The 288,358-nt window shown below is 42.3% G+C and overlaps 1 protein-coding gene across 1 annotated transcript; it reads right to left on the reverse strand.

Annotated features, from left to right (window-relative positions):
• Positions 1 to 41,662: 41,662 nt before the first annotated feature.
• LOC137432733 (LIM homeobox transcription factor 1-beta) lies at positions 41,663 to 203,759 on the reverse strand. The gene is made up of 8 exons (XM_068124879.2): positions 203,598 to 203,759; positions 198,275 to 198,452; positions 54,068 to 54,300; positions 51,068 to 51,237; positions 48,501 to 48,578; positions 44,483 to 44,594; positions 43,964 to 44,149; positions 41,663 to 43,776 (listed from the first exon to the last, which is right to left on the reverse strand). The coding sequence occupies exons 1-8, from the start codon at positions 203,749 to 203,751 to the stop codon at positions 43,616 to 43,618; spliced, it is 1,272 nt and encodes a 423-aa protein (XP_067980980.1). The 5' UTR covers positions 203,752 to 203,759; the 3' UTR covers positions 41,663 to 43,615.
• Between the last annotated feature and the right edge of the window lie 84,599 nt (positions 203,760 to 288,358).

Raw genomic sequence — 288,358 nt, forward strand, 5'->3', positions numbered from 1 at the left:
GAAAAGTGGTTTTTCAACACTAACACAAGTGCGAAAAGTGGATTTTCAACACTAACACAAGTGCGAAAAGTGGTTTTTCCACACTAATACAAGTGCAAAAGTGGTTTCCTGCAACAACACAAGTGCGAAAAGTGGTTTTTCAACACTAACACAGGTGCGAAAAGTGGTTTTTCAACACTAACACAAGTGCAAAAAGTGGTTTTTCAACACTAACACAAGTGCGAAAAGTGGTTTTTCAACACTAACACAAGTGCGAAAAGTGGTTTTTCAACACCAACACAAGTGCGAAAAGTGTTTTTTCCACACTAATACAAGTGCAAAAGTGGTTTCCTGCACCAACACAAGTGCGAAAAGTGGTTTTTCAACACTAACACAAGTGCGAAAAGTGGTTTTTCAACACTATCACAAGTGCAAAAAGTGTTTTTTCCACACTAATACAAGTGCAAAAGTGGTTTCCTGCACAAACACAAGTGCGAAAAGTGGTTTTTCAACACTAACACAAGTGCGAAAAGTGGTTTTTCAACACTAACACAAGTGCGAAAAGTGGTTTTTCCACACTAATACAAGTGCAAAAGTGGTTTCCTGCACCAACACAAGTGCGAAAAGTGGTTTTTCAACACTAACACAAGTGTGAAAAGTGGTTTTTCAACACTAACACAAGTGCGAAAAGTGGTTTTTCAACACTAACACAAGTGCGAAAAGTTGTTTTTCCACACTAATACAAGTGCAAAAGTGGTTTCCTGCACCAACACAAGTGCGAAAAGTGGTTTTTCAACACTAACACAAATGTGAAAAGTGGTTTTTCAACACTAACACAAGTGCGAAAAGTGGTTTTCCACACTAATACAAGTGCAAAAGTGTTTTTTCCACACTAATACAAGTGCAAAAGTGGTTTCCTGCACAAACACAAGTGCGAAAAGTGGTTTTTCAACACTAACACAAGTGCGAAAAGTGGTTTTTCAACACTAACACAAGTGCGAAAAGTGGTTTTTCCACACTAATACAAGTGCAAAAGTGGTTTCCTGCACCAACACAAGTGCGAAAAGTGGTTTTTCAACACTAACACAAGTGCGAAAAGTGGTTTTTCAACACTAATACAAGTGCAAAAGTGGTTTCCTGCACCAACACAAGTGCGAAAAGTGGTTTTTCAACACTAACACAAGTGCGAAAAGTGGTTTTTCAACACTATCACAAGTGCAAAAAGTGTTTTTTCCACACTAATACAAGTGAAAAAGTGGTTTCCTGCACCAACACAAGTGCGAAAAGTGGTTTTTCAACACTAACACAAGTGCGAAAAGTGGTTTTTCAACACTAACACAAGTGCGAAAAGTTGTTTTTCCACACTAATACAAGTGCAAAAGTGGTTTCCTGCACCAACACAAGTGCGAAAAGTGGTTTTTCAACACTAACACAAGTGTGAAAAGTGGTCTTTCAACACTAACACAAGTGCGAAAAGTGGTTTTCCACACTAATACAAGTGCAAAAGTGTTTTTTCCACACTAATACAAGTGCAAAAGTGGTTTCCTGCACAAACACAAGTGCGAAAAGTGGTTTTTCAACACTAACACAAGTGCGAAAAGTGGTTTTTCAACACTAACACAAGTGCGAAAAGTGGTTTTTCCACACTAATACAAGTGCAAAAGTGGTTTCCTGCACCAACACAAGTGCGAAAAGTGGTTTTTCAACACTAACACAAGTGCGAAAAGTGGTTTTTCAACACTAATACAAGTGCAAAAGTGGTTTCCTGCACCAACACAAGTGCGAAAAGTGGTTTTTCAACACTAACACAAGTGCGAAAAGTGGTTTTTCAACACTAACACAAGTGCGAAAAGTGGTTTTTCGACACTAATACAAGTGCAAAAGTGGTTTCCTGCACCAACACAAGTGCGAAAAGTGGTTTTTCAACACTAACACAAGTGCGTAAAGTGGTTTTTCAACACTATCACAAGTGCAAAAAGTGTTTTTTCCACACTAATATAAGTGCAAAAAGTGTTTTTTCCACACTAATACAAGTGCGAAAAGTGGTTTTTCAACACTATCACAAGTGCAAAAAGTGTTTTTTCCACAATAATACAAGTGCAAAAGTGGTTTCCTGCACTAACACAAGTGCGAAAAGTGGTTTTTCAACACTAATACAAGTGCGAAAAGTGGTTTTTCCACACTAATACAAGTGCAAAAGTGGTTTCCTGCACCAACACAAGTGCGAAAAGTGGTTTTTCAACACTAACACAGGTGCGAAAAGTGGTTTTTCAACACTAACACAAGTGCAAAAAGTGGTTTTTCAACACTAACACAAGTGCGAAAAGTGGTTTTTCAACACTAACACAAGTGCGAAAAGTGGTTTTTCAACACCAACACAAGTGCGAAAAGTGTTTTTTTCCACACTAATACAAGTGCAAAAGTGGTTTCCTGCACCAACACAAGTGCGAAAAGTGGATTTTCAACACTAACACAAGTGCGAAAAGTGGTTTTTCAACACTAACACAAGTGCGAAAAGTGGTTTTTCAACACTAACACAAGTGCGAAAAGTGGTTTTTCAACACTAACACAAGTGCGAAAAGTGGTTTTCCATACTAATACAAGTGCAAAAGTGGTTTTTCAACACTAACACAGGTGCGAAAAGTGGTTTTTCAACACTAACACAAGTGCAAAAAGTGGTTTTTCAACACTAACACAAGTGCGAAAAGTGGTTTTTCAACACTAACACAAGTGCGAAAAGTGGTTTTTCAACACCAACACAAGTGCGAAAAGTGTTTTTTCCACACTAATACAAGTGCAAAAGTGGTTTCCTGCACCAACACAAGTGCGAAAAGTGGATTTTCAACACTAACACAAGTGCGAAAAGTGGTTTTTCAACACTAACACAAGTGCGAAAAGTGTTTTTTCAACACTAACACAAGTGCGAAAAGTGGTTTTTCAACACTAACACAAGTGTGAAAAGTGGTTTTCCATACTAATACAAGTGCAAAAGTGGTTTCCTGCACCAACACAAGTGCAAAAAGTGGTTTTTCAACACTAACACAAGTGCGAAAAGTGGTTTTTCAACACCAAGACAAGTGCGAAAAGTGTTTTTTCAACACTAACACAAGTGCGAAAAGTGGTTTTTCAACACCAACACAAGTGCGAAAAGTGTTTTTTCCACACTAATACAAGTGCAAAAGTGGTTTCCTGCACCAACACAAGTGCGAAAAGTGGATTTTCAACACTAACACAAGTGCGAAAAGTGGTTTTTCCACACTAATACAAGTGCGAAAAGTGGTTTTTCAACACTAACACAAGTGCGAAAAGTGGTTTTTCAACACTAACACAAGTGCGAAAAGTGGTTTTTCAACACCAACACAAGTGCGAAAAGTGTTTTTTCCACACTAATACAAGTGCAAAAGTGGTTTCCTGCACCAACACAAGTGCGAAAAGTGGTTTTTCAACACTAACACAAGTGCGAAAAGTGGTTTTTCAACACTATCACAAGTGCAAAAAGTGTTTTTTCCACACTAATACAAGTGCAAAAGTGGTTTCCTGCACCAACACAAGTGCGAAAAGTGGTTTTTCAACACTAACACAAGTGCGAAAAGTTGTTTTTCCACACTAATACAAGTGCAAAAGTGGTTTCCTGCACCAACACAAGTGCGAAAAGTGGTTTTTCAACACTAACACAAGTGTGAAAAGTGGTTTTTCAACACTAACACAAGTGCGAAAAGTGGTTTTTCCACACTAATACAAGTGCAAAAGTGTTTTTTCCACACTAATACAAGTGCAAAAGTGGTTTCCTGCACCAACACAAGTGCGAAAAGTGGTTTTTCAACACTAACACAAGTGCGAAAAGTGGTTTTTCAACACTAACACAAGTGCGAAAAGTGGTTTTTCCACACTAATACAAGTGCAAAAGTGGTTTCCTGCACCAACACAAGTGCGAAAAGTGGTTTTTCAACACTAACACAAGTGCGAAAAGTGGTTTTTCAACACTATCACAAGTGCAAAAAGTGTTTTTTCCACACTAATATAAGTGCAAAAAGTGTTTTTTCCACACTAATACAAGTGCAAAAAGTGGTTTTTCAACACGAACACAAGTGCAAAAAGTGTTTTTTCCACACTAATATAAGTGCAAAAAGTGTTTTTTCCACACTAATACAAGTGCGAAAAGTGGTTTTTCAACACGAACACAAGTGCAAAAAGTGTTATTTCCACACTAATATAAGTGCAAAAAGTGTTTTTTCCACACTAATACAAGTGCGAAAAGTGGTTTTTCAACACTATCACAAGTGCAAAAAGTGTTTTTTCCACACTAATACAAGTGCAAAAGTGGTTTCCTGCACCAACACAAGTGCGAAAAGTGGTTTTTCAACACTAACACAAGTGCGAAAAGTGGTTTTTCAACACTAACACAAGTGCGAAAAGTTGTTTTTCCACACTAATACAAGTGCAAAAGTGGTTTCCTACACCAACACAAGTGCGAAAAGTGGATTTTCAACACTAACACAAGTGCAAAAAGTGGTTTTTCAACACTAACACAAGTGCGAAAAGTGGTTTTTCCACACTAATACAAGTGCAAAATTGTTTTTTCCACACTAATACAAGTGCAAAAGTGGTTTCCTGCACCAACACAAGTGCGAAAAGTGGTTTTTCAACACTAACACAAGTGCGAAAAGTGGATTTTCAACACTAACACAAGTGCGAAAAGTGGTTTTTCCACACTAATACAAGTGCAAAAGTGGTTTCCTGCAACAACACAAGTGCGAAAAGTGGTTTTTCAACACTAACACAGGTGCGAAAAGTGGTTTTTCAACACTAACACAAGTGCAAAAAGTGGTTTTTCAACACTAACACAAGTGCGAAAAGTGGTTTTTCAACACTAACACAAGTGCGAAAAGTGGTTTTTCAACACCAACACAAGTGCGAAAAGTGTTTTTTCCACACTAATACAAGTGCAAAAGTGGTTTCCTGCACCAACACAAGTGCGAAAAGTGGTTTTTCAACACTAACACAAGTGCGAAAAGTGGTTTTTCAACACTATCACAAGTGCAAAAAGTGTTTTTTCCACACTAATACAAGTGCAAAAGTGGTTTCCTGCACCAACACAAGTGCGAAAAGTGGTTTTTCAACACTAACACAAGTGCGAAAAGTGGTTTTTCAACACTAACACAAGTGCGAAAAGTTGTTTTTCCACACTAATACAAGTGCAAAAGTGGTTTCCTGCACCAACACAAGTGCGAAAAGTGGTTTTTCAACACTAACACAAGTGTGAAAAGTGGTTTTTCAACACTAACACAAGTGCGAAAAGTGGTTTTCCACACTAATACAAGTGCAAAAGTGTTTTTTCCACACTAATACAAGTGCAAAAGTGGTTTCCTGCACAAACACAAGTGCGAAAAGTGGTTTTTCAACACTAACACAAGTGCGAAAAGTGGTTTTTCAACACTAACACAAGTGCGAAAAGTGGTCTTTCCACACTAATACAAGTGCAAAAGTGGTTTCCTGCACCAACACAAGTGCGAAAAGTGGTTTTTCAACACTAACACAAGTGTGAAAAGTGGTTTTTCAACACTAACACAAGTGCGAAAAGTGGTTTTTCAACACTAACACAAGTGCGAAAAGTTGTTTTTCCACACTAATACAAGTGCAAAAGTGGTTTCCTGCACCAACACAAGTGCGAAAAGTGGTTTTTCAACACTAACACAAATGTGAAAAGTGGTTTTTCAACACTAACACAAGTGCGAAAAGTGGTTTTCCACACTAATACAAGTGCAAAAGTGTTTTTTCCACACTAATACAAGTGCAAAAGTGGTTTCCTGCACAAACACAAGTGCGAAAAGTGGTTTTTCAACACTAACACAAGTGCGAAAAGTGGTTTTTCAACACTAACACAAGTGCGAAAAGTGGTTTTTCCACACTAATACAAGTGCAAAAGTGGTTTCCTGCACCAACACAAGTGCGAAAAGTGGTTTTTCAACACTAACACAAGTGCGAAAAGTGGTTTTTCCACACTAATACAAGTGCAAAAGTGGTTTCCTGCACCAACACAAGTGCGAAAAGTGGTTTTTCAACACTAACACAAGTGTGAAAAGTGGTTTTTCAACACTAACACAAGTGCGAAAAGTGGTTTTTCAACACTAACACAAGTGCGAAAAGTGGTTTTCCACACTAATACAAGTGCAAAAGTGTTTTTTCCACACTAATACAAGTGCAAAAGTGGTTTCCTGCACAAACACAAGTGCGAAAAGTGGTTTTTCAACACTAACACAAGTGCGAAAAGTGGTTTTTCAACACTAACACAAGTGCGAAAAGTGGTTTTTCCACACTAATACAAGTGCAAAAGTGGTTTCCTGCACCAACACAAGTGCGAAAAGTGGTTTTTCAACACTAACACAAGTGCGAAAAGTGGTTTTTCAACACTAATACAAGTGCAAAAGTGGTTTCCTGCACCAACACAAGTGCGAAAAGTGGTTTTTCAACACTAACACAAGTGCGAAAAGTGGTTTTTCAACACTAACACAAGTGCGAAAAGTGGTTTTTCGACACTAATACAAGTGCAAAAGTGGTTTCCTGCACCAACACAAGTGCGAAAAGTGGTTTTTCAACACTAACACAAGTGCGAAAAGTGGTTTTTCAACACTATCACAAGTGCAAAAAGTGTTTTTTCCACACTAATATAAGTGCAAAAAGTGTTTTTTCCACACTAATACAAGTGCGAAAAGTGGTTTTTCAACACTATCACAAGTGCAAAAAGTGTTTTTTCCACACTAATACAAGTGCAAAAGTGGTTTCCTGCACTAACACAAGTGCGAAAAGTGGTTTTTCAACACTAATACAAGTGCGAAAAGTGGTTTTTCCACACTAATACAAGTGCAAAAGTGGTTTCCTGCACCAACACAAGTGCGAAAAGTGGTTTTTCAACACTAACACAGGTGCGAAAAGTGGTTTTTCAACACTAACACAAGTGCAAAAAGTGGTTTTTCAACACTAACACAAGTGCGAAAAGTGGTTTTTCAACACTAACACAAGTGCGAAAAGTGGTTTTTCAACACCAACACAAGTGCGAAAAGTGTTTTTTCCACACTAATACAAGTGCAAAAGTGGTTTCCTGCACCAACACAAGTGCGAAAAGTGGATTTTCAACACTAACACAAGTGCGAAAAGTGGTTTTTCAACACTAACACAAGTGCGAAAAGTGGTTTTTCAACACTAACACAAGTGCGAAAAGTGGTTTTTCCACACTAATACAAGGGCAAAAGTGGTTTCCTGCACCAACACAAGTGCGAAAAGTGGTTTTTAAACACTAACACAGGTGCAAAAAGTGGTTTTTCAACACTATCACAAGTGCAAAAAGTGTTTTTTCCACACTAATACAAGTGCAAAAGTGGTTTCCTGCACCAACACAAGTGCGAAAAGTGGTTTTTCAACACTAACACAAGTGCGAAAAGTGGTTTTTCAACACTAACACAAGTGCGAAAAGTTGTTTTTCCACACTAATACAAGTGCAAAAGTGGTTTCCTGCACCAACACAAGTGCGAAAAGTGGTTTTTCAACACTAACACAAGTGTGAAAAGTGGTTTTTCAACACTAACACAAGTGCGAAAAGTGGTTTTTCCACACTAATACAAGTGCAAAAGTGTTTTTTCCACACTAATACAAGTGCAAAAGTGGTTTCCTGCACCAACACAAGTGCGAAAAGTGGTTTTTCAACACTAACACAAGTGCGAAAAGTGGTTTTTCAACACCAACACAAGTGCGAAAAGTGTTTTTTCCACACTAATACAAGTGCAAAAGTGGTTTCCTGCACCAACACAAGTGCGAAAAGTGGATTTTCAACACTAACACAAGTGCGAAAAGTGGTTTTTCAACACTAACACAAGTGCGAAAAGTGGTTTTTCAACACTAACACAAGTGCGAAAAGTTGTTTTTCCACACTAATACAAGTGCAAAAGTGGTTTCCTGCACCAACACAAGTGCGAAAAGTAGTTTTTCAACACTAACACAAGTGTGAAAAGTGGTTTTTCAACACTAACACAAGTGCGAAAAGTGGTTTTTCCACACTAATACAAGTGCAAAAGTGTTTTTTCCACACTAATACAAGTGCAAAAGTGGTTTCCTGCACCAACACAGGTGCGAAAAGTGGTTTTTCAACACTAACACAAGTGCGAAAAGTGGTTTTTCAACACTAACACAAGTGCGAAAAGTGGTTTTTCCACACTAATACAAGTGCAAAAGTGGTTTCCTGCACCAACACAAGTGCGAAAAGTGGTTTTTCAACACTAACACAAGTGCGAAAAGTGGTTTTTCAACACTATCACAAGTGCAAAAAGTGTTTTTTCCACACTAATATAAGTGCAAAAAGTGTTTTTTCCACACTAATACAAGTGCGAAAAGTGGTTTTTCAACACTATCACAAGTGCAAAAAGTGTTTTTTCCACACTAATACAAGTGCAAAAGTGGTTTCCTGCACTAACACAATTGCGAAAAGTGGTTTTTCAACACTAATACAAGTGCGAAAAGTGGTTTTTCCACACTAATACAAGTGCAAAAGTGGTTTCCTGCACCAACACAAGTGCGAAAAGTGGTTTTTCAACACTAACACAGGTGCGAAAAGTGGTTTTTCAACACTAACACAAGTGCAAAAATGGTTTTTCAACACTAACACAAGTGCGAAAAGTGGTTTTTCAACACCAAGACAAGTGCGAAAAGTTTTTTTCAACACTAACACAAGTGCGAAAAGTGGTTTTTCAACACCAACACAAGTGCGAAAAGTGTTTTTTCCACACTAATACAAGTGCAAAAGTGGTTTCCTGCACCAACACAAGTGCGAAAAGTGGATTTTCAACACTAACACAAGTGCGAAAAGTGGTTTTTCCACACTAATACAAGTGCGAAAAGTGGTTTTTCAACACTAACACAAGTGCAAAAGTGGTTTCCTGCACCAACACAAGTGCGAAAAGTGGTTTTTCAACACTAACACAGGTGCGAAAAGTGGTTTTTCAACACTAACACATGTGCAAGAAGTGGTTTTTCAACACTAACACAAGTGCGAAAAGTGGTTTTTCAACACTAACACAAGTGCGAAAAGTGGTTTTTCAACACCAACACAAGTGCGAAAAGTGTTTTTTCCACACTAATACAAGTGCAAAAGTGGTTTCCTGCACCAACACAAGTGCGAAAAGTGGTTTTTCAACACTAACACAAGTGCGAAAAGTGGTTTTTCAACACTATCACAAGTGCAAAAAGTGTTTTTTCCACACTAATACAAGTGCAAAAGTGGTTTCCTGCACCAACACAAGTGCGAAAAGTGGTTTTTCAACACTAACACAGGTGCGAAAAGTTGTTTTTCCACACTAATACAAGTGCAAAAGTGGTTTCCTGCACCAACACAAGTGCGAAAAGTGGTTTTTCAACACTAACACAAGTGTGAAAAGTGGTTTTTCAACACTAACACAAGTGCGAAAAGTGGTTTTTCCACACTAATACAAGTGCAAAAGTGTTTTTTCCACACTAATACAAGTGCAAAAGTGGTTTCCTGCACCAACACAAGTGCGAAAAGTGGTTTTTCAACACTAACACAAGTGCGAAAAGTGGTTTTTCAACACTAACACAAGTGCGAAAAGTGGTTTTTCCACACTAATACAAGTGCAAAAGTGGTTTCCTGCACCAACACAAGTGCGAAAAGTGGTTTTTCAACACTAACACAAGTGCAAAAAGTGGTTTTTCAACACTATCACAAGTGCAAAAAGTGTTTTTTCCACACTAATATAAGTGCAAAAAGTGTTTTTTCCACACTAATACAAGTGCGAAAAGTGGTTTTTCAACACTATCACAAGTGCAAAAAGTGTTTTTTCCACACTAATACAAGTGCAAAAGTGGTTTCCTGCACTAACACAAGTGCGAAAAGTGGTTTTTCCACACTAATACAAGTGCAAAAGTGGTTTCCTGCACCAACACAAGTGCGAAAAGTGGTTTTTCAACACTAACACAGGTGCGAAAAGTGGTTTTTCAACACTAACACAAGTGCAAAAAGTGGTTTTTCAACACTAACACAAGTGCAAAAAGTGGTTTTTCAACACTAACACAAGTGCGAAAAGTGGTTTTTCAACACTAACACAAGTGCGAAAAGTGGTTTTTCAACACCAACACAAGTGCGAAAAGTGTTTTTTCCACACTAATACAAGTGCAAAAGTGGTTTCCTGCACCAACACAAGTGCGAAAAGTGGATTTTCAACACTAACACAAGTGCGAAAAGTGGATTTTCAACACTAACACAAGTGCGAAAAGTGGTTTTTCAACACTAACACAAGTGCGAAAAGTGGTTTTTCAACACTAACACAAGTGCGAAAAGTGGTTTTTCCACACTAATACAAGGGCAAAAGTGGTTTCCTGCACCAACACAAGTGCGAAAAGTGGTTTTTAAACACTAACACATGTGCAAAAAGTGGTTTTTCAACACTATCACAAGTGCAAAAAGTGTTTTTTCCACACTAATACAAGTGCAAAAGTGGTTTCCTGCACCAACACAAGTGCGAAAAGTGGTTTTTCAACACTAACACAAGTGCGAAAAGTGGTTTTTCAACACTAACACAAGTGCGAAAAGTGGTTTTTCCAAATTAATACATGTGCAAAAGTGGTTTCCTGCACCAACACAAGTGCGAAAAGTGGTTTTTCAACACTAACACAAGTGCGAAAAGTGGTTTTTCAACACTAACACAAGTGCGAAAAGTGGTTTTTCAACACTATCACAAGTGCAAAAAGTGTTTTTTCCACACTAATATAAGTGCAAAAAGTGTTTTTTCCACACTAATACAAGTGCGAAAAGTGGTTTTTCAACACTATCACAAGTGCAAAAAGTGTTTTTTCCACACTAATACAAGTGCAAAAGTGGTTTCCTGCACTAACACAAGTGCGAAAAGTGGTTTTTCAACACTAATACAAGTGCAAAAGTGGTTTCCTGCACCAACACAAGTGCGAAAAGTGGTTTTTCAACACTAACACAGGTGCGAAAAGTGGTTTTTCAACACTAACACAAGTGCGAAAATGGTTTTTCAACACTAACACAAGTGCGAAAAGTGGTTTTTCAACACCAAGACAAGTGCGAAAAGTGGTTTTTCAACACCAACACAAGTGCGAAAAGTGGATTTTCAACACTAACACAAGTGCGAAAAGTGGTTTTTCCACACTAATACAAGTGCGAAAAGTGGTTTTTCAACACTAACACAAGTGCAAAAGTGGTTTCCTGCACCAACACAAGTGCGAAAAGTGGTTTTTCAACACTAACACAGGTGCGAAAAGTGGTTTTTCAACACTAACACATGTGCAAGAAGTGGTTTTTCAACACTAACACAAGTGCGAAAAGTGGTTTTTCAACACTAACACAAGTGCGAAAAGTGGTTATTCAACACCAACACAAGTGCGAAAAGTGTTTTTTCCACACTAATACAAGTGCAAAAGTGGTTTCCTGCACCAACACAAGTGCGAAAAGTGGTTTTTCAACACTAACACAAGTGCGAAAAGTGGTTTTTCAACACTATCACAAGTGCAAAAAGTGTTTTTTCCACACTAATACAAGTGCAAAAGTGGTTTCCTGCACCAACACAAGTGCGAAAAGTGGTTTTTCAACACTAACACAAGTGCGAAAAGTGCTTTTTCAACACTAACACAAGTGCGAAAAGTTGTTTTTCCACACTAATACAAGTGCAAAAGTGGTTTCCTGCACCAACACAAGTGCGAAAAGTGGTTTTTCAACACTAACACAAGTGTGAAAAGTGGTTTTTCAACACTAACACAAGTGCGAAAAGTGGTTTTTCCACACCAATACAAGTGCAAAAGTGTTTTTTCCACACTAATACAAGTGCAAAAGTGGTTTCCTGCACCAACACAAGTGCGAAAAGTGGTTTTTCAACACTAACACAAGTTCGAAAAGTGGTTTTTCAACACTAACACAAGTGCGAAAAGTGGTTTTTCCACACTAATACAAGTGCAAAAGTGGTTTCCTGCACCAACACAAGTGCGAAAAGTGGTTTTTCAACACTAACACAAGTGCGAAAAGTGGTTTTTCAACACTATCACAAGTGCAAAAAGTGTTTTTTCCACACTAATATAAGTGCAAAAAGTGTTTTTTCCACACTAATACAAGTGCGAAAAGTGGTTTTTCAACACTATCACAAGTGCAAAAAGTGTTTTTTCCACACTAATACAAGTGCAAAAGTGGTTTCCTGCACTAACACAAGTGCGAAAAGTGGTTTTTCAACACTAATACAAGTGCGAAAAGTGGTTTTTCCACACTAATACAAGTGCAAAAGTGGTTTCCTGCACCAACACAAGTGCGAAAAGTGGTTTTTCAACACTAACACAGGTGCAAAAAGTGGTTTTTCAACACTAACACAAGTGCAAAAAGTGGTTTTTCAACACTAACACAAGTGCGAAAAGTGGTTTTTCAACACTAACACAAGTGCGAAAAGTGGTTTTTCAACACCAACACAAGTGCGAAAAGTGTTTTTCCACACTAATACAAGTGCAAAAGTGGTTTCCTGCACCAACACAAGTGCGAAAAGTGGATTTTCAACACTAACACAAGTGCGAAAAGTGGTTTTTCAACACTAACACAAGTGCGAAAAGTGGTTTTTCAACACTAACACAACTGCGAAAAGTGGTTTTTCCACACTAATACAAGGGCAAAAGTGGTTTCCTGCACCAACACAAGTGCGAAAAGTGGTTTTTAAACACTAACACAGGTGCAAAAAGTGGTTTTTCAACACTATCACAAGTGCAAAAAGTGTTTTTTCCACACTAATACAAGTGCAAAAGGGGTTTCCTGCACCAACACAAGTGCGAAAAGTGGTTTTTCAACACTAACACAAGTGCGAAAAGTGGTTTTTCAACACTAACACAAGTGCGAAAAGTGGTTTTCCACATTAATACAAGTGCAAAAGTGGTTTCCTGCACCAACACAAGTGCGAAAAGTGGTTTTTCAACACTAACACAAGTGCAAAAAGTGGTTTTTCAACACTATCACAAGTGCAAAAAGTGGTTTTTCAACACTAACACAAGTGCGAAAAGTGGTTTTTCAACACTAACACAAGTGCGAAAAGTGGTTTTTCAACATTAACACAAGTGCGAAAAGTGGTTTTTCAACACCAACACAAGTGCGAAAAGTGTTTTTGCCACACTAATACAAGTGCAAAAGTGGTTTCCTGCACCAACACAAGTGCGAAAAGTGGATTTTCAACACTAACACAAGTGCGAAAAGTGGTTTTTCAACACTAACACAAGTGCGAAAAGTGGTTTTTCAACACTAACACGAGTAGGAAAAGTGGTTTTTCCACACTAATACAAGGGCAAAAGTGGTTTCCTGCACCAACACAAGTGCGAAAAGTGGTTTTTAAACACTAACACAGGTGCAAAAAGTGGTTTTTCAACACTATCACAAGTGCAAAAAGTGTTTTTTCCACACTAATACAAGTGCAAAAGTGGTTTCCTGCACCAACACAAGTGCGAAAAGTGGTTTTTCAACACTAACACAAGTGCGAAAAGTGGTTTTTCAACACTAACACAAGTGCGAAAAGTGGTTTTCAATACCAACAGGAGCATGAAAAGTGGTTTTTGACACCAGCACGAGTGCAGAAAGTATTTTTACCACTAAGAGGAGTGTGAAAAGTGGTTTTGCTACACTTTCTCAAGTGTGAAAAGTGGTTTTCAGCCCCAGCGCAAGTGCGAAAAGTATTTTTCAACACTACCATGAGAGCGAAAAGAGGTTTTGCAACACTTTCACAATCTCGGAAAATGGTTTTCTATGCTGGCACAAGTGTGGAAAGTGGTTTTGAACACTAAGAGGAGTGCGAAAAGTGGTTTTGCCACACTAACACCAGTGCTAAAAGTAATTTTGAACACTAACAGGAGCATGAAAAGTGGTTTTCAACACTAACATGAGTGTGACAAGTGTTTTTCAACACTAAGAGAAGTGTGAAAATTAGTTTTCATCAATAGCACGAGTGTGTAAAGTGGTTATTCAACACTGGCACAAGTGGGACAAGTGGTTTTGCAACACAAACACAAGTTTGCTAAGTGGTTATTCAACACTGGCACAAGTGATAAACGTGTTTTTGCAACAATAACACAAGTGCGGAAAGTGGTTTTCCAACACTATCACAAGTGCGAAGAGTCGTTTTCAACACCAGTATAAGTGCGGAAAGTGGTTTTGCAACACTAAAACAAGTGCGAAAAGTGGTTTTCAACACTAACACGAGTGCGAAAAGTGTTTTTCAACACGAAGAGGAGTGCGAAAGGTCGTTCTGCAACACTAGCTCAAGTGCGGAAAGTGGTTCGGCAACACTATCACAAGTGCGGAGAGTCGTTTTCAACACCAGTATAAGTGCGGAAAGTGGTTTTGCAACACGAATACAAATGCGAAAATTGGTTTTGCAACACTAGCACGAGTGCGAAAAGTTGTTATTCAACAATAACACATGTGGGAAAAGTGATTTTCATCACTAGCACGAGTGTGTCAAGTAACTTTTCCACCTTGTCAGGAGGAAAGGACACAGAGTCCAGGAGCAGCTGGGTACGACTGGGTATGGTGGGTACAGAGAGGGATGGGTTTGGGACACAAGATTTAGAGGCAAACACAGAGTTGAGGCATTCAGCTTTTTCACGTGTGGAGTCAGCTGTGTAGCCGTTTGAGGTAAGGGAGGGGATGGAGGGGGAACAAACACAAGAAACAGATTTGACCAGACGCCACCACGATTTGGAAGAGGGAGACAGATAAGAGAGTTCGGTCTTGAGAACGGAGAGATATTGTTTCCTGGCTCTCCTGAGGGTGGACACACACTTGTTTCGGGCTTTGTGAAAGGAAATGAGATTTCCTTCCGTTGGATTTGCTTTCCAGGAGACGAAGGCAAGTTGTTTCTGGGCAACAGCCTCACCACAAGATTCCGTGTACCATGGACGGGAGGAAGGGTATGACAACTGAAGACGAGATGGGATAAATCTGTGCATGAGAGAGAGCAATTTACTTTGGAAGAATTCCCAGGATGAGTTGATGTCAGAGGTGGTAGAGATGGGAGACCAGTCCAGATGATTGATGGCTGATTGAAGACCGTGCCAGTTGGCCTGAGTGAAATGCCAGACTCGTCGACGTGAGCAGACTCCCTGAGAATGGTCAGAGAGATGTCCACTTTAACAAGCACATGATCAGATGATCCGATTGGAGCAGAAGAAGAGCAGCAGACATTTTCAGGGAAGTTAGTCATAACCAAGTCCAGAATAGAAGATGCTCCGTTGACTGAGATCCGGGTCGGGAAATTGACAGATTGTGTCAGTCCCAGTGAGTCGCAGAAGTCCTTTGCTGAGGAGCCATGGCTGGTGAGAGAGGTTCCCACACCCAGCCAACTGGCATGGTGACAATTGAAATCACCACATATGAGGAAGAGAGAGTTGGGATGAGTAGATAGAAGTTGGTCCATATTATCAGACAGCGAGATGTAGATGGAGTCATCACTGTTTGGTGGACGGTACAACACACATATGAACAAGAGGTGGGAGCGAAGGGGAAGCCGTAGCCAGAGGTATTCCTGGGGGTGAGGTGGAGAGAGTGCAGTGCAGGGCGAGTGAGGAAGAGAGTTTTTGATAAAGATAGCAACCCCACCTCCAGGACGAGGCTCAGGTCTATCATACCGGAGGAGGGAGTAACCTGGGAGAGATACTAAGGAATCAGAGACATCATGCAGGAGGAAAGTTTCTGTTAAGCAGATCACGTCTGGTTTGACAGAAGCAACCTGTATGGAGAGATCAGTTAAGTTTGAACAAAGGCCCCGGATGTTTGAGGTCCATACCGTTAATGAAGAGGAAGGGGGAGCATCGGATACAGAACAGGGGGGAGGAGGGGTAGGGTAAGATGTGGAAGAGGTGGTAGAGGTAGGGAGAGCTGTTGAAGGTGTGTCAGAGATTTCAGAATAGCTCAGAGAAAGGGAAGGATGGGGCGGACAGAAGGTTTGATGATGATTGGGTGAGGCACAATGAGGTGTTATTTGAGGAGGGGGACGAGCGAGGCAGAAGGTTGGGGGAGATGGAGGTGAGAGTTGGAAGGGGGAAGAAGCGGGGAGGATGCTTTGAGGAGGGGGAGTGAGAGGGGGGAAACTGAGAAGAAATGAGGGTGGGGAGATTTGAAGGGGAGGGGCGAGGGGGGAGTTTAGGAGGGAAGGGACAAGGGGAGGGATTTGAAAGGGATGGGATATGGGGGAGATTTGGAGGGGAGGGGTGAGGGAGGAGTCTAGGAGGGGAGGGGCGAGGGGGAGTCTTGGAGGGGAGGGGTGAGGGGGTAGTTTTGGAGGGAGGGGGCAAGGGGGGAGTTTTGAAAGGGATGGGTGATGGGGAGGATTAGGAGGGGAGGGGAAAGGGGGAAGATTTGAAAGGGATGGGTGATGGGGATGATTTGGAGGGGAGGAGTTATGGGGAAGATTTGGAGGGGAGGGGTGAGATTGGATTTTAGAAAGTGTACGATTAATGGGAAACGAACATTTATTGCAAAATGAGTTTCTTGTGACCTTCGAGTCAAAAATACGTTTAAGGACGCTGGATGGAGGATGGAGTGCAGGAGAGTTTAGGGAATGTAGAAAAAAGGCACTGAAAGAGATGGAAATTTTTTTTGGGATGAATAGATTTGGTGAGCAAGTCGAAAGCACCCTTTTAAAGAAGAAGAAGAAAAAGGTGTTATAATATACGACGGAATACAGAACTTGAGGGGAAAGTGTAAACATTTTAAGGTTTAACACTGAAAACTATCTGGGGAAATGGGCGAGAAACACGTGGTCGAAGAACGAACGAACGAATAAGAACGAATAAACGAATGAGAACAAAGAATAAGAACAGAGAAGGAAATGTTTTTTTTTAGTTGAGATTTACACAAGGAAGTAGGCTATGGGGTGAAAAGACTGGGAAAAGCAGAGAACAAAAGTTATTGGAGCACAAACGACGGACCGCTGAGAGAAAAACAAAGCCTCAAGGTTGTACACTGTACAAGGCCTCAAAAGATACGGCACTAATTAACACGATTTTTTCTACAGGTATGAGAGATTTGCACCGAAAATCTTTCTCGGGACACAATATACGTACACACACCATAAAATAAATACAGTTATGACGAAAATACAAATGGGAACAATTACTTAACTTCGATTTCGATGGAGAGCTGCGAATAAACGAAACCTCGCCGGGTTAGGGTTAGGGTTAGGGTTAGCAGATGAGATTTTGGTTCAGGTCTGAATCCAGATCTGGCCCATCAGTGGGATATATAATGTAAACTGTTCAGCCTTACGGAAGCCTTTGGTTTCGTTCATTCATTCTTCGTGTTTTCAAATGAAGTGACAATAAGGATTAAAATGTTCCCCGTTTGTTTTTCCATCTGAACGCCTGGCTTATGCTGTATGTGTCGGGAATCCACATTCAAAAGCCATTCATGTCCTTGCATAAACTAATGTAAATGTATGCTGACGTCATTCTCATGGATGCAATATACAGCATATATGGGTATAAGCTGCTCAGTGATTCTTACATCTTTATTATAATAGAGCAAACGTATAATATGGTTATGTCGGTTTGTATGTATGTTTATATGCGACCTGAACGTCTTCTTCTTCTTCAAATAAAATTGACACCCTCTTCATTACGTATAACTTGCTGAGACTCCTCAGACCTTTGACGACCATATAATTCCACCACGAGCCGTAAGACCACCAACACTCCTGAAGACCCAAAATACCCTTGAAGACCCCGCAGACCCAAAACACCCTTGAAGGCCCTGAGGCTCAAAAAGACCCTGAAGACCCAAATGGCCCCGAAGACCCAAAAGACCCCGAAGACCCCAAAGACACCGAAGACCAAGAAGACCCAAAACACGTCAAATACCCAAAATATCCTTAAAGGCCCAGAGGATCCAAAATACCCTGAAGACCCAAATGGCGCTGAAGACCCAAAACACCCCGAAGACCCAAAACACCCCATAGACCCAAAACACCCAAAGACCCAAAAGACCCCGAAGACCCAGAGGAACCAAAAGACCCTGAAGACCCAAAAGCCGCTGAAGACACCAAAGACCCAAAATATCCCAAAGACTCAAAAGATCCTGAAGACCCAAAAGACACCGAAATGGTCAAAGATGCCAATCCCTCTGAAACGATGTGTGGTGAGTCACGCTAGTGCCGGATAATTTTACGGTAATACACAGACTAAATGAATGGGTAACAAAATGGCGCCTAAACACATGTGGCCCGGCGAATGACATTGCGAAGCGCCGAGATCACAAAATGGTCAGACTCTACATATGCAGCACTGGATTGTGTGATGGAAATTCGAAACAATCGGGCAATGGCGACACCATAGGGGTCAGGCGATGGTGACACCATAGGGGTCGGGCGATGGAGACACCAGAGGGGTCGGGCGATGGCGACACCGGGCGATGGGGTTGGGCGATGGCGACACCAGGCGATGGGGTCGGGTGATGGCAACACCAGGGTGGTCGAGCGATGGCGACACCAGAGGGGTCGAGCGATGGCGATACAAGAGGGGTCGGGCGATGGCGACACAAGAGTGGTCAGGCAAAAGTGACACCAGGGGGGTCGTGCAGGTGATGTCGACACTGAAGGAATCTGGTGATGGCGATTCTATTTGTATGTCTGTGTATACATTCTGCATTTAAATAACCTCTCTGAGGTATTATAAATATCATAATCAACATTGATTCATGCATTATGGTATTTATAAACTGATGTACATTATTAATAAATGAAAAAGGCTTTCGATGGGGTTATTCATGTTGTTGTTTTCATTCAATTGTACAATGTGGCTAAGCATGACATCAGAATTGAGTTGACGCCAGGGAGAACAGAAACCTCTTTTGTTTCCTGAAAAGTGGTGCTCTCAGGTTGTTGCACAATTTTATTTTAAACGTATTGTTACGTTTGTGAGGGCGTAGGCAATGGAATACCTGAGAGCCATGTAGGATTGTATAGGACAGTGTGCTCCGAATGTTGCGATGAAGAAGAAGAACCCCCATGCACCTAAGTAGGGATCCGTTAGACCGGATGTCATGTAAGAGTATATCTTTGTCCCCATGACGAGGGGTGGGGTTATGCTAATTAGGTAGGGCTTAATGGTAAATCCCCTGTATGTAAATTGCCTCTGTGACCTTTTTCCTCTGTTCCTTATGACACACACCACACCCGCCATGCACCTGTTACGGATTCGGCACTAATTATTGTTGTTATTATTATTATTGTTGGTTCTAAGTATTATGGTTATTGTGGTTTAAGGGAAAGGGTTATTGTGGTTAAAAGGTTTAAAAGCACTCATGATAAAAATGATACCGGAAATCGGATAGTGCACTGGAAGTGGTCGAGCGAAGAAGAAGAGGGCATGAGGCGGAGGTGAAACAAGGCGTTTTGTAAAAGCTCGGTACCTAGCGTGGTCGAGCGTACATGGCGAGTGAACTTTGAGTCCGTGAAAGGAATCTCGGGCGATTGGTGTTGTCGCGGGAGTTGTGAAAAAGCCTGCGAAGTCAGGTACAGGTGTGAGATTCCGGAGAATCTTCGCCTCGAGGCTGCGGCTCGAGGCAGAGCCGTCCGCCATTTCGGGGACCTCGCGCATCGTTCGCGGACCCTTGTTTAGCCGCGTCCGCTGGTCCTGCCCTCCGGTGGTTTGCCAAGGATGTGTGTGCGTGACAGCAGCCTTTGAAGAATACGGTGCGGTTCGCAACTGCACGGTGTATGTGCACGTTTGGATCGCGTCTTTGGGATTCCTCTTTCCACCGCCATTTGGGGTTGGCTGGGACCACATGACGGTCCCCGCCTTGCCTACATCTCCCTACCCGCCTCATCGCCTGATCGCCTCTTCGCCGGGAGCACCATTGTGTTCTAGAGATATTGAGAGGGGCTCTGTTTCAGTCCCTGGGGGTGCCGTGAGTTTGAGCTAGGTTACCATCTTAAGATCTTGATTGTATGGTTGATTGCCACCATTGTTTTATGGTTCTTCTTGTGTGCTTTTAATATATTATTTGTTCGTTGACAACCATTGGTGTGGTTTCCTCATTGATTTGATTGTTTTATGGATGGTGTCATTAGTGATTGATTTTGACACTGAATAACTATTCTTTCTGCCGTGACTCCTCTCGGGGTTCGGTGGTATACCGAGACCAGAAGGTCGGAGAGGAACACGTAACACACCCCACACCTAAAATAAACACGAAAAAGAGTACACGGAACCAGGACATTCAACTACAGCTGATACCACCGACCGGGTGATCACAAATGCCTGCAAGTGGCCGTGAGGTCACGCCCCGAAGAACCATTGGTCAGGACGGCCATAGAGCGATGAGATGGCACTCGCTGATAGGAGCGTGCGCGGATGTCATCGGATGATGTAAGAGCCCGGGGAACAAAAGAACGGTGTCCCCGACATTTTCTCTCTTCCGTTGGGGCCGTCATCACGAGCAGACGAAGTTCGACCTCTTGTGTCAGGGACATTGAATGCGAACGGTCGCAGATATTCTCTTCTTGCGGTGGGTTCCTGTTGGTAGGCACAGTTGCATTGTCTTGCTCTTGCGTTGGGACAGGAGCATTGGTGTCGTGCAGCCGCACATTTTGTTTCCTTTTCTTGGTCCGGGAAATCGGTTTGAGCGGCCATATTGTCCTTTCACTGGCTCGTTGGTGCTGACGGTGCGGCGGCTGTCTTCACTGAGAAGCTGCAGGGCTGCGTGGAGCAGACGACGAGTGGACGAGCGTGCCCTGCTCGCTTCGCGCTCGGTAGCTGGAGGAACGAACTGCATGCCGAGGCCTGCTTCATGCGCAAAGACTTTGTGCCAGGGCGAGTGTGTTTCCCGCGCATGGTCCCCCGGGACCCGTTCGCGGACTGACGGGGTTCAAGAGCTGCTCAGAGTTAAGTACACAAACACACATGATTATTTTCCAGTTATTTTTCCCCTTGTGTTGGTTTGTGAGTCCTTGTGGAGGTTTTTTCGATTAGGAATGTTAGTTTTACTGTGCATTTTTTTTGTTACCGGCATTTCTTTCATTAAAACCGGTATTTTTGCATTATAATTCCTTGTCGGTTTGCTTTGATCATCAGGTTCGAAGACGTCTAGTGGGATCCGTGCAGGTAAGAGTTTTGCCTGCCTCATCCTCTGCGCGTATTAACTTCGCAATAGTTGGATTGAACACCTCAGAGTGTTAAGCTCAATCAGCTACCTGTTACCTTGGAGGATCTTAATCCCCACTAACACGACAGTATTTATTTGAGATTACCGCTCAACTCCATTTTCATTTTTTCTGAGGTTGTCTTTAACAAGGTTCAGATTTTTCATCATCATCATAATCATCATCATCATCATCATCATCATCATCATCATCATCATACCAAAGTAGAAGGAATAGTCCTGGTGAATCCACTCCTGCACAGGATGTACAAATCCAGAAACATAGGAAGGAAAGGAAACTTTTTTATGATTACACCATGGCATGATTGTAATCATGTAATAATCTGGACTTTTGACACCCTGGATAAACAGTCTACGTCTAAAAGGCCTTTTTGAGTTATTGTTTACGTAACCAATGTATTATTATTAACATTCACATGTATATGTGAAATGAGAGGTCAACTCTTAAGAATTTTGTTCTAATATATGGACAAAACAATCATTTAAATCCCGTGCACACCATACGTCTCGTGCACACCATACGAACATCCAATCTCTACCTCCCCCACTGCAGGTGGATGGATGCGATGTTTTCACACTTGTATCTCAAAAGGTTAGCCTGGTGTTGGCTTAGCGGTTAGGGTGCTCGCTTAGCGGTTAGGGTGCTGGCTTAGTGGTTAGGGTGCTGGCTTAGTAGTTAGGGTGCTGGCTTAGCGGTTAGGGTGCTCGCTTAGCGGTTAGGGTGCTCGCTTAGCGGTTAGGGTGCTGGCTTAGCGGTTAGGGTGCTCGCTTAGCGGTTAGGGTGCTCACTTAGCGGTTAGGGTGCTGGCTTAGCGGTTAGGGTGCTCGCTTAGCGGTTAGGGTGCTGGCTTAGCGGTTAGGGTGCTGGCTTAGCGGTTAGGGTGCTGGCTTAGCGGTTAGGGTGCTGGCTTAGCGGTTAGGGTGCTGGCTTAGCGGTTAGGGTGCTGGCTTAGCGGTTAGGGTGCTGGCTTAGCGGTTAGGGTGCTGGCTTAGCGGTTAGGATGCTGGCTTAGCGGTTAGGATGCTGGCTTAGCGGTTAGGATGCTGGCTTAGCGGTTAGGGTGTTGGCTTAGCGGTTAGGGTGCTGGCTTAGCGGTTAGGGTGCTGGCTTAGCGGTTAGGGTGCTGGCTTAGCGGTTAGGGTGTTGGCTTAGCGGTTAGGGTGCTGGCTTAGCGGTTAGGGTGCTGGCTTAGCGGTTAGGGTGCTGGCTTAGCGGTTAGGGTGCTGGCTTAGCGGTTAGGGTGCTGGCTTAGCGGTTAGGGTGCTGGCTTAGCGGTTAGGGTGCTGGCTTAGCGGTTAGGGTGCTGGCTTAGCGGTTAGGGTGCAGGCTTAGCGGTTAGGGTGCTGGCTTAGCGGTTAGGGTTCTGGCTTAGCGGTTAGGGTGCTGGCTTACCGGTTAGGGTGCTGGCTTACCGGTTAGGGTGCTGGCTTAGCGGTTAGGATGCTGGCTTAGCGGTTAGGATGCTGGCTTAGCGGTTAGGGTGTTGGCTTAGCGGTTAGGGTGTTGGCTTAGCGGTTAGGGTGTTGGCTTAGCGGTTAGGGTGCTGGCCTAGCGGTTAGGGTGCTGGCTTAGCGGTTAGGGTGCTGGCTTAGCGGTTAGGGTGCTGGCTTAGCGGTTAGGGTGCTGGCTTAGCGGTTAGGGTGCTGGCTTAGCGGTTAGGGTGCTGGCTTAGCGGTTAGGATGCTGGCTTAGCGGTTAGGGTGCTGGCTTAGCGGTTAGGGTACTGGCTTAGCGGTTAGGGTGCTGGCTTAGCGGTTAGGGTGCTGGCTTAGCGGTTAGGGAGCTGGCTTAGCGGTTAGGGAGCTGGCTTAGCGGTTAGGGTGCTGGCTTAGCGGTTAGGGTGCTGGCTTAGCGGTTAGGGTGCTGGCTTAGCGGTTAGGGTTCTGGCTTAGCGGTTAGGGTGCTGGCTTAGCGGTTAGGATGCTGGCTTAGCGGTTAGGATGCTGGCTTAGCGGTTAGGGTGTTGGCTTAGCGGTTAGGGTGTTGGCTTAGCAGTTAGGGTGTTGGCTTAGCGGTTAGGGTGCTGGCCTAGCGGTTAGGATGCTGGCTTAGCGGTTAGGGTGTTGGCTTAGCGGTTAGGGTGTTGGCTTAGCGGTTAGGGTGCTGGCTTAGCGGTTAGGGTGCTGGCTTAGCGGTTAGGGTGCTGGCTTAGCGGTTAGGGTGCTGGCTTAGCGGTTAGGGTGCTGGCTTAGCGGTTAGGGTGCTGGCTTAGCGGTTAGGGTGCTGGCTTAGCGGTTAGGGTGCTGGCTTAGCGGTTAGGGTGCTGGCTTAGCGGTTAGGGTGCTGGCTTAGCGGTTAGGGTGCTGGCTTAGCGGTTAGGGTGCTGGCTTAGCGGTTAGGGTGTTGGCTTAGCGGTTAGGGTGCCGGCTTGGGATCCTAGGATCCTGGGTTTGAATCCCGGTCAATCACTGAATTAACACCAGGTGGGTTGACTCAGCCTGTCATCCTTCCGAGGTCGGCAAATTGAGTACCAGTTCACAGGTAATTCCCTCTGTGTCGCAAGAGGGTTGGTGGCAGGAAGGGCATCTGGCCATAAAACATTGCCTCAAAAAGGGGACCACAGTGCCCGAAAAAGGCCAACCCCTGCTCTGCGAGGTAAAATGGCCTCTAAAAGTGGTTCATCTCAAAAGGTTATGGACCGATTTGGACGAAACTTGGTTACCCTCGCCAGTGGGTTTTGCATTTGGGTCCGTTTGTCTGTCTGTTTGTCTGCACAGAATGTGAGTATATATGTGTTTTAGAACCATAAGAGCCTTTACAACCCTCATGATTACAAAGACCCTGTAACTCCTGAAACTCCCAAGACCCCGAAACCCATTAGAGCCTTTAAACCCTAAGGCCCTTTAGACCCTTCCAAACCCCAAGTCCCTTCCAAACCCCAAGTCCCCTCTAAACCCCAAGTCCCTTCCAAACCCCAAGTCCCTTCCAAACCCTAAGACACGTCCAAACCCTAAGACACTTCCAAAACAATAGATCCTTCCATACTCTAACACTTTTTAAGACCCGGATAGCCACTAAGACACTTCAGACCCCTAAAATCCCTTACACTCCAAAGACATTTAGACCGTTAAACCCCTAAGATCCTTTGGACCCCTAACGAGTGTGTTTTTATTACCGTATATGACCCCTTAACAACCTTTTTAGACCCTTTATAACCCTAACACCCTTTAAAATCCCTAACAGCCTTTAAGACTATTTAGAAACGGAAGACGCTGTAGACCCCATAGACCCCATTACACCCTTTAGATTCTCTTAGACCCATGAGAACCTTGAAGACCCTTAGACTCCTTTCTACCCTTTAGACCTTCAGACCTTTTAATACCTTTTAGACCCCTTTGACTTTTAGACCCTTTTTAAACATCTAGGAACCCTTTAGATCTTTTCAGATAATTCTGACCCTTTAGACCTTAAATTAGACAACTTTGACCTTTTAAGACACGATAGACCAATTTGGACCTTTTTCAGACCTTTCAATCTTTGGACCCTCAGACCATTTGACTTTTACAACTTTTCAGACCTTTCACCTTTACACATTTGCAACTAGACCATTTGAAAACCTGAGTGTAAGAAGTACTTAAGTCACAAACTAACTTTAGATGCAGAAATTTACATACATGGATTGTTACCATACCGTCGATGGAGTTCCTGGTTGTAACTCACTTTGTCCAATAATTTGACTTAAATACTTCTTCCACCCAGTTCTTCAATAGACCTTTCATTCATTTAGTACATCCTTCCATGTATTTGACACGCAAACTACGCCACACAAAACAAGTCTAGGTGAGGATCTGCAATTGAGGATGAGGTGAGGATCTCATTGCTCTTTCTTCTTTCATTTCTAATGATGTTTCATGTTTATCAAACACAGTTGCTGCGTTTAGCTGCCATCCCTTCCTTAATTAATTGCACTAGGCCTATATAAGGTAGTTTTCCAGTTCTTGTGTGCATAGTGTAAGGTAGTCTTATCGGTTGTGCGTGATGTAAGCTCGTTTTCCAGGTCGCATAGTTGCCAACATTGAGAGAGGAAAAAGCAGTCGGATGGAAAGGATCGTCTTTGTGAGGAAGCAAAGGGATCCGATGGGAGAGAGGAAATGTCGGGAGGGCGTGGATAGTTGTCTGCACAGAAGGGTCTAATGGTTACCTCCGCCACCAAAGGTGGATGGAGGTTATGTTTTCACTCCTGTTTGTTTGTTTGTTTGTGAACAAAATATCTCAAAAAGTTGTGGACAGATTCGGACGAAATTTGGCGGAGATGTAGTATATATCACAAGGACGAAATGATTAGATTTTGGTGAAGATCCGGATTCGGATCCGGTTACTAGAATATTTTAAGTGATTCTTCACCATTGGGAGATAGGGCCAAAAACGATACATAGCAGGATATCTCAACAGGTTGTGGACGGATTTGCACGAAACTTGGTGGATTGATTGGGTGTCTGACAAGGACAAAGAGATTAGATTTTGGTGAAGATCTGAATATGGATTCAGATATGAGATTTTTTAAAAAGTGATTCTTCACTATTGGGAGGCATGGCCAAAAACTATACATAGCAGGATATCTCAAAACGTTATGGACAGATTTGGACGAAACCTGGTGGACAGGTTATGTGTGTGACATGGAAGTATCGATTCGATTTTGGTGAAGATCTGAATATGGATTCGGATATGAGAATTATTTAATTTTTTAAGTGACTTCACCATCGGGAGATAGGGCCAAAAACGATACATAGCAGGATATATCAAAAAGTTATGGATGGATATGGATGAAACTTGTTGGACAGGTTGTGTGTGTGACAAGGAAAAATCGATTCAATTTTGGTGAAGATCTGAATATGGATTCGGATATGAGAATTATTTTATTTTGTAAGTGATTCTTCACCATTGGGAGATTGGGCCAAAAACAATACATAGCAGGATATATCAAAAAGTTATGGATGGATATGGATGAAACTTGTTGGACAGGTTGTGTGTGTGACAAGGAAAAATCGATTCAATTTTGGTGAAGACCAGGATCCGGATCCAGCTCGTAGAATTTTTTTAAGTAATTCTTCACCATTGAGTCATATGGCCAACCAGGCGGAGGTATGCTCTCTACTGAGTGCTGATCTAGTTTCCTGATGAATTTACACACGAAGACCGACAGAAACCTTGTCACAACATGAAAAGCCATCGAAAACTTCGATGAGATTATTTTGTGAAATCGGTATTTTCGATATTATTGGGCAATAAAGCGGTAGGCTGTTCAAGTATACAAAAAGCGGGTGACTGCCCCCTAAAGCGGCAGAGTTAGCAGCTATGAGGTCGTGCGTGCAGGTTGCTATCTCTGGCACACACACACCCAGCAGAGTTAAGTTTTCACCTTGCTTGCGAGGCCCGAAACCTGCTGGTGGTGCATCCCGGAGGCCAAAGAGTATCTTGGGTCGACCTTCAAAGCAAACAGGAGGCAGACAAAGCAGCCTTGTGCCGGCGGCCGTGTGGGTACGAGGGTCAGGCAGGGGCCAACCGTGAACCTCCTCCAGACTCCTGCAGTCACTATGGGTGCTCCGTCATTACTCCCAAGACCTGTACCATGCGGAGAGGCCTCTTCTCCAAACAGTTTATTTTGGCTGCGTTGTCAAGATGAATGACTCCTGCACACCCCATCCCTCGGTCTTCCTGCCCTTTTGCTTGTTCTTGCTGTGACTGATGGCTATAGATGGAATTGTAATTGGAGCATCAGCCTTTTGGAACTCTTAACCTGATACCATGGAAACGCATTCTAAAGAGCTTTGGGTCATCCCTCGATTAGCTCGACACGTGACATTTTGGTGAAGAAAATGTATCAAACTGCAGTTCTTGTTAAATCAGGGAGGAAATTAACTCTGATGAACATTTTAAAAATTACGTTAAACGTTGTCTGGTGTCGTGCGTGTTGAGTGTGTCATTTCAGATGATAAATATATTCCCGATGTTTTAGAGGTGATTGCTTCGCATCCAGTGGACCCCGAAGATCCCGAGCACCGACTGAGTTGGTATTTGAATTTGCCAAAGAGGAACCTGTTGAATTACATGATTAATGTAGAACGTGGTCTTGGATTACATGGACTCTCTTTCTTGACAGATGATCGTTATAAGTGCAAAGACGAGTTTCGGCCACAGACAAGTTTGCCAGTCCCGGGAGATGCCATGTGCCAGTTATCACTTGTTCTAAATGCGTTCGTTTTGGCCACATCCGAGTTTCCCAGTCCTGGAATACGAAATGTGCAAGTTTTCACTCTTTCCAAGTTCAAAAACGACTTTCGGACACATACAAGTTTGCCCGTCTTGGGAGATGCTATTGGTCAATTATCACTCTTTCGTAGTACATAAATGAGTTTCGGTCACGTACAAGGTGTTCCTGTGATACAACATTGTGCATATTCTTACTTGTTCTGAGTGCAAAAACGACTCTCCAACACATTAATTTGCTCGTCCTGGATTACACACTGTGCCAATTTTCACTCTTTCTAAGCGTAAAAGCAAGTTTCGGCCACATAGGAGTTTGCCCGTCCTGGGATTCAGTCACCGTGTCCCAGTTACAGTCACGTGAAAAAGTAAGTACACCCCGTGTAAAGTTTTGACTTTTTCAACATATTTCAACATACAGCTATTTGATCTTCATTTCAACAATATTGATAGATAAAGGTAATATAATATAACAAATATCATGAAACATTTACATTTTGTAGTCCATTGTATAATTTAAATAAACATAAATGCAAATTTCGCATGTGGAAAAAGTAAGTACACCCCATGAAATGTTTTTTTAAATCTTTTTAACATATGTGGACATATCAATATTTGATCTTCATTTAAACAGTATCTATAGATAAAGGTGATCTAATTGAACAAAAAACAATGAAAAATTGACTTGACTATAATTTATTCAAATTACAATAAACATAAATTACAATAAACAAAAAATTAACAGAGATGCCATTTCCTTTTGTGGAAAAAGTAATTACACCCTTGGCTCTAATAGGTTGTATTGCCCCCTTTGGCAGAAACAACCTCAAGTAGGCGTTTCTTATAACTGTCTAACAGTCTCTGACATCGACTGGGAGAATTTTATGCCAACTCCTCCATGCAGAATTATTTCAGCTGTGTGATGTTTGAGGGGTTTCTTACATACACAGCTCGTTTCAAATCCCCCCACAACATCTCGATGGGATTTAGATCCGGGCTTTGACTTGGCCATTCCAGAACCCTCCATTTCTTTCTTTTCAGCCATTCCTTGGTGGATTTACTGGTATGTTTAGGGTCATTGTCATGTTGCAAGGTCCACCTTCGGTTGAGCTTCAACTTGCCGACAGATGGCCTCATATTATCCTCAAGCACCCTCTGGTACAATGAAGAATTCATCGTGGATTCTATGATGGTGAGCTGCCCAGGCCCTGATGCAGTAAAGCTGCCCCAAACCATAATATTTCCACCACCATGCTTTACAGTTGGTATAAGGTTCTTGTGGTCAAATGCTGTCTTTGGTTTTCGCCAAACATGTCTTCTGGTACTGTGGACAAATAGCTCTACCTTTGACTCATCTGTCCAGAGCACATTGTTCCAGAAGTGCTGGTCTTTGCCTAGGTGTTCATTGGCAAACTTTAGTCTTGCCCTGATGTTCTTTCTGGACAGCAAAGGTTTCCTCCTGGCACACCTCCCATGTAGATCAAATTTGTGCAGCCTCTTTCTAATGGTAGCATCGTGCACGTTGACATCAACAGTGGTAAGAGCTACCTGTAGGTCCCGTGATGACATTCTGGGGTTCTTAGAGACTTCTTTCAGCATCTTGCGGTCTGCTCTCAGGCTGAACTTGCTGGGGCGGCCTGGCCTGAACAAGTTGTCAGTTGTTTGGAATCTTCTCCACTTGTAGATGATCTTCCGGAGAGTCGAATGATTGATTTCAAATTGTTTTGAGATCTTTTTAAATCCCTTCCCAGACTCGTAGGCATCTATAACCTTCTTTCTGAATGCCTCAGAGAGCTCTTTTGATCTAGGCATGGTGACGCCGCACACTTCAACAACTAAGAGCAAACCAAACTAAATGTCTGAGATTTAAATAAGACAGGTTCCTCCAAGATCCTCTCTAACGATGTTCTAATCATTTGCACCTGAGCTGGTGCACCTGATTCTAATTTTAGGTATTTGAAGTAGTGATAAATGTAGGGGTGTACTTACTTTTTCCACATGCGAAATTTGCATTTATGTTTATTTAAATTATACAATGGACTACAAAATGTAAATGTTTCATGATATTTGTTATATTATATCACCTTTATCTTTCAATATTGTTGAAATGAAGATCAAATAGCTGTATGTTGAAAGATATTGAAAAAGTCAAAACTTTACATGGGGTGTACTTACTTTTTCACGTGACTGTATCACTCGTCCTAAGTGTAAAAACGAGTTTCGTCCACATTCCAGTTTTTCCGTCCTGGAATACGCAATGTGCAAGTTTTCACTCTTTCAATGTGCAAAAATGAGTTTCGGCCACAACCGAGTTTGCCCATCCTGGGATTCAGTCGCCATGTCCCAGTTATCACTCGTTATAGTGCACAAACGAGTTTCGGTTTGCATACGAGCTTTCCCGTCCTGGAATACTCAATGTGCCAGGTATCACTCGTTCTAAATGCAAAAACGAATTTTGGCCACATAGGAGTTTGCCCGACATGGGAGACACCATGCGCCAGTTATCACTCGTTCAAAGAGCAAAAGCGATTTTTGGCCACACACAACTTTGCCCCTCCTGAGATTCGCCATGTGCCAGTTTCCACTCTTTTGAAGTGCATAAACGAGTTTTGGCCAAATCTGAGTTTCCCCGTCCTGAAATACAAAATGTGCAAGTTTTCACTCTTTCAATTTGCAAAAACGAGTTTCGGCCACATACAAGTTTGCCAGTCCCGGGAGATGCCATGTGGCAGTTATCACTCGTTCCTAGTGCACAAATAAGTTTCAGCCACATACGAAGTTGCCCATACTGTGATACAACATTGTGCAAATTCTTACTTGGTCTAAGCGCAAAAACGACACTTGGACACATATTACTTTGCCTCTCCTGGAATACACAACGTACCAGTTTTCACTCTTTCTAAGCACAAAACAAGTTTCAGCCACATAGGAGTTTGCCCGTCCTGTGATACGCCATGTGCCAGGTCTCACTCATCCAAATAGCAAAAACTAGTTTCGGCCACATGCGAGTTTGCCCTTCCTGCAATACGAAATGTGCAGGTTTTCACTCTTTCAATGTGCAAAAATGACTTTCGGCCACATACAAGTTTGCCCATCCCGGAAGATGCCATGTGGCAGTTTTCACTCATTCTTAGTGCACAAACAGGTTTCGGTTACATACAAGGTTGCTGTCCGGTGATACGCCATTGCACAGGTTATTGCATGTTCTAAGTGAAAAAACGACTTACAGCCGCATATTAATTTGCCGGACCTGTAATACGCAAAGTGCCAGTTTTCACTCTTTCTGAGTGTGATGAAATATGTTGTATTGTCTCAAGCACTCTCCGCTGAAAAGAATGACCTTGAGGGAGCTTATGTAAGCTGTGCCCATTGGTGTGCGGGAGGTGACATACTGTATCCCTGTGCAGTAGACTATTGAGATTTACCAGGTATGCAAAGGCTTGTTTGCAAGGAATTAGAATGAGATGTATGCTCTGGTTGCCTTGATATGGGACTAATAAACTGTATTATTGTGTGGTAGGATTGTCTTGAGAAATAGCTGAATAAAGCCTCAATTATTGCCAGAGGTGTGAGTTTGATTTCACAACACTGAGTTCAAAAACACCTTTTGGTCACATACGAGTTGTTTGACATGTGCCAGTTATCACTCGTTCAAATAGCAAAAGCGATTTTTGGCCACACACAAGGTGGCCCCTCCTGGGAGAAGCCATCTGCCAGTTTTCACACTTTCTAGGTGCAAAAACAAGTTTTGGCCACATGCGAGTTTGCCCGACCTGGGAGACGCCATGTGCCAGTTATCACTTGTTCTAAGTGCAAAAACAAGTTTCGGCCACATCGGAGTTTGCCCGTCCTGGGATTCAGTCGCCATGTCCCAGTTATCACTCATCATAAGTGCAAAAACGAGTTTCGGCCACATACGAGTTTCCCCATCCTGGAATAGGCAATGTGCAAGTTATCATTCGTTGGAAGTGTAAAAACGAGTTTCGTCCACAGACGAGTTTTCCCGTCCAGGAATACGCATGTGCCAGTTATCACTCGTTCTAAGTGCAAAATCGAGTTTCGGCAACATGCGAGTTTTCCCGAGCTGGGAGACGCCATATGCCAGTTAGTTAACACTTGTTGTAGGTGCAAAGACGTGTTACAGCCACATACAAGGTTGCCCGTACTGTGATTCGCCACATGCCAGTTTCCACTCATTTGAAGTGCAGAAAGGAGTTTTGGCCACATCTGAGTTCCCCAATCCTGGAATACAAAATTTGCCAGTTTTTACTCTTTCAAATTGCAAAAACGAGTTTTGGCCACATACAAGTTTGCCAGTCCTGGGAAACAGTCACCATCTCCCAGTTATCACTCATCCTAAGTGTAAAAACGAGTTTCGTCCACATACCAGCTTCCCCTTCCTGGAATACGCAATGTGCAAGTTAATACTCGTTCTAAGTGTAAAAACGAGTTTCGGCAACATGCGAGTTTTCCCGAGCTGGGAGACGCCATGTTCCAGTTAGTTATCACTAGTTATAGGTGCAACAAGTTTCAGCCACATACAAGAACGAGTTTCAGCCACATACAAGGTTGCCTGTACTGTCATTCGCCACGTGCCAGTTTCCACTCTTTTGAAGTGCAAAAAGGAGTTTTGGCCACATCTGAGTTCCCCAGTCCTGGAATACAAATGTGCAAGTTTTCACTCTTTCAAATTGCAAAAACGAGTTTCGGCGACATACAAGGTTGCCAATCCCGGGAAATGCCATGTGGCAGTTATCACTCGTTCAAAGTGCACCAACGAGTTTTGGTTACATACAAGGTTGCCCTTCCTGTGATACGCCATTTCACAAGTTTTTACTTGTTATAAGTGCAAAAATGAATTTCGGCCACATATTAATTTGCCCGACCTGGAATACGCAATGTGCCCGTTTTCACTCTTTCTTCGTGAAAAAACAAGTTTCGTCCACATACGAGTTTGCCCATCCTGGAATACGCAATGTGCCACTTGTGCCAGTTATCACTCGTTCTAAGTGCAAAAACGAGTTTCATCCCCATACGAGTTTGCTCGACCTGGGAGTCGCCATGTGCCAGTTATCACTTGTTGTAAGTGCACAGATGAGTTTCGGTTACATACAAGGTTACCCTTCCTGTGATACGCCATTGTGCAAGTTTTTCCTTGTTCTTTGAGGAAAAACGACACTTGGACACATATTAATTTGCCCCTCCTGGAATACACAACGTGCCCGTTTTCACTCTTTCTTTCTAAGCACGAAAACAAGTTTCAGCCACATATAAGTTTGCACGACCTGGGAGACGCCATGTGCCAGTTATCACTTGTTCTAAGTGCAAAAACGAGTTTCGGCCACATACCAGTTTCCCCTTCCTGGAATATGCAATGTGCAAGTCATCACTCGTTCTAAGTGTAAAAACGAGTTTCGTCCACATACGAGTTTTTCCGTCCTTGAATACGCAATGTGCCAGTTATCACTCGTTCTAATTGCCAAAACGAGTTTCAGCAACATGCGAGTTTTTCCGAGATGAGAGATGCCATATGCCAGTTAGTTATCACTAGTTGTAGGTGCAACAAGTTTCAGCCACATGCAAAAACGAATTTTGGCCACAAAGGAATTTGTCCAACCTGGGAGACGCCATGCACCAGTTATCACTCGTTCAAATAGCAAAAGCGATTTTCAGCCACACACAACTTTGCCCCTCCTGGGATTCGCCATGTGCCAGTTTCCACTCTTTTGAAGTGCATAAACGAGTTTTGGCCACATCTGAGTTTCCCCGTCCTGGAAAACGAAATGTGTAAGTTTTCACTCTTTCGATGTGCAAAAACTAGTTTTGGCTATTTTCAAGATGGACCATCATATGAGACGCCATGTGCCAGTTTTCACTCTTTCGAAGCACAAAAACAAGTTTCGGCCACATATTAATTTGCCTGACCTGTAATACCCAATGTGTCAGTTTTCACTCTTTCTGAGTTCAAAAACGAATTTCGGCCACATACGAGTTATTCGACATGTGCCAGTTATCACTCGTTCAAATAGCAAAAGCGATTTTTGGCCACACACAAGGTGGCCCCTTCTGTGAGAAGCCATGTGCCAGTTTTCACACTTTCTCGGTGCAAAAACGAGTTTCGGCCACATGCGAGTTTGCCCGATCTGGAATACGCCACGTGCAAGTTTCCACTCTTTTGAAGTGCATAAACGCGTTTTGGCCACATAGGAGTTTACCCGTCCTTTGATACCCCATTTGCAAGATATATCACTCGTTCTGAGGGCATAAACGGGTTTCGGCAACATACAAGTTTGCCCGACCTGGACAACACAATGTGCCCATTTTCACTCTTTCTTCGTGCAAAAACGACTTTCGTCCACATACGAGTTTGCCTGTCCTGGGAGACGCCATGTGCCCGTTCTCACTCGTTCTCAGTGCAAAAACGAGTTTGGGCCACATAGGAGTTTACCCGTCCTTTGATACACCATTTGCCAGATATATCCTTTTCTGAGGGCATAAACGAGTTTCGGCCACATCCGAGTTTGCCCGTTCTGCGATTTGGTCGCCAAATTCCTAGTTATCATTCGTTCTAAGTGCACAAACGAGTTTCGGTTACATTCAAGGTGGCCCGTCCTGTGATATGCCATTGTTCAAATTTACACTTTCGAAGTGCAAAAACGAGCATTGGCCACATTGGAGTTTGCACGTCCTATGATATGCCATGTTTCATCCACATACGAGTTTTCCCGTCCTGGAATATGCAATGTGCCAGTTATCACTCGTTCTAAGTGGAAAAACAAGTCTCGGCAACATGCGAGTTTTCCCGACCCGGGAGACGCCATGTGCCAGTTATCACTTGCTATCCTGCTCATACCAATTCTATCTATCCTGCTCATACCAATTCTATCTATCCTGCTCATACCAATTTTATCTATCCTGCTCATAGCAATTCTTGTTATACTGCTCATACCAATTCTAGCGATCCTGCTCAAACCAATTCTAGCTATCCTGCTCATACCAATTCTAGCTATCCTGTTCATACCAATTCTAGCTATACTGCTCATACCAATTCTTGTTATACTGCTCATACCAATTCTTGTTATACTGCTCATACCAATTCTAGCTATACTGCTCATACCAATTCTAGCTATCCTGCTCATACCAATTCTTGTTATACTGCTCATACCAATTCTAGCTGTACTGATCATACCAATTCTTGTTATACTGCTCATACCAATTCTTGTTATACTGCTCATACCAATTCTAGCTATACTGCTCATACCAATTCTAGCTATCCTGCTCATACCAATTCTTGTTATACTGCTCATACCAATTCTAGCTGTACTGATCATACCAATTCTTGTTATACTGCTCATACCAATTCTTGTTATACTGCTCATACCAATTCTAGCTATCCTGCTCATACCAATTCTTGTTATACTGCTCATACCAATTATAGCTCTACTGATCATACCAATTCTAGTTTTACTGATCATACCAATTCTAGCTATCCTGTTCATACCAATTCTAGCTATCCTGCTCATACCAATTCTTGTTATACTGCTCATACCAATTCTTGTTAGACTGCTCATACCAATTCTAGCTGTACTGCTCATACCAATTCTTGTTATACTGCTCATACCAATTCTAGCTATCCTGCTCATACCAATTCTAGCTATCCTGCTCATACCAATTCTAGCTATCCTGCTCATACCAATTCTTGTTATACTGCTCATTCCAATTCTTGTTATACTGCTCATACCAATTCTAGCTATCCTGCTCAAACCAATTCTAGCTATACTGCTCATACCAATTCTAGCTGTACTGCTCATACCAATTCTTGTTATACTGCTCATACCAATTCTAGCTATCCTGCTCAAACCAATTCTAGCTATACTGCTCATACCAATTCTAGCTATACTGATCATACCAATTCTAGTTTTACTGATCATACCAATTCTAGCTATCCTGTTCATACCAATTCTAGCTATCCTGCTCATACCAATTCTTGTTATACTGCTCATACCAATTCTAGCTATCCTGTTCATACCATTCTAGCTATCCTGCTCATACCAATTCTTGTTATACTGCTCATACCAATTCTTGTTATACTGCTCATACCAATTCTAGCTCTACTGCTCATACCAATTATTGTTATACTGCTCATACCAATTCTTGTTATACTGCTCATACCAATTCTAGCTATCCTGCTCATACTAATTCTTGTTATACTGCTCATTCCAATTCTAGCTATCCTGCTCATACCAATTCTAGCTATCCTGCTCATACCAATTCTAGCTAGCCTGCTCATACCAATTCTAGATATCCTGCTCATACCAATTCAAGCTACACTGCTCATACCAATTCTTGTTATACTGCTCATACCAATTCTAGCTATCCTGCTAATACCAATTCTAGCTATCCTGCTCATACCAATTCTTGTTATACTGCTCATACCAATTCTAGCTATCCTGCTCATACCAATTCTAGATATCCTGCTCATACCAATTCAAGCTACACTGCTCATACCAATTCTTGTTATACTGCTCATACCAATTCTAGCTATCCTGCTAATACCAATTCTAGCTATCCTGCTCATACCAATTCTAGCTATCCTGCTCATACCAATTCTAGCTATCCTGCTCATACCAATTCTTGTTATACTGCTCATACCAATTCTAGCTATCCTGCTCATACCAATTCTTGTTATACTGCTCATACCAATTATAGCTCTACTGATCATACCAATTCTAGTTTTACTGATCATACCAATTCTAGCTATCCTGTTCATACCAATTCTAGCTATCCTGCTCATACCAATTCTTGTTATACTGCTCATACCAATTCTAGCTATCCTGCTCATACCAATTCTAGCTATCCTGCTCATACCAATTCTAGCTATCCTGCTCATACCAATTCTAGCTATCCTGCTCATACCAATTCTAGCTATCCTGCTCATACCAATTCTTGTTATACTGCTCATTCCAATTCTAGCTATCCTGCTCATACCAATTCTAGCTATACTGATCATACCAATTCTAGTTTTACTGATCATACCAATTCTAGCTATCCTGTTCATACCAATTCTAGCTATCCTGCTCATACCAATTCTTGTTATACTGCTCATACCAATTCTAGCTATCCTGTTCATACCATTCTAGCTATCCGGCTCATACCAATTCTTGTTATACTGCTCATACCAATTCTTGTTATACTGCTCATACCAATTCTTGTTATACTGCTCATACCAATTCTAGCTCTACTGCTCATACCAATTATTGTTATACTGCTCATACCAATTCTTGTTATACTGCTCATACCAATTCTAGCTATCCTGCTCATACTAATTCTTGTTATACTGCTCATTCCAATTCTAGCTATCCTGCTCATACCAATTCTAGCTATCCTGCTCATACCAATTCTAGCTAGCCTGCTCATACCAATTCTAGATATCCTGCTCATACCAATTCAAGCTACACTGCTCATACCAATTCTTGTTATACTGCTCATACCAATTCTAGCTATCCTGCTAATACCAATTCTAGCTATCCTGCTCATACCAATTCTTGTTATACTGCTCATAACAATTCTAGCTATCCTGCTCATACCAATTCTAGCTAGCCTGCTCATACCAATTCTAGATATCCTGCTCATACCAATTCTAGCTATCCTGCTCATACCAATTCTAGCTATCCTGCTCATACCAATTCTAGCTATCCTGCTCATACCAATTCTAGATATCCTGCTCATACCAATTCTAGCTATCCTGCTCATACCAATTCTAGCTATCCTGCTCATACCAATTCTAGATATCCTGCTAATACCAATTCTAGCTATCCTGCTCATACCAATTCTAGCTATACTGCTCATACCAATTCAAGCTACACTGCTCATACCAATTCTTGTTATACTGCTCATACCAATTCTAGCTATCCTGCTCATACCAATTCTAGCTATCCTGCTAATACCAATTCTAGCTATCCTGCTCATGCCAATTCTAGCTATCCTGCTCATACCAATTCTAGCTATCCTGCTCATACCAATTCTAGCTATCCTGCTCATACCAATTCTAGCTATCCTGCTCATACCAATTCTAGATATCCTGCTAATACCAATTCTAGCTATCCTGCTCATACCAATTCTAGCTATACTGCTCATACCAATTCAAGCTACACTGCTCATACCAATTCTTGTTATACTGCTCATACCAATTCTAGCTATCCTGCTCATACCAATTCTAGCTATCCTGCTAATACCAATTCTAGCTATCCTGCTCATGCCAATTCTAGCTATCCTGCTCATACCAATTCTAGCTATCCTGCTCATACCAATTCTAGCTATCCTGCTCATACCAATTCTAGATATCCTGCTCATACCAATTCAAGCTACACTGCTCATACCAATTCTTGTTATACTGCTCATACCAATTCTAGCTATCCTGCTAATACCAATTCTAGCTATCCTGCTCATACCAATTCTTGTTATACTGCTCATACCAATTCTAGCTATCCTGCTCATACCAATTCTAGCTATCCTGCTCATACCAATTCTAGATATCCTGCTCATACCAATTCAAGCTACACTGCTCATACCAATTCTTGTTATACTGCTCATACCAATTCTAGCTATCCTGCTAATACCAATTCTAGCTATCCTGCTCATACCAATTCTAGCTATCCTGCTCATACCAATTCTAGCTATCCTGCTAATACCAATTCTAGCTATACTGCTCATACCAATTCTAGCTATACTGCTCATACCAATTCTTGTTATACTGCTCATACCAATTCTAGCTATCCTGCTCATACTAATTCTTGTTATACTGCTCATACCAATTCTAGCTATCCTGTTCATACCAATTCTATCTATACTGCTCATACCAATTCTATCTATCATGCTCATACCAATTCTAGCTATCCTGCTCATACCAATTCTTGTTATACTGCTCATACCAATTCTAGCTATCCTGCTCATACCAATTCTAGCTATCCTGCTCATACCAATTCTATCTATCCTGCTCAAACCAATTCTATCTATCCTGCTCATACCAATTCTAGCTATCCTGCTCATACCAATTCTAGCTATCCTGCTCAAACCAATTCTACCTATCCTACTCATACCAATTCTTGTTATACTGCTCATACCAATTCTTGTTATACTGCTCATACCAATTCTAGTTTTTCTGATCATACCAATTCTAGCTATCCTGCTCATACCAATTATATCTATCCTGCTCATACCAATTCTATCGATACTGCTCATACCAATTCTAGTTTTACTGATCATACCAATTCTAGCTATCCTGCTCATACCAATTATATCTATCCTGCTCATAACAATTCTATCTATCCGGGCTTTGACTTGGCCATTCCAGAACCCTCCATTTCTTTCTTTCCAGCCATTCCTTGGTGGGTATACTAGTATGTTTAGGGTCATTGTCATGTTGCAAGGTCCACCTTCGGTTGAGCTTCAGCTTTCCGACAGATGGCCTCACATTATCCTCAAGCACCCTCTGGCACAAACAAGAATTCATAGTGGATTCTATGATGGTGAGATGCCCAGGCCCTGATGCAGCAAAGCTGCCCCAAACCATAATATATACTTGGCATTTAATATGGAATTTTTTTTTTTTCTTGACTTGGGTTTACTTTCTGAACTCAGTATATCAATCTGGTGAGTTTATTTTACCCTTCGGTGATATCTTTGTTGAAAGAACCATGTCACTGATTGTCTTTCGCAGCAAGAAGTCAATAACAGGATTATATCACAGGTGGTGTGACAAAATGTAAGGACAGGTACATTTGACGATTGGCTTCACAATCGGGTATATAAGGGTTGCTGCGTTCTGTATTAGTGGAAAACAACTGCTGCACGTCTACAAAAGTTATTGCCGCTTCCTCTGGAGATGGTCCGTCAACTTGACAATGCTGTTTGTCATAGAGTGGTGGCTTTACGAAATTCTGGCATGAAACAGCGTGCTATTGCTCGGCAGTATGGCATCACTTAAGGTCAGGTGTCAAAGATCCTGAAACGAAATGCTCAGACGGGTGTCCCTACTCCAATACCGAGGCCAGGACGTCCATGCAGAACCACATGGAGAGATGATCGCCAGCTGCACCGGTTAGTCTGCAATGGCCGTACCAAGTCAGCTAATCGGCTTCGGGCTGAGTGGCAGCAACTGACAAATGTGCCTGTATCCAGAAGGCTAGTCAACCAATGACTGGTTCAAGCAGGCTATTGTGCCAGGCGTCCCCTGAGAAAGCCACACCTGACCAGACAACACAGCCAGCGCCGATTGCAGTGGGCCAGAGAGCACCGTCAATGGCAGCCAGGACACTGGAATCACGTGACCTTCAGTGACGAGTCTAGATTTCTGGTCTATCGTCAAGATGGCCGCATCCGAGTGCGCAGACAAGTGCATGAATCCCACAACGAAGATTGTATAGTGCGAAAGGTCCAAGCTGGGGGTGGTGGGGTGACCGTTTGGGCTGCTTTTCATGCAGGGGGCAAAACTGACCTGGTTGTTCTGAATGGAAACCTGAACCAGTTCAGGTACAGGGTCATTCTGGAAGAAACATTGCTTCCATTTGCTCGTGCAGTCTTTCGAGGAAACTTTGTCTTCCAAGATGACAATGCACGGCCTCATCGTGCTCGCATGATTCAACACTTTCTTGCTGACCATGGTGTAGAGCATATGGAGTGGCCTGCCATGTCCCGGATATAAATCCGATAGAGAACTTGTGGGCAGAATTAATGCGTCAAATCGACAACTTGGACCAGCAGCCTACCTCTGTGCGTGAATTGCAGCAGACTATTGTCACTGCATGGCAAGCGTTCCTGTCCAAACCTTGGCAAATCTCGTGAACAGCATGCCTCGACATGTATGTGCTCTCCTGAATGCTCGTGGGGGTTACACGAAGTACTGAACTGTAATTTTACTCTCCGTAATCCCAGTCATAATTTAGCTTTTGTTTTTGTTGAATTTTTTTTTGGCTAATGTGCAAAATAAAGAGATACTTCTGGAAAACGTACAGAAGTTTAACACAGTACTGTCCGTGAATTGAGTTCGATATCAGTTCACATCACCTTCAAGGATCAATTTATTTGCTTCGAAATGTCAAATGTGGTTTTTCTTTCTTTTGAAGGTCACATTAACAAAATCTAGAATAATTTCAACATAATTCCAATGAACTTTTGGTTCTAAGTCATCTTGAAAAGTAAGTTCACCCCCACAAAAAAAATATTCCATATTAAATGCCAAGTCTGTATTTCCACCACCATGCTTTACAGTTGGTATCAGGTTTTTGTGGTCAAATGCCGTCTTTGGTTTTCGCCAAACATGTCTTCTGGTACTGTGGCCAAATAGCTCTACCTTTGACTCATTTGTCCAGAGCACATTGTTCCAGAAGTGCTGGTCTTTGCTTCGGTGTTCATTGGCAAACTTTAGTCTTGCCCTGATGTTCTTTCTGGACAGCAAAGGTTTCCTCCTGGCACACCTCCCATGTAGATTAAATTGTGCAGCCTCTTTGTAATGGTAGACTCGTGCACTTTGACATCAACAGTGGCAAGAGCTACCTGTCGGTCCTGTGATGACATTCTGGGGTTCTTAGAGACTTCTTTCAGCATCTTGCGGTCTGCTCTCAGGCTGAACTTGCTGGGGCGGCCTGGCCTGAACAAGTTGGCAGTTGTTTGGAATCTTCTCCACTTGCAGATGATCTTCCGGACAGTCGAATGATTGATTTCAAATTGTTTGGAGATCTTTTTAGATCCCTTCCCAGACTCGTAGGCATCAATAACCTTCATTCTGAAGGCCTCAGAGAGCTCTTTTGATCAAGGCATGGTGACGCCGCACACTTCAACAACAAAGAGCAAACCAAACTAAATATCTGAGGTTTAAATAAGACAGGTTCCTCCAAGATCGTCTCTAACGATGTTCTAATCATTTGCACCTGAGCTGGTGCACCTGATTCTAATTTTAGGTATTTGAAGTAGTGATAAATGTAGGGGTGTACTTACTTTTTCCACATGCGAAATTTGCATTTATGTTTATTTAAATTATACAATGGACTACAAAATGTAAATGTTTCATGATATTTGTTATATTATATCCCCTTTATCTCTCAATATTGTTGAAATGAAGATCAAATAGCTGTATGTTGAAATATGTTGAAAAAGTCAAAACTTTACATGGGGTGTACTTACTTTTTCACATGAGTGTATACAGCTTGCACTTGTTATTGCTAACACAGTGGAAAACAATATTAATTGTATGTTTCCTACACAGAGCACATCGAGAGAAGTTTAAGCAATTTTTAGAAGTTTTATTAAAACTTTAACATAGGACATTTCTACATTTGCACAAACAAACATCGAATGCACACGGGGTTCAGGCAGTTTGCGACTCACGGGACTCGGGTGGTACCAAAGAATATGTCTGGAATTCAGGATTTTTTCACAATGCCATTCCTGATTATTCTAAATCCTTTGGCTTCAGGTCTCCTAATAAATAGATAAATATGTGTTCCATAAATTAGTGTCATGTGTGGTTAGAGTGTGATTATGTTCACTTTTTCTATCATTCGGCGTTTTAAATGTCACTTGGAATGTAAGTGGGACAAAGTAAAATTTGTTCTCTCTACTAAGCATGTCTACACCACAAGGTATAAATAATAAAATATACATATAATAGCATTTTGCTTCGTAATACACAGCACATCAAGAAAATAAATGGAACTTCTGATTTTATATCGATTCATACTGTCCTTACACATTGCACAATTGTATGAACTTTGTCTACCTGTCCATGTCTGGATATTAGCCCTACACGTCCGTGTTGTTGGAGCAACTTGTTTCAAGCTCCTGGTCACATGCCTTTTACAACAACAATCTCAACAATACTTTCCAAGCATTTCTTTCAAGTACCAGCTGTTCCAATTATTACTTGCTGCTTTGCTGTTCGCTTTGATGGTTCATATTTATATATTATTTACAATTAAAACTTGATATTAATTTTACAAGCTCTTAACTCGTCGAGTGTGTTAAAAAAAAAACAATGAAACCACAATTGAGAATTGAATTGGGTGTTAACGAACAGTTTATAGATGCCGTAAGCTCTAAAATATTGAGAATCCTGTAAGCGGAGAATGTGAAAGGACAACTAACTGAGGTTTTGTTAGAAAACAAAAAACTCAGAAAAGCTGATGTTTCGGCCACAGAGCGGCTTTCGTCGGGGATTAACACAGGGCACATGCGCTCGTATCTTAATCGGCCTCACGGAGTGGCGTGTGTAGGTAAGGACCACAAGACCCAGGCAAGCAGTGCTGTCCTCACCGCCTTAGGTCTCATGGTTCATCGCAGGCCTGTGTTGCAGTTCACTCACTCCACCCACCCCACTTCTACACACCAATCTGAACATGGCCCGACAAAGGTCACTCTGTGGCTGAATCGTTGGACTTTCTCAACCTTAACCCCTATTGGCAAAAACGACCTTTGGGTTGTTGTGCTTTCGCATTTCTCCTTCTGCGGTTTCACAATTTTGATGTTTCTTATTCGTGGTGTGAATAACACACCACTTGTGAAAGATATGATTGGTACTTCAGGTGTGAATGATATGAACGGTAATTCACATGTGCGTGAGTATCATTGTTTAGACTGATTTTTGTTTATTTTGCAAGGCCATACAAAATTATAGCTGATCATGAACTATGAATGGTAATTTATTTTGCATTAATTTTTTTTCGGATTTGTTAACTGCGATTTTCTGCATTTCGATTTGATCAATTTTAATGAAGAATTTCGTTCACAAATTCATTTCCTATTCAGATACTGTAAATACGTGCACATGACGTACACACAACACTTGCATATCGATAAATTCTTCATTTTTTTTCCAATGACCTTCTACTCTTGCTGTCAGCACCAATCTTCTGAACCTAACGGTTGCCATTTGCTGGTGATCTGGCCTTCTTTTAGTTTACTCACCACAAATTTCCAAGTGCTCATCGCTCATGTCATCATTCCTTGTGGTTGTTTTTACAGTACCGTCACCTGGAAGGATTTATATTGTCATATCGAGTCCATGTGGAGGTGATAAAGGAGGAAGCAAAGCGGTTAAATAATATGATTTCTAAATATTTTGGGATTATGGGCACGTTACTATCACAATTCTTCATTGTGCTTCCATCTTGCTTCAGATGAGGCTGGTGGACACCGCCAAGAGAAGGGTTTGGACGCACGCAGATCCTTCAGCAACTTTAGGATGTGAAGTAAGAGTTTTGCATGGAATAAAGTCTATCGATGGGGTTTCCAATACGTGGCTGAAGGCTGTTCATGTTGCCCGGTGTCACCAACAAGCACTCCCCCAGACTTCCTACTGACCCTTCGGTTTCCAGGTCAGGGAAGAAAGCATCGCTACCTGCATGAAAAACGCAATGCAAATGCTTAGTTTGTCCTTGAACAAAGGTTGATTTGTGCTTCGCACATGATTTTCCTCCAATTATATATCATGTGATTACACTTTGGGAGAAAAATTTTGTTAACAAGTCTGACTCATTTCTCTTAGTAATATTCTCTGAAATGGCTAACTGCCACCGCCCTCTCACCATAGGGGTTCATGTGATCTCCAGGCATCTGGGGAGGTGTGAGGCCTAGCTGGAAGGGATCGGGTGGGTACGGAGCAGGTTCTAGAGTGCCAGGTCCATGCGCGAGTTGGGAAAATGGTGAAAGCACAGCCTCTAGGCCTGGAGGGAGCTGCTCCACAGGTGATGGCGAGTATGTGTTCAGCATCACTGTTAAGGAGGGTGATGTGAGGGAGAAAGTGGAAGGCGGTGTAGACGGTTTAATATAGTACTCATGTATAATTTGTACATCACTGTAGAAAGTCAAGTGTGATGAAAGAATAGTGATTTGTGGATGTTAAGGTAAAAAAGGTACACGTGATACATTGAGGAAAAATTAGTTTACTGGATGCAGCAAAATATTTCAGTGGATAGCCTAACCAATGTTCAGGTAAGTGGCATTATAAAATTATCAATTATCGTTGAAACATTTGTAAACAAAGTTTGATTTACTGTATACAGTATGTGTGGAGTTAAACTCCTCTCCTTCCCTGGAGGCCTCACCTTCCGCCTCATCCTTCATGCGCCGTACCGATCTGCTGGCCCCTCGAACTCCTGCCAGCCTCTGGCCCTGACCTTGTTCCTGCTGGATCTGCCGCCTCGCAAGCTTCTTCATCTGTATGGATAATTGGTGAGCATCCAGAACAAGAAGGAAGGGGAATGAATAGGGTGATGCTATGTTATGATCTGAGCACTGGGCTGTGAAACAAGATAATCTGTATATGGTAAATTAAAGGGGATACAGTTAACCAATCAAAACTAGAACGGGCACTCGGTAGAGCGCATACCTTCGCCGCAGCTACTGTTCTGTACTTGGTAAAAATACGATTTTGACCTTTTCGTGACCTTGACCTTGACCTTTGACCCGATTGCTCCCAAAATCTAATCAAATGTGTCCCGTATAATAACCAATCATCCCACCAAATTTCATGCAATTCGGTTGAATACTTTTTGAGTTATGCGAATAACATACACACACACACACACAGACATACAAATAAATACACAGCGATCAAAACATAACCTTCCGCTTTTGCGAAGGTAATGAGTGAAATGAGTCACATGATGTTGATGAGCCAATAGGCCATTTTATTACAAGAGCATATGCAGTGATGAATCCCATTTACTTCTCAAGAGGATATCATCATCTGTATCAATGTGATCTCCAGGCAAACTGTACACAGGAGATCCACTAGCCCCTTGAGTCCTGTCTGGCCTCCGGCCCTGTCCAGATCGAGAAGATGAGGAACTTCGCTCCACCTACAGAGCACCACACTCTTTACAGAGTGTAGATGCTGCCAAATGTGGTTCCGGGACAAGATTTGGATAATGCCGGGTGGTTTGCCATCGACTTCCCAGAAGCAAGAGGAGACAAGTTTCTTTTAAAAACAGCATGACAGTGGGAGCACGTGCACTCGTGCAGCTGGAATAACTGTCAAGGAATCGGATATTCTCGTAAAGGTGTTCATCAAGGTTGTCTCTCAGATCTACCGACAATAGGAAAAATAGCACCGCAAAGCGGGCGTAACCCCTCAGCCCATGCATGGTGGAAACCAATTTCAAGATGGCTGCCGTGGCGGCCATATTGAAAATCGCAGCGTGATCATGAACCTTCCTCTACTCAACCCCAACACACACTGCAAAAATGGATTTAATCGGACAAGCCGTTCTGCTCGAAATTGACGGAAACCAATTTCAAGAAGGCTGCCATGGCAGCCATATTGAATATCGTAGCGCGCCCATTTTAGAAAGGCACCTTCCTCTACTCAACCCCAACACACACTGCAAACATGGATTTAATCTGACAAGCCGTTTTGCTCGAAATTGACGGAAACCAATTTCAAGATGGCTGCTGTGGCGGCCATATTGAAAATGGCAGCGCGCCCATTTTCGAAAGGAACCTTCCCTTACTCAGCCCCAACACACACTGCAAAAATGGATTTAATCGGACAAGCCGTTCTGCTCGAAATTGACGGAAACCAATTTCAAGATGGCTACCGTGGCGGCCATATTGAAAATCGCAGCGCGCCCATTTTCGAAAGGAACCTTCCTCTACTCAACCCCAACGGACACTGCAAAAATGAATTTAATCGGACAAGCCGTTCTGCTCGAAATTGACGGAAACCAAAAGTTGACGGACGCCCGGATGGCTGCCGTGGCGGCCATATTGAAAATCGCAGCACGCCCATGAACCTTCCTCTACTCAACCCCAACACACACTGCAAAAATGGATTTAATCGGACAAGCCGTTCTCCTTGAAATTGACGGAAACCAAAAGTTGATAGACGCCCGGACGACAATACCCCTTAGCCCAATTTGGGCTGAGGGGTGAAAACGATCCAAGAAATAAGTGCAAAATTCGTGCAAAATAAGTGCAATTGCCAGAGATTGCCAACACATTGGATGTCTCATGGAGAATCGCCGGATGAGGCAGTGGAGCAATATCCTTCTCAAGCGCATTCCTTCAGCAGTCCTGTGAATGTGGGAACAGATGCTGGACCAAACAAAGCGAGTGAAATAAACCAAGTATGACAAATCACATTTTGTATAAAACAAATGGAAGGATTCAATGAAATGAGAAGGAAGAAATGATATCAATGAATAGAGAATAATGGTCTCGGGAATGTTCAGGTGTTGTGGATTCGGGCGTCTAATCCAATTGTAAAGTTTGGAGAACTCACAGGGGAGTATCAAACACATTCAGACTCTTACTCTGTTCACCTTTCCAGATAAGGTTGCAAATTACAGAAGGACAATATCAAGCCTGTGTGGAGCAGAACGCATCAAGGAACATCATATGAACTGCGCACCACCTCTGGCCATCACAGTGATCTCCATCTGATTGTTCATCTTGGTTGCTGCATCATGAACCATCAACAGACTCTTTTATAAAATGATAACCAGCACTCCGAGATGAATAACAAGTAATAGTGGCTGCCATTTTACTAGAGTATCTCCTGGAATCGATGTCACATCCGTGTTGCTGCCATGTCATTCAGGCTGGAGTTGATCCAACATACACTCTGTATTGATGTGTACACTCTGTATTGATGTGTACACTCTGTATTGATGTGTACACTCTGTATTGATGTGTACACTCTGTATTGATGTGTACACTCTGTATTGATGTGTACACTCTGTATTGATGTGTACACTCTGTATTGATGTGTACACTCTGTATTGATGTGTACACTCTGTATTGATGTGTACACTCTGTATTGATGTGTACACTCTGTATTGATGTGTACACTCTGTATTGATGTGTACACTCTGTATTGATGTGTACACTCTGTATTGATGTGTACACTCTGTATTGATGTGTACACTCTGTATTGGTGTGTACACTCTGTATTGATGTGTACACTCTATTGATGTGTACACTCTGTATTGATGTGTACACTCTGTATTGATGTGTACACTCTGTATTGATGTGTACACTCTGTATTGATGTGTACACTCTGTATTGATGTGTACACTCTGTATTGATGTGTACACTCTGTTTTGATGTGTGCACTCTGTATTGATGTGTACACTCTGTTTTGATGTGTGCACTCTGTATTGATGTGTACACTCTGTATTGATGTGTACACTCTGTATTGATGTGTACACTCTGTATTGATGTGTACACTCTGTATTGATGTGTACACTCTGTATTGATGTGTACACTCTGTATTGATGTGTACACTCTGTATTGATGTGTGCACTCTGTATTGATGTGTGCACTCTGTATTAATGTGTGCACTCTGTATTGATGTGTACACTCTGTATTGATGTGTATACTATATTGATGTGTACACTCTGTATTGATGTGTACAATCTGTATTGATGTGTACACTGTATTGATGTGTACACTCTGTATTGATGTGTACACTCTGTATTGATGTGTACACTCTGTATTGATGTGTACACTCTGTATTGATGTGTACACTCTGTATTGATGTGTACACTCTGTATTGATGTGTGCACTCTGTATTGATGTGTACACTCTGTATTGATGTGTACACTCTGTATTGATGTGTACACTCTGTATTGATGTGTACACTCTGTATTGATGTGTACACTCTGTATTGTTGTGTACACTCTGCATTGATGTGTACACACTGTATTGTTGTGTACACTCTGTATTGATGTGTACACTCTGTATTGATGTGTACACTCTGTATTGATGTGTACACTCTGTATTGATGTGTACACTCTGTATTGATGTGTACACTCTGTATTGATGTGTACACTCTGTATTGATGTGTACACTCTGTATTGATGTGTACACTCTGTATTGATGTGTACACTCTGTATTGATGTGTACACTCTGTATTGATGTGTACACTCTGTATTGATGTGTACACTCTGTATTGATGTGTACACTCTGTATTGATGTGTACACTCTGCATGGTACAGTGTCAACGTAAAGAGGAAAAAAATTCAAAATAACAGACATAAAACAATGTTCGTTAAAATATAAAGATATCAAAATTGCTTAAGTTGTATTGCTATTTTAATTCATGAATGTTTCTTCACTGACCTTAGCTCGCTGGTTCTGGAACCAAACTTGAACGACACGTACACTGAGACCCGTCTCTGCTGCTAATGACTCCCGTACCTGCGGACGGCACAGAGTGGGTAGGACATGACCCCACGTCAAGCCACTTGCCCACAGATGGAACAAGTACAATGAAAGACCTCAATAACCCAAATTCATTTAAATTGCTCATTCATACCAATAGTTTTCATGTCATGTTCGAGTATGACAAACTGAAGAGAAAGCTTAAATTATCATAACGAGCAACGGTACCCGCCCTACGGCCGGGGCTTCAATTGGGAGGCCCAAATGAAAAGGCAAAATATCAGAAATTGAAGGCTTTTTTTATTTTAAACAATTTAAATAAACATCCGTTAAATCATATCACACGCAAATCATCAAAATCTAAACAGTATTTGTAGAATTTCAATAAAAGCCACATCACTGTTCACATCGGTAAATATTATTCCATCGTGTTTGGAAAAACTGGAAAATTGGAAAAAATGGAAATTGGAAAAATGTGAAAACAATATAGCCTATTTTGCTCCAGGGGGTCCCAGGATTACCCACCCAAAATTTTGTTGCGATTGATTCAGCCATTTTTATGGTACTTGGGAACAGACGGACAGACAGACAGACAGACATTTGGTGAATTACAGTAAGACTAGTGGGTCACCCATGGGAATCCCACGTGCGTGGACGTGTGTGACATTTCGACATATTGAGTTAGATGCTGCACCTGCACATTCAGTTTCACAAAATGGTTACTGGCAATTTATCAGATCCACAAATAATGTAATCTACACAATGCATTCACTTCTGATAACATGAGAATGCATGTGCGTGCACATGGGAAATACAGTTTGAAATGTGTTATTACATCTCATGTAAAATGTGACTTTAAGAGCTCAAATCCTCTCCCTCCCACATCACGCATACGGGGGAGAATGGGTCACACACGCACACACATCCACATCCACACATGTACACACACGCACGCACGCACACACACACACCGACCCACATGCATACACATAGACACATACACACATACACACATACACACACACACACACACATATAATATGCACATATACACATATATACATCCACACACACACAAACACACACACACACACACATATATAGGCCTAATATGCACATATATACACATATACATCCACACACACACACAAACAAACACACACACACACACACACACACATATACACCTACACACATATATATACACACACACACATATATATGCACACACACATATATATACACACACACACACACACACACACGTACACCGACACATATGCACACACACTACACACATCTACACATACACACACACACATATATATACACACACACACACACACACACACACACACACACACACACACACACACACACACACACACACACACACACACACACACACACACACACACACACGTCCCACATGTATATATCCCACAACCCACATGTATATTAATATATACATGTTTAAAGTGTACGTGCCATTCCTCCCCTCCCCACGCCCGGCTCGCGGGGTACTTCTGCTGGTAACTAACAAAATAAAAACGAAGAAATATCTCTCGGTAATTTCCTGAAACTCGGTGAAATTCGATGACATTCGCTCGGTGAATTTGGTTCGTTTTTCCGGTGAAAAATTTTCTTTGGGCGGTGTATAATAATTAATCCAAACGAAATATCTTTCAGCCATTTCTCGTCTGTTAATTTATTTATTTTACATATGTGAATGACACGTCCATGCACACGTGAAATGGAGTTTGTTTTTGCACACGTGGAATGAACACGTGAACCTTTACTTCCGGATAATAATGGTGAATGAAATAATAACGAAGAAATATATGTCGGCATAATTGTTGACGTTTTTGTGACGACTGTCATCAAACGGAAAAGTAATATATCTTAACGGAAAAGAAAAATATCTTAACGGAAAAGAAAAAGTGAATTTTTCATATATGTCGACATTTTGCCGTCTGTGTCATGTTGGGCGGTGTATAATACAACGGTCCGCGATTTTTTTTATATAGCTCGGCATTTTCCCGTGTGTGGTTTTTTTTGTGTTTTTAATTATTGCTAAAACCGAGTCTAAAACCATCGATAAAAATGAAATAAGATGGTGAATTCGAGATAAAATCGTGAGGGTGACTCAATGAATGGGCTTTATTTTACAGGCCTTCGAAAATGCTTTTCGTTCAAAAAAGGAAACTTTCATCGGATTTTCTTCCCGTTTTTTTTCAACCTAGTCTAAAACTATGTTAGCGACTGGGAAAAATGAAATGATATATCGAATTAGAGTTGAAATAAAACTGTGAGAGAGAGCAAGACACGCGGGCCTAACAAAAGGGCCTCAAAGCTATGCGAGTTAATAAAATGGTGGATATTTGTTCATGAAGCCTCTCCCAGAATGGGTGGAGCTACTCTCTAAATGGAGTAAGCCACACCCCCGGACAGACAGACAGACAGACAGAATCACCTGCGGCTATTATAATATAGATAACAGACCTTAAAACAGTGCTCTGGCATACCTTACGGCAGGGCTTGGAGGAGACTTCAAAAGAAGCTTTGAAAGCCCTTCGTTGCTGTGTGGTGAGAATGGTTCGTGGTCGTTTTGGTCTTTTCTGCTCTTTGTCATCACTGCCTTTGGTGCCAGCTGGTGCCAGGCCGGCCTTCGATGCCTCCTCATCCTCGCTTTTAACTGTAATAGTCATAAAGTTAGTGGAGAATATAAAAGGGTTAAAACGTTTTGTAATGTCGTACTTGATGCAAAAGAGCTACCAAAAGGTTATTGTCAGTAGTTCTTATTTGTTCGTATGCGGCATAAGGCTGTGGGATAGCATTATTGGCTGAGGGTGCGGCTGTGCTGCTGATGCAATGCCCTCTGTAGGTTAAGGCAAGAATTTGGAATTTGGCCCTTTTGCTGGCAGTAGCTTGCCTACTCTTTGCGAAGGACGCTGTGGGATCATTAACGTCCACCAACTAATGCCTGCAGATGGGATACCCGTTTAATGTCGATACGAGGGATGGCACACAAATTTGCTGAGGGCACCAATTGCCACTGGCCACTCACCTGGTGGAGGTATGCACTCTAATGAGGGCTGTTCTAGTTACCCTCACCTGAGGAGAGGGTATTGAATTTGAGTCCGTTTGTTTGTCTGTTTGTCTGTTTGTTTGTCTGTTTGTCCGCACAGAATAAATATGATTTTCTCTGCAACTGTTGGTCCGATTGACAGGAAATTTTCACCATAGGTGCAACTCCACCTGTAGAATTTTTAAATTATAAATATGACGTCATAGGTCACGTGGTTTGGCCGCCATCTTGGGAAAATCGAAAAACTTTGCACCTTTATATTTTGGAAAGCGCTGATTATAAAAAAAATTGAGACATGGCTCATTGTAAAGAACTCTCCATGGGGAATAAAATATGTTAATTATGATGTCATCGGTGCCTCCATTATGACGTGATAATTCGACAAGTACAAAACTTCATCCGATCAAGATTAAATTTATTGAGCATAATCTAGGAATAAATTAGTTTAGGAAAAAAATAACGATGACGTCATCGGTCACGTGGTTCGGCTGCCATATTTGTTTTAACACAAAAGCCTTAAAAACCACTGAAAACACGTCCTGGCGAGGGTTTGCAATCTCTGACTGCTCTTTCTAGTTACTGTTGTTTTCTAGCTCTCCATAGATGAAATTGTAGTGCACTTCCTTGTCTTTTCTTGCTTGCCTTGAGAAGTCTACAGTTAATTTCTTATAAGCATCTCTTGTGACTGTTGTGCGTTGTGTCTTTCTCTGAGCTGACGGGGGTTCTTCGGTGATCTTGCCAAGGGCTAGATGTAACTTGGTCAAATCCCCACTTCTCAGCGATGCTGGAAAATGCTTGGGATAAAAATTGTGGCCCATTGTCTGTCACAATTCTATCTGATATGCCGTGCTCAGAGAAGACGGATCTGAGCACCTGGCAGACTGCATGGCTACTGGGACTGCTGATGATCCTCTTGACAATAGGGAAGTTGGAATAATAGTCACTTATGAGCAAGTATTCTGCATATTTGAAGCAGCAGCAACAGTCTGCTACGGTCTGGTTGGAATGTCGTGTTGTAGGCTAACAGTGGTTCCAGTTGTTGTAATCTCTCTTTCTGTCTCTTTCTTCATCCCATTCCTCCTCCAGCACGCCACTGTTCCTGGGGAGTCCTGGTAAGGACAATTACCCACTAGTTTGAAAGTTTTTGTACATTTCAATGTCACCTTTATGAATAGCAAAGGTTCAATTGTACAGCTGAACTCGAGTTTTATCTTAATTTTCAATTGCTCTTACTTTGTCACTGCTTTGTCTTTTATTTTCAATTCAAAGGTACAAATATCTAACAGAGAGATGTGATAAAACGTATCTCATATGAGTTCCTTAAAAGGAACTTCAGTGCACAAGGAGGCCATTAGGCCCATCAAGACTATGTGATGGTTGCCAACCTCTGGTTATTTGGCCATGCTCTACCCATTTTTAAACGCTGAGCATCAAACAAAGAAGCAGCACGTACTATTTTAAAATCCTTTGGTATGACTCGGCCGAGGTGCACACCGACCTCCCAGACTCGGTGCAGATGCTGTGGCCATTACTCCGTCAAAGCCGTGGAACATTCATTTAAAAGGTGGAACATTCACATTCATTTAAAAGGAACATTTTCACTGAGAAATTGGCCTGCACCAAGGGTTGTCCCATTCAGATGATACAGTGCAATGGCTGCTGAAATCGGTCCAAAGGAAGAAAGCAATGTTGAGGTGTTCTGTATACCGAAGAACGGTAAATATGCATGGTGAAAACATGGGGTTGGCAGGATGGCCTAGAGGTACGCACATTCGTCTCTGGGCTGTCTAGCCTGGGTTCGAAATCTAGCTATCAACTGTCATCCAAGTGTTTCACAGGCAAGGTGATTCATCAATGTGTATACTGTCCCTCAGATGGATGTTAAACTGGGAGTTCCATATCTGTAGGTGTTAGTTGGTGGACTTCATAAAGATCCCAAGGTGTCTTCGTGCAGAGTAGGTGAGCAATCACCGGCACCATGGCCAAATTCATGCCATAACTACTGGGAAGCCAAACCATCCATTATAACCCTAGCCATGAAAGTGTGTGTGTGTGTGTGTGTGTGTGTGTGTGTGTGTGTGTGTGTGTGTGTGTGTGTGTGTGTGTGTGTGTGTGTGTGTGTGTGTGTGTGTGTGTGTGTGTGAGAGAGAGTGAGAGTGAGAGAGAGAAAGAGAGAGAGAGATCGAGGACATACAGTATTTAGAGGAGTCTGTATAAAAATCACATTCAGGACAAATATATTGGTGTACGTCAAAGGTCAATGTACCTTTCTATTATTTATAAGAATATTAGCAGACAATGGATAAACGCATCGTATGTGGGATTTGAACCTAGATTCCCTGCATATTCAGCTGCTGATAGGAACACAAATGGGCCAAACTTGCATGGGTTCTACCGGCAGTACCACAAAGCAGGCCCTGGTCCATCGGACACCCACCCGAATCAGACGGCTCAGGGCTGGCTGAGCTAAGGAGTTCTCTCTCCCGTTCGTAGTCGGGGCGACACAGTAGCTGTCCCTCCTTCAGGACAAACTCGTCACCCTTCTGCAGGGGGCGCTCGCACACACAGCACGAGAAGCACCCGAGGTGGTAGACCGAGTCCAGGGCGCGCATCACGAGCTCGGACGGTGCGATACTCTCGAGACATCCTCCGCACTTTTGGCTGAAAATCCTACGGAAAGCAGAATGCGTGGAAATTCAGGATGAATCTGGACCTTCAAAACACACGTCTCTCCAATTATGTCATCATAAGAACACCAAGGGGTACAATCTTCATCCACGAGTTCATTCTTTTTATTCCTATAATCCCATATTAAATGTATAACTCGATTAACACCTCAAGTACAATTAGTGAACACACACACACACACACACACACACACACACACACTTTATGCCATGATATGCTGAATTGACTGCAGTAGTTGAGTGAATATGCCAGGTAGGTCTTCAATTGTTCTTGGAAAGAATCACAAACCAACCACACAGTCATTCCACTATGTGATAATACTGGAACTTTCACCTCTGAGGAAAAATCACTACAGACTAAAATATTTCATATTTCACCCCATTCATGCTGAAGCAGCCACTGGACCACATTCTTGGTCGGGCCGCCACTCCAACTCCAGAAAGTCAGGGCATGAATTTAGAATTTGTTCATGGTGTTGGAGCTTTGGCCAAATTTTGAGCAATTTTATTTGGCATTGCTGGCATATTGAGATGATAACTCCCTCGTGTGACTCCATTATATCTGTGATTGTCAGATTGCTCCATCCAAACACAATGGATTCTGTGTTGGTTCCTCCAGCATGTCCAATTTACCTTCAGCAACTATGAACCTGGGATTGGTGGTTTGATGTGGTATCTCCTTGCAGAATCTTTGAGATTACAGAATCTTCTTCCTTGTTACGTGGTTCAATCTCATCAAAATCATGTATTGCAACAGGTTTTTAAAATTTATTCAATTTACACAGTGACGCAAGGTTCATGGAGTAGGTTGAAGACATAACACATGATGTTCAAGACAGACATCAGATTGCTTTTACATCAATTACAAGGACATCATAAAACAGTGGACAAATCAACAGAGCACGTGGAATTTGATCCCAGGATCCCAGCATCATTTATGTGCTCAAATGGGACGAAGAAACAGTCCGAGAAGGAGAGTCGAATCCGGTCTTGTAAAGTAAAGAAACTTTACTTAACAAGTAAAGAAAATTAAAATATTTCTCCCCCTAAACTCAAGAACTTTACTCATAAATTTACATGATTTTTGCTTTCACTTTATTTCATCACTCACTGCCTCTATTTACAAATACATAACAAGAAGTTAGTCATTCATTAATTCATTCATTCACTTGCAATCATTTGAGGCTCCCTAAAGGACTCTTGTGGGTGAGCTGAGCTACCAGCACAAAGTAGTGAGACGTGCTGGTAAACCCCACACCATATTTAGATAAACATTTTGTTCACAGATAATTTTACGCAAAAACGAAATATTTTTGAATTAGAAATTATAACTCAAGACTTTCCCACCGAACATTGGGAGCATGGAAGGTGAGAGTTGAGAAACAAATGCAATTGTTAAAGTTTGTGAGACACATGTCCGGGTGAGAATGGGATAACATATGTTAATGATGATGTCATAGGTGCCTCCATTATGACGTCATAATTCGACAAGTAGAAAACTTCATCCGATCAAGATGAAATTTCTTGAGCATCATCTATGGATAAATTGGTGGAGAAAAAAATTAATGATTATGTCATTGGTCATGTGGTTCGGCCGCCATATTTGTTTTAACACAAAACCCTTAAAACCACAAAAAAACACATCCTGGTGAAGGTCTGCATGCAATCTCTGATTGCTCTTTCTTGTTGTTAATGTGATGGAAAAGTATACCTCTCAGCTAATTCCTGCCAATCGTACTTTTTCCAAAATGATTGCTTTCGGACAAATTATGTAACCGAAAGGACAATTAAAATAAATACAGAACAATGACTAAAAGAAACAAAACAATGTGCAATCAGGATATTTTTCAACAGACAGTAACAGGTTGAATCCTTTAAAAACATTTATATTTGCTTTCCAAATAAAGTGAAAGCTGTGCATTAACTGTCTGTGTAATTATTCCAAAGTATATATTGTGATAAATAACACAAAATGGATGGAAAAGACATGATGTTAACACAACAGTGTGTTCACATAGCACATTCGTATCTTCATGGTGATTGCACATCTTCAGGTACGACCTCCCTCTAAGTCTAAGGCGTGAATGTGAATTCATGAATGTGTTCGCCGTCCCTCGGATGGACGTTAAACGGGCGTCCCCTCTGTGAGCATTAGTTGGTCAACGTTAAAGATTCTAGCTAGAAGGGCAATGGCAAACCACCCAGTATAACACTTGCTCAGGAAGCTGCTTTGGCGGCACCTACACTCTGCAACAGTATGGTAAATCAGATAGAGAGTATCCATAAGGTGACACATCTAACTCGTACTTTCTTTGTGTACAACAATACACAGTGTTCACACTTGCTCATTGTTGTCAGTGTCTGAATGTCAGGCATATTTAAGGCAACGAGACTTCATTCATTACGATTGCAAGTTGTTCATACCTCGTTCTGTTTCACTGGAGTCTGAACCTGCACATTCTAGCTACTCGGGCAAAAGCAAGACATCCATTGCCTGTCTGACGTCTTCCTCTAACCTGTCCAAATATATCTCTGATTTTGGACAACGTGGATTTCGGCTCGGTAGTACCATTGAGCTATCGTCAAACACTAAAATGACAAATACATTTTTAGCATTCGTACAGTATCCTCAGTATAGTTTGTTATCCAATAAAAAATAGTTCAATCATTTGACAGTTTGTGGAACTGCAGGCTTGTTCCTGTAATATATTTTGCTTAGTTTTAAAATCTACATCGTTTTATGATAATTATCAAGTGAAGAGCTGAAGAGAAGAAATGCAGATACCCAGGCCAGGGTGCAAATACTTTTTAGTGCGTTAGCCTGTTTGGTGGAAATTAAAATGCTCGCTGTAAAATACAATACTGTCATGAACTAGATGGAATGCATAGAATACGCACCCTGCGCACTGCGCAGTCAACTTGTTACGAGACAACTCTTCTGTTTTTGAACATTTTTTTTCTTTGATCCAATATGGCTGCCAGACCACGTGAGCGATGACATCATAAATTTATATTCTCTAATATAATTGTTGCGTAGAACCACGCTCAATGCATTTCAAACTGATAAGACTAAGCGTTGTCCCTGTCGAATTATGACGTCATAATTATGGCACCAATGACGTCATTGTTAACCTATTCCCCATATGGAGTTCTTTACAATGAGCCATGTTTAAATTCTTTCCATGCAGCGGTTTTGGAGATATAGAGGTGCAACATTTTTCGGGTTTTCCAAGATGGCGCCTGTACCACATGACCTATGACGTCATGATTATCATTAAAATATTATACAGTGGGAGGCGCTCCTATGGTGAAACTTTCATGTCAATCGGACCAACGGTTGCCGAGAAGATGAATTTTTTTTAATGCAGACACGGCACACGTACGCACATTAATGCTTAACCCCGCTTTTCGCTTCGCGAGCGCATGGTAATTATTGTTCATCAATCTGTACATGGTAATAGGTGTTTTAACCCTATTTATCAAACAAACATATACTTTAGGTTCCAGGGTCCAACAGAAAACAGACGGCCCGCTACCATCATCCTGACCACTTGTTTTACTCATCTTTTAAAATTGCATAATTTGACTTCGTGACAATTTTGTGACATGACTAAATTTCGTGACAGTTGTAAATAAACACCTTTCAATTGGTTTCAACCAAAGCCAAAAGCTACACTGTCCATTGGCCATATTCAATCTCGCATATGCTGTCTACACAAAGCGTCGGTGTCAACTCGAATATAATTGACATTGCAAAGATCTTCTTTTTTTTAGCGTCTAAGTGTTATAGAGGAGCTGGAGCCTGGTGTTCACGTAGCGGTTAGGGTGCCGGCTTGGGATCCTAGGATCCTGGGTTCGAATCCCGGTCGATCGCCAAATTAACACCAGGGGGGTTGACTCAGCCTGTCATCCTTCCGAGGTCGGCAAATGGAGTACCAGTTCACTGGTAATTCCCTGTGTGTCGCAAGAGGTGACTAACAGGGATAGCGGCAGGAAGGGCAACCGGGCATAAAAAAACATTGCTTCAAAAAGGGGACCAAGGTGCCCAAAAAAAGGCCAACCCCTGCTCTGCAGGGAAAAATGGCCACTAAAGGTGGTTCTTGTTATAAAGGAGCTGCATAAACAAATTACACATGTATACAACATCGGACAGCCTCAGACAAAGAGGGCCACTGAGACTGGGGAAGTGACATCACTCTAAGTAGCAGTGATGCCATCTTTTGTGACGAAATCACTCTCACGACAACAGTACTTTACTATGCTCCTGATCTGGGAAGATTGGAGGGCCCTCTTTCCCGACTTGCGACAGCGAGGATCTGGGAGAAGGCATATAGAACTTACCAAAAGACAAGATTCAAGGTACAGTGTCGGTATGGTCTATTCATCAAAATCAACAACTCGGACATAGCTGCCATAGAGAGGGTTCAGCGTAGGAATACTAGATTGATTTATTGGCCTAGCTAGACTAGACTAAGAGGAGCGGCTGAAAGACACGTAACTTTATGCATTAGAAAGGAGGCGAATACGAGGATATCTGATTGAGATATTTAAGATAAAATGAAGGGTATAAAACGAACAAGTGCAGAAGTTTTTCAGCAGAATTGACAGTGATAGGACCAGGTACCATAGCCTGAGAGTATAGAAGAGGAGTCTTAAGACAGTAATAAGTCCAAGGTCTTTCAGTCAGAGAGTTGTTAATGCATGTGTAGATAGGTTTAACTTGAAATTAGATACCCAGAATCATTGGTGACAGAGTGGTACAGGGATACTGGCAGGACTTGTATGTAGCTTGTGTGTGGATGGGTGATTGCTTCTGTGTTTGGTGTGCTTTAGTGCTGGCATGATGGGCCGGATGGCCTCCTCCTGCACCAAAGTTCCTGGTTACTGTTCATTTCAAGTGGTGGTTAGAACATAAATTTACCCTGAAAATTACCACCTGCCACCTACTAATGAAACTACAGAGTTCCTATTTTGTGCCACCTGTGAAACAACCCAGGTCTTTATCTTCATCCAGTCATATTGCTTCCCATTGTCTTCAAACGATCTCCTCAACCCGTCGTGAAGTTATTTTTTAATCTCGATTCACAATCCATTTCATCCTCACAAACGTCCAGCGAGTTCCAACAGTTCCCTTCCACCATCTCAGGCAGTATGTTGAGGACTTCCTCCTTTAGCCCATTTGTAAGTCTCAACACCTGGTGACATATATTAAGGTGGTGAGCGGTCTCAATATCGAATGGACTGTCTAAACCTCACAACTAGTTAAATCTTTTCTCATGACCCGGGCGTGAACTCGAGCCCTGTGCAGGGGAGTTGGCTGCATAGCGAAAGGGCAATACAGGGCTACGGAATATCCAGAGGAGACGGTAGTGCAGCAACACCATGAGGAGGGAGGGGTCAAAGGGAATTTCTGTTGAGGGGCAGGGCAGAGCGCAGCTGAGGAGCTGAAAACACCTGAGGGAGTACATCTCCCATCCAGCCAAGCATGACTGGCCCTGAGGGGGAATGAGACACGTTGCATCTCCCGTCCTCCTCTCACCTCCCAAGGCCCTGGGAAAGTGGATTTGGCGAGCGTAGGCCCCTGCGGTCCACAAATTCCTTTAGAAAGCAGAGACACAATTCCTACTGGGGTCCCAGGGCCTGAAGCAAGAACTTAATAGACAACAATTGGCACGCTCGGCCAGCTTGTTTGAAACCTGGAATAGTTGATGTTTGTGAGTGTTTAGCAAGGGGTAACACCTTTCACATTATCCTGTCAAATTATCCTTTCATTCGGAATACATTGATTTCAATGTTAATTACATCTTCTTGGAAACAAACTCACTTGGTAAAGGCAAAAACTTGGTAAAGACTTATAAAGTTATTTAAAAAGAAAACTCAATGTTTATATTACTTTAGCATCATATATAATTATATATATATATATACATATACAGTCGTGGCCAAAAATATTGGCACCCTTGCACTTTTTCAAAGAACTCACAATTTTCTCGAAAGATAAGTTGAAATTGACAAAAGTATTTGGTCTCCACAATTCTTTATTTTACTGTTAATATTACAGAACCTTTGTTTTTGATTCAGAACTTAATATATCCTTTTACATCAGAAGATAAAAAGAAATGGCATTGACAAAATTATTGACACCCTCGTCTTAATATTTGGTAGCACACACAGCCTTTGGACAAATTAACTACAGTCAAGCGCTTCCTATAGCCATGAATGAGCTTCCTACACCTCTCTACTGGCAGTTTGGCCCACTCTTCTTGTGCAAACTGCCGCAGTTCTCCCAGATTTGAAGGGTGCCTTCTCCCAACTGCTGTTTTCAGATCTCCACACAGGTGTTCAATGGGATTTAGATCTGGACTCATTGCTGGACACTTCAGAACAGTCCAGTGTTTTGTCTTTAATCATTCCTCGGTGCTTTTTGAAGTATGTTTGGGGTCATTGTCCTGCTGCAAGACCCATGACCTTCGACGGAGACCCAGCTTTGTGACGCTGGGTTCAACATTGCACTCCAAAATGCCTTGGTAATCTCCTGATTTCATGATGCCATGCACACATTCAAGGCACCCAGTGCCAGAGGCGGCACAGCAACCCCAAAACATCACTGAACCTCCTCCATGTTTGACTGTAGGGAATGTGTTCTTTTCTTTGAAGGCTTCATTCTGTTTTCTGTAAACATAGAGATGATGTGCTTTACAAAAAACCTCTAATTTGGTCTCATCTGTCCACAGGACATTCTCCCGGAAGGATTTTGGCTTGTTCAGGTGTGTTTTGGAAAACTTCCGTCGGGATTTCTTAGCAGTGGGGTCCTCCTGGGTCTCCTACCATAGAACTCCATTTCATTGAGTTGGTGATGGATGGTGCGAGTTGAAACTGTCGTACCTTGTGTCTGAATGGCGGCTTGAATCTGTTTGGCAGTTGATCGAGGTGCTTTCTCCACCATTCGAACAATCCTTCGCTGCAATCTTCGATCAAATTTTCTCTTGCGGCCACGTCAAGGGAGGTTGGCGACAGTGTCATGGGCCTTAAGCTTCCTGATACCATTGGGTATGGTAGACACAGGAACATCTCTGTTCCTGTGATTGTTCCTGTGATTGTCTCTGTGATTGTCATGATTGTGATCATGTCTCTGGAGATGGACTTGTAGCCTTGAGATTGTCCATGCTTGGATATAATCTTGTGTCTCACCTCTTCAGACAATTCTCTGGTTCTCTTTCTTTTCTCCATGCTCATTCTGATGCACACAGTGACACAAAACAGCAGAATGACTCCTTTTCTATATTCAAACTGGTTGAATAAGTGATTTTTTATATTGTAGGCACCTGCAACTCACCACAGGTGAGTTCAATTCCAAAGTAAAGGAGAATCGCCTGATTGAAATCAAATTATTTCTAACGACTTCTAAAAGGTGCCAATAATATTGTCCGGGTCATTTTAGGATTTCTGTGTGGAATACCCTAAGATTTAGTAATTGTTTCAGGTTTTTTTGTTTTGTTCCACTGCAATCCAAAGCAATATGTATGTGGATACCAAAAGATTTTTTAATTTCAACAATTTTCTGGAAGAAATGGTGCATTTTTTTTTTTTTAAGTGCAAGGGTGCCAATATTTCTGGCCACGACTGTATGTAGATATGAATATATATATATATATATACAGTCACGTGAAAAAGTAAGTACACCCCATGTAAAGTTTTGACTTTTTCAACATATTTCAACGTACAGCTATTTGATCTTTATTTCAACAATATTGATAGATAAAGGTGATATAATATAACAAATATCATGAAACATTTATAGTGTAGCAGCATAGCAAACCTGTTGTGCATTTTGTGATACAAGCACCAAATTTGGCACAAATGTACATTAATATGTTGCGAACATTTTCAGATATTGGGCCACTTGAAATTCCGTAATTTTTTTTTTCAAATTTTTTCAAATTTCGTAATTTCAAATTTTTCGGGTGACACCGTCACAATTTCGGTCTTCGAGGCCGGCCGATATAGTGGGGCGGCTTAGCCCAAATATTCAAAAGAATTGTGCATTTTGTGACACAGGCACCAAATTTGGCACAAATGTACATAAATATTGTTATGAATTTGGTAATGCAACATCTAGAGCTAGGTAGATCTGAATAGGTAGGTATTCGGCTGTCGTGACAGGGACTCTACATGTAATAAGTTATTGATGTTCAGGCGGTTGTCGGGGTAAGATGTATGAGTGTGGATCTACCTGGAGGTCCGAGTGTTAAATAGTGAGGGATTAAAGGTAACGCCCCTGTGAGTATCACCTAGTAATCAAACCTTTGTCCTTTATGGCACTGCAAACCACATAAACATTAGTTAGGTCCTTAGCGCAACATTAAATAATCCCCTTTCCCTGACAAGGACTTCGTATTAAATTGACAGGAAACCAGGTCAAAAACACCACCACAATTGGCCGCCACCGTGTACACCTCCAAAGGCCTACAAACCTGGCCGGCACGTGTTATGCCAGGACCGCAGGGTCGCGTAACGGGGGAGATGTCAGGAGTCGCGGGAGGCTTTGATTGGCTGAGGAGTGCGCGAATGTGACGTCATCGGCCACCAATATAGGCGACGGTCGGACGCCATTTCGGCAGTTGCGTCGCAGTTCGCCAGTTGAGTTGAGTTCGTGGCAGGCACTGGCAGACGCAGGCAGGCACCAGAGAGTTGAGCGGTGGTGGAGAGTTGGAGAGGACACGCCATTCCAGTCGCAGTTCGAGTGCAGTTCGGGTTGTAGGGAGTCGCAGGAGACACACGAGAGCACACCCAGTTGGCACTGAGCAGTTCGTTGGCACTTGGCTGCCAGCACTCCCGCGTCGAGTCGAGTGGAGTTGAAAGGAGTCCTTCCTGTCCCTGGTCAAGTGGAGCCGCTGGCCTGCGTCGGACGCGTGGTGCTTGGAGCGAGGGGCCTCGTGGTGTGCGATCGGGCCGGAAGGAGCGGTGCTGGACACCAACAATACAAGACGACAAAGACAGATAAGCCCGATCTCCGCGTATATTTTGAACGACGGGACGTGTTATTTTCGTGATTAATCTCCCTCGTTTGTGTTTGCTGTCAGTCGTGTGGGGACGTCCCGATTTAGGTTTATTAGAATTATTAGATTTACCGGCGGGCTTTTTCACTGGCTTTACTTTTCCTAATAAACCCTTATATTACTTTTTGTACATAATATCTGAACGCAGTTTTCCTGGGTGTTTGATTTTAATAGATAAGGTTGCGGAGCCTTCGCTGCGCCCCGCCATTCCGCGCGTTGGTGTTGAACTTGAGTCCGCCATTGAGTGTTCGCCTCGGGAGTTAAAGTCTCGCAAATCGGTCATCCGTGTTACCCTACGGTGTTCACCAAGGGTAGTCACGCGACAAGTGGTGTCAGGAGTGGGATTTGAACCCGTCGGACAAATTTTTTTTGTCCGCGGCGAGACATCGACACGGTCGGACAAATTTTTTTGTCCGCGGGGCGACATCGACACGGTCGGGCGTACATTGCGCCCGACGTTCGAACGCAAAATTGTTATAGGCGAGGCGGAGAAATTTAGTAATCAATTGGGCATACGGAGCGCGATATCGCGTCTTCGTCAAATTTAAATTGTGTTACTGGAATTATTAAAATAAATACGCGCGCGGGAAACAATCTTCCGGAAAGCGGATGTCGGAAATTGACGAGATGGAAGTACGCAGCGAGGCCTCCGTCAGCGTCGGGAGTGAGCCGGAAATGGGGGATAAGGAGGATAGCGTTGGAACTTTCCCCGCCGCTGGGACGGCCCCGATAGATCTCCAGACCATAGTAAATTTAATAAATGCTCAGAGGGCCGATAGTGAGCGATTGGGAAAGCAGATGGGAGACATGAACGCACAGAGTGAGCGAGCCAGTCGGGAATTGAATGACAAAATTGAAGGAATGGAAAATAAAATGGAGTCCCAGGGGAAGGAATGGAGGAATGAAATAAAGGAAAGGAATGAACAATTGGAAGGAAAAATTGGGGAAATGGCACAGCAGCTGGGGGAACGAATTGATGGCATAGAAGGGAGAGTGCAAAACCAAATTACGGACAGACTGGGGAAATTTGAGGGTAAAGTAGAAACTCAAATGGGGGCACAGGAGAAGCCAAAGGTGGCAAAAATTGAATCGGAACGGGGGGAAGCTAGATTGGGAACAGGAGAGAGTACGGCCCATGCAGATGTGCACGGGGCTCAGGAGCCGGGAATGGCAAAATTGGGAATTGCACAGGGAATGGCAATTGAAGTAAATGGGGAGACTGCAGGTGCAGAGGTGGACGGGGAATGTCCACAGGTGGATGGGGAATGTGTACAGGTAGATGGGGAAGGCCTGCAGGTAAACGTGGAGTGTCCACAGGTGAGCGGGGAAGGAAATTTGGAATGTGAGAGTTGTAATGGGGAATGTTTCCCACATTCTGGCCTGGTTGTTTATCGGGACCGTGTGGATGTCACAACACCCCAACCGGGGGATGAATTTGGAATTGTGCAGCACCAGGGCGGTGGTGCGGAGCAAGAGGGGGTAGAGTTTTTGGGGGTCCATGCGATAGAGCCGGACCGGGTATTTATTGGGGATATTGATCAAAGCCTGGCGGGGCCAGGAATGATTTGTAATGATGAGGATGATTTGATCCAGCGGCTGGAGACCTGTGACAGTCCCATGGAGGTAGAGCTTGTTCAGGCCCAAAGGAGTCTGGGGGAAGAGGTGAGTTGGTCCGAGGAGGTGGTTGGAATGACCGAGGGGACGCTCACTGTACACTGCTATTTGGAAACAGAGGCTCCAAAATTGGACAACCAGTTGGGGGAGTGTGTTGGCTCCGGGCTGGATTTGGATCTTGGAGGATCGGGAGATAGAGCTTCTGGAGATTTGGTCCCTGTAGGGAATTTGGATCAACTGCAGGGAGGGGCAGAACAACCGGTGGTAGAGGTTGTTCCCTGCAGCTGCGGGTTGGCAATGGGAATGAAAATTTGTAAAATAAAATGTAAAATAAAATTACAATGGGAAATTGATTTGGAGCAGCCATGGTGGGGATTGGTCCCCGGGCTGCGGGATTTGGACATGGAGAGGTCATGGGTGATGGCCTCGGGCAAAAGTTGCCCCTTTCAAAATTTGGGTATGCCGGCCAGCTGGGGGGCTGTGATGGCGAGATTTGGACGTGGGGTCCAGCCTTGGGTGTCAAGGTACGACCTGGGTCCCACGGGGGGTCTGGTGGAGTGTGGCGTCCCTTGTCCATCGGGGCGCCGTCCGAGCTGGTGGCTCGGGCCGGCAGGGTCACCGGACCCTGGTGGGGGTTAAGACCTCCAGGGAGGTCCGAGGTGGTTTCTCAAGCCTGGGATGGCAAATATTGAGGACCACTAGGGGGAGGTGTTGTGGGTCGCGCTTTGGTGGTGGCACCGCAGATGGCCAGCTTGGGCCTGATGTAGTGATCACCCGGGCATGCGACCTGACACCCTCTCCCTGAGACTCTGGGACAACCAGCATGTGGTGACCTGGCATGGTGGTTGGTCTATGGACGCGGGTCAAACCGAATGGACAGGGATGGAGATAGCCTGCCGGACAACCATTGGGGCATCTGTGGAACGTGATGGTGTGAGTGACCTTCCACAGATGCTCCGTTATGATTTATGGACTCTCGGGTTGGGAAGAGAGCCATGGGGATGTGAATCGGGAGATGTGTAACGAGCCGAGCATATGGGCCATGCTCGGCTGGCATGTGTATGGCAAAGCATCCTTCTTTGGTGAGGTTAGTGAAATGTGACAAATGGTTGGCATGGGTAATCTGTGGGTTAGATGGAAATTTAAGGGTGGATTTTGAAATGCCATGGTGGACACTGTACAGTGACGCCATTATTGATCCAGGTGTGTAGACCAAAGTGTTGGAGGCTGTGATGAAATTAATAGGGTAGCAAGACACAGCTTTCAACTGGTTGCGGGGGCAACTGTGCTGATATTTGGGGCGCGGGATGATGGGGATGTAGTTGTGTAGCCTGAGGGTCAACGTGGTGCTGTGCGTGTCCGAGGTGTGTGGACCATGTCTTCTGGGTGGGTCTCCTGGTGGAGCATGGCTGTTGACTGGACCTTGGTGTGGTCAAGTGTGGGTGAGCACTGGGGGGCTGCAGTTCTGTAGTCGGACTGGGGGATGATGGGGAGGTGCAGGGGACGTGGCTGTAGGGATGCCACGCACTGCGACCGTGCCCCCCAGGGCCGAGGTTGTGTGTGCGGTAGTGTGTGTTGTGGCAGCAAGTGCTCACCACATTGGCCAGCTGGGGCTGCTGCAGCTGTGTTCCTCGCAGGGGGGCCGAAGGATGGATGGTGGGTCGCACCCTTATGGACACTCATGGGCCATGTTGGCGTTTTGACTGCTCACCTTGTCCCGGTGACCCTTGCACGGTAGAGGTGCAGAGCTGTCGTGGCCACAGGTAGTTGTGTAGTGATGATCACCGTTGGATGCGGATCCACATACCTGCCAGTGTAGTGGGGACAAAAGAGAAATTTGGAAGTATTTGGTAGGCCCAATGTGAAATTTTGGGAATTGTATGGGTGGATTGCACTTTGAACCTGACCAACCTGCAACTACCTGCACTTGAGGTGAGTGTTTTGAGGAGTACTGTCCCAGGCTTCAGGATTTGCTTTGGGAAATTGGGGACATGTAATTTGGAGTTGGGAGGCGGGTGAGAGTGATGACATGGCCGGTGAGGGGATGGAATGGGAGCCACAGTGTCTTGTGGGTGGCGTATGTTTTTGTATTGTGGTTAGGTGTTTTGATGTGGTCGTGAGAGTGGAACCTGGAGAGTGAGTGATGATTATTGGAGATAATGAGGGGTGATAATTGTGCTTTTGGAAATGTGCTTTTGGGAAGATGTGATGGTTTAAATGTGAACTGGGGGAATTTCACATGTAGCAGGCCATGGCAAGCCTTGTAACACCTTTTACACCATCTATGGAATTGTACTGAATTGTGCTGAGTTGTGTGGAGAATTGAATGGCAGCGGGGGAGGAAGTGTGTTTTGGGGACCATGGGTGGGGAAGGTGTGTGTGTCCGCAGGTACAGAGCAAGCTCTGAGGAGCGATGCCTGCGGGCCCCCCTCTGCGGCAATTACCCCTGGCAGCCGGTGGTAACTGGAAATTGGAGCTCGTCGGTGGAGGGTCTGGTTGGGCGCCGCGGGGTGAGGAAGTCCCCCGGTGACCCGTGTTGCTGCGCGAAAGCAGGAGGCAAAGGAGCCTGGTGTGTGTGGAGACCCTCACCGGCGAGGTAACGGCGGAAAGGGGCTGTTGGGCTGTCATGGGGCCAAGAGGTAAAGGGGGGGGGCAATGAATTTGTAAGTCGGTTGACTTGTTTTTGGGACTGCGGGCACCACAGCCTGATGCGCCCCCACCATCTTTTGTGCGGTACCTCCCCGCTGCCTAGTTGAGGAATGCACACACACGTGAATGACATCAATGCCATGGTCCTGCAGGGGGTGTATTGAAATAAGAACCTTATTGATTTTTGAAATGCCTTGATGACCTATGGAATGAGAATGAGTGGTTAAGGGGTCTGTGTAGCATGAATGTGGGCGAAATCCACCGAGCCGTGTCACTCACCTGTAACATCTGGACAGGGCCCGTGGAAAATTTAGGGGGATGCATTGGGGATGGCCCGCAGGTAAGGTTGTGTCTTGTGGCATCCACCGGGGGACGCGGTCTGTAGACCGGGGTATGTACAAAGGTTAGAGTTTTGAGTTTTGGAAAGATGGTTAAGTTTTGTGGTTAAGTTAGTGTTGTGTGTTGTTGTTTCCTCCCTCCACAGGAACAACGAAGAAGATGTACATACTTGCATGATGGTTAAGGGGTTCAGCATGTTAAGGAAGTGTAGGTAGGTAGTCCGACTCACTTCCCACAGCCCTTCCTGATTTATTTCATAGGTTAATTAAGTGTGTGACAGTAAGTGTTAAGGCTGGAATGGTAGGCCTGCGGTGAACCTTGCAGGAGCTACGGTTCCAGGGGGGGGGCTGTGTTATGAATTTGGTAATGCAACATCTAGAGCTAGGTAGATCTGAATAGGTAGGTATTCGGCTGTCGTGACAGGGACTCTACATGTAATAAGTTATTGATGTTCAGGCGGTTGTCGGGGTAAGATGTATGAGTGTGGATCTACCTGGAGGTCCGAGTGTTAAATAGTGAGGGATTAAAGGTAACGCCCCTGTGAGTATCACCTAGTAATCAAACCTTTGTCCTTTATGGCACTGCAAACCACATAAACATTAGTTAGGTCCTTAGCGCAACATTAAATAATCCCCTTTCCCTGACAAGGACTTCGTATTAAATTGACAGGAAACCAGGTCAAAAACACCACCACAATTGGCCGCCACCGTGTACACCTCCAAAGGCCTACAAACCTGGCCGGCACGTGTTATGCCAGGACCGCAGGGTCGCGTAACGGGGGAGATGTCAGGAGTCGCGGGAGGCTTTGATTGGCTGAGGAGTGCGCGAATGTGACGTCATCGGCCACCAATATAGGCGACGGTCGGACGCCATTTCGGCAGTTGCGTCGCAGTTCGCCAGTTGAGTTGAGTTCGTGGCAGGCACTGGCAGACGCAGGCAGGCACCAGAGAGTTGAGCGGTGGTGGAGAGTTGGAGAGGACACGCCATTCCAGTCGCAGTTCGAGTGCAGTTCGGGTTGTAGGGAGTCGCAGGAGACACACGAGAGCACACCCAGTTGGCACTGAGCAGTTCGTTGGCACTTGGCTGCCAGCACTCCCGCGTCGAGTCGAGTGGAGTTGAAAGGAGTCCTTCCTGTCCCTGGTCAAGTGGAGCCGCTGGCCTGCGTCGGACGCGTGGTGCTTGGAGCGAGGGGCCTCGTGGTGTGCGATCGGGCCGGAAGGAGCGGTGCTGGACACCAACAATACAAGACGACAAAGACAGATAAGCCCGATCTCCGCGTATATTTTGAACGACGGGACGTGTTATTTTCGTGATTAATCTCCCTCGTTTGTGTTTGCTGTCAGTCGTGTGGGGACGTCCCGATTTAGGTTTATTAGAATTATTAGATTTACCGGCGGGCTTTTTCACTGGCTTTACTTTTCCTAATAAACCCTTATATTACTTTTTGTACATAATATCTGAACGCAGTTTTCCTGGGTGTTTGATTTTAATAGATAAGGTTGCGGAGCCTTCGCTGCGCCCCGCCATTCCGCGCGTTGGTGTTGAACTTGAGTCCGCCATTGAGTGTTCGCCTCGGGAGTTAAAGTCTCGCAAATCGGTCATCCGTGTTACCCTACGGTGTTCACCAAGGGTAGTCACGCGACAATATGTTGCGAACATTGTGTGGTCAGCAATGAAGACGAGAGTCTGAATTACATGTATGCAAAAGACCTTGTGAACCAGTGAAGCAAATACACGGGTAAGCATGAATTAAATCTAGGGCATGATATAATTTCCATGATGTTTACCTCTACACTCAATGGTGGAAGGAGGTAATGTTTTGATCCCAGCTTGTCTGTATGTCTGTTTGTCTGTTAGTCCACAAAATTCCAGACAAAGCTTGTAGTAGTGGTAGTTGTAGTGGTAGTGGTGATAACAGAAATTGTTATATAGAACTGAACTTATATTATTATTATATGCAGAAAATAACTTCATTTCTATATGCCCTGCAGTGGACAGGTTAATTGGTTTATGCACTGAAGGGGTCACCCTGGTGTGCACTGCTGTGTTCTGCCTCACTGAGTTGTTCAGGTATGATGTACTCAGCACAAGCTTCCGGTCGGCCTGGAGGTGGGGGTGCGGGGCCTGTCACGGAACGTCAAAACAAACGGCCTGCCAGGGCCACCCAAAAGTCGGGCGTGAGGGGCGCGTCCACTAATGGAACGCCTCTCGCTTCCCAGATCGAGGGCCACGTGGTCAGGAGAACCTCGTCCCTTCCGGTCACACTTTGCCTATCGGCCGGCCTCGAAGACCGAAATTGTGACGGTGTCACCCGAAAAATTTGAAATTACGAAATTTGAAAAAATTTGAAAAATAAAATTACGGAATTTCAAGTGGCCCAATATCTGAAAATGTTCGCAACATATTAATGTACATTTGTGCCAAATTTGGTGCTTGTATCACAAAATGCACAATTCTTTTGAATATTTGGGCTAAGCCGCCCCACTATTACATTTTGTAGTCCATTGTATAATTTAAATAAACATAAATGCAAATTTCACATGTGGAAAAAGTAAGTACACCCCGAAATTTGTCACTACTTCAAATACCTAAAATTGCAATCAGGTGCACCAGCTCAGGTGCAAAGGATTAGAACATCGTTAGAGAGGATCTTGGAGGAACCTGTCTTATTTAAACCTCAGACATTTAGTTTGGTTTGCTCTCTGTTGTTGAAGTGTGTGGCGTCACCTTGCCTAGATCAAAAGAGCTCTCTGAGGCCTTCAGAAAGAAGGTTATAGATGCCTATGAGTCTGGGAAGGGATTTAAAAAGATCTCCAAACAATTTGAAATCAATCATTCGACTGTCCGGAAGATAATCTACAAATGGAGAAGATTCCAAACAACTGCCAACTTGTTCAGGCCAGGCCGCCCCAGCAAGTTCAGCCCGAGAGCAGAACGCAAGATGCTGAAAGAAGTCTCTAAGAACTCCAGAATGTCATCACGGGACTTGCAGGTAGCTCTTGCCACTGTGGATGTCAAAGTGCACGAGTCTACCATTAGAAAGAGGCTGCACAAATTTAATCTACTTGGGAGGTGTGCCAGGAGGAAACCTTTGCTGTCCAGAAAGAACATCATGGCAAGACTAAAGTTTGCCAATGAACACCTAGGCAAAGACCAGCACTTCTGGAACAATGTGCTCCAAACAGATGAGTCAAAGGCAGAGCTATTTGGCCACAGTACCAGTAGACATGTTTGGCGAAAACCAAAGACAGCATTTGACCACAAGAACCTTATACCAACTGTAAAGCATGGTGGTGGAAATATTATGGTTTTTGGGCAGTTTTGATGCATCAGGGCCTGGGAAGCTCACCATCATAGAATCCACTATGAATTCTTCATTGTACCAGAGGGTGCTTGGGGATAATATGAGGCCATCTGTCGGAGAGTTGAAGCTCAACCGAGGGTGGACCTTACAACATGACAATGACCCTACACATATCAGTAAATCAAACAAGGAATGGCTGAAAAGAAAGAAATGGAGGGTTCTGGAATGGCCAAGTCAAAGCCCGGATCTAAATCCCATCGAGATGTTGTGGGGGGATTTGAAACGAGCTGTGCATGCAAGAAACCCCTCAAACATTGCACAGCAGAAATAATTCTGCATGGAGGAGTGGGCAAAAAATTCTCCCGGTCGATGTCAGAGACTGGTAGACAGTTATAAGAAACGCCTCCTTGAGGTAGTTTCTGCCAAAGTCGGCAATACCACCTATTAGAAGCCAAGGGTGTACTTACTTTTTCCTAATGCGAAATTTGCATTTATGTTTATTTAAATTATACAATGGATTACAAAATGTAAATGTTTCATGATATTTGTTATATTATATCACCTTTATCTATCAATATTGTTGAAATGAAGATCAAATTGCTGTATGTTGAAATATGTTGAAAAAGTCAAAACTTTACATGGGGTGTACTTACTTTTTCACGTGACTGTATATATATACATATATATATATATATATATATATATATATATATATATATATATATATATATATATATATATATATATATGTATATATATACTAGACGACCCATGACCCGTTGGGTCAATGTTATTATATACTAGACGACCCATGACCCGTTGGGTCAATGTTATTATATATAATTAAGGGGTTACCATGGTTACAGTGGGGGTCAAAGGTCAACCTATGGTGAAGATATATAATTTTCTCACACTTTCTAATAGAGAGGCAAAATGCCATATAAAACTAAATTTACTGGTTCTAATTGCTTTTAGACACTTTTAGACATCAATCCTCATAGAAGAGCAGTTTTTAGTAATGAGCAGTGAGGAGAAGACCCCTCAGCCAATGATGCCACCCCGCAGCCAATGATGTGACCCCTCAGCCAATGATGTGACCCCTCAGCCAATGATGTGACCCCTCCGCCAATGATGTGACCCCTCAGCCAATGATGATGATGATGCTACCCCTAGACGACCCATGACCCATTGGGTCAATGTCAGTTTGAATAGATATGAGAATAGAACTAAAGCGAACGCTGGACATCATCAGGGAGATTATTTGGGCCAGCAAGCCATAAGGCTCACCTCTCCAGCGTTCTAAATCACTTACCTGTGACACGTGATTTCGGCCCTTATCTCCGATCACGTTGACGGAAATCACCACAGCATATCGTCAAGATCCCTCCAAAAGGCTCGTCTTTGTCACATACATCACGCAACGTGCGATCCACAGCCTCGAAGCTCTCTCTCCTGATCATAGGACACTCATCCCACACGATGGGTTTTGTACTTCGAAAGAGGTCTGCGATAGTGGAATTTTTATCGATGTTGCATACGCCATCTTCCCTCGGTGTCAGAGGGATTTGGAACCTTGAGTGCGCTGTTCTTCCACCAGGCATGAGGGTAGCAGCTATGCCAGATGAGGCCACCGCAAGGGCAACTTCTCCACTCGCTCTCACTTTAGAGAGAATCAGGTTAATAAGAAACGTCTTCCCTGTGCCTCCAGGCGCGTCAATGAAAATCATTGATGACTGATTCGTGCGGATGTTGCTATTCGCGTCCATAGACGTGAGGTGTGATTCGTTGTCCGCGTCCGTAGCGCCGTCGGAGGGTTGATACGACATTCTTCCTGCAAATAGTGTTTGTGCTATCGTTTTGCCGATCATCAAATGACAAATAAATTACATTGTGAAGTTTAAAGATTTCAAATAAACCTATTTAAAGTGTATGCGCATATAAGTAATAAAAAAAATCGAAGAAATATCTCTCGGTAATTTCCTGAAACATATTTTACTTCCGGGTAATAATGTTGAATGAAATGAAGATATATACTGTATGCCTGTTATTTTAGGCGGTGTATTTTCGTATATCAACGTGGCGCGATTTTTAAAATATATCTCTGCAATTTCCCGTGTGTGCGTGAATGTTCTCAATTATTTCTTTTACCGAGTCTAAAACCATCGATAAAAATGAAATCAGATGGCGACTTAGATTGAAGATAAAGGCGTGAAACAGACTCAATGGCCTTGAAGATACAAGCCTTTCAGAATTCATTTCGTTCTATAAAGGGCAACTTTCATCGGATTTTCTTCCCGTTTTTTTTCAACCGAGTCTAAAACGATGTTAGCGACTGTGAAAAATGAAATGATATATCGAATTTGATTTGAAATAAAACTGAGAGAGAGAGCAAGACACCACGGGCCTACAAAACAGGCCTCAAAGCTATGCGAGTTAATAAAATGGTGGATATGACTACTCTCTCAAAGGGGTAAGCCACGCCCCCGGAACGATCGAATGTTACATACAAACACGCAAGATTTCAATTTTATAATTATATAGATAGATATAGATAGATAGATAGATAGATAGATAGATAGATATATATATATATATATATATATATATATATATATATATATATATATATGTATATGTATATACAGACTTGGCATTTAATATGGAATATTTTTTTTGTGGGGGTGAACTTACTTTTCAAGATTACTTAGAACCAAAAGTTCATTGGAATTATGTTGAAATTATTCCAGATTTTGTGAATGTGACCTTTAAAATAAACAAAAACCACATTTGACATTTCGAAGCGAATAAATTGATCCTTGAAAGTGATGTAAACTGATATCGAACTCAATTCATGGACAGTACTGTGTTAAACGTACATGGACAGTACATGGACATGGACGTACATGGACAGTACTGTTAAACGTCTGTGCGTTTTCCAGAAGTATCTCTTTCTTTTGCACATTAGCCAATTTTTTTTTTAACAAAAACAAAAGTTAAATTACGACTGGGATTACGGACAGTAAAATTACAGTTCAGTACTTCGTGTAACCCCCACGAGCATTCAGGAGAGCACGTACACGTTAGGGCATGCTGTTCACGAGATTTGCCAAGGTTTGGACAGGAATCGCTTCCCATGCAGTGACAATAGCCTGCTGCAATTCATGCACAGAGGCAGGCTGCTGGTCCAAGTTGTCGATTTGATGCGTTAATTCTGGCCACAAGTTCTCTATTGGATTCATATCCGGGGCCATGGCAGGCCACTCCATATGCTCCACACCACGGTCAGCAAGAAAGTGTTGGATCATGCGAGCATGATGAGGCTGTGCATTGTCATCTTGGAAGACAAAGTTTCCTTGAAAGGCTGCACGAACAAATGGAAGCAATGTTTCTTCCAGAATGGCCCTGTGCTTGAACTGGTTCAGGTTTCCATTCAGAACAACCAGGTCAGTTTTGCCCCCTGCATGAAAAGCAGCCCAAACGGTCACCCCACCACCTTCAGCTTGGACTCTTGGCACTATACAATCTTCGTTGCAGGCTTCATGCACATGTCTGCGCACTCGGACACGGCCATCTTGACGATAGACCAGAAATCTAGACTCGTCACTGAAGATCACGTGATTCCAGTGTCCTGGCTGCCATTGTGGTGCTCTCTGGCCCACTGCAATCGGCGCTGGCGGTGTTGTCTGGTCAGACGTGGCTTTCCCAGGGGATGCCTGGCACAATAGCCTGTTTGAACCAGTCGTTGGTTGACTAGCCTCTGGATACAGGCACATTTGTCAGTTGCTGCCACTCAGCCCTAAGCCGATTAGCTGACTTGGTACGGCCATTGCGGACTAACCGGTGCAGCTGGCGATCATCCCTCCTTGTGGTTCTGCGGGGACGTCCTGGCCTCGGTATTGGAGTAGGAACACCCCTCTGAGCATTTCGTTTCAGGATCTTTGACACCTGACCTTGAGTGATGGCATACTGCCAAGCAATAGCACGCTGTTTCATACCGGAATTTCGTAAAGCCACCACTAAATGACAAACAGCATTGTCGAGTTGACGGACCGTCTCCAGGGGAAGCGGCAATAACTTTTGTAGACGTGCAGCAGTTGTTTTCCACTAATACAGAACGGAACAACCCTTATATACCCGAATTGTGAAGCCAATCGTCAAATGTACCTGTCCGTACATTTTGTCACGCCACCTGTGATATAATCCTGTTATTGACCTCTTGCTGCGACAGACAATCAGTGACATGGTTCTTTTAACAAAGAAATCACCGAAGCGTAAAAGAAACTCACCAGATTGATATACTGAGTTCAGAAAAGTAAACCCAAGTCAAGAAAAAAAAAAATCCATATTAAATGCCAAGTCTGTATGTGTATATATATGTATATGTATATCTATGTATATATATGTACAGACTTGGCATTGAATATGGAATATTTTTTTTGTGGGGTTGAACTTACTTTTCAAGATGTCTTAGAACCAAAAGTTCATTGGAATTATGTTGAAATTATTCTAGATTTTGTTAATGTGACCTTTAAAAGAAACAAGAACCACATTTGACATTTCGAAACAAATAAATTGATCCTTGAAAGTGATGTAAACTGATATCGAACTCAATTCATGGACAGAACTGCGTTAAACTTCTGTAAGTTTACAAAGAGGTATCTCTTTATTTTGCACATTAGCCCAATTTTTTTTTAACAAAAACAAAAGTTAAATTACGACTGGGATTACGGACAGTAAAATTACAGTTCAGTACTTCGTGTAACCCCCACGAGCATTCAGGAGAGCACGTACACGTTGAGGCATGCTGTTCACGAGATTTGCCAAGGTTTGGACAGGAATCGCTTGCCATGCAGTGACAATAGCCTGCTGATCCAAGTTGTCGATTTGACACATTAATTCTGCCCACAAGTTCTCTCTCGGATTCATATCCGGGGACATGGCAGGCCACTCCATATGCTCTACACCACGGTCAGCAAGAAAGTGTTGGATCATGCGAGCACGATGAGGCCGTGCATTGTCACCTTGGAAGACAAAGTTTCCTTGAAAGGCTGCACGAGCAAATGGAAGCAATGTTTCTTCCAGAATGGCCCTGTACTTGAACTGGTTCAGGTTTCCATTCAGAACAACCAGGTCAGTTTTGCCCCCTGCATGAAAAGCAGCCCAAACGGTCACCCCACCACCTCCAGCTTGGACTCTTGGCACTATACAATCTTTGTTGTAGGCTTCATGCACTTGTCTGCGCACTCGGACACGGCCATCTTGACGATAGACCAGAAATCTAGACTCGTCACTGAAGATCACGTGATTCCAGTGTCCTGGCTGCCATTGATGGTGCCCTCTGGCCCACTGCAATCGGCGCTGGCGGTGTTGTCTGGTCAGGCGTGGCTTTCTCAGGGGACGCCTGGCACGATAGCCTGTTTGAACCACTCATTGGTTGACTAGCCTTCTGGATACAGGCACATTTGTCAGTTGCTGCCACTCAGCCCTAAGCCGATTAGCTGACTTGGTATGGCCATTGCGGACTAACCGGTGCAGCTGGCGATCATCCCTCCTTGTGGTTCTGCGGGGATGTCCTGGCCTCGGTATTGGAGTAGGGACACCCCTCTGAGCATTTCGTTTCAGGATCTTTGACACCTGACCTTGAGTGATGCCATACTGCCGAGCAATAGCACGCTGTTTCATGCCGTAATTTCGTAAAGCCACCACTCCATGACAAACAGCATTGTCGAGTTGATGGACCATCTCCAGAGGAAGCGGCAATAACTTTTGGAGATGTGCAGCAGTTGTTTTCCACTAATACAGAACGCAACAACCCTTTTATACGCGACTGTGAAGCCAATCATCAAATGCACCTGTCCGTACATTTTGCCACGCCACCTGTGATATAATCCTGTTGTTGACTTCTTGCTGCGACAGACAATCAGTGACATGGTTCTTTTAACAAATAAATCACCAAAGTGTAAAAGAAACTCACCAGATTGATATACTGAGTTTAGAAGGTAAACCCAAGTCAAGAAAAAAATATATATTCCATATTAAATGCCAAGTCTGTATATACTGTATATATATGTATACATATGTATGTATATATATATATATATATATATATATATATATTGTTGCGGTTTTGTATTTTTATAATAAAGGTTAATTTCCCCTCCTAGTTTAGTTACACTACAACATGTAGCCTCGTTTAAAGCTCAGTTATTTCATAGTAAATGTAAGCGTAGACCTTTCCTGTGTTAGTTTTGCGTTGAGTAGAATAATGAGAATTAGGTCCTTTACGATGCCTCGAGGCTTTTGGTTTTGGCGCGAAATACCACGAGGCAGGCCTGACCAAGTCGATCAAGGCCAAAGGAAGGTGAAGGAGGAGCCGACGGTAAGCGCGGGCCGCCAATCAGGGCTCGAGTTGAGTGACTTACCACTGCGGCAAAAGGCGGGGATTGGAACATTCGATACGGGCCAGGGCGGGGCAATATAAACCTGTGCCCGGAGCCTCCACTGCAGTTATGAGAAGGGAGGCAGACGAGTTATCATTCGGGGCCGAATATGTGAGTTCTGAGTTGGTACGAACGTTGGGATACGAACTTTACTGCTCCCCGCGCTCCGCGCAGTTGTATCATCGCGCTGTGAAAGACAGCCGTGCCGGGCCACAGACGCGCGTATATTACCTTCTGCCTGCCTTTTCCGAGATACGCGCGCGAGGATTTTCCCGCCTGCCTGCCTGCCTTCGCCGCGATACGTGTGGTGACCGCCAGAGGGCCACGTCGGGTGAGCTCTTCCTGGAGCACCCAAAGCTGGCGCGTTCGGCGCGTGGACATTCTTCCTTCATCTCCCTGTGTGTGTAAGTGGGCCCATTGTCTGGGTAATAAGTTAAGACTGTTTAAGACTGCCCTGTGCCTCTTCTTCTTCTACCATTGTACATTGTGTAAATAATAATTAAATCTGTTATTCCTTTGATTTGACCGCTTTTGTCTCTCCATCATTGGCTTAGCATGGTACGAATTATATCGCTCTGATCGGGTTTCAATAGCAAGGTAACAGCATGGACCACGTAGTACGCCATCCACTTGGGTGTACTCAATTACGCGTGGCTCATGCGAGACTCGATCCCCGCTTCCGCTGCGGCGTTGGTACTTAGGTACATGCGAAATTGTCCCGAGACCCTTTTCCACGTCTGCCCGGAAGTGGCGACTCAGTCTTGCGGTTCGAAGACCCAAGGAGAAAAAGGGGCTTAATCTCCCCCTTTGTAAGGGAACGGGCTTCGCAAAACCACAATATATATATACCTTAGCTGACCGTATCGAGGTTGAAGGGCCGAAACGGGATGATGCTGAGGACCCGGTCAGCGAGGCACACTTGTGACCAGGTGTGTTTTGAAATTATATATATATATATATTCATTTGAAAAATATGTCATACAATATATATCATACACATATACAGTCATGTGAAAAAGTAAGTACACCCCATGTAAACCTTTGACTTTTTCCAACATATTTCAACATACAGCTATTTGATCTTCATTTCAACAATATTGATAGATAAAGGTGATATAATATAACAAATATCATGAAACATTTACATTTTGTAGTCCATTGTATAATTTAAATAAACATAAATGCAAATTTCACATGTGGAAAAAGTAAGTACACCCCTACATTTATCACTACTTCAAATACCTAAAATTAGAATCAGGTGCACCAGCTCAGGTGCAAATGATTAGAACATCGTCAGAGAGGATTTCGGAGGAACCTGTCTTATTTTAACCTCAGACATTTAGTTTGGTTTGCTCTTTGTTGTTGAAGTGTGCAGCGTCACCATGCCTAGATCAAAAGAGCTCTCTGAGGCCTTCAGAAAGAAGGTTATAGATGCCTACGAGTCTGGGAAGGGATTTAAAAAGATCTCCAAACAATTTGAAATCAATCATTCGACTGTCCGGAAGATTATCTACAAGTGGAGAATATTTCAAACAACTGCCAACTTGTTCAGGCCAGGCCGCCCCAGCAAGTTCAGCCCGAGAGCAGACCACAAGATGCTGAAAGAAGTCTCTGAGAACCCCCAGAATGTCATCACGGGACCTACAGGTAGCTCTTGCCACTGTTGATGTCAAAGTGCACGAGTCTACCATTAGAAAGAGGCTGCACAAATTTGATCGACATGGGAGGTGTGACAGGAGGAAGCCTTTGCTGTCCAGAAAGAACATCAGGGCAAGACTAAAGTTTGCCAATGAACACCAAGGCAAAGACCAGCACTTCTCGAACAATGTGCTCTGGACAGATGAGTCAAAGGTAGAGCTATTTCGCCACAGTACCAGTTGACATGTTTGGCGAAAACCAAAGACAGCATTTGACCACAAGAACCTGATACCAACTGTAAAGCATGGTGGTGCAAATATTATGGTTTGGGGCAGCTTTGCTGCATCAGGGCCTGGGCAGCTCACCATCATAGAACCCACTATTAATTCTTCATTGTACCAGAGGGTGCTTGAGTATAATGTGAGGCCATCTGTCAGAAAGTTGAAGCTCAACCGAAGGTGGACCTTGCAACATGACAATGGCCCTAAACATACCAGTAAATCCACCAAGGAATGGCTGAAAAGAAAGAAATGGAGGGTTCTGGAATGGCCAAGTCAAAGCCCGGATCTAAATCCCATCGAGATGTTGTGGGGGGATTTGAAACGAGCTGTGCATGCAAGAAACCCCTCAAACATCGCACAGCTGAAAGAATTCTGCATGGAGGAGTGGGCAAATATTTCTCCCAGTCGATGTCAGAGACTGGTAGACAGTGATAAGAAACACCTACTTGAGGTTGTTTCTGCCAAAGGGGGCAATACCACCTATTAGAGCCAAGGGTGTACTTACTTTTTCCACATGCGAAATTTGCATTTATGTTTATTTAAATTATACAATGGACTACAAAATGTAAATGTTTCATGATATTTGTTGTATTATATCACCTTTATCTATCAACTAGACGACCCATGACCCGTTGGGTCAATGTTATTATATACTAGACGACCCATGACCCGTTGGGTCAATGTTATTATACATAATTAAGGGGTTACCATGGTTACAGTGGGGGTCAAAGGTCAACCTATGGCGAAGATATATAATTTTCTCACACTTTCTAATAGAGAGGCAAAATGCCATATAAAACTAAATTTACTGGTTCTAATTGCTTTTATTTATCAATCTTCACATAGAAGAGCAGTTTTTAGTAATGAGCAGTGAGGAGAAGACCCCTCAGCCAATGATGCCACCCCGCAGCCAATGATGTGACCCCTCAGCCAATGATGCTACCCCTTAGCCAATGATGTGACCCCTCAGCCAAAGATGCTACACCTCAGCCAATGATGCCACCCCTCAGCCAATGATGCTACCCCTCAGCCAATGATGTGACCCCTCAGCCAATTATGCCACCCCGCAGCCAATGATGTGACCCCTCAGCCAATGATGCTACCCCTCAGCCAATGATGTGACCCCTCAGCCAATGATGCTACACCTCAGCCAATGATGCCACCCCTCAGCCAATGATGTTACCCCTCAGCCAATGATGCTACCCCTCAGCCAATGATGCCACCCCTCAGCCAATGATGTGACCCCTCAGCCAATGATGCTAAACCTCAGCCAATGATGTGACCCCTCAGCCAATGATGCTACCCCTTAGCCAATGATGTGACCCCTCAGCCAATGATGCTACACCTCAGCCAATGATGCCACCCCTCAGCCAATGATGCTACCCCTCAGCCAATGATGTGACCCCTCAGCCAATGATGCCACCCCGCAGCCAATGATGTGACCCCTCAGCCAATGATGCTACCCCTCAGCCAATGATGTGACCCCTCAGCCAATGATGCTACACCTCAGCCAATGATGCCACCCCTCAGCCAATGATGCTACCCCTCAGCCAATGATGCTACCCCTCAGCCAATGATGCTACCCCTCAGCCAATGATGCTACCCCTCAGCCAATGATGTGACCCCTCAGCCAATGATGCTATCCCTCAGCCAATGATGTGACCCCTCAGCCAATGATGTTACCCCTCAGCCAATGATACTATCCCTCAGCCAATGATGCTACCCCTCAGCCAATGATGCTACACCTCAGCCAATGATGTCGCCCCTCAGCCAATGATTCTACACCTCAGCCAATGATGTCGCCCCTCAGCCAATGATGCTACCCCTCAGCCAATGATGCTACCCCTCAGCCAATGATGCTACACCTCAGCCAATGATGTCACACCTCAGCCAATGATGTCGCCCCTCAGCCAATGATGCTACACCTCAGCCAATGATGTCGCCCCTCAGCCAATGATGTCGCCCCTCTGCCAATGATGCTACACCTCAGCCAATGATGTCGCCCCTCAGCCAATGATGTCGCCTCTCAGCCAATGATGCTACACCTCAGCCAATGATGTCCTCAGCCAATGATGCTACACCTCAGCCAATGATGTCGCCCCTCAGTCAATGATGCTACACCTCAGCCAATGATGTCGCCCCTCAGCCAATGATGCTACACCTCAGCCAATGATGTCGCCCCTCAGCCAATGATGCCGCCCCTCAGCCAATGATGCCGCCCCTCAGCCAATGATGTTGCCCCTCAGCCAATGATGTCACCCCTCAGCCAATGATGTCGCCCCTCAGCCAATGATGTCGCCCCTCAGCCAATGATGCCACCCCGCATCCAATGATGCCACCCCGCACCCAATGATGCCGCCCCTCAGCCAATGATGTCGCCCCTCAGCCAATGATGCTACACCTCAGCCAATGATGTCGCCCATCAGCCAATGATGCCGCCCCTCAGCCAATGATGTTGCCCCTCAGCAAATGATGTCGCCCCTCAGCCAATGATGTCGCCCCTCAGCCAATGATGTCGCCCCTCAGCCAATGATGTCGCCCCTCAGCCAATGATGCCAACCCGCATCCAATGATGCCACCCCGCACCCAATGATGCCGCCCCTCAGCCAATGATGTCGCCCCTCAGCCAATGATGCCACCCCTCAGCCAATGATGTCGCCCCTCAGCCAATGATGTCACCCCTCAGCCAATGATGCCGCCCCTCAGCCAATGATGTCGCCCCTCAGCCAATGATGTCGCCCCTCAGCCAATGATGTCGCCCCTCAGCCAATGATGTCGCCCCTCAGCCAATGATGTCGCCCCTCAGCCAATGATGTCGCACCTCAGCCAATGATGTCGCCCCTCAGCCAATGATGTCACCCCTCGGCCAATGATGCCACCCCTCAGCCAATGATGTCGCCCCTCAGCCAATGATGCTACCCCTCAGCCAATGATGCCACCCCTCAGCCAATGATGATGATGATGCTACCCCTAGACGACCCATGACCCGTTGGGTCAATGTCAGTTTGAATAGATATGAGAATAGAACTAAAGCGAACGCTGGACATCATCAGGGAGATTATTTGGGCCAGCAAGCCATAAGGCTCACCTCTCCAGCGTTCTAAATCACTTACCTATGACACGTGATTTCGGCCCTTATCTCCGATCACGTTGACGGAAATCACCACAGCATATCGTCAAGATCCCTCCAAAAGGCTCGTCTTTGTCACATACATCATGCAACGAGCGATCCACAGCCTCGAAACTCTCTCTCCTGATCATAGGACACTCATCCCACACGATGAGTTTTGTACTTCGAAAGAGGTCTGCGATAGTGGAATTTTTATCGATGTTGCATACGCCATCTTCCCTCGGTGTCAGAGGGATTTGGAACCTTGAGTGCGCTGTTCTTCCACCAGGCATGAGGGTAGCAGCTATGCTAGATGAGGCCACCGCAGGGGGCAACTTCTCCACTCGCTCTCACTTTAGAGAGAATCAGGTTAATAAGAAACGTCTTCCCTGTGCCTCCAGGCGCGTCAATGAAAATCATTGATGACTGATTCGTGCGGATGTTGCTATTCGCGTCCATAGACGTGAGGTGTGATTCGTTGTCCGCGTCCGTAGCGCCGTCGGAGGGTTGATACGACATTCTTCCTGCAAATAGTATTGTGTTTGTGCTATCGTTTTGCCGATCATCAAATGACAAATAAATTACATTGTGAAAATTAAAGATTTCAAATAAACCTATTTAAAGTGTATGCGCATATAAATAATAAAAAAAATCGAAGAAATATCTCTCGGTAATTTCCTGAAACATATTTTACTTCCGGGTAATAATGTTGAATGAAATGACGAAGATATATACTGTATGCCTGTTATTTTAGGCGGTGTATTTTCGTATATCAACGTGGCGCGATTTTTAAAATATATCTCTGCAATTTCCCGTGTGTGCGTGAATGTTCTCAATTATTTCTTTTACCGAGTCTAAAACCATCGATAAAAATGAAATCAGATGGCGACTTAGATTGAAGATAAAGGCGTGAAACAGACTCAATGGCCTTGAAGATACAAGCCTTTCAGAATTCATTTCGTTCTATAAACGGAAACTTTCATCGGATTTTCTTCCCGTTTTTTTCAACCGAGTCTAAAACTATGTTAGCGACTGTGAAAAATGAAATGATATATCGAATTTGATTTGAAATAAAACTGAGAGAGAGAGCAAGACACCACGGGCCTACAAAACAGGCCTCAAAGCTATGCGAGTTAATAAAATGGTGGATATTACTACTCTCTCAAAGGGGTAAGCCACGCCCCCGGACCGATCGAATGTTACATACAAACACGCAAGATTTCAATTTTATAATTATATAGATAGATATTGTTGAAATGAAGATCAAATAGCTGTATGTTGAAATATGTTGAAAAAGTCAAAACTTTACATGGGGTGTACTTACTTTTTCACGTGACTGTATATACAATATAACACATATCATAATCATATATATCATAACATAATCATATCATAACATATATCATACATGTATATGCATATATATATGTATATGTCATATAATATTGAGTTTTTCAAATGCAGTGTAGGAAGTGGCCGCCATAAACAAGAGACAGACGAATGCACGGACAGACACCATCGTTCACAATATATAATAGATGACTTCCCTTCCAAGGAGCCTCAACACAGAAAAGAGAACATTCGGCCCATCACGCCTGCACAATGATTGCCAACCTGAGATCGTTTTCTTTTGTTAGCAGAATCATTGCTCATGGGAGAGCGCGAACACTAAATGGATCAGGATGCAACAGGACAATAGGAACACTAGAGAGGAGGGGCGCACCAATAGTGGAGTTCAAAACCAAAATAGAGGTAGACTTGGAAAAAAACAATGGGGTGTGGAGGAATGGGGTGGACAGGATGGATACAGAAGGAAAGCCCCCCCCCCCCCCTTCACCTCCACCCTCCTCCAGCTCCCTCCTTTAATTACTTAGGTTTACTTGGGTGTAGAGATTTGAAGCATCACTTATTCAGTCCTTCATTTGTATGATGTTTGCATTCAACCCTCGATATATCTGTCCTTCATTTGTATGACGTATACAGTACTTCAGGGGGTGGTCCTTCCAGTGTCTTTACAGGGATGATTTGAGACTTTCCAGAGCTCCCTCTCCCCGTCCTGCATTACTCTAAGTCTCCCCACTCTCTCCCCTTATTCTCTCTCACCCTCCTCTCTCTCTCCCCCAATCCCCTCTCACATCGGCTTGTTCTTGTCAAACACCCAACTCATCCACCAAATTTTGTCAAAACGCATCCACAACTTTTTGAGATATCCTGATATGCAGAACCTCTAGCAAGTCTCCACCCCCTTTCAAATTTTTCACCTTTTGTTGTCTTATAGCCTGGAATTAAATTGCATTAAATCAGACTTTTTCCACCTTTATTTACACATCGTAACCCAAAACTTCCAAGTGAAAAACAAATTCTCCAAATTTCAGAAAATTAATTAAAAGTTGGAATACTGTTTTCAAATATGGAATACCATATTCAATGGAATACTGTTCTCCCCTATGGGCTGGTGCTCCTGCCTCACACCTGGCTCGGCTTCACGCTGTTGAATCCAAAGCTTTCAAAATCATTGGAATCTCCCGCGATGAAGCTATCTCTGAGGGCATTGTGTAGACTTTCTATAGGCTCTGTACATCGTTTTTGGTCCCATTTCTCAATGGTGAAAAATCACTTTAGAAATAAATTTTAAAAACTCTCGGCTCCAAATCCGGATTCAGATCGTCACGAAAATCGAACAAGTTCGACCTTGTCACACACCAAACCTCAACAACTCAACTCATTATACACTCAACTCAACTCATTATACACTCAAAAACTCAATTCAACTCATACACACATAACTCAACTTATTATACACTGAACAGTTGATCTAATTACAGATTCAACAACCCAACTCATTATACAAACAACACAACCCAACTCATTATACACTCAATACAACTCAACTCATTATACACTCAAAAACTCAACTCAACTCATACACACATAACTCAACTCATTATACACTCAAAAACTCAACTCAACTCATACACACATCACTCAACTCATTATACACTCAAAACCTCAACTCAACCCATACACACATAACTCAACTTATTATACACTCAAAAACAACTCAACTCATACACACATAACTCAACTTATTATACACTCAAAAACTCAACTCAACCCATACACACATAACTCAACTCATTATACACTCAAAAACAACTCAACTCATACACACATAACTCAACTTATTATACACTCAAAAACTCAACTCAACTCATACACACATAACTCAACTCATTATACACTCAAAAACAACTCAACTCATACACACATAACTCAACTTATTATACACTCAAAAACTCAACTCAACTCATACACCCATAACTCAACTCATTATACACTCAACTCAACTCAACTCATACACACATCACTCAACTCATTATACACTCAACTCAACTCTACTCATACACACATCACTCAACTTATTATACACTCAAAAACTCAACTCAACTCATACACACATAACTCAACTCATTATACACTCAACTCAACTCAACTCATACACACATAACTCAACTTATTATACACTCAAAAACTCAACTCAACTCATACACACATAACTCAACTCATTATACACTCAACTCAACTCAACTCATACACACATCACTCAACTTATTATACACTCAAAAACTCAACTCAACTCATACACACATCACTCAACTTATTATACACTCAAAAACTCAACTCAACTCATACACACATAACTCAACTCATTACACACTCAACTCAACTCAACTCATACACACATCACTCAACTCATTATACACTCAAAAACTCAACTCAACCCATACACACATCACTCAACTTATTATACACTCAAAAACTCAACTCAACTCATACACACATAACTCAACTCATTATACACTCAACTCAACTCAACTCATACACACATCACTCAACTCATTATACACTCAAAAACTCAACTCAACCCATACACACATCACTCAACTTATTATACACTCAAAAACAACTCAACTCATACACACATAACTCAACTCATTATACACTCAACTCAACTCAACTCATACACACATCACTCAACTTATTATACACTCAAAAACTCAACTCAACTCATACACACATCACTCAACTTATTATACACTCAAAAACTCAACTCAACTCATACACACATAACTCAACTCATTATACACTCATCTCAACTCAACTCATACACACATCACTCAACTCATTATACACTCAAAAACTCAACTCAACCCATACACACATCACTCAACTCATTATACACTCAAAAACTCAACTCATATACACTCAACAACTCAACTCATATACACTCAACAACTCAACTCATATACACTCAACAACTCAACTCATATACACTCAACAACTCAACTCATACACACATAACTCAACTTATTATACACTCAAAAACTCAACTCAACTCATACACACATCACTCAACTCATTATACACTCAAAAACTCAACTCAACTCATACACACATCACTCAACTCATTATACACTCAAAAACTCAACTCAACCCATACACACATAACTCAACTTATTATACACTCAAAAACTCAACTCAACTCATACACACATCACTCAACTCATTATACACTCAAAAACTCAACTCAACTCATACACACATAACTCAACTCATTATACACTCAAAAACAACTCATATACACTCAACAACTCAACTCATATACACTCAACAACTCAACTCATATACACTCAACAACTCAACTCATATACACTCAACAACTCAACTCATACAGACTCAACAATTCAACTCATACACACTCAACAACTCAACTCGTATACACTCCAAAACTCAACTCATACACACTCAACAACTCAACTCGTATACACTCCAAATCTCAACTCATACACACTCAACAACTCAACTAAACTCATTATACTCTCGCCAACTAGTCAAGGCATTGCATACTCCATAAATAGCAATTATAAGATGAAAATATGCAGAGAGTTTATAAAACTGTTGTTTCAATGGCTTCAGCCGAAACATTTGAGCTTTCGCTCACTTGCACCTTAACTTCCCATGAAAATATATTTCACCCATTCCAGAATGTATATCCATGTGGTGACCGATTGTTCACATGGGAAGTTTGATTCATTCAGTGTTTAACGACAAATTTATATTCCGTCCACAAGTCGTTTGATTCATTCAAGTGAATGAGGAAGAGCCTATTGCAATTAGCATGATACGTTTAATTCATTCATTCAAGTGCTGAAGGACTAGATATTATTCTCATGAAGGTTTCATTCATTGTTCTTCTTTGTTCTCTTCCTCTTCCCCTCTCAAAACCTCAGTACTCCCTGAAAAGGTCCATAGATTTGCAGAACAATCCAAAGGACTTTTAAAACATTCCCCAATATAGTCCACGACAAACGGTGAGGATGGAGATAACGACAGGGAAATGACTGAGCAATCTGCACAAATTAAAAAGATCCCATTGAACGACAAAAGTTGTGGAACAATGACGTCACACCATTGTTAGGTTGCCAATGATACCCACAAGGCCACAACATATACTCGGCTATGAGCCAGACCCCCCCAAATTGACCGGTCGGTACCATACAGATTGAGTAAGGCTCATTGTGATTTTTAGCAAGATATATGTCCCTAGATATGAAAACAAAGTGATAGCAGTGTATAACTCTCGGCCATCTCTGTGTTATCACCCGATATATTATTATACGCCTGCTTCGCTTCGCCAAAAAATGTGATATTTGCTAAAATTGGAATAAATATGTTTTTAAGGACCACAGAGTGCCGAGATCGAGATCGAGATCGTATTTGTTCGAGAGATCATGATAAACCTAGAGTGTGGAGCAAGTTTGCATGCATTGTGAAATATAATGTAGCTGATGTTACAAACCTACTTTAGGATACTAGCTAATACCAAAAATTACACTGAGATACCAAAAGTAGTAGACGAATAAACCTAAAATGTTCAAAAGCTATGTTTCGTTCCAAAATATCAAAATTAGGGGGTATGGTTGAACATATTTTGAACTTTGCCAAAATATGTGCCCCAAACAACCACCAAATTACAAAGTAATGATATATTCCAATGCAGTGGTTCCTTGCGAAGATTTTGAGGGGTCAAATGTTACTCTGGGAGTTTTCATTTTTGAAATATTGACAAAAATGTACAATGTGAATTCTGAACTCGAAGCGATTTCGACCACTTTTTCACTAAATTTAACATATTTTTTGTCATTATATCAAAAGTTTGATAAATAATCCCCACAAATGTTCTATATTTCTATTACTATATTAGTTGGCATCCAGTATGCAAATTATTGGCACTCTGTGGTCCTTAAAAACATATTTATTCCAATTTTAGCAAATATCACATTTTTTGGCGAAGCGAAGCGGGCGTATAATAATATTTCGGGTGATAACACAGAGATGGCCGAGAGTTATACACTGCTATCACTTTTTTTTCATATCTAGGGACATATATCTTGCTAAAAATCACAATGAGCCTTACTCCATCTGTATGGTACCGACCAACCCCCTTGGCTCATAGCCTATACTGTTAAGTTGACACCGATTGCCTTCTTTCCGTTTCTCTGTCGAAAGTACGAAATGCTAAATGAGCAATAGATCACGGTTGATGAACAAATGCTCATTTTTATTTTTTTAAGCAAACGGTATGAAAGTATCATTTGAATTATGAACATAAAATGGATCGCCATGTTTCGAGCGTTTAACGAAGAAGGCATGCGTGGAACATCACTAAGATTGTAATCAACACCTTCACCCTCTCAGCTTGAACCTTGAACCCGAATCCAAAGTAGCCTCAAGGTTATCCCTTCGTGTGACCCGAAGATCTCCTCTGGTGAAAACCCCCAGTGATCCACCAGCTAAGCAAACTCGATGTTTTATACCGAGACGACCAGCAGCCGATGGGTGGGAGCGACCAGTAAGGCAGGCCGTGCATGTTATTCTCGAACAATTCGAAGAGACGGAAGATGGAGACCATTATGGTTACCTCCGCCACCAAGGGTGGATGGAGGTTATGTTTTCACCTCTGTCTGTTCCTTTGTCCGTCTGTTTGTTTGTGAACAAGATATCTCAAACAGTTGTGGACGGATTCGGACAAAAATTGGCAGAGAGGTCGTGTATGTGACAAGGACGAAATGATTAGATTTAGGTGAAGATCCGGATTCGGATCCGGCTAGTAGAATTTTTAAAGTGGTTCTTCATCATTGGGACAAAAACGATACATAGCGGGATATCTCAAAAAGTTATGGATGAATTTGGATGAAACTTGTTGGAGAGGTTGGGTGTCTGACAAGGACAAACAGATTAGATTTTGGTGAAGATCTGAATATGGATTCGGATATGAGAATTATTTAATTATGTAAGTGATTCTTCACCATTGGGAGATAGGGCCAACAACGATACATAGCAGGATATCTCAAAAAGTTATGGATGAATTTGGATGAACGTTGGTGAACCGGTTGGGTGTCTGACAAGGACAAATAGATTCGATTTTGGTGAAGATCTGAATATGGATTCGGATATGAGAATTGTTTAAATTTTAAGTGATTCTTCACCATTGGGAGATAGGGCCCAAACCGATACATTGCGGGATATCTCAAAAAGTTATGGATGGATTTGGAAAAAACTTGTTGGACCAGTTGGGTGTGTGACAAGGAAGAATCGCTTCAATTTTGGTGAAGATCTGAATATGGATTCGGATATGAGGATTATTAAAATTTTTAAGTGATTCTTCACCATTGAGTAATATGGCCAACCAGGTGGAGGTGTGCTCTCTTCCGAGTGCCGTTCTAGTTTTCACCTGCGATACGTCCAGGACAGTTGGTCATAACGACGACACAACGGTGTTCCACGTTCCGTGGCTGCACAAAGCTCTGCATTTGGACCCTTCTCGAACTGGATCCAAACGTGCTCTCCCAAGGGCGTTTGTACTTTTAGCGAATGTAGATTTTTTGCGTTTGAAGTGGTTTTCACCTTTCCTCGTGCCGTCAATGCGGTGATAACCGCTTCGCACTATGTAAAGCGCAGAGCTGCACCGAAGCCTCCACGAAACACACGGATCTGTGCACAAATATAAAGCGATTATTTTGGATGCAAAATGTCCACATTCATGAATATATATATATATATTTTAAATGATATATTCTTTACATTCTACACGCCAACATGGCCATCAGTAACATCGAGGGAAACGTCTCTGCAATACGTTGTTCAGCACATCTTGGTGCTTTCGGACGTTAAATCGAGTGTCCCATCTGCAGTATTTGTCGGTTGGCATTAAAGACCGAGAGGAGGCCATTGTGTGCCAGTACCCTCGAGTGTAAATCTGAACTCTTGCCCTGCTGCTACGAGCTGTGGTCAAAAAGCACCCGCAGTGTGTTCTCCACCGAGTGGTCGTTTGGGCAGCACCGACGCTCTGGAAAGAGCAAGACCGTGAACGGAACGGATCCAATTGTGTGGGTCTTATCCTCGGTCTATGGCATCCAAGGGTTAAGTCATCATGCAATGAAATCCTATTTGCCTTGGCATATAACCTTTACCCCTAGCCGGGGTCACGTGTCGACTCAGCTTGTTTTGAGTTACAGATTCAGATGCATCGAAATGATAAACCAGGAGGAAATTTGGATTTTTCAAAATAATTCACACAAACATTGCCCCGTTCACACGAGCTTACTTCGACTGGCATGGTGAACCCGATGGTGTGCACACTTGCTTGTGGCAGAGACGTGTGAGGAGCAATGGTACGATTTCAAACTGATTTCAAATCGTACCTTTTGTGAGCAAAAAGAACGAGAAGGAAAAAGTTCCAACCAGCGTTTGTGATGAAAAGGACACAATGCATTCATTTTTACCCTCGCCAGAGAAGAGCGTATTGCATTTGAGTCCGTTTGTCTGTCTGTCTGTCTGTCTGTCTGTCTGTTTGTCTGTCTGTTTGTCTGTCTGTCTGTTTGTTTGTTTGTCCACACAGAATAAATGTGATTTTCTCTGCAACCGTTGGTCCGATTGACAGGTTATTTTCACCATAGGTGCAACTCCACCTGTACAATTTTTTTAATGATAAGTATGACGTCATATGTCATGTGGTAACTGGCGCCATCTTGGAAAAAAAACGAAAAACTTTGCACCTCCATATCTCGGAAAGCTCTGAATAGAAAAAATTGAGACATGGCTCATTGTAAAGAACTCTCCATGGGGAATAAAATGTCAATGATGATGTCATAGGTGCCTCCATTATGACGTCATAATTCGACAAGTACAAAACTTCAGCCGATCAAGATGGAATTTCTTGAGCGCCATGTGGGCATAAATTGGTGGAGAAAAAAAAAAAAGAATAATGACGTCATTGGTCACGTGGTTCGGCCGCCATATTTCTTTCAACAGAAAAGCCTTAAAACCACTGAAAACATCCTGGTGTGGGTCTGCAATCTCTGATTGCTCTTTCCTATTACTCCCAGGAGGGAGTAATGCATTCGATCGTGTCCGTCCGTGTGTGTGTGTGTGCGTATGTGTGTTCGTGTGTTTGTGAACAAGATATCTGGAAAAGTTCTGAACGGATTTGGATGAAAGTTGGTGGGATGATTGTCTTTGGGATAAGGAAGAATTGATTAGTTTTTGGTGAAGCTCAGGATATTATTCCGGATCCAGGAATTTTTTTAAGGATTTTTTACTATTGGAAGATAGGGCTCCAACTTGACCCACGGTGGGAGTATGCGCTCTACTGAGTGGCGTTCTAGTTTTAAATGTAGTCACAATATTTAACATTCAGTAAAATTAGTTCAGGTAATGTGAAAGCATTTGTTAAATGCTAAATATAATTTCTGTTTCCTGAAAATAAAGTGATAACATATTTGAAGAGGAACACAGTAGTAACAAACTATAAGTGGTATTAACAAACTAATTTTTTTGATATTTGATGTATCATACTCTACAGAGCGCTGGTGCTGCTGAAGCAGTTTATTGGCAAGGGTTATACTGGGTGGTTTGCCATTGCCTTCCCAGCATTCTTTATCCATGCTCTATCCTTTTTAATGCTGAGCACCAAGTAAGGAAGCAGAACGTACCATGTTTTAAGTCTTTGGTACGACCTGGATGGAATTTGGACCACAAACCCCCCAGACTCAGAGCGGACCCTCTAACCATTACACCAGTCTGATTCACAAAGCAGACTATATGTGGTGACATTGCAATTCTATGTAAGTGCTCCTTTTAAGACATTTCGACCGCATATCACCTCAAACTCAGTCATGGTCTTAACTATGCAATTTAAAGTTATGTCTTCCTATAAGACCTTTAAACAGGGTACCAAGAGGGTGAGGGGGTAAATGGGTCAAAGAGACTATAAGAGCAAAATTAGAGAAAGTGTAAAATAATTTTAACCTGCAAAAAGGCAATTTAACGAAAGTGTAGGAATATGAGGCAAAACATTTGAACGTTAAAAAAAGCTTTCTTTATGATGGACAGCCTCAATACAGTGGTAGGGCAAGTTTTAACGCAAATTCAAGGATGGATATTGCGGAATAAGGATGCTTGGATAGCAGATCGTTTGTAATCGAATATCTTACATTTACATTCTCTCCAAGAAAATCGGTGAACAAATCCACCTATGTATTTCCACAAGGAACCAATGGAAGGGGATCAGTCTCGTGAACTTCTACGCCTCCTCGTTAGCCGTGACCTCTTCTGGTCCCACCACATAGCAAAGCAGGCTTCCAAGGCCAATCGCAGACTGGGCATCCTTCATAAATCCAACTCTTTCCTTGGGAAATAAGAGCTATTCACAGTCTGCAAGGTCATTTCACTTTGTCCGTAGCTCAACATAATATTTTCCTACTATGGGTTGGCACACCAGCATTACATCTGTCTCTCCTGCATGTCACATCTTCTCTTGTATTTCTATTTCTGTTATTTCATCCCTCCAGCTCCATCCCTCCCTAATACCTGCAGATGCAAACATTCTTCCATAACTCCTTCCCTGCGGAACTCCTAAAATCCAGGCTCACTGTTATCATTCATTTATTCTTCTACTCTTCCAATTGTATAAACTCCTCCCTCAGTCAATTCAATCCCATGACTCTTCCCTCCAGGGCTGTACATTCTCAGGTCATCCTCCATCCAAACCTGCAAACTTTTCTATCCTTATTCACTATCCTTAACCCAATGTACCCATTCAACCCAAGGTATGAATTAAAGTGTAAAATTAGAGAAAATGACATTGACACATTTGTTATCAATACAACTGATAAATTAATTTTAAAAATCAATATGTTATCACTATAACTGTATCAATACAACAAATGTATCAAACAATGTATAATGTACCCAAAATGAACCATTGAAACCCACATTATCAATGTACAGATACAACGAATGCATCAAATTAACGCACTGTATCAATGTACTGCCATAACAAATGAATCAAATGAACACACTGTATCAATGCACTGATATAACAAATGTATCAAATGAACACACTGTATCAATGTACAGGACTGATATAACAAATGTATCAAATGAATGCACTGTATCAATGTACAGGACTCATATAACAAATGTATCGAATGAAAGCACTGTATCAATGTACAGGACTGATATAACAAATGTATCAAATGAACACACTGTATCAATGTACAGGACTGATATAACAAATGTATCAAATGAATGCACTGTATCAATGTACAGGACTGATATAACAAATGTATCGAATGAAAGCACTATCAATGTACAGGACTGATATCACAAATATATCAAATGAATGCACTGCATCAATGTACTGATATAAGAAATGTATCAAATGAACGCTCTGTATCAATGTACTGATATAAAAAATGTATCAAATGAACACACTGTATCAATGTACAGGACTGATATAACAAATGCATCAAATTAACGCACTGTATCAATGTACTGATATAACAAATGTATCAAATGAATGCACTGTATCAATGTGCAGGACGGATATAACAAATGCATCAAATTAACGCACTGTATCAATGTACAGGACTGATATAACAAATGTATCAAATGAACGCTCTGTGTCAATGTACTGATATAAAAAATGTATCAAATTAACGCACTGTATCAATGTACAGGACTGATATAACAAATGCATCAAATTAACGCACTGTATCAATGTACAGGACTGATATAACAAATGTATCAAATGAACGCTCTGTGTCAATGTACTGATATAAAAAATGTATCAAATTAACGCACTGTATCAATGTACAGGACTGATATAACAAATGCATCAAATTAACGCACTGTATCAATGTACAGGACTGATATAACAAATGTATCAAATGAATGCACTGTATCAATGTACAGGACTGAAATAACAAATGTATCAAATGAATGCACTGTGTCAATGTACTGATATAAAAAAAATGTATCAAATGAATGCACTGTATCAATGTACTGATATAACAAATGTATCAAATGAATGCACTGTATCAATGTACTGATATAACAAATGTATCAAATGAATGCACTGTATCAATGTACAGGACAGAAATAACAAATGTATCAAATGAATGCACTGTATCAATGTACTGATATAAAAAAAATGTATCAAATGAACACACTGTATCAATGTACAGGACTGATATAACAAATGCATCAAATTAACGCACTATCAATGTACAGGACTGATATAACAAATGCATTACATTAACGCACTGTATCAATGTACTGAAATAACGAATGTATCAAATGAACGCACTGTATCAATGTACTGATATAAAAAATGTATCAAATTAACAAACTGTATCAATGTACAGATATAACACATGTATCAAATGAACACACTGTATCAATGTACTGATATAACAAATGTATCAAATTAACAAACTGTATCAATGTACTGATGTAACAAATGTATCAAATTAACACACTGTATCAATGTACCGATATAACAAATGTATCAAATTCACACATTGTATCAATGTACCGATATAACAAATGTATCAAATGAATGCACTGTATCAATGTACCGATATAACAAATGTATCAAATTAACGCACTGCATCAATGTACCGATATAACAAATGTATCAAATGAATGCACTGTATCAATGTACAGGACTGAAATAACAAATGTATCAAATGAATGCACTGTATCAATGTACAGGACTGAAATAACAAATGTATCAAATGAATGCACTGTGTACAGGACTGAAATAACAAATGTATCAAATGAATGCACTGTATCAATGTACAGGACTAATATAACAAATGTATCAAATTCACACATTGTATCAATGTACCGATATAACAAATGTATCAAATTAATACACTGTATCAATGTACCGATATAACAAATGTATCAAATTCACACACAATCTATCAATGTACCGATATAACAAATGTATCAAATTCACACACAATCTATCAATGTACTGATATAACAAATGTATCAAATGAATGCACTGTATCAATGTACCGATATAACAAATGTATCAAATTAATGCACTGTATCAATGTACCGATATAACAAATGTATCAAATTAATGCACTGTATCAATGTACCGATATAGCAAATGTGTCAAATTCACACACAATCTATCAATGTACCGATATAACAAATGTATCAAATGAATGCACTATCAATGTACCGATACAACAAATGTATCAAATGAATGCACTGTATCAATGTACCGATACAACAAATGTATCAAATGAATGCACTGTATCAATGTACAGGACTGATATAACAAATGCATCAAATTAACGCACTGTATCAATGTACAGGACTGATATAACAAATGTATCAAATGAACGCTCTGTGTCAATGTACTGATATAAAAAATGTATCAAATTAACGCACTGTATCAATGTACAGGACTGATATAACAAATGCATCAAATTAACGCACTGTATCAATGTACAGGACTGATATAACAAATGTATCAAATGAACGCTCTGTGTCAATGTACTGATATAAAAAATGTATCAAATTAACGCACTGTATCAATGTACAGGACTGATATAACAAATGCATCAAATTAATGCACTGTATCAATGTACAGGACTGATATAACAAATGTATCAAATGAATGCACTGTATCAATGTACAGGACTGAAATAACAAATGTATCAAATGAATGCACTGTGTCAATGTACTGATATAAAAAAAATGTATCAAATGAATGCACTGTATCAATGTACTGATATAACAAATGTATCAAATGAATGCACTGTATCAATGTACTGATATAACAAATGTATCAAATGAATGCACTGTATCAATGTACAGGACAGAAATAACAAATGTATCAAATGAATGCATTGTATCAATGTACTGATATAAAAAAAAATGTATCAAATGAACACACTGTATCAATGTACAGGACTGATATAACAAATGCATCAAATTAACGCACTGTATCAATGTACAGGACTGATATAACAAATGCATTACATTAACGCACTGTATCAATGTACTGAAATAACGAATGTATCAAATGAATGCACTGTATCAATGTACTGATATAAAAAATGTATCAAATTAACAAACTGTATCAATGTACAGATATAACACATGTATCAAATGAACACACTGTATCAATGTACTGATATAACAAATGTATCAAATTAACAAACTGTATCAATGTACTGATGTAACAAATGTATCAAATTAACACACTGTATCAATGTACCGATATAACAAATGTATCAAATTCACACATTGTATCAATGTACCGATATAACAAATGTATCAAATGAATGCACTGTATCAATGTACCGATATAACAAATGTATCAAATTAACGCACTGTATCAATGTACCGATATAACAAATGTATCAAATGAATGCACTGTATCAATGTACAGGACTGAAATAACAAATGTATCAAATGAATGCACTGTATCAATGTACAGGACTGAAATAACAAATGTATCAAATGAATGCACTGTGTACAGGACTGAAATAACAAATGTATCAAATGAATGCACTGTATCAATGTACAGGACTAATATAACAAATGTATCAAATTCACACATTGTATCAATGTACCGATATAACAAATGTATCAAATTAATACACTGTATCAATGTACCGATATAACAAATGTATCAAATTCACACACAATCTATCAATGTACCGATATAACAAATGTATCAAATTCACACACAATCTATCAATGTACCGATATAACAAATGTATCAAATGAATGCACTGTATCAATGTACCGATATAACAAATGTATCAAATTAATGCACTGTATCAATGTACCGATATAACAAATGTATCAAATTAATGCACTGTATCAATGTACCGATATAACAAATGTGTCAAATTCACACACAATCTATCAATGTACCGATATAACAAATGTATCAAATGAATGCACTATCAATGTACCGATACAACAAATGTATCAAATGAATGCACTGTATCAATGTACCGATACAACAAATGTATCAAATGAATGCACTGTATCAATGTACAGGACTGATATAACAAATGTATCAAATGAATGCACTGTATCAATGTACAGGACTGATATAACAAATGTATCGAATGAAAGCACTGTATCAATGTACAGGACTGACATAACAAATGTGTCGAATGAAAGCACTGTATCAATGTACAGGACTGATATAACAAATGTATCAAATGAATGCACTGCATCAATGTACTGATATAAGAAATGTATCAAATGAACGCTCTGTATCAATGTACTGATATAAAAAATGTATCAAATGAACACACTGTATCAATGTACAGGACTGATATAACAAATGTATCAAATTAATGCACTGTATCAATGTACAGGACTGATATAACAAATGCATCAAATTAACGCACTGTATCAATGTACTGATATAACAAATGTATCAAATGAATGCACTGTATCAATGTGCAGGACTGATATAACAAATGCATCAAATTAACGCACTGTATCAATGTACAGGACTGATATAACAAATGTATCAAATGAACGCTCTGTGTCAATGTACTAATATAAAAAATGTATCAAATTAACGCACTGTATCAATGTACAGGACTGATATATCAAATGCATCAAATTAACGCACTGGATCAATGTACAGGACTGATATAACAAATGTATCAAATGAACGATCTGTATCAATGCACTGATATAACAAATGTATCAAATGAATGCACTGTATCAATGTACAGGACTGATATAACAAATGTATCAAATTAACGCACTGTATCAATGTACAGGACTGATATAACAAATGTATCAAATTAACGCACTGTATCAATGTACAGGACTGATATAACAAATGTATCAAATGAACGCTCTGTATCAATGTACTGATATAACAAATGTATCAAATGAATGCACTGTGTCAATGTACAGCACTGATATAACAAATGTATCAAATGAACGCTCTGTATCAATGTACTGATATAACAAATGTATCAAATGAATGCACTGTATCAATGTACAGGACTGAAATAACAAATGTAACAAATGAATGCACTGTGTCAATGTACAGGACTGATATAACAAATGTATCAAATGAACGCTCTGTGTCAATGTACTGATATAAAAAATGTATCAAATTAACGCACTGTATCAATGTACAGGACTGATATAACAAATGCATCAAATTAACGCACTGTATCAATGTACAGGACTGATATACAAATGTATCAAATGAACGCTCTGTGTCAATGTACTGATATAAAAAATGTATCAAATTAACGCCCTGTATCAATGTACAGGACTGATATAACAAATGCATCAAATTAACGCACTGTATCAATGTACAGGACTGATATAACAAATGTATCAAATGAATGCACTGTATCAATGTACAGGACTGAAATAACAAATGTATCAAATGAATGCACTGTGTCAATGTACTGATATAAAAAAAATGTATCAAATGAATGCACTGTATCAATGTACTGATATAACAAATGTATCAAATGAATGCACTGTATCAATGTACTGATATAACAAATGTATCAAATGAATGCACTGTATCAATGTACAGGACAGAAATAACAAATGTATCAAATGAATGCACTGTATCAATGTACTGATATAAAAAAAATGTATCAAATGAACACACTGTATCAATGTACAGGACTGATATAACAAATGCATCAAATTAACGCACTATCAATGTACAGGACTGATATAACAAATGCATTACATTAACGCACTGTATCAATGTACTGAAATAACGAATGTATCAAATGAACGCACTGTATCAATGTACTGATATAAAAAATGTATCAAATTAACAAACTGTATCAATGTACAGATATAACACATGTATCAAATGAACACACTGTATCAATGTACTGATATAACAAATGTATCAAATTAACAAACTGTATCAATGTACTGATGTAACAAATGTATCAAATTAACACACTGTATCAATGTACCGATATAACAAATGTATCAAATTCACACATTGTATCAATGTACCGATATAACAAATGTATCAAATGAATGCACTGTATCAATGTACCGATATAACAAATGTATCAAATTAACGCACTGCATCAATGTACCGATATAACAAATGTATCAAATGAATGCACTGTATCAATGTACAGGACTGAAATAACAAATGTATCAAATGAATGCACTGTATCAATGTACAGGACTGAAATAACAAATGTATCAAATGAATGCACTGTGTACAGGACTGAAATAACAAATGTATCAAATGAATGCACTGTATCAATGTACAGGACTAATATAACAAATGTATCAAATTCACACATTGTATCAATGTACCGATATAACAAATGTATCAAATTAATACACTGTATCAATGTACCGATATAACAAATGTATCAAATTCACACACAATCTATCAATGTACCGATATAACAAATGTATCAAATTCACACACAATCTATCAATGTACCGATACAACAAATGTATCAAATGAATGCACTGTATCAATGTACCGATATAACAAATGTATCAAATTAATGCACTGTATCAATGTACCGATATAACAAATGTATCAAATTAATGCACTGTATCAATGTACCGATATAGCAAATGTGTCAAATTCACACACAATCTATCAATGTACCGATATAACAAATGTATCAAATGAATGCACTATCAATGTACCGATACAACAAATGTATCAAATGAATGGACTGTATCAATGTACCGATACAACAAATGTATCAAATGAATGCACTGTATCAATGTACAGGACTGATATAACAAATGCATCAAATTAACGCACTGTATCAATGTACAGGACTGATATAACAAATGTATCAAATGAACGCTCTCTGTCAATGTACTGATATAAAAAATGTATCAAATTAACGCACTGTATCAATGTACAGGACTGATATAACAAATGCATCAAATTAACGCACTGTATCAATGTACAGGGCTGATATAACAAATGTATCAAATGAACGCTCTGTGTCAATGTACTGATATAAAAAATGTATCAAATTAACGCACTGTATCAATGTACAGGACTGATATAACAAATGCATCAAATTAACGCACTGTATCAATGTACAGGACTGATATAACAAATGTATCAAATGAATGCACTGTATCAATGTACAGGACTGAAATAACAAATGTATCAAATGAATGCACTGTGTCAATGTACTGATATAAAAAAAATGTATCAAATGAATGCACTGTATCAATGTACTGATATAACAAATGTATCAAATGAATGCACTGTATCAATGTACTGATATAACAAATGTATCAAATGAATGCACTGTATCAATGTACAGGACAGAAATAACAAATGTATCAAATGAATGCATTGTATCAATGTACTGATATAAAAAAAAATGTATCAAATGAACACACTGTATCAATGTACAGGACTGATATAACAAATGCATCAAATTAACGCACTGTATCAATGTACAGGACTGATATAACAAATGCATTACATTAACGCACTGTATCAATGTACTGAAATAACGAATGTATCAAATGAATGCACTGTATCAATGTACTGATATAAAAAATGTATCAAATTAACAAACTGTATCAATGTACAGATATAACACATGTATCAAATGAACACACTGTATCAATGTACTGATATAACAAATGTATCAAATTAACAAACTGTATCAATGTACTGATGTAACAAATGTATCAAATTAACACACTGTATCAATGTACCGATATAACAAATGTATCAAATTCACACATTGTATCAATGTACCGATATAACAAATGTATCAAATGAATGCACTGTATCAATGTACCGATATAACAAATGTATCAAATTAACGCACTGTATCAATGTACCGATATAACAAATGTATCAAATGAATGCACTGTATCAATGTACAGGACTGAAATAACAAATGTATCAAATGAATGCACTGTATCAATGTACAGGACTGAAATAACAAATGTATCAAATGAATGCACTGTGTACAGGACTGAAATAACAAATGTATCAAATGAATGCACTGTATCAATGTACAGGACTAATATAACAAATGTATCAAATTCACACATTGTATCAATGTACCGATATAACAAATGTATCAAATTAATACACTGTATCAATGTACCGATATAACAAATGTATCAAATTCACACACAATCTATCAATGTACCGATATAACAAATGTATCAAATTCACACACAATCTATCAATGTACCGATATAACAAATGTATCAAATGAATGCACTGTATCAATGTACCGATATAACAAATGTATCAAATTAATGCACTGTATCAATGTACCGATATAACAAATGTATCAAATTAATGCACTGTATCAATGTACCGATATAACAAATGTGTCAAATTCACACACAATCTATCAATGTACCGATATAACAAATGTATCAAATGAATGCACTATCAATGTACCGATACAACAAATGTATCAAATGAATGCACTGTATCAATGTACCGATACAACAAATGTATCAAATGAATGCACTGTATCAATGTACAGGACTGATATAACAAATGTATCAAATGAATGCACTGTATCAATGTACAGGACTGATATAACAAATGTATCGAATGAAAGCACTGTATCAATGTACAGGACTGACATAACAAATGTGTCGAATGAAAGCACTGTATCAATGTACAGGACTGATATAACAAATGTATCAAATGAATGCACTGCATCAATGTACTGATATAAGAAATGTATCAAATGAACGCTCTGTATCAATGTACTGATATAAAAAATGTATCAAATGAACACACTGTATCAATGTACAGGACTGATATAACAAATGTATCAAATTAATGCACTGTATCAATGTACAGGACTGATATAACAAATGCATCAAATTAACGCACTGTATCAATGTACTGATATAACAAATGTATCAAATGAATGCACTGTATCAATGTGCAGGACTGATATAACAAATGCATCAAATTAACGCACTGTATCAATGTACAGGACTGATATAACAAATGTATCAAATGAACGCTCTGTGTCAATGTACTAATATAAAAAATGTATCAAATTAACGCACTGTATCAATGTACAGGACTGATATATCAAATGCATCAAATTAACGCACTGGATCAATGTACAGGACTGATATAACAAATGTATCAAATGAACGATCTGTATCAATGCACTGATATAACAAATGTATCAAATGAATGCACTGTATCAATGTACAGGACTGATATAACAAATGTATCAAATTAACGCACTGTATCAATGTACAGGACTGATATAACAAATGTATCAAATTAACGCACTGTATCAATGTACAGGACTGATATAACAAATGTATCAAATGAACGCTCTGTATCAATGTACTGACATAACAAATGTATCAAATGAATGCACTGTGTCAATGTACAGCACTGATATAACAAATGTATCAAATGAACGCTCTGTATCAATGTACTGATATAACAAATGTATCAAATGAATGCACTGTATCAATGTACAGGACTGAAATAACAAATGTAACAAATGAATGCACTGTGTCAATGTACAGGACTGATATAACAAATGTATCAAATGAACGCTCTGTATCAATGTACTGATATAACAAATTTATCAAATGAACACACTGTATCAATGTACAGGACTGATATAACAAATGTATCAAATGAACGCTCTGTATCTATGTACTGATATAACAAATGTATCAAATGAATGCACTGTATCAATGTACAGGACTGAAATAACAAATGTATCAAATGAATGCACTGTGTCAATGTACTGATATTTAAAAAATGTATCAAATGAATGCACTGTATCAATGTACAGGACAGAAATAACAAATGTATCAAATGAATGCACTGTATCAATGTACTGATATAAAAAAATGTATCAAATGAATGCACTGTATCAATGTACAGGACTGATATAACAAATGCATCAAATTAACGCTCTGTGTCAATGTACTGATATAAAAAAATGTATCAAATGAACACACTGTGTCAATGTACAGGACTGATATAACAAATGTATCAAATTAACACATTGCATCAATGTACAGGACTGATATAACAAATGCATCAAATTAACGCTCTGTGTCAATGTACTGATATAAAAAAATGTATCAAATGAACACACTGTATCAATGTACAGGACTGATATAACAAATGTATCAAATTAACACATTGCATCAATGTACTGATATAACAAATGTATCAAATGAACGCACTGTATCAATGTACAGATATAACACATGTATCAAATTAACGCACTGTATCAATGTACAGGACTGATATAACAAATGCATTACATTAACGCACTGTATCAATGTACTGAAATAACGAATGTATCAAATGAATGCACTGTATCAATGTACTGATATAACAAATGTATCAAATTAACAAACTTTATCAATGTACAGATGTAACACATGTATCAAATGAACACACTGTATCAATGTACTGATATAACAAATGTATCAAATTAACAAACTGTATCAATGTACTGATGTAACAAATGTATCAAATTAACAAACTGTATCAATGTACAGATGTAACACATGTATCAAATGAACACACTGTATCAATGTACAGATGTAACACATGTATCAAATTAACAAACTGTATCAATGTACAGATGTAACACATGTATCAAATTAACAAACTGTATCAATGTACTGATGTAACAAATGTATCAAATTAACAAACTGTATCAATGTACAGATGTAACACATGTATCAAATGAACACACTGTATCAATGTACAGATGTAACACATGTATCAAATGAACACACTGTATCAATGTACTGATGTAACACATGTATCAAATGAACACACTGTATCAATGTACAGATGTAACACATGTATCAAATTAACAAACTGTATCAATGTACTGATGTAACAAATGTATCAAATTAACAAACTGTATCAATGTACTGATGTAACAAATGTATCAAATTAACACACTGTATCAATGTACCGATATAACAAATGTATCAAATTCACACATTGTATCAATGTACCGATATAACAAATGTATCAAATTCACACATTGTATCAATGTACCGATATAACAAATGTATCAAATGAATGCACTGTATCAATGTACTGATATAACAAATGTATCAAATTAACAAACTGTATCAATGTACTGATGTAACAAATGTATCAAATTAACACACTGTATCAATGTACCGATATAACAAATGTATCAAATTCACACATTGTATCAATGTACCGATATAACAAATGTATCAAATGAATGCACTGTATCAATGTACAGGACTGAAATAACAAATGTATCAAATGAATGCACTGTATCAATGTACAGGACTAATATAACAAATGTATCAAATTCACACATTGTATCAATGTACCGATATAACAAATGTATCAAATTAATACACTGTATCAATGTACCGATATAACAAATGTATCAAATTCACACACAATCTATCAATGTACCGATGTAACAAATGTATCAAATTTACACACAATCTATCAATGTACCGATATAACAAATGTATCAAATAAATGCACTGTATCAATGTACCGATATAACAAATGTATCAAATGAATGCACTGTATCAATGTACCGATACAACAAATGTATCAAATGAATGCACTGTATCAATGTACCGATACAACAAATGTATCAAATGAATGCACTGTATCAATGTACAGGACTGATATAACAAATGTATCAAATGAATGCACTGTATCAATGTACAGGACTGATATAACAAATGTATCAAATGAAAGCACTGTATCAATGTACAGGACTGATATAACAAATGTATCGAATGAAAGCACTGTATCAATGTGCAGGACTGATATAACAAATGTATCAAATGAATGCACTGCATCAATGTACTGATATAAGAAATGTATCAAATGAACGCTCTGTATCAATGTACTGATATAAAAAATGTATCAAATGAACACACTGTATCAATGTACAGGACTGATATAACAAATGTATCAAATTAATGCACTGTATAAATGTACAGGACTGATATAACAAATGCATCAAATTAACGCACTGTATCAATGTACTGATATAACAAATGTATCAAATGAATGCACTGTATCAATGTACAGGACTGATATAACAAATGTATCAAATGAACGCTCTGTGTCAATGTACTAATATAAAAAATGTATCAAATTAACGCACTGTATCAATGTACAGGACTTATATAACAAATGCATCAAATTAACGCACTGTATCAATGTACAGGACTGATATTACAAATGTATCAAATGAACGCTCTGTATCAATGTACTGATATAACAAATGTATCAAATGAATGCACTGTGTCAATGTACAGGACTGATATAACAAATGTATCAAATTAACGCACTGTATCAATGTACAGGACTGATATAACAAATGTATCAAATTAACGCACTGTATCAATGTACAGGACTGATATAACAAATGTATCAAATGAACGCTCTGTATCAATGTACTGATATAACAAATGTATCAAATGAATGCACTGTGTCAATGTACAGGACTGATATAACAAATGTATCAAATGAACGCTCTGTATCAATGTACTGATATAATAAATGTATCAAATGAATGCACTGTATCAATGTACAGGACTGAAATAACAAATGTATCAAATGAATGCACTGTGTCAATGTACAGGACTGATATAACAAATGTATCAAATGAACGCTCTGTATCAATGTACTGATATAACAAATTTATCAAATTAACACACTGTATCAATGTACAGGACTGATATAACAAATGTATCAAATGAACGCTCTGTATCTATGTACTGATATAACAAATGTATCAAATGAATGCACTGTATCAATGTACAGGACTGAAATAACAAATGTATCAAATGAATGCACTGTGTCAATGTACTGATATTTAAAAAATGTATCAAATGAATGCACTGTATCAATGTACAGGACAGAAATAACAAATGTATCAAATGAATGCACTGTATCAATGTACTGATATAAAAAAATGTATCAAATGAATGCACTGTATCAATGTACAGGACTGATATAACAAATGCATCAAATTAACGCTCTGTGTCAATGTACTGATATGAAAAAATGTATCAAATGAACACACTGTATCAATGTACAGGACTGATATAACAAATGTATCAAATTAACACATTGCATCAATGTACAGGACTGATATAACAAATGCATCAAATTAACGCTCTGTGTCAATGTACTGATATAAAAAAATGTATCAAATGAACACACTGTATCAATGTACAGGACTGATATAACAAATGCATCAAATTAACGCACTGTATCAATGTACAGGACTGATATAACAAATGTATAAAATGAACGCTCTGTGTCAATGAACTGATATAAAAAATGTATCAAATGAACACACTGTATCAATGTACAGGACTGATATAACAAATGTATCAAATTAACACATTGCATCAATGTACTGATATAACAAATGTATCAAATGAACGCACTGTATCAATGTACTGATAAAACAAATGTATCAAATTAACGCACTGTATCAATGTACAGATATAACACATGTATCAAATTAACACATTGCATCAATGTACTGATATAACAAATGTATCAAATTAACGCACTGTATCAATGTACAGGACTGATATAACAAATGCATTACATTAACGCACTGTATCAATGTCCTGAAATAACGAATGTATCAAATGAATGCACTGTATCAATGTACTGATATAACAAATGTATCAAATTAACAAACTGTATCAATGTACAGATATAACACATGTATCAAATGAACACACTGTATCAATGTACTGATATAACAAATGTATCAAATTAACAAACTGTATCAATGTACTGATGTAACAAATGTATCAAATTAACACACTGTATCAATGTACCGATATAACAAATGTATCAAATTCACACATTGTATCAATGTACCGATATAACAAATGTATCAAATGAATGCACTGTATCAATGTACCGATATAACAAATGTATCAAATTAACGCACTGTATCAATGTACCGATATAACAAATGTATCAAATGAATGCACTGTATCAATGTACAGGACTGAAATAACAAATGTATCAAATGACTGCACTGTGTACAGGACTGAAATAACAAATGTATCAAATGAATGCACTGTATCAATGTACAGGACTAATATAACAAATGTATCAAATTCACACATTGTATTAATGTACCGATATAACAAATGTATCAAATTCACACACAATCTATCAATGTACCGATATAACAAATGTATCAAATTCACACACAATCCATCAATGTACCGATATAACAAATGTATCAAATAAATGCACTGTATCAATGTACCGATATAACAAATGTATCGAATTAATGCACTGTATCAATGTACCGATATAACAAATGTGTCAAATTCACACACAATCTATCAATGTACCGATATAATAAATGTATCAAATGAATGCACTGTATCAATGTACCGATACAACAAATGTATCAAATGAATGCACTGTATCAATGTACCGATACAACAAATGTATCAAATGAATGCACTGTATCAATGTACAGGACTGATATAACAAATGTATCAAATGAATGCACTGTATCAATGTACAGGACTGATATAACAAATGTATCGAATGAAAGCACTGTATCAATGTACAGGACTGATATAACAAATGTATCAAATGAATGCACTGCATCAATGTACTGATATAAGAAATGTATCAAATGAACGCTCTGTATCAATGTACTGATATAAAAAATGTATCAAATGAACACACTGTATCAATGTACAGGACTGATATAACAAATGTATCAAATTAACGCACTGTATCAATGTACAGGACTGATATAACAAATGCATCAAATTAACGCACTGTATCAATGTACAGGACTGATATAACAAATGTATCAAATTAACAAACTGTATCAATGTACAGATATAACACATGTATCAAATGAACACACTGTATCAATGTACTGATATAACAAATGTATCAAATTAACAAACTGTATCAATGTACTGATGTAACAAATGTATCAAATTAACACACTGTATCAATGTACCGATATAACAAATGTATCAAATTCACACATTGTATCAATGTACCGATATAACAAATGTATCAAATGAATGCACTGTATCAATGTACCGATATAACAAATGTATCAAATTAACGCACTGTATCAATGTACCGATATAACAAATGTATCAAATTAATGCACTGTATCAATGTACCGATATAACAAATGTATCAAATTAATGCACTGTATCAATGTACCGATATAGCAAATGTGTCAAATTCACACACAATCTATCAATGTACCGATATAACAAATGTATCAAATGAATGCACTATCAATGTACCGATACAACAAATGTATCAAATGAATGGACTGTATCAATGTACCGATACAACAAATGTATCAAATGAATGCACTGTATCAATGTACAGGACTGATATAACAAATGCATCAAATTAACGCACTGTATCAATGTACAGGACTGATATAACAAATGTATCAAATGAACGCTCTGTGTCAATGTACTGATATAAAAAATGTATCAAATTAACGCACTGTATCAATGTACAGGACTGATATAACAAATGCATCAAATTAACGCACTGTATCAATGTACAGGGCTGATATAACAAATGTATCAAATGAACGCTCTGTGTCAATGTACTGATATAAAAAATGTATCAAATTAACGCACTGTATCAATGTACAGGACTGATATAACAAATGCATCAAATTAACGCACTGTATCAATGTACAGGACTGATATAACAAATGTATCAAATGAATGCACTGTATCAATGTACAGGACTGAAATAACAAATGTATCAAATGAATGCACTGTGTCAATGTACTGATATAAAAAAAATGTATCAAATGAATGCACTGTATCAATGTACTGATATAACAAATGTATCAAATGAATGCACTGTATCAATGTACTGATATAACAAATGTATCAAATGAATGCACTGTATCAATGTACAGGACAGAAATAACAAATGTATCAAATGAATGCATTGTATCAATGTACTGATATAAAAAAAAATGTATCAAATGAACACACTGTATCAATGTACAGGACTGATATAACAAATGCATCAAATTAACGCACTGTATCAATGTACAGGACTGATATAACAAATGCATTACATTAACGCACTGTATCAATGTACTGAAATAACGAATGTATCAAATGAATGCACTGTATCAATGTACTGATATAAAAAATGTATCAAATTAACAAACTGTATCAATGTACAGATATAACACATGTATCAAATGAACACACTGTATCAATGTACTGATATAACAAATGTATCAAATTAACAAACTGTATCAATGTACTGATGTAACAAATGTATCAAATTAACACACTGTATCAATGTACCGATATAACAAATGTATCAAATTCACACATTGTATCAATGTACCGATATAACAAATGTATCAAATGAATGCACTGTATCAATGTACCGATATAACAAATGTATCAAATTAACGCACTGTATCAATGTACCGATATAACAAATGTATCAAATGAATGCACTGTATCAATGTACAGGACTGAAATAACAAATGTATCAAATGAATGCACTGTATCAATGTACAGGACTGAAATAACAAATGTATCAAATGAATGCACTGTGTACAGGACTGAAATAACAAATGTATCAAATGAATGCACTGTATCAATGTACAGGACTAATATAACAAATGTATCAAATTCACACATTGTATCAATGTACCGATATAACAAATGTATCAAATTAATACACTGTATCAATGTACCGATATAACAAATGTATCAAATTCACACACAATCTATCAATGTACCGATATAACAAATGTATCAAATTCACACACAATCTATCAATGTACCGATATAACAAATGTATCAAATGAATGCACTGTATCAATGTACCGATATAACAAATGTATCAAATTAATGCACTGTATCAATGTACCGATATAACAAATGTATCAAATTAATGCACTGTATCAATGTACCGATATAACAAATGTGTCAAATTCACACACAATCTATCAATGTACCGATATAACAAATGTATCAAATGAATGCACTATCAATGTACCGATACAACAAATGTATCAAATGAATGCACTGTATCAATGTACCGATACAACAAATGTATCAAATGAATGCACTGTATCAATGTACAGGACTGATATAACAAATGTATCAAATGAATGCACTGTATCAATGTACAGGACTGATATAACAAATGTATCGAATGAAAGCACTGTATCAATGTACAGGACTGACATAACAAATGTGTCGAATGAAAGCACTGTATCAATGTACAGGACTGATATAACAAATGTATCAAATGAATGCACTGCATCAATGTACTGATATAAGAAATGTATCAAATGAACGCTCTGTATCAATGTACTGATATAAAAAATGTATCAAATGAACACACTGTATCAATGTACAGGACTGATATAACAAATGTATCAAATTAATGCACTGTATCAATGTACAGGACTGATATAACAAATGCATCAAATTAACGCACTGTATCAATGTACTGATATAACAAATGTATCAAATGAATGCACTGTATCAATGTGCAGGACTGATATAACAAATGCATCAAATTAACGCACTGTATCAATGTACAGGACTGATATAACAAATGTATCAAATGAACGCTCTGTGTCAATGTACTAATATAAAAAATGTATCAAATTAACGCACTGTATCAATGTACAGGACTGATATATCAAATGCATCAAATTAACGCACTGGATCAATGTACAGGACTGATATAACAAATGTATCAAATGAACAATCTGTATCAATGCACTGATATAACAAATGTATCAAATGAATGCACTGTATCAATGTACAGGACTGATATAACAAATGTATCAAATTAACGCACTGTATCAATGTACAGGACTGATATAACAAATGTATCAAATTAACGCACTGTATCAATGTACAGGACTGATATAACAAATGTATCAAATGAACGCTCTGTATCAATGTACTGACATAACAAATGTATCAAATGAATGCACTGTGTCAATGTACAGCACTGATATAACAAATGTATCAAATGAACGCTCTGTATCAATGTACTGATATAACAAATGTATCAAATGAATGCACTGTATCAATGTACAGGACTGAAATAACAAATGTAACAAATGAATGCACTGTGTCAATGTACAGGACTGATATAACAAATGTATCAAATGAACGCTCTGTATCAATGTACTGATATAACAAATTTATCAAATGAACACACTGTATCAATGTACAGGACTGATATAACAAATGTATCAAATGAACGCTCTGTATCTATGTACTGATATAACAAATGTATCAAATGAATGCACTGTATCAATGTACAGGACTGAAATAACAAATGTATCAAATGAATGCACTGTGTCAATGTACTGATATTTAAAAAATGTATCAAATGAATGCACTGTATCAATGTACAGGACAGAAATAACAAATGTATCAAATGAATGCACTGTATCAATGTACTGATATAAAAAAATGTATCAAATGAATGCACTGTATCAATGTACAGGACTGATATAACAAATGCATCAAATTAACGCTCTGTGTCAATGTACTGATATAAAAAAATGTATCAAATGAACACACTGTGTCAATGTACAGGACTGATATAACAAATGTATCAAATTAACACATTGCATCAATGTACAGGACTGATATAACAAATGCATCAAATTAACGCTCTGTGTCAATGTACTGATATAAAAAAATGTATCAAATGAACACACTGTATCAATGTACAGGACTGATATAACAAATGTATCAAATTAACACATTGCATCAATGTACTGATATAACAAATGTATCAAATGAACGCACTGTATCAATGTACAGATATAACACATGTATCAAATTAACGCACTGTATCAATGTACAGGACTGATATAACAAATGCATTACATTAACGCACTGTATCAATGTACTGAAATAACGAATGTATCAAATGAATGCACTGTATCAATGTACTGATATAACAAATGTATCAAATTAACAAACTTTATCAATGTACAGATGTAACACATGTATCAAATGAACACACTGTATCAATGTACTGATATAACAAATGTATCAAATTAACAAACTGTATCAATGTACTGATGTAACAAATGTATCAAATTAACAAACTGTATCAATGTACAGATGTAACACATGTATCAAATGAACACACTGTATCAATGTACAGATGTAACACATGTATCAAATTAACAAACTGTATCAATGTACAGATGTAACACATGTATCAAATTAACAAACTGTATCAATGTACTGATGTAACAAATGTATCAAATTAACAAACTGTATCAATGTACAGATGTAACACATGTATCAAATGAACACACTGTATCAATGTACAGATGTAACACATGTATCAAATGAACACACTGTATCAATGTACTGATGTAACACATGTATCAAATGAACACACTGTATCAATGTACAGATGTAACACATGTATCAAATTAACAAACTGTATCAATGTACTGATGTAACAAATGTATCAAATTAACAAACTGTATCAATGTACTGATGTAACAAATGTATCAAATTAACACACTGTATCAATGTACCGATATAACAAATGTATCAAATTCACACATTGTATCAATGTACCGATATAACAAATGTATCAAATTCACACATTGTATCAATGTACCGATATAACAAATGTATCAAATGAATGCACTGTATCAATGTACTGATATAACAAATGTATCAAATTAACACACTGTATCAATGTACCGATATAACAAATGTATCAAATTCACACATTGTATCAATGTACCGATATAACAAATGTATCAAATGAATGCACTGTATCAATGTACAGGACTGAAATAACAAATGTATCAAATGAATGCACTGTATCAATGTACAGGACTAATATAACAAATGTATCAAATTCACACATTGTATCAATGTACCGATATAACAAATGTATCAAATTAATACACTGTATCAATGTACCGATATAACAAATGTATCAAATTCACACACAATCTATCAATGTACCGATGTAACAAATGTATCAAATTTACACACAATCTATCAATGTACCGATATAACAAATGTATCAAATAAATGCACTGTATCAATGTACCGATATAACAAATGTATCAAATGAATGCACTGTATCAATGTACCGATACAACAAATGTATCAAATGAATGCACTGTATCAATGTACCGATACAACAAATGTATCAAATGAATGCACTGTATCAATGTACAGGACTGATATAACAAATGTATCAAATGAATGCACTGTATCAATGTACAGGACTGATATAACAAATGTATCAAATGAAAGCACTGTATCAATGTACAGGACTGATATAACAAATGTATCGAATGAAAGCACTGTATCAATGTGCAGGACTGATATAACAAATGTATCAAATGAATGCACTGCATCAATGTACTGATATAAGAAATGTATCAAATGAACGCTCTGTATCAATGTACTGATATAAAAAATGTATCAAATGAACACACTGTATCAATGTACAGGACTGATATAACAAATGTATCAAATTAATGCACTGTATAAATGTACAGGACTGATATAACAAATGCATCAAATTAACGCACTGTATCAATGTACTGATATAACAAATGTATCAAATGAATGCACTGTATCAATGTACAGGACTGATATAACAAATGTATCAAATGAACGCTCTGTGTCAATGTACTAATATAAAAAATGTATCAAATTAACGCACTGTATCAATGTACAGGACTGATATAACAAATGCATCAAATTAACGCACTGTATCAATGTACAGGACTGATATTACAAATGTATCAAATGAACGCTCTGTATCAATGTACTGATATAACAAATGTATCAAATGAATGCACTGTGTCAATGTACAGGACTGATATAACAAATGTATCAAATTAACGCACTGTATCAATGTACAGGACTGATATAACAAATGTATCAAATTAACGCACTGTATCAATGTACAGGACTGATATAACAAATGTATCAAATGAACGCTCTGTATCAATGTACTGATATAACAAATGTATCAAATGAATGCACTGTGTCAATGTACAGGACTGATATAACAAATGTATCAAATGAACGCTCTGTATCAATGTACTGATATAATAAATGTATCAAATGAATGCACTGTATCAATGTACAGGACTGAAATAACAAATGTATCAAATGAATGCACTGTGTCAATGTACAGGACTGATATAACAAATGTATCAAATGAACGCTCTGTATCAATGTACTGATATAACAAATTTATCAAATTAACGCACTGTATCAATGTACAGGACTGATATAACAAATGTATCAAATGAACGCTCTGTATCTATGTACTGATATAACAAATGTATCAAATGAATGCACTGTATCAATGTACAGGACTGAAATAACAAATGTATCAAATGAATGCACTGTGTCAATGTACTGATATTTAAAAAATGTATCAAATGAATGCACTGTATCAATGTACAGGACAGAAATAACAAATGTATCAAATGAATGCACTGTATCAATGTACTGATATAAAAAAATGTATCAAATGAATGCACTGTATCAATGTACAGGACTGATATAACAAATGCATCAAATTAACGCTCTGTGTCAATGTACTGATATGAAAAAATGTATCAAATGAACACACTGTATCAATGTACAGGACTGATATAACAAATGTATCAAATTAACACATTGCATCAATGTACAGGACTGATATAACAAATGCATCAAATTAACGCTCTGTGTCAATGTACTGATATAAAAAAATGTATCAAATGAACACACTGTATCAATGTACAGGACTGATATAACAAATGCATCAAATTAACGCACTGTATCAATGTACAGGACTGATATAACAAATGTATAAAATGAACGCTCTGTGTCAATGAACTGATATAAAAAATGTATCAAATGAACACACTGTATCAATGTACAGGACTGATATAACAAATGTATCAAATTAACACATTGCATCAATGTACTGATATAACAAATGTATCAAATGAACGCACTGTATCAATGTACTGATAAAACAAATGTATCAAATTAACGCACTGTATCAATGTACAGATATAACACATGTATCAAATTAACACATTGCATCAATGTACTGATATAACAAATGTATCAAATTAACGCACTGTATCAATGTACAGGACTGATATAACAAATGCATTACATTAACGCACTGTATCAATGTCCTGAAATAACGAATGTATCAAATGAATGCACTGTATCAATGTACTGATATAACAAATGTATCAAATTAACAAACTGTATCAATGTACAGATATAACACATGTATCAAATGAACACACTGTATCAATGTACTGATATAACAAATGTATCAAATTAACAAACTGTATCAATGTACTGATGTAACAAATGTATCAAATTAACACACTGTATCAATGTACCGATATAACAAATGTATCAAATTCACACATTGTATCAATGTACCGATATAACAAATGTATCAAATGAATGCACTGTATCAATGTACCGATATAACAAATGTATCAAATTAACGCACTGTATCAATGTACCGATATAACAAATGTATCAAATGAATGCACTGTATCAATGTACAGGACTGAAATAACAAATGTATCAAATGACTGCACTGTGTACAGGACTGAAATAACAAATGTATCAAATGAATGCACTGTATCAATGTACAGGACTAATATAACAAATGTATCAAATTCACACATTGTATTAATGTACCGATATAACAAATGTATCAAATTCACACACAATCTATCAATGTACCGATATAACAAATGTATCAAATTCACACACAATCTATCAATGTACCGATATAACAAATGTATCAAATAAATGCACTGTATCAATGTACCGATATAACAAATGTATCGAATTAATGCACTGTATCAATGTACCGATATAACAAATGTGTCAAATTCACACACAATCTATCAATGTACCGATATAATAAATGTATCAAATGAATGCACTGTATCAATGTACCGATACAACAAATGTATCAAATGAATGCACTGTATCAATGTACCGATACAACAAATGTATCAAATGAATGCACTGTATCAATGTACAGGACTGATATAACAAATGTATCAAATGAATGCACTGTATCAATGTACAGGACTGATATAACAAATGTATCGAATGAAAGCACTGTATCAATGTACAGGACTGATATAACAAATGTATCAAATGAATGCACTGCATCAATGTACTGATATAAGAAATGTATCAAATGAACGCTCTGTATCAATGTACTGATATAAAAAATGTATCAAATGAACACACTGTATCAATGTACAGGACTGATATAACAAATGTATCAAATTAACGCACTGTATCAATGTACAGGACTGATATAACAAATGCATCAAATTAACGCACTGTATCAATGTACAGGACTGATATAACAAATGTATCAAATTAACAAACTGTATCAATGTACAGATATAACAAATGTATCAAATTAACAAACTGTATCAATGTACTGATGTAACAAATGTATCAAATTAACACACTGTATCAATGTACCGATATAACAAATGTATCAAATTCACACATTGTATCAATGTACCGATATAACAAATGTATCAAATGAATGCACTGTATCAATGTACCGATATAACAAATGTATCAAATTAACGCACTGTATCAATGTACCGATATAACAAATGTATCAAATGAATGCACTGTATCAATGTACAGGACTGAAATAACAAATGTATCAAATGAATGCACTGTATCACTGTACAGGACTGAAATAACAAATGTATCAAATGAATGCACTGTATCAATGTACAGGACTAATATAACAAATGTATCAAATTCACACATTGTATCAATGTACCGATATAACAAATGTATCAAATTAATACACTGTATCAATGTACCGATATAACAAATGTATCAAATTCACACACAATCTATCAATGTACCGATATAACAAATGTATCAAATTCACACACAATCTATCAATGTACCGATATAACAAATGTATCAAATAAATGCACTGTATCAATGTACCGATATAACAAATGTATCAAATTAATGCACTGTATCAATGTACCGATATAACAAATGTGTCAAATTCACACACAATCTATCAATGTACCGATATAACAAATGTATCAAATGAATGCACTGTATCAATGTACCGATACAACAAATGTATCAAATGAATGCACTGTATCAATGTACCGATACAACAAATGTATCAAATGAATGCACTGTATCAATGTACAGGACTGATATAACAAATGTATCAAATGAATGCACTGTATCAATGTACAGGACTGATATAACAAATGTATCGAATGAAAGCACTGTATCAATGTACAGGACTGATATAACAAATGTATCGAATGAAAGCACTGTATCAATGTACAGAACTGATATAACAAATGTATCAAATGAATGCACTGCATCAATGTGCTGATATAAGAAATGTATCAAATGAACGCTCTGTATCAATGTACTGATATAAAAAATGTATCAAATGAACACACTGTATCAATGTACAGGACTGATATAACAAATGTATCAAATTAACGCACTGTATCAATGTACAGGACTGATATAACAAATGCATCAAATTAACGCACTGTATCAATGTACTGATATAACAAATGTATCAAATGAATGCACTGTATCAATGTGCAGGACTGATATAACAAATGCATCAAATTAACGCACTGTATCAATGTACAGGACTGATATAACAAATGTATCAAATGAACGCTCTGTGTCAATGTACTAATATAAAAAATGTATCAAATTAACGCACTGTATCAATGTACAGGACTGATATAACAAATGCATCAAATTAACGCACTGTATCAATGTACAGGACTGATATTACAAATGTATCAAATGAACGCTCTGTATCAATGTACTGATATAACAAATGTATCAAATGAATGCACTGTATCAATGTACAGGACTGATATAACAAATGTATCAAATTAACACACTGTATCAATGTACAGGACTGATATAACAAATGTATCAAATTAACGCACTGTATCAATGTACAGGACTGATATAACAAATGTATCAAATGAACGCTCTGTATCAATGTACTGATATAACAAATGTATCAAATGAATGCACTGTGTCAATGTACAGGACTGATATAACAAATGTATCAAATGAACGCTCTGTATCAATGTACTGATATAACAAATGTATCAAATGAATGCACTGTATCAATGTACAGGACTGAAATAACAAATGTATCAAATGAATGCACTGTGTCAATGTACAGGACTGATATAACAAATGTATCAAATGAACGCTCTGTATCTATGTACTGATATAACAAATGAATCAAATGAACGCTCTGTATCTATGTACTGATATAACAAATGTATCAAATGAATGCACTGTATCAATGTACAGGACTGAAATAACAAATGTATCAAATGAACGCTCTGTATCTATGTACTGATATAACAAATGTATCAAATGAATGCACTGTATCAATGTACAGGACTGATATAACAAATGTATCAAATGAACGCTCTGTATCTATGTACTGATATAACAAATGTATCAAATGAATGCACTGTATCAATGTACAGGACTGAAATAACAAATGTATCAAATGAATGCACTGTGTCAATGTACTGATATTTAAAAAATGTATCAAATGAATGCACTGTATCAATGTACAGGACAGAAATAACAAATGTATCAAATGAATGCACTGTATCAATGTACTGATATAAAAAAAATGTATCAAATGAATGCACTGTATCAATGTACAGGACTGATATAACAAATGCATCAAATTAACGCTCTGTGTCAATGTACTGATATAAAAAAATGTATCAAATGAACACACTGTATCAATGTACAGGACTGATATAACAAATGTATCAAATTAACACATTGCATCAATGTACAGGACTGATATAACAAATGCATCAAATTAACGCTCTGTGTCAATGTACTGATATAAAAAAATGTATCAAATGAACACACTGTATCAATGTACAGGACTGATATAACAAATGCATCAAATTAACGCACTGTATCAATGTACAGGACTGATATAACAAATGTATAAAATGAACGCTCTGTGTCAATGAACTGATATAAAAAATGTATCAAATGAACACACTGTATCAATGTACAGGACTGATATAACAAATGTATCAAATTAACACATTGCATCAATGTACTGATATAACAAATGTATCAAATGAACGCACTGTATCAATGTACTGATAAAACAAATGTATCAAATTAACGCACTGTATCAATGTACAGATATAACACATGTATCAAATTAACACATTGCATCAATGTACTGATATAACAAATGTATCAAATTAACGCACTGTATCAATGTACAGGACTGATATAACAAATGCATTACATTAACGCACTGTATCAATGTACTGAAATAACGAATGTATCAAATGAATGCACTATATCAATGTACTGATATAACAAATGTATCAAATTAACAAACTGTATCAATGTACAGATATAACACATGTATCAAATGAACACACAGTATCAATGTACTGATATAACAAATGTATCAAATTAACGCACTGTATCAATGTACAGGACTGATATAACAAATGTATCAAATGAATGCACTGTTTCAATGTACCGATATAACAAATGTATCAAATTAACGCACTGTATCAATGTACCGATATAACAAATGTATCAAATGAATGCACTGTATCAATGTACAGGACTGAAATAACAAATGTATCAAATGAATGCACTGTGTACAGGACTGAAATAACAAATGTATCAAATGAATGCACTGTATCAATGTACAGGACTAATATAACAAATGTATCAAATTCACACATTGTATCAATGTACCGATATAACAAATGTATCAAATTCACACACAATCTATCAATGTACCGATATACCGAATGTATCAAATGAATGCACTGTATCAATGTACCGATATAACAAATGTATCAAATTAATGCACTGTATCAATGTACCGATATAACAAATGTGTCAAATTCACACACAATCTATCAATGTACCGATATAACAAATGTATCAAATGAATGCACTGTATCAATGTACCGATAAAACAAATGTATCAAATGAATGCACTGTATCAATGTACCGATATAACAAATGCATCAAATGAATGCACTGTATCAATGTACCGATATAACAAATGTATCAAATGAATGCACTGTATCAATGTACCGATATAACAAATGTATCAAATGAATGCACTGTATCAATGTACCGATATAACAAATGTATCAAATTCACACATTGTATCAATGTACCGATATAACAAATGTATCAAATGAATGCACTGTATCAATGTACAGGACTGATATAACAAATGTATCAAATTCACACATTGTATCAATGTACAGGACTGATATAACAAATGTATCAAATTCACACATTGTATCAATGTACTGATATACCGAATGTATCAAATTAACGCACTGTATAAATGTACTGATATACCGAATGTAACCGGTGAATCCAACAAGCCTCTGCTTCATTACTCATGTCTGGAATCTTTAGCAGTTGTTGATGTCATTTCTTTGTTTATTTCTTTTATGAGATTTGAGAATCTTCTCTAGAAAAATATTTTATAGAAATCTTTACTGAAATGAGCTGAAACGAGCTGCGCATTCTCATGAAGTTTATGTGGGATTGATCTACTCGTATATGAGGGATCCACACAGCCACAACTGGTGCTGTTATTTGGCTGTTAAACACACACCTGTTGAACCCGCACCTGTTGAAGTGAACCCGCACTTGAACTTATGAGTTGTTTTTTGTCAACCCAAACACAAGAGGTTTAATATCCATGATGATGACATGACTGATTAAACTGGTTATTTCAATAACCATTTGTTAACCACTTTTGTTAGTTTAAAGGTTTCTTCGTTACCTCCGCCCCAATGTGTGTCTGTCTGTTTGTTTGTTTATCTGTCTGGTAGCAGGATGTCTCAAAATTTATGGACCCATTCAGATGAAACCTGGTGGGAATGTTGAGTGTGTGACGAAGACAAATTGCTTCGATTTTGGTAAATATCCGGATGCGAGAATTTTTAAAGTGATTCTTCACCAGAGAGATAGGGCCAAACACGATATATAGCATGATATTTCAAAACTTTGTGGACTGATTCAGCCGAAACTTGGTGGACATGTTGAGTGTGTGACAAGGATGAATTATTTCAATTTTGATGAAGATCCACATCTGGATCAGGATCTGGCCTATAAGTGGGATACAAAACATAAACTGTTCAGCCTGACAGATGCATGCCCTCTACCGAGTGTTGTGTAGTCACCCCACACAAGCGAAGCGAAAAGCAGGGTTAAGCAATTTGTCCATGTCTGTCCTTCCGTCCATCCATCCATCCGGCCATCTGTCTTATCAGTTTATAATCACCACTTTATGATCGAGGAACAGTTTGTTTAAATTGAATGTTGTATTTTGAACATGAATCGGAACATGAATAAGAAGACAAGTTTGCCGTTTAACCGTACTTAGGCTCTGAATTCATCCCGATTGCACATGCGCAGAGCAGTGAGATAATATTATTACTGTCTGCCTGCCTGGTAGTTAAACAAAATGGAAAATCATTCCAAGGAGGAAACGTCCTGCTTTTAAGGACATTATAAAGGACACAAACAACAGGCACGAATAACTAATATAACAAGTTATATAGGGTGATGTAATAGACACTGGGTAAAATGGCAAAAAAAAACATGGAATTAATTTATTTATACGCCTTTAAATCTCTTCAAACCTTTATTATAACTGAATTATATACATGAACACTATAGTACACAAATCTCCTTCATAATACTTCCAAGAACCGTGATATGGTCGAGAGGGCATGGCATGTGAGAGGGTAATAGTATAGTGGTTAAGAAGAGGCCACCTTTATGGCAATGTACGATGCTGATTGACGCTGTGTACTATGGCGATCAATAAAGCCTTCATGTCCTGAACTGTGACTGATCGTCGTCTTATTACGGTAAGATTTGCTGGTGTGCCGATAAAGAACAAAGTGCAAGTCTATAAGGGTGGTGTGGCTGCTTCATTTGTGCTATTTTTTTCAACAATCTTTAAAATCAACATCTTATTAAAATTGAAATACATACTTGAACAATAGTGCACGGGGTATCATCTTCTATGAACTCTCATTGATATTGTAATAATATCAAATGGTAAAACTCCATGACAATTGACCAGAGCCATTAATTAATAGAACAGTAATAGTGTCGTGTCCCCGGGGTTAAGACCCCAAGAGGACGAATGACCAAAACGAGCTTTAACTGAGACAAGACAGTAATAGTGTTTAGGCGTACTCTGAACCCACAAACGAAGAAACGAAACAAGACAAGAAAAGTAAGATTCAACAAATAATAATTTAATAAAAATCAATGCAAAGACAATAAAATGTATGTGAGGTAAAAACTTATTTCCTAATTTGAGACGTCTCCATTCAGACTCATATACAAACAAGGGGAAAACAAAAGTAAAAATAAATGATATTTATAGTGCTGGCACTTAGCGCTAAAGCGAGGGCATCGAATGAAGCCGGCAGAACAAAGTGGCCCGCAGCCGCACGCTGGGAAATCGCCAGATGGCACGAAGCTCCCCTTCGAGTCGCCACGAATGTGAGGTGATTTTGTGTGGCCTGTGTCCTTTTGCTGTTGTCTCCCTCTGACCGACATGTTCCTCAAACCACCGCCGTATTCCTCCTCCTCACAGGCGCACGTGACCAAAACCCCACCAGCATGACCCATGCCCGCCTTCCACCAAGGCACCGAGACAAAGAGAGCGGCAGGATGGTTTCTTCTTCCTCCGTTACTATCCAAGGCTTCACGAAAGCATGCGGCACAACCACAGCCATTTGCCAACGCGACCAAGGCAAAAAGAGAGGAAGATAGCAAGATGCGGCTGCCCACAAACCAAACTCAGGACAAGAGAGAGAGAGAGAGAGAGAGAGAGAGAGGGAGAGAGAGAGAGAGAGAGAGAGAGGGAGAGGGAGAGGGAGAGGGAGAGGGAGAGGGAGTGGGAGAGGGAGAGAGAATGTGACTGTCTCCAACAAGCGCCAGGACAAAGAGAGAGACCTAGATGGTGAGAGACGTATTTTTCCTCCAGCTCTCGAATATTCCAAGTTGACGTCACACTCTGTCCAATCATCGAGCGCTACTCAATCATCCCTTCACGCCTCCACCAATCACAAAGGCGGAGGCGTGGCCTCCTCGTTACGAGTCGTAGGGGGCGGAGTCTATTCGTCGTTCGGGAATGTTCGGATGACGTCGTTCCCCTTGCTGATCGGCAAATGCTGTCCCTGTCGGCCCTGACGGCGCCGTGAAAGCATGAGTCCATTTGTTATAGTTGTTTTACTGGCTTTTTAATTGTAATAAAGACAGAGGGAAGATCACAGGAGGGAAGCACGTACAGGGGAATTTAACCTTACAGATCCTATAATTAATTAGCACAAAACCACCCTCCTTATGGCGACCTGCAAACGCTCTTAGCCTACTTATGTACTTATATACTGCCTACTTATGTACATCAAGATGGGTTCTTTGCGGCATACGGAGCATGCTAATCTACACATTCTGAACTTTCTTAAGGTATTTAATCATCTACCCCCACAAACGTAACAATAGTTTTAAAAATGCACTAATAGAGTAACACTCATCATGTTTATTTTTTACAAAATAAAATTTTGGGTGGAGGGGGAGGGAGGGAGGGGAAGGAGTGGGTGAACCATATTCTTGGGTTTACAAAATGCTGGTTAGGGAGGAGGAAGGGTAGTAGAACAATAGGCTTGGGTTTGTATTGGGAGGGGGACGGTTTATTCCTGTTTTTACATTCTTGTCCATTAACATCATCTCTTGTGTCCATCTTGCCCTCCCTCATCATAGCTGTTACGGGTTTTCACCACTGCAAGTACAAGATGCCACGAATGCTAAACTCAGGCAAAAATCAATCCCTCTGCCAAGCACACTTTCCATGTTCCATTGTCTCATCACATTGCAAAAATATATTCTTCTCCCTTAGTTGGCCAAACTCATGGTCTTGTACACCTCAGGTTGAGATGCACTTTAAGGAGCCGTCAACCTTTTTTGGCTTCACAACAGCCGATCTGTACTTAAAGGGTCCTAGAATGTTTGCAGTGAGCCCCCAAACATGGGGTTTCGCTTGTTTCCTATGGAAGCGCAAGACATAGATAACCCCGATTCATATTTAAAGGGACGAATCTGTCCAGTTTTGATCGCCCATGCACGGACAAAACATCTGATATCAAGGATCATTCACCGAGACAAGAGGCAAACGTATGGATTATGCCAAGCCATAGAACTTCCGCCTCCATTTCACTCATCCATTATTGCATGTTCCAGACTCTTCTAGTTCACTACAACATGATCCATCCGAAGGTAACACAGTCTACCTTGTTATGACTTTTATCTCCTTGGAGTTTATCAACTTGCACGCTTCCTTCACACACATGAAAACCTTCACAGGTTTAATAGGGGAGTCCGGTGCACTCATCGGTGATAGTGATGGGCGGTGTGTAGGAGAACTGTAGACTTGGGTTTATAATTTGTGCAGGGGTGGGGGGTATATGTGAACCCCAGCCTTGGGTTTACAGTTGGGGTGAGGGTGTAGGAGTACCACATACAACTGCAAACTGAATGATTGTTAAGACCTGGGGAAGCAAACACACAGCGTTTGGAACAATCGATCTCTAAACACGTGCAAATGCCTTGTTGAGGTTGAAAACGCGAAAAGAGGCTTCAGGGTTACGAGTCTGCTTTAGAAAATGTCTCACATAGCGTAATGTAATCCGATTTGAAAGGAAATCAAGCAGCATGTGGGAATTGAAATCACGAAAAGAAGGGAAATTCTTTTCCACCAAGAACAGATGAGGATTTTCTAGATGTATTCCAGCATTTCTTTTTAATACCAGTTTGCAGATAAGCACACGAGTACAGTGTTCGACCTATTTATAAGCCTCCACCCCCGAAGTTGGCCGGATGCATTATGTTTTCGGGTTGTCTGTCCGTCTGTCCGTCCATACATCCGTCTGTCCATATGGGCTAAACCTCGTTTTTCTCAGCAACCACATGTCCAATTTTTTTTGTGTGGTTTTTTTTTTTTTTTTTGTATACTGAATCGAGGCTCGTGAAAGAGCTAACATTTATTTCACAAACAAATCAACCAGACAAACAAAATATATAAAAAGAGGGAGCGGAAAACAAGATGGGGAGAGAAGGGGAAGCACACAAACACAACATTTGAGAGCAGGGAGATGTGTGGGAGGGAGAGGGCTTGGGGGGAGGAGGCGTGGGAAGGGGGGGGGGGGGGTGGGAGAAGTATAAAACACAAGGACACCAAGGACTTCCAGGACAGAAGTTGGTATTTCAAAAAAGTGGATTTGGGGTGAAATTAGCGGGGGTAGAAAAGATCAAGGTTTTGGATGGGGGAAGATAAGAGATGGTGGTGAACAGCTGTTTTAAAGACCTGGAGGGTGGAGTGGGGTTGAAGAGAGTGAGGGAGTATGTTCCAGAGGTGGGAGAAAAGAGGAATGAAGGAGTGAAGGTGAGCAGAGAGTCTTGATTTTGGCAGTTTAACCATAAGAGGGTTGCAGGCAGATCTTGTACGACCTGCAGGAATATTTGGGGGACAGAGCCCAGAGAGAGCTGGGGGGGGGGGGCAAGGCCAGAGAGGAGTCGGTAGAAGACGGAAAGACCACCAACCTGCCTGCGGTGAGTGAGTGAGAGGCCCTTGGAGTTAGCTTCATCGCGGGAGATTCCAATGATTCTGAACGCTTTGCTTTCAACAGCGTGAAACCTTTGAGACTTTGAGAAAATTGAGACTAAACTTTCAGGGTAGGAGTGACACCCATGCAGAAAGTTTTTATGATAATTATGACGTCATAGGTCACGTGGTATGGCAGCCATATTGGATTCAATGCAAATAATTAAAAAAGAATTCTTGGAAACCGCTGAATGGAAAAATTTGAAACTTGGCACATTGTCAAGTACTTCCAATAGGGAACAAAATCATGATAATGTTGACATCATAGGTGAGTGGTATAACAGTCAAAAATGTTTTAATCAAATTCCTTATCCTAAAAATCTGAAATTGCATGCACATGATCTATGACCCATTTGTATTGAAATATTAAATTTATGACATCAAAGGTCACATGGTTTGGCAGCTATATTGGATTTAACCTAAAACCTTTAAAAAGCATCTTCTCCCAAACCACCTAATCGATAAACTCGAAACTTTACGTGTGTCATTGACTTGGCATGGCGATTAAAAGGTTATCAAGGAAACATCATTGGTCACATGGTGTGGCAGCCATATTGGATTGAAGGAAAATATTAAATAATTATATCTCTGAAACCACTTACCCTATTGACGCGAATTTTTACAAATATCATCCAGCACCATTGCTGCATATAGTTTGAAAATGATGATGTCTTAGGTCACGTGGTTTGGCAGCCATCTTTGATAGAAAAACTAACCTTATCCAATCAACACAAAACTTCATGAACGTGATCCCCTCCCCATACATATGCAGAGTGTACTTTTTAAAGGTGTGTAGGAGAACTGTAGACTGTCATGTCATGTCATGTGGTATGGCAGCCATATTAGCTTGAAAGCCAATATTTTTAAAAATCCCTTCTCTGAAACTGCTTCACCGACCGATGTGAAACCTGTCTTGGCTGGTGAAAATGTGATACTTGAGAACAGCTGCTGGGATTTTAATCAAACTTGTTTATTTTTAGGACAGTGAACGAGGGCATCTAACCATTGTGGGACTATGCAGAGGCATATTGGTGACACAGTCGCATTGTTCTAGTTAAGTAATGATCTGAATATGGTAGAGGAGGTGGAGACTTAGGAAAGCATTTCGGATCAAGTGACCATTACATAAGTGTATGCAAGGATTCTGTTAAGATTTAGAGTTTGGGATCGTAGAGTAAGACCATTTGATTTCAGGAAGGCAAACGTTGAGGGAATGAGTTCCATAGATTTGAACGAACTAACAGAAGGGTAATCAATATCGGAGAAATGGACAACCTTCAAGGAGCAAATGCATAATGTACAAAATAAGTACATTCTGATGAGGTGTAAATCCAGAGGGAGAAAGAGAACAGGGAGGTATCCTGAGTGCTATTAAGGATAGGATAAGCATAAGGTATTTAGTAGGTACAAAACAATGGAACTGGAGTCAGACTCGTATCAATATTGGAGTAAACAGAGGTTAATAAGAAAATAACAAGTCAAAAGAGAATATGAGAACGATATGGCCAAGAATATTGAACATACCATAATAGCAAGGTATTCCTTAAGCACATAAACGGTAACGCACAGGTTAAGACAAGTGTAAGCATGCACCCTTTGAGGAATAGCACAGGGAGACTGTTTAGTGATTAAAGTGAATGGCAGGTTCTTTAAATGGTTATTTTGCTTCAACATTTATGCAAGAACAGTCAGGGGAATTACCTGTAATGGAGAGAATCTATCTAGGGATGAGTAAGGGATTTTAGCGGAGTACCAGGTAGGAGTGGAGAAAGTAAATAAGCTTAAAGAAAGTGAGAACAAGATAAAGCTCCAGGCCAGATAATATACACCCAAGAGTACTGAGGGAGGTGGCAGAGCAGGTGAGTATGACATCAACAGAGCAAATAATCGTGACGTTAACGGATATATTTAACAGCTCATTGGAATCAGGACAGGTACCAGAGGATTGTAGAGGAGAAAAATGTAACACCGCTATTTAATAAAGGATCCATAAAGGAATTGGTGAACTATTTAAACCTGTTAAACTTCAGTTGTGAGCAAGATGTTAGAGACGATAATTTGTGATCAGATGGGAACTATTTAGACAAATTTAAACGAACTATTACACCTGCTTCCTACTGGAGCGGAAGGAGGGGTCATCTTATTATCCTCTATGGGGTATATATAATGCAGTAGATCTAGGCTCTGGTCCGTTAGTTTGTGGTGGACGTGATGAGCATATAATGCCTCAAGAACATCAGGTTCCCTCCCTTTCAGTTTAGTATTAAACAGCAGTAGTGACTGTTTAAAAAGATAATCATAGGTGTTTGTGGTTTATAATATTTTTTTTACTTCCAGTAGAGGTGCCCCACAAAATGCCATGCTAAGCTATTTAACAAGGTGCTTGCCCAAGGAGGAGAAACCCCTTGGGGAGGGGGGATATTATTCATACAAGCAGATAACCCATAGGGTGATTATGTCACACCCACTCACACCCACGTCACACCTACAGTGACACACACACACAAACACACACCGGGTAACCCTAACCACACACTCTATATATACACACACACACACACACACACACACACACACACACACACACACACACACACAGATACTTTGAGACCTGGGAAGGCTCCGTTCAACCTTCTGAAACCCGCCTATGGAGATAACGACACACACACACACACACACACACACACACACACACACACACACACACACACACACACACACACACACACATACTGTGAACAAACTTACGCATGCAACTCTGACAATTCTTCAGCAAAAAAGCCCCAGCCTCCCACTCCCAACTCTGTCCCATCTTTGCTCCTTCCCCCTCCTTTCCCCAACACCATGTCCTCACCCTTCCCTTTCCAACCCCATGGCATCGATCCCCTCACCACACTCAAGAATTCATGACCCCACTCCCAAAAGTCCTGTCCTCTCCCTCGAAACGCCTTTGGGGTATTCTAATGCCCATGCTAAGGGGTTCTAAAAGGTAAATTCGAAAGTTCTAAAGGGTTATCGAAGGTAATTCTTAGGGGCTCTAAAGGGTAAATTCTAAATTTATACAGGGTTATAAAGGGTTCCAATGGTTTATAAGGGGTTCTAAAGGGTAGATTTTATAGGGTTCCTAAATTGGTAGCCATCGTATAGATTGTAAGTGGAGTCAGATGAACTGTCAAACATCTAATTGATGTTTCAATTGGGTCAAACACGCACACGCGCTCCTTTTATAAGACAATAATATTGTTTTGTAATAACATTAATATTATGCTATTATCATGAGTGTTGTCAGCCCATCCCCCGCACAGCGGGAGACAGGGTTCTTTTTGCAATCAGAAGACAGGTGAGACCTTTTGGTGTGCCTGGTGCTCTAAAGTACTCACTGGATTGTAAACCGACTTAGTGATAGGAAGCAATGGCTGGGAAGATGTAAGTCGTGGGGTACCTTAGGGATCAGTCCTTGGATCATTGTTATTCATAATTGACATCAACGATTTGGACAATGGTGTTTAGAGTTGGCTTTCCAAATTTGCAGATGACAAATAGTTTGGTGGTAAGGTGGATAGTAGAAAGAGAGTTGATCAGATTCAGGGAAGTCTAGATACTTTACTAGATTGAGCAAACATTTGGTACATGTAGTTACATAAAAGGAAATGTAAGATGCTGAGGATGGGTAAGAGGCATGAAAATAAGGATTACATAATGCAAGGAGCAGTTTCAGGTCATGGTAAAAGAGCACAGTTTAGTGTCTTGGTAAAATTATATGGTTTCAGATTGGGATAAAACAAAGTACGGCTTAGGATCATGGTAAAAAGAAGTGAGCAGGTTTACGTTGCTGAACTCAGGCTGTTGGTAGACAATGGAAAAAAGGAGCATTGTTACAAACACCTGGCTGCACACTCACTCAGACAGAACACCTGTATGCTCAAACTGCCCTCTTGGATATCGGGACAAGTATGAGGTTCAACACATGGGTTATTATCCTTATCTCTCGCCAAATTAATGTAACAAGACCAGGTGTTAGCAGGTCGTTCTCTTCATGGTTCAACTTTAAAAAGCTGCTTGAGAACCAACCAGTCGCCGACCTCATCATCCAAGGAACCATTTAAGAAAACATTTCTCATTTTAACAAAGCATGCCCCTGGGAAGCAAAAATACAAAAACAACCCCCTATATATATCATATTCTCCATATTCGCGAGGGTTACGTTCTCAGAAAACCCCCCAATGCAGAATGTGTGAATACGGATACTTTTGATTAATGGGAAAAAGGGGGTTAGGTTCTGAGCATAAATGTCACACTGAACCCTAAAAAAACTCGAAAGTGTCACACTGAACATAGGGGGGAAATGGTAAATGTTTAATGGGGAACCCAAACGCAAATTTTATTTCCGAAAACAATTGAAAATCATTAATCACGGTCTAATTTGAAGGGGGTAAAATTTGATAATTTTTGCCAATCACAGGGTGTCGAAAAAAACCCAAAAGTGTCAATTTTCGATTTTCCCAGTGATGTCACACACTAACCCACCTTGATCCTAATGGCGGTTTACTTCGAGAACCGTGCATGTCGAGCTTGGATTCTGATACTGATTCCACTGCCATTAGCAACTCTGAAGGTTCTCAGTATGTTAAAACGGATTAGTTGAATTTGAAGAAAATATCGGAGACAAAATTAGTGATGGAAATACTTTCGGAGGAATTATGGAGCCGTGTTGTTTCAAGCTTTATGCGAACAATTCAGACGAACATGGCGACAATGGAGGTGTTAGTGAAGATGAAAACGCTGGTCGCATTATCACTCCATATTGGTAGGTTTTGTTTTTCCCTTTAGACGACGGTTTATCAGGGATTTTGCTTTAATTGATAAATCAGTAATATTACTCCAGAAGAAATACGACATGACACAGCACTGATGAGGCACGACAACACAGACACGATACAGCACAGAATGACATAATATGGACACGGAACAGCACAGAATGACACAGCATGGACACAACACACCACAGAATGACATAACGTGGACACGGAACAGCATGGAACGACACATCATGGACTAGGCAAGACAGCATGGACACGGCACAGCACAGAATGACACAGCACAGAATGACACAACATGACAGCATGGACACGACGCAGCACAGAATGATACAGCATTTTCTTTTTCAGCACTTTTCCATGTGCACAGCACTTTTCAGCACTCTATCACTTTCAATGATACATTTCACACTTTCCCGGGACGCCATTTGTGTCTGTAGCCATGCTGTGTCATATCCAGCCATCGTGTTCATCCAGTGTCTGTGCTGTTGATGTCCCACCCTAGTGGAGGGGGGAAGGGGAGGGCAGGTTAAGTGGTGTTGAGGTGAGATCGGTCGCCTGCAGGCCAACACAAGTGTTCGATTATCTGCTCAAATCACCCACATACACGTATTTGTAGCTGGATAGAGATGGTGTTACAGTTTTGAGAGACTGCTGTTTCTTCTGCTTAATTGTGGGGATTGTATCCTCTCTCAATCATGGCAGATAACCACAACATGTAGTCATCTTTGTTGTTTCAAAACAGTTCTCTGTAAATGTTCCAAACCAAAAGCGAACATTTTTTAGGTCCAATCCACACTCGAGTATTTCAGATAAACCTCGTCCAATTTCTGGCAAATGTTATGGATTCATCACTTCCATTGTTGTGGTTCTAATCCACTGTAAACATTTTTGGTTGCATGTACTATTATTGTTATCATTTAGGTGAAATAGAGATAACTGTTTTCAAAAGGTAAAAAAGTTAATGTTTTAAAAAGAAACCGGACACCGGATCGGGAACCGGAGGAGGAAGAAGAGAAAGAAGGAGAGGAGAAAGAGGTGGAGCGAGTGAGGTCGGAGAAGGAGCCGAGTTGTTTGGAGGTCTGGAGCAAATGCTGGTGAACGGAGGTCACTAGCGAACTTTGGGGTTTCCTGGGAAAGGGATTCCTGCAACAGAGTTGTTATCGCTGTGACAGATAAACCTGCGTGACATGTTTTGCGGTTGATTCCGAAAAGAATCATTGGAGTGCCGTTACGTCTTGAGAACGGACCGTTGGCCATTTTACCTCATGCCTGATTTCACATCGCTCCAGGTTTTTCCCCTCGCTTCAACCATTTCAACGCATCCAGCCATTAACCTGGTGTGTGTGTGTAATGTGGATTTTGAGTGGGAAATTGCGGTTCACCGATTGGGAGTCGTTGAGCGTCCATACCCGAAGGTGTGATTTCCCAGCTGCCTCTTGAGGACACTTTTGCCTATCTTTGGCAGTGTGACTGTCAACCGAGCGGGATTCTGGTCTCGATACAACATCGTTCTGACGATCACTAGAGCGTGGATCGACTTTGGTTTGAAGCTGGGACAGAGACATTTGGAATGTTGTTTTCGCTCACTTGGAGCACAGTGAGTTATATTGTATGAAACTGATGGTACCATCATAGGAATGATATATTGGTTGTACAATTGATTACTATTGTTATTTTACTGTTATTCTTGTGTGACCTTAATACAATACTTGTTTGTTGGTAACAATTGGTGTGGTTTCACCATTGATCTTTGACACACAGAATAGCACATCTTTCTGCCGTGACTCCTCTCGAGGCTCGGAGGTACACCATGAACGGGGTTTGGGGAGGAGCACGTAACACAAACCCCGGATATTTCGGCCATTGGTGTGGCATGAAACCATCTCGGTTTGTATTACTACAACCACCAACGACCCATCGACCCGGAATATTTGTGGAAAATCGAACATTATTCTCCATTTGAGTTAAATGATTCTGTGATGTAACCCCCCGTAAACAATATGGATCTGGCGCTCGACTTCCGAGTGTATGAGTATATGAATCCTGAATATGACATGTCGCTGACGTCATGTGTGTTTCCAAATCTGGGACTTGGTCTGTGCCTCGCCAAGTTAAGGGGTTCAAGTGAGCATTAAATTTTACTTTACATATACTGTATATATATATATATATATATATATATATATATATATATATATATATATATATATATATATATATATATTCAAACAATTATCTATATAATAATAGCGTAAGGACTCGACTTTGTTATCCCTTTTACGCCGCACCGTGACCCGATGCCCACGGCACTAATGGATTTACGATCTACGAACCGCGCTCTTTGTTTATCACCTACAGCCATACTCGAAAAATCTGAATTAGCCGACGTTGGGGCCCAAAAGCATCCGATTAGCTGCCGATACGTCGCCATCTTACGACGCCATCGTATTGGCGCCTGCTGGGCGAAGGCGAAGCGAGCCGTCCGCTGATTGGACAGTCGAGTGGCGTGAACATGGGTGGTGTGAACCAAATGGTCTTTTTATTCCCTTGAACATTTTAAATTAGGATATATAAGGAAACGTCTTTATCGTCATTTTAATAAAGTTAAATGGAGTGACGTTGCGATACTCGGGGTGCGTTGCATAAATCCTCGTAACTCAGAGAGGTGTAGCAGGTGGCGAGACGTAAGGAAGCTTAAAGATAACGAGCTGAAAACAGACGAACGATATGTCAATCTCTTTCTACACCGAACGGAAATAAAAGTATGAGAGTGGGAAGGCATGGCCTGAGCACTTCGAGCAGAGAGGACTGATTGGACTGAACTTAAAGTTAAAGAGAAAAAATTGGAGCTTAACGGAAGAAGAAGATCCCATGAGCGCTCCCCTATGCCATCCATAATGGTACACTCTATCCATACACCACATCCTCCCTTCCGTGGATGTTCCACGGGTTTCGGCTAGTATAAAGTAACACTTCTAAAAGCAAAGAAATATAAATAATAGTACACGAAGGGAACACACAAACAATGACCACAGCCATGACGACAGCAGCAAGAACAACAATGTGTACAAAAGATTATTTTTACCTCCAACACTGAAGGTGTATGGAGGTTGTTTTCACCCCTGTGTGTCTGTTTGTTTGTTTGTCTGTCTGTGAACAAAATATCTAAAAAAGTTGTGGACGGATTCAGACGAAATTTGGCAGAGATGTAGCATATGTGACAACGACTAAATGATTAGACTTCGGTGAAGATCCGGATTCGGATCCGGCTACTAGAATTTTTAAGTGATTCTTCATCATTGGGAGATAGGGCTAAAACCGATATATAGCAGGATATCTCAAAAAGTTGTGGATGGATTTGGACGAAACTTGGTGGAGAGGTTTTGTTTGTGACAAGGAAGAACAGATTCAATTTTGGTGAAAATCTGAATATGGATTCGGATGAGAGAATTATTTAATTTATAAGTGATTCTTCACCATTGAGAGATCGGGCGAAAAGCGATAAATAACATGTTATTTTAAAAAGTTGTGGACGAGTTATGACTAAACCTGGTGGACGAGTTGGTTATGTCACAAGAACAAGCCGATTAGGTTTTGGCTCAGGTCCGAATCCAGATCTGGCCTATCATTGGGATACAAAACGTATACTGTTCAGCCTGGCGGAGGTATGCGCTCTACCGAGTGCCGTTCTAGTTTTACGTGTTTCACTTAATTTTACATCCTCATTGGGACTCACATATAGATATGCAAAATATTTATGAAGTGCACAATGCTGTCTTTTGACTAAATGCATCAGTGAAGCGCCTGTTCAATGATAAACTGCTTGAGTGTGCGTGGACCAATGATATGTGAACATCGGAGACGATCAATTGTAGAGCAGGTAAAAGAAGAAAGTGGAAAACCAACCTGGATAATTTATAACAAACTTCCTTAACCATAAATATTATAATGGGATGGGGATGTGTTCAACTTGCTGTAAGAATCCATCTACATATTACACAGACCAAAATTGGACCTCTTTGCCGCTCCCATTCCCATCATACGTGCATCCCTCTCCCCTCTTTTCCCCTGCGACCCCATCAACTCTCCTTTTCTCCATGTTTTCCCCACAATTTATCCCCCCTTGTTAGAATTTCTAAGATAAATAATAGTAAATGGACTCAAAAGGAATATTTTGTATGCCCACAACTCCACAAGGTTTGGAGGACAATATTACGAAGAATGTTGAAAAATGACAGCATGTTTCATTCAGAAAGTAATGGTGTCTGTGCCAAGGACCATGAGGATGCAACATGCTATTAGATCGTGGTTTATAATATTTTGGCCAAGCGCTGTACAATGCACAGTAAAAAGCATAAGAAATGGATAAGCACACGAGTGCTTGGCACAGATCCTTTCCTGCCTGTTCTCAGGGCTGGGCTTGAGTGATCAAAGGCCTGTACTCAAGGCAAGGTTTCAGGCCAAACACAGACTATCCCAACACATGTACTATCTTTGCGGCTAACTGAAAAATCAGAAAAGCTCGCCCCTGAGGGTACGCCATCTCGAGTACACAAGGTTATCCATGATTTGTAACAACTTTCACCATCCAGCGAGTTCACAAGTACAGACCACCGTCTAACTAATTCAGCGATGGAACTGTAAAAGAGTTCAACTTGAAAGGCGTCAGATAACTGAGAGATCACATAATATGTTCACCGTGTCAAAAAAAAGGTGCAGGTTTCTCAGGTGACACCACCAAAAAACAGGTCACTATGGCATTGTGAGAAATAAAGTTTGCAGATGAGAATTTGGGAGAAATTGGACAATTTCCCCTTGTCGCCAATAATGCCGGCGTGAAAAGGCAACTTTTCATTCCATAAACTGGAGGCAGTGCAGCCATGTGAAGGATGGATAGGAAGCAGATGATTACAAATCATGTCATAACATCCACTATGATGTACTTGCTCAATAATCCCTAAGCAAAGTACATCGAGCTAAGAACATCCAGAACCAGGAAGAGAGATGAGAGATTATAATCAAAATGAAAAATAAGAGACCAGATGTAGATCGAGTCTCCGCATATAGAGATCTCCAGCTCAAAGCTTGGGTAAGAAAGTTCACGCCTTTGAACTTTCCCAATGGATGTAGCTGCTTTGATAAGGTATTGAATCGGGCTGCTAAGATTACAGGCCCAACGTCCAAGCTTACTGGGTTACCGGTTGTATCGCCAACACCGCTGAGTTTGTCAGTGATAAAACAATTGCAAATGACCTTAGCATTCGCAGTGCCATCAGTAAAAAATGGCACCGTCAGGTTAGACACTCGCTAGAGCCGGTTCACCACTGTAGGGTGCCACTCAATGCTGGACGACGGTCCTTATGTGATCCTTCAACCAAGACGTGAACAACTTCATAGTCTCACTGCACAGAAATGAACCCAAACAGCAAGAGGCGGGAGTTCCTCTGACTTCCCAACTGAAAGGGCAAGGTCAAAAAGCTTTAAGAATGTCCCAGGACACATACGAGTCACCCCCGTTGGCTCATATATAAGAACTCGCTCTGCAAGACTCCAGGGAAGTGGACGGCTCTCGCTGTGAAAATGGAGTTGCGGTGAGACGGGGGTCGGGGGGCTGCAGGGGGCAGGGGTGCAAAGGAAAGAGAGATCAGCAGCATAAAAGAGTATGAAGGAAACGAGGCTGAGGCGGAATAGAACAAAAACAACCTATATGTGAGTTTGGGGTAGGTAAAAGCAAGAAGAAACAAAGATGAAAGAAGAGGTAAACAGGAAAGGTTGGAGGGGAAAAAAAAGATTTTAACATATACCTGTGGATACGTTCACTCCTCGTCTGCTAAGCTACCTGGGTGGATAACATTTTTGAATGGATCAAGATATTTTAGGCAGTCTTGGGTCACGATCCCCCTACCTCTTTACTTTACATCATTCACCTCGGCCGTTTCGAGATGAATGGGCTAAGAGTGCGGCTTTGAATGGAGGAAGGGCTGAGAAATGAGATCTATGGCTTATGTGAACAGGAAAATGCTAGTTACTTTGATTGAATCCAAAACTCATGAAGAAAATAATGAAATATATAATAGTACTCCTGTCTTCAAACAAATGAACAACCTTTTGAGGAAGGAATCTTAGATCAGTGAGAAGCGATCATTACAAACTATCCGTCGTGTTTGGGAAGAGCTGTAAAATCTTCATTAGACACAGAGCATGATGACTTGGAAATGGTGTGCGAGTCCGGATGATACACCACGACAAAACAACTTACTTATGGGAATTGCTGTAGATCTGTGAGACCAATAGGTGAAGTAAAAACATGGTGTGAATGAGATGGAGACCTTTACACAAACTGTCTGTTATGGCCCAGCCTCACCTCTAAACCGTCCAGCCTGGGTTGGAATCCCGACAGAACTAAAAAAAACTGTTATCCCCTTATTTCACGGCCATGGAAGCCTGGTGTTGGCTTAGCGGTTAGGGTGCTGGTTTGGCATCCGAGGATCCTGAGCTTGAATCCCGGTCGATCGTTGAATCAACGCCAGGGGAGTTGACTCAGCCTGCCATCCTTCCAAGGTCGACAAATTGAGTACCGTGAAATGGGGTGAATAGGGACAGCAAGGTGAATAGGGACAGCAAGGTGAATAGGGACACAAACTGAAAAAAAGTTCGGAATATTTTTTCGCTGAAAATTGATAACCATACTGATTTGTTGATATTTGGGTTGAAAGTGTTCTCTTGTTTTTTTAAAAAGCAACTTATAGTCCCTATTAACCCCATATATGGGTTAAATGGGAATAAATAGGATTTTTATGGCTGTCCCTATTCACCCCGTTTTACGGGTGAATAGGGACAGTCACTCATACAAAAAAATAATCAAGAAATAGGGACAGTTTGGAGAAACTTTTGATCCCATATTTTTTTTCATTGGCACCATGGTTTATATTATGGGTGCATATTATGTGCATCCATCTGAGCTACCAATTTAGCAATACGTTGGAAACTCAGGATTGTTTCTTGATTATTTTTTTTTTGTATGAGTAAAATATGAATGGTCGTTTTAAAGGCCATTTTCCCCGCTAGAGCGGGGGTTGGCCTTGCGGGCCCCATGACAATCATGGTTCCCTGTTTGAGGCAATGTTTTTATGGCCAGATGCCCTTCCCGACACCAACCCTTGGTCGCCTCTTACGATGCGCAGGGATACGGTGTACCTATTCTAAACTGGGGTACACACCGGGATCATTCATCCCAGCAAGCTGGTACTCAATTTGCCGACCTCAGAAGGATGACAGGCTGAGTCAACCCCCCTGGCGTTAATTCAGCGATCGACCGGGATTCGAACTCAGGATCCTAGGAACCCAAGCATGCTACCCTAACCGCTAAGCCAACACCAGGCTATGACTGACACCAGGTATGAGTGACTGTCCCTATTCACCCATAAAACGGGGTGAATAGGGACAGCCATAAAAATCCTATTTATTCCTATTTAACCCATATATGGGGTTAATAGGGACTATAAGTTGCTTTTTTAAAAAAACAAGAGAACACTTTCAACCCAAATATCAACAAATCAGTATGGTTATCAATTTTCAGCGAAAAAAGTTTCCGAACTTTTTTTCAGTTTGTGTCCCTATTCACCTTGCTGTCCCTATTCACCCCATTTCACGGTACCAGCTCACTGGTAATTGGGGCACTGCATCAGCGGCAATAAAGTGCTTCCAGAGAAATGGTGCAACCAGCAGCCACAGGCAACAACAATGGGCATAGACGTTAAACTCAGATGGACACTAAACTGGTGTCCTGTCCGCTGGCATTAGTTGGTGGACGTTAAAGATCCCAGCTGTGTCCTTTGCGAAGAAAAGGCGAGCCATCGCCGACACCATGGCTTAGTTCCAAAATTCGTAACCCAACTACTGCTGGGAAGGCAATGGCAAACCACCCAGTATATCCCATGCCAAGAAACAACTTCACCAGTACTGAACCTGTCTTCGGGCAAAACATCAGATTATGGAATGCGAATGTCCCGGCCATCTTGAATCACCAATGCAGATCGGAGTCAGGACTTCGCGCTTTTGGGCGGGAGATGGTCATCACAACAAAGTGTCCAAAAAGTGATGGAGTTATTGAACACCTCGGATGTGCACAATGGTTTATCTCCGCGATGCTGCCTGCACTTTGTAACAGCAATAATATGATTGTGGAATATGAACTACCATTTGGCTGGTGATGAAAAGCTTTTTCCGTAGCCCTGTCCGCTTGTTTCTCACACCACCGCCTGTCTGGCTCCGACCACACGTGGCCTTTTCCTCAGATCTCCCATGCTGGTCTAGTCCAGGGAATGCAAAAAAGATCTTTCAGCTGTGATCAGTGCGCACAGCTGGTAGTTAGACACACGAATCATGTACAGCGATTGGAAGCAACAGACAGCACTTGCTTTGCCTATTTGTGCCTGCGCCATCTGTCTGAGTAGTGTCCTCGGGCAATTTGGGCTTTAACCCCTTTAGTGGGGTTAACAAGCTGGATAAATACCATGGCAAAGTGTCCCCTGGTCACCACTCTCTCCTTCACCCCCATCGCAAAGTGTTTTTACCAAAGTGCTTAATTGCATTGAATTACAACAAATTACACACCTGACACAATTGCACTGACCCAGGAATGTTGGACGAGTGCTTTATAAGAGTCAGATATGAACAGGTAAAGTAGTTGCAAACAGGTAAGTTGATAAAATAAAATGGCAACTGCTATATTTCACAAATCCTTGTCGCTCCCTTGTCTTTTAACATATTATTGGTAGAAAGAACTTGTGGGGTAAATCACTATAAATACAGTACAACTAAAAAATGAAAATATTAGAAAACCTAAAATGTCATTTCGAGAATTACACAAAGGTATAAACAAAAGTATAAACCTTATTGAGCTGCTGAAACATTGCAACCACAATGGGCTCCGCTCGTCTGAGCACCACCGCAGCTTTCAACCAAGCCCTGAGTTCATCGGCCATTTGTGGGTTGTGCCATGATCGCTACCGTATCTGCTTTGTACGTTGATCTAAGGCTCATGGAGGAGCTTCTACTTACTGTGTATCTGGTACAGGACACGGACATTACGAGACATCAGTTATACTTGAATGACAAGGACACGAGTGGGAAATTGACAAAACGAAATATAGCTTATGGGATACGAACCTAGGTCCCAGCATTGTGAGCCATCGGTCCGATGGGAATGCCAAACAGGTGAATGCAACATGGTTACTACCTCCACCACTGAAGGTGAATCGAGGTAATGTTTTCATCCCTGTCTATCCATCTGTGTGTCAGTTTGTCTGTCTGTAAGCAGGATATCTCAAAAGGTTAGTCACAGATTCAGACTAAATTTGGTGGAGAGGTTGGGTGTGTGACAAAGATGAATTGATTAGGTTTTGGTGAAGATTCAGATACGGATACGAGAATGTTTAAAAAAAATTTAAAGTGATTTTTCACCATTGAGTGATAGGGCCAAAAACAATATATCGCATGAAATCTCGAAAGTTTGTGGACGGATTATGACGAAACTTGGTGGAGGAGTTGGGCAGGTGAAAAGAACAAGCCGATTAGATGTGGTTGAGGGCGGATGCAGATCCGGCCTATCAGTGGGATACAAAACGTAAACCGTTCAGCCTGGCGGGGGTATGTGCTCTACCGAGTGCCCTTCTAGTTTTGAATGCGTTGCTGATCAGAGGAAGACAAAGACCTTTCTGTTAATCCCAAACCCCTGATGAGATTCAAACCAGCAACAAAATATTTTTTAACCACAACGTTGGCTCAAATACAGCATCCTTGACTTGCATGTTAAACCGTTTCAGTCGGTCAACAACCACACCCAGCCAACCACACGGTTAGAAAGTGCATTTATACAGTTACAATATCGATTCAGTCTTTTTTGTATACGTGGTCAAGGCTCATGGAATATCTAGAACACAAAACGGATCAGGACATAACATAATAAAAGGAACAGCAGGAGAAAGGGGAAACTCCAACAGCAGGGCAAAGGGAGAAATAGATGGAGACAGACAAACAAGGGATGAAAGTAATGATGAGGGGTAGGGGGAAATGCAAGGGGTGGAGAAAATGGATACAGAAGAAAAGAAAAATGTTAGTAGGTGTAGGGGTAGTTTAATGCTTGTACAAAAGATCATGGTTCTGGAAGATGGGGTGATCTGAGATGGTGGTAAACAGCTGCCTTGAAGATCTGGAGGGAAGAATGAGAAAGAGAGTGTGGAGGTTTCTTTCACAGGTGGGAAAACGAGGAACAAATGAGTGGATGTGAGCAGTAGCTCAGGATTTTGGCAGTTTCATTGGAAGGGGATGCTGGTGGACCGTGTGCAGCCTGCAGATACCTGGGGGTTGGGGAGGGTGGGGGAGTGGGCGGAATAAAACACAGAGAGGGCCGAGGATGCAATATCAGAAAGGAGGCGGTAGAAGACAGAGAGGCCACCGGCCTGATCGCGATGGCGAAGTGATAGGCCCATAGACTGGCGAAGTGATAGGCCTCAGCTTCATTGCGAGAGATTGTAATGATCTTGAAAGCCTTGGATTCCACAGTGTTAAGCTGAACAAGGTGTGAGGCAGGAGCACCGGCCCAGAGGGAAGAGTAGTACTCCATCAAGCTGCGGATGAAAGCCTTGTAGGTCGATAGGAGCTCAGGTGTGCCAAGGAAGGATTTTGTACGATGGAGGATACCCAGTCGACGACTGGCTTTGGAGGCCAGCTTTGAAATGTGGCTTGCCCAAGAGATTATAGTGAGAGCGAGTCCCAAGAGTTTGACTGACTGAACTTCTTCGAGAGGGTTGGTGTAATGAGAAAGTAGATTGGAGGGTTTGGGGAGTGAGACAGAGAGAGACAGAGAGAGACAGAGACAGAGACACAGAGAGAGAGGGAGATTTCTCAAGATTGGAGAGGGGTGTGAGAAGATCTTCTTGGAGAAGATCTCGCGAGATCTCGGAGACGGTGGGAGGGATTTTCGAAGCTCCACACGGTCTCCACGTTTTTCGAAGTTAAGTCTGTTCACAATTGTATTTTGTCGAAACTGTATTTATCTTTCGGTGTGTGAAGTTATTGTGTGCAACTTTGGTTGTTTCTCGGTGTTTATCTTTCATAAATTGATCGTCTGTTTGCCGTGTCGTGTCTTGAGGCCTTGTACAGTGTGCACTGTACAACCTTGAGGCTTTGTTTTTCTCTCAGCGGTCCGTCGTTTGTGATCCAATAACTTTCGTTCTCTGTATTCCCAGGCTTTTCACCCATAGCCTACTTCCTTGTGTAAATCTCAACTCGGGAAAAAAAAAAAAAAAAAAAAAAAAAAAAAAAAAAACAAACATTTCCTTCTCTGTTCTCATTCGTTTATTCATTCTTATTCGTTCGTTCGTTCTTCGACCACGTGTTTCTCCCCCATTTCCCCAGATAGTTTTCACTCATTAACCTTCAATGTTTACACTTTCCCCTCAAGTTATGTATTCCGTCATATTTTATAACACCTTTTTCTTCTTCTTCTTTAAAAGGCTGCTTTCGACTTGCTCACCAAATCAATTCATCCCAAAAAAAATATCCATCTCCTATAGTGCCTTTTTTCTACATTCCCTAAACTCTCCTGCACTCCATCCTCCATCCAGCGTCCTTAAACGTATTTTTAACTCGAAGGTCACAAGAAACTCATTTTGCAATAAATGTTCGTTTCCCATAAATCGTACACTTTCAAAAATCCAATCTCACCCCTCCCCTCCAAATCTTCCCCATAACCCCTCCCCTCCAAATCTTCCCCATCACCCCTCCCCTCCAAATCTTCCCCATCACCCATCCCTTTCAAATCTCCCCCCTTGCCCCCTCCCTCCTAAACTACCCCCTCACCCCTCCCCGCCAAGACGCCCCCTCCCCCCTCCCCTCCTAGACTCCTGCCTCACCCCTCCCCTCCAAATCTCCCCCATATCCCATCCCTTTCAAATCCCTCCCCTTGTCCCTTCCCTCCCAATCTCCCCCCTCACCCCTCCCCTTCAAATCTCCCCACCCTCATTGCTTCTCAATTTCCCCCCTCTCACTCCCCCTCCTCAAAGCATCCTCCCTGCTTCTTCCCCCTTCAAACTCTCACCTCCATCTCCCCCAACCTTCTGCCTCGCTCTTCCCCCTCCTCAAATAACACCTCATTGTGGCTCACCCAATCACCATCAAACCTTTTGTCCGCCCCATCCTTCCCTTTCTCCGAGCTATTCTGAAATCTCTGACACACCTTCAACAGCTCTCCCTATCTCTTCCACCTCTTCCACATCTTACCCTACCCCTCCTCCCCCCTGTTCTGTATCTGATGCTCCCCCTTCCTCTTCATTAACGGTATGGACCTCAAACATCCGGGGCCTTCGTTCAAACTTAACTGATCTCTCCATACAGGTTGCTTCTGTCAAACCAGACGTGATCTGCTTAACAGAAACTTTCCTCCTTTATGATGTCTCTGATTCCATAGTATCTCTCCCGGGCTACTCCCTCCTCCGGTATGATAGACCTGAGCCTCGTCCTGGAGGCGGGGTTGCTATCTTTATCAAAAACTCTCTTCCTCACTCGCCCTGCACTGCACTCCCTCCACCTCACCCCCAGGAATACCTCTGGCTACGGCTTCCCCTTCGCTCCCACCTCTTGTTCATATGTGTGTTGTACCGTCCACCAAACAGTGATGACTCCATCTACATCTCGCTGTCTGATGATATGGACCAACTTCTATCTACTCATCCCAACTCTCTCTTCCTCATATGTGGTGATTTCAATTGTTACCATGCCAGTTGGCTGGGTGTGGGTACCTCTCTCACCAGCCATGGCTCTTCAGCAAAGGACTTCTGCGACTCACTGGGACTGACACAATCTGTCAATTTCCCGACCCGGATCTCAGTCAACGGAACATCTTCTCTTCTGGACTTGGTTATGACTAACTTCCCTGAAAATGTCTGCTGCTCTTCTTCTGCTCCGATCGGATCATCTGATCATGTCCTTGTTAAAGTGGACATCTCTCTGACCATCCTCAGGGAGCCTGCTCAGCGTCGACGAGTCTGGCATTTCACTCAGGCCAACTGGCACGGTCTTCAAGCAGCCATCAATCATCTGGACTGGTCTCCCATCTCTACCACCTCTGACATCAACTCATCCTGGGAATTCTTCCAAAGTAAATTGCTCTCTCTCATGCACAGATTTATCCCATCTCGTCTTCAGTTGTCATACCCTTCCTCCCGTCCATGGTACACGGAATCTTGTGGTGAGGCTGTTGCCCAGAAACAACTTGCCTTCGTCTCCTGGAAAGCAAATCCAACGGAAGGAAATCTCATTTCCTTTCACAAAGCCCGAAACAAGTGTGTGTCCACCCTCAGGAGAGCCAGGAAACAATATCTCTCCATTCTCAAGACCGAACTCTCTTATCTGTCTCCCTCTTCCAAATCCTGGTGGCGTCTGGTCAAATCCGTTTCTGGTGTTTGTTCCCCCTCCATCCCCTCCCTTACCTCAAACGGCTACACAGCTGACTCCGCACGTGAAAAAGCTGAATGCCTCAACTCTGTGTTTGCCTCTAAATCTTGTGTCCCAAACCCATCCCTCTCTGTACCCACCATACCCAGTCGTACCCTGCTGCTCCTGGACTCCGTGTCCTTTCCTCCTGACAAGGTGGAAAAGTTTCTGTCAACCCTCGACTCTGATTCTGCAACTGGACCCGACGGCATCAGCCCACGGGTCCTAAAATCCTGCTCTGCTGCTCTATCTCACCCTCTCTCTGTTCTCTTCACCCTCTCTTTTGCTCAGGGTCAACTGCCATCTGCTTGGAAATCAGCCAACATCACCGCTTTGCACAAAAAAGGTGCAAAAACAGATCCTAGCAACTACAGACTAATCAGCCTTCTCCCAATTATCAGCAAAGTCATGGAATCCATCATTGCTTCGGATATGAAATCTTTCCTCTTCTCCAATGGCTTGATCTCTGATCATCAATTTGGTTTCAGACCAGGTCACTCTACTCTGGACATGCTGCTTCTGCTGTCTCAACAATGGATGGAGGTCCTCAATGCCAAACAGGAAATTAGAGCTGTCTCCCTCGACATATCACGTGCCTTCGACACGGTCTGGCACCCCGCTCTGCTCACCAAACTCTCCTCCTTTGGTATCCATGGAAATCTCCACGCATGGCTGGCGGACTTCCTCTCTAGTCGTCGTCAACGTGTGGCCCTGAATGGGTTTCTCTCATCTCCTCTTCCTGTTCAGGCTGGAGTTCCCCAAGGCAGTGTTCTGGGCCCCGTGCTTTTTCTGGTCTTCATCAATGATCTCTCTGACTCTCTCGAAAATCCTCTCTATCTCTTTGCTGATGACTCCACTCTCTGTCGCTCCATTCCTCTTCCCTCAGATCGGCAGTCTGCTGCCTCCTCACTCTCTGAAGACCTGGACAAAATCACAGACTGGTCAAACAAGTGGAACATGTCTTTCAATCCTGACAAATCTCACACTCTTACTATGTCTCTCCGAAAAGATCGACTGGACAACCCTCCCATCTACTTTCTCAACAATCCTCTCCAAGAAGTTCTGTCGCTCAAGATTTTGGGTCTCACTATCTGCCATGATCTTTCTTGGGAAAACCACATTTCCAAGCTGGCCTCCAAAGCCAGTCGCCGACTGGGCATCCTCCGTCGTGCGAAGTCCTTCCTCGGCACACCTGAGCTCCTCACCACATACAAGGCTTTCATTCGCAGCTCAATGGAATACTGTTCTCCCCTATGGGCCGGTGCTCCTGCCTCACACCTAGCTCGGCTTCACGCTCTTGAAACCAAAGCTTTCAGAATTATTGGAATCTCCCGCGATGAAGCTATCTCTGAGGGCCTTTCACTCACTCACCGCAGGCAGGTAGGTGGTCTTTCTGTCTTCTACCGACTCCTCTCCGGCCTTGCACCCCCAGCTCTCTCTGTGCTCTGTCCCCCAAATATTCCTACAGGTCGCACAAGATCTGCCAGCAACCCTCTGATGGTTAAACTGCCGAAATCTCGGCTCTCTGCTCACCTTCACTCTTTCATTCCTCTTTTTTCCCGCCTCTGGAACAAACTCCCTCACTCCCTTCAATCCCACTCCTCCCTCCAGGTCTTTAAAACAGCTGTTCACCACCATCTCTTATCTTCCCCCATCCAAAACCTTGATCTTTTCTACCCCTGCTAATTCACCCCAGATCCACCTTGTTTGAAATTCCAACTTCTTTCCTGGAAGTCCTGGCAGTGTCCATATGTTTTATACCTCTCCCACCGCCCCCTTCCCATGCCCCCCCCCCCCCCCAAAGCCCTCGCCCTCTCTGAGATCTCTCGATGTCTCCATGTCTCTCGGTCTCTCGGTCCCTGCTCTCAAATGTTGTGTTTGTGTCCTTCCCCCTCTCTCCCCATCTTGTCTACCGCTCCCGATGTTATATGTTTTATGTGTCGGTTTGTCTTTCTGTGTGATTAATGTTCGCTCTTTCACGAGCCTCGATCTTGTATACAAAAAAAAATAAAAAAAATAAAATAAAAAAAATTGAAAGATACAGTGTATTCCAAGTGTTTGACCAGTTTTGATTTTTGTCAAGGTCTGAGGGAAAGGAAAGAGGCCACTGCCTGTTTTTCAGAAGGATGAGGGATGTCATGGCAGAGGATGGAGTCATCAACGAAGACATAAAGAAGATTTTTCTGGAGAGTCAGAGAGATCATTGATGAAGATTAGGAATAGGATGGGTTGCCTAGAACACTGCCTTGGGGGTACTCCAGCCTTGACAAGGAGAGGAGAAGAAAGGGTTCCATTGAGAGCCACATGTTGACTACGAGAGTGGAGAAAGTCAGTAATCCAAGAGTGGAGTTGGCCTTAGATTCCACAGGCAGACAGTTTGGAGAGCAAGGCAGGATGCCAGACTGTGTTGAAAGCATGAGATACAGTATGTCCAGAGAGATGGCCTGACATTGAGGGCCTTGATCTCAAGTCTGACATTGAGGGCCTCCATCCATTGTTGGGAGAGTAGAAGCAGCATATCCAAGGTAGCGTGACCTGGTCTGAATCCAAGTTGATGATCTGAGATGCGGATGTTGGAGAAAAGTAATGATTTTATATCAACTGTGATGATGGATTCCAAGACCTTGCTGATGATTTGGAAGTAAGCTAATTAGTCTGTAATTAAGGGGATGAGTTTTTGCACCTTTTTATTTAAGGCAGCGATGTTGGCTGATTTACAAAAAAGATGGAAGATGATCCCAGGTAAATGACAGGGTGACAAAGGCAAAGAGACAAAGTGTAAAAAGAGCAGAGCAGGTTTTTAGGATATGTTCGCTGATACCGTCCGGTCCAATGGCAGAGTCAGAGTTGAGGGTTGAAAGAAACTTCTCTACCTTCTTAGGTGTAAAATACACAGACTCCAGGAGCAGTTGGGTTTGACTGGAAAGAGGGGGGGGGGGGAGTAGAGAGAGAGGGGGGGTTTAGGTACATGAGATTTGGAAGCAAACACAGAATTGAGGCGTTCGGCCTTTTAATGAGTGGAGTCAACTGTGGTTCCATTGGATGTGGGGGAAGAAATGGAAAGGGAGCATACTTCATGGACAGATTTGACAAGACACCACCAGGTTCTCGAGGAGGGAGACAAGTTTGAAAGTTCATTTTTGGAAGTTTGACGGATGTTGTTTTCTGCCTCTCCTGAGAGTAGACACACTTGTTGGGGACTTTGTGGAATGATCTGAGATTGCCTCCAGTTGGATTTTCCTTCCAGGAGGCGAATGCAAGTTGTTTTAAGGCAACTACCTCAACACAAGATTAACATGTCAATTTATGCAATTATATACAATGGAGTAGAAATGGGAAATTATTTTAAGCAAGGGGGTGTCTGCAGTAAATTCCACCAAACATGATGGCTTTTCGGTTAGAGCATCAACTCAGAGACTGGGAATTTGGCAGACGAGATCAAACAGGACGTTGATTGAGGTATTGACATTATAAAAAGACTTTTACCCAAACGACCTTGCTTATAATCAAAAGAAGTTATAAGTGAAGAATGAGAGTGTAATTCCAAGGGGCATCATGTAAAGGGCAACTGTAAATAAGTACGGCAATACGCCGCTTTACACTCAATCCACTCAGTCGAAGCACTCACACGTTTTCCTCCCGTTTAATAGTCCAGGCCTTCATTGGACTTGTGAGCCCACCCTCCCTCCCTGTGTCCCGGCGAGTTGAAAAGGTTCAGCTTAGAGACCACATGCCGAGCCTCTGAGATGCGCCAATTCAGGCGATTTCCGCCAAAAACGATCGCTTGCTTTGGCTTCTGACACCTCCCAGAAGCACACAATGTCGGCTTGAGCGACTCAAAGAGTCCAGGACCCTTGCTTAGCGAGGGGCTACATCTTATCTGGAAGTCTGTGCGTGGCTGTCTTTGTGTGTCGATCTGTACATTTCTACGTCCGTCCTCATTGCACTTTCGCTTCTGGTTCTGGAAATATTTTTTCATGAAAGGCCACTCACTTCATCATAAAGGAAGGAAATTAAGAGCGAGATAAGGATTTAAATGAAACATGGAAATCAAATTGAAAAATTCAAAATACCAAATTCCACATCATAAAAAGCCCCAACTAACCCTCTTCTTTAAATGCCACATACAGCTCATGGCAAAGCTTGTGTACACATCACATGTAGGATAAGGACAGAATAAAATACCAATGTACTTTTACTGCACATTAATTACAAGAACATTAGTACACAAAGGACACATTTACAAAGTATGTGGGATTTGAACCTGAAATCACAACATCACAAACCACAAGTTGGTGGGAATGTGAAATCAGGCAAATCCATCTCAGTATTTTAAAATATACATATGTGCACATACACAAACACATATATAAACATACAGTTGTGGCCAAAAATATTGGCACCCTTGCACTTTTTTCAAATAACTCACAATTTTCTCGAAAATAAGTTGAAATCTTTTACTCTATAAATAAGTAAAAATAAGTATTTGGTCTCCACAATTCTTTCTTTCACTGTTAATATTACAGAACATTGTTATTGATTCAGAACTCATTATATCCTTTTAAATCAGGAAATAAAAAGAAATGGAATTGACAAAATTATTGACATCCCAGACTTAATATTTGGTAGCACAACCTTTAGACAAAATAACTGCAGTCAAGCACTTCCTATAGCCATGAATCAGCTTCCTTCACCTCTATACTGGCAGTTTGTCCCACTCTTCTTGTGCAAACTGCTCAAGTTCTCCCAGATTTGAAGGGTGCCTTCTCCCAACTGCTGTTTTCAGATCTCGCCACAGGGGTTCAATGGGATTTAGATCTGGACTCATTGCTGGCCACTTCAGAACAGTCCAGCGTTTTGTGTTGAACCATTCCTGGGTGCTTTTTGAAGTGTGTTTGGGGTCATTGTCCTGCGGCAAGACCCATGACCTTCGACGGAGACCCAGCTTTCTGACACTGGGTTCAACTTTGCACATTTAACTGGGTAATCTCCTGATTTCATGATGCCATGCACACATTCAGTGCCAGAGGCAGCACCGCAACCCCAAAACATCACTGAACCTCCTCCATGTTTGACTGTAGGGAAGGTGTTCTTTTCTTTGAAGGCTTCATTTTGTTTTCTATAAACATAGAGATGATGTGCTTTACGAAAAACCTCTAATTTGGTCTCATCTGTCCACAGGACATTCTCCCAGAAGGATTTTGGCTTGCTCAGGTGTGTTTTGGTAAACTCCACTCAGGCTTTATTATGTCTCTCTCTCAGCCGTGGGGTCCTCCTGGGTCTCCGACCATAGAAAACCCTTTCATTGGGTTGGCGACGGATGGTGCAAGTTGAAACTGTTGTACCTTGTGTCTGAAGGTCAGCTTGAATCTGTTTGGCAGTTGATCGAGGTCCTTTCTCCACCATTCGAACAATCCTTCGATGCAATCTTCGATCAACTTTTCTCTTGTGGCCACATCCAGGTAGGTTGACTACGGTGCCATGGGCCTGAACTCCCTGATAACATTGTGTACGGTGGACACAGTAACATCAAGGTCTCTGGAGATGGACTTGTAGCCTTGAGATTGTCCATCCTTGGCTACAATCTTGTGTCTGACCTCCTCAGACAATTCTCTGGTTGTCTTTCTTTTCTCCATGGTCATTGCGGTACATACCGTGACACAATACAACAGAATGACTCCTTTTCTCTTTTCAAACTAGTTGAATGAGTGATTTTTATCTTTATATTGCAGGCACCTGCAACTCACCACGGGTGAGTTCAATCCCAAAGTAAAGGAGAATCACCTGCTTGAAATCTAAGTATTTCCAACAACTTCTAAAAGGTGCCAATAATATTGTCCAGGCCATTTTAGGATTTCTGTGTGGAATAAGCTAAGATTTCGTATTTTTTTCAGCTTTTTTTATTTTGTTCCACCGCAAACCAAATAGATACATATGTGGATACCAAAAAGTTTCTTCATTTCAACAATTTTTTGGAAGAAATGGTGCATTATTTGAAAAAAGTGTGAGGGTGCCAATATTTATGCACAAACATACACAAGCACACATATTCTGATTCTGATGTACCATATTCATGTGGCGTAGGTGCTGCCGAAGCCATACACAAGCCATATGCACAAACATATGCCGAAGCCATATGCACAAACATACACAAGCACACATATTCTGATTCTGATGTACCATATTCATGTGGCGTAGGTGCTGCCAAAGCCGTTTCTTGGCAAAGATCGTACTGGGTGGTTTACCATTGCATTCTCAGCAGTAGTTGGTGCAGGAAAAAGGAATTTGTCCAGGGTGCTGGCGAAGCTCGCCTACTGTTCGCGAAGGACACCTTTGGATCATCAATGCCCATCATCTAATCCCATAAACTAAAAGGGGCACCAATTTGATTCATACAGCTGCATGAATAAGTAGATGTATTTTATTTGCTAGATGTAGGGCGCCCTTTTAAATGAGCCTTTCTCGAGCATTACTTGGTTCCTCCCCAGAACACAAGGGATTAATTAATATGTAATAATTATTGTCCAGTAATATTATTATTGTCCAGTCCAGTAAATTATTGTCCAGTAATAATTAATTAATAATTAATTATAATAATTAATTATTAATTATTAATAATTGTCCAGCATGCACACGAGATTTTTTGAATGCCCCATATTTTGTATTGTTTGGCATTTTCTACAAGCTATGGAATGTCCCTTCTTTTCTCTACTTTGCCACATGGCACATACCCTTAAATAAAGGGGCCTTTTCTATGCCCCTGGCATCTTACCCAAGAATGTCCCTTCTTTTCTATAGTTTCCCATATGGCACATCCCATATAAAGGGGCCTTTTCTATGCCCCTGGCATTTTTCACAAGATACATTTTAAATACAAACAAAATGCATTTGTTCATCGTGCAAGACTTTATTCAAGACAATATAAAAGACTTGAAAAAGTAAGGGGAAAAAATATTCAACTCAGACGGGATTTGAACCCACAATCCCCAGCTTGGGAGTTTAATGCGTTATCCAAGGGGCCATTGACCCACCATGTTAGAATACTTCCAGATAGCAAGGAGATAATGGGGGCGGGGCGAACAGCACACCTGGACAGAAGTACAGGATGAGACAACAGCACACGTGGAGAAAGGAAAAATAAATGTTTTTGGTTATTATTTTTAAAATTTGGGTTTTTTGGGGAGGGGTGGGGATTTAAAACGTCAGACAAAGAGTATTATGTTCGGGGTAGAGGGGAAAAATCTAAGAGCCAAGCAAAACACAAAGTAGGGGACTTAAGTTAGCAAACAACGACGGGGGTACAAGGCCGCACACGAGGAGCAGAACACGATTAATTACGGTATTTGCCAGACGGTATTTAAAACGTTAGACAAGTGGTCGATGTTCGGGGAAGTTAGGGGGACAAGAGAAAATCTAAGAAATAAGCAATACAGCGAAGGAAAGAACTTAAATTCACAGAACACCTATGGGGGTAGGGAAGCCGAGAGAAACCAGGCCGCGCACGCGGTGGAACAGAAAACGATTATATTATACAAAAGTTTGCAAGAATTGCAAATCAACACCAACTAGAAAGCACACTGCAACACATGCACAATAAAAAACGAGTAGAAATTGACGAAGACACGAATGGAAAAAATACTATAACTTTGCTGCCGTGCAGAGGTCGAAGACGCTTCCTTGCTCCAGGGACCGGAAACGGAAGTGACATTTTAAGACATTTAGACCATTTTGACCCTATATACCGATTTTGACCTTTTCAGACCTTTACACCTTTCAACCTTAAGACCTCCAGACCATTTGACCTTTACAATTTTTCAGACATGTAACCTTTACACATTTACAAATAGACTAAACCATTTAAACCTTTCATTTGCAATCAACGACCTTTTATTTAGTACATCCTTCCATTTATTTGCCACACAAAACAAGTCCTGGTGAGAGTCTGCAATCTCTGATCGTTCTTTCTTTTTAAAATTTAAATATATAGTTGAAGACTGCATGAAAAATCGTTCTAATAAATACTTCCAAGAACCATGCAATATATCGATAAAAAGCATTAGAGGGCGAGGCATATGTTTCTCGGGGTAAAGAAGATTCTGCCATTATGGCTATTGTACCATCATCTCCATCAAGTCATAGTTATTGTCGCCACATCAACATTGCCAACGCATTATTAGATTAAGTTTATCGTCATCATCATTATTTATTATATCATACCGAATCGGGTTTTTTGAGCATATCATTTACATGCTTGTCAATTGACTTCATATCTGAAGTTTGGACAATACATCACCACGTGATGGACCTTGACAAGTTTATATCCATTTATTGATTCTCCTTTCTTTATTGATTTATTGATTCCTTTAAATTGTTATAGCCAATTTTTTTAAGTATGTTCCTGTATGTCTGCCATTCCTTTCCATGTCCGACTGACCTTCCTCCGATGCTTGGATGATTTCACATGACAGAATAAGATGTACTAAAAAATAATTAACCTTTTTAGTGACAAATCGTTTTAATTTTAAATGTTTATTGTGTGTGTGGGTCATCTAACTCTGTTGTCCAGCCCGTCGTGAATAGATACACCTAATGAAATCCAAACTCGCAATGAAACCGTGGACCATTGTTACCCTGTGATACCTCATTTGCTCTTTTACCACAGCCTTACCTTTAGATACAGTACTTCTGAGGGTAGTTTTATACTTTGTACTTTTTGTTACATGTTTTGTACACTCACATTTTCCTATTAACTTGTATGTTTTTAAATGGGGGTTTTTCCACAGGTGTCGCTCGTTATTATAACTTGTAAGTTTTGTGATCTTAATAACTCAAGAAAATAAACTTTGTTTTATGTTCTTCATACTGGAAAATAAGCCTGGTGTTGGCATAACGGTTAACGTGCCTTGCTAAAGATATTAGGCTCTTGAATTTGAATCCGTCGTGCCGTTAAACAACACCCAGTGGGTTCCCTCAACCTGTCATCCTACCGAGATCGGAAAAATGAGTAGCAGCTTAATGTGAACAGGGGGCACCGCATCAGCAGAACAGCCATACTTCCAGTAACGATGGAACCAGCAGCCACAGGTTGCATACTAATTAATAATAACTCAAGAAAATAAATTATTTTATGTTTTTAATAAAGGAAAATAATAATTTATTTTATGTTTTTAATAACTCTCTTGTTCATGAAAGAAAATAGCATAAAAACAATGCACAATCATGTTAATTAAGGGTTCAGTTTTGACATATTTTAAAGTTGAAATCCTTAACCCCATTTTCCCCATTACCGCATGAGTTTGCAGATTTGTGGTTCACAGGGATCTTCAAGAATGTGACCCCTGTGAATGGCAAGGCCCTCCTGTATATACTCGAACACTGCACGGGGTATCGTGTTATATGAACTCTCTAGTTCTTGGTTGTTTTTGTCTTTCCACAGGGACACCATGAAATCATGAGCACAAAGTTAGTTCTGACAGCAGCAGCCCTTTAAAATTTCAAAGTGGTTTGATGAAACCCACTTAGTAATGGTTATTTAGTGGCATTTAAGCTCGATTAAGGGTTGAAATGAGCTAACACTGACCAAAAACATTAATTACAAAAATTATCATCCAAAATGGCTTAGTTACCGATTCCACCATGAAAGCTTTGGGATATACTCATTATAAATAAACCCTTGTTACAATCGTTTAATCATGACCATCATGTTAATCAATGAATTAGAACTGATCACAAAAATTAACCCTTATTTCAATCACTCAAACACAACCATCGCGATAATAAATGAAGTACTGTATATACCTTGTCAAAAATGAACGCTTGTTTCCATAAACCAATCACAACCATCGCGATAATTAATGAAGTATATAACTTGTCAAAAATGAACCCTTGTTTCAATCACTCAATCACAACTATCAAAGTAATCAATGAAGTATGAATCATCAAATATGAACCCTCGTTTCAATCACTCAATCATAACCATCAAAGTAATCAATGAAGAATGAATCATCAAATATGAACCCTCATTTCAATCAACCAATCATAACCATCAAAGTAATCAATGAAGTATGAATCATCAAATATGAACCCTCGTTTCAATCAATCAATCATAACCATCAGAAGTAATCAATGAAGAATGAATCATCAAATATGAACCCTCATTTCAATCAACCAATCATAACCATCAAAGTAATCAATGAAGTATGAATCATCAAATATGAACCCTCGTTTCAATCAATCAATCATAACCATCAAAGTAATCAATGAAGTATGAATCATCAAATATGAACCCTCGTTTCAATCAATCAATCATAACCATCAAAGTAATCAATGAAGTATGAATCATCAAATATGAACCCTCGTTTCAATCAACCAATCATAACCATCAAAGTAATCAATGAAGAATGAATCATCAAATATGAACCCTCATTTCAATCAACCAATCATAACCATCAAAGTAATCAATGAAGTATGAATCATCAAATATGAACCCTCGTTTCAATCAATCAATCATAACCATCAAAGTAATCAATGAAGTATGAATCATCAAATATGAACCCTCGTTTCAATCAATCAATCATAACCATCAAAGTAATCAATGAAGTATGAATCATCAAATATGAACCCTCGTTTCAATCAATCAATCATAACCATCAAAGTAATCAATGAAGTACGAATCATCAAATATGAACCCTCGTTTCAATAAATCAATCACAACTATCAAAGTAATCAATGAAGTATGAATCATCAAATATGAACCCTCATTTCAATCAACCAATCATAACCATCAAAGTAATCAATGAAGTACGAATCATCAAATATGAACCCTCGTTTCAATCAATCAATCATAACCATCAAAGTAATCAATGAAGTACGAATCATCAAATATGAACCCTCGTTTCAATCAATCAATCATAACCATCAAAGTAATCAATGAAGTACGAATCATCAAATATGAACCCTCATTTCAATCAACCAATCATAACCATCAAAGTAATCAATGAAGTATGAATCATCAAATATGAACCCTCGTTTCAATCAATCAATCATAACCATCAAAGTAATCAATGAAGTATGAATCATCAAATATGAACCCTCGTTTCAATCAATCAATCATAACCATCAAAGTAATCAATGAAGTATGAATCATCAAAAATGAACCCTCGTTTCAATCAACCAATCATAACCATCAAAGTAATCAATGAAGTATGAATCATCAAATATGAACCCTCGTTTCAATCAATCAATCATAACCATCAGAAGTAATCAATGAAGTATGAATCATCAAATATGAACCCTCGTTTCAATAAATCAATCATAACCATCAAAGTAATCAATGAAGAATGAATCATCAAATATGAACCCTCGTTTCAATAAATCAATCACAACTATCAAAGTAATCAATGAAGTATGAATCATCAAATATGAACCCTCATTTCAATCAACCAATCATAACCATCAAAGTAATCAATGAAGTATGAATCAACAAATATGAACCCTCGTTTCAATCAATCAATCATAACCATCAAAGTAATCAATGAAGTATGAATCATCAAATATGAACCCTCGTTTAAATCAATCAATCATAACCATCAGAAGTAATCAATGAAGAATGAATCATCAAATATGAACCCTCATTTCAATCAACCAATCATAACCATCAAAGTAATCAATGAAGAATGAATCATCAAATATGAACCCTCGTTTCAATAAATCAATCACAACTATCAAAGTAATCAATGAAGTATGAATCATCAAATATGAACCCTCATTTCAATCAACCAATCATAACCATCAAAGTAATCAATGAAGAATGAATCATCAAATATGAACCCTCATTTCAATCAACCAATCATAACCATCAAAGTAATCAATGAAGTATGAATCATCAAATATGAACCCTCGTTTCAATCAACCAATCATAACCATCAGAAGTAATCAATGAAGAATGAATCATCAAATATGAACCCTCATTTCAATCAACCAATCATAACCATCAAAGTAATCAATGAAGAATGAATCATCAAATATGAACCCTCGTTTCAATCAATCAATCATAACCATCATGGTAATCCATAAAATGCAAATCATCAAAAATGAACCCTTGTTTCCATAAACCAATCACAACCATCGCGATAATTAATGAAGTATATAACTTGTCAAAAATGAACCCTTGTTTCAATCACTCAATCATAACCATCAAAGTAATCAATGAAGTATGAATCATCAAATATGAACCCTCGTTTCAATCAATCAATCATAACCATCAAAGTAATCAATGAAGAATGAATCATCAAATATGAACCCTCGTTTCAATCAATCAATCATAACCATCAAAGTAATCAATGAAGTACGAATCATCAAATATGAACCCTCGTTTCAATAAATCAACCATAACCATCACAGTAACCAATAAAAAGCAAACCATCAAAAATGATCCCTCGTTTCAATCATCAATCATAACCATCAAAGTAATCAATGAAGTATGAATCATCAAATATGAACCCTCATTTCAATCAACCAATCATAACCATCAAAGTAATCAATGAAGTATGAATCATCAAATATGAACCCTCGTTTCAATCATCAATCATAACCATCAAAGTAATCAATGAAGAATGAATCATCAAATATGAACCCTCATTTCAATCAACCAATCATAACCATCAAAGTAATCAATGAAGTATGAATCATCAAATATGAACCCTCGTTTCAATCAATCAATCATAACCATCAAAGTAATCAATGAAGTATGAATCATCAAATATGAACCCTCGTTTCAATCAATCAATCATAACCATCAGAAGTAATCAATGAAGAATGAATCATCAAATATGAACCCTCGTTTCAATAAATCAATCATAACCATCAAAGTAATCAATGAAGTATGAATCATCAAATATGAACCCTCGTTTCAATAAATCAATCATAACCATCAAAGTAATCAATGAAGTATGAATCATCAAAAATGAACCCTCATTTCAAACAAAATCAATCATAACCATCATAGTAATCAATGAAGTACGAATCATCAAATATGAACCCTCGTTTCAATCAATCAATCACAACCATCAAAGTAATCAATGAAGAATGAATCATCAAATATGAACCCTCGTTTCAATCAATCAATCACAACCATCAAAGTAATCAATGAAGTATGAATCATCAAATATGAACCCTCGTTTCAATCAATCAATCATAACCATCAAAGTCATCAATGAAGAATGAATCAACAAAAATGAACCCTCGTTTCAATAAATCAACCATAACCATCACAGTAACCAATAAAAAGCAAACCATCAAAAATGATCTCTCGTTTCAATCATCAATCATAACCATCAAAGTAATCAATGAAGTATGAATCATCAAATATCAACCCTCGTTTCAATCAATCAATCATAACCATCAAAGTAATCAATGAAGTATGAATCATCAAATATGAACCCTCGTTTCAATCAATCAATCATAACCATCAAAGTAATCAATGAAGAATGAATCATCAAATATGAACCCTCGTTTCAATCAATCAATCATAACCATCAAAGTAATCAATGAAGTATGAATCATCAAACATGAACCCTCGTTTCAATAAATCAACCATAACCATCACAGTAATCAATGAAGTATGAATCATCAAAAATGAACCCTCGTTTCAATCATCAATCATAACCATCAAAGTAATCAATGAAGAATGAATCATCAAATATGAATCCTCGTTTCAATCAATCAATCATAACCATCAAAGTAATCAATGAAGTATGAATCATCATATATGAACCCTCATTTCAATCAATCAATCATAACCATCATAGTAATCAATGAAGTACGAATCATCAAATATGAACCCTCGTTTCAATCAATCAATCATAACCATCAAAGTAATCAATGAAGAATGAATCATCAAATATGAATCTTCGTTTCAATCAATCAATCATAACCATCAAAGTAATCAATGAAGTAAGAATCATCAAATATGAACCCTCGTTTCAATCAATCAATCACAACTATCAAAGTAATCAATGAAGTATGAATCATCAAATATGAACCCTCATTTCAATCAACCAATCATAACCATCAAAGTAATCAATAAAATGCAAATCAACAAAAATGAACCCTCGTTTCAATCAACCAATCATAACCATCAAAGTAATCAATGAAGTATGAATCATCAAAAATAAACCCTCATTTCCATAAATCAATCATAACCATCACAGTGATTAATAAAATGCAAATCAACAAAAATGAACCCTCGTTTCAATCAACCAATCATAACCATAAAATTAATCAATAAAATGCAAATCATCAAAAATTAACCTTCGTTTCAATCGCAAAATCATAACCGTCAAAGTAATCAATGAAGTATGAATCAGCAAAAATGAACCCTCGTTTCAAACAAAATCAATCATAACCATCATAGTAATCAATGAAGTACGAATCATCAAATATGAACCCTCGTTTCAATCAATCAATCATAACCATCATAGTAATCAATGAAATACGAATCATCAAATATGAACCCTCGTTTCAATCAATCAATCATAACCATCAAAGTAATCAATGAAGAACGAATCATCAAATATGAACCCTCGTTTCAATCAACCAATCATAACCATCAAAGTAATCAATGAAGTATGAATCATCAAATATGAACCCTCATTTCAATCAACCAATCATAACCATCAAAGTAATCAATAAAATGCAAATCAACAAAAATGAACCCTCGTTTCAATCAATCAATCATAACCATCAAAGTAATCAATGAAGTATGAATCATCAAAAATAAACCCTCATTTCCATAAATCAATCATAACCATCACAGTGATTAATAAAATGCAAATCAACAAAAATGAACCCTCGTTTCAATCACAAAATCATAACCGTCAAAGTAATCAATGAAGTATGAATCAGCAAAAATGAACCCTCGTTTCAAACAAAATCAATCATAACCATCATAGTAATCAATGAAGTACGAATCATCAAATATGAACCCTCGATTCAATAAATCAATCACAACTATCAAGGTAATCAATGAAGTATGAATCATCAAATATGAACCCTCATTTAAATCAATCAATCATAACCATCAAAGTAATCAATGAAGTATGAATCATCAAAAATGAACCCTCGTTTCAATCAATCAATCATAACCATCAAAGTAATCAATGAAGTACGAATCATCAAATATGAACCCTCGTTTCAATCAATCAATCACAACCATCAAAGTAATCAATGAAGTATGAATCATCAAATATGAACCCTCGTTTCAATCAATCAATCACAACCATCAAAGTAATCAATGAAGTATGAATCATCAAAAATGAACCCTCGTTTCAATCAATCAATCATAACCATCAAAGTAATCAATGAAGTATGAATCAACAAAAATGAACCCTCGTTTCAATCAATCAATCATAACCATCAGAAGTAATCAATGAAGTATGAATCAACAAAAATGAACCCTCGTTTCAATCAATCAATCATAACCATCAAAGTAATCAATGAAGTATGAATCATCAAATATGAACCCTCGTTTCAATCAATCAATCACAACCATCAAAGTAATCAATGAAGTATGAATCATCAAAAATGAACCCTCGTTTCAATCAATCAATCACAACCATCAAAGTAATCAATGAAGTATGAATCAACAAAAATGAACCCTCGTTTCAATCAATCAATCACAACCATCAAAGTAATCAATGAAGTATGAATCAACAAAAATGAACCCTCGTTTCAATCAATCAATCACAACCATCAAAGTAATCAATGAAGTATGAATCATCAAATATGAACCCTCGTTTCAATCAATCAATCATAACTATCAAAGTAATCAATTGCAAATCCAACGGAAGGAAATCTCATTTCCTTTCACAAAGCCCGAAACAAGTGTGTGTCCACCCTCAGGAGAGCCAGGAAACAATATCTCACCATTCTCAAGACCGAACTCTCTTATCTGTCTCCCTCTTCCAAATCCTGGTGGCGTCTGGTCAAATCTGTTTCTGGTGTTTGTTCCCCCTCCATCCCCTCCCTCACCTCAAACGGCTTAACGGCTGACTCCGCACGTGAAAAAGCTGAATGCCTCAACTCTGTGTTTGCCTCTAAATCTTGTGTCCCAAACCCATCCCTCTCTGTACCCACCGTACCCAGTCGTACCCAGCTGCTCCTGGACTCTGTGTCCTTTCCTCCTGACAAGGTGGAAAAGTTTCTGGCAACCCTCGACTCTGATTCTGCAACTGGTCCTGACGGCATCAGCCCACGGGTCCTAAAATCATGTTCTTCTGCACTTTCACTCCCTCTTTCTGTTCTCTTCACCCTCTCTTTTGCTCAAGGTCATCTGCCATCTGCTTGGAAATCAGCCAACATCACCGCTTTGCACAAAAAAGGTGCAAAAACAGATCCCAGAAACTACAGACCAATCAGCCTTCTCCCAATTATCAGCAAAGTCATGGAATCCATCATTGCTTCAGATATTAAATCTTTCCTCTTCTCCAATGGCTTGATCTCTGATCATCAATTTGGTTTCAGACCTGGTCACTCTACTCTGGACATGCTGCTTCTGCTTTCTCAACAATGGATGGAGGTCCTCAACGCCAAACAGGAAATTAGAGCTGTCTCCCTTGACATTTCAAGTGCCTTCGATACGGTCTGGCACCCTGCTCTGCTCTCCAAACTCTCCCCCTTTGGTATCCATGGAAATCTCCATGCATGGCTGGCGGACTTCCTCTCTGGTCGTAGTCAACGTGTGGCCCTGAATGGGTTTCTCTCATCTCCTCTTCCTGTTCAGGCTGGAGTTCCCCAAGGTAGTGTTCTGGGCCCTGTGCTTTTTCTGGTCTTCATCAATGATCTCTCTGACTCTCTTGAAAATCCTCTCTATCTCTTTGCTGACGACTCTACTCTCTGTCGCTCCATTCCTCATCCCTCAGATAGGCAGTCTGCAGCCTCCTCACTCTCTGCAGACCTGGACAAAATCACAGACTGGTCAAACAAGTGGAACATGTCTTTCAATCCTGACAAATCTCACACTCTTACAATATCTCTCCGAAAGGACCGACTGGACAACCCTCCCATCTACTTTCTCAACAATCCTCTCCAAGAAGTTCTGTCGCTCAAGCTTTTGGGTCTCACTATCTGCCATGATCTTTCTTGGGAAAACCACATTTCCAAGCTGGCCTCCAAAGCCAGTCGCCGACTGGGCATCCTCCATCGTGCGAAGTCCTTCCTTGGCACACCTGAGCTCCTCACCACATACAAGGCTTTCATCCGCAGCTCAATGGAATACTGTTCCCCCCTCTGGGCTGGTGCTCCTGCCTCACACCTTGCTCGGCTTCACGCTGTTGAGGCCAAAGCTTTCAGAATCATTGGAATCTCCTGCGATGTAGTCAACGCCGAGGGCCTTTCACTCACTCACCGCAGGCAGGTTGGTGGTCTTTCTGTCTTCTACCGACTCCTCTCCGGCCTTGCTCCCACAGCTCTCTCTGTGCTCTGTCCCCCCAATATTCCTTCAGGTCGCACAAGATCTGCCTGCAACCCTCTTCTGGTTAAACTGCCAAAGTCTAGGCTCTCTGCTCACCTTCACTCTTTCATTCCCCTTTTCTCCCGCCTCTGGAACAAACTCCCCCACTCCCTTCAATCCCACTCCTCCCTCCAGGTCTTTAAAACAGCTGTTCACCACCATCTCTTATCTTCCCCCATCGAAAACCTTGATCTTTTCTACCCCCGGTAATTCACCCCAGAGTCCTTGCAGTGTTCATATGTTTTAATCCTCTCCCACCTCCCCCCAAGTCCTCCCGATGTCCCTGCTCTCAAATGTTGTGTTTGTGTCCTTCCCCCTCTCTTTTGTGTCCTCCCCCCTCTCTCCCCATCTTGTCTACCGCTCCCCTTGTTTTTTGTGTTTTGTGTGTCGGTTTGTCTTTTTGTGTGATTAATGTTAGCTCTTTCACGAGCCTCGATCTTGTATACAAAAAAAAAAAGAAAAAAAAAAGTATGAATCATCAAATATGAACCCTCGTTTCAATCAATCAATCATAACCATCAAAGTAATCAATGAAGTATGAATCATCAAATATGAACCCTCGTTTCAATCAATCAATCATAACTATCAAAGTAATCAATGAAGTATGAATCATCAAATATGAACCCTCGTTTCAATAAATCAATCATAACTATCAAAGTAATCAATGAAGTATGAATCATCAAAAATGAACCCTCGTTTCAATCAACCAATCACAACCATCACAGTAAAGAACTACAGCAGCACTTGGTAGAGCGCATACCTGCATACCTCCGCCAGGCTGAAGAGTTTACGTTTTGTGTCCTACTGGTAGGTCGGATCTGCATCCAGACCTTAACCAAATCGAATCAGCTTGTTCTTGTCACACACCATCCAGACCTTAACCAAATCGAATCAGCTTGTTCTTGTCACACACTCAACCTGTTCACCAAGTTCCATCCGAATCCGTCCATAATCTTTGAGATATCGTGCTATGTATTGTTGTTGGCCCGATCTCTCAATGGTGAAGCATCACTTTATAAATCCCAAAATCCGGATCAGGATCCGGATCTTCACCAAAATGTAAACAATTCCTCCTGGTCACACACCCAACCTGTCCACCAAGCTTTGTCTGAATCTGTACATAACCTCCGTCCACCTCCGGTGGCAGAGGTAGTGAGTGAATTATAACTCATCAAAAATGAACCCTCATTTTCAATCACTCAGTCATAACTATCAGAGTAATCAATGAAGGGCAACTCATCAAAAATGAAAAATTAACCCTTGTTTCAATCACTCAATCAAAAGCATCAATCAAAGACCTACCAGCTTCCCCGGCTAACTATGACGATTTTGTGGAAAATATAAAACGTCCTCAAGGAACAATATCCCGAGAGGCTGCTGGACAAATTACATCCCAGGACTGTCACAAGATGCTAAAGACCTCTACAAGGACTACACCACCTGCTTCCAGACTCTTCCGTTTGGGAATTATACCTTGGAATTAGAAGAGAGACTGATCAATGGCATATCAGAGAAGCGGCGAAATAAGTGGCAAGGGCTGATTGAATGTACAAACTTGACCCATAGCAGCAGAAAAGCCTGGACTACCATAAAGATGCTGGGAAAGGACATCACGAAAGCACAACCCCGTAGGAGATCACAGCAAACAAACCGCTCACCAGTTCCTCATGAATAGCTGAGGAAACACAGGCCATCCACCCTAGTAGAATTAAAATTCCAAGGCCTGCTAAGGATGACATGGATGGCTCTAACTTCATCAGCACTTTCACCATGAGTGAACTGCTAGCTGGCATCGAAGTGATGATTTGCAACAAAGTTGCCGGAGAAGACGACATCCTTCGTGAACAAGTCAAGCACTTAGGACCACTAGCTCTCCAGTGGTTGCTAGACATGTTCAACAGCTGCTTGACTACCAGTGAGATCCCAAAACTGTGGACACATGCAAAAATAGTGGTCATCCTGAAGCTTGGAAAAGATCCTGCCAACACCAAGAGCTGCCGGCCCATCTCCCTGCCCTGTCACAAGTACAAATTATTAGAGAGACTCATTCGAAACCACATGGTCCCCACATGGCAAGCAGGTTTCAGACCCGGAAAGTCCTGCACAAGCCAGTTCCTGAACCTCACCCAATTATTTGAGGATAGTTACGAGAAAAGGCTGATACTGGTGCTGCTTTTGTTGACCTGACTGCATCATATGACACAGTCAATCATAGGGTTCTTGCGCTGAAGTTATTCCCGATAACAAAAGATGTAAGACTGACAGACCTGATTCAAAACATGCTGGCTTGTAGACGTTTCTGGCATAGATGGAAGAATGGACTACCTCAAGGCAGCATTTTTGCCCCCATACTATTTAATATCGACACAAATGATCAACTCATACCCCCAAATACTAGGAGTTTCCTGTATGCTAATGATCTCTGCATTGCAACCCAGGATCAATCCTTTGATAAGGTAGTGCAGTCCCTCACTGATGTACTAACTAGATTAACCAATTATTACGCCAACAACCACTTGCAAGCAAATCCAGAGAAGACGCAAATCAGTGTCTTGCATCTTAAGAACAGGGATGCAAACCAAAGGCTGAATGTCTGTTGGGATGGGAAAAGGCTGACTCCCAACCCTCACTCACAACCCTCACTCACAATCACAACCCTATCCGTTTGTTCGTTTTTATTTGTTCGTTCGTTCTTCGACCACGGTGTTTGTGATCACGTGATCACAGTGTTAAAAAATGTTTAATCTGTCCCCTGAAGAACTGTATTCTGTCGTATTCTATAACACTTCCGTTTCCGGTCCCTGGAGCAAGGAAACGTCTTCGACCTCTGCACGGCAGCAAAAGTTGTAGTATTTTTTCCATTCGTGTTTTCGTCAATTTCTACTCGTTTTTTATTGTGCATGTGTTGCAGGGTGTTTTCCAGTTGGTGTTGATTTGCAATTCTTGCAAACTTTTGTATAATTTAATCGTTTTCTGTCTCACCACGTGCGGGGCCTGGTTTCTCTCGGCTTCCCTACCCCCATAGGTGTTCTGTGAATTTAAGTTATTTCCTTTGCTGTATTGCTTATTTCTTAGATTTTCTCTTCTCCCCCTAACTTCCCCGAACATCGACCACTTGTCTAACGTTTTTAATCTCTTCAAAGTCTCTTCACGTCTCTTCTCGTCACGTCACGTCACGTCTCTTCAAAGCTGTCCATGCGCGCACGCTTTCGAAGTTAAGTAACTTTACAATTGTGTTTTTGTCGAAACTGTATCTTTCTTTCGGTGTGCGTAACTATTGGTGTGTCTTTAATAGTAGTCTTGGTGTTGGTTTTTCATACCTGTGTACAGAATCGTCGGTTAGTTTGTGTCGCGTATTCTGACGCCTAGTGTAGTACTATAGGCTACCGTGTCTGTAGTACTAGTACAGTGTGTCAGTGTAGTTCTAACGTGAAGTACAGTGTGTCAGTGTAGTACTGACGCTATCGTGTCAGTGTAGTACTGAGGCCTAGTGTAGTACTAGTAGGCTACCATGTCTGACCTTGGCTTGAGGCTTTGTTTCTGTCTCAGCGGTTCTTCGATTTCGCTCGCAATTACTTTCGGTCTCTATTTTTCACGTTTCACGTTCGGTCTGTCTCTGTTTTCATCTCAACTCAAAAAAAAAAAAAAAAAAAAATCCCTTCTCTGTTCTTATCCGTTGTTCGTTCTTATTTGTTTGTTGGTGCTTCGACCACGTTGTTCGTGATCACGTGTTCACGTCGTTAAAAAATGTTTCAACTGTCCCCTGAAGAACTGTATTCTGTCATATACTATAACACCTTTTTCTTCTTCTTCTATAAAAGGATGCTTTCGACTTGCTCACCAAATCTATTCATTCCCAAAAAAAATTCCATCTCTTACAGTTACAGTGCCTCTTTCATACATTCGCTAAACTCTCCAGAGCTCCACCCAATCTTCAGCGTCCTCAAACGTATTTTTGATTCAAAGGTCTCAAGAAACTCATTTTGCAATAAATGTTCGTTTCCCATTAATCGTACACTTTCTAAAATCCAATCTCAACCCTCCCCTCCAAATCTTCCCCATCACCCCTTCCCTCCAAAACTTCCCCATCACCCCTTCCCTCCAAAACTTCCCCATCACCCCTCCCCTTCAAAACTTCCCCATCACCCCTTCCCTCCAAAACTTCCCCATCACCCCTTCCCTCCAAAACTTCCCCATCACCCCTTCCCTCCAAAACTTCCCCATCACCCCTCCCCTTCAAAACTTGCCCATCACCCCTCCCCTCCAAATCCACCCCCTTGCCCTTCCCCTCCAAATTTTCCCCATCACCCATCTCTTTCAAATATTCCCCCCTTGCTCCTAACCTCCAAATCTTCCCCATCACCCATCCCTTTCAAATCTTCCCCCTTACCCCTCCAAATCTTCCCCATCACCCATCCCTTTCAGATCTCCCCCCTTGCCCCTTCCCTCCTAAACTCCCCCCACACCCCTCCCCTCCAAGACCCTCCCTCACTCCTCCCCTCCTAGACTCCCCTCTCACCCCTCCTCCGCAAAGCGTCCTCCCCGCTTCTTCCCCCTTCCAACTTTCACCTTCATCTCCCTCAACCTTCTGCCTCACTCTTCCCCCTCCTCAAATAACACCTCACTGCGCCTCACCCAATCACCATCAAACCTTTTGTCCGCCCCATTCTTCCCTTTCTCCAAGCTATTCTGAAATCTCTGACACACCTTCAACAGCTCTCCCTACCTCTTCCTCCTCTTCCACATCTTACCCAACCGCTCCCCCCCCCCCCCCCCCCGTTCTGCATCCGATGCTCCCCCTTCCTCTTCTTTAACAGTATGGACCTCAAACATCCGGGGCCTTCGCTCAAACTTGACTGATCTCTCCATACAGGTTGCTTCTGATAAACCAGATGTGATCTGCTTAACAGAAACTTTCCTCCTTCATGATGTCTCTGATTCCTTGGTATCTCTCCCAGGTTACTCCCTCCTCCGGTATGATAGACATGAGCCTCGTCCTGGAGGGGGAGTTGCTATCTTTATAAAAAAAACTCTCTTCCTCACTCGCCCTGCATTGCCCTCTCTCCACCTCACCCCCAGGAATACCTTTGGCTGCGGCTTCCCCTTCGCTCCCACCTTTTGTTCATATGTGTGTTGTACCGTCCACCAAACAGTGATGACTCCATCTACATCTCGCTGTCTGATAATATGGACCAACTTCTATCTACCCATCCCAACTCTCTCTTCCTCATATGTGGTGATTTCAATTGTCACCATGCCAGTTGGCTGGGTGTGGGTTCCTCTCTCACCAGCCATGGCTCTTCAGCAAAGGATTTCTGTGACTCACTGGGACTGACACAATCTGTCAATTTACCGACCCGGATCTCAGTCAACGGAGCATCTTCTCTTCTGGACTTGGTTATGACAAACTTCCCTGAAAATGTCTGCTGCTCTTCATCTGCTCCAATCGGCTCACCTGATCATGTGCTTGTCAAAGTGGACATCTCTCTGACCATTCTCAGTGAGCCTCCTCAGCGTCGACGAGTCTGGCATTTCACTCAGGCCAACTGGCACGGTCTTCAAGCAGCCATCAATCATCTGGACTGGTCTCCCATCTCTACCACCTCTGACATCGACTCATCCTGGGAATTCTTCCAAAGTAAATTGCTCTATCTCATGCACAGATTTATCCCATCTCGTCTTCAGTTGTCATACCCTTCCTCCCGTCCATGGTACACGGAATCTTGTGGTGAGGCTATTGCCCAGAAACAACTTGCTTTCGTCTCCTGGAAAGCAAATCCAACGGAAGGAAATCTCATTTCCTTTCACCAAACCCGAAACAAGTGTGTGTGTCCACCCTCAGGAGAGCCAGGAAACAATATCTCTCCGTTCTCAGGACAGAACTCTCTTATCTGTCTCCCTCTTCCAAATCCTGGTGGCGTCTGGTCAAATCTGTTTCTGGTGTTTGTTCCCCCTCCATCCCCTCCCTCACCTCAAACGGCCACACGGCTGATTCCGCACGTGAAAAAGCTGAATGCCTCAACTCTGTGTTTGCCTCTAAATCTTGTGTCCCAAACCCATCCCTCTCTGTAACCACCGTAGCCAGTCGTACCCAGCTGCTCATGGACTCTGTGTCCTTTCCTCCTGACAAGGTGGAAAAGTTTCTGTCAACCCTCGACTCTGATTCTGCAACTGGACCTGACGGCATCAGCCCACGGGTCCTAAAATCCTGTTCTTCTGCTCTTTCACTCCCTCTCTCTGTTCTCTTCACCCTCTCTTTTGCTCAAGGTCATCTGCCATCTGCTTGGAAATCTGCCAACATCACCGCTTTGCACAAAAAAGGTGCAAAAACAGATCCCAGCAACTACAGACCAATCAGCCTTCTCCAAATTATCAGCAAAGTCATGGAATCCATCATTGCTTCAGATATGAAATCTTTCCTCTTCTCCAATGGCTTGATCTCTGACCATCAATTTGGTTTCAGACCTGGTCACTCTACTCTGGACATGCTGCTTCTGCTTTCTCAACAATGGATGGAGGTCCTCAATGCCAAACAGGAAATTAGAGCTGTCTCCCTTGACATATCACGTGCCTTCAATACGGTCTGGCACCCCGCTCTGCTCACCAAACTCTCCTCTTTTGTTATCCATGGAAATCTCCATGCATGGCTGGCGGACTTCCTCTCTAGTCGTAGTCAACGTGTGGCCCTGAATGGGTTTCTCTCATCTCCTCTTCCTGTTCAGGCTGGAGTTCCCCAAGGCAGTGTTCTGGGCCCTGTGCTTTTTCTGGTCTTCATCAATGCTCTCTCTGACTCTCTTGAAAATCGTCTCTATCTCTTTGCTGATGACTCTACTCTCTGTCGCTCCATTCTTCATCCCTCAGATCGGCAGTCTGCAGCCTCCTCACTCTCTGCAGACCTGGACAAAATCACAGACTGGGCATACAAGTGGAACATGTCTTTCAATCCTGACAAATCTCACACTCTTACGATGTCTCTCCGAAAAGACCGACTGGACAACCCTCCCATCCACTTTCTGAATAATCCTCTCCAAGAAGTTCTGTCACTCAAGCTTTTGGGTCTCACTATCTGCCATGATCTTTCCTGGGAAAACCACATTTCAAATCTGGCCTCCAAAGCCAGTCGCCGACTGGGCATCATCCGTCGTGCGAAATCCTTCCTTGGCACACCTGAGCTCCTCACCACATACAAGACTTTCATCCACAGCTCAATGGAATACTGCTCTCCCCTCTGGGCTGGTGCACCTGCCTCACACCTAGCTCGTCTTCACGCTGTTGAAACCAAAGCATTCAGAATCATTGGAATCTCCTGTGATGAAGCTAACTCAAAGGGCCTCTCACTCACTCACCGCAGGCAGGTTGGTGGTCTTTCCGTCTTCTACCGACTTCTCTCTGGCCTTGCCCCCCCCCCCCCCCCCCAGCTCTCTCTGGGCTCTGTCCCACAAATATTCCTACAGGTCGCACAAGATCTGCCTGCAACCCTCTTATGGTTAAACTGCCAAAATCAAGACTCTCTGCTCACCTTCACTCCTTCATTCCTCTTTTTTCCCGCCTCTGGAACAAACTTCCTCACTCTCTTCAATCCCACTCCACCCTCCAGGTCTTTAAAACAGCTGTTCACCACCATCTCTTATCTTCCCCCATCCAAAACATTGATCTTTTCTATCCCCGCTAATTTCACCCCAATTCCACTTTTTTGAAATACCAACTTCTGTTCTGGAAGTCCTTGGTGTCCTTGTGTTTGATACTTCTGCCACCCCCCTCCCCCCAAGCCCTCTCCCTCCCACACATCTCCCTGCTCTTAAATGTTGTGTGCCCTCAAGTGTTTGTGTGCTTTCCCTTCTCTTGTCTTCCGCTCCCTCTTTTTATATATTTTGTTTGTCTGGTTGATTTGTTTGTGAAATAAATGTCAGCTCTTTCACGAGCCTCGTTTCAGTATACAAAAAAAAAAAAACAAACAAAAAAAAAAAAAAACCTTTTTCTTCCTCTTCTACAAAAGGATGCTTTCGACTTGCTCACCAAATCTATTCATTCCAAAAAAAAATTCGATCTCTTATAGTGCCTCTTTCATTCATTCCCTAAACTCTCCAGAACTCCACCCATCCTTCAACGTCCTCAAACGTATTTTTGACTCGAATGTCTCAAGAAACTCATTTTGCAATAAATGTTCGTTTCCCATTAATCGTACACTTTTCAAAATCCAATCTCACCCCTCCCCTCCAAATCTTCCCCATCACCCCTTCCATCCAAAACTTCCCCATCACCCGTTCCCTCCAAATCTTCCCCATCACCCCTCCCCTTCAAAACTTCCCCATCACCTCTCCCCTCCAAATCTACCCCCTTGCCCCTCCCCTCCAAATCTTCCCCATCACCCATCTCTTTCAAATTTTCCCCCTTGCCCCTCCACTCCAAATCTTCCCCATCACCCATCCCTTTCAAATCTTCCCCCTTGCCCCTCCCCTCCAAATCTTCCCCATCACCCCTTCCCTCCAAAACTTCCACATCACCCCTCCCCTCCAAAACTTCCCCATCACCCCTCCCCTCTAAATCTACCCCCTTGCCCCTCCCCTCCAAATCATCCCCATCACCCATCTCTTTCAAATCTTCCCCCTTGCCCCTCCCCTCCAAATCTTCCCCATCACCCATCCCTTTCAAATCTTCCCCCTTGCCCCTTCCCTCCTCAACTTCCCCCACACCCCTCCCCTCTGAGACTCTCCCTCGCTCCTCCCCTCCAAGACTCCCCTCTCACCCCTCCTCCTCAAAGCGTCCTCCCCGCTTCTTCCCCCTTCCAACTTTCACCTTCATCTCCCTCAACCTTCTGCCTCACTCTTCCCCCTCCTCAAATAACACCTCACTGCGCCTCACCTAATCACCATCAAACCCTTTGTCCGCCCCATTCTTCCCTCTCTCCAAGCTATTCTGAAATCTCTGACACACCTTCAACAGCTCTCCCTAACTCTTCCTCCTCTTCCACATCTTACCCTACCGCTCCCCCCCCCCCCCCACCCCCCGTTCTGTATCCGATGCTCCCCCTTCCTCTTCCTTAACAGTATGGACCTCAAACATCCGGGGCCTTCGCTCAAACTTGACTGATCTCTCCATACAGGTTGCTTCTGACAAACCAGACGTCATCTGCTTAACAGAAACTTTCCTCCTTCATGATGTCTCTGATTCCTTGGTATCTCTCCCAGGTTACTCCCTCCTCCTGTATGATAGACCTGAGCCTCGTCCTGGAGGTGGGGTTGCTATCTTTATAAAAAAACTCTCTTCCTCACTCGCCCTGCACTGCCCTCTCTCCACCTCACCCCCAGGAATACCTTTGCTACGGCTTCCCCTTCGCTCCCACCTTTTGATCATATGTGTGTTGTACCGTCCACCAAACAGTGATGACTCCATCTACATCTCGCTGTCTGATAATATGGACCAACTTCTATCTACCCATCCCAACTCTCTCTTCCTCATATGTGGTGATTTCAACTGTCACTATGCCAGTTGGCTGGGTGTGGGAACCTCCCTCACCAGCCATGGCTCTTCAGCAAAGGACTTCTGTGACTCACTGGGACTGACACAATCTGTCAATTTCCCGACCCGGATCTCAGTCAACGGAGCATCTTCTCTTCTGGACTTGGTTATGACTAACTTCCCTGAAAATGTCTGCTGCTCTTCTTCTGCTCCAATTGGCTCTTCTGATCATGTGCTTGTTAAAGTGGACATCTCTCTGACCATTCTCAGAGAGCCTCCTCAGCGTCGACGAGTCTGGCATTTCACTCAGGCCAACTGGCACGGTCTTCAAGCAGCCATCAATCATCTGGACTGGTCTCCCATCTCTCCCGCCTCTGACATCAACTCATCCTGGGAATTCTTCCAAAGTAAATTGCTCTCTCTCATGCACAGATTTATCCCATCTCGTCTTCAGTTGTCATACCCTTCCTCCCGTCCATGGTACACGGATTCTTGTGGTGAGGCTATTGCCCAGAAACAACTTGTTTTCGTCTCCTGGAAAGCAAATCCAACGGAAGGAAATCTCATTTCCTTTCACAAAGCCCGAAACAAGTGTGTGTCCACCCTCAGGAGAGCCAGGAAACAATATCTCTCCGTTCTCAGGACCAAACTCTATTATCTGTCTCCCTCTTCCAAATCCTGGTGGCATCTGGTCAAATCTGTTTCTGGTGTTTGTTCCCCGTCCATCCCCTCCCTCACCTCAAATGGCCACACGGCTGACTCCGCACGTGAAAAAGCTGAATGCCTCAACTCTGTGTTTGCCTCTAAATCTTGTGTCCCAAACCCATCCCTCTCTGTACCCACCGTACCCAGTCATACCCAGCTGCTCCTGGACTCTGTGTCCTTTCCTCCTGACAAGGTGGAAAAGTTTCTGTCAACCGTCGACTCTGATTCTGCAACTGGACCTGACGGCGTCAGCCCACGGGTCCTAAAATCCTGTTCTTCCGCTCTTTCACTCCCTCTCTCTGCTCACCTCTGCTCACCTTCACTCCTTCATTCCTCTCTGTTCTCTTCACCCTCTCTTTTGCTCAAGGTCATCTTCCATCTGCCCTGGAAATCTGCCAACATCACCGCTTTGCACAAAAAAGGTGCAAAAACAGATCCCAGCAACTACAGACCAATCAGCCTTCTCCCAATTATCAGCAAAGTCATGGAATCCATCATTGCTTCAGATATGAAATCTTTCCTCTTCTCCAATGGCTTGATCTCTGATCATCAATTTGGTTTCAGACCTGGACACTCTACTTTGGACATGCTGCTTCTGCTTTCTCAACAATGGATGGAGGTCCTCAATGCCAAACAGGAAATTAGAAATCTGGCCTCCCTTGACATATCACGTGCCTTCGATACGGTCTGGCACCCCGCTCTGCTCACCAAACTCTCCTCTTTTGGTATCCATGGAAATCTCCACGCATGGCTGGCGGACTTCCTCTCTAGTCGTAGTCAACGTGTGGCCCTGAATGGGTTTCTCTCATCTCCTCTTCCTGTTCAGGCTGGAGTTCCCCAAGGCAGTGTTCTGGGCCCTGTGCTTTTTCTGGTCTTCATCAATGATCTCTCTGACTCTCTTGAAAATCCTCTCTATCTCTTTGCTGATGACTCTACTCTCTGTCGCTCCATTCTTCATCCCTCAGATCAGCAGTCTGCAGCCTCCTCACTCTCTGCAGACTTGGACAAAATCACAGACTGGGCAAACAAGTGGAACATGTCTTTCAATCCTGACAAATCTCACACTCTTACGATGTCTCTCCGAAAAGACCAACTGGACAACCCTCCCATCGACTTTCTGAATAATCCTCTCGAAGAAGTTCTGTCACTCAAGCTTTTGGGTCTCACTATCTGCCATGGTCTTTCCTGGGAAAACCACATTTCAAATCTGGCCTCCAAAGCCAGTCGCCGACTGGGCATCCTCCGTCGTGCAAAGTCCTTCCTTGGCACACCTGAGCTCCTCACCACATACAAGGCTTTCATCCGCAGCTCAAAGGAATACTGCTCTCCCCTCTGGTCTGGTGCTCCTGTCTCACACCTAGCTCGTATTCACGCTGTTGAAACCAAAGCATTCAGAATCATTGGAATCTCCCGCGATGAAGCTAACTCCAAGGGCCTCTCACCCACTCACCGCAGGCAGGTTGGTGGTCTTTCCGTCTTCTACTGACTCCTCTCTGGCCTTGCCCCCCCAGCTCTCTCTGGGCTCTGTCCCGCAAATATTCCTACAGGTCGCACAAGATCTGCCTGCAACCCTCTTATGGTTAAACTGCTAAAATCAAGACCCTCTGCTCACCTTCACTCCTTCATTCCTCTTTTCTCCCGCCTCTGGAACAAACTCCCTCACTCTCTTCAATCCCACTCCACCCTCCAGGTCTTTAAAACAGCTGTTCACCACCATCTCTTATCTTCCCCCATCCAAAACCTTGATATTTTCTACCCCCGCTAATTTCACCCCAATTCCACTTTTTTGAAATACCAACTTCTGTCCTGGAAGTCCTTGGTGTCCTTGTGTTTTATACTCCTCACTCCCCCCCCCCCCCCACCCCCCTTCCCACGCCTCCTCCCCCCAAGCCCTCTCCCTTCCACACATCTCCCTGCTCTCAAATGTTGTGTTTGTGTGCTTCCCCTTCTCTCCCCATCTTGTCTTCCGCTCCCTCTTTTTGGGTATTTTGTTTGTCTGGTTGATTTGTTTGTGAAGTAAATGTTAGCTCTTTCACGAGCCTCGATTCAGTATACAAAAAAAAAAAAAAAAAAAAAAACCCTCAATACCCCCAAAATACTCCGAAGACCATTAAAACAAGCCTGTGCCTCTACGGCGACATGTGGTGAGGCGAGCGTAGCGAGCCGATCCACCCATATGTTAATATAAGTAGATGTTTGTAAAAGCAAATGTTAGTCCTAGTAAGTATTAATAAAAGACTGATGTTAAAGTAAATGTCAGTAAAAGTAAATGTTAGTAAAAGTAACATGCAAGGTGTTCTGTGGAGGAAATAAAACACAGGGAGCATCTATAATCATTATGAAGGAAAAAAAACTCAATGGAATAGCCTGGAAGGACCAGTCATAAATACTGAATCTTAATGACAAACGAGATGTTACAATGAATGAGTTGATTGATGTAAGAACTCTCAAATCCATCACGATCCTTCTCGGACTTCTTTTAATATCCTCCTCAGTCAATCCAATACCTTATGCCTGGGACATGTGGCACTGTGGCAGCATTATTACCTCTGCCACCGAAAGTGTACGCAGCTTGTTTCCACCTGTGTCTTTGTTTGTTACTTGGCAAAAAAAAAAATTTTTTCACAAGTATGTTGATCACTCCGGTTTGTGTGTGTGTTTGTTTGTCTGTCCGCTCACTTATACTTGCCTACAAGTCGCAATTTTAAATCAATCTTCACGAAACTTCACCAAATGGTAGAGTTCGTGGTCCGACAGAATCCTATTGATTTTTGAGGTCAAAAGGTCAACCAACATAGGCCAAAGGTCAACCACTTGTTTCAAATATCTAAAATCCTCAATTTTCATCCGATTGACTTGAAATCTGAATAAGATTGGCATATCAGCTTATTGAAACCAACCACCAATTATTTTTCAGGTCATCATAGGCCAAAAGGTCAACATAGGCCAAATTTCTAAAATTGTCAATTTTCATCCGATGAACTTAGAATTTGAAGACGATTTGTTTATCAGGTCACAGAATTCAACCACCAATTATTTGTGAGGTAAAAAGGATGCTCTACTGAGTGCCATTCTACTTTGTTCTATTTTGCCAAGTGTCGCTCTATAAGTGATTTTTCTGTTTGTATGTCAATCGCCTACGGGTTCTAATTGTAAACCAATCTTTACGAAACTTCACCACTATCACGGTAGAGTTGGTCATAAGAAAAAAGTCTATTGATTTTGAGGTCATAGGTCAATATAGGCCAAAGGCCAACAACTTAGGTGGAATTTCTAAAATCCTCAATTTCCATCCGATTGACTTGAAATTTGAATAGGATTTGCATGTACAGTCACTTAATTCAACCACCAATTATTTTTGAGGTCTAAAGGTGAAAAGGTCAACATAGGCTAAATTTCTAAAATCGTCAATTTTCATATGATTGACTTGAAATTTGAAGATGATTTGCATATCAGATCACTGAATTCAACCACCAATTATTTTTGAGGTCAACATAGGCCAAAAGGTCCACATAAGTCGAAGGTCAACAACTTATTTTAGGGGTCTTGCAAGTATCGTGCCATGCACAACAAATTTCTTGTTTATTTGTTTGTCTGTGAACAGGATATCTCAAAAAGGTATGGACGGATCTCGGTGGATCAGTTAGGTCGGTGACAAGAACAAGCTGATTAGATTTTGGTTCATGTCAAAATCCAGATATGACCTATCAATGGGATAGAAAACATAAACTGCTCAGCCTGTTGAAGGTATGCGCTCTACCGAGTGCTGTTCTAGTATTATTAATGGATTACCGTTATCCGCAAGGGCTTGCAGGATGGCATAGAGGTATGCACACTCGCCTCTAAGCTGTCTAGCTTGGGTTCGATTCTTGGCCGGGATATAAAACTTACTGGTGGGGCATGAGCACAACACATGCACTCAACAAGTTAAGAAAGAAACAGGAGGAGGAGAGACAAGAGAGAAGGAAGCAACCTGCAATTAGATGAGGTAAGGTAAGGGTAGAGGGGATTACTGATAGTGATGGCAGACAACATGAGACAGTGTGTCATGTCAACTTGATGCCATGTAGAAAAGAGTGGGACTGTATTGATTGAGGAAAACGGTTCAACAAGAGGAAGAAAAGGGGAACAAAAGAGTACAGGTGGGCAGAGACCCTGGATTTTAAGTTTCACAAGGAGGGATTTACTTAAAGAACATGCATGAACTGGAGGGACTGCATGGGGACAGATGAAGAGATGAAAGAACAGAGGAGAAAGACCTGAGAGGCGGTAAAAAAGCAGACACCACCAAATTATCTGTGATGAGAGAAGAGCAGGTCCTGTGGAGATGCCAAATGAATGAATGACTTTACATGCTTCAATGAAAATCTCTACAAGCACCTTTTGTCGTACGTTCAGCTCTTTAATGATGCTGCTGATGTTACCTTTTTCAGAACTGTATTTGCTATGTCAACACCAAATCAAAACAAGGAGGAAAGATAAACTAAATCATATAACAGATATGGTGAAACTGGCAGAGAACAAGGAGTGTAAAGTCAAACAGAGAGAAAAAGACAAATCAAAGCGTTTGAGCTGAACACCTAAAGTGAGGTCCATTTTCAGGTAACTTCAGATGGTTGGAGAAGGTTATAGAGCAAAACATGCAGAATAAATCACCACAAGACATTACCATAAACAATCCAAAGAGGGGCGGATATGCAATGATCACGTGGCATTGCAAAAGCTTACATTAACACTTATCTTGAACGAGAAAACTGGAAAGGGACACAAGAAGAAAAGTTTTAAAGTCAAAAGTTGCAGAGCTGGATAAAAACGACCATTAAATTCAGTCGCACAAAGTGCTCTTCGGTGAAGAATTCTGTTCTTGTCGCCTTTTGTGCTGCGTTAGCACGTTACCATGGAAACAGATTTTTGCGCCGTTGTTCGAGTCGCCTGTCCGGGAGCAACAGCCGCGTCGTCATAGCGGGTGGAAGAGGAAGCTGAGAAAGGCTAGTGGATAGAGGTGAGGTTACAACGGCAGGAACCGCACATAACAGCAAAATTATTCAGAGCAAGCAAGAAAGAAAAATAACAAGAAAGGCAAGTTAAAATTGTCTATAACAATGTCAGAAGTTTGAATAACAAAATGAAGGAGCTACAGACTATAGCAGGTTGTGAGGATTGTGATGTCGTTGCCATAAGTAAATTTAAGGCGGAATTAGGAGATTACAGGATGCACAGGTATGACAGGAAGATAAAATCGGAGGAGACATAGTCATCTGGGTAAAATATAGTAATGTATTGATGGAAAGTGATGATATTAGATGAGAAAAATTTATGTGTGAATAGGTTATCAATGATAAGACGAATGAGGTTCTCCAATGATGATGTTACAGGGCTCCAGGAGTGATAGAAAAGCAGGATCGGAAGAAATGAGAAAGGCATGTCCAACGGGAAGAGTAATAATTTTAGGGGATTTAATTTTGTTTGGTATCGGTCCAGGTACAGGGGAAGAGTAGGGTACAGAAGAAGTTTCTCTCTCAATTTCATCAAATATTGATATTTCATCCAGTATATAAATAATCTTACAAGGGGAGGAGGCTGGAGGATGGAGGACGGCAGTGTTGGACCTGTTTTGTGATAATAATCCATGTATGCTGCTATGCTGCAGTGTTGACTATGCTGCATCTGCGCATGCAAAAATAATATGTCTTGCCATGCTTGGTCTGCGCATGGGCAAAACAAAGGTTTTCGGTAATGGTGGCATTCTGTTGTACATGTGAGTCTATCTCTTGTAAAACACCTACCTCCTACCTGTTCAGTTCTGGGAGAACACAACATCAGACGATGAGGAAGAGATGGGGAGGAAGAGCAGTCGCTTTTATGTGGAATGTACTCAGCATTATTTCACAACTAAAGACATTACAAGTATGAATAAGCAACGGTCGTACTGCAGTGTTTTTGCGGTGTGCTGACCTACAAGTTAATGCCGAGGAAACTGGGGGGAAACTGAAATTTATGTCGTCGAACAACACCGGAATCCTAAGCCTACAAAGTGCAGCGCTACAAACTGAGCAGCCCCAGTTGAGAAGGGAGCGAGTCACTTTCGCATTTTGTAGCAGCCGTATGTAAATTAGCCGAACAGTGTGAATATTAAAGTAATCAAGGAACTGCTATGTGATATATTAGTCTGTGGAATTACGTACAACCTCATATAACACAAATTGCTGATGGAAGCAACGCTGAATTTCGGCAAGGCCCTACGCATGGCTTCAGCAATGGAATTGGCGGAAAAAACACATTGAATCTCCGCGAACATGCCAGAGCAAGTAAGGTGGGAGGTAGCAGTAAACAAGATGGCGAGTTTCTGTGTCCGCCAGCCCCCCCCCCCCCCCCACCCCCTTCCGCGGTTCATCTTTTCATGTGTGCCCCAGATGGCCCGCAAGGCCGCTATCTCACAAAATGACATGAACGACAGATTACGAAGGATAAAACATTAAATAAGGGTAAATGGAAAAGCGGGTTTAGACGCAACCATTTGGAGAGGTGACTAATTGCTTTCTATATGATTATCGACGCATATTCCTTGTACAGTTCTCATTTTATCTTACCCTTATGATAAAAGGTGCACCAAGGGAAATAACTATTCTAATCTATACATTCTTTATATGTGTGGAAAATATATATATCACCCTGATGATGTCCCAGTGTGTGTCCCACTGATCTCAGACATCTCCCACTACAACTCCACTTACACCCAACCACCCTCCAAGACTTTATAAATGAATAGATTGCATTAATGCGTCGTTGATGTAGTGCAGGCATGATGGACCAAATGGCTTCCACTGTGTTAAAGTTCCTTGTATTTTCTAAAAGGAAAAGGTGGGTTGAGTGAGAGAGAGGAGTATTAAGAGATAGACACGCATTTAAATTTAAATTTAAATGTAGAAACATTTAAATTCTCTCTTCGTACAAGTTGTGTCGTGAATGAAGTAAACAAGTCGAGAACCAACCACAACTTGATTATGGTTACACGAGGTACTTTACAAACACCCACCTTTCCATAATGAATGTACACGGCCAGGGACACAACCAGGATTTTCCTTTGGGGGGAGAGAGGGCTAGGGTTACCTGCTAAATGAGTAAGTCTCAGAGGTCCACAACATATTAAAGTACAAAATCAAGGCCATGGGGTGAGAGTGCAAGAGTGTCAATCACAGTCTCTACTGAGATGTGCCTACTACGATTCACTGCCAGCCATGCTAATTCAGTCAGACGATTTTCTCCAATACTTGAGCCAAGAAGGGGGCTCAAGCCCCCCTTAACCCCCTCCCATTGCACCAATGTACACAGAAGTCACTTGATGTATAATAACAGAAATATTTTACAAACAAATTGTGTGTTACTATCATTATTACTTTTTTGTATTGTACTTTAGCATTTTGATGCGTTCAAGCCATTTGTCATGCTCGGACAGGCCTGAGTACCGTGTGGCAAGAGTTTGCGACCTCGTATCCCCCTCCCCAAAACCACCAGCTTCCCTACCCCCAAACCATCCATGGCCCACATAAGCCTTTCCTTATGACGTCAAAACGGCATGCACTTCACGGTGCGTTTTTGCGGTTTCTCTTCCTGTTTAACTCACTTTGGTGTTCTTTATAGCGTGAGGTTTATATACCCGTGTGGGGTCCAGGTGCGGTTCCATAGCCGGTACCACACCCTCCTACATCACCGCAGCAGTTTGTGCTTGTTGTTGTTGTTGTTCTCCATATGTAAGTACAGGCATTACGGACAACCGGCTGAAAGTTCCTTTTGAAAGGGTGGCATGCTCCGTGATGCAGCCGATGTGAGCTCATTTAATCATGGGATTCCAGAGGGAATCGAACCACCTGGTAAGGAATCAAACCCGCGTTAAACAAACACACTGCCACACTGTGTAGGGATTCAATTCCAGACAATGGGGGCGCACTACAACACTGTGTATGGAATCAAACCCATACTGTGCGGCACACTACCAGTCTACGAAGCAAGCTACCAGTCCGCCCCATCATGAGTGGTCAGTGTTCATGTTTCAGTTAAAAAGTTTTAAAAAGCACTTCATATTTTACACACAGATATATTTGGAGGATGGATGAGTCCGCCCCATCATGAGTGGTCAGTTTTCATGTTTCAGTTAAAAAGTTTAAAAAAGCACTTCATATTTTACACACATATATTTGGAGGATGGATGAGTCCGCCCCATCATGAATGGTCAGTGTTAATGTTTCAGTTAAAAAGTTTTAAAAAGCAACAACAAGAAACTTAATTTTAATTTTTTGATGGCCATGGGGTGAGAGTTATTTAATTTAATTTCGTTAATTTCGTTAATTGGTGCAGATAGAAGGAAAATTATTTTGTGATTAATCGTCCCTCTCCGCATGCAGGTAAACTTTTATATCGACCATAAGTGCAGTTTGATAAATGTGATGTGATTTTATGTTAAAGTTTGATGAATAAATTCAAATCAAATCAAAGCCTTCTTTAACCATAACATTTTAATGTCAAATTTAATCATAAGCTTATTTTGTACCTTTAACGTTCATCATATCCAAGTTAGAGACATTAATCCTGTTTTATAATCTGTGTAGTCTCTTCATCCTGTTTGCGTTTTTCTAAGTGGTTTTATTTTCTGAAGGTGTATAAAAACATCCAAGTGTTTTTTTCAGGGCCATACATTTCTTAACTTTGTCTGCATAGATCTAATAACACCAAGGAGAAAAATACATAAAAAGTCATAGCCCCCGTGGTTTTAGTAATTTTGCTGTCAGGCAACTTTTCTCAGCCAATAACACCACAGTTAAAGGCAGCCAGTCAGCCAACTTTTCTCGAATTAAAAAACAAAATCTTCTGCATATGTATATTCTCATATATTGTCTTTGTGGCAAGTTTGAACAAAATCAGTCCATGCATGTCCGATAAATTGTTGGGGACACGTTTAAGTAACAAAATGGCCGCCAGTCGGCTATCTTGCATCTGATATCGAATCAAAATGACATGCTTATGTAACCCATCATTCGTTATCTGCCTGCCAAGTTTGAACAAGATCGGTAAATTAATGTCTGAGAAATGGTTGAGGACGTGTTCAACATCGGGTTTTTTTACAACTAAAATGGCTGCCAGTCGGCCATCATCTTTGATCACATTTATATGAAACAAAATGATGTGCAATACCATCATGTATTGTCTTTCTGCCAAATATGAACAAAATGGGTCCATCCTTCTCTGAGATATGGTTGCGGATACGGATGGACAGACAAAACCCAATCAATCAGCCCCCGTTTTGGACCAAGTCCAACGGGCGCAAACAATAAAAATAATAATAAATAGAGAGTTCGTAGAACAAGTTACACCATGCAGTGTTCAAGTATATACTTCAATTTAAATAGAATAATGATTTTAAAGATCGTTAAAAAGAATTCTGGAAGTTTAACACTATTGAAGCAGTCTTACACACCAGCCTAATCTAGCATGTCCAAGTACTGCTAAATGGAAGGGTTTTGAAACTGCAGGGCTGCCACTCTAAATTTTCATTGTCCCCTACCATGCGTGCGCATTTTCCCCTACGTTTCCCCTACGCCCATCCCTAAAAAAAAAAAAAATACTGCACCTACACTGAGTGTTCCCACAAGTTCAAAACAAGAACTCCCTACAATAAGGCTGAAAATTCGCAATATTGGACCAAAATTCCCCAAATCCATTTTACATACATATACCGTAATGTGAAAATAAAAGTATTTTAATATTTTTTTCAGTTTTATTTTATTTTATTCTTTCATTACAAAAGTTGTAAAAAATACTTTTTGGCATAGAAAAAGTAAAGTTTTCTTTGGTATTTTAGCTAATAAATTGCTGGATGGACGAGGAGGTGGGATCACAAGGCGGGAAGGATGCGGGTGGTTGGTATGATCGCGCGGCTCGTGACGGGTTATATATGCCACGCCCTACCAAGCCATGACCACACCTTACCAAGCCGTGCCCACCGAGTCCTGGTTGGGCGCAAGGGCTTCCTGGCTCCACCTCCTGATGACGAGGTGCGGGCCACGCCCGTAATGTAGCTCCTCCCCCTTCTTCTCCGAGGCTTGACCACGCCGTAATGGCGGCAAGTGCAGTTGGCAATAAATGCAGTTGGCAATAGTTGGCAACTCCCCTACATATTGTCATTTTACACCTCTTTCCCCTGCATATTGCCATTTTCTCCGTAGGTATCCCTTACCCCCTACTTTAGGCTGAAATCCCCTGCCATATGGGGATTTCCCCTACGAGTGGCAGCCTTGTTTGAAAGTGACAAGAAAGCGATTTGTGTTCTCGTGTTCAAGTAAATAATTCAATAAAAATAAAAATAAAGATTGTAAAAGTCGTATAAATATAATAATTCCGGAATTTACTGCCGTTTTGGCAGTGCCTATTACACCACCCTATCTAACACGTTACATTAGTTATCCGTTCATGTTGTTTGTGTCCTTTATGACATCCTTAAATACATTAAGTTTCCTGTTTGGAATGACTTTCAATTTTGTTTAACGGCCATGCAGGCAGACGGAATAAAAACATTATCTCAATCCTCTCTGCGCATGTGCGATCGGGACCGATTCAGAGACAAGGTACTGTTAAACGGCAGGTTTGTTTACCGATTCATTTACTTTAGGCTACTAACTTCCTGATGAGGAAAACTCTGAATGCCCGTCGCCCGTGCAATACATGACTTGTCGACTTTCAAAATGACGTACGAATGCTAAATGAGGCCTTTTGCGCATGTACTGTGTGCGTTTACAATGACAGTCCGGATTGAGGGGGAACTTTTAACCTACTGTTACTAGAGCGAAATCTGTGATTCAAATAGTCTTTTAAACATCATTTTCAGCATTAAGATGAATGAGTGACGATTTAAATATAGTTAACCATAATCGTTCTGTTCCTAAGTGCAAATCAGATTCGCGGAAGGAAATACGAGGAATATCCGTGGATGAGGAGTGTTGGGTTCGTAACATTTCTAGTTAGTACAAGTGAGCAGTGGAAGTGCATATAACACACACACACACACACACACACACACACACACACACACACACACACACACACACACACACACACACACACACACTCTTCTCCTTCTAGCAATAGATGCAAAAATCGAGTATAATTTATCTTGTGGCCCTGGAACCAGACAACCGATATATTTATAACAGCCCTCGCAGCTCCCATTGCATCCAGTAACATCCTCCTAGTTAAATTTCCAAAATCCAGGCTGACTGCACGCATTAACTATTTTATTCCTGGCTTCTCCATCTTTGTAACCACCTTCCAGAGGCTGTTCTGTCTCACTCTTCCATTCTGGACTTCAAGCAAGTAGTGCTCGACATTCCCAATCCTGACCCATGATCTTTATTATCCCCATGAACCTTTCCAAACTCAACCATCTTAAGTGATTGTTTCAATGTTTGCTCCCCTCCTCCATGTCCTCTTTTCCTGTTCGTTCATTCTTTTATGTTTGTCCCACTGTAAGTTCTACCTTGCTCTTCCATGAGTCTCACTCCTGTAAAAAAAAAAAAAAAAAGTCTGTTAATGTGTTTTTAAGCATATTGTCGCACAGCTTTTTATTATTAATTATTATTATTATTATTATTATTATTATTCTAATATGTTTCTGGAGCTGTTTCTCCTAACAGTTTCACATTCACAAAACACTCACTTACAGCATGTGCAATGAGTGTACACATTGTTTGCACACAGTTTGTTAAATTCCCTCACAATGCCATTGCATTATATGACACGCATATACATACGTACCCTCCTGTACACGACTTGAAAACCAAAACACAAACGAGAATCGACATCCTGAATGTACCCTATGTGGTGCATCATTCTCCCTCAGTAGAGGGTGCTTAAGATGAAAACGCATACATTGGTCACACTCGCACTCTCTGCTACCTGCACTGAGGATGTTTCGACATTAAACCCCATACATCAAACAATCACACACACTGCTTCGTGCATGAAGGGGCTTCACGATGGAAATGCACACATTGGTCAAACTTGCACTCTTTGCTTCATGCACCAAGGGTCCTTCGAGCAATGGGTACACATCAGACACACTCGCTGTCTCTTTGTGTGTTGTCCCGAGCATGGCAACCACGAGACAATTGCAATGTTTGTGAATTTTTAGTCTGGCTATGCTGGAATTAATCTAGTAGACAGTGCTAAGCCCTCTCGATGGCAATGATGTCCTTCCTGAGTTGTGGTGACCAAAACTGCACACAATATTCTGGATGAGCCCCTCACTGAATTCTTATACAGTGTTAAAAACACCTACGGTATTTTGATTTATAATGTATCCCCTACGAATACAACCTAAAACCCTGTTTGCTTTTCCGATAGCTTCCTGGCACTGTGCTGTCTGCTTACTCAACCCCCTCCCTCCATACCGATTACCACCCCCAGATCTTTCTCCCGTGTAACATGCTAAAAATATTGCCCCTTGCATCATGTAATATCCATTTTCATTATTCTTACCCATCCCCGTTGTTATAAATTGTTATAAATCCCTGGTGTTGGGCTAGCGGCTAGGGTGCCAGCTTAGGATTCCTAGGATCCTGGGTTCGAATCCCGGTCGATTGCTGAACTAATGCCAGGGGGGTTGACTCAGCCTGTCATCCTTCCGAGGTCGGCTAATTGAGTACCAGTTCACTGGTAATTCCCTGCTTGTCGTAAAAGGCGACAAAAAGGGTTGGCGGCAGGAAGGGCATCCGGCCGTAAAACATTGCTTCAAAAAGGGGACCGAAAAACAACAACAACCACGGTCCCCGAAAAATGCGAACCCCCGCTTGCGGGGAAAAAATAGCCTCTAAAGGTGTTTTTTTTTATTTTTTTTACCCATCCCCAGCACACCTCACATTTTGATCAAGTTAAATTGCATCTGGCAATATTTTCCCCAATATATGCAAGTATCAATACTTTCTGATTCTGATCAACACCCTATCTGATATCCGGGGTGCGATTTGAAAAATTTCCATTGGGGGGGGGGGGGGGGTGCGGGATAAAATTGACAGACCTCATGGTTTTTTTTTTTAAGCAGTGAATCTGCTTCAATATTTAACTATGTCCTTCCTTCCATCCATGTCCATCTGTCCGTCAAAAAAGAAGAAGAAAAACTTCTCTAACCGACCGTGTTTAATTCTAAAAGGTTCTGAAGTGTAATTCTAGAGGCTTCTAAAGGGTAATTCTAAAGGGTTCTGAAGGGTAATTCTAAGGGGTTCTGAAGGGTAATTCTAGAGGGTTCTAAAGGGTAATTCTAGAGGCTTCTAAAGGGTAATTCTAAAGGGTTCTGAAGGGTAATTCTAAAGGGTTCTAATGGGTAATTCTAGAGGGCTCTAAAGGGTAATTCTAGAGGGTTCTAAAGGGTAATTCTAAGGGGTTCTGAAGGATAATTTTAAAGGGTTCTAAAGGGTAATTCTAGAGGGTCAGAAGGATAATTTAAAGGGTTCTAAAGGACAATTCTAGAGGATTCTAAAGGGTAATTCTAATGGGTTCTAAAGGTTAATTCTAGAAGGTTATAATGGGTAATTATAAAGGGTTCTAAAGAGTCATTCTAATGGGTAATTCTAAAGGGTCAAAATGATAATTTAAAGGGTTCTAAAGGGTAATTATAATGGGTTCTAAAGGTTAATTCTAGAAGGTTATAATGGGTAATTATAAAGGGTTGTAAAGGGTCATTCTAATGGGTGATTCTAAAGGGTCAAAAGGATAATTTAAAGGGTTCTAAAGGGTAATTCTAATGGGTTCTAAAGGGTAATTCTAATGGGTTCTAAAAGGTAATTTTAATGGGTTATAATGGGTAATTCTAAAGGGTCAAAAGGATAATTTAAAGGGTTCTAAAGGGTAATTCTACTGGGTTCGAAAGGGTAATTCTAAAGGGTTATAATGGGTAATTCTAATGGGTTTAAAGGGTAATTCTAATGGGTTCTAATGGGTAATTATAAAGGGTCGAAAGGATATTTCAAAGGGTTCTAAAGGGCAATTGTAGAGGGTTCTAAAGGATAATTATCATGGGTTCTAAAGGGTAATTATAATGGGTTCTAAAGGGTAATTCTGGAAGGTTCTAAAGGGTAATTGTAATGGGTTATAAAGGGTAATTCTAATGGGTTCTAAAGAGTCATTGTAGAGGGTTGTAAACGGTAATTCTAATGAGTTCTAAAGAGTAATTCTGGAGGGTTGTAAAGGGTAATTCTAGGGGGGTTCTAAAGAGTAATTGTAATGGGTTCTAAAGGGTAATTGTAATGGGTTCTAAAGGGTAATTCTAATGGGTTCTAAAGAGTCATTGTAGAGGGTTGTAAACGGTATTTCTAATGAGTTCTAAAGAGTAATTCTGGAGGGTTGTAAAGGGTAATTCTAGGGGGGTTTAAAGGGTAATTGTAGTGGGTTCTAAAGGGTAATTCTAATGGGTTCTAAAGGGTAATTCTGGAGGGTTGTAAAGGGTAATTCTAATGAGTTCTAAAGAGTAATTCTGGAGGGTTGTAAAGGGTAATTCTAGGGGGGTTTAAACGGTAATGCTAAAGTGTTCGAAAGGGTAATTCTAAAGGGTTCTAAAGGGTAATGGTAATGGGTTTAAGTCGTTTCTAGGCTTTGCCTATTTCATATTTAAAATGTCAAACTGAACCACTTCCTTTAGACACGGTAAGGGCTGGCAGGATGGCCTAGAGGTACACACACTCACCTCTAAACTGTCTATAGTCTGTGCCCATGGATGGACGTTAAGCTGGGTATCCGGTCTGCTAGCATTTTTTGTTTAGTTGGTGCCTTTCTTGGAATTCATGAAATAAAATAAAGCTTTGGGGCCAGATAAACATCCGGGAGTATTGAAGGAGATGTCATAGCAGATGGGAATGATGTTAAATATACAGTATATAACATCATCCTCATCTGCTCTACCAACAAGAGTCATTGATATATTACAGGCCTACCTTTGCTCGTGTAACATAATAGCCATTCTTTACAAGAACAACCACATCGTTCGTCTACCCAGACTTCAACTAGTTGTAGTCATCCAAACTTTTCCATGCAGATACAGTCACAGCTTCCAGGATGTAAATATGTTTTGTAAATAAGATAATTCATGCATTCTGGATATAAATGGTTGGAAAGTTTGTCCCGCTTCTGGACCTTGCTGTATTCGGAAATTCATCCAGACCTGTGTTGCCGATAACCTGAATTGTTATAATATCGTTCCCGAGCCAAAGTGTCCAACGTATCGACATATCCAAGGTTTGATCGATATTATTAGGCCATGAATTGGTATTTTGGTATTACTCGTATATGACCATTCATGGAATTATATCACCACTCATGGTATAATATCATGGTTTTGTTATTATATCATTGTTCATGATGCAATATAACGGTTCATGGTGTTTTATCACGGTTAAAGGTGTAGTATCACGGTTCATGATCGTATATCTCAGTTCACGGTGTAATATCATAGTTCATGGTGCAATATCATGGTTCATGGTGTAATATCACGGTTCACGGTGTAATATCATGGTTCATGGTGTAATATCATGGTTCATGGTGTAATATCACGGTTCACGGTGTAATATCATGGTTCTTGTTATTATATTATGGTTCATGGTGTAATATCACGGTTCATGGTGTAATATCACGGTTCAGAGTGTAATATCATGGTTCATGGTGTAATATCACGGTTCACGGTGTAATATCATGGTTCATGGTGTAATATCATGGTTCATGGTGTAATATCACGGTTCACGGTGTAATATCACGGTTCATGGTGTAATATCACGGTTCAGAGTGTAATATCATGGTTCATGGTGTAATATCACGGTTCAGAGTGTAATATCACGGTTCATGGTGTAATATCACGGTTCAGAGTGTAATATCACGGTTCATGGTGTAATATCACGGTTCAGAGTGTAATATCATGGTTCATGGTGTAATATCACGGTTCAGAGTGTAATATCACGGTTCATGGTGTAATATCACGGTTCAGAGTGTAATATCACGGTTCATGGTGTAATATCACGGTTCAGAGTGTAATATCATGGTTCATGGTGTAATATCACGGTTCAGAGTGTAATATCATGGTTCATGGTGTAATATCACGGTTCAGAGTGTAATATCATGGTTCTTGTTATTATATTATGGTTGATGTTGTAATATCACGGTTCATGGTGTAATATCATAGTTCATGGTGCAATATCACAGTTCATACTACTATATCACAGTTCATGGTATTATATCTGAGTTCAGAGTGTAATATCATGGTTCTTGTTATTATATTACGGTTCATGGTGTAATATCACGGTTCATGGTGTAATATCATAGTTCATAGTGCAATATCACAGTTCATACTACTATATCACAGTTCATGGTATTATATCTGAGTTCAGAATGTAATATCATGGTTCTTGTTATTATATTACGGTTCATGGTGTAATATCACGGTTCATGGTGTAATATCATAGTTCATAGTGCAATATCACAGTTCATACTACTATATCACAGTTCATGGTATTATATCTGAGTTCAGAGTGTAATATCATGGTTCTTGTTATTATATTATGGTTCATGGTGTAATATCACGGTTCATGGTGTAATATCATAGTTCATAGTGCAATATCACAGTTCATACTACTATATCACAGTTCATGGTATTATATCTGAGTTCAGAGTGTAATATCATGGTTCTTGTTATTATATTACGGTTCATGGTGTAATATCACGGTTCATGGTGTAATATCATAGTTCATGGTGCAATATCACAGTTCATACTACTATATCACAGTTCATGGTATTATATCTGAGTTCAGAATGTAATATCATGGTTCTTGTTAATATATCACGGTTCAAGCTAGTAGATCACATTTCATGGTACAGTGTAATATGATGGTTCATGTTAGTATATCCCAGTTCATGGTATTATATCACGATTCATGGTATAATATCATGGTTCAAGCTAGTAGATCACATTTCATGGTACAGTATTATATGATGGTTCCTGGTGTAATATAACGAACTGTGATATTACACCATGAACCGTTCATGGTGTAATAACACGGTTCAAGTTAGTAAATCACAGTTCATGGTATTACATCATTGTTCTTGGTGTATTATCACGGTTCATGATGTAAGATCACAGTCCATGGTGTAATATCACAGTTTATGCTAGTATACCACGGTTCTTGTTATTATATCATGGTCCATGGTGTATTATATCATGGTCCATGGTGTAATATCATGGTCCATGGTGTAATATCACAGCTTATGCTGGTATATCATGGTTCTTGTTATTATATCATGGTTCTTGTTATTATATCATGGTTCATGGTGTAATATCATGATCCATGGTGTAATATCATGGTTCATGGTATTATATCATGGTCCATGGTGTATTATATCATGGTCCATGGTGTAATATCATGGTCCATGGTGTAATATCACAGCTTATGCTGGTATATCATGGTTCTTGTTATTATATCATGGTTCATGGTGTAATATCATGATCCATGGTGTAATATCACGGTTCATGGTGTAATATCATGGTTCATGGTGTAATATCATGGTCCAAGGTGTAATATCACAGTTTATGGTATTACATCGTCGTTCTTGGTGTATTATCACAGTCCATGGTGTAATATCACAGCTTATGCTGGTATATCACGGTTCTTGTTATTATATCATGGTTCATGGTGTAATATCATGGTCCATGGTGTAATATCACAGTTCATGGTATTACATCATCGTTGTTGGTGTATTATCACGGTTCATGGTGTAATATCATGGTTCATGATGTAATATCATGGTCCAAGGTGTAATATCACAGTTCATGGTATTACATCATCGTTCTTGGTGTATTATCACAGTTCATGGTGTAATATCACAGTTCATGATGTAATATCACAGTCCATGGTGTAATATCATGGTCCATGGTGTAATATCATGGTCCATGGTGTAATATCATGGTCCATGGTGTAATATCACGGTCCATGGTATTACATCATCGTTCTTGGTGTATTATCACGGTTCATGGTGTAATATCACGGTTCATGATGTAATGTCATGGTCCATGGTGTAATATCATGGTCCATGGTGTAATATCATGTTCCATGGTGTAATATCATGGTCCATGGTGTAATATCATGGTCCATGGTGTAATATCATGTTCCATGGTGTAATATCATGGTCCATGGTGTAATATCATGGTCCATGGTGTAATATCATGGTCCATGGTGTAATATCATGGTCCATGGTGTAATATCATGGTCCATGGTGTAATATCATGGTCCATGGTGTAATATCATGGTCCATGGTGTAATATCATGGTCCATGGTGTAATATCATGGTCAATGGAGTAATATCACGGGAGAGTTCAGAACCGTGATATTACACCACAGTTCATGTTGGTATATCATGGTCCATGGTATTATATCACGGTTCATGGTGTAATATCACGGTTCAAGCTAGTATATCACAGTTTATGGTATTTTATCACAGTTCATGGTATTTTATCACAGTTCATGGTATTTTATCACAGGTCATGCTAATATATCACAGTTCATGGTATTTTATCACAGGTCATGCTCGTATATCACAGTTTATGGTATTTTATCACAGGTCAATAACCTGTGTATTATATAAAAGTTCACGTATTGCACCACAGGTCACTGTAGTGATTGTGAGATTCAGTGATTTGCAGTATCAATGATCAATCGACAATAATTCAGATATTGAATCTACTTTTTCAGCACTTCTAATAGTGTATATTCGAATTTGAACTATAATAAAGAATAAAAGCTTGATTATACGTAGTAGTTGTACGGAATGTAGAACTTTTGGGTTAGGAGGTCTTGTGGAGTCGGAAGCACGTGCTCAATATGGTATGTGCAGCGTTGCGATGGTGACATGAATGAACCCAATGGTATATTCGCAAAGCTTGTAGGGCTCCATTAGGATCTTGCAGTCAAGACTATAAGCAATCCATAATAAGAACATGTAACATTGTAGTATTACTGTGTACCACTGTAGTATTCAAATGCATCGTTTGTTAACTGACGGACCCACTAGAAGCGAAGGAAAATTTTACAACAGGTTTGAAATTACACGATGCCCATTTCATAACTTGTCAGGATACCCTGCAAGGTTATTCTATTTTATACAATGTGTTGCATGTCGAAATAACCCGTGTATCATACATGAACACCAATTGGCTAATAAAGAGAACAACCAGATGCACAATGACTTCACTTGTCAATGTGTGTGTCTCTCTCCTCTCCTCTCTCTACCTTCCCTTACCTGGCCCTCTCCTCATCTCTCTCTCCACCCTCTCCTCCCTCTCCTCATCTCTCTCATCTCTCTCTCCTCCCTCTCCTCTTTCTCCCCTCTCTCTCTGTCCAGGTGGTGGTGTCATGGTGATGGCAGTAAACTGATATACCAGAGGTTGTGGGTTCAAATCCAACTGAAGACAGCAATATTCAAGATTTAGATCCTAACCTCATAGAAATTGAACAATAGTCTCCAGACAATTATTAAGTTACTAACAGATTGGGAGAGAAAAAAACCCACAGCTAGATAATTACCTTCATGGAATAGATAATCTGCCTGCTCGACCTGGTGTGGGCTACAAGGGACATGTATGACATCGGCCTGCAATGGAATTTATATAATACCCTCAAGGAAAACGTACTCTGAACACTCAGATTTGACATATTAAATGGCATGGCACCAACAATTCTTCCATAAAATAAAATTAACAACATATTGCCTCACACCATGATGATCACATGCCCCCTGTGAGCGTCGTGAACTCTCCCACAAGCGTCGGACACCTCCCGCGAGCACCGCGACCCCTCCCGTGAGTGGCACTCTTCCCTCACCGATGAACGTCACCCACCCTCCCCCACCACCCAGGACTTCGCATCCCAAACGCCACTAGTGTGTGCGTGTGTGTGTGGGGGGGGAGTGGGGGTGAAGGGGGGCCGGAGGGGAGGAGTGGAGAAGCAATGTGTGTGTGTGTGTGTGTGTGTGTGTGTGTGTGTGTGTGTGTGTGTGTGTGTGCAGGATTGTTGTGTGTGTGTGTGTGTGTGTGTGTGGGGAGGACTCTGTGTGTGTTTATTTTGGAGGGAGGTGGAGGAGGAGGGGTAGAGAATAAAGGGATGTTTCATATGCTCGGACTCATTCACCGCCCTTTCATCCTGGTGCTCCCTCCACCCGTTATTTTTCCTCATTTTATTTACCTGCTCTCTTACCACATTTCGCCTCAACTAAGCACCTCTGTTATAAATGCTACACCTGTCAATGCTTATGAGAAACATCGATATACTATGTGCCTTTTGAGGGTTTGCCGCTTTTTCAATGCTACATATGAGTTTCAAAAGTTGATTATGAGCATAAACTCCTCACTTTGTATTGACTTTTTTTTTATAAATTAATAAAATTATACATATAATTTTAAATATAATTATAAATATAAAATATAAAATATAAATATAAATAAATATATATATAATATATAATATAAATATAATATAAAATATAAATATAAAATTATAAATTTATTATAAAATAAATTATAAAATAAATTAGAAATTAAATTAAAATTTTTAAATATTAATTATAAATATAATATAATTTTATATACATTATATATATATAAAATTATAAATTATATATAAATTAATGTACGTTTCCCTACAAACACTTATGTAAATTATATATTACAAAACATGCATGATCTCTCCGTTAAAGTATTGCATACAACTGAAGAGTCCTTTAGTCCAAGTCCAGTTTCTTAAGTCTTTCGTTTAAGTTCAGTCTAAATTTGCTCAAATCCAAACTATAAAGTCAGACATGCACACAAAATAATTTTCAAAACTCACCTAATCCTCTATCAGTGACAACGTGAAATCTTGACTTTCAAAATGACGCAGGACTTTCAAAATGACATAATCACCCCAGACTTATTGGCGCACATGCGCGAAACCCCTTAGCAACAATGTTGATGGGCATGCTAACGAATATCATGCGTGTGAGATAACGATTGTTACCTGAAATGGCCCACAAAGCTTCTAAAAGAAGCCAAAAACACGCAGAAAGGTATCTGAGAGAAAGGAATGTGCCTCTACACAATGAAAGAGTTGGAGAACTTTCTCAGCTCGCCCAAGAATCTGATATCTTGCAGCTGCTCATACTGCAAAAACTCTCGACACTGTGGGCTGATGAAAGACCCGGCCTGTGCATGGGTGCATTCTACCCAAAACCCGACGGACAGCTACCATTGAATGGACGTTGAATCTTATGCGAGTGCCTCCTGTGAACATGGCAGGCTTTGTGATTTACTTCATGGACATATATGATTGGAAAGACAATGCTGTGCATCATTAATAACAAAGTAATGGTTACCAACACTTCAACAAAGATTGGGTTTGGGATGCAAAAAATACACAAAGCTTGTGCCAGCTATTATTTATGTAGGAGCCGGATGTATCAGGCAGACTTCCCTGAGGGAGACACCGTATCTGGTTTGGGTGTTTTTAACAGAGAAGGAAAGGTCATATTTGGGGCTTGTGAATGCACAGGGTAAGTTTAAAATAAACGTTTTAAATGATTACATCATTGGGGAAGGAGAAGGGGGGGAGGCGGGAGGTGGTTGGGAGCTGCGAAAGCTGTTATAAATATACTGTTTTCTTGGCTCTCTGGCCTACAAACAGGAATTATACCAGATTTATGCACATATTGTTAAAAGGAAAAGTGTATGTGTTTGTGTGTGTGTGTGTTTGTGTGTGTGTGTGTGTGTGTGTGTGTGTGTGTGTGTGTGTGTGTGTGTGTGTGTGTGTGTGTGTGTGTGTGTGTGTGTGTGTGTGTGTGTGTGTGTGTGTGTGTTTGTCTGTGTATATTTGTAACTGCCGCTGTTTGCTTGTATTAACAAAAAATGGTAGGAACTCAACACCTCTCATCCACGGATATTTCTCATATTTCCTGTATTTTTGTGAATCTGATTTACATCCAGAACAACAACAATTATGGTAAACAACTTTGAAATTGTCACTCTTTCATTTCCATGCTGAAGACTAGAGCGCCACTCGGTAGAGCACATACCTCTAAATCGAATCGACTTGTTCTTATCGCCTAACCAACTCATCCACCAAGTTTTGTCATAACTCGTCCGCAACTTTTTGAGATATCATGCGTGAATTTATCGTTATAAAATATCATATTTTATCATATCGTGTGACATGATATATCATGATATATCATGTTTTATCATTATAAAAGAATGCCAATTTGTAGAAGAGAGTAACTGAAAACGCACATACAGCACATACTCGAAAGGCCTCATTAGCAGTCATACATCATTTTGAAAGTCCGGTATTGTACATTTATGTGAATGAAAGCTAAGACAGGGCCTCGGTCGAACACCTTACAATGCATACAATGTCATTGCCCTGACGAATGGAAATGTAGAAACACAAGGTGGTGCTGCAGTTGAGGGTGGGATGATGTTTACAAAACCGCGAGAGGATCCTGTGGTTACAATCTCACCGAGAGAGAATTTAGTGTTATGTGCTCCAGGAGTAAATGTCACCAGCATACAAAGCACAAGATACAAGAGAGTGCAGACAATCCCAAACCATTAAATGAACTCCAGTTAAAATTCATCGTAGAAAAAGTAAAAAAGTTAAAACAATACATCCAGGTAGATAGCGGGAAGCTGTGCTTCTATTGGACAGCACAGCTATGTTTACTTTACCAAAGGACTCTCTTCTCATCATGACACTTGTACAGCCCTCCATATCCAGGCCCTCCAGCTCCACACACTCCTTGCAGCCCCTCCAGTTCCAAACCCTCCCCACAGGTTCTCCAGCTTGTGCTTCCTCTTTCATTTGTTGGATAATATGTGCTTTTTGTCCATTTAATAATGGGGAATAGAGGAGATTTGAAAGTACTCCTTATGCAGCAACCAGCCTGTCCTCGGTAATGATCTCTCAAAGTGGGTGAGGAGTCACACAAAACAACCTGCTCTTGTGAACCTGTATCTTCCCAATTCCAGCATCATGAGCTATGAGCTCATAGGAGAACCACAAACAGGCATAAGTCCAGCTTTTATCATCACATGGAGTATCTTTACAAATTTGTTTATTACGAAGGATAATCAAAGAACAGAAAATAAATATCAATTTACTGCCCTCTGCTTTTAAAGAGACAAACCAATTAACACTGCACAAGTTCTTCCTTCTGAACGACTATTAGAAAATAATTTATTCCTTTTTTCTTAATTATCTTTTTTTACTTATTATTTATTTATTTTGTGTATAAAGTCAAGCCTTGTGTTGGCTTAGCGGTTAGGGTGCCGGCTTGGGATCCTAGGATCCTGGGTTCGAATCCCGGTCGATCGCTAAATTAACACCAGGGGGACAGGCTGAATTAACACTCAGCCTGTCATCCTTCCGAGGTCGGGAAATTGAGTACCAGCTTGCTGGGATGAATGATCCCGGTGTGTACCCCGGTTTAGAATAGGTACACCATATCCCTGCGCATCGTAAGACGTGACTAAAGGTTGGCGCCAGGAAGGGCATCCGGCCATAAAAACATTGCCTCAAACAGGGAACCATGATTGTCATGGGGCCCGCAAGGCTAACCCCTGCTCTAACGGGGAAAATGGCCTTAAAAACGATCATTCATTCATTCATATAAAGTCGAGGCTCGTGGAAAAGCTAGAACACAGAACGGATCAGGATGCAACAGAACAAAAGGAACAGCAGAAAGAGAAATATATAGAGACGGACAGAGAAGGGATGCAGGAAAGAATGAGGGGTAGGGGAAGATGCAGAGGATGGACAAGATGGATACAGAATTATCAAACACTCAGGAAGGAAAAACTAAGAATTTGGAAGGAGGTGGGTTTGCTGAGGTGAGAGACCAGGGGGAGGGATTGGGTTGACGAGGGTGGGAAAGATAATGGTTTTGGATTGGGAATGACTGAAATGGTGGTGAACGGCTGCCATGAAGATCTGAAGGGAGAAATGAGATTTTAGAAGATGTGGAAGCTAGTTCCAGGCAGGGGAAAAAAGGAATAGTACAAAATATAGTACGAAATAGGAAGGGAAAACAGATAGAGAAAAAGAGGAACAAATGAGTGGAGGTGAGCAGGCATTCTGGATTTTGGGAGTTTAATCAGAAGGGGGTTACTGATGGACCGCGTGCGCCATACAGAAACTTGGGGGGAGGGGAGAGGGAGGGGGAGGGGAACAAAGCATGGAAAGAGCAGAAGGTGCAAGAACAGAGGAGGCGGTAGAAGCCAGAGAGACCACCGACCTGTTTACGACGACAAATTGATAGGCCCATAGAATCAGCTTCATCATGGTAGATTCCAATAATACTGAAGGCCTTTGTTTCCATGGTGTAAAGCTGAGTAAGGTGTGAACCAAGGGCGCCAGCTCAGAGGGGAGAGGAGTGCTCCTTCAAGCTGTGGATGAAGGCCTTGTAAGTGGATAAGAGTTCAGGTGTGCCAGGGAAGGACTTTGCATGATGGAAGATTCCCGGCCACCAGCTGGCTTTGGAAGCCAACTTTGAAATGTGGTTTGCCCAAGAAAGTTTATGGCTGATAGTGAGACGTAAGATTTTAAGTGACTTAACTTCTTCAAGAGGATTGTTAAGAAAGCAGATGGGATGGTTTGCCAGATGGTCCTTTCGGAGAGAGATAGTGAGATTTGTCAGGATTGAAAGACCTATACTAAGTGTTTGAACAGCTTAAGATTTTATCAAAGTCTGAAGAGAGGGAAGATGATGCGGCTTGCCTGTCTGAAGGATGACGGATGTCACGGCAGAGGGTGGAGTCATCAACAAATAGATAAAGAGGACTTTCCAGAACGTACACTGAACTCTTACACCAAAGCTATCTCTGAAATGAAATAACAGTGGGATTTGTTTTTATACCGCACAAGTCTCCCCTATGGGTATACACACATAACCCTACTAGAGTGGTAAACGAGTCAGCAGGCAAATAGTAGAGTCAAAATGATCATATACAACAATGGCGTTGTATTTACAACGTGCCATTTTCACTGCACGTAAGGAATTACGGGTGAAATAGATTGTTAACGTTTGAAAGAATTGTATAATGATCGATATTCGTTGCTATTGTTATTATGATTATTACACAAAGCATTTATCATGCATATATAGTCATGTACAATAATATGAAACAGTGAAATCAATCCCTACAATATCCTCATCATGCCCGAGTCTCACGCACAACGTCAACTCACTTCTCGTAGTCACGGCGACAGTAGAGACGACGTTCACGTGCGAAGCAAGAACGTGTCAGCGGCTCTCTGCACGCCGTGCACCGCACGCAGCGCTCATGCCACGACGAACCGTTCACGCGCAACAGGAACTTCTCTCCAATGGGCCTCGTGCATCCTGCGCACGTCTCATGCATTGAACCTGCATGTACGAGCACGCAAGCACCTCTGCAATTCAAGTAACTATGTTCTTTTAAAATTATTCATTGCATTCCTATAATGTCTCTATACATTTATCGTTACACATCAACTATTAAATACATACATACATACATACATACATACATACAGCTGCAAGACTGCATGCACAACACCGAATGCCTTTAAAATATAATCCACATATAATACTTTTTTTAACAGCTCCAGTTAATCCCACTTTTTTGTGGTCCTGGGAAAATGTTTGTCCCAAATCTTGATGAACCAGCTGGACAGACTTTACATTCGAATGACGGCGCAGGAATTTGTAATTTGCTTAGGATGTCACAAATAAGTCTCTTGTTGTTTGGAAAGGACAATATAGGATATTTAATAAAATAATGCTAACAGACGGGACACCCAATTTAACGTCCTTCCAAGGAATGGCGCACACATTGGAATGGCGCACACTTTGACGCCTTGCTTGCGAAAGCTAAAATAGAACGAAATACTTAATCTTAAAAGAGCATAATAATGAATCTTAAAAGACCACGAACAGGGTAATTAATCATAAAATAGCACAAATAAAATAATTGATCCTCAAAGGGCACTAATAAAATAATTGATCCTAAAAAAGCACATACAAAATAATGAATTCCAAAAGAGAACAAGTAAAATAATGAACGAAAGAAAAAAGCACAAATAAAATAATGAATTTTGTATGTCTATAAAGAGCAAAGATATAATAATTGATCAAAAGAAACAGTAAAACAGCGTGCTAACCATGGGCACGGCATGAAAAAGGACAATGAATTCAAAAAAGTTATAAAAGGGAGTGAATATAATAATTACGGTAATATAAAAGACGAATAACATAATAATGAAAAAATAGTAAAGAGTAAATCATAAAAGGAACAAAAAAGAGAATGAAATAGTACTTTATAAAAGAGAACAATAAAATAATAAACCAAAAATGGCCGAAAAAGAGAAAGAATGTAAGTAAATCATAAAAGAGAACGACCACAATAATGGATCATTAAAAAAAACCATACAAGATAATAATCCGTAAAAGAGAATGAATAAAATATTGGATCAGAAAGGGAAACAAATAATATGAAACATAAAGGAGAAATAATAAATTAATAAACCCCCAAAAAGGAGCACAAGTAAAAGAATGAACCAAACTGAACACAAATATAACTGTTGATCATAAAAGGGAACAAATAAAATTAATCATAGAGAGAGAGAGAAGGAATTAAATATGCAATCCTAAAAGAGCGAATAAAGTAAAAAAACAACTAATGACATGGTAAATCTTAAAAAAGAGATTAAGAAAATAAACCATAAAAAAGAACGACTAAATAATGGATCATAAATTAATAAACCATAAAGGAGAATGAATAAAATATTGGATTACAAAAGAGAACGAATAATACAATAAATCATGAAAGAGAGAGAATAAAATAATAATCCCCAATAAAAGAGTAAAAATATAATAATTGATCATAAAAGGGAACTGGGAAAAATGAATCATAAAAGGAGAAGGACTTAAATAATGAATCATAAAAGAATGAATAATATTAAAATCATAAAGATAATGAATAATATAGTGAATTATAAAAATAATGAATAAAATTAACTTAAAGAGAGCAAGCAAAATAAGAAATCATAAAAATAGAACGAATAAAATAAGTAAATCAAAAAAGAGAACAACTACAATAATAATATAACATAAAATAGACAAAATATAATAATAAACCATATAAGAAAACGAGTAAAATAATGAATTAGAAAAAGGGGACGTATAATGAATAGGTAATCAAAGAGAACGACCAAAATAATAAATAGTTACAACATAAATAAATATGAACTAATGGATGAACATTTAATCAGACGAACCATACATTCGAATGTACGCACAGCACCGAAAGCTTTTAAAGAGCGAACATTTGGTGTACGTACTAGCTACATGCACGATCTATGCTTGAGATGTATGACCGTAAGCACGGGATGTACAAACTTTATACGTGAGATATACCGAGTGTACGCACAAGATTTATTCACTGTATGCACGAGGTGCGTGCAGGATGTACGAACCCTACACACAGAGTAAGCACACAGTGGACTAACTACAAGCACGAATCGTGTGCACAGGATGTATGATGCAGACACATTGCACTCACTGCATGGACGAGGTATGCGTGGAATGTATGAGCTTTACACCTTTACACATGCAGCACACGCACAGTATACTACACGTAAGTACGGAGATTCTCTCGGTAGTAGTATCTATCCCACAATCCCACGTTCAGTATTAAAGAAACACGCATTAAAGAAGCTCAGTATCCATTCTTGAGTCCTACATTGTCCACACAATCATTATACAATTCGAGTAAAAGCGATTTTTATTCCTCATTAGGGAGTAAATTTGCACAGATTTTTCTGCCAATCAATACAATCCACATCTGTTTGCCAATTAATAAAATCCACATCTCTCAATATAATACAGATCTCTCTGCCTATCAATAAAATCCACATTTCTTCCCATCAATATAATATAGATCTCTCTGCCTATCAATATAATCCACATTGATAGAATCCACATTCTCTCAATATAATCCACATATATTTATCAATATAATCCACATATATTTATCAATATAATCCACATCTCTCAATATAATACAGATCTCTCTGCCTATCAATAAAATCCACATATATTTATCAATATAATCCACATATATTTATCAATATAATCCACATATATTTATCAATATAATCCACATATATTTATCAATATAATCCACATATATTTATCAATATAATCCACATCTCTCAATAGAATAAAGATCTCTCTGCCTATCAATAAAATCCACATTTCTTCCCATCAATATAATCCAGATCTCTCTGCCTTTCAATATAATCCACATCTATTCACCATTATAATCCACGTCTATTCACCATTATAATCCACGTCTATTAATCAATATAATCCACTTCTATTTATCAATATAATCCACTTCTATTTATCAATATAATCCACTTCTATTTATCAATATAATCCATGGCTATTTAACAATATAATCCACGTCTATTATTATCAATATAATCCACATATATTCATCAATATAATCCAAATCTATTTATCAATTTAATCCACATCTATTTATCAATATAATCCACATCTATTTATCAATATAATCCACATCTCTCAATATAATACAGATCTCTCTGCCTATCAATAAAATCCACATTTCTTCCCATCAATATAATATAGATCTCTCTGCCTATCAATAAAATCCACATATATTTATCAATATAATCCACATATATTTATCAATATAATCCACATATATTTATCAATATAATCCACATATATTTATCAATATAATCCACATCTCTCAATATAATACAGATCTCTCTGCCTATCAATAAAATCCACATATATTTATCAATATAATCCACATATATTTATCAATATAATCCACATCTATTTATCAATATAATCCACATATATTTATCAATATAATCCATGTCTATTTAACAATATAATCCAGATCTTGCTGCCTGTCAATGTAATCCACATCTCTCGATCAATATAAGCCACATCTCAATGACTACTTATCAACATTATTCACATCTCTCTATCAATATAATCCATATCTATTTATCAATATAATCCACATATATTTATCAATATAATCCACGTCTATTTATCAATATAATCCACATCTATTTATCAATATAATCCACATCTATTTATCAATAGAATCCATGTCTATATAACAATATAATCCAGATCTTTCTGCCTGTCAATGTAATCCACATCTCTCTATCAATATAAGTCACATCTCAATGACTACTTTTAAACATAATTCACATCTCTCTATCAAAATAATCCACATCTCTCTATCAATATAATCCACATCTCCATCAATATAATCCACATCTCTCTATCAATATAATCCACATCTCTCTATCAATATAATCCACATCTCTCTATCAATATAATCCACATCTCTATCAATATAATCCACATCTCTATCAATATAATCCACATCTCTCTATCAATGTAATCCCCATCTCTATCAATTTAATCCACATCTCTCTATCAATGCAATCCACATCTCTCTATCAATGTAATCCACATCTCTCTATCAATATAATCCACATCCCTATCAATATAATCCACATCTCTCTGTCAATATAATCCACATCCCTATCAATATAATCCATATCTCTCTATCAATGTAATCCCCATCTCTATCAATTTAATCCACATCTCTCTATCAATGTAATCCACATCTCCCTACCAATATAATCCACATCTCTATCACTATAATCCACATCTCTATCAATATAATCCACATCAATTTATCAATATAATCCACATCTCTCTATCAATATAATCCACATCTCTCTATCAATATAATCCACGTCTATTTATCAATATAATCCACATCTCTCTATCAATATAATCCACATCTCTCTATCAATATAATCCACGTCTATTTATCAATATAATCCACATCTCTCTCTGCCACGTCCATTTCCATATATCTCTGCTATATATGTAATCCACATCTATTTATCATTATAATCCAGATCTCTCTAGCAATATAATCCAAGTTGGGGTATATTTTCTGTGTGTGTGTGTGTGTGTGTGTGTGTGTGTGTGTGTGTGTGTGTGTGTGTGTGTGTGTGTGTGTATGTGTTCGTGTGTATGTATGCATAAGAATCGTGTCGTGGAGCATTTATCTGTTATGGTCATTGGGGATTGTTATGCAATAAGAAGAGAGAGCGTCGGGGGGCTGGTGGGGGGGGGGGGGGGGATTTAGGGTTGCGTAACTATCGGAAGTTGAACTCGGATACATATTCGCAAACGCGAGAGCAGACATGAACACATGCGAACATGCAGACATGAACACATGCAGACATGGTGGAACCGCAGCACATCTTGCGAGCACGCAACATGTATAAAGCACGAAGAGACCGCGCGAACTCACAGAGTGTATGTACCAATCAGCAACACACAGTGCGAGTGCAGAACACGTACAGAGTATCAGGAGCCCATGCGAGTACACACACAGCACATGCGAAGATCTAAAGTAAGAACGGAGTGTGCGTAGTCGGATCGGATTGGGACACTTACCCGCGGGGTCGTTGAACGCCGTCCCGTTGGCTAAGGCGTCCAGAATCATAGTCCCACTGGGCATAGCCCGGAGTCCGGGCCGAAGCTGCAACTTGTGTCCCGAGTCCTGACAGCACGTTCTGATCGCCTGATCGCAGATCCCTCGGTGTCTCATAACCTCCCTCCATACCCTCGCCTCCTCCCACGTACCTCCTTTGCCCCCGCCTCGACTATAACTCCCCCCACTCTTCCTCCTCCTCCTCCTCCTCATCGTCCTCGTACACCCGTAACCCCCTCTGCATGATAACGCCCTGTGAAGGTCTCCCCCCCCGGTCCCGATTCGTTTTCGTACTCTGGGGCTCACGGGAAGAGGCGCTCGGCCAGCGCGTGTTGACGACCGCACGGATCGTCACAGACCTCACGGGTTTGTCCCGTGTCGAGTCGGCGCGTACGCGTCTGCGCCAACAGCCCTACCCTGCCTGCGCTTCTTGGCCGCCTCTTTCAAAGCACCCGAGCCTCGAGTTTGTGGTTCCGACCGAACGGCCAAACCGCACCCGGATTTGTCCCGCACTCTGCTGGAAACGCGACACTCCGAGTCCCGGGCCGAGAGCGCCCGACCGGGGCTAATGGCAACGGCGGTGCGGGTCCTACTACGGCTCTGGCTCTGCCTTTTCATACCGGAGAGTGGTGTACCGGTGTACGTACCTGTGCTTAAAAAGACCACATGACAAATGTGAAAACTGAAAGCTTCAAATTCCGCGCATCGCACGTGCATGCAGCCGCGTACGTACAAAGTGGCAGCACGCACTGTGCGCGCAAAGTACCAGTACAAACTGTGCGCGCAAAGTACCAGTACAAAGTACTGTACCAGTATATATAGCCCGTGCAAAGTACCCGTACGCACAGTGAGCGCAAAGTACGTACAGAGTAGTGTACGAGTATATAGTCCGTACAAAGTACCGGTACGCACAGTGAGCGCAAAGTACGTACAGAGTACTGTACGAGTATATAGTCCGTACAAAGTACCAGTACGCAGTGCGAGTACACATCATGTATAAAGTACCAGTACAAACTGTGAGCGCAAAGGACCAGTAGAAACTGTGAGCGCAAAGTACCAGTACAAAGTACTTTACCAGTATATATAGCCCGTGCAAAGTACCCGTACGCACAGTGAGCGCAAAGTACCAGTATAAAGTACTGCACCAGTATAGCACGTACAAAGTACCAGTATGCACAGTGAGCGCAAAGTACGTACAGAGTAGTGTACGAGTATATAGTCCGTACAAAGTACCGGTACGCACAGTGAGCGCAATGTACGTACAGAGTACTGTACGAGTATATAGTCCGTACAAAGTACCAGTACGCAGTGCGAGTACACATCATGTATAAAGTACCAGTACAAACTGTGAGCGCAAAGTACCAGTAGAAACTGTGAGCGCAAAGTACCAGTACAAAGTACTGTACCAGTATATATAGCCCGTGCAAAGTACCCGTACGCACAGTGAGCGCAAAGTACCAGTACAAAGTACTCCACCAGTATAGCACGTACAAAGTACCAGTACGCACAGTGAGCGCAAAGTACGTACTTTGTACTGTACGAATATATAGTCCATACAAAGTACCAGTACGCAGTGCGAGTACACCATGTATAAAGTACTAGTACACACAGTGAGCGTAAAGTATGTACAGAGTAGTGTACGAGTATATAACTCGTACAGAGTACTGTACCAGTATATATATCCCGTGCAAAGTACCAGTACGCAGAACGAGCACATAGCACGTACAAAGTACCAGTATGCAGAACGAGCACATAGCACGTACAAAGTACCAGTATACAGAACGAACGCACAGCACGTACAAAGTACCAGTACGCAGAACGAGCACATAGCACGTACAAAGTACCAGTACGCAGAACGAGCACAGCACATACAAAGCACCAGTACGCAGAACGAGCACATAGCACGTACAAAGTACCAGTACGCAGAACGAGCACATAGCACGTACAAAGTACCAGTATGCAGAACGAGCACATAGCACGTACAAAGTACCAGTACGCAGAACGAGCACATAGCACGTACAAAGTACCAGTACGCACATGAATCCGCGTATGTACAAAGTAGTGTACCAGTATATAGCCCATACAAAGTACCAGTACGGACTGTGACCGCAAAGTACTAACAAAGTAATGCAGTACCAGCATATAGCCCGTACAAAGTATCGGTATGCAGTGCGAGTTCTCATCATGTACAAAGTACCACTACACACTGTGAGCACAAAGTACGTACAGAATACTGTACGAGTATATAGCCCGTACAAAGTACCAGTACGTACTGTGATCGCAAAATGCATACAAAGTACCAGTACGCAGTATGAGCACATATAACGTACAAAGTCCGAGTATGCACATGCAAACGCGTCCGTACAAAGTACTGTACCAGTAGGCTATATATAGCCCGTGCAAACTACCAGTACGCACTGTGAGCGCAAGGTACCAGTACGCAGAACGAGCACATAGCACGTACAAAGTACCAGTACGCACATGAAACCACGTATGTACAAAGTAATGTACCAGTAAATAGCCCATACAAAGTACCAGTACGGACTGTGACCGCAAAGTACTTACAAAGTACCAGTACGCAGAACGAGCACATAACATGTACAAAGTACCAGTACGCACATGAAATAGCGTATGTACAAAGTAATGTACCAGTATATTGCCCATATAAAGTACCAGTACGGACTGCAACTGCAAAGTACTTACAAAGTACTGCAGTACCAGCATATAGCATGTACAAAGTACTAGTACGCACTAGGAGTGCAAATTATGTACAGAGTACCAGTACGCAGTACGAGCACATATCACGTACAAAGTCCGAGTACGCACATCCAAACGCGTACGTACAAAGTACTGTACCAGTAGGCTATATATAGTCCGTACAAAGTATCAGTACACATTGTGAGCGCAAAGTACACACAAAGTGCTGTACCTGTATACACACACAGCATGTATAGAACCACGTATAGAAAGTACCACTACGCAGTGCGAGCACAAAGCATGTATAGAAATTACCAGTACACCGTGCAAGCACACAGCGCATATGCAAAGTACCAGTATGCAGTGTGAGCACAGCACGTATACAAAGTATCAGTTTGCGCAGTGCAAGCACACAGCATGTATACAAAGTACCAGTATGCAGTGCGAGCACACAGCACGTATACAAAGTACCAGTACACAGTGCGAGCACACAGCACGTATACAAAGTACCAGTATGCAGTGTGAGCACACAGCATGTATGCAAAGTACCACTACGAGGGTGCGAGCACACAGCACGTATACAAAGTATCAGTACGCAGTGCAAGTGTAATGAAATAAAAGGCGAAGATCCGATGTAATTCCCTCTCGAGTGGTGAGACTTGCCTATAAGAAGGCTGACTTGAGAGTGAGGAGATTGCCCTTCTTACTTATGACTGAACTTGAGTTGGTGAGTTTAAATGATGCCTCTTCTTATGGCTTGCTTGAGATAGGGTTGTATACTATAGAAGAATCCTAATATGTGCTTATCCTTTTTATTAATAGATGATGTGGAGATTTGATTACAATAAAGCTCTATAACTTGGAAGAGGTTGTGATTGAATTTCATCACATTTTATGGTAATCAACTCCTTCACTCGAGTTCCATGGACAAGATACTGAGACTCAAGGAGTTCTGCGGGGACCCTCAAGCGATAGACGCTGCGAGCCAATGGAGTCACTGGCACCGCACTTTGGAGAATTATATCGCTGCTATGCCGGGTATTACTGAGGAGCAGAAACTTTTGGTACTCACCTGTCACGTGTCCAATACCATGTTCAACTATACCTCGCACTGTGAGACTTATGCGACCTCTGTGGATGCACTGCGAGAAATATATGTAAAACCTCGGAGTGTCCTTTATGTGAGACATATGCTCGCTACACGACGACAAGACCCCTCGGAGCCTCTAGAACAGTTTCTTCAGGAATTGTGAAGACTTGGTAAGGACTGGTGACTCGGATACTTTATGTACGACTCAGACGGCCGCTGAAATAACTGATGATTTAATGTGTGATGCCTTTGTGAATGGCCTCTCGTCACCCGAAATACGGCTGTGACTACTCAAGAACGCAGCCATGACCCTCCAGGAAGCTTATGATCAAGCCCACGTCCTGCAGTTCACGCAGACTCGCTCAGAAGCGTACGGCGCACTTACACAACGGCTGGAGCCACCGCGGAGACTCACACTGAGCTGGCTTCTATTGCTGTATGACTCCACGCGGGCGCTGTGGCTGCTCCAGTACCGGCCGACGCTCCGTCGGCGCTTGAAGAGGATGGCCCGAGTATTGTGGCGGCTACCTCCCCTACTGAGAACGCAAAGTGTTACTTCTGTAGGAATCGTCGGCACTCACGTGCTCTATGCCCCGCTCGGGAAGCGGCATGTCATACTTGTGGCAAACGAGGACACTTTGCGAAAGTTTGTCACTCGATGGAAACGCGACGTACGGCCCTCATGGGAACCAACACGTTGCGCACTTCCCGCTCCGCCGAGCCGGCGCTGGCCCCTCGCAGTTTTGCTAGCACAGTGCTTCCGGTACTCATCGAGGGGAAAGCTGCGGATGCGCTGATAGACACGGGCAGTAGCGCAAGCTATGTTAGTCAAGCTCTGGTACAGCAACACGGTTGGACGATTGGCCAAGTTACTCGACGGATTTATATGGCATCAGCTGCCCTGTGGATGCGCACGAAGGGAGTATGCATAGTTAATTTGTTTGTCAATGATGTAATGTATCCTGATGTAAAACTTATGGTTTTGCCTAACCTATGCTCCAATGTGCTCCAAGGACATGACTTTTTGCATAGACATGGCCGATTGGAGATGCAATTCGGAGGAGGGGAGAACACTCTCTCTGTTTGCAGGCCAGCTGAAATGGCTATCGATCCACCTGCTTTGTTTCCCGGTTTGAATGCCGATTGCAAACCGCAAACCGTGAAGTCCAGACAATATTCGCGCGCTGATACACAGTTTATTGCTGATGAAACTAAGCGGTTGTTGTGGGAGGGAATAGCTCTCCGTGGAGATCCCAGGTGCTCGTGGTTCATACGGCTAATCATCGGAAGCATATGGTAGTGGATTATTCTCAAATTATTAATAGATTCACACAGCTGGACACTTATCCACTTCCCCGTATGGATGATATGGTGCGTGATGTGGCTAAATATTGCATATTCAGTACCTTGGATCTTAGAAGTGCGTATCATCAGATTCCAATACGTGAGTCTGATGGGCCCTATACGGGGTTCAAATCCGGACAAAGGCTATATCAATTTCGTCGCATTCCATTCGGCATAACAAACGGCGTTCTTGCTTTCAGCGCACCATTGATGACATTATTGATAAAGAGCACTTGAAAGACATTTTTGTGTACGTCGATAATATGACGGTTTGCGGCCACGATCAGGAAGACCATGATGTTAACTTGCGACGTTTCTTGTGGGTAGTGCAACAGTACAATTTGACCTTCAATGAGGACAAATGTAAATATGCTGCCAAGATGATAGATCTTCTCGGGTACATGGTGACTGGGGGCAAGATAAAGCCGGATGCTGAGCGACTTCAGCCCTTGCTCGACATGGCGGCTCCGTGTGATAGTGCGTCTTTACGCCACGCCTTGAGCTTATTTGCCCACTATTCTCGGTGGGTACAAAGCTACTCCGAGAAGATCCGCCCTCTTGTGGATTGTCAGGCTTTTCCTCTTATGATGAGTGCCAAGGCCATCTTTCAACAGTTGAAGGAAGACATTGCATGCGCCTGCGTGACCTCCATCGATGAGACAGTACCCTTCCTGGTCGAGAAAGACGCCTCAGATTGCGCCATTGCAGCGACGCTCACTCAGGCAGGGAAACCGGTGGCCCTCTTCTCACGCACTTTGTCGGAGAATGAACGAAGGCACTCCACTATCGAGAGAGAGGCGGCGTACGCTATCATTGAGGCAGTCAGGAGATGGCGCCATTTTCTCTTAGGCAAACGCTTTCAACTCATGACCGATCAACAGTTGGTGGCCTTTATGTACGACTATCGGCATGCTCAACACATTAAAATGAAAAGATATGGAGATGGTGTATAGAATTGGCAGATTATTGTTTTAAGATAGTCTATCGCCGGGGTCACGATAATCTGGCAGCCGATGTGCTGTCTAGACCTGTCTGTGCGGGCATGACGTCCGACGATCTGCGAGTCAATCACGAGTCTCCATGTTATCCAGGAGTGACGCGTCTCGCTCATTTTGTTCGTTGTCATAACTTGCCTTTCTCGGTTGAGGATGTCCGACGCTTGTGCCATTCATGTTCTGTGTGTGCAGAAGTGAAACCACGTTTTTATAAACTGCCTATGGGGACTTTGATTCAAGCTGTACGTCCTTGGGAGGCTGGGTATTGATTTTAAGGGGCCTCTTCCCGCATCGGGCCGCTACGCTATAGCCTCACGATTGTAGATGAGTATTCACAATTTCCCTTTGCGTTTCCATGCACCGACATGTCATCTGCGATGGTCATCCGATGTTTGCATCAGCTGTTTCTACTGTTCGGATATCCGGCTTTTGTACATTCTGACAGGGGCACGGCATTTATGTCTCAGGAGGTTAAGACCTTTTTTCTAGAATGTGGCATCACTGCCAGTGGGACTACCCCTTAAAACCCCCAAGGGAACGGGAAGGTCGAGCGATTTAATGGAATTGTCTGGAAGGCTGTGGAAATGGGATTTAAGACTCGGAGATTGACACCTCATCAGTGGAGTCTGGTATTACCCCAAGCATTGCACGCTATCCGTACCCTCCTCTTCACAGCCACCAACGAAACTCCGCATGACCGAATGTTTCGTTATCAAAGACGCAGCGCGAGTGGGCAATCTTTGCCAGGCTGGCTCTCCGAACCAGGGCCCGCTTTCTTGAAACGTACGCTACGAAACAGCAAGCACGAACCACTGGTAGACCGGGTACAGGTGCTGGAAGCTAACCCGGGATATACCCATATTCGGGTGGAGGACGGACGGATGGGACTGTTTCGGTGGGACATCTTGCTCCCTGTGGAGAGGGTTCATGTCCAGGTATGAGCGATGGCAATGTGGCGGGACCGGGTAAGCTTATCGAGCCTGAGCCGCCAGCGTTGAGGCCAGGTGCGATGTCTTCTTCTTCTTCTTCTTCGGGTCCGACGTTGCTTGATGGGGTTCCAATTCGAGTAGAACCGCCAGAGCCTGGGCTTGGTGTGGATACTTCTAATCCAGTATTGCCCAACATTGCTGATTCTGAAACCGGTTCTGACAGTTATCACGCTTGAGCCGGCCGTGAGAGTTGAAGGCTGGCCCGATTGGGATGGTAGATTGTTTCTGCCTCAGCTAGTGAACGTTTGATTCTTTGTTGCGATTTATATTCTGTAGTGACGTATCACATCAATGCTGGCTTGCTGGAAATTTAATTTGAGGGAGAATGTAATGAAATAAAAGGCGAATATCCCATGTAATTCCCTCTCTAGTGGTGAGACTTGCCTATAAGAAGGATGACTTGAGAGTGAGGGGATTGCCCTTCTTACTTATGACTGAACTTGGGTTGGTGAGTTAAAATGATGCTTCTTCTTATGGCTTGCTTGAGATGGGGTTGTATACTATAAAAGAATCCTAATATGTGCTTATCCTTTTTATTATACATGATGTGGAGATTTGATTACAATAAAGCTCTATAACTTGGAAGAGGTTGTGATTGAAATTCATCACAGCAAGCACACAGCACATATACAATGTATCAGTATGCAGTGCGAGCACACAGCACATATACAAAGTACCAGTAGGCAGTGCAAGCACACAGCACGTATGCAAAGTGCGAGCACACAGCACGTATACAAAGTAGCAGTATGCAGTGCAAACACACAGCACGTATACAAAGTACCACGACTAAGTGCGAGCACACAGCACATATACAAAGTACCACTACGAAGTGCGAGCACACAGCACGTATACAAAGTATCAGTATGTAGTGCGAGCACACAGCACGTATACAAAGTACCAGTAGGCAGAGCAGCACACAGCACGTATACAAAGTACCACTACGAAGTGCGAGCACACAGCACGTATACAAAGTACCACTACGAAGTGCGAGCACACAGCACGTATGCAAAGTATCAGTACGCAGTGCGAGCACACAGCACGTATACAAAGTACCAGTATGCAGTGCGAGCACACAGCACGTATACAAAGTACCACTACGAAGTGCGAGCACACAGCACGTATACAAAGTACCACTACGAAGTGCGAGCACACAGCACGTATGCAAAGTATCAGTACGCAGTGCGAGCACACAGCACGTATACAAAGTACCAGTATGCAGTGCAAGCACACAGCAGGTATACAAAGTACCACGACTAAGTGCGAGCACACAGCACGTACACAAAGTACCACTACGAAGTGCGAGCACACAGCACGTATACAAAGTATCAGTATGTAGTGCGAGCACACGGCACGTATGCAAAGTATCAGTATGCAGTGCGGGCACACAGCATATATACAAAGTACCAGTAGGCAGTGCGAGCACACAGCACATATACGAAGTACCACTACGAAGTGTGAGCACACAGCACGTATTCAAAGTACCACTACGAAGTGCGAGCACACAGCAGGTATACAAATTACCACGACTAAGTGCGAGCACACAGCACGTATACAAAGTACCACTACGAAGTGCGAGCACACAGCACATATACAATGTATCAGTTTGCCCATCAGGAATGCACAGAAAAACGCACAATGATGTTGAAGACCTCAGTGCGCTCGTTAATGACGATAATAACTATTCATACCAATGGCAATGACGATGATGATGACGCCGTTGTTCACACATTCAAGCTCAGCGCACGAGTTCCCGAGTGTGTGTTAATAAGACAAACTTCATGGCGACTGAACAGAAACGGCACAATCATTCGATCATCGCGAGTGACTTGTCCTGGTCTCGTGGAAGTGCAACTCACAGGTAGGGCAGGTATGTGCGTTTGGTCTATTCTGGGTTCATAAAAAGCAGAGAGGCGGATTGATCGTTTGGTCGAGGCTCATGGAGAGCAGAAAGTAGGGGATGCGCGCTTGGTTGAGGCTCATGGAGAGTAGAGGAGGTTTGCGGGTTTGGTCGAGGCTCATGGAAAAGAGACAGGAGGTTTGCGCGTTTGGTCTATTCTAGGTTCATATAAAGCAGACAGGAGGGATTGTGCGTTTGGTCGAGGCTCATGGAGAGCAGGGAGGGGTTGCGCATTTTGGTCGAGGCTCATGGAGAGCAGAGAGGAGGGTTGCGCGTTTGGTCGAGGCTCATGGAGAGCAGAGATGAGGATTGCACGTTTGGTTGAGGCTCATGGAGAGCAGAGAAGAGGGCTGCAGGTTTGGTTGAGGTTCATGGAGAGAGGGTTGCACGTTTGGTCGAGGCTCATGGAGAGGGTGTTGCACGTTTGGTTGAGGCTCATGGAGAGGGGGTTGCACGTTTGGTTGAGGCTCATCGAAAGGGGTTTGCACGTTTGGTTGAGGCTCATGGAGCGGGGGTTGTACGTTTGGTCGAGGCTCATGGAGAGGGGCTTGCGCGTTTGGTTGAGGCTCATGGAGAGCGGAGAGGCGGATTGCGTGTTTGGTCGAGGCTCATGGAGAGGGGTTGCACGTTTGGTTGAGGCTCATGGAGAGCGGAGAGGAGGGTTGCGCGTTTGGTCGAGGCTCATGGAAAGGGGATTGCACGTTTGGTTGAGGCTCATGGAGAGGCGTTGCACGTTTGGTTGAGTCTCATGGAGAGCGGAGAGGAGGGTTGCGCGTTTGGTCGAGGCTCATGGAAAGGGGATTGCACGTTTGGTTGAGGCTCATGGAGAGGGGTTGCACGTTTGGTCGAGGCTCATCGAAAGGGGATTGCACGTTTGGTTGAGGCTCATGGAGAGGGATTGTACGTTTGGTCGAGGCTCATGGAGAGGGATTGCGCGTTTGGTCGAGGCTCATCGAAAGGGGATTGCACGTTTGGTTGAGGCTCATGGAGAGGGATTGTACGTTTGGTCGAGGCTCATGGAAAGGGGATTGCACGTTTGGTTGAGGCTCATGGAGAGGGATTGCGCGTTTGGTTGAGGCTCATGGAGAGGTGTTGCACGTTTGGTCGAGGCTCATCGAAAGGGGATTGCACGTTTGGTTGAGGCTCATGGAGAGGGATTGTACGTTTGGTCGAGGCTCATGGAAAGGGGATTGCACGTTTGGTTGAGGCTCATGGAGAGGCGTTGCACGTTTGGTTGAGTCTCATGGAGAGCGGAGAGGAGGGTTGCGCGTTTGGTCGAGGCTCATGGAAAGGGGATTGCACGTTTGGTTGAGGCTCATGGAGAGGGGTTGCACGTTTGGTCGAGGCTCATCGAAAGGGGATTGCACGTTTGGTTGAGGCTCATGGAGAGGGGTTGTACGTTTGGTCGAGGCTCATGGAGAGGGATTGCGCGTTTGGTCAGAGGGCCGTGAGCTCAGAAACATAGACAAAGTGCACCACTAACAGCTCCCTGACGTTCACAAAAAATATTCATAATTAAATTATTAATGTTTCAATAATTCATTCATTCATTCAAATCGTCGAAATAGTCCACTGCAGTACGAAGGTCCCCCTCCACTCACGAGTACCGTAGGTCTGTATTGGCATCCTTGTCGTTTACAAGATGCAGTTGAGTTTGGCTGTCTATGAGCACGATATCTCGAAAAGTTGGTGACGAATCCGAACGAAATTTGGTGGAGAGGTTGGGTTTGTGACATGGACGAAATGATTCGATTTTGGTGAAGATCTTCATACGGGAAATTTTGAAATGATTCTTCACCTTTGGGAGATAGGGCCAAAAACCATATATAGCAGGATATCTCAAAAAGCTGTGGACGGATTCGTACGAATCTTTGCGGCCAGATTGGTTGTAGGACAAGGAAGAATGGATTCGATTTTGGTGAAGATCTGAATATGGATTAGGATATGATAATTATTTAATTTTTTAAGTGATTCTTCACCATTGGGAGATCGGGCCAAAAACGATACATAGCAGGATATCTCAAAAAGTTATGGATGTATTTGGACGAAACTTGGTGGACCGTTTGGGTGCGTGACAAGGAAGAATCGATTCAATTTTGGTGAAGATCCGGATCCGGCTATTGTAATCTTTTAAGTGATTCTTCACCATAATGTGATATGGCCAACCAGGCGGAGGTATGCTCTCTACTGAGTGCCGTTCTAGTTATTTTATGTAATGCAATGTGTGGAGCATTAGGAATGTATGATAAAACCGGAAACCCTAAACTCTCTCTATTAAGGTAAGTGGATGCCATAACATATGCTGTAATGCTATAGGTAAAAAGTTTGAATAGTGACGTTGCATTACTGGTTTGTCTGATTCTATGGACACGGCTGAAGTTGTGGACCTACAGTTTGGAGAGCTTCTGGGCCGAAAGGGTCGAAACCTCTGATGAACGGAGCCCAACCAACTGATGACCTATACAAATATAACTGTTACTCTTCAATAACGGATGATAGTTGTTGTGTTTCAAACCGGTGCAGAGCAATCAATATATATATATATATATACATACCATTGTCTCCAGTTGCCAGGGCAACCACGGATCGTGAAATCTTTTACATTTCCCAGCATGTCGGTCATGGTTGATATTCCCACGTGTTCCTTCAACTCTACACCGATTGATTGTTTATTTATTTATTTTTATTTTTATAGACAGGTGGAGGTATAACTATAACGTGTCTACAAGTGTCACCATGAACCATCGAGCAGGATTTTACAATCGTCGGTCTGCACATCCGCAACCGAGACCGGTGTTTGCATTGAGCTGTGTTTTTGTCTCACAAACACCTTTAATCGGTGGTCTCAGATTACAGGTGCAGTACCTTGTATACAATGTATACCAAACCACCTCGATGGAGCTTCACCTGGATACTTGAGGTCGAGCCGGTTTACAAGGTAACACATGCAGGTGGAATGGGGAATTATGGGTAAATCTACAGAAAATGTTTGATGATGGAGATCGAGGATTTATGAGCTTCTCTTCGTTGACATATTATTCCCATATAATAATACCACGTTTCCTTAAATCCACATAAATATTACATGAATTTAAATAAAAACATAGCCCTGTGGGGAACTGATGGGTATTCCCCCATGGTTTCTGAGAAGATTTTGAAATAAATTACCTGAATTTGAGGCGAAACCCACCTTTTCAGCCTCTTATCGGGTGCGGATCAGGATGGGGAGCCCAACCCCATGAGACTTTGCTGTCCTGATGCATTGTAACACATTTTGTCCATATTGTTCGGGTAGTTTGTGAGATGTTTTAGTTAAATGTTAACGGACGACCCACTCTGATGTTGTTTTGGAGAAATAACCCAATTGATAAAAAGCGGACAAATCGGACTGTATAAGAAGGAATAATATTTACGAAAGCATAATAATGAAGCATGGTGTCAGATCGAAAACATCGCATTTCAATATAATCAAAACTGTACAAAGCAGCATCAGCTTTACCTGAAGCACACCTGTAATAATTGCATGGTATTCTCTAATACACCACGTGACTTCAAAACGTGCGCTTTGTACACCACCCAAACAGCACAAGACAAACCCGAAGGCCACACGTACAGATGTACAGAGAAAACCCTCATGGCAGGGAGAGGGTAGGGGGAGGTAGTATGGTATGGCATTGGGGGGGGGGGGGCAGATTCCTAGCACAGTTCATGGCAGGGAGAGGGTAGGGGGTGGTTGTATGGTATGGCATTGGGGGAGGAGGGGGGGCAGATCCCTAGCACAGTTCATGGCAGGGAGAGGGTAGGGGGAGGTAGTATGGTATGGCATTGGGGGAGGGGGGGGGTGCAGATCCCTAGCACAGTTCATGGTAGGGAGAGGGTAGGGGGAGGTAGTATGGTATGGCATTGGGGGAGGAGGGGGGCAGATCCCTAGCACAGTTCATGGTAGGGAGAGGATAGGGGGAGGTTGTATGGTATGGCATTGGGGGAGGAGGGGGGGGCAGATCCCGAACACAGTTCATGGTAGGGAGAGGGTAGGGGAAGGTTGTATGGTATGGCATTGGCGGGGGGGGGGGCAGATCCCTAGCACAGTTCATGGTAGGGAGAGGGTAGGGGGAGGTTGTATGGTATGGCATTGGGGGAGGAGGGGGGGGCAGATCCCGAACACAGTTCATGGTAGGGAGAGGGTAGGGGAAGGTTGTATGGTATGGCATTGGCGGGGGGGGGGGCAGATCCCTAGCACAGTTCATGGTAGGGAGAGGGTAGGGGAAGGTTGTATGGTATGGCATTGGCGGGGGGGGGGGGCAGATCCCTAGCACAGTTCATGGTAGGGAGAGGATAGGGGGAGGTTGTATGGTATGGCATTGGGGGAGGAGGGGGGGGCAGATCCCGAACACAGTTCATGGTAGGGAGAGGGTAGGGGAAGGTTGTATGGTATGGCATTGGCGGGGGGGGGGGGCAGATCCCTAGCACAGTTCATGGTAGGGAGAGGGTAGGGGGAGGTTGTATGGTATGGCATTGGGGGAGGAGGGGGGGCAGATCCCGAGCACAGTTCCCACCATTGAGAATCCCAGAATGTTTAATCTGATGCTCGTTCATCACACTCTTTTATTCAACCGCAACCCTCTCCCGATTTATCTCAGCAGGTGCGAATTGCGTCAAGGCGACCAAGATGGCTCTGAGCGATCTTACACCTGAAAATTAACTTTGGGCAGGTAGCCATGCAATTACTCGAGCGTACCGCGGAATGCATCGTTAACTGGAGCGAAAATTTTACAATTGCACATGCCACCGGCACACAATGTGATATCCTTTTCGAAAGGCTTCATGGGATCTTTGACCTCAATGAGGGAATGCCAGCAGCCAACGAAATATCTGTGCTATAAAAGTACAGCTCAAAAAGTACAGCTCAAAAAGTGCAGCTCAAAAAGTGCAGCTCTTAAAGTGCAGCTTGCCTCGTCACACAAACTGAACTAAAAACAATAAACAACACTACCTGAGGCCTCACCATCACCAGAACTAACGTGTGGAGGCAAATCCACACTACCTGACTCTTGAAGTTGAGTACTGACCAATGTTGTGATTCAGGGACTCAGACAAGTGTTTCTTTGTTTTCTTGCTAAGCATAGGTATGCGAGAAGGTGTATGTCATCTACATTTATATGTGCTAACTGTGCACGTGTATCTGAATGTATATGTGCTAACTGTACACGTGTATCTGAATGTATATGTGCTAACTGTACACGTGTATCTGAATGTATATGTGCTAACTGTACACGTGTATCTGAATGTATATGTGCTAACTGTACACGTGTATCTGAATGTATATGCGCAAACTGTGCACGTGTATCTGAATGTATATGCGCTAACTGTACACGTGTATCTGAATGTATATGCGCTAACTGTGCACGTGTATCTGAATGTATATGCGCTAACTGTACACGTGTATCTGAATGTATATGCGCTAACTGTACACGTATATCTGAATGTATATGCGCTAACTGTACACGTGTATCTGAATGTATATGTGCTAACTGTATACGTGTATCTGAATGTATATGTGCTAACTGTACACGTGTATCTGAATGTATATTTGCGAACTGTATACGTGCATCTGAATGTATATGTGCTAACTGTGCACGTGTATCTGAATGTATATGTGCTGACTGTATACGTGTATCTGAATGTATATGCGCTAACTGTGCACGTGTATCTGAATGTATATGCGCTAACTGTACACGTGTATCTGAATGTATATGCGCTAACTGTACACGTGTATCTGAATGTATATGTACTAACTGTATACGTGTATCTGAATGTATATGTGCTAACTGTGCACGTGTATCTGAATGTATATGTGCTACTGCTAACTGTATACGTGTATCTGAATGTATATGTGCTAACTGTATACGTGTATCTGAATGTATATGTGCTAACTGTATACGTGTATCTGAATGTATATGTGCTAACTGTATACGTGTATCTGAATGTATATGTCCTAACTGTACACGTGTATCTGAATGTATATGTGCTAACTGTATACGTGTATCTGAATGTATATGTGCTAACTGTATACGTGTATCTGAATGTATATGTGCTAACTGTACACGTGTATCTGAATGTATATGCGCTAACTGTACACATATATCTGAATGTATATTTGCGAACTGTATACGTGTATCTGAATGTATATGTGCTAACTGTATACGTGTATCTGAATGTATATGTGCTAACTGTATACGTGTATCTGAATGTATATGTGCTAACTGTACACGTATATCTGAATGTATATGTGCTAACTGTATACTTGTATCTGAATGTATATGTGCTAACTGTATACGTGTATCTGAATGTATATGCGCTAACTGTACACGTGTAACTGAATGTATATGCGCTAACTGTACACGTATATCTGAATGTATATGCACTAACTGTACACGTGTATCTGAATGTATATGCGCTAACTGTACACGTGTATCTGAATGTATATGTACTAACTGTATCCGTGTATCTGAATGTATATGTGCTAACTGTGCACGTGTATCTGAATGTATATGTGCTAACTGTATACGTGTATCTGAATGTATATGTGCTAACTGTATACGTGTATCTGAATGTATATGTGCGAACTGTATACATGTATCTGAATGTATATGTGCTAACTGTACACGTGTATCTGAATGTATATGTGCTAACTGTACACGTGTATCTGAATGTATATGTGCACACCTTTCGATGGAAAAAAGATTGACCAGTGAGACCTGCAAGATTACGTCACAGTTCTCGAGCATATACAGGGTGTTCCAAAAAGACCCGGTCAAATCTGGTTGCTAATATATTTAGAACCACAAAATATACAACGACACCCTTTTGTTTATATGATAAAGAAACTCATAAAGTTTTCTTTATTTTCAGGTGTGGTGGTTTAATGCAAGTAAAACGGTGACTACACAGGAGAAAGTTCAGTGCGTCGAATGGTTCATCGAGACGAGATTTGACACACAAATTGAAAATTTCTGTACAAGGTATGGAAGGAATCCCACCATCGCGGACCAATATCAGAGAGGTACAATCGGTTTAAGAAGACTGGAAGTGTCAAAACAGAAAAGTGCCCGTCGACCAAACACAAGTGCAGCAAACGTTGAACCAGTATGTGAATCATTTCACCAAAGTCCCAGAAAATCAATCCGACGCGCATCCAGAGAACTGGGACTACCAACCACCCCCGTACACAGGATTTTGCATAAAAGACTGAAGCTTTATGCTTACAAGGTGCAGATTCTGCAGGAACTCAAACCAAATGACAGATCCAAACGTAAGGTGTTTGGCTTGGAAATGCTCAGCCACGTAGAGGATGACGAAGGTTACCAGAAAAATGTCATGTTCACAGATGAAGCTTGCTTTCATGTATGAGGGAGGGTCAACGAGCACAATGTGAGGATCTGGGACTCTGAAAACCCCCACGTGGTCATTGAACACATACGTGACAGGCCAAAGGTCAATGTGTGGTGTGGCCTTCTCCATGACTGCTTGGTGGGTCCGTTTTTCTTTGTGGAGGATACAGTGACCTCAGCAATTTACATGAACATGTTCGAAGGATGTGCCTTCCCACAGATTGAAGACCTGCAACCGAATATCATTTTTCAACAGGACGGCGCTCCCCCTCATTGGGCCTTAGTTGTTCGAGCCGTCCTGAATGAAAAGTTTCCAGGTTGCTGGATTGGCTGAGATGGACCAACCGTCTGCCCCCCACCCCCCCCCCCCCCCCCCACGATTACCAGACATAACCCCCTTGAATTTTTCTTCTGTGGGGGTTTGTCAAATATGTTGTCTACAACACCAAGGTGGCAAACCTGCAGCATCTTCGTAATGCACTGGTGAATGCAAACATGCTGAGCCAAACATGGCAAGAACTCTTGTACAGCCTTGATGTCCTGTGCGCGACAAACGGAGCTCACATTGAGATGGATTGATGGTTTGTCCAAAACTTTCTGGGTTTCCGTATCATATAAAACAAAGGCTATCATTGTGTCATTCTGTTATATTAACAACCAAAGTTGTCCGGGTCTTTTTGGAACACCATCTATGTTACCGGTTTACATGAAACAGCTGGAATTTTCCTGTAACTTCCAACATTCTTTTTATTTTTACTGTTAAAAGAGAATTCAAACAAAACGTCCCTTTCTTTAAAAGCCAGCTATATAGGCTCCGTTTACATACGAGTTTGAACACTAGATAACACGTTTATGAAAACTGTTTTTTATTGTGTTGTCAAGTTAAAGATAGAGTAGAATGTTCCTTCAAAATGGACGATTTTCTTGCTGCCCGATGTCTACCACCATTTACCAGTGAAATTTAAATACCTTTCAAAAGAGTATGCCATTGCATGTGCCGGTGACCTGATCAACTTCCTGCCTTAGCTTCAGGGTAACAGCTTCGTGTGGAAAATACATCAGGTAGTGAGGTACCTCACACGTCACAATGCCACCTCGTGGATCGTTAAGGTGAACATAGAGATAATGGGTTCAGGTACAGTATTAATTAATAACTAAAATATAACATTGCTCAGTGTCAATTGGTAATCAATTGTCACTTCTTGTTGTAGAAACTTCCTTCTTATTGTGGGGAACTTTCCCTTATCTTCTGAGGTGAAGAAGAGGTTGGGGGATGGATGGGGCTGCTGTGATCTACATGAATTCTGCTCTTTCTCGACTTGATATTTGGAAGATTTCCATGCAGGAGCATTTGGATTTGATATTTGGATTTCCATGCAGGAGATCAAACTTAGACCGCTAGGACAAGTTTAACCCCTTGTTATATTAACCTTTAAACTCTCCTCCTATGGTATCCATGGAAATCTCCACGCATGGCTTGCGGACTTCCTCTCTGGTCGTAGTCAACGTGTGGCCCTGATTTCTCGCATCTCCCCTTCCTGTTCAGGCTGGAGTTCCCCAAGGCAGTGTTCTGGGCCCTGTGGTTTTTCTGGTCTTCATCAATTATCTCTCTGACTCTCTTGAAAATCCTCTCTATCTCCTTGCTGATGACTCCGCTCTCTGCCGCTCCATTCCTCATCCCTCAGATCGGCAGTCTGCAGCCTCCTCACTCTCTGCAGACCTGGACAAAATCACAGACTGGTCAAACAAGTGGAACATGTCTTTCAATCCTGACAAATCTCACACTCTGACTATGTCTCTCCGAAAAGACCGACTGGACAACCCTCCCATCTACTTTCTCAACAATCCTCTCCAAGAAGTTCTGTCACTCAAGCTTTTGGGTCTCACTATCTGCCATGATCTTTCCTGGGAAAACCACATTTCCAAGCTGGCCTCCAAAGCCAGTCGCCGACTGGGCATCAACCGTCGTGCGAAGTACTTCCTTGTCACACCTGATCTCGTCACCACATCACCCGTTAATTCACCCCAGATCCACTTTTTTGAAATTCCGACTTCTTTCCTGGAAGTCCTAGGAAAGAAATACGTCCTAGGAAGATACATGTGTTTTATACCTCTCCAACCTGATCACATCACAGTGGATTGAGGAAGCCTTATTGGACAACTCCTGTTGCATCACATTTTTGTGGAACCGACACCCCCATTCTGTTCAGTCCCAACCTTCCCTCCAGGACTTCAACATTACCGCAGGTCAGCACCCATCCATACACATGATCTTTTCTACCTCACTTGACCCCATTCCCAAGGACTCCCCTTTTCCAAGTTATTGTGGTTTTTTTTTCTTCTTCCTCACCGTCACTTCTACATTTGTTAGTTGTCGTTTGGTTTGTTCCTTTTCTGTTTCATCCCTATGTTCCCCTTCCTCTTCTTGCTGTGTTTCATTCAGCTTGTGTACAGCTTGTTCACCCCCATGTATCCTTCTCCCTCTCCCCTTGATCTCAATGTAACTTCTACTCTGTTGTTAGTGTTTCCCCCTTTCCATTTTGTTCCCTTCCATTCTGCTGTAGCTCTTTCACGACCTCTATCATGCATACAGAAAGGGAAAGAAAACCCTAAAGGCAATTCACTTGAGCATTTATGATGCTTTAAAGGAATTCTGTATCAATAGCAATGCATTGGCCACTAATAATTTGGCCAAACTCTCCCCATTCTGTATATGCCATTGGCCCCTGATAGAGAGTACATACGCCTTGCTCGTTTGGGTTGTCTCTACTTTCAATCCTGACTAAGAGTAGTGGTGTCGACAGGGTCCAACAACTAAAGGCCTCAAAATTCACACTTCTTAGTCAAACCTTGTTGTAAAACTGAGGTTGTCTGAAACAGTGTGCTGTAATCTGATCAGAAAAGCGATGCAAAGCGTAGCTATGTAAGATCTATGATTGTATGACATAGCGATATTCTGGATAATATAGTGTACTCTAAACCAAAAAAAAAACAATAAAAACAATCAAATAGAACAAGCATACACATGTATGTTTATACTCGTAATGAAAATACCGTGTTCAGGGGTGCCAAAGAATAACCCAATCCGAGAACATTTTCAACGTTGATTGTATTTGTATAGTTACCAAAGTTGTTATAGTAAGTTAGAGTAATATATGAGTTATTTTTTTAGTTTGGCTTATCCCCAACCCCAATTTAAAACTAGAACGAGCAAGCAAAGATCGCATACCCTCACCCGGACTTGTTTTGTGTGGTTTCATAGTACGTAATTTACAAACGTACTCACATTCTAATTGTACTTATTTTATAGAGGTACTCACATTCTAATTGTACGTATTTTATAGAGGTACTCACATTCTAATTGTACGTATTTTATAGAGGTACTCACACTCGAATTTTTTTTTTTTTTTTTTTTTTTTTTTGTATACAAGATCGAGGCTCGTGAAAGAGCGAACATTAATCACACAGAAAGACAAACCGACACATAAAACATATAACATAGGGAGCGGTAGACAAGATGGGGAGAGAGGGGGAAGGACACAAACACAACATTTGAGAGCAGGGACCGAGAGACATGGAGACATCGAGAGATCTGAGAGAGGGCGAGGGCTTTGGGGGGGGGGGGGGGGCGTGGGAAGGGGGCAGTGGGAGAGGTATAAAACATATGGACACTGCCAGGACTTCCAGGAAAGAAGTTGGAATTTCAAACAAGGTGGATCTGGGGTGAATTAGCGGGGGTAGAAAAGATCAAGGTTTTGGATGGGGGAAGATAAGAGATGGTGGTGAACAGCTGTTTTAAAGACCTGGAGGGAGGAGTGGGATTGAAGGGAGTGAGGGAGTTTGTTCCAGAGGCGGGAGAAAAGAGGTGCTGCGTACGTAATTGTACGTAATTTATCGAGGTACTCACACTCTAATTGTACGTAATTTATAGAGGTACTCACATTATAATTGTATGTAATTTATACAGGTACTCACATTCTAATTGTACGTATTTTTTTAGAGGTACTCACATTCTAATTGTACGTATTTTATAGAGGTACTCACATTATAATTGTACGTAATTTATAGACGTACTCGCATTTTAATTGTACGTAATTTATAGACGTTCTCGCATTTTAATTGTACGTATTTTATAGAGGTACTCACATTCTACTTGTACGTAATTTATCGATGTACTCACATTTTAATTGTACGTATTTTATAGAGGTACTCACATTCTAATTGTACGTAATTTATAGAGGTACTCACATTCTAATTGTACGTATTTTATAGAGGTACTCACATTCTAATTGTACGTATTTTATAGAGGTACTCACATTCTAATTGTACGTAATTTATAGACGTGCTCACATTCTAATTGTACGTATTTTATAGAGGTACTCACATTCTAATTGTACGTAATTTATAGATGTACTCACATTCTAATTGTACGTATTTTATAGAGGTACTCGCATTCTAATTGTACGTAGTTTATAGATGTACTCACATCCTAATTGTACATATTGTAACGATTTTGAGAAGTGTAACGGGTTTTGAGAAGTGTAACGGGTTTTGAGGAGTGTAACAACTTTGGAGGAAGGGTAACGGATGTGAAGAGTATGGTTTTGGTATGGTAACATCCTGGTAATGTAAATAATGGTCGCAGCCGTCCTCCTAATTAATTTCATAGAACATACACGCAGGTCACGATATATCTTTTAAATAGTGTATTTCCTTATTCCATGTAGGCTAAGTATGTGTTTTCCACTAGATTGACTTTGCATTGTATCAAACAAAATAAGCGTAGGCCCTTCCAATTTCCCCAAAACCTCCCTTCCAATTGTCTTCCGCATTTTGGCTGGTTTTCTTCAAACCACCATTGGCCACGAGGTAAGGTTGGGGAAGAAAGGCGTGTCTCCACCTCGTCGTAAGAGGGAAGGAGTGAACCAGCCCTAACAGCCAATCAACACCGCGGTGAGTGACCCGGTAGGCGTGCCCTCGGAGTCGGCGGCTTGATTTCGCTGGAGGTGATAAAAGCGACTGCAGGGGACTGCTTTACCAGATGAGGGATGACTGGAGATGAGCTGGAGAGGAGCAACGAGGCTGCACCAAAGAGAGGCCTTGAGAGATCCGCTGGGGGATGACCTGGAAGAGGAGCGCAATCCACCGCAAGCCCTACCTACCTACCTACCTACCTGCCTGCCTGCAATACCCCCCTGTCGTTGGAGAGACGCGCTGAACGGAGGGAGACGGCTCCACCCCAGGAAGAGGAGCAGGTGTGCCGAGCCAGCGCGTGACGGCCGCGGATACGCGACGGAGGTTTTCCCGCCAAAACCGCGAGGGGTGCTGCGGCCTCCGACCTTGCCTTCCTCTCAAGCAATCAACCTCGAGCCATTACCTGCCTGCAATATCCATCGTGTGAGTGTGAACGTCCTGTCCTACTCGTTTGTCTTGGGGATTAAGTAAATGAAATAGAATAAGTTAACAATGCACTGTGTGACTGCTCTTTTCCATCTATTGCTGTAAATAATATTGGTCGCTCTAAAATATTGCTTGTGTGTGTATAATAAATCTGTTCTTCCTCCAAACTCTGTCTTTCTTCTCTCTTCTTCTCTTTCGGTCGCTTTAGAGGTTTCCCAATTGAATATCTGTAGCGCGATTAGTCAACGTTCGGGTGGAATCGGGTTCTAATCGGGGAGTAACTGTTCGGACGCGGTTAAATACACCACCGCTCGGTCAATATAACATCTAAAAGCCGTGTCCGTAACAATTGGTAGTCAGGAGATGGGATTCGAACCTGGGACTAAATTTATTTAGCCCAAATTTTGGACACCAATTGTGTTAGTACCGTAACAATTGGTGTCGAGGAGTCGGATTCGGACCCGGGACTAAATTTGTTAGGCCCAAATTTAAAAAAAAAAAAAAAAAAAAAATCTTGGTCAAAATTACGAGCTGCCAAAATTGTGTTGTTTTATAAAACCCGAATTTTGAGATCGCGCCATGGACAATCAAGGCGATCGGATGTCGGTGGGGGAGATAGACGGGTTAGGGGTAACCCAGGAACCAGGGGAAATGTATGTGGAAGAAAGGGAGGAGGAGAGCAATGAGGAGGCGGTTGAGGGAGTAGCAGGCGTGCAAAATGGCGTCCTCGCGCACGTGGGTGTAGCGGCACCAAATTTTGCCACGCCCGCGACAGTAGCAGCGCCGCCGTTGGATTCGGACCTTTTGTTGCTACAAATCGGTGCCCTTATGGACAAAATGAGGGACGAAGCAAGGGCTGATAGTGCGAAAATGGAAAGCAGAATGATGGGGGTAATGAGGGACGAAGCGAGGGGTACCGGTGAGGGGTTAGACAATAATTTTAAGGAGTTAGACAAGAAATTAATGGGGTTAGAAAATAGGATGGAGGACAAATTGCGGGAAATGGGGGAACAATCCGCCCGGGAAATCGAACAGATGGGGAACCAGATGGAGGAAATACGAAGAGGGATGAGTGAGGAGGTCTCGGGGCTACGCGAGGAGGTAAAGCGAGGCGAAAAGCGTATCGAGAAAGAGGTGAGAAATAATACGGTAAAGTTACAGGGGGGAATAGAAGATCTGACGAAAGGAGTAGAACAGCTGACGGTGGGACAAAAAGAACTAGCGGACCAAGTGGAAAAGAACACTGCAATCATCGGGGGTTTAAAAGCGACACAAAAGGACATTAAAAATGAATTAATAGCGACACAAAAGGAATGTCAAATGGTACATGAGGGATTGACGAAGAGGTTGGAAGAGGTGACAGAAGTAATGGAGACGAAGGACCGGGAGGTAAGGACGCACATAGAAACGGTTAAAGTAGCAATGGAGGAAGAAATCGAGGGGGCGCACCGGGAGCTGAAAGAGGTAAAGGAAAAATTAGAGGAGGTGGAAGAAGGGGTGAGTGAAATTAAGAAGAGACGGAGGGAAGCTAAGAGGGAGATAAAGGAGGAAGTCATGGAATATGTACAAGGTCTGTGTTCAAATCATGATGCGGTGCTCACTAACCAAATAAAAAGTTTGCAGGCGGCAGAGGAGGTGCGACGAGGTACGGAGGTGAGTGGCAATGTACATGATGTGAGGGGAGATTCAGTCGGCTTGGGGATTGGTTTGGATCCGGGTGTTCGTGAAAGGCCGTTGGTGAGGTGTGTGACAGGACAGGTGTGCGAAAAAAGGGGTGTGCGAGAATGTCCGACCATGGGGTGTGTGAGGAAAAAGTGCACGCCGAGGAGTGAGTGTGCCGTCAAGAGTGAATTGGTCGAAGCGCGTGTGCGAGGGAGCACAGGGAAGCGCGGTGTGGTGAGTGTTACGGAGGAAGTAACGAAAAAGTGTGCGCGGGAGGACGCGCGAGAAAGGTGTGTAACGGACGGGTGCATGGGGAAAGCGCATGCTGTCAAGAGTAAGGGAGAATGCATGCCTGTGGTGAGTGTTACGGAGGAAGTAACGAAGAAGTGTGCGCGGGAGGATGCGCGAGAAAGGTGTGTAACGGACGGGTGCATGGGGAAAGCGCATGCTGTCAAGAGTAAGGGTGAGTGCGCGACTGAGAGTGGAGGTGAGAGTAGTGAGAGTGAAACGGAGCGTGAGCTGGTTGTGACAGGTGGGCGAGGATGTACACCTGGGATGGAAGGATGCACACCTGGAATGGTAGAGCGTGTGTGGGAAGGCACATTTGAGTTGGTAGTGAGGCACGTGGTTGGGTGTGCGGGTGAGAGCACACCTGTGATCGTCACAAAGGAGGTGACCGAGAAAGGGGCGCGAAGCGGTGTATTGGTGAGGTGTGCGAGCAACGAATGTGTGCCAAAGTGTTCGGTGGTCAGGTGTGTGACCAAGGCTGTGAGTGGAATGGGTGTACCGAGGTGTGTCAGGAAAGGTACGAGGAGAATGGGAACAGCTGCATGTATGAGCAAGAAAGGGGTAGCGTATGCTTGTAGGAATCCAGGTGAAGCGTCGACGATAACTGGGTTAAAGGTTAGAACGACTTATAGCCGACTCGGGCCCTCGGTGCGCGTCGGGCAGCTTCGCGTGCCGCGAGGACCAGCGGGGATCCGAACCACGGCGGGTTCGAAAGAACCGCCGTGCGCGATCCACGCTGGGCCTCGCTTTGAACGGCCGCGGCCGGGCTCCACTAGGCGGAGCGGGCGGCTGGATAGGAAGGGTCGCTATGGCGACCACGTTTTGTTGAGACGTGCCGGCAGGTCGAGATCGGGACATTGGATGGCTCCACGCCGAGGTGATGCGTGGGATCTCGGCCCGGGTAAGCCCCCGCCCCGGCCCCGAATGCGGGACGCATCCAGCCGCCAGCACAAAAGAATCCGCGTTCAGTGCTCGGCTGTACGAAGCCGGGCTGTAGATGTGAATTGGCGCACCGAGAGGATGTAATAAGTAGACGGGTGATGGTGATAGTGATAGTAGTGATTTGAAACGAAATTTAGAAAAGTGAATAGAATTGGCAGTAAATGGAAAATTTTTGAATTGTTGGATTTGGACGAGCGAAATTGGTAGTGAGAGACCCCCGATGTGGTGGGATGGCAAATCCACCATCCCTCACAGGTGGGGGCAAATGCGCAATAGTTTATGGGGTGGCTATGACAACCGAGCCAGGGAGGGCTTGGATAATGATAGGGATCTAGAAGAGATTGACATTAGGTAACGTTAAGTTTAGTTAGTGACTGATACCTGTAGTGGGGACGCAGGTAGATTAGTGTGGATTATAATGACGTGGGAGCGCAATAGTTTAAAGGGACGACTGGGAAGCGCAAGTTTCAGAGGGGAGAAGTTAGCTGAGATGATGCCGTGTGTGTGAGGATTGAACGGGTGAGAATGGAACAGGTGTGATTGCACAGGTGTGCAACTGAACAGGTGTGTGGAGCAGTGTATGAGGGAGTAGTGGTGATTGCGTGTTGTGTTGACCAAATGGTCCAGGAAGAAAGGAGGGTGCAGGTGGCACCAGGTATGATTGCACAGGTGTGCAACGACAGGTGAATGAAGAACAGGTGTATGTGGCTGTGTGGAATAAATGGTAGTGTGGAATATCTGGAGTATTGGAATGGATGGTCGTGGAGTGAGTATGGTGGAAATTGTGGAGTGGAGTGGATGGTGCGAAGGTGTGAATGGGGGAAGAGTGGACCCCCATCACGGATACCCGGGGCGGGTAGTGTAAGTGTTAGGTAGAGGGTATAGGTAAATTGTGGTTGGATATTGGCATCTGTGGTGCGAGTGGAAGAATGGTCTTTGGATGGGTGCATTAGTGTTGTGGAAATGGCTGGGCGTGTAGCCTGTTAGTGTGTGTAGTTGGTTTGGGCACTCCACCACTGTGAGGATGTCGGCCAGGTGAGGCCGCAGGTGGGCTCTGGGAGCCGGTAGTAGTTGTTGTGGATGGGGCCCGAGGATCCGGAGGACGGACCCGGGTAGCCCAGTGCCAGAGGGCACCAGTGGGGTGACAGAGCCAGGAGAGGGGCTGTCCCCAGGTAGTTAGGTTAGGGTGAGGAGCTAGGTAAGCTCGGGTGGCAACTACAGTGGTGGAGGTGTGCAGGTGGGTAGACCTGTTGGGAGAGGTACACGTCGCAGCCCAGAAATTGTGCGAGGGCACCGGGAGATGAATCGGGGGAGTGAGACCCCAAATTGAAAAGCACCACAGTTTGGCCAATGGGAATTGGTTTTTAGAACCCATAGTGTAAGAGGGCCAATGGTTTGGCCGGAGAAAGACCCCGGGTAGTGTAAAGTGTGTTAAAGTCATTTAGAGGATAGTTAGGATGAAGGATCTCCTCACACCATCTGCATCCACTCACCTGAGGTGACAGGTACTCCACACCATGCCATGTTTTGATTATTTTTTATGATGCAAATGTTTGGATTGTGAGACGCATCATGACGTGGGTGTGACATTGTGCTTTGATGTTCCATCTCTGCCTCCTTATGAGGATTGATGATGAATTTGGTGATGGCAAATTTTGAAGTAGAGGGATTGTGGTGACGAATTTGGTATAAGGGAAATATGGGGAGGACGTGACAGTAGTGACGAATTTGTAAATGGGTAGATTTTGTAAATATGGGGTAAGAGCAAGGGTAGTGTAGGTGACAGGGGGGTGACGTACGGTAGGGACGAGCTTTCTCACTTCGCCCTCCGTACGCATTTCACCTTGCATTGCCTTGTTTGACGTGTACCCTTGTGACCTTACCCCTCGCTCAATTGTCTTTCTTTTGTCTCCCACATGACCTGTGCGCCATTGGGTGCCGAGGGGAGCGTGCGTGAGGTGGCCATTGTGCGCCCGAGATTCCCAGAACCAGCACGCATTGCGTTGATGTACCACTTTATGGACCGCTGTTCGGCGGCCAAGTACCACTTGATGGACCCCAGGTTCTGGGGCAGAGCACCTCTGTTGGAGACCGGCCATAGTGGCCAGGGAATCTTGCTTGCGGACCTCGGTAAGGTGGCACCTATGCCAAACAGGTGGACCACCCTTAGTTGGCCCCTGAGGCCCTACATAAAAATGGACACAAGTTGTGCTTTTTATTATGTCCAAATAGGCCGCATGAAGCCTGAAGACGTCGGGAAGAACATCGGCCCAGCAGAGAAAGAGAAGACCACCACCAGTTGTTTTGTTGTGTTTATTATGAACCATGGTGACCGCACCGGATGGTGCTTTTGGGTGCTTTGTGGTGTTTGGGTGCTTTTGGGTGCTTTGGTGGTATTGGTACTGGTGCATCGATGCAATGCGTGCTGTCTCCTCCCTCCCAACAGGAATTTCTTTCTCTTGTTCCCTAAAAAAGAAAAGAAAAAAACACACAGGTCCTGGGTTGCGTTGTAAATAAGAAATCACGTCATGGTAAATAATGCTCCCCACCGTAAATGTATAGTTTCAGAATAATTCCGTAATTCGGTTAGCTGTGGGCTTGAGTCTGTTAGACAGGATGCAATGCAATAGGGGGACATACTTATTTGTGTTTTAAAATTGTCACACTCAGGGTCAGGTTAATTGTAGAGGGAATTACACCTACATGTCACACTCAGTTAAGTCTAGTAGGCCCGAGGACGTGCCTGAAGAAAGGAGGGTGCAGTGTAACGATTTTGAGAAGTGTAACGGGTTTTGAGAAGTGTAACGGGTTTTGAGGAGTGTAACAACTTTGGAGGAAGGGTAACGGATGTGAAGAGTATGGTTTTGGTATGGTAACATCCTGGTAATGTAAATAATGGTCGCAGCCGTCCTCCTAATTAATTTCATAGAACATACACGCAGGTCACGATATATCTTTTAAATAGTGTATTTCCTTATTCCATGTAGGCTAAGTATGTGTTTTCCACTAGATTGACTTTGCATTGTATCAAACAAAATAAGCGTAGGCCCTTCCAATTTCCCCAAAACCTCCCTTCCAATTGTCTTCCGCATTTTGGCTGGTTTTCTTCAAACCACCATTGGCCACGAGGTAAGGTTGGGGAAGAAAGGCGTGTCTCCACCTCGTCGTAAGAGGGAAGGAGTGAACCAGCCCTAACAGCCAATCAACACCGCGGTGAGTGACCCGGTAGGCGTGCCCTCGGAGTCGGCGGCTTGATTTCGCTGGAGGTGATAAAAGCGACTGCAGGGGACTGCTTTACCAGATGAGGGATGACTGGAGATGAGCTGGAGAGGAGCAACGAGGCTGCACCAAAGAGAGGCCTTGAGAGATCCGCTGGGGGATGACCTGGAAGAGGAGCGCAATCCACCGCAAGCCCTACCTACCTACCTACCTGCCTGCCTGCAATACCCCCCTGTCGTTGGAGAGACGCGCTGAACGGAGGGAGACGGCTCCACCCCAGGAAGAGGAGCAGGTGTGCCGAGCCAGCGCGTGACGGCCGCGGATACGCGACGGAGGTTTTCCCGCCAAAACCGCGAGGGGTGCTGCGGCCTCCGACCTTGCCTTCCTCTCAAGCAATCAACCTCGAGCCATTACCTGCCTGCAATATCCATCGTGTGAGTGTGAACGTCCTGTCCTACTCGTTTGTCTTGGGGATTAAGTAAATGAAATAGAATAAGTTAACAATGCACTGTGTGACTGCTCTTTTCCATCTATTGCTGTAAATAATATTGGTCGCTCTAAAATATTGCTTGTGTGTGTATAATAAATCTGTTCTTCCTCCAAACTCTGTCTTTCTTCTCTCTTCTTCTCTTTCGGTCGCTTTAGAGGTTTCCCAATTGAATATCTGTAGCGCGATTAGTCAACGTTCGGGTGGAATCGGGTTCTAATCGGGGAGTAACTGTTCGGACGCGGTTAAATACACCACCGCTCGGTCAATATAACATCTAAAAGCCGTGTCCGTAACAATATTTTATAGAGGTACTCGGTTGAAAAACGATAATGTGTAAAAATTGTAGTCTACATTGGCAAATTATGTATGGACAAACAGACAAACGGACCCAAATGCAATACCCTCTCCTCTGGCGAGTGTAGAGAGTCCATAGAGCACCTTACCCTGCACAATCTTGAGAAAAAGGATATGGGAAGGTTCTTTTTAAACTGTTGCTTTGCATTTTGCACCAACCAATGTGCTCGGTGCCGCCATATTTGTCTGAATGCTGAATCCCACAGCTACTCTGCCCGCAAGGCATAAATATTTTGTCCAAGTACTGCTAAACAGAAGGTTTTTGAAAGTGCCAATAAGACGATTTGTGTTCTAGTGTTAAAGTATATGATTAAATTGAAATAAAATGAAGGTTTTAAAGGTTGTAGAAAGAAAACAAGAAAACGTTTTTCCAAAGTTTTTACTAAGTTTCGGAAAAAAAATCATTGATTTTATTTAACTCTTGTGTTAAATTTTTATTATATTTATTAATTTAAATAGATTCCATATACAATTTGTTAAATAAAAGTTTTTATTAAAAAAAAATTTTTGTAAATGGTCTTCACACCATTTTATTTAACACGTTACATTAATTATTCATTCCTGTTGTTTGTATCCTTGAAGACGTACCTAAAAACAGTAAGTTTCCTGTTTGGAATGATTTTCAATTTTGTTTGACTTCCAGACAGACAGAGTGAATTTTTTTTTTATCTTACTCCTCTCTGCGCATGTGCGATCGGGACGAGATTCCGTCCAATTTGTCAAATTCAGATCCCAAGTACTGCCAAACCACTGATTTGTGTTTCAATTCATGTTCCGATACATGTTTTACATTGTTCAAACCACGTTCTTCGCTTCACACATCGGGTAATGACCTTTTGGTATTGCAATAAGGAAGTACTTTTCACCCCCCAAGGTGATGTTAAGATGAGATACCAAGCGAGATCGTTGACCTGATCACCAATGACCTCAAGTAGCTTTCTGAGACAGTTTGGATTTATTGATGGGATAGAACTGCTACTCTGCACAAAGATCAAAAAGGTTCATTTCAGAATTCTCCATTCATCATTTTCAGAATTTCAGAATTTTCAGAAATTTAAACCAAAGCGTTCAGAATGATTGGAATCTCCCGCGATGAAGCTAACTCCGAGGGCCTTTCACTCACTCACCGCAGGCAGGTTGGTGGTCTTTCTGTCTTCTACCGACTCCTCTCCGGCCTTGCTCCCCCAGCTCTCTCTATGCTCTGTCCCCCAAATATTCCTACAGGTCGCACAAGATCTGCCAGCAACCCTCTTATGGTGATACTGTCAAAATAAAGACTTTCTGCTCACCTTCTGCTCACCTTCATTCCTCTTTTCTCCCGCCTCTGGAACAAACTACCTCACTCTCTTCAATCCCACTCCTCCCTCCAGGTCTTTAAAACAGCTGTTCACCACCATCTCTTATCTTCTCCCATCCAAAACCTTGATCTTTTCTACCCCTGCTAATTCACCCCAGATCCCCTCTTTTGAAATACCGACTTCTTTCCTTGAAGTCCTTGCAGTGTCCATGTGTTTTTTTTTTTACCTCTCCCCCCACCCCCCCTTCCCATGCCTCCTTCCCCAAAAGCCCTCCCTCCCACAGATCTCCCGATGTCCCTGCTCTCAAATGTTGTACTTGTGTGCTTCCCTCTCTCCCCCCATCTTGTCTCCCGCTCCCTTTATTGTATGTTTTGTGTGTCATTTTTTTGTGTGATTAATGTTAGCTCTTACACACGATGTATTTTTGTTTTTTACACGAGCCTCGATTTTGTATACAAAAAAAAGGTGAATCCTTTACCTATCTCATCAGAGAGGTGTTTAAGCTTCTTCTTAAGGGTTATTTTTCACCTGTGTATGTTACTTCAGGAAGGAATTGACATTTTACGAGGTTAGGGCCCTCGACCAAAGTACCAAGAAGGACCAAACAGGTACGGATGATGTGGACAAAAACCCTGGAAGATCACGTGACATGAAGCTACCAACATTGGCTTATCGGAAGGCCTGGGTCTACATAACAGGACTATGTCAGATGAGCCAAGTTAAGTTTACCAAGGTGATGAACTACCTGAGAGGGTCTTGGGAATTAACGCAGAGGAAACACATGGTAGGTTTCAAACAAAGCAAACTACAATGTTTATAATAATTCTCCATTACTACAGCTGTCACTGTCAGGAGTAGTCGACCAGATCGAGCTATCATTACCCCTTCAATACCTGCATTTGAGTTCAGGCTTGTTTTAAACACACACACACACAGACACACACACACACACACACACACACACACACACACACACACACACACACTACAATTATGGTAATAAAAATGAGGAATTGATATTGAAACCCAAAGTGTTTTCCTGTACTATAATTACAACTGTAATATACTTTCCCATGTAATTAGATTGCAGCAATATTGTGAAACAGACGACATAGTTCCACTCGTAATATAATAATAATATTGTTGATTAATATACCGAGCAGACTTGAGCATTCCATCCAGTATAAAAGTTCATCCCGCTTTTCATAATTCCAAACTTGTGATGGAATAACTTTCATTTAAAATTGAAACAGACAAGTATAAAAAGGTTATTCTGGGACACAGGTCCAATTCCCACTCACCTCACTCACCTCACTTACCCCCAACCCCCCCCGAAACCCCACTCCCAAATCCTCCAATTCTGATAAACAACGAACAGGATGAGCAGAGTAGGGTTGGAGGATAAGGTTGGGTTGTGTGGAAGGGGCAGGGTTTTGGAGAAGTGGGCTATGGGAAAAAATAATTGTGAGTAGTTGGTGTGCGGGGTCGTGGGGGGGAGGAGTGGGTTTAGGGGGAATGGGTTGTGGGGGAAGGGGCTCGCAAAACATAGCCCGAGGGTCGAGTGGAATTCCCGCGCCGCGACGAATCGCTGAGTGTCGCAGCGTCACCGGCTTGTGCTGGGAGGGGGATGGGGGCAATCCCGGGGAATATGACTTAGAAATGATATTGGGAAGGTAGGGTGGCTGTAGGGGAGGGTGATTTGGTGCTCGGTGTTGTATTATGACTCCAAAAACCCAAATATTCCAATAAGATCCGTGTATGTAATCCGATAATAATTGGTCATGATCTTTGTCATTACCACGCGTGCTTAGCCCGGTTAAGCACGGTTAAGCACGGTTAAGAAATTGGTTCACTCTGAGTGTCTGTCAGTCTATTTATATGATCGAGGAACTACTCAATTCCATTTGTATTTTATACGAGTATTTTGAACAATGTAGAACATGATTCTACAGTTTCAGCAGAACTTTGGCTCTGAATTTGCCAAATTGTATATGGAATCTCGTCCCGGGCACGCATGCGCACTCACGGTGGAGAATTTCCTTCAGCCTGTCTGTCTGGCAGTCAAACAAAAATGAAAATAATTCCATAGAGGAAACCTAATGTTTTTAGGGACCTCAAATGACACAAACAATAGGCACGAATAAATCATTAAATGTGTTAGATAGGGTGGTATAAAAGAAGGCAGGGACATCAGCGGTGGTAAACTTCTGAATAAATGTTTTTTTTCTGCAATTAAATATTTTTTACATTTTGTTTAAGTTGAATCAGATATTTGAGCACTGCAGAACACAAATAGCCTTGTTTGCATTTCCAAAAACCTTCAGTTCAGTAATATTTGGGCAAACTCCGTCGTGCGAAGTCCTTCCTTCCTCGTGCGAAGTCCTTCCTTGGCACACCTGAGCTCCTCACCACATACAAGGCTTTCATCCGCAGCTCAATGGAATACTGCTCTCCCCTCTGGGCTGGTGCTCCTGCCTCACACCTAGCTCGCCTTCACGCTGTTGAAACCAAAGCATTCAGAATCATTGGAATCTCCCGCGATGAAGCTAACTCCAAGGGCCTCTCACTCACTCACCGCAGGCAGGTTGGTGGTCTTTCCGTCTTCTACCGACTCCTCTCTGGCCTTGCCCCCCCCCCCCCAGCTCTCTCTGGGCTCTGTCCCGCAAATATTCCTACAGGTCGCACAAGATCTGCCTGCAACCCTCTTTTTGTTAAACTGCCAAAATCAAGACTCTCTGCTCACCTTCACTCCTTCATTCCTCTTTTCTCCCGCCTCTGGAACAAACTCCCTCACTCTCTTCAATCCCACTCCACCCTCCAAGTCTTTAAAACAGCTGTTCACCACCATCTCTTATCTTCCCCCATCCAAAACCTTGATCCTTTCTACCCCCGCTAATTTCACCCCAATTCCACTTTTTAAAATACCAACTTCTGTCCTGGAAGTCCTTGGTGTCCTTGTGCTTTATACTTCTCCCTCCCCCCCCCCCCCCCTTCCCATGCCTCCTCCCCCCGGGCCCTCTCCCTTCCACACATCTCCCTGCTCTCGGATGTTGTGTTTGTGTGCTTCCCCTTTTCTCCCTATCTTGTCTTCCGCTCCCTCTTTTTGTGTATTTTGTTTGTCTGGTCGATTTGTTTGTGAAGTAAATGTTAGCTCTTTCACGAGCGTCGATTCAGTATACAAAAAAAACAAAAAAAAACAAAAAAAACCAAAAAAACGTTTATGCCTTGTGCTCCAAAGCCATGTCATCAAATGTTTATGTCATCAAATTTGCCATGTGCTCGAATGGCGGAGTAGTAACAGTAACAGCAAGATTCAGACAAAAATGGCGGCGCATAGAACGCACTTTGTCCAAAAGATCTGTTTGCTTGGTCAAGCTTTTTCTCAAAGATTGTTCCAAAATCGTCAATTTCTCCGAGAAGAGTTGGCAGAAGGTCCACCTTTGGTGCAAAATGCAAAGCAACAGTTAACAAGCATTATGCCTAGGTCCCCCGTCGGTGAAGTGATGTGAGTTGACAAAGTGGAAGACGCAAGGTGGCCATCTTGGATTTTGACGTGGCGACAGAATTTAATAGAGTTCTTCCTTATGCATAGATACACCCACACACCAGATTAGAAGTTAGTAGTTTGTTTATTTTTCAAGATATTGTGCTCATAAGGTTCAGACATACATGGCGGCGGCCATCTTGGATTTTGACGTGGCGACCCAATTTTCAATAGCGTTCTTCCATTTGTGTAGATACACCAACACACCAGATTAGACGTTAGTAGTTCGTATATTTTTCAAGATATTTCGCTCACAAGGTTCAGGCATATATATGGTGGCGGCCATCTTGGATTTTGACGTGGCGACCCAATTTTCAATAGCGTTCTTCCTTATACCGAGATACACCCACACACCAAATTAGACGTGAGTAGTTCATTTATATTTCACGATATTTCACTCACAACGTTCATACATATATATGGTGGCGGCCATCTTGGATTTTGAGGTGGCGACCCACTTTTCAATAGCGTTCTTCCTTATGCCTAGATACACCCACACACCAGATTAGAAGTTGATACTTCGCTTATTTTTCAAGATATTCCGCTCAATGTTCAGACATACATGGCGTCAGACATACATGGTGGCAGCCATCTTAGATTTTGACGTGGGTTGCACCCACACACCAAATTCGAATGCGGTCCTTCGCTTACGCACGCACGTATGCACGCACGCCCGCCCGCACACCCGCCCGCACGCACGCACGCCCGCCCGCACGCATGCCCGCACGGATGGACGGACAGACACACGGACGGAAGGGAAAACCATAGTCCTCCTTTCGCTCCGTGGTGCGACGGGGGACAAAAAAAACCTTCCCATGTCCTTTTTCTAAAGACTGCGAGGGGTAAGGTGTTCTATGAACTCTCTAGTTACCCTCGCCAGAGAAGAGGGTATTGCATTTGAGTTTGTCTGTTTGTCTGTCTGTTTGTTTGTTTGTTTGTTTGTCTGTTTGTCTGTTTGTTTGTCTGTTTGTTTGTCTGTTTGTTTGTCTGTTTGTCTGTCTGTTTGTCTGTTTGTTTGTCTGTTTGTTTGTCTGTTTGTTTGTCTGTTTGTTTGTCTGTTTGTTTGTCTGTTTGTTTGTCTGTTTGTTTGTCTGTTTGTTTGTCTGTTTGTTTGTCTGTTTGTTTGTCTGTTTGTTTGTCTGTTTGTTTGTTTGTTGGTTTGTCTGTTGGTTTGTCTGTTGGTTTGTCTGTTGGTTTGTCTGTTGGTTTGTCTGTTGGTTTGTCTGTTGGTTTGTCTGTTGGTTTGTCTGTTGGTTTGTTTGTCTGTTTGTCAGTTTGTCTGTCTGTTTGTTTGTTTGTTTGTTTGTCTGTTTGATTGTTTTTCTGTTCGTCTGCTTGTATGTTTTTCTGTTTGTTTGTTTGTCTGTTTGTTTGTTTGTCAGTTTGTCTGTCTGTCTGTTTGTTTGTTTGTTTGTTTGTCTGTTTGATTGTTTTTCTGTTCGTCTGCTTGTATGTTTTTCTGTTTGTTTGTTTGTCTTTTTGTTTGTTTGTTTGTTTGTCTGTCTGGTTGTCTGTTTGTTTGTTTGTCTGTTAGTCTGTTAGTCTGTTTGTTTGTCTATTTGTATGTTTGTCTATTTGTATGTTTGTCTATTTGTTTGTTTGTCTGTTTGTTTGTCTATTTGTTTGTTTGTCTTTTTGTTTGTTTGTTTGTCTGTTTGTTTGCCTGGTTGTCTGTTTGTTTGTTTGTTTGTCTGTTTGTTTGTTTGATTGTTTTTCTGTTTGTATGCTTGTCTGTTTGTTTGCCTGGTTGTCTGTTTGTTTGTTTGTTTGTCTGTTTGTTTGTTTGATTGTTTTTCTGTTTGTATGTTTGTCTGTTTGTTTGGTTGTCTGTTTGTTTGTCTTTTTGTTTGTTTGTTTGTCTGTTTGTTTGTTGTCTGTTTGTTTGTCTTTTTGTTTGTTTGTTTGTCTGTTTGTTTGCCTGTTTGTCCATTTGTTTGTTTGTCTGTCTGTTTGTTTGTTTGTTTGTCTGTTTGTTTGTCTGTTTCCTTGTTTGTCTGTTTGTCTGTTTGTCTGTTTGTTTGTCTGTTTGACTGTTTGTCTGTTTGTTTGTCTGTTTGACTGTTTGTCTGTTTGTTTGTTTGTCCGCACAGATTAAATATGATTTTCTCTGCAAACGTTGGTCCGATTGATAGGAAATTTTCACCGTAGGTGCACCTCCACCTGTATAAATTTTTAATGATAATTATGACGTCATAGGTCACGTGGTACGAACGCCATCCTGGAAAAAACAAAAAAATTGCACCTCTATATCTCTGAAAGCACTGCATCGAAAAAATTGAGACATGGCTCATTGTAAAGAACTCTCCATGTGGAATAACATATGTTAATGATGATGCCATGGGTGCCTCCATTATGACGTCATAATTCGATAAGTACAAAACTTCATCCGATCAAGATGAAATTTCTTGAGCATCATCTAATGATAAATTGGTGGAGAAAAAAAATAAGCTGACGTTATCGGTCACGTGGTTCGGCCGCCATATTTGTTTTACTACAAAAGCCTTAAAAACCACTAAAAACACATCCTGGCGAGGGTCTGCAATCTCTGATTTCTCTTTCTTGTTATGAAATGTATTTGATATGGGAATCTGTGAAACTACTGCCTACATCCCCTTTGGTATGGTAGTTCACATTACAGTAAATTGCTTAACTACCTACCCCATTAGCAATGAAATTACTTAATTATTTTACAATAAATGCACTCGAACACTGCAAACTGAACAACTCAGGTGTTTGGATTTTATACACGATCCTCTCGCAGAATGACTTTTTTACGCGAGTAAAAATTTACTTCCCTCAGCTTCTCGAGCAATTCTTCTTTCTCCATAATGGGCTCTATCCTCCTTTAGTCCAACTTCTCCCTCTTAAACAATCACAAACAATGGCCTCATCTCGACAATTCCAAATGGTACCGCCAAATAACTTCATTGATTGGCTATCATAGCCCCGCGCATTTTTCTATTGGTTCGCTCTCATTAGGAACCGCCCACCAACAGTCCCAGTCTATCTGCAGGTATCCCTTAGGGGTAAGGTCAGATTCCCGTCGGGTAAAGAAGCAAATGAAGGACGTTATGTCTGCAGAAGCATTTTCAACAATGAGATCGGTTATCGACTTTGATTAACCTACAAGGTGGTGCACATTTATACTCTGGCAAAGGTATATCATCTCTAGGTCAAAGACAATAAACATCAGCGTAGTTTTACCGTGCCTTCAGAAAGTGTTCAGCACACCCCTTGTCTTAGTCACATTTTGTGATGTTACAGCCTGAGTTTTAAATGGATTAAATTGAGAATTTTTGTCAATGATCTACACATAATACCCCATAATGTCAAAGTGGACTTTTATTTTTTAGAAATTTCTACAAATTAATTAAAAATGTAATACAGAAATATCGAATTAACATAAATATTCACCCTCCGAGTAAATACTTTGTAGAACCGCCTTTCACAGCGATTACAGCTTCGACTCCTCTTAGTTTGTCTGTATCATCTTTGCACATCTGGATTTGGGGAGTTTCTCCCATTCTTCCTTGCAGATTTGCTCAAGCTCTGTCAAGTTGGATTGGGATTGTCGGTGAACAGAACAGGTGATTTTTTTTCCTGAAAGCCCCAGAAGTGTCCATCTTGTTTATCCTGTGTACCCCACCCCAGCCCTCTCTCTTTCATGGATCTCCTCATGTCCCTGTTCCCTACTGTTGTACTTCCCTCTCTCTCTTCCCCCCCTACCCCCACTTTTTCTCCTGCTCTCTTTATTATATGTTATATGTGTTAGCTCTCATACGAGCTTAGACAAAGTATACAAAAAAAACACCCAGCAATCTATAAGTATTTCCACAAATTCTCAACGGGATTCCAGTCTAGGGTACTCAAGGACTTTCATGTTCTTGTTCTGAAGCTGTTCCAGTGTTGCTTTGGCAGTATGCTTGGGGTCATTGTCCTGTTGGAACGTAAATCTTTGTCGCAGTCTAATGTCTTTTGCACTCTGAAGCAGGTTCTCCTCAAGGATTTGCCTGTATTTGGCTCCATTCATTGTTCCCTCTATCCTTACAAGTACCCCAGTCCCTGCCACTGAAAAGCATCCCCATAGCATGATGCTGCCACCACGGTGCTCTATGGTAGGGATGGTGTTAGATGGGTGATGAGCTTTGATCGGTTTCCCCCAGTCATAGCATTTTGCATTCAGACCAGAGTTCAATTTTCGTCTCATCAGACCACAGAATCTTTCCCAAAGGCTTTCAGAGTCTTTCACACGCCTTTTTGCAAACTCCAGGCATGCTGTCATGTCCCAGGGGTGGCCTCAGTCTGGCCATTCTCCTATAAAGCCTAGAGTTGTGAAGTGCTGCAGAGATTGTTGTCCTTCCAGCCAGTTCTCCAATCTCAGCCAAGTAATTCTATCAGAGTGGTCAATGGTCATTGGGTTCTTGGTTACCTACCTCCCGGACCAAGGTCCTTCTTGCTCGGTTGCTCAGTTTGGTCAGACGGCCAGTTCTAGGAAGAGTCTATATAGTTCCATATTCTTTTTCTAATGATGATGATTTTCTAATGATTCTAATGATTTCCTATTGATGGAGCCCACTGTGCTCTTGGGAACATTTATCACTCTATAAATTGTTTTATACCCTTTTCCAGATCTATTTAATCTCAAAATTATATCTCAGAGTTCTACAGACAGCTCATTGGACTTCATGGTAGAGTTTCTGCTCTGACCTGCACTGTTAACTGTGGGACCTCATATAGAAAAGTGTGTTTCTTTCTAAACCATGTCAAATCAATTGAATTGGCCACAGGTGGACCCCATTCAAGTTGTAGAGACATTGCAAGGGTGATCAAAGGAAATTGGATGCATCTGAGCTTAATTTGGAGTGTCATAGCAAAGGTGTTGAATACTTATTGACTCAAGACATTAAAACTTTTCATTTTTAATTGATTTGTAAAAAAATTCGAAAAATAAAATTCCACTTTGACATTATGGGGTATTATATGTTGATCAGTGACTTTTTTTAAAAAATCTCAATTTAAGCTATTTTAAATTCAGACTAACACAAAAAATGTGAAAAAAGTCAAAATTTGTGAATACTCTCGTGTGACTACCCTGTAGTGAACACCGCAGGGTGACACGGATGACCAAACGAGCTTTAACTCCAAGGCGTTTAATTCAATGGCAGACCTTCGTTACACACGAGGGAAAGGAGGATGACGAACTGACCTGGTCGGCTTCCACCCGACTTCTCCGCACCTGGATAAATTAACTCAAACAACACAGAATTAAACTGTACAAAAATACCGGCTTTGTTGAAGAAAATGCCGGTAACAAAATACAACACAGCCAAATAAAAACTATAATTCCTAATCGGAGCGCCCCCACACCCACAGACTCAATTACAACACAAGGGATAAAATAACTGGAAAATAAATGTGTGATTTGTGGCACTTAGTTCTAAGCTGCTCTTGATTCTCGTCAGGAATCGTCAAACATCGTCCGAAGCCTCTACGTCCTTGCGCGCAAAAACGCGATCGTTGGTGCACAGTAGGCCTTAGCGCGCAGCTTGCTCTTCCAGCCGTGCTTAGCCTCACGATCTTGTTCACCAACACCACAGCCAGATGATGCGAGGAAGCCCAGAGCCTCCAACGTTCGTTGTCAAAAGCCAGGAGTCGAGAATGAAAGAAGAAGAGTGATGTCGGGATACGACCGTTCACAACGAGATCCAGAACCTGAGAGAGAAAATGTCCGCCGTTCTAATTGTTTTGTAGGCGAGGCTCTGACGTCATCACATGACGTCTCTGTGTCTGCTCCTATCAGCGAGTCCCATCTTAGCTGTCCTTACTGGAACCAAATTCTGGACCAATCACTGCTCTTTGGGGCATGGCTTCACGGACCTTTTGTGCCTTTGTTCTCACCAAGTCGATGTTATCCACGGTAGCGCTCTATGTCCTGGTTTCCGGTCGCTTTTTATTTAGTGTGGTTAATGGGCGATTTCTTACTACATGTGTGTGCTGCTGGTGTCATAAGGAACAGAGGAAAAAAAGAACAGAGGCCATCACATACAGGGGATTCATTTACCCATAATCCCTCGTTAATGAACATACCCCACCCCTTGTGATGGGAACAAAGACACGCCCTTCCACGACATACGGTCGACACAAATTTCCGACTCATTACATGGGTTTCTTCTTCTTCACGACAGTCGGAGCACACAACACAATTTTTTTCACAATACAATTGGAGTCGGAGCACACTACACAGTCGGAGCACAATTCTACCTGGACTAAGGTAATCACTGCCTACCCCCAACAAACGTAACAATACTTTCTGAAGGCACTGTATATAAATTGCAACGGGCATTATAGCAGACAATGAGTAAATCAGCATAATAACAGAGATTTGAACCTGGAACATCTGGATCATGAGGAACAAGCTCTGATGGGTTCACCAAGCCAGAAAACCCAAAATGGGGTTGGATTTAGAATCGAACAGCAAAACTCAAAACATGCTGTTCACAAACAAACTGCTGTTAACTTCACCAAACCAGGTAATTGCAAGTTTGACATCATAAAACCAAGTAAACATGTTTAATGTCGCCAAACCAAGTAGGTATGATTAAAAAGACTTAAACTAGAACAGCACTCAGTAGAGAGCATACCCCAGCCAGGATGAACAGTTTACGTTTGGTATCCCACTGAAAGTCAGATCTGCATCCAGACCTGAACCAAAATCTAATCGCTTGTTCGTGTCACCTAACCAACTCATCCACCTAGTTTTGTTATAATCCATCCACAACTTTTTGAAATATCGTGATATACATCGTTTTTGCTTCATCTCTTAATGGTGAAGAATAACTTTTAAAAATATTGCATCTGGATTCAGATCTTCACTAAAATTGAATACATTCTTCCTTGTCACAAACCCAATCTGTGCACCAAGTTTCGTCCGAATCCGTCCATAACTTTTTGAGATATCCACCTTTGAGATATCCTTTTTGACATATTTTTGAGACAAACATACAGACAAACAAACACAGACAAACAAACACAGACAAACATATAGACAGACAAACACAGACAAACACACACATACAAACATATACAGACAAACAAACACAAACAGACAGACAGGGGTGAAAACATAACTTCCGTCCACCTTCATGGCGGAGGTTAAGAGAGTAAACACTTTGAAAGTCTAAAACAGAGGAAACACGTTTAACGTCACAAAAAGGGTAATCACGTTTAACGTCACAAAAAGGGTAAACACGTTTAACTTCACAGAACAGCGAAACACGTTTAATGTCATAAACAGGGAAACACGTTCATTGTCACAAAACGGGGAAACATGTTTAATGTCCCAAAACCAAGTTAAACACGTTTAACCTCAACAAACAGGGAAACATGTTTAACCTCACCAAACAGGGAAACATGTTTAACATCACCAAACAGGGAAACATGTTTAACCTCACCAAACAGGGAAACATGTTTAACCTCACCAAACAGGGAAACATGTTTAACATCACCAAACAGGGAAACATGTTTAACATCACCAAACAGGGAAACATGTTTAACATCACCAAACAGGGAAACATGTTTAACATCACCAAACAGGGAAACATGTTTAACCTCACCAAACAGGGAAACATGTTTAACCTCACCAAACAGGGAAACATGTTTAACATCACCAAACAGGGAAACATGTTTAACATCACCAAACAGGGAAACATGTTTAACATCACCAAACAGGGAAACATGTTTAACATCACCAAACAGCGAAACACGTTTAATGTCATAAACAGGGAAACACGTTCATTGTCACAAAACGGGGAAACATGTTTAATGTCCCAAAACCAAGTTAAACACGTTTAACCTCACCAAACAGGGAAACATGTTTAACCTCACCAAACAGGGAAACATGTTTAACATCACCAAACAGGGAAACATGTTTAACCTCACCAAACAGGGAAACATGTTTAACCTCACCAAACAGGGAAACATGTTTAACCTCACCAAACAGGGAAACATGTTTAACATCACCAAACAGGGAAACATGTTTAACATCACCAAACAGGGAAACATGTTTAACATCACCAAACAGGGAAACATGTTTAACCTCACCAAACAGGGAAACATGTTTAACCTCACCAAACAGGGAAACATGTTTAACCTCACCAAACAGGGAAACATGTTTAACCTCACCAAACAGGGAAACATGTTTAACCTCACCAAACAGGGAAACATGTTTAACATCACCAAACAGGGACACATGTTTAACAGCACCAAACAGGGAAACATGTTTAACATCACCAAACACGGAAACATGTTGAACATCACCAAACAGGGAAACATGTTTAACATCACCAAACAGGGAAACATGTTTAACATCACCAAACAGGGAAACATGTTTAACCTCACAAAACAGGGAAACACGTTCCTCACAAAACAGGGAAACATGTTTAACATCACCAAACAGGGAAACATGTTTAACATCACCAAACAGGGAAACATGTTCAACATCACCAAACAGGGAAACATGTTTAACATCACCAAACAGGGAAACATGTTTAACATCACCAAACAGGGAAACATGTTTAACATCACCAAACAGGGAAACATGTTTAACATCACCAAACAGGGAAACACATTTGACCTCACAAAACAGGGAAACATGTTTAACATCACCAAACAGGGAAACATGTTTAACATTATCAAACAGGGAAACACGTTTAACCTCACCAAACAGGGAAACATGTTTAACATCACCAAACAGGGAAACATGTTTAACATCACCAAACAGGGAAACATGTTTAATGTCCCAAAACCAAGTTAAACACGTTTAACATCACCAAACAGGGAAACATGTTTAACATCACCAAACAGGGAAACATGTTTAACATCACCAAACAGGGAAACATGTTTAACATCACCAAACAGGGAAACATGTTTAACATCACCAAACAGGGAAACTTGTTTAACATCAGAAAACAGGGAAGCATGTTTAACATCACCAAACAGGGAAACAGATTTAACCTTCCAAAACAGGGAAACATGTTTAACATCACCAAACAGGGAAACATGTTTAATGTCCCAAAACCAAGTTAAACACGTTTAACATAACCAAACAGGGAAACATGTTTAACATCACCAAACAGGGAAACATGTTTAACATCACCAAACAGGGAAACATGTTTAACATCAACAAACAGGGAAACAAGTTTAACATCACCAAACAGGGAAACATGTTTAACATCAGAAAACAGGGAAACATGTTTAACATCACCAAACAGGGAAACATGTTTAACATCACCAAACAGGGAAACATGTTTAACATCACAAAACAGGGAAACATGTATAACATCACCAAACAGGGAAACATGTCTAACCTCCCAAAACAGGGAAACACGTTTAACATCAGAAAACAGGGAAACATGTTTAACATCACCAAACAGGGAAACATGTTTAACGTCCCAAACCCAAGTTAAACACGTTTAACATCACTACACAGGGAAACATGTTTAACATCACCAAACAGGGAAACATGTTTAACATCACCAAACAGGGAAACATGTTTAACATCACCAAACAGGGAAACATGTTTAACATCACCAAACAGGGAAAAATGTTTAACATCACCAAACAGGGAAACATGTTTAATGTCCCAAAACCAAGTTAAACACGTTTAACCTCACCAAACAGGGAAACATGTTTAACATCACCAAAGAGGGAAACATGTTTAACATCAGAAAACAGGGAAACATGTTTAACATCACCAAACAGGGAAACATGTCTAACCTCCCAAAACAGGGAAACACGTTTAACATCAGAAAACAAGGAAACATGTTTAACGTCTCAAACCCAAGTTAAACACGTTTAACATCACTACACAGGGAAACATGTTTAACATCACCAAACAGGGAAACATGTTTAACATCACCAAACAGGGAAACATGTTTGACATCACCAAACAGCGAAATACGTTTAACATCAGAAAACAGGGAAACATGTTTAACATCACCAAACAGGGAAACATGTCTAATGTCCCAAAACCAAGTTAAACACGTTTAACATCACCAAACAGGGAAACATGTTTAACATCACCAAACAGGGAAACATGTTTAACATCACCAAACAGGGAAACATGTTTAACATCACCAAACAGGGAAACATGTTTAACATCACCAAACAGGGAAACATGTTTGACATCACCAAACAGCGAAATACGTTTAACATCAGAAAACAGGGAAACATGTTTAACATCACCAAACAGGGAAACATGTTTAACATCACCAAACAGGAAAACATGTTTAACATCACCAAACAGGGAAACATGTTTAACATCACCAAACAGGGAAACATGTTTAACATCACCAAACAGGGAAACATGTTTAACATCACCAAACAGGGAAACATGTTTAACATCACCAAACAGGGAAACATGTTTGACATCACCAAACAGCGAAATACGTTTAACATCAGAAAACAGGGAAACATGTTTAACATCACCAAACAGGGAAACATGTCTAATGTCCCAAAACCAAGTTAAACATGTTTAACATCACCAAACAGGGAAACATGTTTAACATCACCAAACAGGGAAACATGTTTAACATCACCAAACAGGGAAACATGTTTAACATCACCAAACAGGGAAAAATGTTTAACATCACCAAACAGGGAAACATGTTTAACGTCCCAAAACCAAGTTAAACATGTTTAACATCACCAAACAGGGAAACATGTTTAACGTCCCAAAATCAAATTAAACATGTTTAACATCACCAAACAGGGAAACATGTTTAATGTCCCAAAACCAAGTTAAACATGTTGAACATCACCAAACAGTGAAACATGTTTAACATCACCAAACAGGGAAACATGTTTAACATCACCAAACAGGGAAACACCTTTATCATCACAAAACAGGGAAACACGTTTAACATCACCAAGCAGGGAAACATGTTTAACATCACAAAACAGGGAAACGTGTTTAACATCACCAAACAGGGAAACATGTTTTACATCCCAAAACCAAGTTAAACACGTTTAATATCACAAAACAGGGAAACATGTTTAACATCACCAAACAAGGAAACATGTTCAACCTCCCAAAACAGGGAAACATGTTTAACATCACCAAACAGGGAAACATGTTTAACGTCCCAAAATCAAGTTAAACATGTTTAACATCACCAAACAGGGAAACATGTTTAACGTCCCAAAACCAAGTTAAACACGTTTAACATCACCAAACAGGGAAACATGTTTAACATCAACAAACAGGGAAACATGTTTAACATCACCAAACAGGGAAACATGTTTAACATCACCAAACAGGGAAACATGTTTAACATCACCAAACAGGGAAACATGTTTAACATCACCAAACAGGGAAACATGTTTAACATCACCAAACAGGGAAACATGTTTAACATCACCAAACAGGGAAACATGTTTAATGTCACAAAACAGGGAAACATGTTTACCATCACCAAACAGGGAAACATGTTTAACATCACCAAACAGGGAAACATGTTTAACATCACCAAACAGGGAAACATGTTTAACATCACCAAACAGGGAAACATGTTTAACATCACCAAACAGGGAAACATGTTTAACATCACCAAACAGGGAAACATGTTTAACATCACCAAACAGGGAAACACGTTTAACGTCCCAAAACAAAGTTAAACACGTTTAACATCACAAAACAGGGAAACATGTTTAACATCACCAAACAGGGAAACATGTTTAACATCACCAAACAGGGAAACACGTTTATCATCACAAAACAGGGAAACATGTTTAACATCACCAAACAGGGAAACACATTTAACCTCACAAAACAGGGAAACATGTTTAACATCACCAAACAGGGAAACATGTTTAACATCACCAAACAGGGAAACATGTTTAACATCACCAAACAGGGAAACATGTTTAACATCACCAAACAGGGAAACATGTTTAACATCACCAAACAGGGAAACATGTTTAACATCACCAAACAGGGAAACACGTTTATCATCACAAAACAGGGAAACATGTTTAACATCACCAACCAGGAAAACATGTTTAACATCACCAAACAGGAAAACACGTTTAACATCACCAAACAGGGAAACACGTTTAACATCACCAAACAGGGAAACACGTTTAACATCACCAAACAGGGAAACATGTTTAACATCACCAAACAGGGAAACATGTTTAACATCACCAAACAGGGAAACACGTTTAACATCACCAAACAGGGAAACACGTTTAACATCACCAAACAGGGAAACACGTTTAACATCACCAAACAGGGAAACATGTTTAACATCACCAAACAGGGAAACATGTTTAACATCACCAAGCAGGGAAACGTGTTTAACATCACCAAACAGGGAAACATGTTTAACATCACCAACCAGGAAAACATGTTTAACATCACCAAACAGGGAAACACGTTTAACATCACCAAACAGGGAAACACGTTTAACATCACCAAACAGGGAAACACGTTTAACATCACCAAACAGGGAAACATGTTTAACATCACCAAACAGGGAAACATGTTTAACATCACCAAGCAGGGAAACGTGTTTAACATCACCAAACAGGGAAACATGTTTAACATCACCAAACAGGGAAACACGTTTAACATCACCAAACAGGGAAACATGTCTAACCTCCCAAAACAGGGAAACACGTTTAACATCAGAAAACAGGGAAACATGTTTAACATCACCAAACAGGGAAACATGTTTAACATCACCAAACAGGGAAACACGTTTAACATCACCAAACAGGGAAACACGTTTAACATCACCAAACAGGGAAACACGTTTAACATCACCAAACAGGGAAACACGTTTAACATCACCAAACAGGGAAACACGTTTAACATCACCAAACAGGGAAACATGTTTAACATCACCAAACAGGGAAACATGTTTAACATCACCAAACAGGGAAACATGTTTAACATCACCAAACAGGGAAACATGTTTAACATCACCAAACAGGGAAACATGTTTAACATCACCAAACAGGGAAACACGTTTAACATCACCAAACAGGGAAACGTGTTTAACATCACCAAACAGGGAAACATGTTTAACCTCACAAAACAGGGAAACACGTTTAACATCACCAAACAGGGAAACATGTTTAACATCACAAAACAGGGAAACACGTTTAACATCACCAAACAGGGAAACACGTTTAACATCACCAAACAGGGAAACATGTTTAACATCACCAAACAGGGAAACACGTTTAACATCACCAAACAGGGAAACATGTTTAACATCACCAAACAGGGAAACACGTTTAACATCACCAAACAGGGAAACACGTTTAACATCACCAAACAGGGAAACATGTTTAACATCACCAAACAGGGAAACACGTTTAACATCACCAAACAGGGAAACATGTTTAACATCACCAAACAGGGAAACACGTTTAACATCACCAAACAGGGAAACACGTTTAACATCACCAAACAGGGAAACACGTTTAACATCACCAAACAGGGAAACACGTTTAACATCACCAAGCAGGGAAACATGTTTAACATCACCAAACAGGGAAACATGTTTAACATCACCAAACAGGGAAACATGTTTAACATCACCAAACAGGGAAACACGTTTAACATCACCAAGCAGGGAAACATGTTTAACATCACCAAACAGGGAAACATGTTTAACATCACCAAACAGGGAAACACGTTTAACATCACCAAACAGGGAAACACGTTTAACATCACCAAGCAGGGAAACATGTTTAACATCACCAAACAGGGAAACATGTTTAACATCACCAAACAGGGAAACATGTTTAACATCACCAAACAGGGAAACACGTTTAACATCACCAAGCAGGGAAACATGTTTAACATCACCAAACAGGGAAACATGTTTAACATCACCAAACGGGGAAACACGTTTAACATCACCAAACAGGGAAACACGTTTAACATCACCAAGCAGGGAAACATGTTTAACATCACCAAACAGGGAAACACGTTTAACATCACCAAACAGGGAAACACGTTTAACATCACCAAACAGGGCAACGCGGTTAACGACACAAAACAGGGAAACATGTTTAACATCACCAAACAGGGAAACGCGGTTAACGACACAAAACAGGTAAACGCGTTTAACATTAAACTTCAACGTTGAATGTTATGGAAGCTTGAAAATAAAACGTGCCTTTTGTAAGTTTAAAAATGACGTCATATAATGAACTTGCCTTTTCAGCCCGAGTTGATACACCTCTTTATGAATCCTCCTTCACAGTAACAACGTTGACGGTGTATAAACGACGGCGGACAGTCATCGTCACAACTACTAATCCTTGATGAGTCCGATGAACGTTGCAAGCAATAGATAGTCTGTCCCAATGTCCCATGAAGTGTTTGCTCAGGTTTAAAAGTCACGTGTACGGTGTATGACAACCATTTGATTATCATTTACTGAGCAAACAGGTCGCACAATGATTACAACAATGTTCCACCTTATTGTAAATATTTAGTCACATCAATCAAATTTGCAGATTCAATATGTTGATAATTTGTGATAATTTGGAGGGAAAACATCAAACTGCGGATGCACTTTACTGGCTGCGATGCGAAAAAAAAAAAGTTTGATTTTTTTTTCTTGCACTGGGTGGTTTGCCATTGCCTTTACAGTATTGCTCGTCTATGTTCCGTCCTATTACTATTAGATAATGCTGAGCATCGCGTGAGGAAGCAGCACGTACCATGTTTAAAGTCTCTCTGGTAGCTATCGACTCGGACGGGGTTTAAACTACCGACCTGGAACATCGCAGGCTCTGAGCGGACGTTCTACCCTCACATCGCTGAGTCTCTATTGGGCAGACACGTCGTTGGGACAAATCCCGTCGATGTGCACCAGACGGATTAAACACCGTCTCACGTCCAAGTGTAAACGAAAGCGCAGGTATTCGCTCTGCCACCTGCGTGCACGTGACCTTTGACCCATGCTCGGTGTACACAATAAAGCTTCGGCCATTTTACCGATTAATCTAGTGCGAGTGCTCATAACGAGAAGCTAGCTTCTCCTCCGAGCTGTAGGCGTGCAGGGAAAACAGACGGGATGTTTAAAGACAAAACAAACGATCTAAACTCGACACATCGCTGGCGGGTTGCGGGTTCAGGGTTCACCACGGAGTTCCCAACATGGATGCCCTCGGCGTTTCATTGCAATTCGACCCACAAGAGCTGGACCGACCATCGATCCCCGAGGCGCAGGTGCGACCGATTCCAGAGCGACATCTGGCGTGACGATCGTACCTGGGTGAAACGTCTGATGTCATGTGACTGTCCGATTAAAAGGAACTCGTTTTCAATCGCTGAAGGTGGGAGTTTCTCGCAAAAACATGGCGCTCCCCACTTCGGGGGCTCAAAGAGCTGTTATCATTGGCGGGGACAAAGTGGATTCACCACGACGGACGGTTAATTGTCCGAGTTGCCAAAAACAGGATTAGAAACACCTGTTTGTAACTCGAACCGAGGGTTCGCTCTTCTCCGATTTCCCATTGAGTTTCGCTCACAAAGGATCGCGGTCGGAGCGCACAAACCCGCGCTGACGGGTGTCCGCTCTCACAAACCCGCGCTATCCCGATTGTGATGGGTGTCCGCTCTCACAAACCCGTGCTATCCCGATGGTGATGGGTGTCCACTCTCACAAACCCGTGCTATCCCGATGGTGACGGGTGTCCGCTCTCACAAACCCGCGCTATCCCGATGGTGATGGGTGTCCGCTCTCACAAACCCACGCTATCCCGATTGTGATGGGTGTCCGCTCTCACAAACCCGCGCTATCCCGATTGTGATGGGTGTCCGCTCTCACAAACCCGTGCTATGCCAATGGTGATGGGTGTCCGCTTTCGCAAACCCACGCTATCCCGATTGTGATGGGTGTCCGCTCTCACAAACCCGCGCTATCTCGATTGTGATGGGTGTCCGCTCTCACAAACCCGCGCTATCCCGATTGTGATGGGTGTCCGCTCTCACAAACCCGTGCTATACCGATTGTGACGGGTGTCCACTCTCACAAACCCGCGCTATCCCGATTGTGATGGGTGTCCGCTCTCACAAACCCGTGCTATCTCGATTGTGATGGGTGTCCGCTCTCACAAACCCGCGCTATCTCGATGGTGATGGCTGGCCGCTCTCACAAACCCGTGCTATCTCTATTGTGATGGGTGTCCGCTTTCACAAACCTGCGCTATCCCGATTGTGATGGGTGTCCACTCTCTCAAACCCGCACTATCCCGATTGTGATGGGTGTCCGCTCTCACAAACCCGCGCTATCCCGATTGTGATGGGTGTCCGGTCTCACAAACCCGCGCTATCCCGATTGTGATGGGTGTCCGGTCTCACAAACCCGCGCTATCCCGATTGTGATGGGTGTCCGGTCTCACAAACCCATGCTATCCCGAAAGTGATGGGTGTCCGCTCTCAGAAACCCGCGCTATCCCGATGGTGATGGGTGTCTGCTCTCACAAACCCGCGCTATCCAGATGGTGATGGGTGGCCGCTCTCACAAACCCGTGCTATCCCGATGGTGATGGGTGTCCGCTCTCACAAACCCACGCTATTCCGATGGTGATGGGTGTCCGCTCTCACAAACCCATGCTATCCCGATGGTGATGGGTGTCCGCTCTCACAAACCCGCGCTATCCCGATGGTGATGGGTGTCCGCTCTCACAAACCCGCGCTATACCAACGGTGACGGCTGACGGTGACGGGTGTCCGCTCTCACAAACCCATCCTATCCCGATGGTGATGGGTGACGGTGACGGGTGTCCGCTCTCACAAACCCACGCTATCCCGATGGTGATGGGTGTCCACTCTCACAAACCCGCGCTATCCCAACGCTGACGGTTGACGGTGACAGGTGTCCTCTCTCACAAACCCATGCTATCCCAACGGTGACGGGTGACGGGTGTCCACTCTCACAAACCCGCGCTATCCCAATGGTGATGGGTGTCCATTCTCACATACCGCAGGCTTTTTCAGCGTTTTCCATCTCCCAAATTTGCTCGTTACCTGGTAACATAACCAACGTCACTTCCTTTCCAGGCACGTCTAAAAGTGGCGTGACGTCTAAAAGGGGCAACTCCAAAAACTATAATCTCCTGTATCCCATCCAAACAGGCCATTTCATTATTATTATGATGACTATAATAATAACTAGAAAGCATCTGAAAATGCAAAGCCCGTCCGTGTCCGTTTGTATTCAGAAGTCTTCTTCTTCCATATGCTAAACAGGATGAAAACAGTTAAAAAGAAAATACAAAATAAAAATTGATGATTTTATGCAGCCTTGACCTTTGAGCATTTGATCTAAAAAATCAGCTTCTAGTTTTTGATTGGTGAACTAATTATGTGATACGATATGCAAATAGGTAAAATTTCACCTCAGACGAAAATTGATGATTTAATGCAAGATTGGCCTTTGACCTTTTGATCCAAAAAAGACAATCAGCTTCTGCCTTTTGATTAGTGAACCAATTCAGTGACCCAATATGCAAATTCTTAAAATTTCAGGTCATTCGGATGAAAATGGACGATTTAATGATGCTGACCTTTGACCTTTTCACCAAATTACTAATTTTCCTTCTCCATATTCTCATCTATATTATAATAGGCGAAGGTGATTCTGTCTGTCTGTCTGTCTGTCTGTCTGGGGGTGTGGCTTACGCCGTTTACAGAGTAGCTCCACCCATTCTTGGAGAGGCTTCATGTAAACAAATATCCACCATTTTATTAACTCGAATAGCTTTGAGGCCTGTTTAGTTAGGCCCGTGTTGTCTTTCTCTCTCACACAGGTTTATTTAAACTCTAATTCGATATATCATTTCATTTTTAACAGTCGCTAACATAGTTTTAGACTCGGTTGAAAAAAAACGGGAAGAGAATCCCATGAAAGTTTCCGTTTATAGAACGAAATGATTTCTCAAAGGCCGGTAAAATAAAGCCCATTCATTGAGTCACCCTCACGATTTTATCTCGAATTCACCATCTGATTTAATTTTTATCGATGGTTTTACACTCGGTGTCAGAAATAATCGAGAACATTCACACACACACGGGAAAATGCAGAGATGTATTTTTAAATATTGCGCCACGATGATACACGAAAATACACCGCCTAAAATAACAGTCGGGGAAAATGTCGACATATATTAAAAATTCGCTTTTTCTTTTCCGTTAAGATATATTACTTTTACTTTTGATGACAGTCGTCACAAAACGACATATATTTCTTCGTTCTTATTTCCTTCAACATTATTATCCGGAAGTAAAAACGAAAATATGTTTCAGGAAATTACCGAGAGATATTTCTTCGTTTTTTTTTATTAGTTATGTGCGCATACACTTCAAATAGGTTTATTCGAAATCTTTAATTTTCACAATGTAATTTACTTGCCATTTGATGATTATGAGACACTTCCTCTTGAGGATCGTGACAATTCATGCGTTGCGTGGAAACTTCCATTTCCAAAATGAATGATACGGGAGAGGGGTGAGGAGGTGAGGGCGAGGGGATGGAGAGTGAGGAGCGAGGGGTTGGAGAGTGAGGAGCAAGGGGTTGGAGAGCGAGGGGTTGGAGAGTGAGGGGCGATGGGTTGGAGAGTGAGGGCGAGGGGTTGGAGAGTGAGGGGCGAGGGGTTGGAGAGTGAGGGGCGAGGGGTTGGAGAGTGAGGAGCGAAGAGTTGGAGAGTGAGGGCGAGGCATTGGAGAGTGAGGAGCAAGGGGTTGGAGAGCGAGAGGTTGGAGAGTGAGGGGCGAGGGGTTGGAGGGTGAGGAGCAAGGGGTTGGAGAGCGAGGAGCTAGGGGTTGGAGAGTGAGGGGCGAGGGGTTGGAGAGTGAGGAGTGAGTTGTTGGAGAGTGATGAGCGAGGCGTTGGAGAGTGAGGAGTTGGAGAGAGGGGCGATGGGTTGGAGAGTGAGGAGCGAGGGGTTGGAGAGCGAGGGGTTGGAGAGCGAGGAGCAAGGGGTTGGAGAGCGAGGAGCTAGGGGTTGGAGAGCGAGGGACTAGGGGTTGGAGAGCGAGGAGCTTGGGGTTGGAGAGCGAGGAGCTATGGGATGGAGAGCGAGGAGCGAGGGGTTGGAGAGCGAGAAGCTATGGTTTGGAGAGCGAGGAGCTAGGGGTTGGAGAGCGAGGAGCTTGGGGTTGGAGAGCGAGGAGCTTGGGGTTGGAGAGCAAGGGGTTGGAGAGCGAGGAGCTAGGGGTTGGAGAGCGAGGAGCTAGGGGTTGGAGAGCAAGGAGCGAGGGGTTGGAGAGCAAGGAGCGAGGGATTGGAGAGCGAGGAGTTGGAGAGCGAGGAGCTGGAGAGCGAGGAGCTAGGAGTTGGAGAGCGAGGCGCGAGGGGTTGGAGAGCGAGGAGCGAGGGTTTGGAGAGCGAGAGCCTAGGGGTTGGAGAGCGAGGAGCTAGGGGTTGGAGAGCGAGGAGCGAGGGGTTGGAGAGCGAGGAGCGAGGTTTTGGAGAGTGAGGAGCTAGGGGTTAGAGAGCGAGGAGCTAGGGGTTGGAGAGCGAGGAGCTAGGGGTTGGAGAGCGAGGAGCTAGGGGTTGGAGAGCGAGGAGATAGGGGTTGGAGAGCGAGGAGCGAGGAGTTGGAGAGCAACGAGCTAGGGGTTGGAGTGCGAGGAGAAAGGGGTTGGAGAGCGAGGGGCGAGGGGTTGGAGAGCGAGCAGTGAGGGGTTGGATTGCGAGGAGCTAGGGGTTGGAGAGCGAGGAGCTAGGGGATGAAGAGCGAGGAGCTAGGGGTTGGGGAGTGAGGAGCTAGGGGTTGGAGAGTGAGGAGCGAGGAGTTGGAAAGTGAGGAGCGAGGAGTTGGAGAGTGAGGGGTTGGAGAGTGAGGAGCGAGGAGTTGGAAAGTGAGGAGCGAGGGGTTGGAGAGTGAGGAGCGAGGGGTTGGAGAGTGGGGAGCGAGGAGTTGGAGAGTGAGGAGCAAGGGGTTGAAGAGTGAGGAGTGAGGGGTTGAAGAGTGAGGAGTGAGGGGTTGGAGAGCGAGCAGTGAGGGGTTAGAGAGCGAGGAGCTAGGGGTTGGAGAGTGAGGAGCAAGGGCTTTTTTTTTAATTTTTTTTTTTTATACAAGATCGAGGCTCGTGAAAGAGCTAACATTAATCACACAAAAAGACAAACCGACACACAAAACACAAAAAACAAGGGGAGCGGCAGACAAGATGGGGAGAGAGGGGGAAGGACACAAAAGAGAGGGGGAAGAGGGGGAAGGACACAAACACAACATTTGAGAGCAGGGACATCGGGAGGACTTGGGGGGAGGTGGGAGAGGAATAAAACATATGAACACTGCAAGGACTCTGGGGTGAATTACCGGGGGTAGAAAAGATCAAGGTTTTCGATGGGGGAAGATAAGAGATGGTGGTGAACAGCTGTTTTAAAGACCTGGAGGGAGGAGTGGGATTGAAGGGAGTGGGGGAGTTTGTTCCAGAGGCGGGAGAAAAGGGGAATGAAAGAGTGAAGGTGAGCAGAGAGCCTAGACTTTGGCAGTTTAACCATAAGAGGGTTGCAGGCAGATCTTGTGCGACCTGAAGGAATATTGGGGGGACAGAGCACAGAGAGAGCTGGGGGAGCAAGGCCGGAGAGGAGTCGGTAGAAGACAGAAAGACCACCAACCTGCCTGGGGTTGGAGAGTGAGGAGCAAGGAGTTTGAGAGTGAGGGCTGATTGGAGCGAAGAGTGAGGAGTAATTGCAGAGGAGAGTGAGGAGCGATTGGAGAGGAGAGTGAGGAGCGATTGGAGGGGAGTGTGAGGAATTTGGAGAGGAGGGTGAGGGATTGGAGAGGGGTGTGAGGGATTGGAGAGGTGTGTAAGGAGGAATGGGATTGTAGAGGCGTGAGGGTGGAGAGGAGTTAGGCGTCACATATTATGTGAAATAAATAAATTGTGTTCATTACACCATTTCTGGATGTGATGAATTGCCAGTAACCATTTTGTAAAATTTAATGTGCAGCATCTAAATCAAGATGTCCAAATGTCACACACATCCATGCCCGTGGGATTCCCACGGGTGACCCCACTAGTAATAAATATTTGTTGAAAATTTGATGACAAAACTCAAATGGTAAGTTGAAATTTCTGGTCACTTGGATGAATATTGATGATTTTAGGTGACACTGCCCTTTTGACCCTTTGACAAAATTATTAATTTGTCTTCTCCATATCTTATTATAATAGAGCAAACGTATATGGTTCGGTATGTATGTATGTATGTATGTATGTATGTATGTATGTATGTATGTATGTATATATGTATGTATATATGCGACGAAAACCTCTTCTTCTTCAAAAAAAAATTACCATCCTCTTAATTAACCCTCTTAATTGCGTTGAGACTGCTGAGACCCCTCAGACCTTTGACGACCCTTTAATTCCCCCAAAACCCTTCAGACCACCAAGACCCCCAAAGACCCAACATACCCTTAAGACCCCAAAGACCCAAAATACCCTTCAAGGCCCTGAGGCTCAAAAAGACCCTGAATACCCAAAAACCCCAAAACCCGAAGACCCAAAACATCCCGAAGACCCAAAACACCCCGAAGACCCAAAACACCCCGAAGACCCAAAACACCCCGAAGACCCAAAACACCCCGAAGACCCAAAACACCCCGAAGACCCAAAACACCCCGAAGACCCAAAACACCCACCCCGACGACCCAAAACACCCACCCCGACGACCCAAAACACCCCGACGACCCAAAACACCCCGACGACCCAGAACACCCCGACGACCCAAAACACCCCGACGACCCAAAACAACCCGGAGACCCAAAACACCCCGAAGACCCAAAACACCCCGAAGAAACAAAACACCCCGAACACCCAAAACACCCCGAAGACCCAAAACACCCCGAAGACCCAAAACACCCCGAAGACCCAAAACACCCCGAAGACCCAAAACACCCCGAAGACCCAAAACACCCCGAAGACCCAAAACACCCCGAAGACCCAAAACACCCCGAAGACCCAAAACACCCCGAAGACCCAAAAACACCCTGAAGACCCAAAACACCCCGAAGACCCAAAACACCCCGAAGACCCAAAACAGCCCGAACACCCAAAACAGCCCGAAGACCCAAAACACCCCGAAGACCCAAAACACCACGACGACCCAAAACACCCTGATGACCCAAAACACCCCGACGACCCAAAACACCCCGACGACCCAAAACACCCCGACGACCCAAAACACCCCGACGACCCAAAACACCCCGACGACCCAAAACACCCCGACGACCCAAAACACCCCGACGACCCAAAACACCCCGACGACCCAAAACACCCCGACGACCCAAAACACCCCGAAGACCCAAAACACCCCGAAGACCCAAAACACCCCGAAGACCCAAAACACCCCGAAGACCCAAAACACCCCGAAGACCCAAAACACCCCGAAGACCCAAAACACCCCGAAGACCCAAAACACCCCGACGACAAAAAAACACTCCGATGACCCAAAACACCCCGAAGACCCAAAAACACCCCGAAGACCCAAAACACCCCGAAGACCCAAAACACCCCGAAGACCCAAAACACCCCGAAGACCCAAAACACCCCGAAGACCCAAAACACCCCTGAAGCCCCTGAAGACCCTGCAGACCCAAAAGCCTCTGAAGACACCAAAGACCCTGAAGACCCCAAAACACCTCAAAGACCCAAAATACCCTTAAAGGCCAAGCGGATCCAAAAGACCCTGAAGACCCAAAACACCATGAAGACCCAAAAGACACCGAAATGGTCAAAGATGCCTACCCCTCTGAAACGACATGTGGTGAGGCGTGCCGAGCGCGCCGAGTCAGGCTCGTATTATTATAATAGAGCAAACACATAGGGTTATGTCGTTATGTTTATATGCGATGAAAACGTCTTCTTCTTCTTCAAATAAAATCAACCAAGACCCTCTTAACCCTTTGAGTATGGATGATGCGCAACCCGCGAAAAAGTTGTGTACGGATGACGTTACTACACGTCATCGACTATACCTATAAATAGATCGTCAGTACGTGGTTGCATTCCCGTAATGCCAAATTAATCCCGTACCGGGGGTATTTTTATCAAAAAAAAATCCCGTACTCAAAGGGTAAATTAACCCTCTTAATTATGTTTAGACTGCTGACACCCCTCAGACCTTTGATCACCCTTTAATTCCCCCGATACTCTTAAGACCACCAAGACCCCTGAATACCCAAAATACCCTTAAAGACACAAAACACCCCAAAGTCCCAAAATACCCTTGAAGGCCCAGAGGCTCGAAAAGACACTGAAGACCCAAAATACCCTTGAAGGCTCTGAGGTTCAAAAATACCCTGAAGACCCAAATGGCCCCAACAACCCAAAACACGCCAAAGACTCAAAAGACCCCGATGACCCAAAACACCCTGAAGACCCAAAACACCACAAAGACCGAAAACACCCCCGAAGACCCAAAAAGATGCCTTAGACCCAAAACACCCAAAGACCCAAAATACCCTTAAAGGCCCAGAGGATCCAAAAGACCCTGAAGACCCAAATGGCACCAAAGACCCAGAAGACCCAAAAGACCCCGAAGACCCAAAGACCCTTAAATACCCAGAGGAACCAAAAGACCCTTAAGACCCAAAATCCCCTGAAGACACTGAAGACCCAAAATATCCCAAAGACCCCAAATACCCTGAAGAACGGAAAAGATACCAAAGACCCAAAAGACCCAAAGACCCAAAAGACCCCGAAGACCCAAAAGACCCGGAAGACCCAAAATACCCCAAAGTCCCCAAAGACCCCGAAGACCCAAAACACCCTGAAGCCACCAAAGACCCTTAAAAAGCCTTTAGACCTAAAATACCCTTAAATACCCTGAAGAACCAAAATACCCCAAAGACTCCTAAAGACCCAGAGGAAACAAAAATCCATGAAGACCCAAAAGCCCCTGAAGACACCAAAGACCCTGAAGACCCCGAAGACCCAAAACACCCCAAAGACCCAAAATACCCTTAAAAGACCCTGAAGACCCAAAATGGCCCTGAAAACCCAAAACACCATGAAGACACAAAATACTCAAAAGACACCAAAATGGTCAAAGATGCCTATCCATCTGAAACGACGTGTGGTGAGGTGCGCGGAGCGTGCCGAGTCAGGCTAGTTCTCTTAATAAATCTTTGTTGAACATTTGATGACAAATCTCAAATGGTAAGTTGAAATTTCTGGTCAATTGGCTGAATATTGATGATTTTACGTGACGCTGCCCTTTTGACCCTTTGACAAATTTATTAATTTGTCTTCTCCATATTCTTATATTATATCTTTGTTGAACATTTGATGACAAATCTCAAATGGTAAGTTGAAATTTCTGGTCAATTGGATGAAAATTGACGATTTTATGTGACCCTGACCTTTGGGCAAAATAATTAATTTGCCTTTTCCGTATTATCATAATAAAGCTTTGGTGAAAGTTTGATGAAAATATCTCAAATGGTAAAAAAAGTTACAGCCTGGACAGAGACACACAGACACACACACACACACACACACACACACACACACACACACACACACACACACACACACACACACACACACACACACACACACACACACACACACACACACACACACAATTGCAAAACCTCATCTCCCGCTGAGCGGGGACGGGCAACGACTAACAACGAAAGCAATAATTTTAACGACTCTAAATCGTAATAAAATACAAAGGGCACATAACACGCATCAGCAGGTTAATTTTAAACACACGCTACTGTAACGTCACACCGGGAGTTCACGTCACGGTGCCCAGCCAGGTACCTGGTTATTTCCTGTCCATCTTGTACTTTAACCCTCGTGTAATCAACAATGAACCATAGATTGTGATTTCTGATGTATACCGGTAAATGTGCACACCTGGAAAATGAGCACATTTTAAGTTAAAATACCGTACAATGAAGAAGTTATTTTCATCGAATATTTTCCATTTATTTACTATTGATTATGTGTAATTATATTACAGCGACTTGACCGAGGGCTCTGATTGGCGCGTACACTGCGAAAAGTTTGGATTCGAATCCCACAAGCACCTTATCCCTGTGTGTACCTTATACCTTATACCTGTGTTGTTTAGTGAAACGGCATCGATCAGCTGATCACTCGTTCTTCTCTCGACACATTCGATTCCCGATCGGATCAGATTAAAAACTGTTGTTCTGATCGATCTGTTTGATTAGAACTCCAGTAGGCTATCAGCTAGGGGGGTCAACCGGTACCAAATTGAGGGAGTAAGGCTAATAATGATTTTTGACAAGGTTTTTACCTCTAGAATAAGAAAATATGTGATAGCAAATTCAACGATGTAGCTAAATGTGTGTTATCACCCATTGATACATTTCAATGGGTGAAATGTATCAATTCATTGATACATTTCCACTATGTCGAAAATACGTGGTGGTGCGATACTTTTTTCCATGTGTATACTTGCAAATCTACTGAATGCCAGTTATTTTCGTGCATATTTTGTGCATAAAGTTGTTGCTATGATGGCAGCCATTTTGTGAAATTGGGCGCCATATTGGATTCTATCTTCTTGGATTAAAGTTCAGATGATGTATTTCATACTTTAAGAGAGTTGTAAAGTCTTAAACATCTCAAAACGCAATGCTATTTGTTACAAATTCCTACAAGAATATGAAACATGGTGTTTTTAATAGAAAAACATGCATTTTGGCGGCCATTTTGAAAATGAGGTGATAACACCCATTTAGCTACATGGTTGAATTTGCTATCACATATTTTCATATTCTAGGGGTAAAGACCTATCCAAAAATCGATATTAGGCTTACTCCCTCATTTTGGTACCAATGGACCCTATTTTGGGGGTCTGGCTGATGGCCTACAGCAAGTTGCCCGTGTTCGTGGCCGGATGGATATGGCAAAAATACAAATGGCGTCTTCCGTCATCAAGCCGGCAAAATGGGAGCAACAATAAACATTTATTGCCACATCTGATGCAATTTAAATGCTCTAATGATGGCACAACGCGCAAGGTGCTCCTTTTGAAACTGTTTGCTCGATATTAGTAGCTCTGATTCCTACGATCCGTAATAAAAATTTGTATCGGTGTCAAAGGCAGTGACCAATTGCAAATGTAGGATTGTGTAGTACCGACAGGGGCCGTTGGAACTCAGAGCTTGCCCTCATTTGCATGGAAATGTGAAGTCGCCTGTCCCATCTGGATTCAAGTTGTGCCCGTTAAAAATCCCACGACGTCTACCTGCCCGATAATCTTAGACTAAGATTAGACTTAGACTAAGATTAGTCTAAGATTAGACTCTTAGACTTTCGGTCTTGTTATTTACTAAGACTTAGTAAATAACAAGACCGAAAGTCTAACAGCGGCGTAGCCGGGCTTGTAAAATATTATAAACCACAAACACATATTATTAGCTTTTCAAACAGTCGGTAATGCTGTTTATAACATTAAACAAATAAATTTGGAGGAATCCCGACATCCATGAGGTACGTTTTACTTCCAGAACTGAAGAAAGATCTACTATAATCTATATACCCCACAAGGGTTGGATGTGTGCTCATTTACCAAGCAGCTAGTTAGTGCTTACCAAGCCAGCCGTTCCTTAATGGTTTTGAATGGAGTGCTTGCTCGAATGCTTAAACCACTTGACGATCTCTCCACAAGAAACTTGGTAAATGAAAACACTTTAGGAGTCGCGGAAGGCGAGAGAACGAGGCCATTCGTAGGGTTCGAAGATGGTTTATTGTAACAGCAAGATCCAGCACACTAAACTCGAACGGAAGTCAGCATGCTTATATAAAGCCAAAAGCCCTCTTCGGAGGGCGTGGCTCCGGCAACCGCGCATGCGTCACGTCCGCACAACCACTAGTCCAACAGGCCCGTGCACGTGTATTATGCCCAAATAAGGTAATCACATAAGGTAACCGCCACATGCGGTTACCTGCACATAAGGTAACCGCCACATACGTCCCCCCAGAATGCACTCCACGGGCCTGGCCGAGGCGACCGAGGGGCTGGGCAAGTCCTCGGGGGGGGGGGGTGGGGGGGCTGCCGAGGTTCCTCGCGGGCCTCCCGAGGTTGCAGGTCGCGGGTGCAGTGCCGAGAAGGCTCGAGCGGTGCACGCGAAAAGCGGGTGAGCCAACCGAGGGGCTGGTCAAGGCCTCGGGGGAGGCTGCCGAGGTTCCTCGTGGGCCTCCCGAGGATGCAGGGTCGGAGAAGTATTTGCGGTTGTAGTTGTAGTTGCGCGAGGGTGACGAAGCGGCCGTGCCGCTAACGTCAGCGCGCGCGAAGGTGACGAAACAGCCGTTCTGCCAACGTCAGTGCACGCGAAGGTGACGAAGCAGCCGTGCCTTCGGAGGGTCTTGGAATCGGTTCGCCCCTCCGGTCGTAGAGGAGGAGCCGAGCGCGGTGCGCGAACCTCATAGTCATGGCCGTCATCGTTTCCAAAACTCCGGCATTTCAAAACCGCGTTCGAAACTGTGCCCGAAGCCGTGCGGGAGAAGCCGGCGTCACCAGCTTAGGTGGCTTCCCTGGCTAGGGCGCGCTTGCCGTGTTCGTTCGCAGCCCCCAAATCCGTTCAGGGGCAGTCGGAGGTCACCAGTTTAGGAGTCGCGGAAGGCGAGAGAACGAGGCCATTCGTAGGGTTCGAAGATGGTTTATTGTAACAGCAAGATCCAGCACACTAAACTCGAACGGAGGTCAGCATGCTTATATAAAGCCAAAAGCCCTCTTCGGAGGGCGTGGCTCCGGCAACCGCGCGTGCGTCACGTCCGCACAACCACAAGTCCAACAGGCCCGTGCACGTGTATTATGCCCAAATAAGGTAATCACATAAGGTAACCGCCACATGCGGTTACCTGCACATATGGTAACCGCCACAACACACCCAATGTTCTTGAGACCCGACAATAGATCGACTGTAATCTATATACCCCAAAGAGGAATGACCCTTCCTGCCACTCTTAGTGAGGTGTAGGCCTACTTGTAAATAATTAAAATGTCGGTCGGTGGAGTCAGCCGTCGTAATGACATCACAACGTAATGGACTGAAAAGTGCCACTTCTTTAATATGTAGAACATTGTGGCGGACACGAAAGCACTGACGTGGTGACATCACCCCGCACACCAAGTGGGGGTGGGCCACGCCCGGGAGAGAGGCGTGGCCTCACGATATACACGGGGCGCGCAGCCCTGAGCAGCTCAGTGTTACAGTGAGCTCTTGAATAAAGACTCTTACAAGTTACCGCGTTGTCCGCTTCCTCCGTGCTCACAAGCAGCGCGCGTAACGCCGCGCTTTACTGGTGACCTCGACGTTGGATCTGCCGTAGCGATCCTTCCGAACACGACGCCATTGCCATGGCCAACAACGCGATGTCGGTTAAACTTCCCGAATTTTGGGAGGCCCAGGCCGAAGTTTGGTTCGTCCAAGCCGAAGCCCAGTTTCAGCTTCGGCGCCTCACCGGCGACGACACGCGCTACTGCCACGTCGTCGCCTCCCTCGGGCCCGGCACGGCCGCTCGAGTTGTGTCCGTCCTTCGCCACCCACCGGACGGCCACAAGTACGAGGCACTCAAGCGGCTGCTCCTAGCCACGTTCGGCCTCACGGAGGACGCACGGGCCGACCGCCTCCTGGGTCTCCCCGAGCTCGGCGACACGTGCCCGTCGGTCCGAATGGACCATATGCGGTCACTGTTGGGCGACGAAGCCCCTGGTTCTATATTCCGGGTGCTTTTCCGTCGCCAACTTCCAGCACAGGTACGCCTCGCGTTGGCCGGGACCGTGCTAATGGAACCCCGAGCATTGGCCGCCGAGGCGGACAGGTACTTCGCGGCTTTGGACACGCGGGCGAGAGTCGGTGCGGCGCACCTCGTGGATCCCGAGGCTGATGCTGATCCACAGCATCAGCTTCCACAGCATACACAGCATGCTGATACGCACCTCGTGGCCGCCGCCACGCCCCGCCCACCGCCGCGGCGAAAACCGCCACCGCGGGGAAAACCGCCGGCTCCACCAGCCTGGCGGAGCCAGCCGCACTCCTCCAGCTCCACCACCTGGTGCTGGTTCCATGCCAAGTACGGCCACGAGGCTCGACAGTGTCATCCGCCATGCTCCTTCAACAGGTCGGGAAACGACCGGGCCGGCGCTCAATAGTGGCAATGAGCACCGGCCGTTCGAGCAGCCTGCTGTTCATAACGGACACCTTATCCGGGCGCCGTTACCTGTGCAACACGGGAGCGCAGGTGAGTGTCGTTCCTGCCGGTACGTCAGACAAGCACACCGCGGGCGGGGGCCCCGCGCTGCTTGCCGCGAACGGGACGCCCATCCATACGTACGGAAAACGCTGCCTCTCTCTGCGGTTCGGAGGGCAGGTTTTCCGATGGTCGTTCGTCACCGCCGACGTGCCCATGGCATTGCTTGGCGCGGACTTCCTGTGCGCTAATGGGCTCCTGGTCGACGTAAAGCACAGACGTCTTGTCCAGGCCGAGACGTTCAGCTCGCTCGCTTGTGCGCTGCCCAGCTCGTCGAGCAGCTCACCGAGCGGCTCACCGAGCGGCTTGCCAAGCGGCTTGCCGAACGGTTCGGTTCCGGCCACGTTGATCTGTACGCTTCCGGCAGCGGACGAATTCACCCGCCTCCTCGCCAGCTTCCCGGCCCTCACGCGGCCCACCTTCTCGGCGGGGGCCATCAAGCACGGGGTGGCCCATCACATCCCCACCGTCGGGCCACCGGTCTACGCCCGGGCACGCCGCCTCGAGCCGACGAAGCTGGCGGTAGCAAAAGCGGAGTTCGCTACCCTGGAGCGACTCGGCATCGTTCGGCGCTCGGAGAGTGCTTGGGCGTCGCCGCTGCACATCGTGCCGAAGCCCGGCGGGGGATGGCGACCGTGCGGGGACTATCGCCGTCTCAATGACGCCACCACCCCCGACCGCTACCCCGTCCCCCACATTCAGGACTTTTCCGCCCGTTTGGCGGGCATGTCCTTCTTCTCGAAGGTGGACCTCATACGCGGCTACCATCAGGTCCCCGTCAGGCTGGAGGACGTCCCGAAGACGGCGGTCATCACGCCGTTCGGACTCTTCGAATTCCTGTGGATGCCCTTCGGTCTGAAGAATGCAGCTCAGGCGTTCCAGCGGCTGATGGACAGCGTCCTGCGCAACTTGGATTTTGTATATGTCGACCTGGACGATATCCTCGTTGCCAGCGCGTCCCGCGAAGAGCACCTACACCACCTCCGCACGCTCTTCGAACGCCTGGGCCAGCATGGCCTGATTGTGAACCCCGCAAAGTGCCGGTTCGGCGTCGCCGTAATCGATTTTCTGGGGCACCGCGTCACCAGGCACGGAGCCGTCCCCCTGCCGGCCAAGGTGGAGGCGGTGAAGGGGTTTCCGCGCCCCCGCACGATCAGGGGGCTGCAGGAGTTCCTGGCCATGGTGAACTTTTACCATCGGTTCCTGCCCCGTATCGCCCAGCTCCTGCGCCCCCTGCACGAAGCTCTCCGAGGTAAGCTGGGCAAAGGCGACGTTACCTGGACCGAGCAGATGGACGGTGCGTTCACGGGCGCGAAGCTCGCCTTGGCTAACGCCACCATGCTCGCACACCCGGCGCCCGATGCACCGATCGCCCTCACCACCGACGCCTCGGACTACGCGGTGGGCGCGGTGCACGAGCAATGGGTGCGTGGAGCTTGGCAACCGCTGGCGTTCTTTAGCCGGCAGCTTCGCCCGCCCGAACGCCGTTACAGTACCTTCGACCGCGAGTTGCTCGGGCTTCACTTGGCGGTCAGGCACTTCCGCCATCTGCTCGAGGGCCGTGCGTTCACGGCCTTCGTCGACCACAAGCCGCTGATCTTCGCGATGGGCAAGGTCACCGAGCCGTGGTCGGCCCGGCAGCAGCGTCACCTCTCGGCCGTGTCCGAGTACACGACGGACATCCAGCACGTCGCGGGGAAGGACAACCAGGTGGCGGATTGCCTTTCCCGGGCCGTCGCCCATGCAGTCCACCTCGGCATCGACTATGCCCGGATGGCAGCGGACCAGGCCGCTGACCCCGACGTCCAGGTCTTGCGGACCGCCGTCATGGGCCTCCGCGTCACCGAGGTGCCGTTCGACGGCGCGGGCGCGGCCCTCTTGTGCGACGTCTCCCTCGGGCGGCCTCGCCCCATCGTGCCCGCGGGCTGGCAGCGCCAAGTGTTTGACGCCATCCACGGCCTGTCCCACCCGGGCGCGAGGGCCTCCCAAATGTTGATCGCCGACAAATTCGTCTGGCATGGCCTCCGGAAGGCCGTCCGCGGCTGGGCCAGGACGTGCCTCGCGTGCCAGCACGCCAAGGTGCATCGGCACACCCAGGCCCCGTTGGCTCCGTTTACGGTGCTGGAACGCCGGTTTGACCACGTCCACGTGGACCTGGTGGGACCTCTGCCCCCCTCGCGGGGTTTCACCCACGTCCTCACCATGGTGGACCGCACCACCCGGTGGCCATGCCCTTGGCGTCGACGACGGCGGCGGATGTCGCGCAGGCTTTCATCTCCACCTGGGTCGCCCGGTTCGGCGCCCCCTCAGACATCTCGTCCGACCGCGGCCCCCAGTTCACCTCGGAGCTCTGGGGGGCGGTCGCGCAGGGGCTCGGGGTCCGGCTGCACCAAACCACGGCCTACCACCCCCAGGCTAATGGCCTGTGTGAGCGATTTCACCGCTCATTGAAGGCGGCGCTCCGGGCCACCCTCCGCGACGGCGGCTGGTTCGACAGGCTCCGCTGGGTCCTGCTGGGCCTCCGGACGGCGCCCAAGGAGGACCTGCGCGCATCCGCGGCGGAGTTGGTCTTCGGGCAACCGCTGCGGGTGCCGGGCGAGTTCCTCCCCGACTCCACGGCACCATGGTCCACGGCACAGCAGCGCTCCGCTCTGCAGGAGACCGCCCAGAGGTTCACCCCGGTGCCAAGGGCACGCCACTGGCACCCACCGACGCACGTCGCCCCGGAGCTTCGCACGGCGGAGTACGTCTTCGTCCGCCACGATGCCCACCGGACACCACTGCGGCCCCCGTACGACGGGCCTTTCCGCATGCTGGAGACCGGGGTGAAGCACTTCACCCTGGACATCGGCGGTACTCCTGACCGCGTTTCTGTGGACCGCCTCAAGCCGGCCCACCTCGACGTGGACCATCCACCGCCAGTGGCCCGACCCCCGCGTCGGGGCCGCCCCCCTGCGGGCGGACCCCCGGCACTGCCCAGCCCCGCCGCCACGCCGCCCCCCCCGGTCCTGCACCCATCTCAGGGGCAGCCGGAGGCATCCCAGATGGCATCCCTGCATCCCAGACGCCGCCAGTCGCCAGGGGGCGCTTTGGCTGGGTCATCCGTTTGCCCCGCAAACTGACCCTTCAGGTGCGCAGAGATTCTGGGGGGGCGCGTGTGGCGGACACGAAAGCACTGACGTGGTGACATCACCCCGCACACCAAGTGGGGGTGGGCCATGCCCGGGAGAGAGGCGTGGCCTCACGATATACACGGGGCGCGCAGCCCTGAGCAGCTCAGTGTTACAGTGAGCTCTTCAATAAAGACTCTTACAAGTTACCGCGTTGTCCGCTTCCTCCTTGCTCACAAGCAGCGCGCGTAACGCCGCGCTTTACTAGCGTGCGAGAGAAGCCGGCGTCACCAGCTTAGGTGGCTTCCCTGGCTAGGGCACGCTGGCCGTGTTCGTTCGCAGCCCCCAAATCCGTTCGGGGGCAGTCGGAGGTCACCAGTTTAGGAGTCGCGGAAGGCGAGAGAACGAGGCCATTCGTAGGGTTCGAAGATGGTTTATTGTAACAGCAAGATCCAGCACACTAAACTCGAACGGAAGTCAGCATGCTTATATAAAGCCAAAAGCCCTCTTCGTAGGGCGTGGCTCCGGCAACCGCGCGTGCGTCACATCCGCACAACCACAAGTCCAACAGGCCCGTGCACGTGTATTATGCCCAAATAAGGTAATCACATAAGGTAACCGCCACATGCGGTTACCTGCACATAAGGTAACCGCCACAACACACCCAATGTTCTTGAGACCCGACAATAGATCGACTGTAATCTATACACAAAGAATTAAGTTAAGCACCCCTACACAACGAATTAAGGTAAGCACCCCCTAATATATATTCTTTGTGTATATGTATACATTGGCATATATTCTAAGGTATGTGAGATCAAATAATGATTGGTATGACATTAGTTATTGACGTTATTGACGTTATTGACGTCACTTACACGTTATTGACATTACACGTTATTGACGTTATTGACGTTATTGACGTTATTGACGTTATTGACGCAAAGATCGCTAGAGGTCTTCTCAGAACAATGACTGTACGTTAGAAAACATAAACGTCATCCACACTGTCCGTGATGGACTTATAGCTCCATACTTAAATTGAGGTGAAAATATGCCTAAAATTCCCAAAAAATTTCACCTTAAATTATGCAGAATAAAATATTGAAAACGGCATGATTGTTATGTTTTTATGTGACCATAATATCACTTCTCCAGAAAATATAGCAATATCATGGGTATATTACACTGTTTTGACGACAACAAACTTGTAATGTGCGAGGTTGTAAAAAACGGGGGGGGTGCTTAACTTAATTCTTTGTGTATATATACCCCAAAGAGGAATGACCCTTCCTGCCACTCGTAGTGAGCAGGTGTAGGCCTACTTGTAAATAATTAAAATGTCGGTCGGTGGAGTCAGCCGTCATAATGACATCACAACGTAATGGACTGAAAAGTGCCACTTCTTTAATATGTAGAACATGATATATTTTAACTTCCAGTACGTTTGCAGTCACTACGAAGGGATTAGTGTTATGATTAGATTTACTATAATATTAACGTTACGTTATCATTATTTCGAAAATGATATTACTATAAAAAAAACTTAGACGAATTCCTTATTTCCTCGGTTATTAATACTAGGACGTGCCCGTACGTGGGTGCCCGTACGTGCGTGCAAAAAAGCATGCGTGCAAACAACAACAACAAAAAAAAAACTTTGAAACCACGTGGCAGTAACGACCACAGAACCCCCCCCCCTCTATTTACATGAAATGGTTTGGTCCATTCGCAACGACCACAGAACCCCCCCCCCCCCCCCCCTCTATTTACATGAAATGGTTTGGTCCAAAGCGAACGGCTTGCGGAGTTTGGTAAAGAAATCGCCATAGCTCGGTAACTACTTCTCCGATTAATATGAAACCTTGAAAAGGCACATCCTCGGGTCCCCAGCAATATACCTGGCAAGTTTCAAGTATATCGGACCGGTAGTTGTCGAGAAACAGCGGTCACAGACAAACACACACACACACACACACACAGAGATTACTGGAATTATAGATTAACTAGGACGTGCCCGTACGTGGGTGCCCGTACGTGCGTGCAAAAAAGCATGCATGCAAACAACAACAACAAAAAAAAACTTTGAAACCACGTGGCAGTAACGACCACAGAACCCCCCCCCCCTCTATTTACATGAAATGGTTTGGTCCATTCGCAACGACCACAGAACCCCCCCCCCCCCCCCCCTCTATTTACATGAAATGGTTTGGTCCAAAGCGAACGGCTTGCGGAGTTTGGTAAAGAAATCGCCATAGCTCGGTAACTACTTCTCCGATTAATATGAAACCTTGAAAAGGCACATCCTCGGGTCCCCAGCAATATACCTGGCAAGTTTCAAGTATATCGGACCGGTAGTTGTCGAGAAACAGCGGTCACAGACAAACACACACACACACACACACACACACACACACACACACACACACACACACAGAGATTACTGGAATTATAGATAGACTAGGACGTGCCCGTACGTGGGTGCCCGTACGTGCGTGCAAAAAAGCATGCGTGCAAACAACAACAAAAAAAAACTTTGAAACCACGTGGCAGTAACGACCACAGAACCCCCCCCCCCCTCTATTTACATGAAATGGTTTGGGCCATTCGCAACGACCACAGAACCCCCCTCTTTTACATGAAATGGTTTGGTCCAAAGCGAACGGCTTGCGGAGTTTGGTAAAGAAATCGCCATAGCTCGGTAACTACTTCTCCGATTAATATGAAACCTTGAAAAGGCACATCCTCGGGTCCCCAGCAATATACCTGGCAAGTTTCAAGTATATCGGACCGGTAGTTGTCGAGAAACAGCGGTCACAGACAAACACACACACACACACACACACACACAGAGATTACTGGAATTATAGATAGATATTAGTGCCGAACAACGATCATCACTGATCATGAACCATACACCGCTTCAATCCATAAACCTTCAATTCACGACATTGGGATGAAAGTATTATGGTTATATTTACTATATTATTATTATTACTTGTGGGGTCACCCGTGGGAATCCCACGGACATGGACGTGTGTGACATTTCGACATATTGAGTTGGATGCTGCACCTGTTTCACAATAACACACACACACACACACACACACACACACACACACACACACACACACACACACACACACACACACACACACACACACACACACACACACACATACACACACACACGTACACCGACACACATATACACATACACACACACATATATATACACACACACACATATATACACACACACGCAAACACACATACACACACATGTACACCGACACATGCATATACACATACACACATATACACATACACATATGGATACACACACATGCACACACATACACATATACACACACAGACACATACACATATACACATACACACACACAGACACACACACACACACACACATGCATACACATACACACACACATGCTTACACATACACACATATACATACATGCACACACACGTACACACACATGTACACCCACACACATGCACACACATATATATACACATACAGACACACACATATATACACATACACACATATATACACACACATACACATGTGTACACACACATGTACACCGACACACATACATACACATATGCACATACACATATACACACACATATATATACACATACACACATGTACACCCACACACACACATACATACACACACACACACAAACACACACACACATATACACACACACACATATACACATACAGACACACACACACACACAGACATATATATACACATACACATATATGCACGCACGCACACACACACACACACACACACACACACACACACACACACACACACACACACATATGCACGCGCGCGCACACGCACGCGCACACACACACACACACGTCCCACATGTATATATCCCACATCCCACATGTATATACATGTTTAAAGTGTACGTGCCCTTCCCCCCTCCCCCGCCCGGCAACGCTGAGTACTTCTGCTAGTAACTAAGGAAATAAAAACGAAGAAATATCTCTGGGTAATTTCCTGAAACTCGGTGAAATTCGCTGAAATTCGCTGAAATTCGCTCGGTGTATCGGTGAAATATTTTATTTGGGCGGTGTAGAATTGCTTCGAACGAAATATCTCTTAGCAATTTCCCGTCTGTGTTTCATGTCCATGCACACGTGAAATGGAGTTTGTTTTTGCACACGTGAAATGAACATGTGAACCTTTACTTCCGGATAATAATGTTGAATGAAATAAAAACGAAGAAATATAGTGGGGTCACCCGTGGGACATTTCGACATATTGAGTTAGATGCTGCACATTCAAAATGGTAACTGGCAATTCATCAGATCCAGAAATGGTGCAATGAACACAATTTATTTATTTCACATAATATGTGACCCCTCACTCCTCTCCACCTGACACTCTCCTCTCTCCACCTGACACTCTCCTCTCTCCACCTGACACTCTCCTCTCTCCACCTGACACTCTCCTCTCTCCACCTGACACTCTCCTCTCTCCACCTGACACTCTCCTCTCTCCACCTAGCACTCCTCTCCTCTCCAATCCCTCACCTCTCCAATCCCTCACACTCCTCTTCTCTCCAATCCCTCACTCGCCTCTCCAATCGCTCCTCACTCGCCTCTCCAATCGCTCCTCACTCGCCTCTCCAATCGCTCCTCACTCGCCTCTCCAATCGCTCCTCACTCGCCTCTCCAATCGCTCCTCACTCGCCTCTCCAATCGCTCCTCACTCGCCTCTCCAATCGCTCCTCACTCGCCTCTCCAATCGCTCGTCACTCGCCTCTCCAATCGCTCCTCACTCGCCTCTCCAATCGCTCCTCACTCGCCTCTCCAATCGCTCCTCACTCGCCTCTCCAATCGCTTCTCACTCGCCTCTCCAATCGCTCCTCACTCGCCTCTCCAATCGCTCCTCACTCGCCTCTCCAATCGCTCCTCACTCGCCTCTCCAATCGCTCCTCACTCGCCCCTCCAATCGCTCCTCACTCTCCTCTCCAATCGCTCCTCACTCACCTCTCCAATCGCTCCTCACTCGCCTCTCCAATCGCTCCTCACTCGCCTCTCCAATCGCTCCTCACTCGCCTCTCCAATCGCTCCTCACTCGCCTCTCCAATCGCTCCTCACTCGCCTCTCCAATCGCTCCTCACTCGCCTCTCCAATCGCTCCTCACTCGCCTCTCCAATCGCTCCTCACTCTCCTCTCCAATCGCTCCTCACTCTCCTCTCCAATCGCTCCTCACTCGCCCCTCCAATCGCTCCTCACTCGCCCCTCCAATCGCTCCTCACTCTCCTCTCCAATCGCTCCTCACTCGCCTCTCCAATCGCTCCTCACTCGCCTCTCCAATCGCTCCTCACTCGCCTCTCCAATCGCTCCTCACTCACCTCTCCAATCGCTCCTCACTCACCTCTCCAATCGCTCCTCACTCGCCTCTCCAATCGCTCCTCACTCGCCTCTCCAATCGCTCCTCACTCACCTCTCCAATCGCTCCTCACTCACCTCTCCAATCGCTCCTCACTCGCCTCTCCAATCGCTCCTCACTCGCCTCTCCAATCGCTCCTCACTCGCCTCTCCAATCGCTCCTCACTCGCCTCTCCAATCGCTCCTCACTCGCCTCTCCAATCGCTCCTCACTCGCCTCTCCAATCGCTCCTCACTCACCTCTCCAATCGCTCCTCACTCACCTCTCCAATCGCTCCTCACTCGCCTCTCCAATCGCTCCTCACTCGCCTCTCCAATCGCTCCTCACTCACCTCTCCAATCGCTCCTCACTCACCTCTCCAATCGCTCCTCACTCGCCTCTCCAATCGCTCCTCACTCGCCTCTCCAATCGCTCCTCACTCACCTCTCCAATCGCTCCTCACTCGCCTCTCCAATCGCTCCTCACTCGCCTCTCCAATCGCTCCTCACTCACCTCTCCAATCGCTCCTCACTCGCCTCTCCAATCGCTCCTCACTCACCTCTCCAATCGCTCCTCACTCTCCTCTCCAATCGCTCCTCACTCTCCTCTCCAATCGCTCCTCACTCGCCCCTCCAATCGCTCCTCACTCTCCTCTCCAATCGCTCCTCCAATCGCTCCTCACTCGCCTCTCCAATCGCTCCTCACTCGCCTCTCCAATCGCTCCTCACTCACCTCTCCAATCGCTCCTCACTCGCCTCTCCAATCGCTCCTCACTCGCCTCTCCAATCGCTCCTCACTCACCTCTCCAATCGGCTTTCCCCGTCTCGTTTCTCTCGTTTTTCTCCCGTCTCGTTCTTTTTCTTGCTCCAAATCGGCCCGTCTCGCCCGTCGGCCCGTCGGAATCGGAAATGGGCCCGTCTTGCTTTCTTGCTTGCGCGTAAATAAATTGTGTTCATTACACCATTTCTGGATCTGATGACTTGCCAGTAACCATTTTGTAAAAATGAATGTGCAGCATCTAACTCAATATGTCGAAATGTCACACACATCCATGCCCGTGGGATTCCCACGGGTGACCCCGCAAGTTTGCATTGACGTTCGTCGATGGACTCGTTCGCCCGTCTCATTCGTTTTCTTGCTACATCCTGTTCAAGTCTGCGTTCTTCATCGATCGTCTCATTCATTTTGGAAATAGAAGTTTCCACGCAGCGCATGAATTGTCGCGATCCTCAAGAGGAAGTGTCTCGTAATCATCAAATGATAAATGGCAAGTAAATTATATTGTGGAAAATTAAAGATTTCAAATAAACCTATTTAAAGTGTATGCGCACATAACTAATAAAAAAACGAAGAAATATCTCTCGGTAATTTCCTGAAACATATTTTACTTCCGGCTAATAATGTTGAATGAAATAAAAACGAAGAAATATATACACAAAGAATTAAGTTAAGCACCCCCCCCCCCCCCGTTTTTTTACAACCTCACACATTACAAGTTTGTTGTCGTCAAAACAGTGTAATATACCCATGATATTGCTATATTTTCTGGAGAAGTGATATTATGGTCACATAAAAACATAACAATCATGCCGTTTTCAATATTTTATTCTGAATAATTTAAGGTGAAATTTTTTGGGAATTTTAGGCATATTTTCACCTCAATTTAAGTATGGAGCTATAGGTCCATCACGGACAGTGTGGATGACGTTTATGTTTTCTAACGTACAGTCATTGTTCTGAGAAGACCTCTAGCGAGCTTTGCGTCAATAACGTGTGTAGGACCCACGTGATCGGATCACTGACTCAACCCTACGTCTCATAGACCCTGTGTATCTGCATTTCATCAATGGATAATTGCTAATGTCATACCAATCATTATTTGATCTCACATACCTTAGAATATATGCCAATGTATACATATACACAAAGAATATATATTAGGGGGTGCTTACCTTAATTCGTTGTGTAGGGGTGCTTAACTTAATTCTTTGTGTATATGTCGGCATCATTGTTGACGTTTTTGTGACGACTGTCATCAAACGAAAAAGTAATATATCTTAACGGAAAAGCAAAAGCGAATTTTTTATATATATTGACACGTTGCCGTCGGTGTCATGTTGGGCGGTGTATGATACACCATGACGCGATTTTTAAAAATATATCTCTGCATCTTTCCCGCGTGTGTGGAATGTTCTCAATTATTGCTGACACCGAGTCTAAAACCATCGATAAAAATGAAATCATATGGTGAGTTAGATTGGAGATAAAGGCGTGAGAGAGACTCAATGGCCTTGAAGTTACAGGCGTTTGAGAATTCATTTCGTTCTATAAACGGCAACTTTCATCGGATTTTCTTCCCGTTTTTTTTCAACCGAGTCTAAAACTATGTTAGCGACTGTGAAAAATGAAATGATATATCGAATTTGATTTGAAATAAAATTGGGAGAGAGAGCAAGACACCACGGGCCTACAAAACAGGCCTCAAAGCTATGCAAGTTAATAAAATGGTGGATATTTGTTTATAATTATATGCAGCCACTCCCAGAATGGGTGGAGCTATGGGTGGAGCTACCCTGCAAACCGAGTAAGCCACACCCCGGACAGACACCCAACAGACAGAATCATCTACGGCTATTATAATATAGATTACGAAAACGATACTACTGAAATGATACACTGCTGTATGAAGAAACCTGGGCTTAATTTGTCCGAAGCGGTAGGAAGATGACTCACAACGCCTAAGGCCTACACGTACCGTATTGTTGGAAGAGACATAACGCTGATGCTTTCGATATTTGATGATCATTTTAACAATCAGTTTGTTTGTGTTTCACACTGAATGAATAACATAAGGGTAGGGCATGGCGATTGTGATATATGACAGGTTCGACGATATATTCAGCATGAACAGCATATAAATAAAAATGGCGGTGCATGGAGAGTCAGCTGCAGCACGGCCATAATGACATCAGACGTAATCACATCACCCTATCATGTGACCAGATGCTCAGCTCTGATTGGTATACGTTTGAGGGGACATACATACATACATACATACATACATACATACAGACGGACAAACTGTTCCTGACGGCTCTGCCCGATGGGCTACGCCGTAAAAAGCTAGCTTGTGGTGAGCTACCTACATAAGGTGGGAGTGGCTGCGGCACAGGCAAGAAGGACCAAATGGTTCCCTCTTATGCTTAGGTTTCCTTGGCTTTTCTTAAGCTTAACTAGAAACACCCACTCCATCCGAGCAGGAAGGGGGGAAGGGAAATATTGGGGGAGGTGGGGCAATTTCGTCTCCTGGAAAGCAAATCCAACGGAAGGAAATCTCATTTCCTTTCACAAAGCCCCAAACAAGTGTGTGTCCACCCTCAGGAGAGCCAAGAAACAATATCTCACCATTCTCAAGACTGAACTCTCTTATCTGTCTCCCTCTTCCAAATCCTGGTGGCGTCTGGTCAAATCTGTTTCTGGTGTTTGTTCCCCCTCCATCCCCTCCCTCACCTCAAACGGCTTAACGGCTGACTCCGCACGTGAAAAATCTGAATGCCTCAACTCTGTGTTTGCCTCTAAATCTTGTGTCCCAAACCCATCCCTCTCTGTACCCACCGTACCCAGTCGTACCCAGCTGCTCCTGGACTCTGTGTCCTTTCCTCCTGACAAGGTGGAAAAGTTTCTGTCAACCCTCGACTCTGATTCTGCAACTGGTCCTGACGGCATCAGCCCACGGGTCCTAAAATCATGTTCTTCTGCTCTTTCACTCCCTCTTTCTGTTCTCTTCACCCTCTCTTTTGCTCAAGGTCATCTGCCATCTGCTTGGAAATCAGCCAACATCACCGCTTTGCACAAAAAAGGTGCAAAAACAGATCCCAGCAACTACAGACCAATCAGCCTTCTCCCAATTATCAGCAAAGTCATGGAATCCATCATTGCTTCAGATATTAAATCTTTCCTCTTCTCCAATGGCTTGATCTCTGATCATCAATTTGGTTTCAGACCTGGTCACTCTACTCTGGACATGCTGCTTCTGCTTTCTCAACAATGGATGGAGGTCCTCAACGCCAAACAGGAAATTAGAGCTGTCTCCCTTGACATTTCACATGCCTTCGATACGGTCTGGCACCCTGCTCTGCTCTCCAAACTCTCCTCCTTTGGTATCCATGGAAATCTCCACGCATGGCTGGCGGACTTCCTCTCTGGTCGTAGTCAACGTGTGGCCCTGAATGGGTTTCTCTCATCTCCTCTTCCTGTTCAGGCTGGAGTTCCCCAAGGTAGTGTTCTGGGCCCTGTGCTTTTTCTGGTCTTCATCAATGATCTCTCTGACTCTCTTGAAAATCCTCTCTATCTCTTTGCTGACGACTCTACTCTCTGTCGCTCCATTCCTCATCCCTCAGATCGGCAGTCTGCAGCCTCCTCACTCTCTGCAGACCTGGACAAAATCACAGACTGGTCAAACAAGTGGAACATGTCTTTCAATCCTGACAAATCTCACACTCTTACAATGTCTCTCCGAAAGGACCGACTGGACAACCCTCCCATCTACTTTCTCAACAATCCTCTCCAAGAAGTTCTGTCGCTCAAGCTTTTGGGTCTCACTATCTGCCATGATCTTTCTTGGGAAAACCACATTTCCAAGCTGGCCTCCAAAGCCAGTCGCCGACTGGGCATCCTCCGTCGTGCGAAGTCCTTCCTTGGCACACCTGAGCTCCTCACCACATACAAGGCTTTCATCCGCAGCTCAATGGAATACTGTTCCCCCCTCTGGGCTGGTGCTCCTGCCTCACACCTTGCTCGGCTTCACGCTGTTGAGGCCAAAGCTTTCAGAATCATTGGAATCTCCTGCGATGTAGTCAACGCCGAGGGCCTTTCACTCACTCACCGCAGGCAGGTTGGTGGTCTTTCTGTCTTCTAACAACTCCTCTCTGGCCTTGCCCCCCCAGCTCTCTCTGTGCTCTGTCCCCCCAATATTCCTTCAGGTCGCACAAGATCTGCCTGCAACCCTCTTATGGTTAAACTGCCAAAGTCTAGGCTCTCTGCTCACCTTCACTCTTTCATTCCCCTTTTCTCCCGCCTCTGGAACAAACTCCCCCACTCCCTTCAATCCCACTCCTCCCTCCAGGGCTTTAAAACAGATGTTCACCACCATCTCTTATCGTCCCCCATCGAAAACCTTGATCTTTTCTACCCCCGGTAATTCACCCCAGAGTCCTTGCAGTGTTCATATGTTTTAATCCTCTCCCACCTCCCCCCAAGTCCTCCCGATGTCCCTGCTCTCAAATGTTGTGTTTGTGTCCTTCCTCCTCTTCCCCCTCTCTTTTGTGTCCTTCCCCCTCTCTCCCCATCTTGTCTGCCGCTCCCCTTGTTTTTTGTGTTTTGTGTGTCGGTTTGTCTTTTTGTGTGATTAATGTTAGCTCTTTCACGAGCCTCGATCTTGTATACAAAAAAAAAAAAAAAAAAAAAAAAATTATACTCGTATTTTGTGCTGTTGCTAGTAATCCCCTATCTCTAGCAGGGGCCAAGAAACCACTTGCATTGTACCACCCTGTATAAGAGAAAATCGTAAGTCGGCTCCTACCCTTGTGGGGGAGGGGAGGGAGAGATGAGGAAGGGAGGGGGTTGTGCCCATGACATGACCCTGGGTACCCCCAGCACGTATACAAAATTTGCTGGGGATTGGTCCAGCTGTGTGTTTATCTTGCACGTGTCAGGGTTAGGTAATTGGTTCATTCTGTCTGTCTGTCAGTCTATTTATATGATGAGGGACTACTTAATTACCTCCACCACCGAAGGTTGACAGAGGTTGTGTTTTCACCTCTCTGTCTGTCTGTCTGTTTGTTTGTTTGTCTGTCTGTGAATGGCATATCCCCAAAGGTTGTGGGCGGGTTTGGACGAAATTTGGTGGACATGTTGGGTGTGTGTCAAGGACAAAAGGAATAGATTTTGGTGAAGATCCAGATCCGAATATTAGAATTTTGTAAGCGGTGGAGCCGCTTCACTATTTGGCTATGTCCTTCCTTCCATCGTCCGTCAAAAATGAAGAAGAACCTTTCTAACCCAACGTGTTTAATTCTAAATGGTTCTATAGTGTAATTCTAGAGGGCTCTAAAGGGTATTTCTAGAGTGTTCTAAAAGGTAATTATAATGGGTTCTAATGGGTTATTCTAGAGGGTTCTAAAGAGTTCTTCTGAAACTTCTAAAGGGTAATTCTAATGGGTTTCGGTAGTTTCTCGGTTTTGCCTATTTCATATTACAATGAACCGTTTCCTTGATTTTTAATTGTTGTTTGGGTGTGATTTTTAATAAGTGATTCTTCACCATTGAGTGATGGGGCCAAAAGCGATATATAGCATGATATTTCAAAAAGTTGTGGACGAATTATGACAAAACTAGGTGGATGAGTTGGGAAGGTGACAAGAACAAGCCGATTAGATTTTGGTTCAGGTCTGGATGCAGATCTGGCCTATCAGTGGGATACAAAACGTAAACCATTCAGCCTGGCGGAGGTATGTGCTCTACCGAATGCAATTCCCGTATCAATTGAATTTTTTATATTGAACAATGTAGAACACGAATCGGAACACTAACGTGCAGCTTAGCAGTACTTTGGGTCTGAAATTGGCAAATTGTATGACATCTCTTTCCGAGCACGCATGCACACTCGCGTGTAGCATTTGCTTCATCCTGTCTCTGTCTGGCAGTCAAACACAATTGAAAATCATTCCAAAAAGGAAACTTACTGTTTTTATGGATATCATGAACGACACTAACAACAGGCGCAGAAAAATAATTTAAAGTGTTAAATAGGGTGTTGTAAAAGAGGGTGCATCAACAGTGGTAAACTTCCGAATAAAAGCTTTTATTTTCTACAGCATCTACAACCCTTCTCTTACTTCAATCAAATCATATATTTGAACACTGGAGAACACAAATGGCCTGGTTTGCACTTCCAAAAATCCTACAGTTTAGCAGTACTTGGGCAAAAGTTTACGCCTTTTGACCAATCTAATTTGCCACGTGCTCTAAGGGCAGAGTAACATTCAGATTCTGGAAAAATGGTGGTGCCTAGCCATGCAATCACAAAGCAAACTTCATCCAAAAGATGTTTGTTTAGTCCATCTTTTTCTCAAAGATTGGTTCAGAATTGTCAGTTTCTCTGAGAAGAGTTGGCAGAAAGTTCAGCCCTGAACTGTTAAGTTTGATCAACTGGCTTTGTTTGGTTGCCATCGTGCCGGTTATTTAAAGTTCACGAACAAACCTAATATAGATTGTTAGTCGGAAATGCAATGCAAGAGTTTTAAAGACCCTTGCCATTTTTTTTCTTAAGACTGCATGGGGTAAGGTGCTCTATGAACTCTCTAGTTCTCTCTGATTTTCACACGCGCACACACACACACACACACACACACACTCACACACACACATACACACATACGTACATACACACACACACCCACATATACACACACACAACACACACATATACACACAAGCACATACACACGTATACATACGTCTTGTTTTTTTATTTTTGTTCCTCACAATTCTATCTCTTATGATTTTCAATTCTTATTTCTCTCATTCAATTCTTATTTAAAAATGCATTTAATTAATTGTACCGTATACGTACACGTACACTTACCAGTACGCGCACGCACACACGCACACACACACACACACACACAACCTCGAGGCAATCCAGGGTTTGATGACGATCCTCAAAAGTCCTTGGAACAAAACTCTGAAAAAGTTTAACAACTTGGTCCAACCCTTACCAAAGCGGAGGTGGATACTTTGGATCCTGGAAGGACTCGGTTTCACCTCCTGAAACCCCGCAAATGGAGATAATCAACGACACACACACATGATTAGGAGCATAGAGGAGAAGGAGGATATTTACTACTGTAAAGTTTATTCAAGACATGAACTGTGGGGGGTGGCCAGTAGGGGAGTTAGATTCATGGACCAGCTGAAGAAGACCAGATTTACCACTAGAGCAGAGACGATGACATCCAACAAATTTGAAAGAGTTGCGTCAACAACACATAAATTGCAAAATAAAAATAAAAGAAACCAGATAAATGTGAAGGCCAGAACACAAGCAGAAGAAGATATGAGTAGGATGGGAGCTGAGCACTCGCCAGGGGGTGGACAGAGGGATGGGGGAAAAGTGGCCACAATGGATGGCAGCAATGGAAGGGCTGTGCAATGAAACAAGGGTTTCGAATGCAAAGCATCACTGGGGACCCAGCGGCTTAAGTGAGATGAGACAGAGGGGGAGGAGACACAGAGCCACCATATGAGGTGGGGGAACAGACCTGCTTCCAGTCGTGGACTGAGTGAAAACACCTACACAGTTGGAGGGGATGAATATGAGAATGGCAGATGATAACAGGCAGAAGGACGGAGGGGAACAGAAAAGTGAAGGAGAGAAGGAGGATGAGGACCAGCAAAGACTGGAAGAAGATGCTCACCATAATCACGACACTCGAGCATTCAATAAAATTATCCAAGAAGAGGAGACATTGGAAGAGTGGCTCACAGTATAGTAGGTAGTAGGTAACACCTTCCTCATCCCAAAGTCTGAAGAGACCCAACTACGTCACAAGTATAGACCAATAACCAGTCTGCCAACAACGTACAAACCCCTGACAGGAATCATCACAGAAATGATATACCATCACCTAACACAAGTAGGAGGCCTAGAGGCAGAACAGAAGGGATGTAAAAGAGGATGCTATGGAATGATAGATCACCTTCTACTAATCAAGGCCATACTCAAAAATTGCAAAACAAAAAGCACAAAATTATCCACAGTATGGATGGACTACAAAAAAAGCTTTTGATAGTGTCCCTCCCACATTCATGGATGATACAATGCATGCAATTGTACAAGATCAATCCCCAAATAATCAAACTGATAGAGAAAGAAATAATAATAATAATAATAATGCATTTATTTTATATAGCGCTTTTCAGGAAGCCCAAAGACGCTTTGACAGAGTGCAAAACATAATGCATAGCAAAACATAAAAACAATTGCAAAAAAAGAAGAATCAATAGGGAAATATTCAAAGCACAAAGGAGGGAGAAGGAGAGGAGATAGTCAGGGGTTAGATGCTGTGGGTTAAATGTTGAATGCAGTGTTGAACAGGTGGGTCTTGAGTGATGTTTTGAATGTGGTGAGTGAGGAGGAGTCTCTGATGGTGTGAGGTAGCGAGTTCCAGAGGGTGGGAGCAGCGATGGAGAAGGCCCTGTCCCCCCAGGATCTAAATTTGGTCCGGATGGGGGGGGGGTCAGGAGGTTGGTACCAGCAGAGCGGAGGTTGCGGGTGGGAGTGTGTTTGGAGAGGAGGTCAGCCAGGTAGGATGGGGCCAGGTTATGGAGGGCTTTGTAGGTCAAGAGGAGGATTTTGTACTGGATTCTCTGGGAGATGGGGAGCCAGTGAAGCTTGTAAAGGACGGGGGTGATGTGGTCACGGGTCCGGGAATGGGTGAGTAGACGGGCAGCGGAGTTCTGAATGTATTGGAGTTTATTGGTGATTGTTGAGGGTGAACCATAAAGGAGGCTATTGCAGTAGTCCAGACGGGAAGTGATGAAGGCGTGGATGAGGGTTTCTGCAGCCACGGAGGAGAGGGATGGACGGAGACGGGCGATGTTTTTCAGGTGAAAGAAGGCTGTCTTTGTGATCTGTTTAGTGTATTTGTCGAAGGAGAGGGTTTGGTCAAAGATGATGCCAAGATTCCGGATGTGAGGGGAGGTGGATACTGGGAAACCGTCGATGTTGAGGGCAAAGTTATGGGTGGACTTGGTGAGCGTTTTTGGGCCAATGATGATTATTTCAGATTTATCACAGTTAAGTTTGAGGAAGTTGATTTGAAGCCAGGATTTTATTTCAGTGATGCAGTTTGTCAGGATAGAGTGGGTGGCGGTGGAGATGGACTTGGTGGAGATGAAAAGCTGGATGTCATCAGCAAAGCAGTGGAATTGGAGACCATGACGGCGGATTAAGTGACCGAGGGGGGACAGGTAAAGGATGAAGAGGAGGGGGCCAAGAACTGAACCTTGGGGGACACCTTGGGGGAGGGGAGCAGTGGGGGATTTGCAGTTATTGATGGAGATGAACTGACGTCTGTCAGAGAGGTATGATTTAATCCAAGAGAGGGCAGTGCCGGTAATGTTAAAGGTGGTTTCAAGTCGGGTGAGGAGGATGGTGTGATCGATGGTGTCAAAGGCGGCGCTGAGGTCGAGGAGGATGAGAATGTTGAGGTTGCCAGCGTCAGAGGAGAGGAGAAGGTCGTTGGTGATTTTGAGGAGAGCAGTTTCAGTACTGTGGTTGGAGCGGAATCCGGATTGGAATGTTTCATACAGGTTATTGGCAGAGAGGTGATGTTTGAGTTGAGTGGCTACAGCGCGTTCCAAAACATTTGACAGAAAGGGTAGGTTGGAGATGGGTCTGAAGTTATTTAGGGTGTCAGGGTTTAGTCCAGGTTTTTTCAGAATGGGGGTAACAGCAGCAATTTTGAGGGATGGTGGGACGATGCCTGTAGACAGGGAGGAGTTTATTGTTGCAATGATAAGTGGAGAGAGAGCAGGAAGGGAGGCCTTGACAAAGCTGGAGGGGATGGGGTCAAGAGTGCAGGTGGCAGTTTTCATTCCGATGAGGAGTTCAGAGAGGTCAGTAGGGGAGACTGGGGAGAATTGAGACAGGGGATGGCAGGATAAGGGGGGGCAGGTGGTTTGAGGGGGAGCGGGTGTGGCGGTGGTCAAGCTGTTGTAGATGTTTTCAATTTTGCATTGGAAGAATGAAAGGAAGGAGATGCAGTTGTCTATTGTGAATGACTGGGTGGTGGTGTTCAGGGGGCTGAGGAGTTTGTTTATTGTAGAGAAGAGTGCTTTTGGGTTTCCGGAGCCAGAGTGGATAATTTGAGAGTAGTAGGCGGAGCGGGCGCGGGAGAGGGCATCTTTATAGTGTTGTATGTGGTCCTTGTAGGCCTGGGAGTGAACTGTGAGACCTGTTTTATTGCGGAGTCTTTCAAGTTGGCGAGCACGAGTTTTCATCAGGCGGAGTTCAGGGGTAAACCAGGGAGCAGAATGGGTGAAAGAAACTGTTTTGGTTTTTATAGGTGCAAGTTGGTCAAGGCAGGAGGAGAGAGTGTGGTTGTAGTAGTCAGTGAGGTCAGAAGGGGTGTGGAGGTCAACGAAGGGAGAAGTGGACATTTTTTCAGAGAGGGTCGATGAGAATGAGGTAGGTGAAAGAGCGTTTAGCTTACGGAAGTTGATAGTGCGATAATGCCTTGGTGCTGGGGTGGGGATGTTGATGGTCAGAGTGATGGCTAAGTGGTCAGAGAGAGTGAGATCGGAGCCAGAGAGATGGTGCAAAATTAGTCCAGTAGAGCAGACAAGGTCCAAAATGTGACCACGGTTATGGGTAGGAAAGTTGACATGTTGAGTGAGGCTAAAGCAGGTGAGTAAATCAGTGAAGTCAGTGGTTAGCGTGGAGTCAGTGGAGTCCATGTGGATATTGAAATCACCAAGGAGGAGGATTGAGGGGGAGAGGGAACATAGCTGGGTCAGAAAGTAGGAGAAGTCAGACAGGAATGATGGGTGTGGTTTGGGAGGGCGGTAGACAACAGCCATGACTGACTGTGTGTGACCAGAGAGTTTAAAAGCCAGGTGTTCAAATGATGGAGCAGATGAGATGGAGATGAGGTTGGTCTTGATGTCTTGTCGGTGAATAACGGCAATTCCACCACCTCGGCCCTCCGAGCGTGGTTTATTGATGTAAGAATATCCATTGGGTGTGGTGAGGTTGAGTGTGTAGTAGTCCAGTGGTTGTTGCCAGGTCTCAGTGAGACAGAGAAAGTCCAGTTTATTTTCCAGGATGTAGTCGTTCAGGATGAGGCATTTGTTGTTGAGGGACCGGGTATTGAACAGGGTGAGCTTGATGTTGTTTTGTACGGCGGGTATGAATCCAGGTGATTTGGCCAGGGTTCGCAGACAGGAGGTGCGATTTTGTGCGTTGTTGTGACCAGGTGTGTTGGGACGATGAGTGGGAGTGCGCTGAGCCGACCAGAGGATGGGGATGGAGTGACCTGATTGTAAATAAACAAACTTACGACCGGAGCCACGGTGAATGTACCTGGGTCGACGCAGGAGTCCATTCGATTTGATCGCAGAGATGCATGATGGGGTGGAGCGGGTTTTAAGCAGGAGAAGCCTTGCGGCGGAGTACCGCAGAGCCATGCCAGCAGGAGCAAAGGGACGAGCACGAGGCCAAGGGTGAGGAGGCAAAACAATCGTCACAACCCACGGGAGTGGGCCTGAGGAAACGGCGAAGGAGCCGAGCAGGTGAAGCCAGGAGCAGAGCCGGGACCATGCAGAGGGCAGACAGGAGCGAAGAGACGAGCACGAGGCCAAGGTTGAGGAGGCAAAGTGGCAAATGCAGCGGCAAACGACCGCCGCCGCTAATCAAGATCACGGCGGCAAACCGCCACCACCGCCGCTGCAAACAATGGGCACAACCCACGAGAGTGAGCCCGAGGAAACAGCGAAGGAGCCGAGCAGGTGAAGCCAGGAGCAGCAGAGCAGAGCCGGGACCGTGCAGAGGGCAGACTCAATGGCCAAAAATCCGCCACGACCACCAGGAAAGCAAGATACGGACAATGGTCCAGTCAGAGAAGCGGCGAGCAAGTGACGCCAGCGTCCTCTCACGACCGGACCGGAAATTGTTCAATGGAGCAAATGTTCAGAGTTCAAATGGAGCCTTGGAATACCAAATTGATATTACAGCATTAGGAAGGAAAGATCAAAATAACAGGAGTGAAGATACATCGAGGAATATTCCAGGGAGACAGTCTTTCACCCCTCCTGTATTGCCTAGCCCTGGACCCACTGAGCAACCTCATTAATGAGCAAGGACATAGATATACCCTGGCATCAAATAAGAGAATGTCCAAAGAAACAAAAAGGTGACACATCTACCTTACATGGATGATTTAAAACTCTTTGCACCAAACGACAAACAATTGGCAGAACAACTCAAATTAGTGAAGCAGTACTCCGACGACATTCAAATTGAATTTGGCCTGGATAAGTGTGCCTAGTCCACATTCATATCAGAAAAACCAACCAAAATGGACAATATAAAAATTGACACAAATACAACAATACAGGAGCCAGACAACGAAGCATCATACAAATACCTCGGAGTAGAAGAGGGCCATCGAATATGTCAAAACAAATGTGCAAAACAATTACCAAAGAATAACTGCATAGAACGAGACTGATTCTGAAAAC

This window comes from Myxine glutinosa, chromosome 8 (assembly GCF_964187855.1).
Source record: "Myxine glutinosa chromosome 8, kmMyxGlut1.1, whole genome shotgun sequence".
Taxonomy (NCBI): domain Eukaryota; kingdom Metazoa; phylum Chordata; class Myxini; order Myxiniformes; family Myxinidae; genus Myxine; species Myxine glutinosa.

Coding starts and splice junctions, on each gene's coding strand:
- LOC137432733 (XM_068124879.2), bottom strand. CDS start 203,751: ATGAGACACCGAGGGATCTGCGATCAGGCGATCAGAACGTGCTGTCAG. Junction 198,453..203,597: donor GGCGTTCAACGACCCCGCGG/GTAAGTGTCCCA, acceptor TCGTACATGCAG/GTTCAATGCATGAGACGTGC. Junction 43,777..43,963: donor AGATCACATGAACCCCTATG/GTGAGAGGGCGG, acceptor TTTTTCATGCAG/GTAGCGATGCTTTCTTCCCT.